This window comes from Mus musculus, chromosome X, assembly GCF_000001635.26.
Source record: "Mus musculus strain C57BL/6J chromosome X, GRCm38.p6 C57BL/6J".
In the NCBI taxonomy this organism is placed as follows: Eukaryota; Metazoa; Chordata; class Mammalia; order Rodentia; family Muridae; genus Mus; species Mus musculus.
The window spans coordinates 72414816-72703173 of NC_000086.7; the positions used below are offsets into that span (position 1 = coordinate 72414816).

Below are 288358 nucleotides of genomic sequence, written 5' to 3' on the forward strand. Positions count from 1 at the left end.
AACAAGGACGGAAATGGAGACAGACTCTAGAGTTGTGAGGACCTGCAGAATTAGAAGAGATTAGTGCTTTTCAGCATCCCTGGTTGAAGGAAACAACAGAGATATTTTTGGTGACAAAAGGTTTTGGAACTCAGACTATAGGAAGAATTAAATCTTGGGGATGGAGAGTTAATCATAGGGGAAAACTTGGAACAAACTGTTGACTCAAAAGAATAACAAAATTAAAGCTATTGTCACAAGTAAGTCCTTTTCACTGGACAAAACATTTTAGAGGAAATGAGCTTCATTTGTAACTCTCCTATTTAAAAAAAAAAGTTTTATAGGCTCAAGATACCCGTAATTTAACTGTGGGAGACAAAAGAAAAGAAAGAAAGTGCATGTAAAAAAAATCTACTAAGTATTTTTAGAACTGAATTGTTGATGTTATTGACATTTGGACTAAATTAACTATGACTGTTTGTTTCTGACATGATTCTTGGGCTGTGAACATACTAAAAACAGACATCAAATTATGGAGATTTCAGCCTCCAAACGGGATAAATGGGGGACACATGAAAATATTTCATTTAAATGTGGTCAGCTAGGTGGGGAAAATGAAGGCAACATTCTCAATGCAGACAGAAGCTATATAGAAAAATCAAGAACTAGCCGCAGCTCCTGAGTAGGAGACTCTCTGGATCGGCCTTGTGGGCTTTCAGAACTGCTTTTTAGAAGTGCCGCTAATGGAGCTTCCACTCTTTTCTCCATTGAATTGTTTTTGTGTGTTTTTCTTTGCTCCATCACCATACTTCGATTATGAGAGAATGAACAATTATTTAGATTATAGTCTGATAAATACAGAAAACCTTCAGAAGAGATTTTAAAATTCCAAACACCACTTAGAGATCTTGGGTATTGAAAGCAAAGAGGAACAGAATGAAAACTGTCTGTTCTTCTGTCACAGGGAATAGTTGCTATGCACTCCACGGAGGAAACACTATATTTTGTGCCCAAAATGAAAATGTATGTCTTTTGCTCAAGAATGTAAGACTGCTCCTCTTACTCTCTGAAGTAAGGAGTAGCAAAATGATTGACATTGCCTAAGAAATTTGAGGCAGAATTATATATTTCACCCAAATATCAAGATCAAGAATAAGCCTGTGATTTTCTGCACTTTTACCCCATTTGTAATCAGAAAAGCAGGTGTTCTGTGAGACGTTCATCACCATGTTTACTTGAATGTCTATAAGATGATTACAGTTCTTTTGTTGAGGTTCAGTGAGCACACAGGAGTGGGGGAAACCTTTGATAGGTTAAAGTCTGTGATCTACCTACTTTATTCCTAATTTCTTTCATTCTCTCACCACTCCAATCCAGGGTCTTGTGCTCAGACATGATCTACCTATAAGATAAGTCATGAAAGGTAAATAAAACTTTTCAGACACAGGTCATAATATCTCTATTTATTAATACCATACGGAGTGAACATAAAATATTATGGAGCAGAAGTGAATTATTAGGAGTGTTAAAGCAACACAATCAAATATGTGGACCCTCAATGCCTTGGAAGCAGAATGTCATTTCACATAGCTAGAATTTGTACTGCAGGCATGCATGATACATAGAAGTGCATGTGGGCATTCATAAGAGAGGGAAAGCTGAAAAGGAAAGAGAAAATCCTTACTATTTTGGAAGGATCTTATATCTTTACAGCCTTTTTACATATAAATAAATTTCTCTGTGGAGAAATATAGGATATTTCCAGATTTAAAATTCACCCTTGAATGATAGCACAAACCTCCAAAGGTAACAAACTGATGTCCTCTGATTCCATGAGCCGAAATAAATATCGCCTTCATTAAGTGGCTTCTGTCAAGTATTTTGTTACATGAATGAGATAAGTAATGCAGGTTAACAATCTTGGAAACAGCCTTGAAATACAAAAATCAATGCTGAAAGCCTACTGCAGAATTTTACCAAATGGTGATTGTATTTGTAACTATCAACCACAAGGTAGAAATGACAAGATGTGCAACTCAGGAATTGTTACTAATACTGTTTTGTAAGAATGAAACAGACTGACTGCTGTCTCAGTTTTTTGGTAATCCTAGGAAGGAAGCTCTCGTTTGGAAGGCCAGCAAATGGCAACTGAAAAGCATAGTTTTGATTGAGTTAAAATGTTGATTCCTACCTAGGTTTTGTGTATGTGTAGTGAAGTACAAAATTTCAGTTGGAAATGATCATATTTCATTACATAACTTATACAAAATATGAAGTAATAAAAAGTATAGTCAAACTTCAATTGTATTTTCTCAAATAACTATAACATCTATCTTTAAAATGGAAAGTTCCTATCAAAAAAAGAGTGTTAAACCTTAACAAAAATGTATATTGAAGAAGAGAAATAGGAAAGATTTAGTTAATAAAACTGAGCTATGTTAAATTGAATGTTTTCTTATTAGTGTGGACAAGAGAAGAGAAAATACAATTGAAGTTCAACTACAATCTTCAAGTAAAAGCAATGCAAATATGAAACACACACACACACACACACACAAATGAAATGGATATAAGGCCTATTCCATGAGATGGAACTCCTCACTGGCATTGCTTATGTGACCAGGAACCGAGATGAGATAGGCCATACACATAGGGGAAAAACAAATTCTACTGTTCTGCTAAAGAAACAACAATGAAATGACTCCTAATGACATTCTACTATACTCACGGATCAGTGTCTTGTTCAGCTAGCCACCAACAGAGAACCTTCCTACAGCAGTCCATGGCAAGAAGCAAAGACCCACACCTGGACAATGTGCAGAAAGGAAGAGACCTTGGAACACTTAAGTCCTAAATGGAATGCCTCCATTAATTCCCTCCTCTCATAGCTCAGAAAACTCTGTACAAAAAGAGACAGAAAGACTCACAAGTCCTGTGGCAGCATTCACAAGGCCTGTACAGGGCTAATCCGGATGGGGTCTTAGTACTGAGAGAGGAAGTAGATACAACTCCCCTATCCTTAACCTAGAAGATATCTCCAATTGCTAACTGCTCACAAAGGAACATTATCTTCTCTCCAATGGAGTCTCACTAGTTACAGTGTAGCAGGAATGGTGGGGCAGGTGGTAAAAATGTGAGAATTCATTATGTTTGACTTTATAATTCAATTTTTTATTGTCTGAATATTTCATAAGTGCATATGATGTATTTTAGTCAAATATACCCCATTCCTACCCCATCTTCTCTAACACATTTACCTCTTCATTTCATGTGCTCTTATTTTAAAGATGCACTGAGTCTATTCATTGCTGCCAGAATGTGCAAGTATATGGGACCATCTATTGGAAGCAGAAGGGATATCAAATGCAAAGTATAACTCTGTATCTGTCTGTCTGTCTGTCTGTACACGCATGCATACACACACATGTATATGTACTCAAGGTATAACAACCCAAACCCGGTTAATGATATAGGTCAAAGGTTATGAAACTTCTGTAAAGGACCAAATGCTTTTAACTATAAATTTTGGATTCTCTTTTAATTCTCTTCAACTCTTGCAGTGCAAAACCAGCCATAGACAATCTGTATGTTTGTGACCATGTCTGCGTCCACAGAATTTGACAGAAACAGGTGTTATGTACAGTTCAGTCCTTGAGCTATAGTTTGTTGATCCCTGGCATAGACCCCAGAAAATTTGCTTTTGCCCTTCTCCTCTATAAGATAACTATTTTTAGTGTCAATGTTTTATTTTAATTTAATCTAAATAAAATAAAATATAAAATAAAACTAACATCTTGTAATTGGATAAAACAAGCAACCAGAAGGAAAGCAGCCTAAGATAAAGTACAAGACTCTCGTCCCAGTTGCCTGGAAGTCAGTCTTCCAATAGCAGCCTTAGAATTCTCAGCTCTGCCTGCACCATGACAGCCTGGATGCTGCCATGCTCCCACCTTGATGATAATGGACTGAACCTCTGAACCTGTAAGCCAGCCCCAATTAAATGTTATTTTTTATAAGACTTGCCTTGGTCATGGTGTCTGTTTACAGCAGTAAAATCCTAACTAAAACAATGCCTCAGTCTCTGTGAGTTCATATGAGCTTTAACATGTTGATGTAGAGGTCCTCATATTCTTGGATTCCTTCATCCCCTATGGTTTTAATAGCCTTTCTGTCTCATTTTCTGCAGGATTCCCTGAACCCTGGGATGGAGGGATTTGATGGAAACATTCCATTTAGATGTCAGAATGTGTGTTTCTGTATTTTTTCCTATCTACTGTAGGAGTAATCTCTGATAATGGCTCAGCAAGGCACTGAACTATAAGTAGAGCAGAATGTCATTAAGAGTCATTTTATTGTTATGGTTTTCAGTTGTTTGCTTTTAGAAAATATTATTTGCATTACCTTAGATCTCCAGGCTGTCTAGTCTCAGGTTATTTGTTACCCAAGCAGGGTCAGGTATAGGCTCCATTTCATCAAGTGGGACTTAAGTCAGATCAGCTATTGCATGGTTACTCCCACAAACTTTGTATCACAATTGCCCCAGTATATCTTGCAGATGGGGCACCATTGTGGATCAGAGGGCTTGTGACTGGGTTGGTGTGTGTTTCTCTTTTGATAGAGTACAGAATACTCCCTAACAAAGATGCTAGACTGTTTGGGTGAAGGCTTTATGCAGGCACTGGATCAACTTCTTCATGTTTATGGGTTTGGTAGGTATTATGTTCAGTCATGGGCCTTGCTATCAGTTTGTGGAGAGCAATAAATAGTCTTGGCAACAGCCTGGGTTGTTTGGGAATTTCCATGGGACCCTTTTGGCCAACAGTTCAGTTAGATGCGACCCAGTCCCAATATTAAAAGTTTCATTTGGTGACAAAAGATGTCCAGTTGGGGAGACATTTGAGGGATAATATGGAAACATAATGCAGTAGAATCATCCTAAAATATACATATATATTAAGGTGATCTGAAGGAAGACACCAAATTATAGTGTCATTATTTTAAATCTATGTAAGTGATTGTAATATACAGCTATCATATAGAATCATGAATATAGACCGGCTACTGTTCATAGGTGTGCATATTATAATAGCATAATCAAACTGCCCCATTCTTAAGACTGGCTACTCTAGACTCAGTGTCTTTTCTGGGAGTTTCTCACAGTAGATTCACAGCCTAAACTTAAAGTGACAAAAACGGATGCTTTAAGAATTGACTAGCCATAAAGATGCTCCCCAGCACTATAATTACTGTATTCATCTCTATGGCCTTTCCTCCATCATCCAGTTATAACTTTCCCTTATCTTTGGGTGTTTCCCCCTCCCTCTCTTCTTCCCATAAATGACGTGCTGGAAAGGAGAAACGAATCCTATTCCTGCCTCGGTACAATGCCTTCCCCCTTCTCTGTCCCAAGAGCCTCCATGTCTACCCATAGAGCACAGGGAAGCTTATTGTCTTTGACAAGACTAATAGACATGGCCCTGACCTTTGAGAAAAAGCCACTCCTCTAAGGATTGGTCATCACTAGTTGAATTTATCTGAAAAGGAGCTGGGACTATCAACTCTACTTTCTTGGCTCCTTCCCTATGGTCTTGCATTCTTTAAATGCATTTAAAATGTTTGATTTTCCAGAATTTCAACTCTGAGTTAGTGCTATGATCATACCATGACTATCATTGACAAGGGATCTAGTGAGGAGGAACCAACTGAAGAATTTCCCATTAGACACTGGACTTCCACACTGGCCTGGCCCATTTGGAATTTGGCATGCCCCTTATTAAGGTCCTAGTTTCTACTCCTGGGTCAACATCCCATCCCATAACCCAAGAGTATCTTGCAAATGGGCAAGAGTTTTCTGAGTTTGAGTCTGTATTTCAACAAGATCCTGAACTTGCAGTCTTTTCAGTGTGTGTGGTACACATGGACTTCTGACACTTGCTTTCAATCTGTATGGAGACAAAAGCAATTTGAGTGGGAAGAAAGGTTTACACAATTATGACTCAATTTCTGCTTTGCCTAGTCCTCATGCCTGCCTGTAATTTTGTATCTATTATCTCTGCATTCTACAATTACCCTAGCAGAAAAAATTATATGGCCAAATATTACAATTTCCACCCACAAATGGAATTATTTTTGTTTGCTTTGTGTTTTCAGTCCATAGCCATAACATTCACTTGATAATTCCATTCCAATTATGTATGTCTGTAGCCCTAACAAACAGGGACATCAGAATAATAAGTCTCTAAGCAGATGACTGTACTGTGAAATACAGCATTTATGTCTCATATTTGGAATGTCTAAGGGCCTTAATAACAAATATTTTCTGTGAGTAAAAGTCATACTTGGAGCACAGATCCCACTGTTTTGGAGAATGAGACCTATGATGTAACCAAGGGTTCTGAAATGGAACACCATATGCAATAGACAGAACAAGTGTTGGGGGCATGGTCATAGGAGAGCAGGAGTTTGCCAGCATTGTACTGAATTGTTTTTATATTTTCCTGGAGTCCAGAAACCAAAGACTTGAGCCCATCTGCGTTTCCATATCAGCCACTGAGGAAGCTCTTAGACTAGGAGTCAGAAGAGTAACCAGTCAAGAGATTAAACCCTCAGTAACCGCCTCCTTTGAGAATTGTTTTGGCCATTTCCGAAAGGTCCCCATATTCATTCTATTGAGAGTAATTATGTGTCTGAAATAAGAACTCTTTTCACTGGATTCCACATTTTTCTAGGTCTACCTATTTGAGTTCTTAAATTCATTATCAGTTTATTCATTGATTCACTGAGCATGCTATACAATGTTAGGTATAGAATTATTTGGTAGTATTATTCTCACTTCAATACTGATAGCTTTAATTTCCTCTTTATCAAAAATCATTCCTTTGGGCTGTCAGTCATCCTCTCTGCATCAAGCTCTGAGTAGTGATAACAGCCAGGTAGAAGCTCAATCCAGCACTCTGGTTTCCATCTACTAATAACTTACAGACATTAGTTGTCCATTTCATTTCCTATATTTTAAATCAATCTACTTTATTTTCCTCTAATCACAACTGCTGCTGCTGCAGGTCATTCTTCTCTTCTCAATACTCTTGTTTTTCAAATTCTTTACAACTTACATCTCTACTTCCAACTGCCCTGGTCAATATTTCTAAGCTCTTTACTCTTTGTGTCCCATTTTCCCAACCAACTGTTTTTTTTTTTTTTTTAATTACTTCATTTCTTTAGTACAGTGAATACTGGCTGCTAATGAAAAGCCTACCATTTGGTAAACTGGCATCCATGAAAATTCATAGGTTCCATGATCATATTGTTGCACATCCTTCACCCTGTCCTTGTACCTTCATAATTTTCAAAGGAAATAGAACTGATCAAGCAAGAGTCCCTCCTACTGCACTAATCTAAATCTTTATATACAACTTAATTAAAATGATTTTTAAAAGATTAGCATGGCTTCCCTCTTTACTAAACTCAATAATAATTACTATACAAATAACTGTTTGATGTACATACCTAAATCACATCTTTCTTTTTACCGTGGATCTATAATAACTAACTTCCTATCTCTAATTAGATTTCTCTGAACATAAGACCATAATTAACAAATAGTAAGTCATCTATTCAAACTCCAAATTAGAAATCTATCAATCTGTGTTCCTTCCTTCCCTACACTCCCATACTTGGAAATATATTAAGTCCTATTCATTCATTGAATTTTCGCAATATTCCTTCTGTTTATCCTTGGTTAGAGGCTTACAGAGGCTGGACTTCCATTCTTCAGTATCTCCGCAGAGAGAAGTGTTACCTTAATGAATTTACTACCTCACTGAAACTGCTCTTACTCCATACCATTCTGTTCTATTGGCACCAAAGAGACTTAAATCTCATGTGACCATGCTGTTCTGTATAACATCCTTCAGTGGTATTATTCAGATAAAATCCAGACTCTTTATTATGCCATGTTAAGCTCAGTCTGGGTACTTTTGACCTTACTTGGCACCCCAAATCTCTATATTGTACCAATCCACTATTTTCTACTCTAAGGACTGTCATTTGGAGCCACATTTGACTCCTCACTTATTCATTACTACTTAGCTTCTTATTATGCATGATTCCTAAAGAATGACTACTTTCTCCTATTACAGACTGCCACAGACTGTTACAGAGTGGAAACATGGGAGTACATTGGGCAGTGAGGCACATTTTGAGGAATTTAACTCAAGTTTTATCTTAATCTTTGCAACTAGAAGAAAATGGATATATTTATGTATCCCTGAATGAGGAGAGAGAAGGAAGGGTCATCTACTTTTGATCTTTTGTTTCTGTACTGTCAGCCCCCAAACTTCCTCTTCCATTTTAATTTCCACTGTCCTGTCAAATGATTGACAGTTAAATGAAATTCACATGAAAGATCGTTTCAGTGGGGAGTCTGGGAGGAAGCTAGTGACTGGGACATTGCTGTGAAATGAACATGTTTCTCCATACCTCCCAGAGGAGGCTGGATGACTCTTCTTCCTTGGTTCAAAATTGCATCTGTTATGTTGTTATTCCTGACTTCAAGCCCCTGTGGAACAAAGTGAAACTTCCACTAGCCTGAAGTATATCTCCCAAGCAAAGGGGCACAGAAATGACTGTGAGTAGATGGGTGACTAAGTGCTGTTTGCATTTGCAAGCGATGGCATAGAGTCATTAATACAGCAGCTTTGCGTCTGATTTGCTGATTGAATCATTCTGAGAGATAATTTAAAAGCTCATTCTATGCATCAATTCAGTTTATGTTTATAAAAGAAATGTACTAAAATGTATATATATATATATATGACTAATAAGTTAAGTGGGTGTCATAAAATGAAGCAACTATTGGCTTCTGGTTAAAGCTTTTCCAGAAGCCACAAACAGCAAAACACTAGTCCTGTCTTTCCTCAGATGCCATTCTCTTCAATGCAAAAACATGGTCTTTACCTCCTTGGCTGATAAAATGTGATTATTAGCCAACTTAGCAGCCCCTGTACCAACACATCAGGGAGGCTTGTGGAGGCGCTGGAGATACTGTTTCCCAGCCTGTATTTTTTCTTATTTCTTGACTCTGTTTTAAAGTAAAAATCCAAGGCCCTAAGTGATTAGGGAAGAAGTAAGCATCCTGTCTAGAATTCAGAGCTCAGAAGCTGCCCTAAGGGCCCCCTACCAGGACTGTCAATGCAGCTGACTCTGCTTGCTCACCCTTCATTGCCTGGATTCCTCATTCTTCCAGACTGCTCATTGATGATATCTTTCAAGTGAGATTCATTTAGTTGTCAGTCCCACTAGGAGGTGGGTTGGAAAGGGAAAAATGAATAATGGAGGAAGCTTAGAGGTCTGTCCAAAGTAGCAAAAGATCAAACAACGATGATTATGTCTCTCTAGCTCTCAGTCACATCTCCTCACACAGCCTTCTTCCTCATATATTGTGGCTTACAGTTTCCATGTGTCTCTTAAAATCAGAGGAACATTGACTAATCTCACATACATGGATCTGGGAAGTACAGAAATAAAATCTCATGCCTTCAAAGAACCCAGTTTGTGTAAAATGAGGAGGAAACACAAATCTTAAAATTTAACTGTCCCAGTAGTACAGGTGGTAGAAGTAGGACTGGCCAGTGGTACAGGTGGTAGAAGTAGGACTGGGCACAGCATATTCAGAGGTCAGGCAGATGCTCTGGCATTCTACTACCTTTCAAATATCAACCTCTGCAACTTTGGCTCATTTCCTAGATGTATTGGCCCCTTGTCCTTTAGTTATGGCATTTGGCAAGATCCCAGCTTGTGTTGCAATTCAGTCTTCCCTGTGACATCTTAAAGGTGGTTTTTTCCCTCTATATGTTCAAAATCATTTATTGATGGTAAAGAAAAAACCTGTTTGATCTATGATGGATTTTTTTATAGATAAAACGCTAATGATTGGATACATGTGTTTTCGGTAACATTGTTGCATATACTAGGAAACTCCTTCCTTGTCAATGCTGTTTACCCTTGTCTGTTTTCTTTTCTGCTTTATTCCTGGCACTTTGCATAAGGCTGTATGTGTATGGATATTTGTGAAGTGCTGCATGCTGTGCTGCATGAAGTTGTAACTTAATTTGCATGAAATGGTTAGGATGTGGGACCTCTAAACACTTACCAATGCTGATTAAGGTGCATTAGAGTTTGGGTTATTTCCTGATGACAAAAATAAAGGTGAGGGAGGCACACTGGCTCCCCATGGCTAGCTTAACAAATGACTATACACATAACTCTTTGAAACATGAATGTATTACCTTTCAGTTCTGGAGGTCACAAGTGTGAAATGAGTCTCACTGGGTTGAGTCTCTTTTGGAGGACCAATGTAAAATCTGTTTCCATATCCCTTTCAGTTTCTATGATTTACCTGTATTCTCTCTCTGGCTCCCGACTCCATCTCACCACCTTCATAGTAAGCAATATCCACCATTTGGAAGGCTGAGACAGTAAGATCTTGATATAGAGACCAGCCTGGGTTATGTAGCAATTTTCAAGGCCAACCTGGTATATATACTATGGCCCTGTCTTAACCTCAAATGCTAGATAAATGTGATGGAACTTTGTCCAGTCTGTGGAGCTTGTTGGGGAAATCACATGTCATTCTCAAGCCTCAGTTTCATATTCCATAAAGGAGTGATGATGATGATGACAGTATTCTTTCCAGCAAACAATTAGAAGTACTTAGCATAGCACCTGTTTCCTAATAGGCAACAGTTAAATGGCGGCTCTCTCTATACAACTTTTTATCATACATATCTCATAAAGATTATTACTTTATTTAACTAGACCCCATATTCATTTGTAATCCTTTTGTTTTCTCCCAATTTATTCTGGGTTAAGATTTTAGGAAAATATATTTTCATCTCTTCACTCCAGAGTCATTTCTTTAGCCTTTTTCTATCTTCTAGGCACTATACTGGTATCTATAGATGTGCACAGATTAATAGAAGAGTGGAAAGGAGACTCAAATACCTACCACCAATTAGGTGTTTAGTAGATATTGTATGTTTGGTTCCAATTCTGGTAGCCCTCCTCCTCAGAATGTAGTCTTTTCTTTCCTCAGAGATTTGTTCCCAGGGACAACGAAGATATTTTTTAAAAATCAAACTAAAGAAAGCCATAAATTACCAACTCATATTGTAAAGCATATAATTGTGTTGAGAATTGTGATAATACCTTACATTTTGCTCAGATCTGATTACAGCTCAAGGGATAAACACAAACATGGCAGTCAGTGTTTACCCTGCTAGGCAGTGGGACTCTGGGATTTCAGAAGCATTGGTTTTCCCTCCTCCCAATGCCTAGTTTATTTCAGTTTGCACCCAAAATGCATACTGCACATTTCCTTTTTATAAACAATAAAAATATTCCAGAATGCCTTGGGCTCAAATACAACTGACTTAAGCTCTGATAAATTTGGCAAGATGTCTGCACCATCAGTCCCAATAGAGTCCTTAAAGGTCATGTAGCTCCAGATCCTCATTATACAGGTACATATTTGATACCTCAAGATGGAGGGCACCTATTCCTAGTCAGGAACAGTGTTGGGGTTAGACAATTTATTCCTTGCATATAGAGTAACAATTAAAAATTTCAATAATCTGTTATGTGTTATAACACATTGAATCCTTTTAATTGTTGTTAGAACTATTTCCTTACTATAGTTGTGTTAAAGAGGTTAAATGAGTCACAAATCTGGATAAAACAGCTGCTATGCAGTGACCTAATAACCCGAGTTTAGATTGCTGGAATTCATGTAAAATCTGAAAGCGGTAATGTGAACATCTGTAATACTATCACCTCTATAGAGACATGGGAGGCAGAGACAGGAGAATCTATCTTTAAGTTCATGGCTCAACTTATCTGGCATATGCAGCAGTGACATACAAGAGATACACTGTCTTATTTTTCACCTTCAAACATCTGAGGTTGCCTTCTGACTTCCACATGTGCACTTCTGGACCACACATGCACACATACATTGTACACACACATACAAAATAGAAATAAAACACATACATATATCATCATACACACTTAAAAACCATCTTCAATGGTCACATATTAATACACACAAAAGGGAATGATAACATCTCCAAGGTTCTTGTCAAGCTATATCTATCACTTTGAGTTATTCAAGAGAATTGTCCTGTGATCTTGATCCAAAGCTTTGAGCCTATAGCTAATTCCCAGGTGAAACAACCACTGAATACCATCTCCCACTCATCTTAACCTAGAAATGTTAGCACCCTCTTATTGCCACATAAACCTAGAAAAAGTTGATTATGACTCCTTACAAAACAAAGATCAACATGAATATAGTTTGAAAGACTGGGCAGCTTCAGTGTTAATAGAAAAAATTTCTGATATCATCATATAGTGATTGCGACTTGATTTCACTGGCTGGTGCTGTTTTAACTAGGATGTCATTAGCTCCATGCTTTTTAAAATTAATTGATGAACTAACTAATTAATTTGTTTTTCTGTAAACCAGATTGCAGTTTCCCCTCCCTCTACTCAACCCTGTCTGCTCCCCAACTCCTTTAAGCTTCCCTCTCTCGCTCCCCCCACATCCACTCTTCCTCTTTTTCCCTTCAGAAAAGCAGCTCTATACTTTTAATAACCTTCATTAAATTTCTTCAAATCTCCTCCATCAAAAGGCAGGAAGGAGGCTAGAATGATATGAAGCTGTGTTTCAGGAAGTGGAATCAACTTAAAGACCTAACATGATACTTAATTTGCTGGAATGCAGAGTCTCAAACTAGTGTAGCTTAGAGGGTCATTTTGAGACTATGATTAAAAAGCAGTCTTCAGGGAAAGAGGTCAGTGCTGTTAATGCATTTCATGTACTTCCTGCTCATTTCATTTAAAGTTTATTTATATCAAAAATGGACTGTAAGTGAGAGGATTGTGTAATAGTGAAACTGGAGAGAGTATGAAAAGATGAGAGTAGGAAACTCTAAGATGCTGGATCCGATGGAAGTTGACTGTGAATAGTGACATCAATCCCTGTTTACCTTAAAGCACCTTATGTGTTCTGTTATCATTTTTTCTAGGATTTCAAGCCAGCCTCATGGTAGCATGTGGCCACATTATTAGATAGATGACAGCCTGCTTTTCTTACCATTTTCTCAGGTCCTGAGCCACTATATTTACCAGCCATCCTAACAGTTATCCTGGATAGTTTTGACAAATTAATTTAGCTACATAACTAACTTTTGTCTCTCAAACATCTGAGCCTTTGTGCATCCTATTGTTAGTGTTCTTCCCTGCCTGAGGAATTTGACATTATCATTTAAAGGTTAGCTCACAATTTATTGTGTTTATTTTTTTTTCTTTGTATGTGTGTTGTATGCTTGTGGATATGTGCTTGTGGTTGTGCTCTGCTATGTATGTGTGTATGGAGGACAGAAACAAGATCTGTGAATATTCCTTTATTATTCTTCACATTTAATTGTATCTATGTTTGTTTGTTTGTTTGTTTGTTTTTGAGACAATGTCACTTACTGAATCCAGAGAATGACTGATCATTAAGTCCCCAGGATCCATCTCTCTCCTCTCCCTACTGTGGATATAAATATGTACCTACCTCAATGCCTGACTTTGATATATGTGTGTTTCAGTACTCATCATTGTGCAGCAATCTCCTTAACTACTAAGCTATATGCACAGCCCCTCTTTTGAGTTCTGACTATAGCTTCAGTCATGGTCTGGGGTATACTTGGACCACTCTCCATTATAATGTTTATACTGGTGGGGCATTGGAACAAAACTGATGAACATCAAGTTAGAGCAGAGTAAATGCACATGGCACTGCTAGATATGTATTATAGAAAACAAGAACCAAGGGATTGGTAGGAGATGAAACTGGGAGGAAAGGAACATTATGCACCAAGGAAACACCTTGCATGAAGTCCTTATGGCAGTTCATATAACTGGTACATTGTAATGGAGAAACAGCAATTTTGGAAAAAGGGGGTTAAGAAGTAAGCAAGAGCACTACACAGGACTTTTAAGGCAAGGGATACACCTTGAACTTTATTCTACGCTGAGCAAGATGCCATCAAAGGACAAGTGACACAATAATTACCTGTAGTAATCCAGGTGACTCATCATGATGGGAGTGTAGAAAATGTAAGTGGAAAGGAGAGGGTACAATATGGGATTCAAGCTGGAGACTTGAGTAGAAAACTTTCAATGTGTGAGGCATTAAGATGCAAGAGAGACATATGGATAATTTTATCTTTAGTTGTTGCTGCTGTTGCTATGGAGCATCTGGGTGAATAATTCATCTATTACTTGATAAAGGAACAATCAAGGCAAGCATCTCTCTCTCTCTCTCTCTCTCTCTGTGTGTGTGTGTGTGTGTGTGTGTGTGTGTGTGTGTGTGTATGTAATGTGAATTCTTCTGAACATATAAAAAAAGAATTCATTTGAAGGACCTAGGTTAAAGTTATCAGTTTAGTTGTTATCCACATAAAAGAGATGTAGTACTTTTCATACACACTTATATCATCCTTGGTCTTGACTTTTTTGTGTCCCCTTTCTTCATGCTTCACTGGTCTATGATCTTCTGGGTTTCCTAACATGAAGCAGTAAAAAGTCAGCTTCTTCCAGTTTCCTTTCAGACATTTGTTCCCCAGAAGCTCCCTCTCAAAGATATTCCCTTTCAGATCCCAGATGCCATACTGTGCAAAGTCACACAATGTGAAGATGAACAATCCTATATGATTTTGTCCTTAGCTCTTCATGGATCATTTGCTAGGGAGGTGACTTGAGATCCTGACCCCTTCTGGAATCTCTTTGATCTTCTTTGTTTAAGATCTAACTTTTGTCCTTCTGAACAGAACTGGAGGTTGGCAACTAAGGTGTCTACATCTCAGGGCACACAGGTCAGTCAGTGCATTTCCAAGAAAAAGATTGGTCTGTCTCAGATGTTTCAGTTAATGAAGTTACTCCACATTTGTTTGAATTATTCTGTTTGTGGCTCCAGAAATCATGGAAGAGAGACAAGTTATACCTGGTGTGCTCTTCAAATAAGATTAAGAAAAGCTGTTTCACTCAGGAGTGGTTTGTTATAAAAGGGATAACTAGAGTGTGCAGTAACCTTAGCCATCAGGAGACATCAGATCAATCAGGGACAGTGTGAAGAAGGAAACAAAAGCACCATAGGGGACCACAGACCAACAGGGAAAAGGGATAGTTGAGCAGATTTTTAAAAACCCAAAACTCACAGAAAGGTCGTTCTCTGGAGAGTGTGATGTGTCATGGAACCAGAGTAAGTTTCAAGGATAAAGTAGTTGTGAACAGTGTGAAGTGCTGCTGATAGGTCAAGGCAGGTAAGTGGGAAAAGCCTTTAGGTTTTAGGAAGGAGGACAGTGGTGACTCAGAGAGAGCAGTTTCACTGAAAGCAGATAACAAGTCTTGGAGAAGAGAGCAGAGAGGAGGAACAAAGGAAGGGCTACCCTTAGGCCAGAGAGACCTCGTTCCTGTGATAAAAGTACTTCTCTGGTACTTTCATGGACACGCTTTACCCATGCTATCAAATTATTGAATCTGAAGAAGAAACTAGATCAGGACTGGTTATTCCTACCATTTGTCATAAGATGGCTCTGGAGGTCATTATTTTAAGTGTAATAAGTTGGTAATAGAAAGACAAAGGCCTGGTGATCTTACTCATATTGAAGTATAAAGTAAAAGAACCACACTGTGATGATTGATGTTAATTGTCAATGTGATAGAATCTAGAATCACTTAGGAGATAACTTCTGGGCATGGCTGTGGGAGATTATCTGAATTATCTTAATTGAAATGGGAAAGTAAGCAGGATGTAGACAGGATCATTCCCTCACTGGGATTCTGAGTATTTAAATGGAGAAGGTGAAGTGAGCAGTGTGCATGCATGCATACATTACTCTTATTCTTGATTATGGACAATGATTCAAGCTCTTGCTGCCTTGACTCTCCTACCATGATGTACATCGAACCATTAGCTAAAGTAAGCCCTTCCTTAAGTTGCTTTTGTCAGATCATTTTATGGTTGCATCATAAAAGAAACTAAGACAAAACCACAGCCCAAACATAAACAAAATCCCACACCCAAATTTAGGCTTGACATTGATAATAATTTCACTATGAGCATTTGCCCAAACATGATATTTTATACTCTAAACATTACAATTTAAAGGACAAAGCAGAAAGCAGTTTTATCAACAAATGCAGGCACCTTTAACCACACTATAATATATAGTCACATAGTTGATGTGCTAGATGAAGGAAGGCTGTGTAACTATAAGCAATTAAAACCAGGAAATCCCTGTCCCAAATTCTGGGACCTTATTGAATGAATTTCCCCAGATTGTATCTCCCTGTACCCTCTTAATACTTCCACTTACTGCTGGACCTTTTGCAAGGACTCTGAGTTCTAGGGTGTCTCCTTTCCAAGCTCAGCCTCTGAAGGAGTTGGTAGGTATACCTGATGTTTCAGAGTGGTCTGCTACTCAGTCAAGTCTTCCTACCTGCCTATAGGTCTTTAGGGAGAGGAACTAATGGATTGTTAATGAGACCTCTATGTTTAAAAGCACACGGGAACAAACAACGATTTAATTAGGAAAAAAGCTATTTAAAGTGGTTTAAAACCATGCATGTTTATTAGTACTGGAATGTTCTCAGGGTTGCTTCAAAAGGGTGCACATTATATTTGTTTGTTTCCACTGATATCTACTGATCATAGATAGAGCATCAGCTTTCTCCAACATGACTATTAAGAACCCCCTCCACGTGGTTCTCGTAATTAGCATCTTCTCATTCAGTAAACATTTATTGTGCACCTACCATGTGCAAGGAGGTACTTTTATTGCCCTGGGAACCTCCTCCCACTGTTTTTTCCTTTTCCTCTTATTTCCTTCTTTCTTTTAATCTCTTTCCCCCTTTTCTGTTCCTTTTTCTCATCCCCCTTCTACACAGACACACACACACACACGGTTTGTAACATAAAATATTCAAGCCTAGATTTACTGGTCTCAGCAACCAGAAGTGTTGGTGGCAACAGCTGGTGATTTCCCCCTAAAACTAATCAATTAGTTTTCAGAGGAAAAGTGACTTCAGAATGTTGTTGAGGAAACAAGAATTAAATATTGTGTGGAGGAATTTTATAAGCATGGCTACTTTTGGCATTTTGCTGTATCACTATTTTTTTTATTTTATTTTTTGTGTAACAGTAGCATCTATTACATGATCATAGAGCTAGAATGAGTAACAGTGCCCAAGTCCTTCTTTCATTTTGGAGAATAATTTGTGTGTGTGTGTGTGTGTGTGTGTGTGTGTGTGTGTGTGACAGGCTGCACTCTTCCAACTTTTCCTATTCTCAGAGGCCAGATAAATTTCTCAAGTATATCTCTTAAGATTAGTTTTACTTTTAAGATGTCTCATAACACTATGAAAAAAGAAAGTTGGTTTGCATGCCTAACATCTTGTTTAGCCACTCACATGTTCTCAATCACTTGACTTAAACTATTGCTGAATGGAAACAGTACTCACTAGAAAGGGAAAAGTGTCTAGAACAGCAATGAAAATACTGTTCTCTACTTCTTAGGACTTGGTGAATTTAGCAGAGGAGCATCATAGATGTTTCCTCCTCTTTCCTGTTGGTTAAGGATGACCTTGAGTCATTCAAAGCTGTATTTTCACATAGGATCCATTTTTGGATCACTGTAACCAATCTTGTTCCCTGGAGATACCCTCTCCCACTATACTCTAATGGTGTTAAGAAGTGGAAAATTGATGGTACCAGAGTAGATGTCAAAGTGACTGTCTGTAAGACTAATAACAACCAATGAAAGTATTCCAGCACAAGTTCAATTCATAAAGAGTTTAATGAACAGCCGCTAAACATTGCACCAAAGCATTTTAAAACACAATTTCTACAGAGAGGCAAAGATCAGGCTTCCATTCTAAATTCCTTAAGACAGCCCCCCATCCCACCCCCCATCCCCACACATCCACAAGACTACACTCTTCTAGTCATAAGTTTACCTACAGACACAGTCTTAAGAATAATGGGACTGGCATGCATTATCCCAACAATGGCAGGAAGCAGGGAATAATGGAAAGATGGATGAAAAGACAACCAGCAGCTAATGATACACCCCTTAGGAGCCTTGCTCAGTGAGTGGGCAGGAAGAATCTGCTTGTGGTGCTATTTGTGGCTTTTACCTTTGACCTTAAGGATATGCTGGACTAGTTGAGCTATTCAGATCCAAAGTGGCTGAGGCTGTTATACTAAACAATCTCACTCCTTTGAGCCATTACTACTAGAAGTGATCTTCTTGGGTAATATATTGTTACCTTTTAAAAGACCTTTGTAGTGTCCAAATTGTCTCCATAATCCAGAGGGCCCTCCATGGCTGTGCTGGTTCTAAGGTCAAAATGGCCCTAGCTTCTCAGCTATTCCTTCACATTGGAAATGAGTGTGGAATATTTCTTTATTAAAGACATTTGTAAGAGGTAAAGGCAAATTATTCAAACTTCTGAGACTACCTTATAAAAATTGCCTCTGTTCATTTTGTTCACATTTAAGAACACATGAGATCAAATGCCCTCTAATACATTATAAAATTGGTAATAAAATTCATGATTTAACTGACTCAAAAAATAAGTACAGGTATTTCTATGACTCTACAATTCACACCTCATTACAACTGGCATCCAAATCAGGTAAGGAGTCCTTGACATAATGGGGAACAAAGTGACTGGGCCTGAAAGAGGACACCATATATACAATCTGTTTGTGGCCCTTTCTTCTGAGGCAGATTTAGCCTTTAGCCACCACCATCATATTCCATCTACAATTTGACTAATTGCTTTGGCAGGAAAGTGAGTTTCTTATATTCCCCATCTTTGAACAATTCTTGTGTAGTCATTTGATCTAGATCATTTTGTTTGTACATGTACCATTTTAATTTAACTCAAAAATGTCTGTTCATTTTTTTCCTGGAAGATTTTGTAGGCAGCCATGAATCCAAAATAAGCAATACTCAACTGGCTATAAAGGGCTCAATATTATTGAAGCAATGGGACTTTCTTGAAGGAGACATATATTCAGGCACTACTTTCCTGAGGGGCTGACTTAAACTACAATAGAGCCCACTGCTCTAACGTTGGAATGACCCAACTAGTTTTCTCTCTCTCTCTCTGTCTTTCTGTCTCTCTGTCTCTTTCTCTGTCTCTCATATACATATGTTTGACAGAGGTAAGCATCAATTGTCCCCCACTGACCTCCAAGGCAAGAAACTATTGGTTACTTCAGAAGTTTCCATAGACTTCTTCCCATTCTACCAGGTAGGCCATATGCCTAGTAAGCACTAATGGGTATCAGGTAAGTAAGATTATATGAGATAGCCCAGCCGACTCTGTAGTGAGTCAGAACCATCCAATGAAGCCCCAGTCAACAGTGCTCCTGGATCTCAACACCCTAGACCTCACACCGCCAAGGTTTCCACTAGAAGTAGAGTCTCCTGTCCTTTCTCCAGTGGGCAGAGTGAAATTAAACACATGCAGTGCGGTCAGCTGGGGTAGACTGGCATACTAAGATGAGAAACTGGACAAATGGCAGTGTTTGGCTCAATCCAAGCAATGTTCAAAGGACAAGTCATTTTTCTGTTTTACATTTTCATTGAGGCTCATGAATACGAATTGAGAAAGTGATTACACTCAGTTTGGAACAGGGTTAAAAAGAATCCTGAAACATGAGGGGAGCCCTGGGGTTTCGGGTTTGGATGCTTCCTGGGGTATACAGTGCTCTGGTTGCTGTGCTGCCACTATTATCTACTGTTTGCGGATCATGCCCTTGATAGCTGATTCCCGGTTCACATATGTAGCCCAATAGACAAGATTGAATATGGCAAAGAGCACAGGGAAGATGATGCGGGAAATTTTGTCAACCTTGCTGACACTGTTGTAGGTCTTGGTCTCAGCAGGACTGTCTTGCACATAAGTAGCCTTGGGTGAAGCAATCGCTGTTGGAGTTGAAGAAGCACTGGGAGCAGCAGCAGACTTGGAGATGGTGGAGAACTCAGTATCCTTGGCCAGATTGATAGGATAGGTGGTACCCACTATGTTGAAGGTGGTGTTTTTCTTTGTTGGAGCTGCTGGTGTTTTCTTCTAGAGGCAGAAAAAGAGGGGAAGTGGGGAGAGCAAAACAAACAAAAGAGAATGAATTCACAGCACAAATACACTCAGAGACTGCAGGGAAGAAGAACCATGAGGGGTGTTAAGGAACCTACTAAGTAGTCAGGTTTATATGTAGGGAATATATTTTAAAAACAGAAAACCTGCATGCGCAATTTTGACTATCCTAGTCAGCCCCAACTGTCCCCTTGACGCAGTGAGTCTCAATTTAGGTATTGTCCATATCAAGGTTGGCTTTTGGGTCTGTCTGTGGGGAGTTGTCTTGACTGTTCACTGAAGTAGATGGGTCTACATCACTATGGGCATCACTACTTTTTAAGCAGAGGGTCCTAGACTATAATGAGAAAGCTATCTAAACATGGGCCTTCAGATCAGCCAGCAAGCAATAGTCTTCCATAGTTTCTACTTCAAGTTCCTGCTTGAGTTCCTGCCCCAGCTTCCCTCGGTAATAGACTGTAACATGAAAGTGTAAGCCAAATCAACCCTTTCCTCTCTTACATTGCTTTTGGTGAGTGTTTTATCACAGCAGCAGAAAGAAACCTACAAGATTTGCTTTCTAGTTCTATGCATTTGAGTAAACCACATTTCCATTGTGAGCTTCTGTTTCTTCATTTGTAAACTGAAGATGAAAATAGCTGGCAGACTGATGAGATCAGGGCAGAGTGGCAGTGGGAACTGATAGGAAATGGGAGGTCTTATAGACTCTATGATTTCATCCTTCATAGTAACCCTATGAGTAGGTGACAGTCCCACTTGATATGTAAGTCAGCCTCAGATTAAATGGCAGAACTCATACTAGCAATCTGATTTCCTGACTTCTGTCCATACATAGTCTGTGCTGCTTTCTATAGCACAAGATACTCTTGGTTACCCGAGGAAAAACCTCCAAAAGGCTGCGACCGTCAAGGGGCACACCTCCTGTGAAGAAGAGAGCTTGGTGAATCTGCAAAGTCATTCTATCTTAAAGATAATAATAAATAATATGGAGTATTTACATGCATCATCACAACAGCATGCTGTTCTCATGTACTATAAAGGTGCTTATCAAAGCAGGGTATGTACAAAGGTTTCCCACTCTTGTTAGGCTGCTGACAGGAACCACAGCCTCCTTCCCAAGAAGGAGGTTATTTTCAGCATAAACTATCTCCAGAACACAGTAAGAAGTGTTCTCTCTCTCTCTCTGTCTTTGTGTCTCCCTGACTGTGTCTCTGTCTGTGTCTCTCTCTGTCATGCTCTCTCACACACACACACACACACACACACACTCATGTTTATGTGGTGCTGCACTGGGGCTGCCATCTTGCAAAACAAAGGAGACAATGATTAATGCTTAATAATAATTATTAATAATAATAATGCTTAATAATAATTAATGCTGCAATAGAGATGCTGTGTGGAAAGGTGGCCAAAGGAGCAAGCTAGCTCCTAGCTGCAACCCAAGGCAGTGGCCTACTTCAGAACCTAGAAACTCTTGCCATGTCTTCCCTCCAGCTCTTCTTCAGACACCCCTGTCTTGTTTTATGCCATTTTTGAGAACATAGAGTTAACTTCTTTACTCTAACAGATCTTTCCTGAATTCTTTCCTAAGTTTCCTGTTCCTTTTGTTGCCAGTTTTGTTGCATCTCCCTTTTATTACTTTCTTTCTTCAGAATTCTTATCACTTTTATCTTTCTGCCATTAGACCACAGTGCCATTTATTTTCCTGATCCAAATAAAATAATCACCTTTTTACATTTACTGAATAACAAGGTCAAAAAGTATGCTAGATATTTAGGGTTAAGAGGAAAGGCTGGGAGTTGTACTTCAGTCTCTTTCTCCTAACTGCTCACAACAGTGTATTGTTGAAGAGAGCCTGTGAACGCATGACTGTCATAACGTGTAACTTGAGTCCTAACTGTTTAAAGTGCTGTCAATGTGCCTGCAGGTGTGGGAAAGGCAGCTCAAGAAAAGCTGTGGGGTTTCCTGTCTGTATATTAAACGGAATCATCAGATGATAGTGCAGCAAAGGCCAGGCAGAAGCCCAGAACACTGTTGAAGGGTGACAAGGAGTTTGCTCTGACTGAATCACAGTTAGCATGGGCAAAAATAGTTGCAGGAATTGAAGGTACAGATAGAAACGAGCAGTTCTTGAAAGGGCTTGTATGCCACACTCTGTCTGTCTATGTTTTAGCATCAGTGTTCTCAGTCAGGGGCAGGGAGTGTTGGGAAAGGGGAGGGAGACTGTGCAAGATAAGGGGGTGTTCATGTAAGTAAATAAAAAGTCTGACTAATAAGACATTTCAAAAGCAATACTTTTCTTCCTGTTGGATGATTGTAGTTACATTGTTACAAGCAGAAGGGGCACAGAGCTCAAAGCCTTCTAAGAACATTATAAATGCTTTAAATACTACATGAGGCTCATTTATAATTAGCAAAGTCATCGTATGAATAGAGTCCCGCTGCTAAATGCTTTTGCTATTAAATAAAATAGTGCTTTACTTCTTTGCCTGCTTATTAGCTTGCTTGGTAATTTCTTTTTTTCCATGGGTAGACAAAAAACAAGAGCCAAAGCAGGAAAAACAGAAGGGGAAGAAAACATTACCCTAACTTTACTAAAAGCATTTACATTTAGTCATGTTATAAGCTGCTTATGACTGGGTCTTAAACAATCACTTGTGGCTATGAACACATTCTTTGTTTCCTTAGCCACTTTATATTCTATAGGTAAAGAGATGCAACAGTTGATTTAATCACAGATTATTTAAATGGTAAAGTAAACTTACCTTTTAGTTTCTCTTACCACTTCCAATATGACATTCTAGTCATTATTACATTTCTACCTGCCTTGTCAGAGCAGGATGCAGAGAAGTTGTCCTTTCATGAGTGGAGAATGTTAAGTTTTTTGAGATTAAAATTATTCTGGAGATTAATTGTGAGTGTGCTTAACATTATTGGATTATACTTTTCATTGTTTAAAAACTACAGTGTTGGGAAGGAGATAAGAGAGGGTGAGGGTGACAGCAACCAAATGAATTGCACACACATAAGAAATTGTCAAAAACAATATTTAAGTAATAAAAATAAAAACAGAAATGTTTTACCACAATTTAAATTTTATACATATATCTCTATATGTGATAGTAGTTTTAATTGTCAAGTTGGCAAAATTTGGAATTGCTTAGGGAGACAGTCTCAGTAAGAGGTTTTCTAGATCAGGTTACTCCATGGGCAATCTCTGGGATATAGGGTCTTGTGTTAATTGATACGGGAATGCCCACTAGAAAAGTGGTTGGTAATATTCTCTAGACTTGGGCCCTAAAGTGGTACAGACAATTAACTGAGCAGTAGGCATTCATTTCTATCTGCTTTTCACTGTGGATGTGATGTGACTGGCAGTTCAACTTTTTGTCCTCTTACAATGTTATTCCCTGAAGTACTGAGCTCTAACCTGGAATTGGGAACTGAGTTACACAACTGCATTTATTTATTTATTTATTTAATATAATTAATTAATATATTCATTAATTAATATAATGAAGCATACTGTTTAATTCTGCCTATCTAATTGGAACTATCCATACTATACTGTTTATGATACTTTACATAATGTTTGTATTTGAAAAATTTATAATTAATCAAAGACCTTGCCCTCAGAAAACTCAGAGAGAGCATTCAAAGATAAAGATTAATTACAAAAAATAAAACAAACAGACAAACAAAAAAAACCAAAAGACAATTTGAGGATGAAGAAATATTTCAGGGAGACCTAAGTTAACACCATTAATAGCCATGTAAAAACTAGGTATGGCAGCACATGAAGAAGACTAAAATCCTAGTGCTGGGAAGACAGGAGAGTTCCTGTGGCTTGATGCCTAGACACTTTAGTTGAATTAGTGACACTAGGTTCAGTGAGAGACTCTGTCTTAAATGAGGTAAAGAATGATAGAGGAAGGCAGGATCAATTTAAAATTTTTCTGTGGTATAGTTGGGTTCTCAGGTAGTACTATGTCAAATTTCCTGAAGAGCTGCCAGACTGATTTCCAGAGTGGTTGTACCAGCTTGCAATCTCACCAGTAATGGAAGAGTGTTTCTCTTTCTCCACATCCTCGGCAGCATCTGCTGTCACCTGAGTTTTTGATCTTAGCCATTCTGACTGGTGTGAGATGGAATCTCAGAGTTATTTAGATTTGCACTTCCCTGATGACTAAGGATGTTGAACAATATTTTAGGTACTTCTCATCCATTCGGCATTCTTCAGTTGGAGTATAATGCAGCAATTAAAAACAATGAATTTATGAAATTCTTAGACAAATGGATGGATCAGGAGGATATCATCCCGAGTGAGATAACACAATTACAAAAGAACACACATAGTATACACTCATTGATAAATGGATATCAGCCCAGAAGCTCGGAATACCCAAGATACAATTCACAGATCACATGAAATTTAAGAAGAAGGAAGACCAAAGTGTGGATACTTTGGTCTTTCTTAGAAGGGGGAGAAACATACCATATAAGGAGTTAAAGAGATAAAGTGTGAAGCAGAGACTGAAGGAATGACCATCTAGAGATTGCTCCACCTGGGGATCCATCCCATAGACAACCACCAAACCCAGACACTATTGTGGATGCCAACAAGATCTTGCTGACAGGACCCTGATATAGTTGTCTCCTGAGAGGCTCTGCCAGTGCCTGACAAACATAGAAGTGAATCCTTGTAGCCTAACATTGGACTGAGCACAGGGCGCCCAATGGAGGATCTAGAGAAAGTACCCACGGAACTGAAGGGGTTTGTAGCCCCATAGGAGGAACAACAATATGAATTAACCAGTATCTCCAGAGCTCCCTGGGACTAAACCACCAACCAAAGAAAACACATGGTGGGACTCATGGCTCTAGCTGCATATGTAACAGAAAATGGCCTAGCCGGTCATCAGTGAGAGGAGAGGTCCTTGTTCCTATGAAGGTTCCCAGTATAGGGGAATGCCAGGGCCATGAAGCAGGAGTGGGTGGATTGGTGAGCAGGAGGGGGGGGGGAGGATAAGGGGTTTTGGAGGGGAAACTAGGAAAGGGGATAACATTTAAAATGTAAATAAAGAAAATATCTAATAAAACAAAGAATAAGTATCTTTAAGGAGGTGATCTAAGACCCAAATAAGAGCAAACAAGTTCTTTAAATAAAAGCATCTTGTATTTGGAAGAGAAATGACTTGTTCTAGGTTAATAGAAGATACGACTATGGATTGAAGAGAGTGAATGAAAAGTTTAAAGGGTGATTGCAAAACTGAGTGTAATGATACATGTCAGAAATTCTACCTACTTTGAAGATTTAGGTAAAAGTTTAACTAGGTGAATGTCAACCAGGGCAACACAGAAATATTCCATCCCAGAAAAAGAGGGTGGCACATATGTACATATGAAAGTATTCTTAAATCAGAACTAATTTTTGTTATGATTTCATGTGTTAGAACTAACTCTTAGAATTGAATTAATATTTGTTCTTAGTCTCCTTTTTGTTCTTAGTCTCTTAATTTTAATCTGTCCTTTCAAACTTCATAAGTTTTTCATATTCTTAATTCAAAAATTAATCATCCTCCCAACAACCATTATGTATTTGAATCTTCTACCTTGTATTTCTTAATTTGAGTCTCAGAGGACAGCATGTTGAGAGATTGGAGTTAAAATAAATCCATGAATCATCCTCAAGAGCCGATGTTCAGGCCAGCTCAATGTCTGTCCATTGATGAATTCTGATTGACTTCAATTGGTCAAAAAATTATATCAGCCTAATTGTACTACTTTAAGTATTTTCTATCCCTCACAGAGCCTAACAGAAAGTTAATCGATGGGTATGAAGTGATGGCTCAAGAGGATGTGCTCTTCTTGCAGAGGATCTAGGTTCAATACTTAGCACCCAGATGGTAGCTCACAATTCTAGTCACAGGGTATTTGATGCTCTCTCACCTCTGGCCTCTGGGGAGCACTCCATGCATTAGTGTACTTAACTAATTATACATATAAGATAAAAGAATTTTAAAAGTTAATTAAGCATCTTGATAAACTCTGGCATTTCCAGTTCTATCAGTTTATTAGCCATAAGTTTGTTATAATTTGTCCTTAATAAACATAAACTATATCAGATATTGATCTAACTTCTTTGAAAATATCTAATTAACAATATATTCTAGAACTTTTTGTTTATTAGACCTGGGTCATCTTTACTCTTTGGATGGGGGGGGGCTGTTTTACTTAATCCCAAGCCCTAAATCTTTTGATGATAACACTTAAAATGTCTGTTGCTTTTGGGTTCTGGCCCAAAAAAAGAATTTCAACAAGTGACTAGCATTGGCTATGAGGAGAAACAAATGATCCTTATCTTTAAATACAATACTGGTAGTAATAACATCCAAAAAATAAAGGATATAGCCCCAATTGGGTAGTTGAAGGTGTGTGTGCATGGGGGGTGGGGCACACACACACAAACACAAATATAAAGAGTGCTTTCAACTGAGAAAGGAAAGCTTGTTACTTAGAAGCAGAATCATTACAAAGGAGTTTAGACAGACAGAAAATGATGCTCAAATTACAAAGACTACAAATCACTCTCAAGTGCTCACCCCTCTCCTAATCATCCTCTGAGTCACTTCCTGAAAGGATGTTTCCACACATAATAGGTAGTAAAGAATTGCTCTATTACAACTTAAAGTAATAACTGATGCAAAATGTGCTGCAAGAGGGACGAAGATGAGCAGTAAAGATTGATGAAGAACACACAAGAGAAAAATGGAAAGCATGAAAGCAAGATGTGAAAAATCATGAAATAAATATAAGGTAATTGGGTTAGAGAGAGAGAATTCAGTGAGTGAACAAGCTGCTATGCAAACATGAGGACCTGAATTTTGTCTCCAGAATTCATGTGAAAATTCAGGAATAGAATCAAGTGTCTGTAATCCCAATATGGAGGAGGTAGAGAAAAGAGATTATTGGGACCCACTAGCTAGTAAATCTAACCAAATTAGTGAACTTATTAAGCAAGAGACTGTCTCAAAAAAGTATGTTGTATATGTAATTGAAGAAGATACAACAAAAAAAAGGTGAATAGGAATTTTTGAAAATGATCAGAGACATAGAAGATAGGCTTGAGGAAAATGGCAGTGAAATTAAATGAAAACTAATGCAGTTAATTATTATAGAAGAAATGGTATATATAGAAAACAACAAAAATCTCTGGTATATATAATTGGTATGTCTAGGAAGATAACAGAACAAGTCTGTGATATCAATAAAGCTTTCTTTATATATGAAAACCAAAATTTTACAACTTTTAAAATAAAATGTCTTTCAATTTTGTATCCAGCTATTTTGCTGATTTTTTTTTTAATTAGAGGTAGGAGTTTTGTGATGGAGTCCTTCAGGGACTTTTATATATATAACTATATTATCTACAAATAAAGACACTTTGACTTGCCTATTTTCATTTCCTATTTTTCCTTTGATCCACTTTACTTGTCTCATTGATCTAGCTAAGACTTCAAGTATTGTGTTGAACAGGATTAAGGAAATTTGACATCCTTGTTTTGTTTTTGTGAAAATTATTTAATGTTTTTTTCCCATTATGATGATGTTGGGTGGAGGCTTCCTGTATATGGTCTATACTTTATTGAGATATGTCTCCTATATCCCTAGTCTCTTAAAGACTTTTGACATGGAGGATGTTGGATTTGTGTCAAAAGCTTTTTCTGAATCAAATGATATAATCATGTCATTTCAGTAGTTTAGTTATGATTATATTTACTGATTTACATATGTTGAACCATCCCTGCATTTCTGGGATAAAAATTACCTGAACATGGAAAATAAACTTTTTGAAATTATTTTAATTAGGTGTATAAGGATTTTTATTGAGATTATTTGCATCAATACCTACATCTGAGATATTGGTCTATAATTTTGGTATATAATTTTCTTTTGGGGGGTTGGACCTTTATTTGGGTTTTAGTATCAGGGTAATAGTAGCTTCATAAAGGAAATTTGGAAATGTCCCTTCCCTTCCTATTTTGCAGAAGATCACACATCTAAGATTATTGGACAATACAAATTGATCTTAAAAGGTTTAAACACATACACACAAACAAAAAATGTTGGATGGATGGGTAAGGGCATGTAGATTTGAAAACTAAGGAAGGAGGATGAATGTTATCAAAACACATTGCATGAAACTCTCAGAGAACAAATAAAATCCATTATATATATATATATGCCATAAACCAAATGTTTAATGATATGAGAAATTTCCAAGTATGCTCTATTGCTGTATAACACCATCCAGTGTAATGCTGATAATAGCAAGTGATTCCTACAACATCTTAGACAGAGAATATGAACTACAAACTTAACCAGAAGTATAATTCACTACAAAGACGTGTGATAGATATCTTGCACATGCAAGAAAGTGGGAAATATGGTTCCAATAAGTCCTTAAGAAACTTCTAGACAACAACCTTAAGATAACTAAGAAATTAGTGGAAAATGGATATATTGACTTCTGAGAAAATAACACACTTAAATGTAAAAATATAACTAAATATTGACAGGAATTATAGCTGCAAAAATGAGGTAAATATTATAAAACTTGACAAGCCATCACTATTACTTGTACAAAGTTGAGCAATGAATAGAGAAGAAAGTGTGAGAAGTAGGTTAGGTATATGAATTTCCTTATGTTTTGTAGATGAGGTCATTATTCTTGGATCATAACTGACAAGTGAAGATGTAGAAGGGTTAATGAACGGCAAGGATAAAAAAGTAACAACTAGAGAAAGTACAATAATAAAATAAACAAAAACCTTATAGGAGAGTAGGTCAAGAAAATTAGAGACAGTTTTTCTTCATTTACACCAAAGTTAAGTATCTGTTTAGGTAAGCAATTACAGTCTATTTCAAAGATTGCTAACTCAACATTTTATTCTATGAAATATACGTTTTACCCCAGCTTGAATGGCTTCAGTGCCATTTATCTTATCTATTATTCTCTGAAGAATAATTATTGGATTGTATTTCTATTACTTTTTAGAATGCTACAGTGTACATTATAGTGGTTTGAATAGGAATAGTTTCCATAGTTTGTGTTTGAATACTTGGTCCATAGGGAGTACCACTAGCAAGAGGTGTGGCCTTGTTGAAGTAGGTATGGCTTTATTGGAGAAAGAGTTTTACTAGGGGTAACCTTTGAAGTCTCAGAAGTTCAAGCCAGTTCACTTCCTGCTGCATACAGATGTAGATGTAGAACACTTAGCTACTTCTTCAGCACCATGTCTGCCTGCATGATGCTGTTCTTCCCACCATGAAAATTATGGACTGAACCTCTGAACTGTAAGTCAGCTCCAATTAAATGTTTTCCTTTTACAGGTATTGCTGTAGTCATGGTGTCTCTTTACAGAATTAACACACCAACTAAGACATACATTTAGGTCTAGATACCTCAATTCATTCAAACCATTGTGTAAAGATATACTTGATCTCATTCATGATTAATTCCTGTTGATCCAGTGTTTTTATCTTGACTCTGTTCTTTATCTACCGATTTAGCCAACATCTCTTCAGCTTTCATTCTTATTCAGATAAGCTACAATATTCAAGATGTGTATAACCTACTAAGGAGGCAAATTAGTAACTTTAATAGAACTAAATTATTTTAATATCAGAGTACCCATACACAGATCAGTCTTTATGAATCCTGACAGGCTCTACAGAGAAAGGAATGTTTTAGTTGGAAATACTTGGAAGGAATGATGAGTACTTCAGTTTTACTGGAATGTGGATATTCTGGAGAATGAGAGGTAGAAGTGGTCTTAGAGACTGTGCTGTGGATGTAATAAGACTCCAAGATTCTGGGCGGCTTTCTAAGTACCAATGAGCTTCTCCAGAGTACAGGAGCATCATCACATTTATATTTAATCCAACACCAGAAGACATAAGCACTACATGCTATTTGCTGTCTTTTAATTGTTCCTAGTTAAGGCCAGATTACCAAGAAGCACTCCAGTTGAGAATTGTATTGATGACCCCAGTGAATAGAACATAGCCCTGCTGAGTTCCTGCGGGCTACAGGCTACTCACTTCTGGTCCCAATACAGATCTCTCAGGAAGTGCTTCTCAGCCCTTCCTTTGCTTCCACTCACCTTCATCTCCAGGGCCTCTGGTACCTTCTTGCCTTCCCAAGCCCAACTCCGCTTGGTGAAGTAGTTGACAGTAGCAAATTCAATCAGTGCAGAAAATACAAAGGCATAACAGACGGCTATGAACCAGTCCATGGCCGTCGCGTATGCCACTTTAGGTAAAGAGTTTCTGGCACTGATACTCAAGGTGGTCATGGTGAGAACAGTGGTGACACCTGAGGAGAGAAAAGTCAAGAGCCAGTTGCAACTGGAAGACACTGGCAGTGTACTTGGTGAAGGTCACCAACTTCCCTCTGAAAGGAAGTTCTTCATCTCACTCAGTAAGGGCCCTCAAGTTGTGTTGTCTATGGAGCAGCATGCTGTACATTTCGGTAATAAACTTTTGCTTTTCCTTTGCTTCAAGTAATGGCCTGTTTTTAAGTAAATTTTATAGAATATCAAGGCTGTATAGATCAATCTAGCAAATATTTTATTCCATCTGCCATTAGAGTAAGATTCTTCAATCTACTGTATAGCTATCTGCTAGTCTCTAAGCATTTCTGCTGAAGAATAAGTAACCCATTTATTGTAATAGAGCTTCTTAGGAAGATTTTTGACCTAAATCTGTTCCCTCCAATGGTTAGCCTATTAATGGACCTCAAAGTTCTTTCTGTGACCCAACGGGAAGTGAAATTATACTCCCCTTTCTCCAGGATAGGCCTGAAGAGACCCAGGAAGAGTCTTTTCATCTCCAGAGTGATGTAGACCAGTGATTTCCTCATGTCTTCCTTTTGGTCATCTTTCTACGAGTCCTGGTCATTTTCTTTTGACAATCCTAAAACTGAGGCCATGATTCAGAGCATAGGTCTGAATTCAATCTGGTTTCCATATCTCCTTTTTGTGATGTTATGATAATGCAACAAACTAATATGGAATGTGTTTCAGTCACTGCTTCAAATTTTGAGTTTCCGAGCTTTCTGGGTATTCAAAACTATTTAAAAATCTGTATTTTGTGAACTTTGACATAACCATAGTTTCTTTGGCTGCCACTTACTTGTTTTTTTGTCTTAGAATTCCTTTAATCTCTCTGAGCCTTCTTTATGCCAATCTGTGAGTGTTAGATACCCTGGAACTTTCATATTCTCAAAGTCAATCAAATTTGAAGGAGAAATGATAACAATATATTTCTGATTGTTAGAAAGCTGAGGAGGATGGGTAATATGTTCATGGGTTAAGTAGGGCACAGGATGAAGAGACATTACAGAGTAAGGCAACCAGAAGACTCACCGAGTCTATTAACTCTCCTGGGAGAGTAAGGCATGTGAGCAACCGATCACCCCTGGTGCCTCTTCTTTTGTCTTGGCCCTTTGAATTCCTTACTTGCACATTTTCTATATACATGAAAATCTAGACTGGAGAAGAATTTTCAACAAAGACCCTAAAGGTATACTTTAAAACAAACATAGCATCAAAGCTGTGTAGCAAAAACACATTTTTACCAATGTGAGGGTCAGCTACAATGTTAGTACTTATAAACAAAGAGACCTCACCAATCCTAATATACCAAGGAGTGTATGAGCCATGCATACCCATGACTCATGTATGAAGTTCTCGAGTAAAATTAGATTTAAAAAGGAAGTAGAGTTTTATGGGAGAAATAAGCTATCTCATTCATGGCTATGAACAAATGCACATCCACATGAGCACATTTATAGCAACTCTCCTCCACCATAAATGCTTCTGTGCCTTATCTCCATGGAAAGTTTTACTTAGCTTTTGGTGCTTAATTAGACCTGTCACCTTATGGAGAGCTCTTAGCTGGTCAGATTTGGAAGTGCTCTCAATCAATCATTCCATACACTTCCTGGAGATTTTAAAAGGAGAACCAGCTGCATGGTGATTCTCTCTTAAGACTTCTAGAAAGCCCTTCTTCAATGACTAAGGTAGAACTGGCTGACCTCCTCATTTCCTATGAGTATTTCTAGTACACTTACTTGTTAAGATATGTCTATTCTACCAAACTGCATGCATGATGAGGGGAATTAACATGAGTCCTCAGTCTTTAAAACTCTTTCTCATAGACTCTTTTATGTACCTAAGATCTCTACTTGGTCTCTGCCCCCACCCCCAGTTTTATGTCATTATCGTATAGTATGTGTTCATTTGTGTCTGGGTACAATAATTCAGTACAATAGCTTAGGTTTGTTCTTATTTCATCTATTTTGAGAGTAATTTTATTGATTTCAGAGTGAACTCATAGGTCTAGGGTAACCTAATTAGTTTATCTATTCACTTATTAACGGGCATCTCAATTGTTTTCAATATCCAACTCTTATTATAAAAGTGTCTAAACAAATTGCATTAAGTATTTATATAGATATGTTTTTCTTCTCTTCATAATACATAGCAATGGAGGTGGAGGATCATATTATATGAATACATTTATGCTTATATGACATTGTAAGGCTTTCTAAAGTAGTTGCATATTTAACATTCTCAGAAAATATATATTTTAGTCAGCATGCATCATTCATTTATGAAATTTTAGTGCTAATTGATATTTTCCTTGATAATGAAAGTATATAGAGTATTGTATATTTTTCCACATCAACTTACATAGGTTACAGTAGACTATAGTATTTTCCTTATAAGTCACTGCTATTATTTGTATATTCAATACACAGTCACCATAACTCATTCCTTTATTATTTTCACTAACAATGTCAGCCTTCCTTCTAAGATAATTTTCCTTTCATTGCATGAAGAACCATCAGTATTTCTTCCAGGGAAAGTATAATGATAACAATCTCAAGTTTACATTCGTTCACCAGCTTTTCTTGGAATTGTAACGTTATATCCTTCTTGAGATAGTACCAGTTTTAGGCTATTATCTCTTTCAAATTGTTGAAACCATTCTTTTCCTTCTCTCATTCTTCTGTGCTGTACCTACTCAGTGAATCTCATGACAAGTCTCTCTGTACATTTCATATTTTTGTCATTTTACTCATTTTCTTTTGACCTATCTTTCTATTTTTTGATCTATTTATTTTATTAGATATTTTCTTTATTTACATTTCAAATGTTATGCCCTTTCCTAGTTTCCCCTCCAAAAATCCACTATCCCCTCCCCCATACCCTTGTTCCCCAACCCATCCACTCCTGCTTCCTGGCCTAGGAATTCCCCTATACTGGGGCATAGAACTTTCACAGGACCATGGGCCTCTGCTCCCATTGATGACTGATTAGGCCATCCTCTGCTACATATGCAGCTAGAGGCACAAGAACTCTGGAGCTCTGGGGGTACTGGTTAGTTCATATTGTTGTTCCTCCTATGGGACTGCAACCCCCTTCAGCTCCTTGGGTCCTTCCTCTAGTTCCTTCACTGGAGACCTTGTGCTCCATCCAATGGATGACTGTGAGCATCTACTTCTGTATTAGCCAGGCACTGGCAGAGCCTCTCAGGAGACAGCTACATCAGGCTCCTGTCAGCAAGCTTTTGTTGGCATCTGCAATAGTTTAACCTATCTTTCAATTTAGGAGTAATATAACAATGTTTAAAGAAATTGATGTTAGTTTGTATTTTTAAATTCTATGATAACCAATATACCTTCTCCCCTGAATGTTCTCTATTTGCATTCATTTATTTATAAATATTCATCATAAATATTTGAAAGTTTCTATCTGATTACTCCAACATCTATAGTCCTACATGTTTGTATTTTAAACTGTGGTATAGCTCATATACAATAAGATGAAAATATCTTGCACATTTGACCTCATTGGGAAAATGTATACAATTGTATCTATATATGACCAGTCATTGATACATTTTTGTGAATGAAACATATATACATTCTTGTGGAAGTATTTTTATTTAATGCACTTTAATAACATTATTCAATTCAATTAGTTATATATTTAAAAGATTAGGAGGGTTATGAAAATTCTTAAAACATTGAAGTTCTTATTCCAAAGATGCATAGTGTATCATTTTTATGTTTTATTCTGAGACATATGGAATTTTTATATTTAAGTCCATGAATAATTTCAAGTAATTCTCTCCAATAAGGTCTTTGTGCTAAATTAAGTTTCTGTTTACAAGGGCTTGCTTACAATCACACTCGAGTGTTTTATTTCCTTTTACTTATTCTTCTTTTCTTTATGCCAATACAAGGCTGCTTTGATGACTGCTGCATTTTAATCGTCTTGACATCCTGTGGGGCATGTCTCTCCACTCTGTTTTTATTTTGGCTATTCTTAGCTCTTTGTTCTTTTAAAATTAACTTTTCAACTTGGCAGTTTTCACATTAATGCAGTTATTGTACATACGTTCTGAATTCTCAAGGAAACATGAATTTCACACATATCCCTTGCCAAAATAAAAATGTTTTCACATTATCTCTATATGTTTTGTGTAGTTTCTTAATGTTCTCTTACACTGAAGTCACAGCTCTTCAGTGGTATTGAATTTGGGGGGATGGTTTTTGTCTTAATTTCATATGATAGATGTAACAAGTTATCACAACTCTAATGGCTTAAAAGCATCACAAACGTGTATATATGGATCTAGGCACAATTAGCCAGAAATTACTTTTACAGAGTTAAAGTCAGTCTTGACCAAGGCCCTACTTCCTCTGAAGGATCTGGTATAATCTATTGTGTCTTTCAAAGCTTCATTAATTGCATTTCTTGGTTAGTGAGAGTTTTCCTCTTTCTACAAGACAACAACAGATCATCTTTCAATCTGGCCTGCTTCCTTTATCACAACACTTATTCTTCTGTAGTTAAATACCTGACAATGCAGAATAATCTCTCCAGCTTGAAATCTTCAACTGTGTCACATCTGGAGATTCATTGTCATCACATACAGTCACAAGAGACTTGGAGATGAATTTTTGGATGATATTATTCAGCATTTCACAGCTTAAGTTATAATCCTTATCAGCACCCTCTTTTATATTTTAAAACTAAGATACTTGTTTACCAAGACCAGTAACCCAACTAAACTGGCCACATTTTATTGAAAATAATTTTTGTACAAAATATTCTGATCATGCTTTTTCTTCTAATAACAACCACTTTCACTCATACCCATAAACTTCGTTATTCCTCTACTTCAGTAACATCTGAGTATATCATAGTAATAAACAGACAGCTTCCACCTGGGTTTTACAGAAATGTATAGTGGGCCTTCATTCCACATGATTATTTCCTGACACTAAATACTTTCCTCTTGAGTTCTATAATGCTGTACCTTTCTTAGTCTTTTTTAACTTTCTCTTTCTTTGCTGCCATCTCCTTCTGGACCTGACCCAATGTGCTACCTCTCTCTGAAACATCATTTACTATTAATGTAACAACATTGGATAGCTTCAAGGTATTGGTAGAAATGCCTTCTGTATGTGTATCTGGTATATCTGAGTGCATGCTTCACAGTCTGTGAATCTGCAGTGGTTCAATGGCCTAAAAAATTAATCTTTGTGCTTCAAAAATCTTGCTGTGGGAAAAACAGGTAGAAAATATTTTGTATGTTTTAATTCTCAGAGGAAAATGGGCTAATGATATGCAAACTTCTTCCTAGATATAAGTAACTTCATTCTAAAGTCAATTTCTCTGATTCTACATACTGTTTGAGAAACCATTTAAAGTATATACAGCCTTTACTGAATATCAGTGAATTTACACACTCAAAAGGCTGGAGCAGATGCAACAGGTCATTTATATACACACAAAATCATTTCTGGGCATTGGAGAAATGGCTCAGCAGTTAAAAGCACTTGTTCCCTTTACAAAAGACCTGTATTTCGTTCCCATCGATAACATGATAGCTCACAGCCATCAATAGTTCTAGTTCCAGGTAGATTCTTTTACCCTCTTTTGACTTCACAGGCATCAAGCATGCACACAGTGCACATACATCCATACACACATGCATACACACACATACAGGCAAAATGCTCATATGCATATAATAAATCTTTATATGAAAATGGTACCTTATAAGACCTAGTCTACTTCTCTGATTTGAGGCTTGTTTTCCACCTTTGACTTTTTAAATTCTCTGCACTAAGTTTGTATATTTTTCACTGAAGACTCTATTATTTTTCCTGGTTCCCAGAACAAAATGAGATAAAGAACATTTGAGTAATTGTACTACTTCAACATTTTTTATCCTTGATCCTTTCTTTGTTAGAATTCAGTTGCTTGAAAGAAGAAAAGAAAAAAAAAAAAAAGAAAGAAATTCAGTCGCTTGAAATCCCAGAAACTGATGATGACATAACTGCCATCTTTCTCCCCTCTACTGTGCCTATGCAAGGGTCATAGTTCCCCACTCTCCAGGAAGCAACACTTACCAAAGACTGTGCGGGCAGGGACAGATTCTCTATTAAGCCAGAAAGACACTTGTGACAGAATGACAGTCATGATACATGGCAAGTAGGTCTGGATGACAAAGTAGCCAATTTTTCTCTTCAGATGAAAGTGGGTTGTCATGACGACATATTCTCCTGGACAGAGAATAAAATTAGGCAGCATGGAGTTATACAAATACTGTTAAAGCAACTTGAGCCACAATTCTGTCATTCTCAGGGATCCTCAATCTTATATTCAAGTTAAGATTTCCTAATACTTTCTTAACTCTTGAGTTCTAAAGAAAAATTACAAAATAGTATTTTGGATGTGAAAGATACAGTAATAATGTACCACAACAACTTGCTGAGAGCAAAGTCTGATGAGTTTATTTAAATCATGTTTTCATTTAAGTAATAAGAAATAATAACATTTTATAAAGAAAGTACTTACTGTATGATACATACTCATGTAACCATTAAAATATTTAATATTCATAATGGACCTGTGAAGTAGGGACTCCAACGGTCCTCATCTTACAGGTGAAAAAAGCCTCAAACAACAAGAGTGCAAACACCTTGCACAGGTACCCAGCTAATAACTAGTAGTGCCCCAGATTAAGCCCACATAGGTTAGTCTACAGTTTATTCTTGCTAACACTATGCTTTGTTATTCTGCAGGCATTTTTAGAACAAAAAGATCAAATAGGGTCCAAAGAGAAGGATCAAATAAAATGAGCATGCACAGGTTCCTGTGGAGGACTCTGGTTTAATTTCTAGCATCCACATCAGGCAGCACCTGAAATTTCAGCTCCAGGAGAGCTTATACTCTCTTCTAGCTTCTGTGAGCACCTACATACACGTGCTGTACATACAGACAAGCAGAGACTCTCATACATATGAAAATATAGATTGCTGAGATATGACAAACAACATCCAGATTAATATTTTATTCTTCTAACATCAATCAGTAAATCTTTGCCTTCTGTATTTTTCAGCAGCATTTGATATAGGTGAACCCTCCATTTTCCATGAATAGCAGAGGCAGAGAACAGTGGATTGTATCCTCAATTCAAGCACCACTAAAGATTGCTAGCCATCTGCAGAAGCTACTAACAAGCAAGGAACCAATTCTTCACCGTTTCTAGAGAATAATAATTCTAGCAATGTTTGGATTCCTAACCTCCAGATCTGAGAGACAAGAAATTTAGTCTGTTTTAAGCCAACCAGGTGGTAATCGCTTGTTAACAGGAACATGGGGTTCCCAACTGTAGCTAGATCTAGATATTCATCCAGCTATTTGGCATAACTATTTGGGTATTTAAACAGGCATTTTGACATTTTACTTTATCTATTTTCTATTCTCTTCCAAACTGAACTTTCCAGCACATTATCCCACCTCAAAAACTAGTAGCTCTAAGTGTCTAAGACCAAATTTAAAATATTCAAAATTCTTTGCATCATATTCTTCCTCTGTCCCTGTATTGTTTCTATACCTGACTTCCTTCTTCCTTCCTTCTCTTATTCTCCCTTCATGATCTCTATTCTCCTCTTCTGTTACCTTTGCTTTACTCTTTCCTTATAAGGAGTTTAGGATTTACTTCTCCCAAGAGTTGGACTTTGATTAGCTTGACATTTTTTCCTTACCAATTTTAGTTTCATAGTTCTTAACCCATAATATCAAGCATATTCCCAATTCATATGAAATATCTAATATATAAAATATAATTGCTATATTAATATTACTATATACTATTTAATATTCATGGTTCTTAGAGATCCTCAATCTTATATTCAAGTTAAGATTTCCTAACACCTTCTTAACTCTTGGGTTCTAAAGCAAAATTATGAAATAATATTTCATATTTCTATGAATCTAAAAATGGAGACAAATATACTTTTACTTATGAAATATTTATCAAATCAACCATTTGTTTGAAGTAGCTGAACATATCTTCTTCAAGCTTTTTTCTCCTTTCTTCATTATTAGCCTTGCTTTCTCTGTCCCAAATGGAAACCATCTCCTTACTGAGAACTAAATGTTTTTACTGGTTGAGGAGCCATCCCTTATTTCTGCCTTTAAGTTTTGTTTTATTTTTTCAAATTATCTGTGTTCACTGAAAAAAGACAAGGGGAAAACGAAAGGCTACTTTAACAAATTCACAGACGTTTAGAAAAGTAATCCATTGTATCAATTCACTGGCAACTTCTTTTGAAATACGTAGCCAGCATTTTCTATCATATCTTCATATTTTTTTCTGTCAAAATCAGAACTGAGCTTTCCAGAAATTTGGAGGATTTTTTTCCATCTTCTCTTATCCTCTTATCTGATTTTCACTAGCAAGCTCTATTTTTTTTTTTTGGTCTTGTTTTGTTTTATCTTATTGAGTACCATCACTGTTGTGCTTTAAATAATAAATATGGTGCATATTTTATAAATAATTGTTACCTATTATTCAAGCCAGAACTGTAGAATAGTTTGCCAAACTAATGTTAAGGTTGATTATATGAGTCCTTCCTTTGCTGCCTTTCTTTGTGTATTTGTTTTTATGATGGATGACTATGTAAGTCACAAATTAACTTCATCTACACAGAAGGTAGTTTTCCATGTCTTAAATCCATGTGTGGTATTTTTCATCTCTCTATGTCCATTTGACAAATTATTATATTAGTTTAATTTTCTAGGAGGATAATTAGGATTCATATTTTAATTTTTATATACCCAAGATATAAGTTACAATTTGCAAAACACATGAAACTCAAGAAGAATGAAGACCAAAGTGTGGACACTTTGCTCCTTCTTAGAATTGGGAACAAAACACCCATGGAAGGAGTTACAGAGACAAAGTTTGGAGCTGAGACAAAAAGGATGGACCATCTAGAAACTGCCATATCCAGGGATCCATCCCATAATCAGCCTCCAAACGCTGACACCATTGCATACACTAGCAAGATTTTGCTGAAAGGACCCAGATAGAGCTGTCTCTTGTGAGATTATGCAGGGGCCTAGCAAACACATAAGTGGATGCTCACAGTCAGCTATTGGATGGATCACAGGGCCCCCAATGGACGAGCTAGAGAAAGTAACCAAGGTGCTAAGAGATCTGCAACCCTGTAGGTGCAACAACATTATGAACTAACCAGTACCCTGGAGCTCTTGACTCTAGCTGCATACGTATCAAAAGATTGCCTAGTTGGCCATCACTGGAAAGAGAGGCCCATTGGACTTCCAAACTTTATATGCCCCAGTACAGGGGAACACCAGAGCCAAAAAGTGGGAGTGGGTGGGGGGGTATGGGGGACTTTTGGGATAGCATTGGAAATGTAAATGAGGAAAATACCTAATTAAAAAAAAGAAGTTTAAACTTTTATTATTGTATCATTTTATTGCAATTGTTTATGCTATCTCTACATGTATACGGGATCCAAAAACAAGAAAATGAATGAAAAAGGCATAAAGAAAACACAGAGACATGAAAGTTAAAAGCCTATATAGGCTCTTTCTACAGATAAATGACTAAATGGAAATAGATGGTGCCCAATACAGAAAAAATGCAACCGCAACAGAAGATAGTTTTTAATACTTCCTCTGTGTGTTTCTTTTTTGTTCTGTTTCAACTTCTTTTTTTTAATAAAATATTTTTTATTATGTATTTTTCTCAATTACATTTCCAATGCTATCCCAAAAGTCTCCCATACCCCCCCCCACTCCCCTACCCACCCATTCCCACTTTTTGGCCCTGGCGTTCCCCTGTACTGGGGCATATAAAGTTTGCAAGTCCAATGAGCCTCTCTTTCCAGTGATGGCCGACTTTTGATACATATGCAGCTAGAGTCAAGAGCTCCGGGGTACTGGTTAGTTCATAATGTTGTTGCACCTATAGGGTTGCAGATCTCTTTGGCTCCTTGGATACTTTCTCTAGCTCCTCCATTGGGGGCCCTGTGATCCATCCAATAGCTGACTGTGAGCATCCACTTCTGTGTTTGCTAGGCCCCGGCCTAGTCTCACAAGAGAGCTATATCAGGGTCCTTTCAGCAAACACTTGCTAGTGTATGCAATGGTGTCATCGTTTGGAGGCTAATTATGGGATGGATCCCTGGATATGGCAGTCCCTAGATGGTCCATCCTTTTTGTCTCAGCTCCAAACTTTGTCTCTATAACTCCTTCCATGGGTGATTGTTTCTAATTCTAAGAAGGGGCAAAGTGTCCACACTTTGGTCTTTGTTCTTCTTCAGTTTCATGTGTTTTGCAAATTGTATCTTATATCTCGGGTATACTAAGTTTCTGGGCTAATATCCACTTATCAGTGAGTACATATCATTTGAGTTCTAATGCCAAATTTTAAAATCTTAATTCTGAGCAGAGGGCAATATTTGTTTTTGGAAGTATTTACAGAAACAAAGTTCAGAGCCGAGATGGAAAGAAGAGACTGCCCCACCCAGGGATCCATCCCATATACAACCACCAAACCCAGACAGTATTTCATATGCCAGCAAGATTTTGCTGAAAGGACCCTGATATAGCTATCTCTTGTGAGGCTATGCCAGTGCCTGGCAAATACGGAAGTGGATGCTCACAGTCAGCTATTGGATGGATCACAGGGCCCCCAATAAAGGAGCTAGAGAAAGTACCCAGGGAGCTGAAAGGGTTTACAGCCCCATAGGAGGAACAACAGTATGAACTAACCAGTACTCCCAAAGCTCCCTGGGACTAAACCACCAACCAAAGAAAACACATGGTGGGACTCATGGCTCTAGCTGCATATGTAGATGAGGATGGCCTAGTCAGTCATTAGTGGGAGGGGAGGCCCTTGGTCTGGTGAAGGTTCTATGCCCCAGTATAGGGGAATGCTAGGGCCAGGAATGGGAGTGGGTGGGTTGGGGAGAAGGGGGATAGAGGATGGGGGAGGAGGGGAGGGGATAGAGGGTTTTCAGAGGGGAAACTATGAAAGGGGATAACATTTGAAATGTAAATAAAGAAATCATTTAATAAAAATATATTTAAAAAACAAATTTATGCTCTCACACTTCAGGTCAGAAATTTGTCCAATTTTATGAGGAAATGTAATATTTTAATACCCACATACATCACTGGCTAAAGCTGCATTCTGTCTGCTGATTCTAAGGAGGAGGCCACAAGTATTTCTTTAACCCTGCTTTACATATATCTGACTGGTTTGTGCTTCATGAGAAACTTTTTGTAATTATGCTGATCCTCCTTTCACGATCTAGGATTTTGTCTTTATTAAATACCATCATAACCACTCTTTTCATAACCTAATATGCTCACAAGTACTGGTATTAGGATGTAGCATCTTTAGGGTGTATTCATGCCATTCAAAACAACTAAATGTACCTTTAATCTTCTAGAAATAAAGAGGACAAGGAAACAAAGACTTATATTGAATCTGGTAGAGGAGTGGAATGGTAGAGGGTGAGTGAAGTATACTATGTATTCATATACTTCACACAAACAAACCCATGTTATATCTCTAAAAGTAAGAAAAGGTGCAGTAGAAGCACATTGTAAATGTGGAGGGAACTAAACTATACACGTTTAAGGCATTGAATTTATCTGATCCATAATTTCTTTATGCAGAGACCTGGAACAACAATATTGCTTGCTTCACAGTGCTGCTCAAGGCCAGACTGAGTTGATATATGTCCATAGTGCTATGACCAGTACATATTACATGACCACCAATTAATCATTATTAATGTCACTACCATGCTTGTGTTAATTTTATCATTGGTAAGAAAATTAAAATTAGAGTTTCCTGATACATTAGTTTGCTGAGGCTGCCCTAATGAAGTACCAAGTATTGGATATACTAAAACAAGACAATTGTATCTTCTCAGAGGTCTGAAATGAAGGCTTACAGAGGGCCAGGTTCTGTTTAAAATCCATAAGGGACTCTTTCCTCTTACAAGTTTCAACTTGTTTGCAGGCAAACTTTGACATTTCTTTGCAGATGAAACAGTCTACCTGATCATGCTTACTCTTCATAGAAACAATTATATTACATTAGTGCAATATGACCTTATCTTTAGTGATTACATTTATATTACACTATCCCCAAATAAGATCATGTTCTAAGGTAGTAGTACAGTTAACACTTTGACATATCTTTGATAAAAATAATTGAATCCATAATTCCAGTATTTCTAAGGAGAAAAGAAAACTTGGGTGTACATATAGAGGCACTGGGAAAAAGAATTGGTTAAATTTTCAGAACAGCAGTTTGTCAACATGTATTATTTTCAAAAATGTTCTGTCTGGATCATAGACAGATAATTACACTGTAGCAAAATGCTGTCTGGAAAAGAAGGGTCTACACAATATTTTTTATAGAATTAAACACAGAGCATAATGGTAGATAATTGGTTAAGTAGGCTATGAGCCCTGCACAATGCCATTACAAATGAAACTATTATTTTGCTTAGTTTCAGCAATGAAATGCTACATTTTCCACCAAAAACCACAAACAATTGTCCAGAACTCTCCGGCCTTGAAAGAGAGAATTTATTATTTTACTTATATTTTAAGTAACCAAAACAAGTATTAATGCCTTTATTATAATTGCTAGTATATTGTTACTGATTTATATGTGCATTTTTCTTGACTCCTGGACATCTAATAACATGAAAACTGTTTAAAACTTATAATATTAAAAGTAGATAAAAATATAAACTACAAGTACCATTTATTTGGTACCACTAGGAACATTTTGGTGTTCTAAAATGCCATTTAATTAAATTTTTGAATTGCTAAGAATGCAAAAAGAATTCTGTATATCAATATATATCAATAAATGTACTAAAGTTTTCTAATTCTTTTAGTTTAGATTTTTAAATTTTTATTTCTATGCTTGTGTCTGTCTGCCTATCTCCCTCACCCTACCTCCATACCATCCTTGGTGTGTATGTGTGTTTGTGTACCTGCATGTGGGCACATGATTGTGGATGTCGGTGTAGGTCAAAGGAGGGCGTCAGATCCCCTGCAATTGGAATTACAGATGGTTGTGAGCCACCAAGTATATGTTGGTAATTGAACCCAGGCCCTGGTTAAGAGTAGTCAGTTTTTTTACTGACTACTGAGGCATGTCGCCAGTTCCTTACTGACATTTTCCTATTGAAGAGTTAAACTGTTACTTTGTATCTTGGGTGGACTGGTTTCAGAAACCCCTATTAATATACAATTCCTGAATTCTCGGGTCTCTTGCATAAAATTGCATGATATGTATATAAAAACCTATGATTTTCAGCTTCACTAACCTTTAAAACTAAAATATCAGATACAATACAAATAACCCATACTATATTTTATAATGACAATAAAAACTACACATGTTTAGTCTACAATTAAGACAAATTTGCATTCTATTTAATTAAATATATAGATAGAGAGCCCATGGATACACTGAGTTGGTTGGATCTGAATTTCCTTTGTTGGCTTCTCCATGCATTTTTAGCATTCCTATGATGAACATGTATTTTCCATATGATAAAGGTGGTTTAAACTGTGGAATAAGATCTTGAACTGCTTCCATAGCCAGTAAGGCTGATTTTCAAATTTGATACTAAGTATCAAAATTCAGAGGGCAACCAGGAAAAGTAACAAAATTAAGTGGTGCAGAATTTTTGGGGATGGGACCTCCATAGCCCTGGGCAAAAGCATTTCTAGTATGTTATATTCTCCCCTGTGTCCTGAAGTAAAGGGCAGACAAGATGGCATGCTATAACATCACCAAGTCATAACATATATCTTAATAATGAAAGAATGACTGTATGCCAAACTTCGTCGATAATTGTGGACTCACAAAGATTAGTGTTTGAAAATGCCAAAAACATTACTCCTCAAGAGACATCAGGGCACTGGGTTTCAGGGGGACTAAGAGCTTCCTGTTTGGGTTCACAATTTGACTGTGACACTGCATAACAACAAGGGATAAATCATTGAATTCATATATGCTTCAACTTCATCACTGTAATGGTATTTAAAACTGTTTTTAAAGATTAAGTAAGTTAGAAATATAATCGTGTCATATGGTAAAGGTTACATAGAAATTAAGTAAACAAATAAGGCCATACCTGTACTAGACCGGATTATCTCTGTCCCAACAACATGGCCAAGCAAGTCATACTGATTCAGGCGTGAGCCATCCTGTGCTACTTCCACAGATTTGTTCTTCCCAAGAGTCCAAGAATAAATTACTTCAGCTTTGGTATAGGCATCTATGGCGGGGGTAAGTAAAAAAGAAGTTTAAGGGGAAGGAAAATCATTTCCTATCATTCTTAATGTGTATATGATTCAATAATATTTAATTTAATACAGCTTCCATCCCAAAGACTTCTAGATACATTTTTGTCTTCATTTAAGTCCAACCTTGTATTCATCCATCCATTCCTCTAATAAACACTCACTACTTATTATAGCATGTAGAACATACATGAAATGAAACCACAATATTTTGTTCCTTTAATGACTGTCAATGCTCTAGACCTTTCCTTTTCTTGGAGGAAAGAATATAGAGATGAAAAAGAATAAAATATCCCCTTATTCACAAACATCAAACTCAAAAGAGGCAAGATCTGTGGAAATAGCCAAAGTGGGTGAACTAGGCTGATAATAAAACATAAACTGCTGGGAATATAATAAAATTTTCTTTAATTAATGATGAAGGATGTATATTAAATTAAGATAAAAATTCAAACTAATAATATTTTAAGTTAAAATAATAATCCAAATTAGAATAGCAATAATTAATGATCACAATTTTATAAATTATCTATTACCATTTAATATGCAAAGCAGAAATTTCATGTTTTCTTTCATACCAGGTTGTCAATGTTTTCTCTTTGATTTGAAATTAAAACATCTAATGCAGAATTTTGTGCAGATTAACAAAGGTGTGTGACGGATTTTTGACAATACCATAATGAATGAGATTACTCCTTTCCAGAGAAAGGCAAATCTTTCTACATTAGATTTCATATTTAGAGTGAAAACCTTGACTTAATTCAGGCACCTAGGTTCACAAAGGGAAGCTAATCACCATACATTTTAACATTTTCCTCCAAGTTTTAAGCTCTCTTTTGTTAAAGTCAATGATGGAAAGTATCTCCACCTTAACAAGACAGCCATTGTGTCTTTAATATGCTCTAGTTACAGAGTTTATCACAGAGCAAAGAATTTCTGGTGAATCTTCTAGTAAACCAATGTAAATTCTGGGTCTCTTCAAAATTTTATAATACTAAATATACTGATCATAAGCAGGTCTAGCATTAACACATACTCATGTACATTAACTGTTATCTATGCACATTATATTGTTTTCAAATTATTAAGCAAACCATTCTATGATTTATTTCTGATGAACAATATGCTAAGAACTCATTTACATCAAAATTCTCATTGGCACCATGACCAAATTGTATAATTTTATGGTAGTTCTATATCTGTCATGACATGTGTGTCTAGAGAAAATCTTATAAGAGGGGAATAGAGATGATGTTGGCTCAATTGGAAAAGTACTTGCCACATAAGCATGCAAGCCTGTGTTCAGATCCCTCATCAATCATAGGAAAACTTTGGTGCATGCCTAGAGCTCTAGTGCTAATAAGGTGGCGCTCAATGACTAGTTTGTTTAGCTAAATCAATAAGAGCCACACTAACTGAGACTGCCTCTAATGAGAGGTGGAGGGTGATGGAAGAAGGCACCCAGGGCCAATGTGTTTTCCACACATGTGCATGCACACATACAATTTTAAAGCTGAAAATATATAAGAGATTTAACTTTTTCACATAAATAGCCCCACAAATGATCTCAATTAGTAGACACTTCCTTTAAATCTTGCTGAAAGAACCCTGATATAGCTGTCTCATGTGAGGCGATGCCAATGCCTGGCAAATACAGAAGTGGATGCTCGCAGTCATCTATTGGATGGAACACAGGACCCCAATGGAGGAGTTAGAGAAAGTACCCAAGGAGCTAAAGGGGTTTGCAACCCTATAGGAGGATCAACAATATGAACTAACTAGTACCTCCCAGAGCTGTGTCTCTACTTGCATATGTAGCAGAGGATGGCCTAGTCGGCCATCAATTGAAGGAGAGGTCCTTGGTATTGTGAAGATCATATGCCCCAGTACAGGGGAATGCCAGAGCCAAGAAGCAGGAGTGGGTGGGTTCAGGAGCAGGGAGTGGGGAGGGTATAGGGGGCTTTCAGGATAGCATTTGAAATGTAAATGAAGAAAATATCTAATAAAAAATAAAAAAATATTTAAGTTACATTTAGGTTTATGTGCATGTATGTGTGTGTGCTCATACACACATGCACACGCATATTTTAGAGTACATATAGCGGTCAGAGGAAACCTTTTTAAGGGAAGCCAGTTCTCTCCTTCCACCAGGTGAGTCCCAGGGATTGAACTCACGTTGTCAGGTATGGAGGCAAGTACCTTTGACCACTGAGCCATCTCATCAGCCACAGTAGATACTTTCTTATATTAATAATATATCAAGTATTTTGATGCCTCGAGTTAACCAGTAGCAACACTTACTATATGTACTAAAACATAAAGCCTGTTGAACTTCAGCCTACTTTTTGCAATTGAAACTTAATCATATATCTTTCCTATGTACTAACATTCCACCCTACTCATCTGTATTTTCTCTTTCCAAGGATTCAGTTATCGGTGGTCAAAGTAGTCCAAAAATATTCATGGAAAATTCCAGAAATAAAAAGTCCACAAATGTTAAGCAGCAAGCCCTTTAATGTAATGCCTTTGCTATTACATTCATTTCTACTGGGGACTATCTATTAATCACTTAGTCATTTCCTTTGTACTCAAATCAGTTATTGTAGCATCATAATGCTTGTGCCTCATGGAACCTTATAAACTAGCCTGACACCATTCATTTCACCTCATGTCATTGGGTAAGATTATTATCATAAGAAGTGGAAGATCAAGTACAGTAAATAAGTTCAATTATTCTCCTGTTAATAGTTTATTAATCTTTCATTTTGTCCAGTTTAAAAAGTCAATTTCTCCATGCATATTTTTGTATAGAAAAATAGTAAAAGGCCAACTGTTGTAATCCCCACCAGGTAGCTTGCTAATTTCTGAAGACAGAGACAGGCAATCAGTTGTAATGCAATTGTGAACATAAAAAGTATGCAACTTGGTGGGGGAAAACAAGTAAGTATTAACTCAAACTAGACATTAACACTAGGGAAATTGTTTTTAAAAATGACACTATTGTGGATGCCAAGAAGTGCATGCTGACAGGAGCCTGATATAGCTGTCTCCTGACAGGTGCTGCGAGAGCCTGACAAATACAGAGGGGGATCTTCGCAGCCAACCATTGGACTGAACACAGGGTCCCCAGTGCTCAGAGAGAAGCAGCTAGAGAAAGGACCCAAGGAGCTGAAGGGCTTTGCAGCCCCATAGGAGGAACAACAATATGAACTAACCAGTACCCCCAGAGCTCCCAGGGACTAAACCACCAAAGAGTACACATGGAGGGACTCATGGATCCAGCCTCATATATGGCAGAGGATGGCCTTGTCAGGCATCCATGGGAGGATAGGCCCTTGGTCCTGTGAAAGCTTGATGCCTCAGTATAGAGGAGTGCCAGGGATGGGGGGGGGCAGGAGTAGGTCAGCAGGTGGGGGAGCACCTTATAGAAGCAGGGGGAGGAGGGATGGGATAGGGTGTTTGTGGAGGGGAACCTGAGAAAGGGGATGACATTTGAAATGGAAATAAAGAAAATATCTAATTTTTAAAAAAAGAAAAAATTATACTCTTCAGGTTACTATGATCCTTTTGTTGATATCTGGAAGTTGTTGAAAATTTCTTCTGGCAACTTTGAAAAACTTTCATTTTTAACATCATAATTTCATTATTTTGCCCTTCTTTTTCCTTGCTCCTAATTGTCTCATATATACCCTTCCTTGCTTCCTCTCAAATTCAAGATCTGATTTTCCATTAATTGTTGTCTCATATACATATGTGTGTGTGTGTGTGTGTGTGTGTGTGTGTGTATCTATCTATATCTATATCATCTATATCTATATATCTCTCTATATACATTCTGCTCAGTCTGTATAATGTTATACATGTGCATGTTTTGGGGGCTGAGCTTTTGATATTGGATTAGTAATTGATGTGCTCTTCCACGGAGAGGAGTATTTCTCGAGATCTCAGCATGCCCTAGTTTCCTATAATGTTTTGAGTAAGATTCAGGACTTGTGGGTCACCACTCCAAACTACTTTTTCGTGTTCATTGATGTTGCCCTTGTTCAGCTCATGTTTAGGCAGTCGTGTTGGTGACACTATGGAGGTGGTTACTAAAACCCACAACCATTTAAAATGCGGAGCGGTGGTGCCCACTCCAATCGGATGTTACATCTACAAAACATACCTAGGGCTCAGGGAACATTGTGGAAGAAGGGGGAAAGGGCCGAAGGAGCCAAAGGTCTGGGGAGTGTTTTGTGATACCGTGTGTCCAAGTAATTCAGAAGCTGTACTCTTTTGACAACTTTATTAAATTCTCTCATTGTTTTAATATAGAAGTCTTGAAAGCAAAAGTTGTCAGAGGAAATGTCAACCGAATGATTTAAGAGTGTGAATCACTCACTTCTTTATGTGCTCAATTTCCTTCCCTTACAGTGTTCCTTAATTTCACCTGCTATGTCCTTCACATTGGTTGTAGTCTTCTCTAGCCTCTCTAGTCCTTGAGTCTCTTCTCATCTTTATTTACTGTGATTTCTTTGCTAATCCAACCATACCATCTGGACATATTACAACTAAATTAAACCCCCACTCTGAATCTTTTAGAGCACTTAGAAATGAACAAAGTTTTAAATGTGTACTTTTCTATCAGAATTAAATATTTTCTTAGTAATAGGTACACAGATATTGCTAATTTGACTAAGCCGTTGTTGTGAAATCAAAAGAAGGAAGAAGCTGATATACTAAGTCAAAACTTTTTGAAAATTTCAGGAATATTTTTAAGACTTATGTGATCAGTTCCTGCCCTGCTTAACTTCCTGTTCTGACTTCCTCCCTTGGAGAGAAAAGGCTTTATTTGGCTTACACTTCCACATCACTATTCATCATCAAAGGAAGTCAGAACAGGAAGTTAAGCCGGGCAAGAACCTGGTGACAGGAGCTGATGTAGAGACCATGGAGGGGTGCTGCTTACTAGATTGCTCCCCATGGCTTGCTCAGCCTGCATTCTAATAGAACCAAGGACCACCAGCCTAGGGATGGCACCAGCCACAATGAGGCAGGCCCTCCCACATCAGTCATTAAGAAAACACCCTACAGAGTTGCCCACAGCCTGATCTTATGGAGGCATTTTCTCAAATGAGGTTCCCTCCTCTCAGATGACTCTAACCTGTGTCAAGTTGATATAAAACTAGCCAGCACAAAGGCTAACATGAAAAGTATTGTTTCCCTGACTTCTTTCTTAGTCTGTCATTCATATATAGGAGAGCTACTGGTTCTTTTTGTTGTTTTGTTTTGTTATGTTTTGGTTTTTGTTTTTTGTTAAAAGCTTGTATTCAGCATCTTTGCTGAACGTGTTTATTAACTGTAAGAGTTCCCTGGTAGAATTTTTTGGGTCAGTTATGTATACTATCACATCATCTTCAAATAGTGATACCTTGACTTCATCCTTTCCAATTTGTATCCTGTGATAACCTTCGGTTGTCTTACTGCCTAGCTAAGACACAAAATGAATAGATATGAATAGATACAGAGAAAGTGGACAGTCTTGTCTTGTTCTTGATTTTAGTGGAATTACTTTGAGTTTCTCTCCATTTAATTTGATGTTGGCTATAGGGTTGCTGTAAATTGCCTTTATTATGATGAGGTATGTTCCTTCTATCCCTAGTCACTACAGGACCTTTATCATGAAGTAGTGTTGGATTTTTGTTAAAGGCCTTTTTCTGCATCTAAGATGATCATGTGGTTTTTGTCTTTTGGATCTGTTTTTATGGTGGATTACATTATTTTGAGTTACATATGTTTAACTATCCCAGCATTTGGGGGATACAGTCTACCTGATCATGTTTGATGATCTTTTTGATATGTTCTTGGATTCAGTTTTCAAGTTTTTTATTGAGAAATTTTGCATCTGTGTCTTTATGTACTTTAGCTATCAAGGTAATGTGTGTTCATTAAAAATTAGGCAATTTTTTTTTCTGTTTCTATCTTTCAGAATAGTTTGAGAAGTATTAGCATTAATTCCTCTTTAAACTTCTAGTAGAATTTTGTGTTGAATCTGTTTGGCACTGGGCTTTTTGTTTGCTTTGTTTTTGTTGGGAGACTGCTTCTATTTCACTAGAGACTATAGGCCTGTTTGGTTGCTTATCTGATCCTGATTTAACTTTGATAGGTGGCATATATCAAGAAAATTATCCAATTTGATGGGGAACAGGTTTGTAAAGTATGTCCTGGATTTCCTTGGTGTCCGTTGTTATATTCTCCCTTTTCATCTGTAATTTTATTAATTTGGATCTTCTCTCTGTCTTTCAGCTAATTTGGCTGTGTTTATCAATCTTATTGACTTTCTTAAAGAATCAACTCTTCATTTCATTGATTCTTTGTATTGTGTTTTTTTTATCTGTACTGATTTCAGCTCTGCATTTGATTATTTCATGTCATCTCTTCTTTGGAGTGTAATTTCTTTTTGTTGTAGAGTTTTCAGATGTGCTGTTAAGTTACTAGTACTAGATCTCTTCAATTTCTTCACTTAGTGCTATGAACTTTTCTCTTAGACCAATTTCTTGGTGTCCTATAAGTTTGGTTATGCTGTGTATTCATTTTCATTGAATTCTAGAAAGTTTTAATTTCTTTCTTAATTGCTGCCTTGACCCATTTTTATTCAGTAGAGAGTAGTTAACTTCCCTTGAGTTTGTAAGCTTTATGGTTTTGGGTTTTTGTTTTGTTTTGTCATTGTTGATATTCAGCTTTAATGGTGAATTTTTGGTAGTGGTCAGATAGGCTTCATGGTACTATTTCAATTTTCTTGTGCCTGTTGAGACTTGCTTTGTGACCCACTCTGTGGTTGACTTCGTGAAAGTTCCATGAGGTGCTGAGAAGAAGGTATACTCTTTTATGTTTGGGTGAAATGTCCTGTGAATACACACAAGGTCCACTAAGTTTATGATTCCCTTGGCCCCATTATTTCTCTGTTTAGTTTTTGTCTGAATGACCGGTCTATGAGAGAGAGTGGATATCTCTGTGCAAAGGTCAATATGTAATTTAAGCTGTAGAAGTATTTCTTCTGGGTGCCTTGGTGCAAAAATGTTTAGAACTGCAATGTCCTCTTGGTGGATTGTTTGGCTTACACTTCCATATCATAGTCCATCATTGAAAGAAGTCAGGACAGGAGCTCAAACAGGGAAGGAACCTGGACACAGGAGGTGATGTAGAGGCTGCTTACTGGTTTGCTCAGTCTGCCTTCTTATAGAACTCAGGACAACCAGCCCATGGATGGCACCACCCACAATAGGCTGTGTCCTTCCTCATTGATAGCTAATTGTGATAATGCCTAACAGCCAGATCTTATGCAGGCATTTTCTCAACTGAGCTTTTCTCCTTTTAGATATCCCTAACTTGTACCAAGTTGGCATAAGACTAGCCATCATATACTTATTGGCAGTTCATTTGAATGAATAGGATGGTTTTTCTGTGCTGAGGTGAATGAGTCTGGGCCTCCTGTGCTCTCTGGACCAACCTTTGGTTGCAGCAGCCAGGAAACACAGGGATAGAGTAGGTTGAAAGTAGAAAACATGGAGGCAGATATCACAGTTCTTCAAAACAAGCTCAAAGCAAGTAAAAAGGAGCAACAAAACACTGTACAGGATGGCTTACAGTTAGTGCAGAAGTAAACTGAATTGAAGAATCCATTGGGTAATTATCATGAAGAAGTTATGACAAGTGAGGAGTATAACCAAGAGAAGAAGTGTGCCTGTCAAAGAGAAGTGGCTCTCAAGAGTCACATGTTAGACAGTTTGAGCTGTGAATGTGAAGTTGTGAAACATCAAATGAAAATGCAGCTAGAGCAGTTAGAAATGCAGCTAAAGGGGGCAATACCTCTCCTGGGCATATATCCAGAAGATGTTCCAACCGGTAGAAGGACACATGCTCCATTATGTTCATAGGAGCCTTATTTATAATAGCCAGAAGCTGGAAAGAACCCAGATGCCCCTCAACAGAGGAATGGATACAGAAAATGTGGTACATTTACACAATGGAGTACTACTCAGCTATTTAAAAGAATGAATTTATGAAATTCCTAGGCAAATGGATGGACCTGGAGGGCATCATCCTGAGTGAGGTAATACAATCACAAAGGAACTCACACAATATGTACTCACTGATAAGTGGATATTAGCCCAGAAACTTAGGATACCCAAGATATAGGATACAATTTGCTAAATGCATGAAACTCAAGAAGAACGAATACCAAAGTGTGGACACTTGGCCCCTTGACTCTAGGCCCATTGGAATTGCAAACTTTATATGTCCCAGTACAGGGGAATGCCAGGGCCAAAAACTGGGTGGGTAGGGGAGTGGAGGGAGGGTATGGGGGACTTTTGGGATAGCATTGGAAATGTAAATGAGGAAAATACCTAATGAAAATAATTCATGAAAAAAAAAGAATTGGGAACAAAACCCCCATGGAAGGAGTTACAGAGACAAAGTTTGGAGCTGAGACGAAAGGATGGGCCATCTAGAGACTGCCATATCCGGGGATCCATCCCATAATCAGCTTCCAAACGCTGACACCATTGCATACACTAGCAAGATTTTGCTGAAAGGACCCAGATATAGCTGTCTCTTGTGAGACTATGCCAGGGCCTAGCAAACACAGAAGTGGATGCTCACAGTCAGCTATTGAATGGATCACACGGCCCCCAATGGAGGAGCTAGAAAAAGTACCCAAGGAGCTAAAGGGATCCGCAATCCTATAGGTAGAACAACAATATTAACTAACCATTCCCCCCGGAGCTCGTGTCTCTAGCTGCATATGTATCAAAAGATGGCCTAGTCGGCCATCAGTAGAAAGAGAGGCCCATTGGTCATGCAAATGTCATATGCCTCAGTACAGGGGAACGCCAGGGCCAAAAAGTGGGAGTGGGTGGGCAGGGGAGTGGGTTGGGGAGTGTGTGGGGGACTTTTGGGATAGCATTGGAAATGTAAATGAAATAAATACCCAATTTAAAAAAATAATTCTAATTTACCTACTATCATCATCATTAGTCTTATTATATTGTACAATAATTAAAAACCAACTCCATTGGAATTTTTTGTTAGTTTTTGTCTTTTAGAAAAGTGTGAGAATATAGAAACTTATTTATTGCTTTCAGTGTACCTGAAACATGAAGCCAATACATCAATAAAGGTTTAAAATGAAAGAAAAAAAATGAAATGCAGCTAAAAAGAAGCCACAGGCAGGAAGTGAATGACCCAGAAAATAAGCCAGAAAATCTCAAAGTGGAATTAGATGAAGCAATGCTTAGTGACAAACAGTTGCAGCAGAAGCTAGATCACCTGGAGGAACTTCTTTCTCACAAATCCTAAGAACTCCAGCTACTATCTGAGCAGCATGTGCTCACTAGCATGTCTTCAGAGGTGCTGGATCTTCAGACTGAGCTAATTGAAATGGAAAGGGGTGAAGAATGCCTTCAATGAAGAGGTGAACAAATTGCAGCACAAACAAGATCAACTAGAATGTTCCAGTACTTCCCTACTGCACCAGGTAGGCTGACTTAAAGAAGAAAAGTGGAGTAAGAGAAGAGAGCAGTATCTTACTATAATGCCTTGGAGAAAGCCTGCATAGAAAACCAAGATCTTGAGGTACAATTGGGTCTTGCACTTCAGCAAGACCTGGATTCAAACAGCAAACTCTGAGTTCACAGAGGTGGAGGGTGGCAGTGGAATGCCAGATCATCTTGATGAAAATCAAAAATATCAGTCACAGAAGAAACAAAATACATTCTCCAGAGAGCAGATGAGCAACATGAAATTACAAATTTCTACACTGCTGAGGATAAAGAGATCAGGATCTCAAAACAAATTTGATCAGCAGGAACAGTTGTCTGCTATTTTGGAACAGAAGAATGGTGAAATAAAACAACTTTTAGGTGAAATTAGTAATCTGGAGAAATTTAGAAAATTATATGAAAGTATGGAATCTAAGCCTTTCACACTAGCCAACCCTTGTACCCTAGAAGACAGTACCTATTATGCAGACATACTTTGTCTGGAGTTTGATAAACTAAAAAAAGAAAGTGAAGGCACAAAAAAGGCAAACTTTCTATCCAGAGACTGAAGACATTATTTGAGATCCAGGGGACCCTAGATATTGAGTGGAAACTGTTTGCAAATGAAAGACACCTGCAGATTTTAGAAAGTGAAATCATGAAGCTGAGATCTAAGCTATATGAATCAAAGCTGAAGTGTAAACCTGAAGAGATAATTGAAGTACCTGTCTCAAAGAATCTTAAGGTGTTGTGTTTGAATATAACCACCTTGGAAGAAACAGCTGCTGCCAGTGCCACTGAGGAAGTTTCTAGATTCCCATTTATGACAGAGGAGAAGGAGTCCTGTTTTAATAACTTAAAAGGTAACCCTGTGCACTGGGAACAGCCAGCCTCTTTAACTATTCAGCCATCTGGTTTCTCCTTACAAGAGCCTGCCTCTGGATACTCAGCCAAAGGAGATGAAATGTGAAGCTTATATATGATCCAGCTTATGCTGAGTCCCTACCTGAACAGAGTGGGAACACCCCCAGTTCTCCCAGGTTAACTGCAGAATTAAGGCTTCAAATGGAAGTGAGGGAAAGGAACGAGACTAAGCAAATTGTCAAGAAGCTGGAAAGAATCCAGATGTCCTTCAACAGAGGAATGGATACAGAAAATGTGGTACATTTATACAATGGAGTCTTATTCAGCTATTAAAAACAATGAATTCATGAAATTCTTAGGCAAATGGATGGAACTAGAAAATATCATCTTGAGTGAGGTAACCCAGTCACAAAAGAACACATGGTATGCACTCAATGATAAGTGGATATTAGCCCAAAAGCTTGGAATAACCAAGATACAATTCAAAGACCACATGAAGCTCAAGAAGAAGGAAGACCAAAGTGTGGGTGCTTCAGTCCTTCTTAGGACCAACCAAGGAGCCTTCATAGGATTGAACTGCACATATGTAACAGTTGTATAGCTTTGTCATCTTGGATTGCTAAGAATGAGAGCCAGGACTGTTCCTGGCTCTTTTGCTTGCTTTTGGGACCCCTTTCCTCCTAGTGGGCTGCCTCTTCCAGCCCTAACATGAGGGGAGTTGCCTAGTCTTAATGCAACATGATATGACATGCTTGGTTGATATCCCTGAATGGACTGATCTTTTGTGAAGGGAAACCAAGGGAGCAGTGAATCTGGGGGAGGGGGAGAGGGGGAGGGAAGGGACTGGGAGGAGAAGGTGGAAAGGAAGCTGTAGTCATGGTGCAATATGAGATAATATTTTTTAATTAAAAAAACACCCTGCTATTGGATATTATAGAGGAATTTCCTCAATTGAGGTTCTCTCTCCTTTCAAAGAACTCTAACTTGTCAAGCTGACACAAGACTAACTAGTACACAATTTGATTACTTGATTTTATTTGGTGTGTTTGTGTGCCTTTAGTACTAAATGCTGCTGGTGGCAAGTCTTCCTTTTATGTGTATATAGTTGTGATGGTTAGCTTAAATTGTCAATTTCATATAATCTAGAATCATGTGTCTACATTGTGCTGGGCTGTGGGTATATGTGCTGGTTAGTTTTCTGTCAGCATGACATATGCTGGAGTTATTTGAGAAGAGGTAGGCTCAATTAAAAATGCTTCCATTGTATTGGCTTAAGGCAAGTCTGTTGGGCATTTTATTTATTATTATTAATGTAGGAGGGCCAAGGCCACTATGGGTGTTGTTTCTGTAGGAAAATGGCCCTGGAATGTATAAGAAAGTTAGCTGAGCAAGCCAGGAGAGGCAATCCAATAAAGTGATCAGGGAGTATACAGGTCAAATAAACTTTACTCCCCAAGTTGTACTGGTTTAGAATTCTTTCTACACAAGTAGAAAGCAAACTAGAAAAGCATGTCTGTGGATGATCGTCTTAATTGACTTGAGAAAATCCAGGCCACTGTTGGTGGTGCCATTCTCTAGGCAGGGTTTTGAAAACTATATGAATAGAGAAACTGAGCTTAGCACAAGGAAATAACTCACAATGAATGCTCTTGACTATGCATGTGTTGTGGCTCACTGGCAGAATATTAACCAGTGTAGAGCCAGTTGTTGGGGAGCACATACTTCCATTTTGCATAAGCATCCATCATCAGTAGACTAGAAACCTCCTGGACCATGAATATATGCACCACTGCTTGCTTCATTTACATTTCAAATACTATCCCTAAAATCCCCTATACCACCCCCCCCCCGCCCTGCTTCCCAACCTACCCACTCCTGCTTCCTGGCCCTGGCATTCCCCTGTACTGGGGCATATAGAGTTTGACATTTAAAACTGAAATAGACATTACATTGCTCTCCTCCTCCAGTCCCTCCCAAATAACCTTCGTCAACCCGTCCTGTATCTCTCCTCAAGTTGGCAGCCCCTTTTCCTTTACTTAAAGTTCCATACATCCGGATTTTATTTCTGCATAGATTTGATATAAAATAAGAGCCTAAGATCTCTCTCCATGTCTCATTAATTCTGTTCTATTTATTTTTGTAACCATAAAATCATGTCTAAATTACTATAGCTTCAAGTGGATTTGATTTCATTGTGAATTCTGTGGATTTATTTTTATTCATTATTCTTACTGAAGAATCTTAAGTATTCTTAGCATCTTCATATTACCATACAAACTTTAAAATCAGCATTGTTTTCTTTGTATTTATCATACTTAGTGACTATGTGCATTTTGAGACTTCAGATTAATAATTTTCATCAGTTTTAGAAGTTCCTTTTCTATCTGTAAAATATACATCTATGAATTTCTTACAATACAATTTTTAAACTACATATCATAATTTCTTTCACCATGTCCATCATGATTTTACATTTTCCTGTGTATTTTCTTGAGAGGTCAGAGGTTAACACTAGGTGCCTTCTTCAGGCATGAGGCACATTACTCATTTTTAGTCAGGGTTTCTTACTTTAACCTAGTATAGGCTCAAAAATTGGCCTATATTGGCTGGCTACAGAGGTCCAGAGATGCAGCTGTCTCACAAGCAATCAGTTACTCCAAACTAAGAATATGGTTGTGTGCTACCACAAATTGCCAAATTTGAAAGTCCTTGTCCATAAACTCTGTTAACAGGTCTCTGTGTATGTTGTTATTTAGCTTTTAGATCTTGTTTTAAGAACATATGTCACTACCCATTCGTATCTAATGATTTCATTTTATTTAAGTCCAAATATAGTTCACAAAGAGTTTCCTGTTGGAGCCACATTTCTAACGTAGAGTCTTCATTCTTCCCTGGCTGTGCAGACAGTGTGCAGACTTATCACTTCATTTCCATAAAGGATAATGATGGATTTAATGTAACCCTGTTCTTCCCTTGTAATTAGGACATAGTTCTCTAAATTTTAAAACTGATAGCTTGGTGACTGCTTCCTTTCTCCACTCTTCCATCCTTTCCTCTCTCCCCTCCTCCTCCTTCTTTTAGCACTACAGAAAACTACAGAATAGGCAATGTTTTTTGTTTTTTTTTAAAGTTGTTCATATTGGGTTTTGGCTTCATTCCATGTCCATGAGATGAATTAAGACCAACCTGTGAATGATCATGAGAACTAATACACATTCCAGGGTTGAAGAACCACGGGCACAAGTTCATTTATAAGAGGATCTCTCCTTTCTTCAGAAGTATTGTTACAATCCTTATCCTTCTATGCTTGGTTGATTTTTGGTTGTTAAGGTTTAATCATGATAATAGTGGGCACCAACAAACAACTAAATCCTCTTGAGAAATGAAGTATTACACATTATATCGTGGACCTGACTCATTAAGATGATTGCAACCTTAACAGATAAGATACTGAGCCTGGAGCAATCTGGCCATCCGGCTCCTGCTCTGGTTTCTAGTCCCACAGAAGAAGTAAGAGATAAATACAGGTTCTTTCATACCTTTGCTGCTCTTGTCTCAGGAAGCAACTTTGACACTTTCCAAAAGCTGGTTTTGAATTATGGCTAGGCTGTTCTCTTTTCCCATGAGTCTTTCACATCTCTAACATACTGTACATGAAGCCTAGCTCTCTTAATCTTTTACTTTAAGCTATATTTTGAACTCTATTTTAAGCCATTTTCCTTCATGAAGTTCCTTTGCAGGTTTCAAGGAAAGTGTCTCTGTCCCTTTTAGGCCCTGTCTTGTTGCCACTATTCCTTCTAATTGCTCTTCGACCTCAAGTCTTGCTCAGGCTCTCATGTCAGTGAGGTGCTCTCTCCTAATAGAGAGCATTTCTGACATATAATTTCAAGATAGCTCCTTTCTCAAACCCACCACTCTGATTTCTAACACTACTTGTGTCATTTGAAAGCAAAATCATTAGGCTATCTCTTGGTTACTCTTGAGTTTTCCTTCTACTACACAACTAATGTATCAGGGGATCTTGCTGCAGGTCTTTTCCCAGCATACTACTTTTCATCATCTTTATTACTATCACAGGTTAGCTGAGTTATTACTACAGGAAAGATTTCAATAACCTCCATCAGCATATCTCACCTTAAATACTGCAATATAAAATTAATTGAACTCTTGCCTTCTAAATATTTATGTCCATATCCACAAGGCTCTCAACCTTGGCCAGAGAAGCTTCTTATTGCAGTAGGTAGTGGCTAATACAGAGAGTTATAACTGTTTCTAGTGTAAAGAATATGTGACTGGGCTGGTGAGATGGCTCAGTGGGTAAGAGCACCCAACTGCTCTTCCGAAGGTCTGGAGTTCAAATCCCAGCAACCACATGGTGGCTCACAACCATCTGTAATAAGATCTGACTCCCTCTTCTGGAGTGTCGGAAGACAGCTACAGTGTACTTACATATAACCAATAAATAAATCTTAAAAAAAAAAAAACAAGTTTCAAAACCCTAATAACATTCTCCTTTCAAAATAAGTAAGACAATAGTAATCAATCATTCAAAGTATTCCACTTAGTCCCTCTTTACCCAAAGAATATAATTCAAGGCCCCTTAAACTTTTAGAAGACTCTAGAGGCTCTAGCTGAGTTTATACTCTCATCTCTACCTGATGATTTCATTATTATGCTCAGTGGTCATCCACATGGCTGCTATGATGTTTATTAAGCAAGCCGAAATACAATACTTTCCCCACTTAAAATCTTTTTCTGAAATGCTACTATACCACCTAGAACAATATTTTCTCATATGTCTACATCATTTGCCCCATTGCAGCTTGTGTCACTTTTTAAAATATTTAATTGATACATAATAAGAATAAAGGGAATGAGTAGTGCCTACAAGGATAAGATGTTATCAAAGAGACTGAAACAGATTGGTAAGGATTATCTTATTAGAAAAAAATTACAGGTAAGTAAAATTGAGGAGATAGGTATCCGAGCTATCACAATTAGGAGGAATCATGTAGTGCTTGATAGCACAACAGAGACACTATACTTTGCAGGCATTACCTGTACACTTCCAAGTGCCGAATGGAAGATGCTGAATGCTCTTAGCACTAAGAAATGATACATACTGGAAGTAATAGATACGTTAGTTACCCTGAATTAAATATATAAATCACATATGTATGAGTATGTTTGAAATTTCATACCATATCTTATACACCTCTATAATTACTATGTATACAGTGATTTTTTTCATGTTTTTACTTACTTTATGTCTACTTTAACCCTATTTTTTATTGTATTTTACTATCTTCTCAGTAATAGAAGCTCCATCAGGCTAGGGATTTTGTTTTTATTAATGAATGCATTTCAAGCTCATAGAGTAGAGGCTGTCATGCAAGAGAGTGTGTAAATGTTTGACAAACTAATGATTGATAAAATATGTCACATATAATTGAAACTTTTAAAATACAATTTCTATTTCAATATCATTCAGATGTGATCAATGCAGATTTTAATATATTACTCTGATAATAACTTACTCAAATACTCTTATGCTCAAAACTGCTCTCAAGAGTATTCAATTTTGATAGCTGTAGTTTCACTGTAAATGGACTCTATTTCTACTGTCTATTCTGTAAGAGTTACAACAAATGGGAAAAGCAGTATTCTAAAACATGAGCAAATCTCTACAGCTGTCACTCCTATTAACCATCTACTGTTCGGACCTGAATATTAGTAAGTAGAGATGTGGGAAGAATGGACATTTTTAAAATGTATGACATATTCTCTTGCCCTTAGGAAGCTAATATTTTTTATATTTCCTTTCTCTGTCCTCTGGCAAAGGACAAAATTTGAAGTTTCCATCTAATAATAGAAATTAATCTGAAATAATGGAATAAGATTTTTTTCCAGGATGGGTATTAAAAACTAGGTCTACCACTCTTGATCAGTTAGTACTACTTGACCCCATTCTCCTGACCCACTCCATACCAGCAAGGATTACAGTCGGTATTAAGAACGTCTTAGGAATATATTGCATTTCCTCTGGAAACAGATCAGACAAACAAAACTCAGAAAATACATACAGCTTCCAAACTTCAGTGGGCAGGCATGCACATCCATGGGGAAATCTTCCAAATGCATGGGGCATTCAGCGTGTATTGTTAACCTGAAAGGAAGGAGGGCAGAAAATGAAGGACAGCCAAGATAAACTTTGTTAAACATGAAATTTTATTTGTGTTAGAATGGAGTATACTCAATAGCAATGGAGTATTTCTAAGAATACCATGGTGTTTTACTTGTTACTTTTCACTGAGAGAAAAAACCTGTGTGCAAACAAAGGTTGAATTATGTGAACTTGGGAGTTTCTCAAAGTAGCAGGCAATATTGCTTATTTTTGGATGAGGCTGATGTGAATACCACCTTACCACCTTTAGAAATATATATAAAATGGTACTTCCTTAACTACCCTTCAATAAGCATAGAAACAGCAGGTCCTATCTGACTCATTTGCTACTGATCACAGCTTAATTATTTCAGAAAGAATTCTCAGCAGGCTATTATATGAGTTAACCAATTTAAAGAGTGCATAATGAGGGACAGAGTAATAGAAAGAATATATTTGTTATGATAACTAACAGAAAGAGGAAAATAAGCCATTGCAGTAGAAGAACACACAAACACACAATCACACAATACACATGCATACCATTCCAATAATACAAAATCAATGGAGGAAATCAGAAACCTCAAAGGTCAAATCTGAAGAACTTTGAAAAGAATTTTAAATAGAAAAGACCATGCTTAAATTCTTCAATGAAAATATTGATGGGGAATTATTTGTCATATTTATATATTCATTTATTTTCATTTGGCTGTCAAATTTTTATGTTTCTGTATGAATTCTTGCCAGTCTTTTGAGGTTGATCTTTCATTGGCCCCAACTTCATTCTCATGTATGGACATATGCATGGGTATATGTGCACATAAATAATGCCTACACAGTAAACATTTAGACTTGCTTAGGACGTGGCATCAACAGGTTATTACTATCTAGTCTTTATAACTCCTGTGCGTATGTGAGACAGCTTCTGTCATGCTAATGGTATTTTAATAGGCTGAGAAGCTGGTCATCAATAGAATTTTTTTGTTCATTCTTTCCATAGCTTCCTTCTTTACACAGGCATTTTTGCTCATAGCTTTTTTATTAGATATTTTCTTTATTTACATTTCAAATGCTATCCCGAAAGTTCCCTGTACCCTCCCCCCACCATGCTCCCCAACCCACCCACTCCCATATCTTGGCCCTGGCGTTCCCCTGTACTGGGGCATATAAAGTTTGCAAGACCAAGGGGCCTCTCTTCCAAGTGATGGCCGACTAGGCCACCTTCTTGATACATACGCAGCTAGAGACATGAGCTCTGGGGGTACTGGTTAGTTCATATTGTTGTTTCACCTATCGGGTTGCAGATCCCTTCAGCTCCTTGGGTACTTCCTCTAGCTCCTTCATTGGGCCCTGTGTTCCATCCAATAGATGACTGTGAGCATCCACTCCTGTATTTGCCAGGCACTGGCATAGCCTCACTCGAGACAGCTATATCAGGGTCATTTCAGCAAAATCTTGCTGGCATATGCAATAGTGTCTGGGTTTGGTGGCTGATTATGGGATGGATCCCTGGGTGGGGTAGTCTCTGGATGGTCCATCCTTTCGTCTTAGCTCCAAACTTTGACTCTGTAACTCCTTCCATAGGTAATTTGTTCCCTATGGAACCCAAATTTACCTTGGGACCATGATTTCTGATTAATAGAATATCAACAGATCAAACAAAGGAATTTGTCCTGTTTCATGTCAAGGCAATAGAGAGAGGCATGTAAGGAATCCAATATACAGAGTCTCCATTCATTATTCTTCCTAACCATACTGCTACTATAATAGTGTTAGCTAAAAAATATAAATATAAGCAGGTGGTAAATTGTTAGGACACTGTTGTTCAATATTGCTCCAGTTTGGTTGGAAAAAGTGAGATACCAGGAAACATTTATATTTAGAGTAAAATTGTAGATGTTCTTACATCTAGGAAGAGATGGGAGGTTCAGTGTATAATTATTATCATTGCAAGGATAAATTGCTAATAAGTTGAGCTATTCATAGCATTTTACAATTTCTAAAACACATTCAAATTGAATAATTCCATTCAGGTCTGCTCCTAAGACTTGTGTCATAGGGATTCGAGTTGCCTGGAACAAAAGTGGATGTTCCCCTCCATCTGTTCTCCCATGCCCTCATGGTGGCCCTGTAAGGAATATACTGTGAAAATCATCACCTGTTTCAGATAGAAGAATACAGAGTGTGTGTGATTTGCTCAGAAATACATGACATAGAAGACAGGAGCAAGTCTAGAGCTCTTGCTACATTCATTACCTTCTATATATTAGCTTATAGAAAACGTATTCATCATTTAAGAAATGCTTTATTTACCTTGGGTTACCTTTGGATAAACATTTCCTATGTATAAGGTAGCTGTAGTAAAATATGAAGAAAATGTGAAAAAGTAAGAGACTCATAGGCCACAATTATTGTTCTCACAGAAACTGGTATTGGAGGAGAAAATAATTACCTATTTGGTCAACACATTAATATAGAGTAGTAGTTGTGAACATTAGCCTGGATAATATATTAGTCTTTTTCTTTTGCAGAAAGAGCTTGAAGAACCAAAGAAAACAACACAGTATAATCTGACTAACAACAAACTCTGCCCAAACATAGACAGGCTTTTTCTTCTTTACTCAGGTGAGATGGACAAGAAATGGATAGAAAAGCAGACAAGAAAGTTATTATAGATCAGTTCTGTTCCTAATCAGAAATCACTACCATTGCATCCTGCCTTTATAATCTATTTGCTGTGGTCTCATTCTCTACATCTAAAAGGCTGCTGGGTAGACATAAAATAATTTTGCTTGACATTACTCATAAGAGGCAGTATCTTGGAAATAATAATGTAAGTGAAGAGAAGGAACACAATTTTCTTTATTAAATCCTCATGGAAAGTTTTCAGTATCCAACAGGAGGAATAGGTGAAATATATTTATTTCTCTTGTCTCTGCTTCTGTGAATTGTGAAGTAACCCTTTATTCTTTTAAAAGTGTCAGATTGATAGATATTACAGGCTGGCTTAAGACTTGAGGTTTTCTCCAAGACACATGAGCATTTTGTAAGTATCCAAGGGATTAGTTAGAGCTGTAAAGGTTATTATCATCATCTAGTTCCAACCTTTGTTGCATAAATGACATACTGAATTAAAAGCCTTGTAGGTGTTTGCTAAAGGGCATACACGTAGATACACTTATTGTCTAGGAAGAATTTGAGAAATGTATAAAGCCAGTCAGAGCACAACTAATAAAGTTCTCTTAAAGGTACAGAGAAAATGAAAGAATTGTTATGTTCAAACTCCAAATAGAAGGTCTTATGAAACCAGGATTAACCAAGATGAACTGGAAATGGTAGCAAGATATACATGCTTAAGTACAAACTATTGCTTTTGGAACTCTGTTGAAACTTTTATTTTTGCTGAAAACTTTTTGTTCAGTTTTCATATAATTTTTCCTTAAATCTTTTATAGTTTTTAAAGAATTCTATACATGATTACTATGTTTACCTCACTTGTACTCCTCCTGTGTCTGCCCAACTCCCTCCTCCCCCCCCCTCTCTCTCTCAACACAGCCTTCTCCAGGGATAAATCCCCTAATAGACTATCCAATCCTAAGTGATCTATCTGCCTTAAACAGGTATGCTTTGCATATGAGCAACACGAAATATCTCAGCAGCTTGCACTGCCTGGAGGTTTTTAATGGGCTTTTCAAAAAAGAAAGATCAGAGACTCTTCAAAGTACAACACTGATATCATAGGATTTCCACCATGATCCAGGAGTTTGGCTGCTTTGATTTCTGTGTAAATACCAAGGAGTAAAGAAGTGATAATCCAGGAGACTCTTTCCTTTAGAAGAGGCAGATGCAGATGAAAATCCAAAAGCTTTAAAGTTTAGTCACAAAGGGTATGCCCACACAAATCCTGCAACCCTCATTATTAAAATACCCTCATTTTACTTGCATTGAGGTACTCTGGTTCCTTTGTAGACCAATCCATTGCTTGAAGCAGATTTTTTTTTAATGCCACCACAGTAATAAGTCCATCTTGTTATTACCATGGCCTCCTAACTTGCCACTCTGTTAAGAGAAGATTCTATGTAATCCCATATGCATTCAGAATCACTCAGATTCTAGTATTGTGCTACCATACATTACACCCTTCATCTTCCTGGGTCACTGGGCTCTGGCTCTTTCCACACTCTGAATATTTGCTGTTGAGGCTGTGTCCTGTCTGCTCAGAATGTTCTTTTAATTTTCCTTTTGCCATCTTGACTTAATTTGGTATACACTTCATTTTGAACTAGATTTTAGCCATTCAACGAAGGAAACAATCCAACTGAGCAGACTATTAAACTCAGTCTGATATAGAGTTCCTTGTTTCTCAGTGCTCAGAAATCTTCCTTTGTACTTTCTTTAATCTTAGGCTAACTAGTAGTTTCTAAAGGAGACCTTCAATGAATGAACTCTGCTCAGTTTCCTACTCCTCACCCTATAGACAACAAACTTTATCATAGTCTTTCTTTTTCTTTTCTCATATCACCTAAGATACACGATACCATAGGTTTTATATTTCTATGTATTGTCCATTCCTTTCTTTATTATAGGTTAGGAATTTTTGGCTAATTTTTATGCATGCCAAGAGCTAGCATACTGAATTATTTGATTGTTTTTTTATTCACAAAGATATATATTTCTATTGAAACCTTGAACTGAGGGGTTAGACAACACAGTTCTAGAAAACTGTGATTTATTTGTAGGATATCTTTCTTTTCTCCCTAATGAACTTTTAATTTTTCTCTCTTTACCCCTCACATAATAAATCTTGATTATGGTTTTCCCTCCCTCTACTTATCCCAGTTCCTCCCCAGGTTCCCTCTCATCCAGATTCACTCTCTTACTGTCCCTCATTAGAAAGTAAACAGGCTTCTAAGGGATAATTGTAAAATATAATATAATGAAGATAAAACAAAATTAATACATAACAATCAGACAGAACAAACAGATAAAAGAGCCAAAGAGAAGAAACAAGAGAGACCCATTTGTTCACACAATCCAGATCAGATTCCCATAAAAACACTAAACTAGAAATCATATATATATATATATATATATATATATATATATATATGTATATATATGTATGTATGTATATATGTATATATATGTATATAGACATATACGTGTATATATATATATGTATGTATGTATATAGACATATACATGTGTATATATACATATATGCAAAGAACCTATGTGTGTGTATATATATATATGCTTTGTTTTATATGTTTTATTATATATGTTTTGTAGTATATGTTATATATGTTTTAGATATAACATATATGGCTTTTATTATATAATTTATATAATTTTATTACATATACTAAAAATAAAATGAAAATAAAGATAAAATTAAAAAGGAAAAAGAAAAAGCCTTTTTAACATGATATTATGAAACAATGAACCTCCAAAGATGCCATTGACTTAATTTTCTTTTGGCCATCTACTGTTGGGCATGCAGCCTACCCTTAAGGGTAGTTTGTTTCTCCAGGGAGAGTCCCTTAGAGGAAACTAAATTTTCACTTGAGAGTGGCTGTCAATTGGAGATAGCTTCAAGGTTAGGTATAGGGCATGTGTCCACTTCTCTTTTCAGCTCTAGGACTACACCTGCTGCAGATCTTTGCCAGCCCTATGCATGCTGACTCAGTCTCTGTAAGCTTATATGGGAGATTTTGTTGATATAGAGGGCTTTATGTTCTTGGTGTCCTTCATCCCCTCTGGCTCCTAGACTCTTTCTATCTTTTCTTCTGCAGGGCTCTCTGAATCTTGGGGCGGGGGTGGGGTGGTTTTGATACAGATATCCCATTTAAGCTTATGTATTCCAAAGTCTCTCACTCTCTGCATAATTTCTGACTGTGGGTCCCTGTATTTGTTCCCATCTGTTGCAGAAGGAAGCTTCTCCAATGAAAGCTGGTGGCACTGACCTATGATTATAACAGAATGTTGTTCAGAGCCATTTTATTGTTCCTTTTATATTTTTAGTTTATTATACATGATATATAGAGATAGATAGATAGATCAATCGATAGATAGATAGATAGATAGATAGATAGATAGATAGATAGATGCAGTAGCACTTGGTTTTACTCTAGGTCCTTGGGCTATATAGTTTCTTGTTCTTTATCACCCAAATAGTCTGTTCATCTTGTGGAAAGAACCTTAAATCAAACCAGATATTGGTTGCTTACTCCCACAAGCTTTGTTCCATTGCCCTAGCATGTCTTGCTGCCAGGATACCATTGTAGATGGTGGCTGGATGGATGTTTATGTTTTTCCTTTGGTAGTATGCAGAGAACCTTCCTGTACTGAAGATGCTAGTACGTAGGCTAAAGGCTCTATGTGGGTGCAAGCTGGATTTCTCCAGGTTCAATAAGTTCAGGTGGTGTCTTCAGCAGTGGAACCTTGATGTCAATTTTTGGAGAGCAACCTTTACTCTTTGCAACAGCTTTGGTTGTTTAGGGGTTCCCATGGGAATCCTTTGGTCAGCATCTCACTTAGATGTAACCTAATCCCAATACTGGAAGCTTCATTTGGGACTTTGTCTCCCTCATTATTTGTTGAATTCATTTAGATCATCTTCATATATGTATATATTATATATATTAGGCTTCAATACACCCCCTCAAATGGCCCTTAATTGTATCTATCTTACCCAACAATCCCTTTCTCATTCCCCTCTTCTTGATCTTCTTGTTCAAGCACACTCCCCATTCATCCATGACAATTTATCCTACTTCTCTTTCCTAGGAAGATCTGTCTCCCTCCCCCTACTGTCCCAGTCCCTTACTGTATAGCTACCCTCTGTGGTGCTATGGATTATAGCTTGCTTATCATTGACTTAAGGCTTAATATACACTTACAAGCAAATACATATCCTATCTGTCCTTCTGGGACTGAGTTATTTCAGTCAAAATGACTTTTTCTATTCCCATCTATTTTACCTGCAAATTTCATGATTTCATTTTTTAAATGAGTAATACTCAATTGTATGAATGTACCATGTTTTTTTATTAATTAATTTGTTGGTGGACATCTAAGTTGCTTCCAATTTCTGGCTACTGTGCATACAACAATTTTTTTTTTCTAGTCCCATCCATTTACCTGCAAATTTCATGATTTCATCTATTTTAATGGGTGAGTAATGTTCCATTGTGTGAAGTGCCACATTTACTTTAGCCATTTATTTGCTGATGGACACCTAAGTTGCTTCTAATAACTGTAGAACAACAATATGAACTAACCAGTACCCCCAGAGCTGTGTCTCTAGTTGCTTATGTAGCAGAGGATTGCCTAGTCAGCCATCAATAGGAGGAGAGGCCCTTGGTCTTGCGAAGATCATATGCCCCAGTACAGGGGAATGCCAGGACCAGGAAGCAGGAGTGGGTGGGTTGGTGAACAGGGCAGATTGAGGGTATAGGGCGCTTTGGGGATAGCATTTGAAATGCAGATAAAGAAAATATCTAATAAAAATAATAATAATAATAAACAATATCTGGCCATTATGCATATAGCAGCAGTGAACATGGTTGAAGAAGTGTCTAAGTGGTAGTATGAAGCAGGTTTTTGAGTTATGTTCCTTGTAAGGGTGGTAGCTGGATCTTAAGGTAGATCAATTCCTTAGGAACCACTACACTGATTTCTGTAGAGGCTGTGCAAATCTGCCTTCCCACCAACCATGGATGAGTGCTCTGCTTACTCCGAATTCTCCCAAGTGTGAACTGTCACTTGTTTCATTGATATTACCCATTCTGGTGGGTGTAAGATGAAATTTCAATGTAATTTTCATTTGCATTTCACTGCTACTATGGATGTTGAATATTTCCTTAAGAGTTTCTGGGCCATTTGAGTTTCTTCTTTTAAGAATTCTCTTTTTAGGTCTGTACCTTAGTTTTAAATTGAGTTATCTTTTTCATGATATCTAGTTTTTGAGTTCTTTATATATTTTGGATATCAGCCCTTTGTCCAATGTAGGATTGGTGAAATTTTTCCCATTTTGATGGCGCTGCTTTGTCCAAATGATGATGTCCTCTGCCATGCAGAAGCTTTTCAGTTTCATGAGGTCCCATTTATTAGTCATTAATCTTAGTGTTGGTGCTGCATTCTGTTCAGAAAGTCTTTTCTTGTACCAATAAGCTCATAGATATTCCTCCGATTCTCTTCTATCAGGTTCAGTATATCTGGTTTAATGTTGAAGTCTCTGATATTTGGAGTTGAGTTTTGTGCTCGGTGATAAGTATGGATTTATTTGGATTTTTCTACATAAAGATATTCAGATTGGCCAGAAACATTTGCTGAAGAGTCTGTCTTTTCTCCAGTGTGTAATACTGGCTTCTTGATTAAAAAAAATCAGATGTTCATGGGTATGTAAATTTATGTCTGAGTCTCTGATTTTATTTCATTTATCAATGAATTTGTTTTTGTGTGAGTACCATGCTGTTTTTATTACTATAGTACAATAGTGAAACTTGAAATCAGGGTTGATGATACCTACAGCAGTTCTTTTACTATTCAGGAGTGTCAGATTGTTTTATCTATACTGAGTTTTTGTGTTTCCACATAAAGCTGAAAATTTTCCTTTCAAATTCTGCAAAGAATTATGTTTGGACACTGATGGAGATTGTATCTAATCTGTAGATTGCTTTTGGTGGAATGGCTGTTTCTATATATTAATACATATTAATCCTTGAGAATGGGTGTCTTTCCATCTACTGATATCCTCTCTCCAATCTCTTTCTCCAAGTAGAATATTATCTTAATCTAGCTCCATTATCCTTCAGTGTCATTCCTAGAATCTCAGATACAGAAAATCCTGGAAGAAAGCATATAATTTAATTCCCCCGTGATTTTACATATGAGTTAAACAAAAGGAAGAAACTTCTCCAAAGTTATGCAACATATCAGATTCCTGACTCAGTGCTGCACTCAATGCATGATTATAAATCACCTATCATCTAAACAGTGAAGATACATCAGGGGCTTGCTATCATTTTATACACTTAGAGTTTACATTTGGCTATGGGAAAAAAAGTGATAAATTTGTTAAGTTAGTTATATTGTATGCTAAAAGATGCCATGCCCTAGGGAAAAATACTAAGTACAGGACATGAATTCACTTGACAGAGAGGAGCACGAGTAAGAAACAGTGGAGATGAGCAGTGAATGTAGGAAGAGCGGCAGATGCAGATGCTCTTGGATAGAACTGTATCTGTTTTTTTCTTCAGGAATAACAGGATGGCTTCTATACATATACTGGAGAGATTACAATAGAAGATTCATAGAATATAAGTTCTGAGAGGAAAGGGTGGGGCTGGATCATAATGCCTTCCAGGACATTTGGTTTTTTACCAGGTGAAAAATGGAGGCATTGGAAGAGGTTCAGTGTAAATGTGACTCAATTTCACTAATGGTTTAGGATCGCATTGGTAGCTGTGCAAAGAATAAATTAAACTAAGACAAGGGCAAGAGCAAGGGGATGAAAATTTCAATACCTGTCATGATTTAAAACTCTCAAAATCTGGGAATAAAAAGGCAATTTTCTCAAGTGATAAATGGACTAAATTGCTCAGCCTGAAGATCCGACAAAGCTTTCTGCTCATTTTTGTTCAGTTTTTATTAAAGATTTTGGCAATTCCAAGAAGGAAAGAACTGTGGGTGTGTAGTTTCCACTGGTGATGGTTTTTCAACTGTAAATATATTAAAATACTACTTATGCACTTTAAGAGAATGAATTGCCTGGTATTTAAATTATATTTTAAGAAATATATCTAAAAATTAGGCAATGTAAATAACCAAAGATAAAACTGGAAAACAAAAATTAAGACTTACTTTATTTGAAGTTACAAGCTCATATATTCTAAATATAATTAAGATGCCACTTTTACCAAACTGCTTTACAAATTCAAAGCAAACACCAAAACAGGAAAATGATAAATGCTGGTGAGAAGACAGACAGAAAATGGAATTCTGATCTGCCATTGGAAGAAAGCAAGTTAGTACAATGGTTATAATAAATAGCATGGAGGATCTTCAAAAAGTTAAAAATGTAATTACCATGTGAGCCACCTATACCAGTTCTGAATATTCAACTTTAAAAGTAAAAGCAGAACATTAAAGAGCTATCGACATACCCATTTGGGGAACTGTCATGACTCATGATACTAGTCCCAATGCCCAAGTTGCAGAATCAGTCTAGGTATTCACGAATGGAGAAAAGGATAAGTGAATCTGCTGTAACATACAATTGAGTACTGTTCAATGGCAAAAGAAGAGTGAAATCTGTCATTTTGAGGGAAGTGTGTAGAACTGGAGAATATCAAGTTAACATAAATAAGCATGACATAGATGCATAGAAAAATGGAACAAAATAGAGAACACATAAATAAATTTATATATTCAGAGCCAATTGATTTTCATCAAAGATGCCAAGAACACAAAGAAGGAATGGCATTCTTCTCAGGAAATGGTATTATTCAAACTGCATATCCATTACAGAAAAATGAAACTACATTATTATATCATACCACATAGAAACATAAAGTCCAATCTAATTAAAAGCATAAGCATAATACATAAAACTATGGCTTCAGGAAGAAAACAATGGAGGAAGTTCCACGGCATTATTGTATACAATGAATATTTGGACATGGCCTCAAAAAAGCACAAATCAAATAACAAAAACAGATTAATTGGCTTACAGCATTTTAAAAATTACCACATAGTAAAAACAAACAAAGAAAAAAAAAACAACCAATCAATACAATAATGAGATAACTTGTAGAATGGGAGAAAATATCTGGAATCATACATCTCACAATGGATTAATCCAAAAGTATGATGAGCCAAGCCAACATAATAGCAAGAAAATACAATCTAATAAAGCATGATGGACTCAAATACACATTTCTCCAAAACATGGCCAACAGGTGTAAGAGAAGCTGTTCAGTTTCGCTAATTAGAGGCATACAAATTAATACGACAATAGGCATGGAGGAATGGCAGCAGAACAAGCCTGGCAACCTAATTTCAATCACTGGAACCTACAGGTTGGAAGGACAGAACCAAGTTGGCCTCTAACCTCCACATGCAGGTTTGTAGCATAGTACATATGCTTTTCTTGTGCACTCTCCTCCCTCTACATATGCTGACACTTTTAAACAATAAACAAAACATTACAACCATGTTGTAGAAGAATAACTTTAGTTAATAACACATTACAAACTTGAAAGTTGCCAAGTAGAATCAATGCTATCACCATGAAATGAGTCTGGCAATGCATTTGATAATTAGCTTGGTTTAAAATTTGCCACTGTAAGCCTATATAAAACCAGGATTTTTATATGCCACAAATGCAAACAAGTTTTATTTGTCAATTTACAAAATAATACCCTAAGATTTAAATCCCACTTCTGCTGGCTAGAATGCATGTAATATGCCTTGCTGGCTAGCATATTTATAGATACTAGTTAAAGGTCTAAGAATGAATTGTATTAGGAAGGAGAAATTGCAGATTCAGAAGAATCCCGATTTAAAGAGGAAGATTAATGCCACTGGCTTAATGTATTGCTACAACCTCAACCTATGAGTGATATTAAACAATTCATCCATTTCCCACAACCCAGGGAAGCTTATACACCAGACAAAAGATATATGCATTAAAATCTCAAAGTAAAACCCTCAAGGTGAAAAGGAAAAGAGACATAGGAAGAAAGGAAGGAAGGGAGGAAGGGAGGAAGGGAGGAAGGGAGGAAGGGAGGAAGGGAGGAAGGGAGGAAGGGAGGAAGGGAGGAAGGGAGGAAGGGAGGAAAGAAGGAAGACAGACACAGAATGTGAGTTTGAGGGATTTATATTCTTACCACTGAGCTAAGAGTCCTGACTATCTAATTTCTATCTTTTGGGATTAGGATGAACTGGTGACTTGTTTATTTAGTGTCCTATGCCATCCTCCCTGGAAACATAGTTTCAAAATGAATATACCTGTGAGAGATTAGACTTTCTATGGTATTTGCTGGATATTTCTTTTTACTATATGATTCATTCAAAGACTAAATATTTTCTTTGTATTTATCATACTGTGTTTTGCTTTTTAAATAGGATTTAAGGGTATATGCATATATTTTCTCTCTTGAACTAGATTGAATATCATGTGTAAACTATTTGATTTTAGATCAGAATATACTCAAAAGCACTAAGACAGTGAGACTAAAATCAAGCCCAAAACTATAGATTCTAGGTTCATAGCTAATTATAGTCTCTTCTTGTCCTCTTGAAATTCATGTTGGAACTTACACTACAATAGTGTTTGTTGATGGTACTGTTCAGAGGTGATTAGGTTATAGGGGCTCTACCCCTTATAAATTGAATTAGGGCCATTATCAATTAGGCCAGAAGGAAATTTGTTGGTAACTGTGATTAGGTAAGAACACAGCAAGAATGCATTATCTACAAAGCAGATAACTTAAGGCAGACAACACTTTTGTTGGAGCCTTGATCTTGGACTTCTAATTCTCCAGAACACTGAACAATAAATTTGGCTGCCTATAAATTACCTGCAGCAACATTTTTGTTCTAGCTGAGCCAATTAAGACTGCTCATTTGCCCTTGTCACAAACACAGGGATCCTCTAGAAGATGAGGTGCTGGTCCTTGTGACTTTGATAATAACTCTGGCCTTGCTAAACCACTGCCCTTTTCAGTACCTTCCTTAAACTGCCAACAGTAGTGTTCATTATGCAGAATGCTGTGGAGCTAGCCACAACATTTTCCTATCTTAAAATGTTCATGGTTACTTAATTTACATGATTTTTATTTAAGCTATAGAATTAATATAGATGCAAATGAATCAAGTACATTATAGTTGCCATAGGAACAACATTTGAATGATTCTTAGAATTTTGCTAAGTGGAGACACAAACCAAGTGCAACCCTATAAAAAACTCATGTATAAAAATGCCTGGGGTGACTTAATTTCAAAGGCTAAAGAATATTCGATATATGTGTATGTCCTAACTGTTTGACAAGGAGACAGACCTGCTAAGAGTAAACATAGGATGTCGCAGTTTAAACTTCACAGGATAAGAGGGTCTTTGGAATTCAGTGAGCCCCAACATTGGCAATCTGTCAACTAGGCCTTTTGGAATGTACTCAGAGCAATGTTATTTCTTTTTTCTTGGATATTTTCTTCATTTACATTTCAAATGTTATCCCCTTTCCCAGTTTCCCCTCCACAAACCCCCTATCCAATCTCCTCCCCCTGCTTCTATGATGGTGCCCCCCCCCAACCAGCCCCTCCACTCCTGCCTTCCTACCCTAGCAATCCCCTACCCTGGGGCATCGAGCCTTCGTAGGACCAAGGGCCTCTCCTCTGATATGGCCATTCTCTGCTACATATGCAGCTGGAGCCATGGGTTCCTCCATGTGTGTACTCTTTGGTTGGTGGTTTAGTCCCTGGGAGTTCAGTGGTGGGGGGGTCTGTTTCTAAGATCAAAAAAGATGGGCAACACTATCTAGAAAGCAGTTGAGTTGCCAGGCAGACTATTTCTACAAGCATGGACTAAAGGACAGATTCTGGAATTTATGGTGCAAAAGAAAGCATAGTAAATCACTAATAGCCATTATCAGTACAGGATGAGTCATTTGAAATATGCCCTCCCGTACACCCAAACCAAGCTGCGCATTAGTCACCAGAATCCCAGTTGTCTGCAGACTAACCATTAAATCCTCAAGCTAGAGACAGGAGACTCAGTGCATGGGCAGAAAGGCCATCCACCTTATCACTGATTGTAGCCTTCAGAGGGAATGCATTTGAGCTCAACAACTACCTCAGAGGTATAACCCCATCCTCATTTTCTGATGTTCTTACTTTCTCCCATTCTCCATCGATGCACAAATACTTGAGATTTCACAGAAAGATGTGTGCATCTTTGTCCCCTGCCTAAATGCCCATTCTTTCTATGTACAACCTTCAAATCTCCTTCAAATCTTTGTTTGAATACTGCCTATACCATGATACTTTGTTAATGCCATATGTACATCATGATTTTCTCCAGCTCCAAGTGATAATAGGGTACTTTGTACAAATATTATAATCCTTGACATATAGGTTTCTAAGCTTCTGACAGAAGCTTCTAGCTTCTGACAGAAGAATTTTTGTTTGTTATGGTAACAGCCCCAGGATAGTGGTTGACACATAGCAAATCATTGCTATGTGCTTCTTCATGCACAGTGTGTGTCATTACACTCAACACACAGATCCATTTGTGACTGATTTCTGCTCTTTATTCATTCTTTCCTCATTCTAAGCTCTCTAGATCCATCTCTTCTATGCTCTTGCTGCTGTTCAAAGAATAAGGGACTGCAGGTAGAGTCCCCTAGAGTAAAAACCATTATAAAAAAGGGTTGTGTGAAAGAAAACTATCAATGTTTGATTGCCTTCATTACACTAAATCCCAAACTATTTAAAATCCTGTCCAAATGCTTTCCCTGTTTTCCTGGTCATTTCAGAGGCATTCTCTATAAAGAAAATTCAGGTGCAAGGTACTTTTTACTTAAAAACTAGGAAGAGAGGAGCATTGCTATTAAAGTTTAGGGGAGAAAGTTCCAGGCATCATGCAGTTTTTAACATTCGAACAATCCATCTCTAACACATCCCAAGTACATTAGCAAAACTGACCCAATCATACAATCAAAGCATGAAAGAAGGAATCATCATCTCAGCATGATAAATATTGTCTCTCAGTTGGTTCAAAGCACCACTTTCATCTTGATGACTAAACATGGAGATAGCAGTGACTATTTCCTTTGTTTTTTGGCTAAATATAGGAAACTATTACTGCATAGCACATCACATAAAAGACACTTTGTACAATATATTCCAATTTACAAACCCCTACAGTGTGAAAGCTCTCCTGGTTTCCAGACCTGTACTTCCCAATGCAGCTCATCATGTCTAGATCATATTCATTACTTAAAAGTGGTTCCCAGATGGTCCATCCTTTTGTCTCAGCTCCAAACTTTGTCTCTGTAACTCCTTCAATGGGTGTTTTGTTCCCAATTCTAAGAAGGGGCAAAGTGTCCACACTTTGGTCTTCGTTCTTCTTGAGTTTCATGTGTTTTGCAAATTGTAACTTATATCTTGGGTATTCTAAGTTTCTGGGCTAATATCCACTTATCAGTGAGTACATATCATTTGAGTTCTTTTGTGATTGGGTTACCTCACACAGGATGATGCCCTCCAGGTCCAACCATTTGCCTAGGAATTTTGTAAATTCATTCTTTTTAATAGCTGAGTAGTATTCCATTGTGTAAATGTACCACATTTTTTGTATCCATTCCTCCGTTGAGGGGCATCTGGGTTCTTTCCAGCTTCTGACTATTATAAATAAGGCTGCTATGAACATAGTGGAGGATGTGTCCTTCTTACCGGTTGGGACATCTTCTGCATATATGCCCAGGAGAGGTATTGTGGGATCCTCCGGTTGTACTATGTCCAATTTTCTGAGGAACTGCCAGACTGATTTCCAGAGTGGTTGTACAAGCCTGCACTCCCACCAACAATGGAGGAGTGTTCTCTTTCTCCACATCCTCGCCAGCATCTTCTCTCACCTGAATTTTTGATCTTAGCCATTCTGACTGGTGTGAGGTGGAATCTCAGGGTTGTTTTGATTTGCATTTCCCTGATGATTAAGGATCCAGGGATCTATCCCATAATCAGCCTCCAAACACTGACACCATTGCATACACTAGCAAGATTTTGCTGAAAGGACCCTAATATAGCTGTCTCTTGTGAGACTATGCCGGGGTCTAGCAAACACATAAATGGATGCTCACAGTCAGTTATTGGATGGATCACAGGGCCCCCAATGGAGGATCTAGAGAAAGTACCCAAGGAGCTAAAGGGATCTGCAACCCTATAGGTGGAACAACATTATGAACTAACCAGTACCCCGGAGCTCTTGACTCTAGCTAGTCGGCCATCACTGGAAAGAGAGGCCCATTGGACATGCAAACTTTATATGCCCCAGTACAGGGGAATGCCAGGGCCAAAAAGTGGGAGTGGGTGGGTAGGGGAGTGGGGGGGAGGGTATGGGGGACTTTTGGGATAGCATTGGAAATGTAAATGAGGAAAATACCTAATAAAAATTTTTTAAAAATGTGGTCCCCAGGCATCAATGTATTTCAAGAAGTGGTACACAGTAGTGTGAGAAAAAGTCTGCTTTAACTTTGAACTGGATCTCCATATCAGCTCTTCTTGTAGTGTTGTAACTTTGGACTAATGAAATTCCTATTTCTCTAGTATAAGTTTGAGGATATCAACAACAAAATAAAACCTCCAGAAAGAGTGGCCACAGTTCTCACACCTTATCATATTTATTATTGCCAATGGCTTTAATGCACAAATATTGCTATTTTCCATGTCATTTTACAGAGAATAACATAGGAACTACCTTAATGCACAATTCATTTCCTTAATCACCATCATAATGCTTCACTATGCCCTAGTATTAAATGCACATAGTTATTGCTATGAAGATTAAGGGAGGAAAATATATATAAATCACCTAGCACAGTGTCTGGCACATTGCAAATTCTCAAGAAGTACAAAATTGCTAGCCCTCACCTCTCATTAGCTAAATATTGAATTAGTCTTTAATATTTAGAGATAGTTTTTATTATTCTTATTAATAGAACTGTAATCTATTGTGTCCAAGGAAAATATACCATAAACATTCTGAATGTTTCTTTTCAATTGTGTACTTGGCTTCTGAGTTCTGTAAAAAAAAAAAAAAATCTCCTTTATTCTTGTTTGCTTTACTACTTGAATTTCTACTACCTTTGTCCAAGGCATTGTCATTAACTGGACTTTGCTGGACTATGACTGCTTCACTAACTACTATCCTCATTACCAAGTGATCCTTCAAGAATACAACCTGATGATTCAGTTTTCAAACAAATCTAGAATTTTCTTTGCACACAGCAGTATTTCTTTTCCTAGCTTGGCTCACTAGTAAGGCAAATACAGATAACACCTTCCATCAAAGGAAGACCAGCAAAGAAGCAGGAGACTTCAAAACGAAGAAGAAGGCGGCTACTGGAAATGAGTGTGCTCTCATAGCCTAACCCACAGTCACCTCCCAAATACGAGTATCTGTTTGTTTCTCTGACTCACTTCATACAGAAAAGCCAGTGCTGTTGAAAATTATGTGTTTAATATGGTAGAGCCATGAGATGAGTGGACCTTAGGTCCCTGAACAGATCACTTCTAAGCAACCCTCCTGTCAATGAAAAATATCTGCTTTGAACTTAAAAAAAAATAAAAACAAGAAATATATTTCTGTCCCATTAATTACATTTGAACTTTCATACATTTCTGAGTTCAGCTGTTTGTATTAGCACAAAGAATCTCACCATGTTCTTCACATTTATTTCCATTTTTATTTGTTTACTTTTTATGTTATGTGCATAGGTGATTTGCTTGCATATATTCCTGTGAACCACATGCATGTTTGGTGTGTAAGGAGGCCAGAGCTGGCTATCAACATCCCAAGGGACTGGGGTTACAAATGGTTGTGAGGAGCATGTGGGTGTTGGGAATCAAATTCAGGTCAGAAAGAGCAGCCAGTACTGATAGCTTCTGAGTCAACTCTCCAGTCATAATGATTTTTTTAAAAATTTCACTGTCACCAAAACTGGCCTTGAAGTCATAATACTGTCTCAGCTTCTCAAGTGATAGAATTAGAGAAATATGTGAGACATCCAGTGCATCCCTTACAAAAAAATCAACCAAAAAAAAACCCACCAATAATAGTATTTCCCTGTTATTGTAGAATAAAGGTATTCTGTATCTCATACTGAAATCTTTCCAAATAGTAGCATCATTTAGCTATGCTTCTCTCTTCCCTTTCTTTTTTAGTTTTGAAATTAAAATATAATCACATTGTTTTTCACAGTCTCTTTTCTCTCTCCGACCTCTGTTCTTCCCTACTATTGTTATTATCCAAAACCAATCTATAGGAATGTGAATATTTGGATCATTTTTACATATTTTAATATTTGTAGTTTATGGCTATAGAAACCTCCCATGAACCACCTAGAACCATACACGCCCCTGACCAGGCATCAAGCACTGTGAGTGCTACTTTTAAAATGTATAACACTAAAATTTTATTTGCTGGTATCGAAGTAGTTTGAAGTCATACAGACTTGTATATACCAAATAATGGCAACATCTCAGGAAACACACTTGTATTTTTAAGTTACGTCCTCTATATCAGTTCAATAAGCATAATAAATATCTATAGGCATATATATTGAATAGTTACTACAAGATTTAAGATAATGTAAGTAAGTGTCTCACACGTGGTAGGCATTCAGTACTTCACAGTTCTCTAAAGTTCTTTGTGTTATGAGGTGAGAACTGTAGCAGCTTCCTTGTTAGGAACTTTCTTCATCACTCCTTCACTTTGATCTGCCTTGTTTATGCTCTCAGAGTGGTGTATCTAAGAGGTACATCTATTTGGTGTATCTAAAGGGTAAACCTTTTATTTTTTATTTCTTCCTCTGCAGTCCATTTTTCTCATAAATCCCCACCATTGTTCTTTCAACATTATCTTGTACATGTCTTTCCCCAAGCCAGGCCAATTCTATAACTGTTTTCTGAGCTTTAGTGTGTATTACTACCTCAACCCCTGATACCACAGGCCTATATACCTTGCTATACTCTTTCTCTACTATTTTCCTTGTCTCTTAATATAATCTACATACATATCTACATATTTATATATCTATATCTATCTATCTATCTACATCTGTATCTATATCTGTATCTATATCTATATTAGAACTAAGTTTAAAAGTGATTTCTCACAGTAATGCATGCCTTTCATCCTAGCACTGAGAAGAGAGAGGCCAGTTTATCACTGTGAGTTCAAGGCCAGCTTAACTTACATAGCCAGTTCCAGACTACTCAGGGCTATATGGGAGATCATATCTCAAGAGAAAAGACAATTTCTCATAGGATTTACTGTGGATGCACCAGTAGGCTAATTTTGTTGATCCTGCTACATTCTTACTATGCTAGCTAGTTTTATGTCACTTTAACACAAACTAGAATATTTTGGGAAGAGGGAACCTCAACTGATAAAATGCACCCTCCAGACTGGCCTGTGGCCAAGCTTGTATTATATTTACTTAAGTAGTAATTGATGTAAGAGTATCCAGATGACTGTGGCTGGTGACACCCCTGGGCAGGTGACCTTGGCCTGTATAAGAAACCAAGAAGCCCTGAAGGACAGCAGAAAGAATGGCAACAGGCAACCTGGAGAGGTAGGAGGTGGGAGGACCCTCTAGAATGTACCAGAGACCTGGGAGGTAAGAGAATCTCAGGACTCAAGGGGTGGGGGGACCTTAGATGAAGTGCTCTACAGTGGGGAAGGTGAATTTGTAGAGTCCACTTTCAGTGGAGGGACAGCACATCACTTGGAAGGATGGGGTTACCATCCCACAATCAAAAGCCCTGACCCATAATTGTTCCTGTCTGAAGGAACTTCAGAGACAAAAATAAGGAAGATCACAAGGAAAAGGAGGTCCAGGGACAGGCCCAAAATTGGGTTCAGCTCAGTAGGAGGCTCCAAGGCCCTGACACTATTGCTGATGCTGTGGTGTGTTTACAGACAGGAGCCTACCATGGCTGCCCTCTGAGAGGCCCAACAAGCAGATGAAAGGGTCAGATGCATATACTAACACCCAACTAATGGACAGAAGCTGGAGACCCCTGTGGTTGAATTGGGAAAAAGCTGGAAGAAGCTGAGGAGGAGGGCTGCCCCATGGGGAGACCAGCAATCTCAACTGACCTAGACCTCCAAGATCTCTCAGACACTGGGCCACAAACCAAGCTCCAAGATCTCTCAGAACCTGGGCCACAAACCAAGCAGCATTCACCTGCTGATATGAGGCCCCTGGCACATATACAGCAGAGGACTGCCTGGTGTGGCCTCAGTGAGAGAAGAAGCACCTAACCCTTGAGAGACTTGAGGCCTCAGGGAGGGGGGAGGTCTGGTGGGGTGGGATTGGGGTAGGGATATCCTCTTGGAGATGGGTAGAGGAGGCATGAAATGGGGAACAGTCTGGGGCAGACCAGGAGGGGGATAAAGTCTGAACTGTAGAAAGGATATAATAATAATAATAATAATAATAATAATAATAATAATAATAAGGTTGTCCAAGTCTTGGAGAGCAAGTCAGTAATCATCATTCTTCCATGGCTTCTGCATCACATTTTTTCTTTGCTATTTGCTTTTTGATGCTGGGGTGTTATTTTGTTTTCTTTTTACACTATGATTCTATGAATTTTGTACATCTCCCTATGAAGGGAATTTGTATTATTTTATACACCTCCTTAACTATAATACCATAAAGTCTTTAAGAACTAAGTGATGTCTTATATATCTCTGTAGCTTCATATATATCCCACAGTCTTACACATACTAAGGTATTATAAATGTGTTGTTAGGCAGGTGATGCAGTGGAATAAAATCTAGTTAAATTTTATGAGGACTTTTCATCCTATTAAGATATTTAAGGGGTTCTTACTATATTACTGACAACAAGCATTATGAACATTGTATATTTATTCTTTCTTTCATTAGTAAGTACAATATCATTAGTAAAGAAAGGGTTCAACACACACACACACACACACACACACACACACACATACACACACACATACACACTAACTTGGGTAGTTTAGAATAGTTCCTAAATAGTATCCTAAATGGCTATCATCTTGGGCTAGTTTTGTGAAACTTCTATATGTTGTTCCAATATTAGTATGTGTGCAGCTGAGGTAAGCAGTAGATAATAGGGCTTAGTCTACATTTCATGGTCACCCTGAAACACACTCATGAAAGACCTGGTTCAATTTTTCTGAGCAGCTGTCCTCCCTTCGTAGTGTTCTCATGGAATCCAGAATAAAATTCATGAACATCACAACAATAATAACAGTGCTACAGAAATGAGTCTTTCTGAAAAATTCTAAATGGTCTGCAGGCCTTATTCAATTTCTACTTTGTATGTTGCTGCAAGGCAGGCAGCAGCCAGGGTTATTAAATGAAGAACTGAAAAAAGGAAACAGCTTGTGACTCGTGAAGGTCACTAGATGAATCACTTGTGGAGCCATAAAAAGAGCCAAGATTTTACCTCAGAGTTTTGAACCTCATTTCTCTTCCGCCCACCTTCTGGGATCTAAGGTGTACTCTCTGCTGTGCTGGGAAAATAATGGTTTCATCAACCTTCTGTACGTCTGTACTTCCTCCCTCCTATACTCAAAATACGCATAAAGGCATTATTCCTGTACACAGAAAGCCTCGCCTTCTTGTCTGCTTCAGGGTAGAGAGACCTGAATAGCTATCCTCTTCCTATTAACTCTCCTTTCTGGTGACTAAGAATTTGCTCTGCTTCATCGCTGGTCTTCCTCAAGATGAGTCTTTGTGTTTTCTGTTCATCATTCAGTATTTACATCCTCACTTGTCTTCTCTGCCTCCCTTTTCTCCAAAACTCAAATCTATATTATAGAATATTTATTTTTATTTGTGTATGTGTGAGAGCAGAGGGGTGTGCATTTGAGTGAAGCACTGGTAGAGGTCAGAAGAGGGTGGCAGATCTCTTGAAGCTATAGGCAATTATAAGCTGCCTGAGGTTCTGAATATGGAACCCTAATCCTCTGCAAGATTCTCCTTTACTATTTTAATTCATTCTCTGCTCTATTGTTCACATTTTCATTCCTTCCTATCATTTTCTGTTCCTTTTAAATTATATTACTGTTCAGATTTTTAACAATAAACATACCTAGTTTATCATCCTATTAACTTCATTATATCATTGTGTCTTTTGCTTATGTGTAATGTACTCACAAAGGTGTTAAATACAATGTACTACCAAAATCTTTTTTTTCCATCCACTTTAATACAATTGTGACTCTCTCCCATCTATTACTATTCTGATGTTCTATTATACCCAAATTCTTTTATATCCCATGCATTCAAATGCCTTTCCCATTCTCTCTACCTCCTTTTAAGCATACATATTTTCACACATAGTGAAAAAAATAACTGTAGTTTTGATGCTAACCCTTATGCATTTCTCTGTCATAAAAATGTTATTTATGCACTGTCTTCAGAATTTATCTTTTGTTCTGCTCTTTTTGTTCTATCTTACAAATATGTACTAGACTCTCCAGTCAGAAAAAAATAGAACCTGACCTTTAACTACTGTATAGATGTTATATAACACTGCTTTTCTTTCCTCCATTTTTTCTCAATTTCTTCATCTCTAAGTTAGAAATAATAGTCCCTTGGCCTTAAAGTAGTTATGAACTTTATAAAAGTTCAGTGACTAGAATAATGTCAAGAACTGTCTTCCTGTGATATAGATGCTGGTGATTGTAAAGAGTTCTTGATAGTACAGTGTTCTAGCATTGATTCTTGTCTTTTTAAAACTATCAAATCTTTTGCCACATTTATCAATATTTACAGTGCCTATAAATAATTCCATCCTCATTTTATGGATTGTCACTGCCAATATAGCTTAGTTCATTTTTTGAAGAATACTTGGCCCATACACAGAGATGTTCTTTACCACTCTCCCAGGCACTCTTCAATTTCTACTAAGATGGCAATCAAGATTATTCAACACAAGTCCGTGCTTGTTAACTTTGATACTCAAACACATCTCCTCAAGCCATACGTAACTTCTGAATAAAGTTATGGCAAGATCATACATAATTTCATCTAACACTATACATTTCATCTAAACTACATTAATACTTTCTCTTAAGTTTGAACACTGAGGAAAGGGCCAAATTCTTTACTGATACTTGAGACAAACTTTTTTTTAATTAGGTATTTTCTTCATTTACATTTCCAATGCTATCCCAAAAGTCCCCCATACCCTCTCCCCCACACACTCCCCTACCCACCCACTCCCACTTCTTGGCCCTGGCATTCCCCTGTACTGAGGCATATAAAGTTTGCAAGACCAATGGGCCTCTCCACTGATGGCTGACTAGGCCATCTTCTGATACATATGCAGCTAGAGACACGAGCTCCGGGAGGAATGGTTAGTTCATATTGTTGTTCCACCTATAGGGTTGCAGACCCCTTTAGCTCCTTGGGTACTTTCTCTAGCTCCTCCATTGGGGGCCCTGTGATCCATCCAATAGCTGACTGTGAGCATCCACTTCTGTGTTTGCTAGGCCCCCGCATATCCTCACCAGAGACAGCTCTATCTGGGTCCTTTCAGCAAAATCTTGCTAGTGTATGCAATGGTGTCAGCGTTTGGAGGCTGATTATGGGATGGAACCCCGGGTATGGCAATCTCTAGATGGTCCATCCTTTTGTGAGACAAACTCTTAATTCTGACCTCCTTTAAGATGAAAAAAATCTTCCAATGTAAAATGACACAAATTAAAATATCCCCATTTTAAAACAGGATAATTAGGATCATGGACAGGGGGATCTGGCAAATGAAAAGACCAAAGCTCAGTAGGGGATGCTTTTTTTTTTTTTTTTTAGATATTTTCTTTATTTACATTTTAAATGTTATCCTCTTTCCTGGTTTCCCCTTTGAAAATCCCCTATCCCTTCCCCCTCCCCCTGCTTCCCAACCCACATACTCCCACTTCCCAGCCCTGGCATTCCCCTATACTGGAGCATAGAACCTTCACAGGAGCAAGGGACTCTCATCCCATTGATGGCCTACTAGGCCATCCTCTGCTACATATGCAGCTGGAGCCCTGAGTCCCTCCATGTGTTTTCTTTGGTTGGTGGTTTAGTCCCAGGGAGCTCTGGGGTTACTGGTTAGTTCATATTGTTGTTCCTCATATGGGGCTGCAAATCCCTTCAGCTAGGGAATACTTTTCTATACCTCTGTGTTTAGAATCCCATGTCCAGAAAGGACTCAGGCAGCCTTGACTCTTATGAATTTTCCAGTTACAGCCTCTATGGCTACTTTGGACTGGCTCTAGTCAGACCAGAAATTTTCTTCTGCAGAATTATATTTTCTGGGCATGTATAAATTCCTGCATTTTCAGCTTCACTCTCACAGATACACATAACACCCTCTCAAGGTTACTCACAGGGAATTTATCTCCTGGCCTCCTTATCTTTCCTTTGAAATCTTAGATGAAGCCTGCATGATCCCATGACTTTTGCATTCTTCATGCCTACAAATTAGCATCAAATATAAACTGTAAAGGTCTGTTGCCAGCTTGTAAGATAGAAGGATCCACTTGGACTATTGCAGTAGTTGTTTAGAATTCTGGATGAACCTATAATTGCATGTTTACATTTACCTGTTAGAATCAGGTTATCTTAATAACTCATAATTTATATTCATTAATATGGGCACAAGGTTAAGGAAGTATAAACTGATAACAGTGAAGCTATCAAAAAATACAAAATGTAAGAACAAGAACCAAGAAAATTTCTTTGTTAGAGCAAAGAATATTATATTGCAAATGCTTCCAAAATTAATCCTTTTTGACGTCAAAATGTCATGACATTTTTCTTGTCACTGTTCTATTGCTATGAAGAGACACTATGACCATGGCAACTGTTATGAAAGAAAACATTTAATTGTGATAAACCAAAGGAATTTTTGATATATAACCTAAAATCCACAACTTCCAATTTAAGTCCTAGCTCCACTATATTCTGGTGTGTGTTATCATTCTCTTACCTCATTGTATAGAGGAGGGTCCCATTATCTACCAGTCTGAGCAGCTTGTTGGGTGTGGTCATATTGTGAGCCACTGATTTTTTACCATTGTGGAAGAAGGTATCAGGAGTCCATATCTTACTAGCCAGAAGATTGTTCAGTGGAAGGATCTTCATTGGTCCATCAAATTTCAGTCTTTCATCATGCCATGTCTGTCTAAAAAATACATCAATAGTATATTCCTAGAACAGAGAGAGCAAGAAAGAAAGAGTGAAGCAATGTTTTGTAGGATTCTGATGTGGATCAGCAATGCCCTTGGCAAATCTTAACTGAAATGTTTTCTGTGAAAGAGAAGAGGAGTCTATTAGAAGTATTTACTGGTGAGTATGACAAATTACAATGTCTGAAAATTATTGCCATATTTAAAAATTGCAGATGATACATATATCTAACCATATGTTTAACACATATTTTATTTAAAAAGTCATCCTCTACATATAATAAAAGCTGAGCAAAAGACTTTTCTTCTCTGTGCTATGATATCTCTAGTTAAAAAAAATACCTCTTTGTCTTTATTTATGAATGATCTCACATGAACATTAGAGGTCATTACAAGTGTTACCATAAAAGCAAAACATGTATTTTAATACAAATTTCATCTGAGTCTGAGCTCCAGCTTTTTATATGTGTTCAGAAGAACCAAATAGGTCCTCATGCATATAAAGTGACATCCTCACCCAGGAAGCCATTTCTTTCCTTTATTTTTTCTTTTTAAAAAGTTTCTTCCTTCAACATGACCTCCAAATCTAGAATTCTCCTGGTATATGCAAAATTACTGGCCAAGTTGGCAGAAAATCTAGAATACTGAGTGTGATACTTCTGGAAGCAATAGTGCCACAGAAGGATGGGTTCCCCCAAATGAGTGTATCATCTACTTCAAACCCTGGAAGAAAGTTGAACTACCCCATAATTGTGTAAAGATTCAAAACACGACGGAATAGAGAAGGAGAGGGAGGAAAAAATTCCAATATAAAAATGGATGAACTTTTCCAGAACTATTGAAATAGATGCATCCTGAGATTTAACAGACCATAATGAGGTAAAAAGTCAATAGATTAGAGGTAAGCCAATCTAGCACACAGCAGACTCAAAGACTAGCAAAAGGAAGACCACATGAACAAAACTGAAAAGGCATATTACCTATAAAGAGCTAGTCAAATTTGGTTGACATCAGACTTCTTCAAAGTAATAAGAAGCCAAAAAGAGAATGGAAATATATTACAAATACACCCCAGAGCTGTGTCTCTAGTTGCATATGTAGCAAAGGATGGCCTAGTTGGCCATCAATGGGAGGAGAGGTCCTTGGTCTTGAGAAGATCATATGCCCAGTACAGGGGAATGACAGGGCCAAGAAGTGGGAGTGGGTTGGTTGGGGAGCAGGGTGGGGGGGGGTGGTATAGATGATTTTTGGGATAGCATTTGAAATGTAAATGAAGAAAATATCTAATAAAAAGAAAGAAAGAAAGAAAGAAAGAAAGAAAGAAAGAAAGAAAGAAAGAAAGGAGGGAGGGAGGGAGGGAGGGAGGGAGGGAGGGAGGGAGGGAGGGAAGGAAGGAAGGAAGGAAGGAAGGAAGGAAGGAAGGAAGGAAGGAAGGAAGGAAATATATCTTGGACATGCCAGATAGCAGAAAAGTGTTATGCCTGGATTCTATAGCTGATAGAGCTAGATCGGCTTAAAGCTAATTCTACACAAGTACAGTAAGACCTAGAATTTAGTACTCAAGAGACATTTTAACTCTAGCCTTTTTTATGGCTAGCTTCCCCACAGCATTTGGAGAATTCAGTTTTGTCGTACTGTACAGTAAAGAGACAGTCTTTGATCATTTTACCATGAACAAATAGCAAGCCTCCTCTCCTGACCGTTTGTTATTTTTCTTCTTCACTTCAACAAGCTGGAAATTCTATTCTGATAGGGACTTATTTTCTGCTCACTACAATTTCTTTAGCATCTAGCTAACTCTACCTAATATAAAGTATGCTCTCTATGCACAATTATAAGTAAATGATTAAATAAATACTCATAAAATGACTTCTAAAAGAATATCTCCCTGTAGTGATAAGTGAAACTCTTATGAATATGTAACATGGAATCAGTACTGGCAAATGCATAAGCTTTAAAAATGGCTAATAATTGCTAAGAAATAAGGTAGAAAAACTAACTGGAACAGGTTCCCTGGAAGGAGGTAGCAAAACATTTGAGGTAATACAGTCTTATAAGATTTGGAAGGAGGGGCTGGTGAGATGGCTAAGTGGGTAAGAGCACCTGACTGCTCTTCCGAAGGTCCGGAGTTCAAATCCCAACAACCACATGGTAGCTCACAACCATCGGTAACAAGATCTGACTCCCTCTTCTGGAGTGTCTGAAGACAGCTACAGTGTACATACATATAATAAATAAGTAAATCTTTAAAAAAAAAGATTTGGAAGGAGAATGGAGACATAAAAAATCATTTGATTGTTAAGTATATATGCTAATATTTAAGGTAATCACTTATGAATGTAATTAAAAGAATATAAAATACAAAAATTAGGGGAAAACAAATGTTTCAATTCTATGAAAATAAGGAAAGTGAATGAATCAAATATAAAAGAGATTAGGGTAAAGCTCAGAAGACATAAAATAGTACACCTGAGATGATACCCATGCATTTGAGAATGATCAAAAATACACAATATATACAAGATGGACTATGTAATAAACATTTGCCTTTCAATAAAGTATCATTCTAGATTTTTAAAAGGAGCACCTCAAGTGGAAAACATAAGTCTTTTGATCATTCTGTTAGAAATAATAGAGCTAGAAATTGGAATGCTAATCCTTCCAGCATTGTTCATGCTGCTTGACATGGCATTGGCTTTCTGGAGTCTTTTGTGGTTCAATATGAATTTTTGGATTTTTTAAAAATCTAATTCTGGGAGAAATATCTGGTGATTGATCAGAAATATATTGAATCCTGATCAGGAATACATTGAATCCATAGAATGATTTGGGTATGATTGTCATTTTCACAATACAAATTCTGCTAATCCATGAGTATGAGAGATGTTTCTATTTTCTTGAGTCTATTTCATTCTTTTTGTTCAGGAATAAGCCACTTGATAGGTTATCTGATCTAAAGTGGTCAACACTTAACACACACACACATTTGAGCAACTGTATATGGATTCAGTGCATTATATGTGTATGTGTGGGTACATTGTGTGTATATGTGTCTATGTGTGTGTGTACAATTAAAGAAAAAGTAAAAACTTTAAGACGGAATGAGGGAACATGAGAGGAGCTGAGGGAGAAACATAGAGGGAAATTATGTAAATATAGTATTCATGTATGAAATTCTTGAAACAAAATTGAAAAATCCCTTCATTTCTTACTTTTCACAACACTTAAAAGTGTTAAAAGTCTCTATTCTACATGTATTAACAATATATAACCAAAATGCACAAGTCAAAAATTAAATTGCATAGAAAATAAACAAACACATAATTTCTCAATAAATAAAAGCCCAATCAAATTTGTAATTATACTTAAAATTAAAACCCAATGATTAAGCATGGAATAATGAATACCCACAGTCTTGTCAATTTAAGACATACTAACCTGCCAGAAAAAAATGAGATACTAGAAAGAATACTTACCTCTGATTGGAAGTGATAAATGTTTACATCTGAAGTCTTGTTTTAGCTTTCTAAAGTGGCACTTGGAATAATATTGACACAGAAGATTTAAAGACAATAATAAGAAAAAGAAAAATCAATGGGTGAAAGTATCTTAAGATTCTGGAAGGACCACAGAACACACCCAAAGTAAACTTAAAAATGGACAATCCATACAAGAGCAAAATTAAATAGGAAACACAAAGAAATAGTACAAGTAAGATAGACTGACAGACAGGCAAAGATGGCTTTAAAAACACTAGTTTTAAAACATCTCACAAATAAGAAATGAATGTGGAAATCATTGTGGAAAGTGAGCACCAACAAATAAAGAAAGAAGGAATTAAAATTAAGTTTGATTTGATCAATGCACATCATATGTATGTGGTGAATCATCACACTATAACTCATATGTACATTAAGTATTAATTAAATAAAAACAGAGGCAAGGAAGTCAGCTAAGAGCTTCTTTCAATTTCATGAGCTAAAAGTAACTGTGGTCTGGACAAGAGTAATAGCAAAAATGAGCAACATTTGAATTTGTGAACACCTGTGATCATAGGCAATACATAAAATCATAGTATAACAAACTAAGTAATGAATCAAAATATTACATCAAGGCACAGTTAATTTTTCCAATGAATGTAAAGATAGTCTAACACTGGATTATGGATTAATGCAAATAAACAGAAATATTAGAGGACAAAAAGTCATCTTAATATAGGTCAAAGGGAAGTTGTACATTTTCAATTATGTTCATAAACATGCATCCCGTAAAAAATCTCAAATTAGTTTTAATTTTCATTTCCCTGATACATAATGATGTTGAACTGTTGTTGTTGTTGTTTTTATTTGTGAATATTATTTTATTTCTTTATTTTTTATTTTTAATACTCCATATTTTTAAAGATTTATTTATTTATTTTACGTATATGAGTGCACTGTTGCTGTCTTCAGACACACCAGAAGAAGGCATCAGATCCTGTTTCAGATGGTTGTGAGCCACCATGCAGTTGCTGGGAATTGAACTCAGGACCTCTGGAAGAGCAGTCAGTGCTCTTAACCACTGAGCCATCTCTCTAGCCCTATACTCCATATTTTTAAAAATAAAATGCATCCTGAAAAAAAGAATGGAATATCAAGTGGATGTATGCCATGTTCTCTAATCAGAATTATCTGTCATCTGACCTTTCTAGGAAATCACATAATTGTGAGTCTTACCCTGTAAAATTAAGAATCAATACCAAATTTTCATCATTTCTTGAACCTAGAATCACTCTAATGACTTAGAAATCATCACTTAACTAAATGTGCATGTGAACATGTGCAAACTCTCACTCCCTCTGTCTTTCTCTCCTTCACACACACACAGACACACATACAGAGAGAGAGAGAGAGAGGTGCATGCGTGTGAAAGCAATCATAAAAAATAAATCTCAATTTAAAAGTGAGAAAAGGGAAAGGAAACTGGTCAGAATGTGTTATATGAGAGAAGAATGTGTTTTCAATAAAAAGTAAATTATTTTTAAAAAGAAACCCAATGGAGGAGCTAGAGAAAGTACCCAAGGAGCTAAAGGGGTCGGCGACCCGATAGGTGGAACAACAATATGAGCTAACCAGTACCCCCAGAGCTCGTGTCTCTAGCTGCATTTGTAGCAGAAGATGGCCTAGTCAGCCATCACTGGAAAGAGAGGCCCCTAGGTCTTGCAAACTTTATATGCCCCAGTACAGGGGAACGCCAGGGCCAAGAAGTGGGAGTGAGTGGGTAGGGAAGTGGGGGGGGGGAGGGTATGGGGGACTTTCAGGATAGCATTTGAAATGTAAATGAAGAAAATATCTAATAAAAAATTGAAAAAAAAAAGAAAGAAAAGTGGCAAAATGGGGGCCAGCACTGTGGTTCAGAGAAGAACAGCCACAAAGCTTGATATCTTAACTGATTCCTGGGAGCCACAAGGGAGAGGGAGAGAACTGACTCCATGTTGTCCTCTGACTTCCACACACTTGAATAAATGTAATAAATTCTTTCTTAAAGTGACAGCACAAAGATATAGGATATTTGTTATATTTGGTTACAGGGGTGTATCATATTTTGGAAACATTGTTAACCCTTATTTTCCTTAACCAGGAAAATGTGAATATAATCAATCAGGTTTTATTTCATGTCCATAAAAGTATCAAATATAAAGTGTGACAATTTGAAACAAGAAAATTTATAGAAATGGAACCATTGTACAGTGATAATGGGATTGTAAATTGGCACATCACAAAACTATTTGACCTGAAAACTTTTAAATAAAAAAGGATTATATGAATTGCAAAGTTTATATGTAAGCACATACCCTAAAGAAACGCAGGGCATCAAGTGAGGGATGGGGTTGCCATCCCACAGTCAAGACTCTGACCCATATTTGTTCTTGTCTGAAGGAACTTCAGGGATGGAAATGGAGAGGAGCCTGAGGAAAAGAAGGTCCAGTGACAGGCCCAAAGTGGGATCCAGCTCAAGGGGAGGTCCCAAGACCTGACACTATTACTGAGGCTATGGAGCGCTCAGAAAAAGGGACCTATCATGACTGCCCTCTGAAAGACCCAACAAACAGCTGAAAGAATCAGATGTAGATATTTGCACCCAACCAATGGACAGAAGCAGCTGACCCCTGTTGTTGAATTAGGGAAGGCTGAAAGAAGCTGAGGAGAAGGGCGATCCTGTAGGAGGACCAGCAGTCTCAATTAACCTGAACCCCCGAGATCTCTCAAACACTTGACCACCAAACAGACAGCATACACCAGCTGATATGAGGCCCCCAACAGACATACAGTAGAGGAATTCCAGGTCTGTGTTCATTCAGAGATGATGTACCTAACCCTCAAGAGATTGGAGGTCCTAGGGAGTTTCGAGGTCAGGTGGGGTAGAGGTGGAGGTGGGTGATAGGGACATCCTTGTGGAGACAGGGGGTGGGAAGGAGGTATGAGATGTGGAATGAACAGTCAGAGGGTGAACGGGGGGGGGCAGAATAAAATCTGGAGTGAAATAAATAAATAAATAAATAAATGACAAAAAAACTCAAACATGTTTACTGGACACTTGTCCAATTTTATCATATGATTAAGTTTATTTTAAAATAAAAAGAAACCTAAGAGCAGAGCACACAAACAAAAGAATTGATGAAAGGATGGAAAATGGATATCATAATAATTTGTAGTGGTTAACTTAATTCAAATTAAATGTATCAAAAGGAATTGCTTTCAATGTATAAAGGACTTTTTATCTGTACCTAATAGTTATTTTTTAATAATAAGACATACTTTAAGGATAGTTCCATTAATTAATCAGTTTTAAAATTTAGACTATATAAATCAATTTTTATAGATTTGTTCTTGTCCAGACTCAAAGCTGATGGAGAAAAATCAGACAGTAACTGTTTGTTCCTTAGGTATCCCACAACCTTTGATCCAAAGCAATCTGATTTTGACCTAACCATTCTAAAAATGCAATCAATTACTTCTTTACAAATTGAGCCCTTACATATTTTCTAAGGATGGTTGTGTCCAAATTGACAAATGAGTTCTGTTGTTTTCCGAGGCACTTAAATCAAATCTTCCAGATAATAAGACTAAGTTTGCCCTCTGGGAAAGTTACTTAATACTTTTCCTACATAGGCTTCAACTCTTGAACAATGCCATGTCAAAGCAAGCACCAGAAAAAAGGCTTGCAAGGCCCATGCCTATTTAGCAGAGTATGGGGTTCAACAACCATGACAAATGAATTAAAGTGAAAGTCTTGTGATCTTTCCAATTTTGAGTTCCTTCTTTAATTTCCATTCTCTCCATTGTTATGCATTTGGAGATATTATGCATATGTTAATCCACAGCAATTTTTTCAGTGATGTGTGGCTCTTAAAATGGTTTTCCAAGTATATGCATGTGGCCTGACTATGAATATTACACAAACCCCAGGAGAGAACTGATCATGGACTCCTAGGAAGAAAATCATGAATATAGGCATTTATTGGTTACATCGGAAAATATACTTATGGCAATAAAATGAGAGGCATTCAAACTAGGCCAATCCACTGTGATCCTTGAAGGATCTTACGTGGCCATAGCCTCTTTGCAGTGCTAGAGAGGAACAGATTTTAAATCTATCACTATCAATAAGGTAATCCTTCCCTGAACTTTTGTTTTCTTCTTAATGACCACTCTTTTCTTTGTGATATTTAGAAGTTTTGATATCTTTGCACAATTCCCATAAGCATTTGTCAAAGCAGAATATATATTACTTGAATTTACTATCAAGTATTATGACTATAATGTGTAATATGTATCCCCTTCCCTCAAACTTCTGGATTATTTTTTGCATTAAGCTAGATGGTCAGTTCTATGACTATATTATTTACTTCCATCATTAATTGGATGCACATTGTATTTCCCAGGAAGATCTCCAACTGTTACTTGTTACCTTAGTTTCAGCAGTCAGTGAATCCTTCAGGAAAGGGTGAGCAATACCTAGAACTAACATCTAAACTTTCCTATTTAACAGGTCCCCAGCCTCCACAGTGGACACTAACTTCAAAGGATATTAGCAATAATAATAGGGAAAGAAGAGGCTATCAATATGAGAATGGAGAAGGGCACATGGAAGCAGTTGGAGGAAGGGATTGGGATAGGCAGAAAGGAAAGAAAGGGAATGGAACAGTGATGCAACTATATTTTGATTTTAAAAAATGTACATCTTGGTTAGGGTTTTACTGCTGTGAACAGACACCATGACCAAAGCAAGTCTCATTAAAAAAAACAAACAAACAACAACAACAAAAAAAACATTTAATTGGGGCTTGCTTACAAGTTCAGATGTTCAGTCCATCATCAAGGTGGGAGCATGGCAGTATCCAGGCAGACATGGCATAGGAGGAGCTGAGAGTTCTATACCTTCATCCAAAGGCTGCTAGTGGAAGACTGACTTCCAGGCAACTAGGGTGAGGGTCTTAAGCCCACACCCACAGTGACACACCTACTCCAACCAGGTCATACCTATTCCAACAAGGCTACACCTCCAAATGGTGCCACTCCCTGGTCCAAGAATATACAAACCATCACAATGTATAAAACAAAAATTAAAGAAAACCGGCTATACAACAGCAACAACAACAACAACTATGTTTTTAAAAAGGTCGTGGGGTACCATGAAGAATTTTTCCATCTGTCAAGATTTGTTTTTTGCTGTAAAGAGATAGACAGCCTCAATGTGAAAGTGCCTTTTCACTAAATTATTTGGAGCCATTCTGTCTGTCATGGCCACCTTTGTGCCACCTTCCCATAAATCTGATCATGAAAATGGCCTAATCACTGCTAATAGTAGATAGTTACAGAAAGGCATATGGCCTTAATTCACTCAAGTTGGGAAAAAGTCTTTTGATGTCTCAGTGTTGATATTAGTACTGAGGAGCCATGTATTATTTCACCCCATTTATTGCAGAGTTATCATGACCTGTTCAATCATGACGTCTAAAAAAATCACAATTACATCCAGTTTCCAATTCATTTCTTGTACTTTGAATTAGGTTTCATTTACTTTTTCATGTACTCTGTTGTTGGTGATAAGTTCTTGCTGCTTTAACAATACCATTGAAGGATATAAAATGAAAATAACCAGTCTTGGAAAACAAAGAAACAAGAAGCCAGGTGAAAAAGACTATGTGTATGTGCCATTGACATCTCTGGGTTCAGAAAGCTGTATGCAAGTATATGTGCACGTGGGCTGTGGGAAATCTCTGTGATTGGAGAATATGTATACATTTACGTGAATGCATTTGTGGATGGGGATAAATGAGTGGCAACAAGTAAATGTGGTGTGTGTGTGCATTTTAAGAGAAAATGCATAAAAAATTTATTTTAAAGTTACATTTTCTTAGGGTGGAGAGGTCATTTACTAAAGTACCTGTACAGGGTGATGTGAGTTCAGATCCTCAGCACCCACCAAAAGGGCTAGGCATGCCACATTAAAAGTAGACATACAGTGCATATTTATCTACTGCCCTACTGTTTGGGCCTGATTATGCTCTCCCTCTGCTCACACCTATAAAACTGGAAAACATTTAAAGTGATTTAGATCCAAGCTCTGGAATACTTGGTCCATCCACGTCCTCAGTGAATGGAACAGACTTCTTGAATCACTTTATTGGTTACTTGACTAACAATAGTAACTAACATCACTTTCTTCAAATGACCTGTTTGGACAAACATGTACTGGTGCCAGAAAAATGTGAAGAGACAGAAAATTGCCAATAGAGGACTAAACCAATTTTTAAAGATATGGAAGAAGAGACAGGTATGTCTGTGTGGCTAAGTGTAATTTATGGATACAAGTAAAGGGCACATGGAAAAAGTAAAATTGTCCCAAAAATGCTAGTAAGGAATTTATGGGACAAGATATCTCCTAGAAAATAAACTAGGAATCTGCTATGAAAAATGGCAGTTTGTTTTCTTTCACCCACTGAATCATCTTTCTCTTTTCCTTTTTTAGGAGCTATACTTACCATATCAGTGTCTGACACAGGGCCAAAACTGGTCACATAGATGTCTGTCTTCACTTCAGTCACTGCATCTGAGTAAAATAAAGTAGAAAAAAAAATGAACCAGTGTCTCCTTAGGTCAAAGAGTGCAGTGCAGATGTGCTCTGAACTGTAACCGGCATGGTCTTTCTGAGAAGGGACTTCTAACACTGCCACATATAGCCCTCCCCCCCCCCAAAGTACTTATGTCTCACATATGCTATTCCTTTGTAGAGTACACGTTAGGTTCAAGTATAATTTCTACCATTATACATAACACTGAAGATGATAGCAGAATTCCCAAACATCAAAACTTACAGGAAGCTGTTAAAATGCCCCTGATATCTCCACCTGCTGGGCTCTCACAATGGCTTACCCTTACCTGTGGTCAATTAAAATAAGATAATCCAAAATCTAACACTTTTCCACATCTAGAACACAGGATGGTGGCATCCCCGCTTCCCTCAAAACTAAAGCAGGGAGGAGAAAGCAAATGGTTCCAGTTATAGTAAGAAATAGTAACTTGCAAGAACAATTAATGTGTGCTACTAGACCCTCTACTCCATGATGAGCATGGAAACAAATACTCACTGGTGGAGTGCTACCACCAGAATGAACAGTCTAGGATGATGAGCCCAAGGAGGATAACTGTACAGCCATCACAGTCTGTCCACAGTGGACTTTGGTAACGAAAGAGAAACTTTTATTGAGTCAAGTAACAGAAGTTTGGAACTAGCTGATGTAACATTATATACTATATATCAATTTTCTTTTATTTTGATATCTGCTCCTTTTTCTGCCTTCTAGTGGACACCATCCATGTCTTATTTTTAAATTTTCATTATTTATTTTATTTATTTTCTTTGTGGTTTTGTTTTGGTTTTTGGTTTTTTGTTGTTGTTTCTTTTCTTTCTTTCTTTCTTTCTTTCTTTCTTTTTTTTTTTTTTTTTTTTTTTTGAGACAGGGTTTCTCTGTGCGGCCCTGGCTGTTCTGGAACTTGCTCTATAGACCAGATTGGCCTCAAACTTAGAGATCTACTTGCCTCTTCCTCCCAAGTACTGGGATTAATATGCCATCCATGTTTTATCCTTGAACCTTCAGTGTATAGCTAGGGGATTATTTCTTGGAAATTAGTCACTAAATACTTTTTTTCAGATTAATGGATAAATCTCTTCACATATTTGTCATTAGAAAGGATGCTCTCCCAGATGTCCCTCAACAGAGGAATGGATACAGAAAATGTGGTACGTTTACACAATGGAGTACTATGCAGCTATTAAAAACAGTGAATTTATGAAATTCTTAGACAAACAGATGGATCTGGAGGATATCATCCTAAGTGAGATAACCCAATCACAAAGAAACACACAATGATATGCACTCACTGATAAGTGGATAAAAGAACACACATGATATGCATTCACTGATAAGTGGATATCAGCCCAGAAGCTCAGAATCCTTCTTAGAAGGGGGAACAAAATAACCATGGAAGGAGTTACAGAGACAATGTTCGGAGCAGAGACTGAAGGAACGACCATCCAGAGACTACCCCACCTGGGGATCCATCCCATAAAGAACCACCAAACCCAGACACTATTGTGGATGCCAACAAGAACTTGCTGACAGGAGCCTGATATAGCTGTCTACTAAGAGGCTATGCCAGTACCTGGCAAATGCAGAAGTGGGTATTCACAATCATTCTTTGGACAGAACACAGGGTCCCCAATGAAGGAGTTAGATAAAGTACTCAAGGAGCTGAAGTGACATCAATATGAACTAACCAGTACCTCCAGAGTTCCTTGGAACTAAACCACCAATTAAAACACATGGTGAGACTTGTGGCTCTAGCTGTATATGTAGCAGAGGATGGGCTAGTCGGTCATCAATGGGAGGAGAGGCCCTAGGTCCTGTGAAGGTTCTATGCCCCAGTATAAGGGAATGCCAGGGTCAGCAATGGGAATGGGTGGGTTGGGGAGCAGGTGGAAGGGGAAGGGATAGGGGATTTTTGGAGGGGAAACTAGGAAAGAGGATAACATTTGAAATGTAAACAAAGAAAATATCTGATTTAAAAAAATGATGTTCTATTTGCCACTATAGAAATATATCTTAGACTAGTAATTTATGAACAGCATAGCTCATTATAATGAAGACTAGGAAGTCTAACATCAAAGTTCCAATCGACTTACTTGATAGCTGCTGAGAGTCTATTCTTTGTTGCGCGCACTCAACAGGCCAGGAAGAACGACGCTGCTACAGGATCCTTCTGCACACATTTATTCAGTCCTGTTTCTTCTTTCTCCATATATCTCCCTTGTTTATATCTCCCCTGTTTATATCTCCCCTGTTTATATCTCCCCCGAACCCTGGGCCTCTCACTCCTTTTATACTCTCTCTCATCCACGAACCGCAGGCCACGCCCCCTCACCAGTCACGAGGCTTCAGCTAATCAGGGCAGCAGGGGCAAATCTCCACCAAATTGGATTCACCTGTATCCTGGTACACCTGCGCAGCACTCAAGATGTTTGTGTCTTATATGAGGAAGTCAGGTGCAAGTCATATGACTTAGCTGCAGTCCCTGGCGCCTTTGGGACTGCCGCCACACCCGCTCCCCACAATTCCCCCTTTTTTTCTTTTTTGGCAGAGAGAATGTCTGTAGATAGCCCCCCGCAGCCATGCCCCTTACCCGTCTTTGGGAGACAAACAGCATTGGTTTGATCCCTGTCTTAGGTTGGTGACATGCCCAGGGAGTCTTATCACTGACTACCTCTCAATCATGCCAAGCCACTCCTGGGGAGATTGTGTTTTGCTTGCGGCAGGTGCATCAAAAGGCCAGGATGTTAATTAACTTATGGCCAGATCTTAATTGCTGCAAGCAAGCCTCATGGGTGAAGGTAGAGGTCTGATCCCCAGTGTGCAAGCATAGGGGCCCTACACAAAACCATCCCTTAGGCTCATCACCCAGAGAGGTCTTGGCCAGCTCCCGTGTCGTTTTTCCTAGGGGAAGGGAACTAGGACACTGAACCTTCATGCAATCAGACATACCTTCCACAGGATGCCAACAGCAAGCTATCCTCTGTGCAGTGCTTAGCCTCGCACCCCACGGCATAACGCAGCATAATTTCTTTTAGAGTGGCAAACCAAATCTGAGGAGATTGTCCCGCCTCCACTGCAGCAAAAGCCTATGCTACCATGGCGAAAGTGCGGGCCTGCACACTCTGCACCTAACACATGTGCCCAACACAAAACACACACACACACTATAACAAGCATACATCCCAGGGCTCTCATCCCCGCTCATCTTCCCTGAAGCAAGGGATAGATAGCCAGAGGGGCTATCTCTTTAAGGGGAATTCAGGGATCAAAAAGCGTGGAAAAATTTGAATGTCATGTCGAGCTGGTATCGGCTTCTGGAATACCGAAAGGATCTCTCATCTCGGCTCCATCCTTTGTGCTTGTGGGATCATCCACCACATCCACAGGGGCAACTGGATCAGGAGCCTCATTCTTGTAGCGTCTCACCAATCTCTCCAGCACCCAAAGAGGTTCCCTCTGGTCCTGTGGAAACACACAAACAGACCCTCTCGCCCACGTCAACACCTGATCTGGTCGATCCCCAGGGGGGATGGACACAATACCTCGTGGTAATGAGACCATAACCTCAATCACCTGTGTGTTCATCTGGGGAGTCAATATGAGAGTCAAGTTTTCACTAACTTCCCCTCTGTTAGGCAATGATTTCCACGCCCTTATAGGAATCTGATTCACCTTCTCAAACACCTGCACTGGATATCCTGTCTGTTGTTGTGCAAATCTACCTTGATCAAGCAGCATATCTCTATCCCATGCAAATTCAGCTTGATCAGTGAAAATAGGACATCCCAGCAAGGAGAATCTATCCTCTTTCCAGACCTCCGGACAGAAGGTCTGCCCATAGATGGCTGCTGAGGAGGCATAGGGAGGGGGAGCAAAAGCTAATTCGCCTTCCTCCTCCGCCTCAGCTCTTTTATTTTGTCCTTTCTGTCCACCTGATAACACTGTGTCTCCTTTCTTTTTCCTTTTTCTTTTTAAGCCCTTTTCCTCTTCTGACATACTTTCTTGTTGCTCTGTAAGGATTTTCTGACCTGTCTTGACTGCCTCTACACACAGTTTCAAACAGTAACAGAGTCCATATATCAGAACAAACAAGACCAAAACTATCAGACCTACCCACAAAGGGTCAATGGGAGAAAAAAGCATAACTACACAGCGAGGATCTCTTGATCACTACACTGAGGTTATCATAGTTCCTTAACTTGTCCCAAAACCAGGAACCTTAACTTGTCCCAAAGCCAGGAACCTTATCGTTACTTTGTGCCTGCTTCCTGGCAACTTTATACTTGCCTCTATTTTATCCAAGGTCCTTCCCAAACTCCTGGGTTACTTTGTGCCTACTTCCTGGCAACTTTATGCTCACCTCTATTTTATCCCAGGTCCTTCCCAAACTCCTGGGGTCGCAAGTTTCACTCACTGTGAACTTACCCTGCCGGCAACCACTGATTGCTGAAAGTTCTGAACTCGGTGGGGGAGTCGGTTCCCTGTACGGGCCACCAATTGTCGCATCTGCTCTCGACCAGCAAGAACGATGCGACCACCAGTCCTTCTAACAGCAGTTTATTCAGTCTTCATCTTTCTTCTTTCTCTTCATCAGTACCGTTCCCCAGCTGAAGAGTTCTGAATCCACGCCGGATCCTTCTCAACAGTCTGTTTTACGGGAACTTTTATTAACCACTCCTTCCCCGTGATGCAGTTCTGAATCCTCCCTGTAGCAGGGGGTCTTCACTCATGCCTGAAGATGTTTCTTTTCCCGGGTTTCGGCACCACTTGTTGCGCGCACTCAACAGGCCAGGAAGAACGACGCTGCTACAGGATCCTTCTGCACACATTTATTCAGTCCTGTTTCTTCTTTCTCCATATATCTCCCTTGTTTATATCTCCCCTGTTTATATCTCCCCTGTTTATATCTCCCCCGAACCCTGGGCCTCTCACTCCTTTTATACTCTCTCTCATCCACGAACCGCAGGCCACGCCCCCTCACCAGTCACGAGGCTTCAGCTAATCAGGGCAGCAGGGGCAAATCTCCACCAAATTGGATTCACCTGTATCCTGGTACACCTGCGCAGCACTCAAGATGTTTGTGTCTTATATGAGGAAGTCAGGTGCAAGTCATATGACTTAGCTGCAGTCCCTGGCGCCTTTGGGACTGCCGCCACACCCGCTCCCCACAATTCTTCATGGGTGATACCCTCTGTATCCTCACATAATAGAAGGAATTAGAGAATATGCTAAAATCCATTACACAATCCCTTTTCCCATTGAAGGCTGAACTATTCAACTTGAAAAGTCCCTATATCTTGGTATTATCCCCATTGGAAATTAGATGTCAATACATACATTTTAGAAACACACAAGCATTCAGAACACAACAGAAGAACAGAGAGCGATGTTACCTTTTACTGAGTTTCTCTTCTCAGGATCAGTTCTGATAATGTTATTGAAGTGCAACTAGACATTTCATAGAAAATTGTCTCAAACACAGCATAAACCACTGTAGTCTACTGTAGCTCAATCAAACCCATTTCAACCTGCTTCATAATTACTGTAATGTCCCACTCCAGCCCAACGTAACTGACACAGGTTGACACACAACACAGATAATATAAGAAAAAAAACTCATATAAGATCTGACATGTATAATCTGACATGTATATATAAGTTGGTTACATTTTGAAGTCTATATTAGTATTTCTTTTCTGCCATTGGTAAGCATAAAACACTCTCTTGCATCTATATCATATTCACTCTATTCACACAGCCATGGAGTATGATCCAAAATTTCTTTTTATCTTCATTTCTCACTTGTCCAAGCCATCCCTAAGGCTTACTATAGTATATGCCTCTCCCAGGGCACTAGCATGTTCCATGTGCTCAAAGCTACTGCACCCATCCGAAATCATTCCATTTCCACAAGAGTTTATAAACATCATTTAATAATAATCAACACTACAATCAATTTACCAAAAGACACAATTTACTCCCAAGCTTAATCAACAAAAACATGACTCTGAGAATAGAACTATGTTTTAAACAGTTGGGCTCTCATTCTGAGCACAGTCCTCCTTTAAGCTATTTCTGTACTTGGATCAGCAAAGACTATGCCTAAGAACCAATGATAAAATTCATAAAAGTGTTTCATGAGAAATTCATTGGCTGGTGAAGCAAATATTTTTGCATGTATGGTATGGCACAATTATTTCTAATTTCCTTATGTGTATTTTCATTAACCAAAATAGATTAATTAACAAAATAGAACACAATTACACTTGAATCCAACATTGCACAGGCTATTTTCAAAAACTGAAAAAAATGTCTGAACTATTATAACTGTAAATTTTTGAGTCATGGAGAATTCTAACAGAGGACTCATCTGACAAATATACTAAAAGAGATAGTGAGGAAACTCTACATAGCTGACTTTATGATAGTCATGGATACTTAATATGAAGTGACCAAGAAAGTATTTTCTACTTCTTTTTTCCCTTTCAGTTGTTTTTATTACTATTTTCTTTATTTCAAATGTTAGCCCCTTTCCTGGTTTCCCCTCTGGAAACCCCCTATCCCCTTACCTCTCCTCTGATCACCAGCCCACCCACTCGCACTTCCTGGCCCTGGCATTCCCCTACACTGGGGCATAGAATCTTCACAGGACCAAGGGCCTCTCCTTTCATTGATGCCCTACAAGGCCATCCTCTGCTGCATAAGCAGCTAGAGCCATGAGTCCCACCATGTGTTTTCTTTGGTTGGTGGTTTAGTCCCAGGGAGCTCTGAGGGTACTGGTTGATTCATATTGTTGTTCCTCCTATGGGGCTGCAAACCCCTTCAGCTCCTTGGATACTTTCTCTAGCTCCTCTAATGCTCCCAAGGCCAATCAAGTTCTCAATAACACAGCAGAAAAGTGACATGACAGGAAGGTGCTCTAATTCAAAGGGACTCTGGAATCATTATGGCACTGAGAAAGTCTAGACTGGATTGAAAGGCTTGGGCTCAATAACTGATCAAAGAAAACTATATAGAGAACTCAAAAATGGAGGATAATACAAACAAGAGCGGGAGAGCAAAACTAAAAGAGAGAAGTTGTGTGGTTTCAACAGTGATGCCTCATGAAGTGGGCTGTGGAGCCAGGATATTTGTTTACATCATAGAAATGCAAATAAAGAGAATGCATTGAATTTATGCTATCATCCTTAGGCCTTTAGTCTTATATATTAAGCAGGAGTAAGCAGAGATATTTTCTCTAGTAATCTACACAGGGTCTGCATGCTCCAACAGCTTGTCTCATTTTCTGGCTAAGAAATCTAAAGCATCCTTTAAGCATGATACCTGAGAATACATAGAACATGCAGAAGGATAACATAGTGACTAGCTGGGTTGGATTTAGTTCCTAACAGTATCCTTGGTGTCATTTTTGTTATTCAACTTCTATGTATATACTTTACCATCTAGAAAAATTGGAATGGTAGCAATTACCTCAGCATGGCTCTAAGGCTCTAAAAAGATTATGTTTAAGTCAGTTTAGGTAGATTCAGTGGTCGCTATGCAATCATTTTGCTATAGTTTATACTATTTCGGGAGTTAGACTACATGAACTGTGCATAGAACCAGCTGGTTAGAATCACACAAAAGTATGACATTCATGTTCCAGTCTCAGAGGACAGTATTCACCTGGAACTCAGACTCCTCTGTGTGAAGGAACAATGGGGGGGGGGGGGTTGGTTTACAATTTCGTTTGAATGAACATGAAGTACAGTTAATTGTACTGAAATTGTGGTCTTCTCAATAGATATAAATGGGGAATGTTCATTAATAAAAGACAAAAAAGGCTTTTCATATGGCAAGCAGATGCTTTTGTCTCATTTTCATTTGTTCTGGGAACTTAATTTCCTTCCACTATAATTCTGAAACAAAATGTAATTTATTATATTTTCCTTTTCCAAATTTGCTGTAGTATTGGAAGTGATTCAATGGTCTGAGGTGAGTCAGACATAGATATAGTCTATAAACACACACACACACACACACACACACACATATATATGTATATGTATATGTATATGTATATGTATATGTATATGTATATGTATATGTAATCATTAATGCTCATTGGTGCTCAAATTGGTAAAGAACATATTGGACCAAATCCTGCATTATTTCCTTCTGGTGCATATCAGAAAGGACAAAGACTAGCCAATTAGTAAATAATTACTGTGTTTATGATGTTTTGTTGTTCATAATAACCTTTATTTTCTAGTTTAACTTCAAGTATATAACCAAGAAACCTTTCATTTTCTCCTTGAAAACCTTGAATTAGGGCTGGAACAGTTTTGACAGGCTTTCTAATTCTCCCTGTTCCATCAGTATGTGCATGCATGTTCTTCTTGGTTCTGGCCTTTTAGGCACACAAGATAAAATGAGTGTCCTATTTATTTTGAGATTTAAAGATCTTCAGATCCATCTGTGCCCCAGAGGTAAGGATGTCCCACAGCCCACCATACCCATATCCTACGCACAGAGATCTAGTTTCCCAGGTGTGCTGTCACTCCTGAGCTCACAGTTGAGATAACCACTTTTGCTCCAATAACTGTACAAAGAGGGACCCACCAGGAGCCCATAAGGCACAGGAACAGCAAACCAGCTGGAGACAGGATCCTTCGAGTTTCCATCAGTGCCCTGGAACTAAGGGTGTCCCACAGCTCTTGTGGCCCAAATCCTTCCCAGGAGAGAGGTGGTCTTCCCAAAAGTATTGACACATCTAAGACCACAGGATCGCAGGCCCACAGGAGAGACAAGCTCCAGTCAGAGACAGCAATAAAAACTAACACCAGAGGTAACCGGATGGCAAGAGGCAAGCACAACAACCTAAGCAACAGAAACCAAGGCTACTTGGCATCATTAGAACCCTGTTCTCCAACCACAGCAAACCCTGGATACCCCAACACACCAGATAAACAAGACTTTGATTTAAAATCACATCTCATGAATAGGATAGAGGGCTTTAAGAAGGACATAAATTACTCCATTAAAGAAATACAGGAGAACACAGGTAAACAAGAAGTCCTTAAAGAGGAAACCCAAAAATCCCTTAAAGAATTACAGAAAAACACAACCAAACAGGAGAAGGAAATGAACAAAACCATTCAGGATCTAAAAATGGAGACACAAACAATAAAGAAATCACAAAGGGACAACTCTGGAGTTAAAAACCCTATGAAAGAGATCAGAAATCATCACTAACAGAATAAAAGAGATAGAAGAAAGAAACTCAGGGGCAGAAATAGAAAATAGAAATAGAAAATAGAAATAGAAAATAGAAATAGAAAACATTGACAGGACAGTCAAAGAAAATGCAAAAAGCAAAAAGCTCCTATCCCCAAACATCCAGGAAATCCAGGACACAATGAGAAGACCAAACCTAACGATAATAGGTATAGAACAGAGTGGATGTTCCCAACTTAAAGGGCCAGAAAATATCTTCAACAAAATTATAGAAGAAAACTTCCCTAACCTAAAGAGAGAGATGCCCATGAACATACAAGAAGCCTACAGAACTCCAAATAGACTTAACCAGAAAAGAAATTCCCCGTCACATAATAAACAAAACACCAAGTACACAAGACAAAGAGAGAATATTAAAAGCACTAAAGGAAAAAGGTCAAGTAACATATAAAGGCAGATCTATCAGAATTATACCAGACTTCTCACCAGAGACTATAAAAGTCAGAATATCCTGGGCAGATGTGATTCCTACCCTAAGAGAAGACAAATGCCAGCCCAGGCAAAACTTTCAATAATCATAGATGGAGAAACCAAGATATTCCATGACCAAAACAAATTTACATAATATCATTCCAAAAATCTAGCCCTACAAAGGATAATAGATGGAAAACGCCTACACCCTAGAAAAAGCAAGAAAGTAATCTTCTTCCAACAAAGCCCCCAAAAAGATAGCGGCACAAACATAATTCCATCTCTAACAACAACAACAACAAAAATAACAGAAATGAACAATTACTTTCCTTTAATATCTCTTAACATCAATGGACTCAATTCCCCAACAAAAAGACATAGACAACTAGGCTGGATATGTAAACAGGACCCAGCATTTTGCTGCATACAGGAAATGCACCTCAGTGACAAAGACAGACATTACCTCAGAGTAAAAGGCTAGAAAATATTTCCAAGCAAATGGTCCTAAGAGACAAGCTGGAGTAGCCATTCTAATATCGAATAAAATCAACTTTCAACCAAAAGTTATCAAAAAAGATAAGGAAGGACACTTCATACACATCAAAGGTAAAATGTACCAAGATGAACTCTCAATTCTGAATATCTATGCTCCAAATGAAAGGACACCCACATTCATAAAAGAAACTTTACTAAAGCTCAAAGCACACATTGTACCTCACACAATAATAGTGGGAAAATTCAATACCCCTCTCTCAGCAATGGACATCATGGAAACATAAACAAAACAGAGACACAGTGAAAGTTACAGAAGTTATGAACCAAATGAATTTAACAAATATCTATAGCACACTTAATCCTAAAACAAAAGAATTTACCTTCTTCTCAGCACCTCATGGTACCTTTTTCAAAATTGACCATATAATTGGTCACAAAACAGGCCTCAACAGATAAAAGATGATCAAAATAATCCCATGTGTCTTATCACATCACCATGGACCAAAGCTATCTTCAATAACAATAAAACAACAGAAAGCCCCCACACATATATGAAAGCTGAACAATGATCTACTCTATGATATCTTGGTCAAGAAAGAAATAAAGAAATTAAAGACCTTTTAGAATTTAATGAAAATGAAGGCACAACATACACAAACTTATGGGACACAATGAAATCAGTGGTAAAAGAAAAATTCATAGCTCCGAGTTCCAAAAGGAGACTGGAGAGAGCATACACTAGCAGCTTGACAGCACATCTGAAAGCTCTAGAACAAAAAGAAGCAAATACATCCAAGAGGAGTAGACGGCAGGAAATAATCAAACCCAGGGATGAAGTCAACCAAATAGAAACAAAAGGAACTATACAAAGAATCAACAAAACCATTATCTGGTTCTTTGAAAAAAATCAACAAGTTAGATAAACCCTTAGCCAGACTAACCAGAGGGCACAGAGACAGTATCCAAATTAACAAAATCAGATCTGAAAAGGATGACAACAGAAACTGAGGAAATTCAGAAAATCATCAGATCATTCTAAAAAGCCTATACTCAACAAAACTGGAAAATCTGGATGAAATGGACAATTTTCTAGACAGATAACAAATACCTAAATTAAATCAGGGTGGGGAAGCAGGAGTGGTTGGGTGGGTGTGGGAGCAACCTCTTAGAAGCAGGGGGAGGGGAGGATGGGGTAGGGGGTTTCTGGAGGGATAACCGGGAAGTAGATAAAATTCGAAATGTAAATAAGTAAAATATTCAATAAAAAATAAAGATCTGCAGAGATACAAATAAAGTGAGCACTATAGCCTGAAATGTGTTTTTTTTTCCTTGTTCCACACTGTGCCCTAACTTCTTTAAACTCTTCTTTTTTGAGGTGGTTCTGAGTCCCTTCACTTGCTTTTGTCTGCTCTGTTACCCATGGCTCAGCTCTTATTGATTCACTGAATTGTATTTCATGATCTCTGTTTCACAACTTCATTGGACAAGTAATGATGAAATGAATAACATTACCAAAAGCAGACAACTCTTCTATAGTGCATTATGCACTGGCCAATAGAACCATTGACCAACTTTCATTTTAATTTTGAATTATTAGAAATTTGATGAGGGAAAATAAAGCATGTGAAAACGAGTCCCCATTATGACTAGCCAAGTCAGCTAGCCACATTGACTTATGAAGCAGGCTTCAGTGGCTCTGAGGCTCTGAGGTCATAGACAAATGGAAACTGGTACACTGTTCGCAAGCTAGTGCACTGCACATTTCTCCTGGATCATTTCTAGGGGGAGATAGATGCTGCAAGCATTCATCCATGCCCCCACCTGAGTTAATTCATCTCAGATAAACTCTATGGGAAATCCAAAAAGGTAGCTAAGGAAAGCACAGATTAAAAAAGTATATAGCAGCAATTCTGAGCTCAACTGTATGCTCTGCTATTGATTTGCATGCCTCTGTTTTTTTAGGTTCTTTGTTTTAATTACATTTTTTAATTAGGTATTTTCTTCATTTACATTTCCAATGCTATCCCAAAAGTCCCCCCATGCCCTCCTCCCCACTCCCCTCCCCCTACTCCCATTTCTTGGCTCTGGCGTTCCCCTGTACTGAGGCATATAAAGTTTGCAAGACCAATGGGCCTCTCTTTCCAATGATGGCTGACTAGGCCATCTTCTGATACATATGCAGCTAGAAACACGAGAAGAAGAAGAAGAAGAAGAAGAAGAAGAAGAAGAAGAAGAAGGAGGAGGAGGAGGAGGAGGAGGAGGAGGAGGAGGAGGAGGAGGAGGAGGAGGAGGAGGAGGAAGAGGAGGAGGAGGAGGAGGAGGAGGAGGAGGAGGGAGGAGGAGGAAGGAGGAGGAGGAGGAAGGAGGAGGAGAGGGAGGAGGAGGAGGAGGAGGAGGAAGGAGGAAGGAGGAAGGAGGAAGGAGGAAGGAGGAAGGAGGAGAAGGAGAAGTATCCTAATTGAAGGAAGCTGTGTTGTAGAGATGTGGCACAACAAAAGAAATCTCAAAACAAGAGAGAATTTAACAAAACTAAAATCCTCTTGTTCAAGGAATAAGTCAGAATGTGGAATAGTTTCTTGTGAGAAGGAATTCTTATCAAGAATATAAATACAAAAATTAGTATTAAAACTAAATAAGAAAACAAAACAACCTAGTCAAAATTTTTCTAATAATCTTTACAGAATTTACAAAAGAGAGTGTATCGAAGAAATCAATTATTTAAAATATGCAAGCTGTAGATATAAATTTTAAACAGAATTTGGTATCATTAGTAAATGACTGGAAGATAAACTTCAAAAATGTTTGTGTATATGGGGAGCTGTTATCTGTAGTGTCAACTGCTTGCAAACATATGGAGGAGTAAACCTTCTCATATGCTACTGGTAAAAAAGCAAAATTGTATACTGACATTGGAAAATATTTTTAAAATGTGTTACAAAAGGGAATATCCCTTTGCCCTATTAATGAGCAATGCTACTTTTATTTGAGTACAAATGAATACAAATTAAGGCAATGATAAATATTATATAAATATTTACTGTTTCTTTATTCATAATAACCAATTAGTCCATCAATAAAGTATAATATACATGTTCTGTGGAGTACCAATCAAATATTTAATTAACTGCTAGTAAATGCAAGAGTATGGGTGGATTTCAAATAGATATCAGAAAGTCAAAGAAGACATACAGAAAAGGATACTGCTGTCTGATTCTGTTTGTACAACATTTGAGCCAGATCAGTCATTGCCAGATTCTAGAAGATGGTTGGAGTGGACTAAATAGCAGCAAAGAAGCAAGAGGACACTTTTAAGTTGATGGAAATATTCTACATCTTTATTATCTTAGCAATTATAGTGCTACTATGCAAAACAGTGAACCATATTGTACATTCTTTTTTTCAAAAGCACACAATGTTAGTATTAGACTTAAAATTAAAAAAAAATTACCATTCAAGTGAGAGGATGGCTGCTAAACATCACAATTAGTAAAATAAAATAATATACCACAGATCCTTTTGACATGGATATGTAAGTAGGAGTATAGACTTGACAAAGGGGTGAGAAAATCAGCTGAAAGGTGTGGTGATTATGGTTATATTTGTAGCACAAGGAAAGATATTAAAGTTCAAGAGAGGATAAATATCTTGTTTAAGGTCACTCAGCTACAATGAGATAAAGTTGAAATGTAAGATTTCCTTGTTCATGATGAAAGAGTTCATGATGGAAATATATTACGTTTATGCTTAAAGAAATTGTATAATTTTAAGCAGTACAAAATCCTGCTAGCTTCTTTATTACAAATAAGGGTGCTAGAAATATAGTGGAGCATGTGTCCTTGTGGTATAGTGGATCATCTTTTAGGTATATACCCAGGAGTGGTGTAGCTGGGTCTTCAGGTAGAACTATTTCCAATTTTCTGAGGAACCACCAGACTGTTTTCCAGAGTGGTTGTACCAGTTTATAATCCCACCAGCAATGGTTATCTCTTGAGTTGTTGGGTTTTTTTGGGTTTTTTTTTTGTTTTTTTTTTTAATCTTAGCCATTCTGATTGGTATAAGTTAGAGTCTCGGGATCATTTTGATTTGCATTTCCCTAATGACTAAGGATATTAAATATTTCTTTAAGTGCTTCTTGGCTATTCTAGATTCCTATGTTGAGAATTTTCTATTTAGCTTTGTACTCCATTATTTGGGTTATTTCTCAATTACCATAGATGGAGAAACCAAGATATTCTATGACAAAACCAAATTTATACAATATCTTTCCTTAAATCCAGCCCTACAAAGGATAATAGATGGGAAAAAAAACCAACACAAGGAGGGAACCTATACCCTAGAAAAAGCAAGAAAGTAATCTTTCAACAAACCAAAAAGAAGATAGTCACACAAACAGAATCCCATCTCTAAAAACAAAACTAACAGGAAGCAACAATCACTTTTCTTTAATATCTTTTAATATCATTGGACTCAATTCCCCAATAAAAAGACATAGACTAACAGACTGGATATGTAAACAGGATCCAGCATTTTGCTACATACAGGAAATGCACCTCACTGATAAAGACATACATTACCTCAGAGTAAAAGGTTGGAAAACAATTTTCCAAATAAATGGTCCCAAGAAACAAGCTGGAGTAGCCATTCTAATATCGATTAAAATCATATTTCAACCAAAAGTCATCAAAAAGGATAAGGAATGACACTTCATACACATCAAAGGAAAAAAAATCTACAAAGATGAACTCTCAGTTCTGAACATCTATGCTCCAAATGCAAGGAAACCTATATTCATAAAATAGACTTTACTAAAGCTCAAAACACACATTGCACCCTATGCAATAATAGTGGGAGAGTTCAACACCCCACTCTCATCAATGGACAGATCATGGAAACAGAAACAAAACAGAGACACAGTGAAACTAACAGAAGTTATGAACCAAATGGATCTAACAGATATTCATAGAAAATTTCACTCTACCGCAAAAGAATATACTTTCTCCTCTGTACCTCATGGTACCATCTCCAAATTGACCATATAATTTGTCACAAACAGGCCAAAACAGATCAAGAAGATTGAAATAATCTTATACACCCTATCAGATCACCACGGACTGAGGCTGGATATAAAATTAACTCAAACAAATCAGTAGCCTTCATTTACTCAAAGGATAAACAGGCAAGAAAGAAATTAGGGAAATGCACCCTTTACAATTGTCACAAATAATATAAAATACCTTGGTGTGATTCTAACTAAGGAAGTAAAAGATCTGTATGATAAGAACTTCAAGTCTCTAAAGAATGAAATCGAAGAAGGTCACAGAAGATGGAAAGATCTCCCATGCTCATGGACTGACAGGATTAATATAGTAAAAATGACTATCCTGCCGAAAGCAATCTACAGATTCAATGCAATCCCCATCAAAATTCCAACAGAATTCTTCACTGAGTTAGAAAGAGCAATTTGCAAATTCATCTGGAATACGAAAGAAAGAAAGAAAGAAAGAAAGAAAGAAAGAAAGAAAGAAAGAAAGAAAGAAAGAAAGAAAGAAAGAAAGAAAGAAAGAAAGAGGAAGGAAGGAAGGAAGGAAGGAAGGAAGGAAGGAAGGAAGGAAGGAAGGGAGGGAGAAAGAGAAAAGAAAAAAGGGAAAAATGAAAAAAGAAAAAACCCAGGATAGCAAAAACTATTCTCAACAGAAAAAGAACTTCTGGGGGACTCACCATCCCTGACCTCAAGCTGTATTACAGAGCAATAGTGATAAAAACTGCATTGTATTGGTACAGAGACAGGCAGGAAGATCAATACAATACAATTGAAGGCCCAGAGATGAACCCACACACATATGGTCACTTGATTTTTGACAAAGGAGCTAAAATCGTCCAGTGGAAAAAAAGACAGCATTCTTTTTTTTTTTTACCCACCCCCACTCCCCTACCCACCCACTCCCCCTTTTTGGCCCTGGCGTTCCCCTGTACTGGGGCATATAAAGTTTGCAAGTCCAATGGGCCTCTCTTTCCAGTGATGGCCGACTAGGCCATCTTTTGATACATATGCAGCTAGAGTCAAGAGCTCCGGGGTACTGGTTAGTTCATAATGTTGTTCCACCTATAGGGTTGCAGATCCCTTTAGCTCCTTGGCTACTTTCTCTAGCTCCTCCATTGGGAGCCCTGTGATCCATCCATTAGCTGACTGTGAGCATCCACTTCTGTGTTTGCTAGGCCCCGGCCTAGTCTCACAAGAGACAGCTACATCTGGGTCCTTTCAATAAAATCTTGCTAGTGTATGCAATGGTGTCAGCGTTTGGATGCTGATTATGGGGTGGATCCCTGGATATGGCAGTCTCTACATGGTCCATCCTTTCATCTCAGCTCCAAACTTTGTCTCTGTAACTCCTTCCATGGGTGTTTTGTTCCCAATTCTAAGGAGGGGCATAGTGTCCACACTTCAGTCTTCATTCTTCTTGAGTTTCATGTGTTTAGCAAATTGTATCTTATATCTTGGGTATCCTAGGTTTGGGGCTAATATCCACTTATCAGTGAGTACATATTGTGAGAGTTCCTTTGTGAATGTGTTACCTCACTCAGGATGATGCCCTCCAGGTCCATCCATTTGGCTAGGAATTTCATAAATTCATTCTTTTTAATAGCTGAGTAGTACTCCATTGTGTAGATGTACCACATTTTCTGTATCCATTCCTCTGTTGAGGGGCATCTGGGTTCTTTCCAGTTTCTGGCTATTATAAATAAGGCTGCTATGAACATAGTGGAGCATGTGTCCTTCTTACCAGTTGGGGCATCTTCTGGATATATGCCCAGGAGAGGTATTGCTGGATCCTCCGGTAGTACTATGTCCAATTTTCTGAGGAACCGCCAGACTGATTTCCAGAGTGGTTGTACAAGCCTGCAATCCCACCAACAATGGAGGAGTGTTCCTCTTTCTCCACATCCTCGCCAGCATCTGCTGTCATCTGAATTTTTGATCTTAGCCATTCTGACTGGTGTGAGGTGGAATCTCAGGGTTGTTTTGATTTGCATTTCCCTGATGATTAAGGATGTTGAACATTTTTTCAGGTGCTTCTCTGCCATTCGATATTCCTCAGGTGAGAATTCTTTGTTCAGCTCTGAGCCCCATTTTTTAATGGGGTTATTTGATTTTCTGAAGTCCACCTTCTTGAGTTCTTTATATATGTTGGATATTAGTCCCCTATCTGATTTAGGATAGGTAAAGATCCTTTCCCAATCTGTTGGTGGTCTTTTTGTCTTATTGACGGTGTCTTTTGCCTTGCAGAAACTTTGGAGTTTCATTAGGTCCCATTTGTCAATTCTCGATCTTACAGCACAAGCCATTGCTGTTCTGTTCAGGAATTTTTCCCCTGTGCCCATATCTTCAAGGCTTTTCCCCACTTTCTCCTCTATAAGTTTCAGTGTCTCTGGTTTTATGTGAAGTTCCTTGATCCACTTAGATTTGACCTTAGTACAAGGAGATAAGTATGGATCGATTCGCATTCTTCTACACGATAACAACCAGTTGTGCCAGCACCAATTGTTGAAAATGCTGTCTTTCTTCCACTGGATGGTTTTAGCTCCCTTGTTGAAGATCAAGTGACCATAGGTGTGTGGGTTCATTTCTGGGTCTTCAATTCTATTCCATTGGTCTACTTGTCTGTCTCTATACCAGTACCATGCAATTTTTATCACAATTGCTCTGTAGTAAAGCTTTAGGTCAGGCATGGTGATTCCACCAGAGGTTCTTTTATCCTTGAGAAGAGTTTTTGCTATCCTAGGTTTTTTGTTATTCCAGATGAATTTGCAAATTGCTCCTTCTAATTCGTTGAAGAATTGAGTTGGAATTTTGATGGGGATTACATTGAATCTGTAGATTGCTTTTGGCAAGATAGCCATTTTTACAATGTTGATCTTGCCAATCCATGAGCATGGGAGATCTTTCCATCTTCTGATATCTTCTTCAATTTCTTTCTTCAGAGATTTGAAGTTTTTATCATACAGATCTTTCACTTCCTTAGTTAGAGTCACGCCAAGATATTTTATATTATTTGTGACTATTGAAAAGGGTATTGTTTCCCTAATTTCTTTCTCAGCCTGTTTATTTTTTGTATAGAGAAAGGCCATTGACTTGTTTGAGTTTATTTTATATCCAGCTACTTCACCGAAGCTGTTTATCAAGTTTAGGAGTTCTCTGGTAGAATTTTTAGGGTCACTTATATATACTATCATATCATCTGCAAAAAGTGATATTTTGACTTCCTCTTTTCCAATTTGTATCCCCTTGATCTCCTTTTGTTGTCGAATTGCTCTGGCTAATACTTCAAGTACTATGTTGAAAAGACAGCATTCTTAACAAATGTTGCTGGTTCAACTGGAGGTCAGCATGTAGAAGAATACAAATCGACCCATTCTTATCTCCTTATGCAAATCTCAAGTCCAACTGGATCAAGGACCGCCACATAAAACCAGATAAACTGAAACTTATAGAGGAGAAAGTAGGGAATATTACAGGAATATTGCATACTAATGAATTTTAGAAAGACAGAAAATATCCCAGTATGGCCTATACCCTCAAAAACATGCCAACCACTATAGATGGTTTTTCAAGAACTAGTAAGTTGATTCTAAAATTTATCTAGAATTATGAGGTATTATTTATAGCTAAAAAACCCAAAACCTGAAAAATAAAAACAAATCTGACTTATATCATCTCATATTAAACCTATCATTAATATATTATAAAATTATTTATCATGAATGAAGTTTGGACTAAATGTTTGAAAGCAATCAATGTGCTTAAACTCACTGACTCAACATACACTAACAAGACAAAAACATATAAATGACACACAAAATTGAATTGAAAAGTTATCACTTTCCCATTAAACATTTTCAGAAACCTAAAGATAGAGAAGATTGCAGGCAGCCATGGTGGCACATCCCTTTAATACCAGCACTTGAGAGGCAGAAGCATGTGGATCTCTGTGTTTGAGACCAGCTTGGTTTGTAGAACAAGTCTCAAGACAACCACACCCACACAGAGATACCCTATCTCACACAAAAAGAAAAAAAGATTGTAGAACATCCCTTGATATGATCCTTGATACAACTGTAATTGGAGATAAGGCACAAAAGGAATGGGCTCTTTTAAACATGAGTTAACATTGTAACTCATCTCTCAGTAGTAGTGACACCAGCTCCAGTTTTTAAATAGATACTCCTAGAGCTGATGTTGAGATACCCAAGGAATCAACTGAGGGAGGAGAGAAAAGTAAATCCATTCTTAAAAAAAATATAATAGAAACTGAACATAGTGCTACACACCTTTAAGTCCTGCACTCTGGAGGCAGAGACAGATTCTATGAGTTCCAGGACAGCCAGAGATACACAGAAAATCTGTCTAAAAATAAATAAAATAATTATTTCTTTGGAATAAAAAGGAAACAAGATTGTGAGATGTTGTGAAATTGAAAAACAGACATAATCATTTATATAATTGATGAAATCAATTTAATGAAATCCAGTGGGGGGGGGGACTACTCAAATTCTACTTCTGGCATTAGAGCACCAGTGAATTGGATATTTGCTTTTAAATAAACATTTGAAGTTCCTGAAATTGGTCCTAATCGCATACAGAGAATGAAAAATATATATATGTTGAAGAAAATCTACTAAATTTAAGAAGGAATGCAAGAACCCATGATGTTTAAAACAAAAGCTAAGCTATTCTTGCCTATTGCCCTTCTAGCTCAGCAAGACAGAAACCATTCCACACCTGTGCTTCCAGCAACTGTCCAGCCCCATCTTTCACTTGGATTTCTATTTTACACATGGGCATGGAACAACAGGATTTCTCACACAAGCTTGTGCTGAAACTGAATTTTGGAAAACTTTGGCTTGGAGGTAGGTTGTCCCCTTTGACCCTAATACTCCACTTATGAGGTCGAGACTCTAATGTACATATAAATTTGTAGTCCCAAATGCCTTTTATTTTGGCTAAAAAATAAGCTGATAGGATCTGGGCCATGGCTATCGCTCCTAAAAGCTCAACTAGTATAATGAAGATGCCTCTCAAACAAAATGTGTTGCTGTTTAACATTTGACGATGGAACAGAAAATATTAAATCTGTGCCAGGAAAGAATTCACTTAATTTGTAATGAAGTATGCATTCACAAAACATGAGAGATTGTGGTAAAAGACAATGTGGGGGAAATGGGAAGGTTTATAGGAAATTGGGATACCCTCTAAACCACCTAGAGAAACTAGGAAAGGGAAATTAGGAGAAATATTGTACCCAGGACACATTTTACATATTTAGCCCTTACACTATGAGAGAGAGAGAGAGAGAGAGAGAGAGAGAGAGAGAGAGAGAGAGAGAGAGAGAGAGAGAGAATGCACCATGAAGCCAGAAGTCAACTTCAGGTATCTTCTTCAGTTGCTGTCCACATTGTTCCACATTGTTCTACATTGTTTTTTAGACAGGGCACTAATTGAACCTCATCCTGGCCAATTCAGACAAATCTGGCTGATAAGCCTGAGATTCTATTGTCTCTGCCTCATCATCACTAGGATTACATACATGCACTGTACGCCTAGATTTCTAAGTGGGTTCTGAGGGACCAAACCGAGTTCCTTGTTCTTGTACAACAAGCATTTTACTAACTGAGCAATCTTCCCCAGATCTACATCAGTTTTTGAAGGATTTTTTTCTTAGTTCAATACTGTTATCAGGGAAGAAGAAAAAAATGTTAGGTCCCAAAAGGGCAATTGATGAAACCCGTGAAAATCCCCTTTTACCAATCAGAGAATAACATTCACTACTAATGGTGGGCTTTTATCCTTTTGCCTAACAATCACTCACCCATCCCAGTAATCCAACAGTATAATATGTCAATGGAAAACATTTTCCTTAAACATCTTACACATCTATGAATACTTGGATCCTTTATGAAAGTGTTGTGATTTTCTTATATCAAAAAAATTAAGTGAGACCAGGAAACCAATAAGACCAGTAGAGTAACAATGTTTCAAGAACAGCTAATTAAAGAAAGAAAAAAGCAGTGAGCCAAACTCTTAGAAACATCCCATGTTTCTAATTCAGTCTCTCTAGAGAACATTGTATTATAATTTCCAGAAGCTAGTTTGAAGAAGGGATTTTTTTCCCCAATATTATAAAGAAAATAAATTTTAGGAGTCAGAGAATAATATGTCTCAAAGGGATCACAATTGTTTCTCTAATTCCCTAGTAAACACCTTCAATAAGAGATCTGTTTGCTACAGAGACAACTCAGAGTCACAGATGTACTCTAATTCTTCTTCCAGATGGATGTGGTTTTGTATAACACCCTCATTAAAAAACACAGAGAGAGACTACAGGTTATATTAGCAGGATGATGCGCTTTTGCAGACATCACAAGATAATAACTCATTGGGTCTAGAAAAACATTGATTAAAAGATTGACCAGGCAAAATGGCACACCTCTTTAATCCTACCACACAGGTAACAAAAGTAGATAGACCTCAATGAGTTCAAAGCCAATTTTAACTACATAGTGAGTTCTAGGGCTGGCAGGTCCACAGAATGAGATCTTGTCTAAAAATAAGAGATATTAATAGATGCAGAAATGCATTTGATAAAATTCAACCAATCATCTAATTTTAAAATTATATATATATATATATATATATATATATATATATATATTTACTGTTGACATAATAGTAAATGAGAAAAAAGCCGAAACTTTCTAACTTTCTCTTTTAGATCAGGAATAAGCTAAAATGGCTACTTTCATCAATTTTACTCAAGATACTCTTGGAAGACTTTGGCAGGGTAATTAGGAATTAGAAGGAAATAACGAGCATCTAACATGGAAATGCAGAAGTCAAATTGTCACTGTAAGTAACATAATCTTATTTGTAGAACAAATAAAAAATGCCCCTATGGTCAACATGACATCTACAGAATTGCTATATGCCAACCATGACTTACAAGTCACTGAATAAGTAATAGAGCAATTTCATTTGTAAAAGGTGTAAAATGTAGATACTTAGCAATAAATCCTCAAAGAGGCAAAGGACCACTGCAGTGAAAACTACAAAAAAATTGAGGAAAGAAATAGAAAATTACACAGAAACTAGACGTTATCCCATTTCCATAGATTGAAAGAATCACAGTTAAGATATCCATAAACCTAGAATTGTCAGCAAGTTCAATGCTCACCATATAAAAATACTAATTAAGTGTTCAAAAGAACTAAAATAACCCTAAAATCATATTATATCACATTGCACCCCAGGAAGTGTGCAAGCAATTCCATGTAAAATGAAGAAAGCAAGAGGTATTGTACTACTAGACTCCAAAGGATACTACAAAGCTATGGTAACAAAAACAACACTAAAACCACTGTAAAATACATACACAGGCATAAAATAGACATCTAAGACAGAAGACAGAGTACTGTAATAAGTCCAGTTAAGTGATTTGAAATACAAGTATTGTGAATGCAAATTGGAACCAAATTAGTATTTTTATTAAATTGTGCTGGGGAAAAATGGATACCAGAAATGAAATTGGATCGATATTTATCAGTAGTTACAAAATGCAACTCAAAATCCTGAAGGATTTAAGGATTTTCAAGTCTTACTTGAAAGCACAAAATTACTAGGAAAACCCCAGGGTAAACACTAGATCATAAAAATAAGCAAGATAGAGAAAAGGAGAAAAATTTTGATACCTAAACCTCAGACAGGAAGCTAATATCTACAGTACACAAATAACTGAAAAGTTGAAACATGAAAATACTCCCAAATTGCCCAATTGTAATGGATGAAGAATGGCCCCACTAGGAATGGAAGGCTACCAAATAAAAAGCTTAGCTTCAGAAATGTGTTATCTCTTTCTGTTTGGTTAGCCAGTGATGTTCCATAGATTTCCAAACATTAAAGATATGCTCTTGGTTATCATACTGAAATTAACACTAAGACACTATTGCAAGGACCGTGATATAGCTGTCTCTTGTGAGACTAGGCCGGGGCCTAACAAACACAGAAATGGATGCTCACAGTCAACTATTGGATGGATCACAAGGCCCCCAATGGAGGAGCTAGAGAAAGTATCCAAGGAGCTAAAGAGATTTGCAACCCTGTAGGTGCAACATTATGAACTAACCAGTACCCGGGAGCTCTTGACTCTAGCTGCATATGTATCAAAAGATGGCCTAGTCGGCCATCACTGGGAAGAGAGGCCCACTGGACAGGCAAACTTTATATGCCCCAGTACAGGGGAACGCCAGGGCCAAAAAATGGGAATGGGTGGGTAGGGGAGTGGGGGGGGGGAGGGTGTGGGAGGCTTTTGGGATAGCATTGGAAATGTAATTGAGGAAAATACATAATAAAAAAAATAAGAGAAAAAAAAGACACTATTGCTGAAGACACCATATATTTGAATCATACAACACAGGAAAAAAAATGTCTAGTCAGTACTCAACTAGAAGCTTCATCAATACTGACTAGCTTCAGAGTGCTACTAGGTACTATGCACACTACTGTAGAGAATGAGTCATCAATAGTACCCAGCTGTGAACTCTGGGAGCTACAAAAATGACTGGCCTAGAAAAGACATGCCCACTGTAAATTAGTGGTGTGAATGACATGGAAGAAAGCAATGATGCTCTGTTTGGACTTTTATGTCCCACTGTACAAGATGAATTGCAGAACTGGAATTATTGTTGGGCACAGAACATACATGAAGACAGGTCACAGTCCCTAGGAAAGAAACTGCTAGCATTATTCTGTTAAATAGACATAGTATTAAATCAACTACTAATGATTTATCATTATACTCGTAAATTAATGTATCCATTAACCCCCATCAGAGAAGCTTCTATTTGCATTAAATGGTAATTAACACAGGAGCCACAGAGTTCAGAATGTTCAACCCTAAATTGAACATCTATATAATATCTCCTCTTCCTTTGGTGATTCAGGAATCATTGTGGAAGGGGGAAGATAAAGACTGTAAGAGACAGATATGGTGCATGAAACAGTATCTTCTGGACAGCAGGACAGCTGCACATATAAATTCACAGTGGTTGGGACAGCATGTGCAAGACCTGTGTAAGCTCAAGCCAAACAAATCCCTGCACAGAGAGGGGAGCTGGACATTAAACTCCACCCAGAGCTGCGGAGGTATGATGGGTCCTTTAAAGGAACAGTTAAGTTTCCTTAAGGATGTAGCCCCTGGTAAGTTGACCATACTCCAGTCGAAGGCAATATTTCCGAGAATATATGGATACACAAGTTGGAAGTGATGTGCATAGGAAAAAAGGACACAAAAGTTGAGTGGGTAAGAAAACGGGGTAGATCTAGAAGGAGTTGAACAAGGAAAGTAAATATGATCAAAAGAAATTGTACAAAAATTATCAAAGAACTAAAAATTATGTAAAGTTTATTCTACTTTGTGTATTTTTGTTATTTGGTAATATTTAATGATTCACTATTTGTTTTTTCTACCTACTAAAGGTAAAAGCTTGAAATATTGATTTTAACTTCTTTTTGAATGTAGCCATCCTCTTAGCACTACTTATGTTTATATATTTCCATGGAAATTGTTGAAAATTTTTCCATTTTAGCTCCTTTTGACTCATAGGTTGTACATAGAAGTGTGCTGTTTAGTTCCAGTCTATTGACAGATTCTCCAAATATATTCATATCATGAAATTCTAATTTAGTTATGCAGGCATTGTGCATTGTGAATTTCTCTTCCATTTTGATAGTGAATCTGGATTAAAAAGACAGGATCTTGGAGCTAAGGAGCAAGATAACACTTTTTATTCTTTATTTGTCAAGAAAAAAAAATGTCTACCAAGCATGAGGACCCGAGTTCAAGCCCCACAATCGAGGTAAAAAAACTGCTGCACAATTGGGGTACACTTGTAATTTAAATGCTGGGGAGACAAAGATAGGGATCCCTGAGCTTCATTGTGCATCAATTCTGGTTTAATGAGTGAGCACCAGGCCAGTAAGATATCAGTGGCTTTAATGAGGATTGTCATCTGGTCTACACACACACACACACACACAGAGAGAGAGAGAGAGAGAGAGAGAGAGAGAGAGAGAGAGAGAGAGAGAGAGAGGAGAGAGAGAGAGAGAGAGAGAGAGAGAGAGAGAGAGGAGAGAGAGAGAGGAGAGAGAGAGAGAGAGAGAGAGAGAGAGAGAGAGAGAGAGAGAGAGAGAGAGAGAGAGAGAGAGAGAGAGAGAATATGTTCTGTCTTAGTAAATATTACCAGGAAACCTGGAAACCTATCATTACGCTGTTGTTTATTAGAATGCCATTAACTCAGACTGGTTGATGATGTATGATCATTTTCAGCTGCTTCTTCTTCTTCTTTTTTCTGCTCTGTTTGTAACTGTAGCCCCCTCTACTTTCTCAGGTTTTTTCATTTGCCTACAATCTGGGATATTGCTTTTCCTTTAAAGTACCTTTCTCGGGGAGAGGAAATGGGAGGAGCGACTGTGTAAGGGAGGACCAAGAGGAGGGACGAGACAAAAATTTTTGGTTTTAATTTTTTTCTTATTAAAGTATTTTTAATAACATCATATATGGGCACTGCATCAACATCAGTCCTACACTTCCATCCTTCCCTCTGTCTTCTCCCATGCCCCTTCTCACTTTCATTACCTCTTCCAATTTGACTCGCTCTGACTTCCAGTATTAGTGTTTTGGATATGTGTTATCATAACCTGACAATATTTGCCTGAAAACTTGCAGAGAATCCTTTGCTGATTTCTGGACCTTTCTCTGGTTTTCTGTCTTGCTCTTTCTCTTCCTCTTTCTCTCCTTACCTCCTCCCTGTATTCATGCTACTTTTTTATGTTCCTGGTATTAAGGATTACATCTCCTAAACTGAGGAGACTAATATAACTCTCAGTTCCTCCAGTCTTTGCCCTTTGTCTTGTCACTAAGGAGCTCCTGCAGGCAGCATCATTAGGGCTGCTAGCAGGCAGTTGGTAGCTCCCAGGTGAAGCTCACTTTGTTTCTCCCCCACCCCCAGTTTAATGACCATTTGCACGTGGTATCTTTGTTCAGTTTCTGAAGAAAATTACTCAATGCATTTGAACACTTCTCAGTTGCTGTGCTAGATAAGAAAATAAATCAAGTCTCTGTAATTTTAATTTAGTAATAGTCTCATTTCATATTTTGACATTTATTTTTTAACAGACAACTACATATTTTGTGAGTGGGAGAAAACATTACATAATATGCGTTTGAATGTCCGGGGACCTTCTATGGTGTAGGTTATCTCCTTTTACCACTTTATAACTCCTTCCTCCTCTTTATACTACATTCCCTGTTCAACAACTCCAAAAGAACAAGATAAAAAGCAGTGGTTTTTTTATTGGATATTTTCTTTATTTACATTTCAAATGTTTTCCCCTTTCTAGGTCCAATGTAAATTGAAATAAAATATCCAATCAAAAAAGAATATATCCAATAAAAAAATCTTTCATCACGGAAATTAGACCCACCTTTACCCACTACTGTATTTTATTTAACTGTGACTTCTGCAAAGATGAAGATGAATAATTAATTAATAAAGCCCCAAAAATAACATAAAAAGCAGTGGTTCTTCCTATACCCAACTTTTCTAACTCTATACACTAATCTGTTGCGTACTTTATTCTTTCCCATAATCACCAATCAAGGATAAATGCAATTAATGTATGGTGGATTTCTTCTTCCAATACTGTCCTACCTCAGTACATTATTTGTATCCCACAAATCTCATATTTTATTCTAAAAACAAATAAAAAATCCTGCAAATATATCTTTTAATCTATTTAGCAAATATGTATTATAATAGTAGGGGTATAGTAATTCCAAAAATGACTTGAAGGTGAATTGAAGGTGTATTGAAAGACTGAGTAAACATAACAATGAAAACTACTATGCTGAGCTGGAAGTAGGATTATGAATATAAACTCCCTAAACTACATTTATATGTACATAATATACTTAGGCATATATATATAGTATATTGTATATAAATATGTCTATCTATAACTATATACAGGTACACATACGGCATGTTTATGCATCTATGTGTGCATGTATACATGTATTTTTACCATTTTCTAAGCTCTGCTCACTGAAACAAACAGAAGCAATGATGCTGCTACAGCAAAAAGAACACCTCGATTCTAAATATCACTCCTCACAAAAGACCTATTCTGGAAAAGTCGCTGATTAGTAGGTTGTACCAGAAAAATACACAAGATAAATCTAAAATGAATGATTTCTACTAAAAAATTGTTCCATTAAAATATGGAAGAACATATCAAAAGAACACAGAAGCCAAACCAAAATGATATACAGTAGACAAATATGACAAATTGGAAGCAAAATTATTTGCAAAAATAAATAATATTATTTTAAGTGCATCAGGTAAGATAAGAAAATTCCTAAAAGTGATTAGCTAATTAGATAAAGGAAAAAGAAATACTGTGCCTTTAAAAAATGTTCTCTGGAAAATGTACAGGAATAATGGAATTCACTGACACTATGCAAGGTGATTTATAGTTGTTAAAACTATTGGATACAAGTTGGAAAATGCAATCAGAATAGTCTCAATGCCCCATACCATACATAATTGCCTATTAAATGTAAGCTAAAAATGGTAATTTTAGGATATATAACTTGGTAGACATCAATCAACCTTAAGAACTAAACACACACACATACACACAAACATACATGTACCACACATATACACATGCATACATGCACCACACACATACATATACATACATACTTACATATATGTATATATATATATATATATATATATATATATACATATATACATATACCACACACACACAATGTCTCCTTCTTGAATAATTCTTCAAAAAATACAATTAGTTCTTGTGCTTTTATTTCCAAAAACAAATAAGGAACACCCTAGAAACATCATAAAAGATTATTACCAGATTATATGTTGAAGAGGAATGAGGATGTTCAAGCCTGGATGTAAATCCAAATCAAGAGAGATGTTGTAAGGAATATTTTGATTATAATTAGAAAATTTTAATATGAATGCAAATTATATTATATATGGGTATTATTTATAAAGGTTTTTTTTGTTCTATGGAAGTATGTAATAAAAGTCTTTAGCAATGAAAGAGTACAGAATAAGTGACTATCAAATTGAGGAGAATTAAAAACATACAAATTCATACTTTCCATTCAAGATAGTCCATAGCATAATATATTTGTCTTGCTTAACAAAATTCTCCAAAAACAGATGGCAGGTCAGTTGCTGAAGTAAAGGATCAGAATAAAATCCTGGTGCTCAGAGGGAAGAAACTCAACTATAGCCTAAGTACCTCCATCAACAGAAGGCACATTATTATGTTTTTAAGGGGCACTATCTCAGCAGAGGAATTTTAAAAGAGTAACTGACCTCCAAGTCCAGGTCGAAGCCGGTTATCATAGCCATCCAAAAGCCGATCCAAGATTCTAGTGAAGATAGTGATATTATCTGTACTATCGTCAGGAATATCTGGGGCATGCTTGGGAGAGAGTCTGCAAAGGAAAATAAGAGTTCTTAATAGGAAACAATTACATGACAAAACATTTGAATTCTAGAAGATTTCATTAAGTAGACCAGGCAAATTTAATAGCTGTACATCTTGACCCACAAAGTAAACAATTCTTATTTGTTACAATAATTGCCTGTGTAGGAAAAGAATAGTACTCCAAACCTGAACTCTCCCTTCTACACTTGAATGAAATTTGCCAGGTACATGTTTCAGCCTCATCTCAGCAACAGACAAACACATGCAGAAATCTCACATACAGTGTTACTGGAAACAATAAGTGGCAGACATTTGATTGATCAAATTAAAGAAGACCGTTATTGAGAATTTGCCTCCAATCTAGTCCAGAGAGATCCATGATCACAGAAGTCAGACAAAACCTTGAACTATCCTCAGTCGCAACCATATAAAGACAGAGCAACCAGTAGGAGTTTAGAAAATACTAAAACTACGAGGAATAAGCTTGCCCCAAAATCAGGCTACCTGATTCTTCCAATCCCAAGCCACCCTGGAAAGCAGCCCTACCCAATAAACCCTATACAGACCCCATGTTCTTCCCAGTTCTCTGCTGCTTCTCACCAAAACATAGGCAGCCACTCTCCCAGGTTTTTCCCTCCCAGTAAATATTTTACATAATGTTTGTTATGCAATGTGACTTCCCTGTATTCCTTGGCTCCTGACTTCAAGGATGTAAGGAGCGGGTGTGGCAGCAGTCCCAAGATGGCGCCCGGGACTGCAGCTAAGTCTTATGACTTGCACCTGACTTCCTCATACACCTGAAAATAAGCCACAACCATCATGAGAGCTGCGCAGGTGCACCAGTATACTGGCGAATCCATATTTGTTGGAGACATGCCCCTGCCACCCTGATTAGCTGAAGCTGTGGGCCTGGTGAGGTGACATGGCCTGCCATGAGTGGATGGGGGCTGAGAGTATATAAGAGTGAGAGGCCCGGGTTAGAGAGAGATATAGAGAGATAAAGAGAGATAAAGTTGAAGCGAGAGAGATGAAGACTGAAGTTTGCTGAATAAACTGCTGTTAGAAGGACTGGTGGTCATGTCGTTCTTGCTGGTCAAGAGAGGACACGACACCAGGATATCTTTCCATGCAAGCTGTAACACTTAAACCTATCCCTGTCTGAGGAACTATTGTCAGTTGGTGACTATTGGGAGAGGGAATATAAATTTTCTTTCAGAATGGGGCCCCTGATAGGTCCATGATGCTCCAGGGGAAGACCACATATCATCAATAAATGGGCAGTGCAGATTCATTTGAACGTTCTAAAAAGAAAAGAAAAATAGAAGGTGAAGGACACAAGATAGAATGTGTACAGAAAAGAGTAGATATGGGAGGAGTTGGAGTAGGAACTGGGTATAATAAAGAAAAACTGTCCAAGATTCTCACTCAACTTTTAAAAAATGCTAAATACAACTTCAAAACATTCTTAGTAAATTTCTCCATGATTTTACACTTGATCAAGTTCTCAAGGAACTAATAAGTTAATACTAAGTACAAGCCAAAAATATTCTCAGTAAATTTTCCTATGATTGTATTTGGTTACTGATACATTTTTCTCTTGCTTAGAGAACCAAATGTTGATTTGTAGTAGAATGTTCATCAGAACCTTCTCTTCAATAACTGAAGTAGAACAGGATGTTGTAGCTTTTGCTTATCCAAAGGTACTATAGGAAAATAGTACATCACGATAGAAATCACATAATTCCTTTTGCTTTTAATTTACCTAGGAAATATCTCAAGATATTAGTACCAATGAAAGAAAGAAACTGCTTAAAACTATACATTTATTAAATTGATGAGATGTATCCCATATATATGGCCATTGTTATTCATTCCTATCACTGTCAGTTAGATCAAATAAGATAATGATAGTTTTCCATAAAGAATAAAAATAAGTCTGCCAATAAAACATCTGTGAGTCAAGCAACTTAGTAATATATTTAATCCTAAAAATATATTGGTAGTATTTTCAGAAAATTAAAATCAAATATTTGAAGTGTCAGTTCTATTATCACAACTTCATATAGATGGTTTATTTCCTTTTAAAAAATCAGTTTATTTTGAGAATTTCATGTATGATCACTGTATTTAAATCATTTACACTCCCCTCCTCCTTTCAACTCCTCCTATGTCCTCCTTATTCCCTCTCAAATCTTTATTATGTTGTATAGAATATGATGAATATATGTACATATACATACATTCTTCTAAGTCCATTTAGTATTGCTTAAACGTGCATGTGTTTAAATGTAAAAATTTGGAACAGGATAACCTATTGTGGAACTTGTCCCTGAAGAAGATTCATTCTCCCTATCTCATCAGATATTGTCTGTAGCTCTTTACCTGTGGGTGCGACCTTGGAAAATGTCCCCATCCATGTTGGCATGTAAACTTTGAGTAAAATAATATTTCCTTCCTTGGAAATCTTTGGGAGGGAATGAAAAAATTGCTTTGCAAGTGAAGACTGTTTTTTAATTTCTACCCCAAGGATTAAAGAATAAAAATAAATATTTTTTAAAACTTCTAATAATGAAATTAGAAACCTTTAAAAATGTATACTTTTATGCTATGAGATGAAGATCATGGACCACATACAGATTAAGTACAGGATATCAGTACTATCAGCATTAGTTCAACCTCATCAAAGATCCCAGTGTGTTTACGTTCAGGAAAAGCCAGAGAAGCACAGCTGCAGAGTTGCTGATGCAGTTCATACAACAAGCCACAGAGAAGAAAAATGCACTTCATTAAAAGAATGCCAATTTCCTTAATTTTGCATGTCTACTAGAAGAAAAATAGAATTTAAAAAAAAAACAAAAAAACAAAACTAAAAGGCTCGGCAGATCATCTCTCTCTACTGCACTCAAGGTTTCCATAAGGCTTACAAAATAGAAGTCCAGTTCCTTAGCCTGACATTCATAGCATTATATAATATATTCTGAATATATGTGTACAGTTGTAAATTTCACTACTTTACTTTTGTATCAGAAATTATGGCCAGATTAATTTATTTCGTTTCTTAGTGTCCTCAAGGTTCCCATTCTCCAAGACCAGTGTTTCCCAGAAGTGGGAAGTCAAACAAAGTTTTAACCATTATAATATGCATTATATATCCAAAACCATCAAAAATACCTACAATCCAATTGCACGCATTATCCTGTCTTTCCAGAAGGTATTTAATGAATTAAGAATGGGATTTGGCTAGGTCATGTCTATATAATCTATTGTGGTTCTCATATAAAGTATCTTCCCAAAAGGCTCTTATTTTGAAGGTTTAGTCCTGAACTAGTTGTTATATTGATGCATGGTTTTACTGTGAGGGAGATAACTTTATTAACTAAATTAATATTTTGTATTATGTATTATTAGGAAACAGAGTCTACTAAATGAAACAGGTCACTAGGAGTATCCCTTTGAAAGGTGTGTGTGTGTGTGTGTGTGTGAGAGAGAGAGAGAGAGAGAGAGAGAGAGAGAGAGAGAGAGAGAGAGATCATTACAGACATTAGAAAGAAGGCTTTAGGACTGTTAGGGAAATCTGGGTTCAGGGCCTGGCCACTGCAGCTTCTTAGGTGGGGACCTGGACACTTATGTGCCTTAAGGGTTTACAAAAATTCAAAGTATACAAAGTTTACAAAGAGAATATCTGCCCAAGACCCCAACCCCACTTTCTAGGCCTTGTTCTGGAGGAGTTCCCCTGGTCAGGTCCTGGCCCCAGGCTTCCCTAACAGTTGTAAAGGCTGTTCTCTAATGACAGTAACAGCCTTTCTAAGCCCCCATCCTAAAGAAAAATCACAACAATCCCTAAACTTCCCTCTATATGTTGATGCTGAGAACTGAACTCAGGTCCTCTGTGAGAGCAATATGCACTCTTAACCACTGAGATCTTTCTCAAGCCACGAGAATGTAAATTTCAAATCAATACACTTACATCTTTGGTTTGATGACACTAAATCAGGCTATGTTATGTAACAAGAAGTAATAAACTTCCTACCATCTTCTCTTCAACTTAAAACATCAGCTATCAGCCTTATTTATAATAGCCAGAAGCTGGAAAGAACCCTGATGGCCCTCAACAGAGGAATGGATACCATTTACACAATGGAGTACTACTCAGCTATTAAAAAGAATGAATTTATGAAATTCCTAGCCAAATGGATGGACCTGGAGGGCATCATCCTGAGTGAGGTAAGCCAATCACAAAGGAACTCATACAATATGTACTCACTGATAAGTGGATATTAGCCCAGAAACTTAGGATACCCAAGATATAAGATACAATTTGCTAAACGCATGAAACTCAAGAAGAATGAAGAACAAAGTGTGGACACTGAGCCCCTTCTTAGAATTGGGAACAAAACACCCATGGAAGGAGTTACAGAGACAAAGTTTGGAGCTGTGACAAAAGGATGGACCATCTAGAGACTGCCATATCCAGGGATCCATCCCATAATCAGCTTCCCAAAGCTGACACCATTGCATACACTAGCAAGATTTTGCTGAAAGGACCCAGATATAGCTGTCTCTTGTGAGACCATGCCAGGGCCTAACAAACACAAAAGTGGATGCTCACAGTCAGCTATTGGATGGATCACAGGGCTCCCAATTGAGGAGCTAGAGAAAGTACCCAAGGAGCTAAAGGGATCTGCAACCCTATAGGTGGAACAACAATATGAACTAACCATTCCCCCTGGAGCTCGTGTCTCTAGCTGCATATGTATCAGAAGATGGCCTAGTCGGCCATCACTGCAAAGAGAGGCCCATTGGACTTGCAAACTTTATATGCCCCAGTACAGGGGAACGCCAGGGCCAAAAATGGGGAGTGGGTGGGTAGGGGATTGTGGGGGTGGGTGGGTATGGGGGACTTTTGGGATAGCATTGGAAATGTAAACGAGGAAAATACCTAATTAAAAAAAATCAGCTATCACCATTATCACTACCATACTATCTTGAGGCAGAAAAAACTGTGCCAATATAAGTGTTACATATCTCTAGATCACAGCTTCTAATATACATTGTACTGTGCAAGTATGAGGCCTGCTCCCCAATATTTACCCTCCTGGATGCAAATTTTGAGGCAAAGTTTCATATAACTTAGGTCACGTATACAACTTCTAATCCTCCTGCTTCTATCTACCAAATGCTGAGGTGACAATCATGCAGTACTATACACAGTACCAGATACAGTTTTCATTTTTTTCTCTTCCCAGAATTCTGACATGTGTGAACTATAAGGTTCCTCAATAAGGTCTTCTCAATTTTAACTTACTGTGTCCACCATGGCTAAAGGCCACATAAAGAAAGATAAATTTTAGGTTCATAGTTGCTGGGCTCTCAAATCTCCTCAGGTTCTTTTTATCCTTAACAAAAGATCTCCATATTTCATAAGAAAGCATTCATTACATGATCTATCATCTATTTTGGGTTCTTCATTTATTCCTTGTGACTTCATTATACCCACACCACAGTGACTCACCTTTCAAATTCGCCTTCTTCAAATCGTCTTCAATGAAGTGCCTCATTTGAGAGTTGGACTGACTAAAACTATAAAACTTCAATATAATATTCATTGGGCCCTCACTAGCTGGGAATATTCCTGTTGAACCATTAGTGAACTACTGATAGCCATTCATTTTTACCCAGAAAAGAACACTTACATGATGGTTAAACAGACCAAAATATGGATACCACTTAAGTCCAACTTGGTGAACTAATGAGTTTAATGGGAGTTACTTAGAAAAGCAAAAATGACTTAAAGACATTGGCATCACCAAAAGCCATCCCAAAAAGGAAAACAGTCCAAAAAAGCTAGAAACTTGGAGCACACTATTCTACAGGCAACTCAACTTGTTGGTCTGAGCCTCTTCCAGCCAGTTAAGCTAGTGTCTGTTTTTTCCAAGCATCTCAATTGTCTGAGGGTGTCTCTAAGCAGTCTTTACAGCTTATTTATACTAAGGAAGGGTAGATCCTAGTGAATGGAGTCAGTTTCAGGGATGTCCTGAAGCTATTAAATTATTAAACTTCCCGGCCTTAATGAACTTCCATGGAGGATGTAAGGTTTCACCTGTCTTTAGAACAACCTCGTGTTTTACCTCCCTTTTGATAGCTAATTTTATAACACATTTCCCTCAAAAATCAAAGATTTTTATCTCAGAAAAAATAGCTACACAACAAAGTATCAGAAAACTATATTTTGACCTGACTTTTCTATTAACTTGCTACAAGGTTTAGGAAAATAATTTATTTCTTGACCTCAGTTAATTTGAGTAATAAATGAGAAATTAGACTATATGTTGTATATGGGTTTTTCAACAAGTCCCCTACTAAAGCTCCAGGATCTGGTATTACTAGAAAACATTAACTGTCTTTCCGAAGTATTGACCGAAGTTCCTTACACCAGAATGGTCTGGAATATTTGATCAAATACAAATTATTAGGCAGTGTTTCTGTATTACAGCCTTCTGGTGTAAAGCCCACATTCTGGCTTGTAAACACCGAACACTGAGAATCATTGATATTAACATGTGATTTAAATGAAATACTATTCAATAGGCCATTGTTGACTGTCAAAGCTGCTAGAATATTCTGCTTGGGTGATCTGCTACAATAAAGAATAAAATAATACAGCAAGGAGATTTCTTCAAACATATAATTAAGAGGACGTGGAAACAAACAAAAGCAAACAATAGCTCTTTTAAGTATGAGAACTGTCATATGCACCATGTATTTTAAGTTGAACTAGTTCATTTATTTCTAAAATATATAAAGAATGCCAAACTTAATATCCAGAGTCAAGTCTTTACTAGTCTCCTGTGTACAAAGCATGAATTATTTTTAACTTGAAAGAGAATAAACAGGAAAAGGTCTCTAATTCAAGAGGTATGCAGTCATTTTGCCCTTGCTTTAAAACCAAATACGTTACTCTGCTTTTTCAGGGTTTCATTTCCTCCTATTTAACATAATTGCTAAAATGCTTGAATAGCTGTTTTTCTAAATTTGAGCAGGAAGTTAGAAAACAATATAAACAGGAAAGGTGACAACACTAAGGATAAAAATAAAAAAACCAGCTAGCTGTGGGAGGAATATAATAAGTGCTTTTTCTAAGAACAAAAATTTACCAAGGAAAGGAACTATTCTGTTCAAAATCTTTAAAAATATAGGAAAATATGTAATGCATTTTAGAAACTTGATCCCCTAAATGAAACTGTAAAAACTTTAAGACTTGAAGAGGTGATATTCACTCATTTAGAATTTCTATGTCATTTAGAACACCTATGTTAGCCCAGGGAAGTCAGACACAAGGAATCAAATATGCCAAAATTCTATAAACATAAGTCCAGTATCCTTTAACCCCAGAGATTACTATGCAATGCTCATAGAAAGTGACATACAGGGACAAAGAGTAGAGCAGAGACTGAAGGAATGACCATCCAGAGACTGCTCCACCTGTGGATCCATCCCATCTGCAGACACCAAACCCATACACTATTGTGGATGCCAACAAGTGCTTGCTGACAGAAGCCTGACAAACACAGATGTGAAAACTTGCAGCCAACCATGGGATTGATCACAGGGTCCCCAATGGAGGAGTTAGAGAAAGGACTAAAGGAGCTGAAGGGGTTTGCAACCCCATAGGAAGAACAATATCAACCAACCTGATCCGCAGGAGCTCACAGGGACTAAACCATCAAACAAAGAGTACACATGGAGGGACCCATGGCTCCAGTGGCATATGTAGCAGAGCATGGGCTTATCTGGCATAAATGGGAGGAGAGGCCCTTGGTCCTGTGAAAGTTCAATGCCTTCATATAGGGTGGTGAGGCAGGAGTGCATGGTTGGGTGGGGGAGCACCCTAATAGAGGTGTAGGAGGGGGACAGGGATATGATAGGGGGTTTGTGGAGTGGAAACCCGGAAGTGGAATAACATTTGAAATGTAAATAAGGAAAATATCCAAAAGAGAAAGAAAAAAAAAGAGACATATTGCATTTAATATTTAACCTCACAATAGTAATATGGAACAAATTTGATCTCTAGGAATGTTGGACAATAGTCAAATGTGAAAAAAAATTGAAGGGTGATACCAAGGAATAAAATAGGTATAACTCAGAATCTAAAAGATAAATATTAGTTGTTTTCTTTTATATGTAGAATCAGGATTTTAAAATACATGAAAGCAAAAGAGATTCCATTAGTGAAGAGAAAAGGAACTGGTCAGAGAAGATGTAAAGAGATGTAAAAGATGCACAGCAATGGAAGTAATAAAAGAAATATATACATGTATGAAAATATCACAAATAAGCATTTTCAATAAATGGTGCTGGCTCAAATGTCTGTTAGCATGTAAGCGAAAGCAAACCAATCCAGTCTTATCTCCTTGTAAAAAGCTCAAGTCTAAGTGGATCAAGGACCTTCACATCAAACCAGAGACACTTGAAAGGAGACACAGAGAGGAGAAAGTGGGGAAGAACCTTGAACATATGGGAACAGGGGAAAGATTCCTGAACAGAACACCAATGGCTTGAGCTGTAAGATCAAGAATTAACAAATGGGACCTCATAAAATTGCAAAGCTTCTGTAAAGCAAAGGACACTGTCAATAGGACAAAACAGCAACCAACAGATTGGGAAAAGATCTTTACAAATTCTATATCCAACAGAGGGCTAATATCCAGTATATACAAAGAACTCAAGAAGTTAGACTCCAGAGAATCAAATAACCCTATTAAAAATGGGGCATAGAACTAAACAAAGAATTATTGACTGAGGGATACCAAATGGCAGAGAAGCACCTAACCAAAAAAAAAAAAAAAAAAACTGTTCAACATCCTTAGTCATCTGGGAAATGCAAATCAAAACAAACCCAAGATTCAACCTCACACCAGTCAGAATGGCTAAGATCAAAACTTAGGTGACAGCAGATGCTGGTGAGGATGTGGAGGAAGAGGAATACTCCTCCATTGCTGGTAGGATTGCAACCACTCTGAAAATCAGTTTGGTGGTTCCTCAGAAAATTGGACACAGTACTACTGGAAGATCTAGCAATACCACCACTGGGCATATACCCAGAAGATGCTCCAACATGTAATAAGGACACATGCTACACTATGTTCATAGCAGCCTTATTTATAATAGCCAGAAGCTAGACAGAACCCACATGTCCCTTAACAGAGGAATAGATACAGAAAATGTGGTACATTTGCACAATGGAATACTACTCAGCTATTAAAAACAATGAACTTATGAAATTCTTAGACAAATGGCTGGATCTGTAGGATATCATCCTGAGTGAGGTAACCCAATCGCAAAAGAACATACATGATATCCTCTCACTGATAAGTGGATATTAGCCCAGAAGCTTGGAATACACAAGATACAATTCGCAAAACACATGAAGCTCAAGAAGAAGGAAGACCAAAGTGTGGATAGTTTGATCCTTCTTAGAAGGAGGAACAAAATACCCATGGAAGGAGTTACAGAGACAAAGTGTGGAGCAGAGACTGAAGGAATGACCACCCAGAAACTGCCCCACCTGAGGATCCATCCCATATATATATATCCACCAAACCCAGACACTATGGCAGATGCCAACAAGAGCTTGCTGACAGGAACCTGATATAGCTATCTTCTGAGAGGCTCTGCCAGTGCCTGACACAGAAGTGGATGCTCACAGTTATCCATTGGACTGAGCACAGAGTCCCCAATGGAGGAGCTAGAAAAAGTACCCATGGAACTGAAGGGGTTTTCAGCCCCATGGGAGTAACAATATGAACTAACCAGTACCCCCAGATCTCCCTGGGACTAAACCACCAACCAAAGAAAACACATGGTGGGACTCATGGCTCTATTTGCATATGTAGCAGAGAATGGCCTAGTTGGTCATCAATAGGAAGAGAGGCCCTAGGTCCTGTGAAGACTCTATGCCCTGCTGGGAGCCATGGCCTCAGCCATGGCCTTGTGGATATTTTCTAGCTTACATAAACAATCCTGAGAGAACATTTGTGGTCATAACAGTAAGAATGTTTGTGGGAAAAGAGGACACTGTGACTGTTGGTTCCAAGAGCTGAAGATTGCCCCCAAGATCTTTCTCTCTCTCTCTCTCTCTCTCTCTCTCTCTCTCTCTCTCTCTCTCTCTCTCTCTCTCTCTCCTGCCCTGGGTCCCTGCTGATTATCCCTGTAGGTCAGGGCAATGCCCCAGTATAGTGCAACGCCAGGGCAAGGAAGCGGGAGTGAGTGGGTTGGTGAGCAAGGTGAGGGGATATGGAGTTTTTGGAGGGGAAACCAGGAAAGGGGATAACATTTGAAATGTAAATAAAGAAAATATCTAATAAAAATAAATAAATAAAAGAAAATGTTATAAATAATTCTTTTAAATACATGCTAATAAAGTTATAGTAAAAAACAAAATAAATGAAAACCCGAATGAAAGCAGTTTAAATAATTGTTTCAAGTCAAAACAATATAACAATACTAAAGTATTCCTTGTCTAAGGAGTCATTTCTAGCAGTGATAGTACACATAAGACATAAGAATTTGTTATGTCTCAGGGAATATTAAAAGGGGACAATAAGATTGTAAGATCCAGAATACTAGGAAGTCTGATGTGAAACAGTTTGTCCTAAAAATGGCTGCAATAAACAAGTCCAGAATAGCAATATCAACGGACATGACAATGTAGAAGGAGAGGGGAATCTCAAGGGGCCACATTCCTAGACAAAGAACTACAGGCAACTGAAGACTGCTGAGAGTGGGAGAGTCAGCATTTTCTAGGGATGAGTCCTCTAATTACTTGTCCAACAAAAAGTAAAATCACATATAAACAATAAAAACAAACTAAGCAGGTTGTATTTATATAGTTGGACACACACACTAATAAATAGGGAAGAAGAGGCCAACAATTTGAGAACAGGGATGCAGAAGGAGTTGGAGTGAGGGGACTTGGGAGAGGCTGGAAAACAAAGTAATGTAATTGCTTTTAAACTAAAATATTTTAAATTTAAAATAAAATAAATATGCTTTTTATTACTAAGCACAAACCAATTAACCTGAAAAATGAAGGTAATAAATGCTGAAGAACACCAAGTTTGGGTAGGAGGACTAAGAAATAAGGTTAAGAAGGTAATTTCAGGAGTACTGATTTTACTCTCAAGGCAAGAAGATGGCATTAATTCTTCAAATATATGATTTAACTTGTATTATAGAAGAAAATAGCTACAGAATAAAGATGAATGAGAATGAAATTTTAGTCAGTAAATTAACTAGAATCTCTTGCTGGAGTGTAAGTGGAAACCAACATTGAAGAAAATAAAACAGTTCAAGAGACATGGAGGGTAAAAATCCAGATGTGGTAAAGTGCTTCACTTTGGAGAGGAAAGGTAGAAAACTGGCAAAGATGATGATGATGATGATGATGATGATAACAATAATAATAATTTTCTGGCTTAAACAGTTGGTTACATGATAGCATTATGTACTCAAAAAAGAGAAAAGGGATGTTTTATTATGTTTGCTCTTAGGGAAAGGATGAGAAGGGATACTTTAGTTTGAGGAGTTTGTGGAATACCTAAGAAAACATGTCAAATAAAATTGTGAATATAGATATAAAAGATATCAGAAATGGAAAGTAAAATGTAACACTTTGACATTCATGTTATGTTACTATGTTCCTTTTTAATTTCCTCATTTCTGTATCTTGCTGTCCTTACCCACTTAATCTCCTCTTAACAGAAAAGAATTTTCTCAAAGGATATTGAGTGATGTACTTTAGAGAACCTAAGCTAAACACGCAGGAAGTATGTCAAAGATAAATCAAAGGAAGAATTATATTTATATTATGGGCATAATTTTGTATGTTTATATATACATGTTTCATTTCATGGCAGAAAGAAGTTAGTGAAGGAAAATCCATTAAATATTGCTACTTGTTACTAAAGAAATTGAGTAACAGAAGTATATTATTGTTAATGGAGTTAACATTAACCATCGTAGTTACAGAAGTTGCCTTCTAATCCTGTAGTCAGAATCTTGACCTCAAAGGGTATAAGAATGGGTGAGAGGAATGTATAGATAATAATGATATTCTTTCTTCAAGAAATATGGATGTGAACATGGGTAAAGACTTGAGAAATTTTCCACAAGGAAGATTTTTCAGATAAGAGATTAAGGCAGTCATGTTTAAATGCTAAATAGACATGATCCCCAAAAGGGGTCATGTTAAGAATCTAAGCGAGAATTAATAAAATAAAATAACACAATAAATACAATCATTAGAGTCATCCAAGAGAAACTTCCATTTTTCTTTAAAGTGTAACAGTTTGATCTGATATTTTGTTTTGTTTTGTTTTCCAAATGAAAGTAATATATAAGTATCATTGATCAAAGTATTTTAGGGCTTTTGGGGGAAAAAATCGGAGGTGAGCATTTACAAGATTACATATTTTTTTTTCCAAGGACTAAGTTTTCTTACCCTCCAATATCTTGTTTCACAAAGTCCCCAGGTTCTTGTCGTCTTGATTCCCCTTGGCTAGTGGTTCCAGGGAGAATACTAATCAGGAGAAGAAGTACAACTCTGGTCACATAAAAGTGCCACATTTGTGTGATTATCATCTTCTTAGACAGCAACTTGAAGAGACCTGTGAGATCTACAGTACAAGGGAAAGGAACCAACAAAGGGGTAGAAAACAAAGGGGGAAAAGAAGGTTAGAAAGGTTTGAAATTACTTAGTGTATCTAGTATATACCCAGTTATTTGATACTTCCAACCTAATCAAGGACAAAATATACATTCCCAATATGTGCTTCTCCCAAACATACCAGAATTCTCCCAAGAATAGCAAAAAGCAGAACAAATCTCATATAGGACAGTGATCAGCTGCATCTCCTTCCTTGGTTTCCTGCATGACTGGATGAGTTGTAGAACTTCCTCAGTTACCTCTTGTAATAGAAGAGCTTAAAATAGTCTCCCATGAAGCAGGAGAGATGGTCCAGGGCTTAAGATATGCTTTCAGAGGACCCTGTTCAACACTTAGTAACCACAAGGTAGCTCACAAAACTATAAAGCTCAGTTTCAGGGTCTCTGCCATCCTCTTCTTTCTTCTGTGTGCACCAGGCACATGCACAGTGCACAGACATACATGTAGCCAAAAACTCAAAAAATACAATAAAAATTACAAATAATTTTTAAAGATAGTTTCTGTGCCTCCATTCTATTTCTCTGAATAACTTGTTTGATCTTTCACACCACAGAGGACTTTGGTCTAGTTAACTATATAACACTGCAAAAATCTACAATAGTAAGATCTAAAGTCTCTTTATAGCATTATAAAGATCATCTCACATCTTTCTAGAGATAAACAACTTTTCAAAATATTGCAAGCCTTGAATAGATGTTCCCCACGTAGGAAAAATGCAGAGTGATACAGGATGATATGTCTCAAATAAGAAAGCATCTCTCTATAAAGACTTACTCAAGGACAGGTCAACTCTTTTAGGAAGGAGTAACAACATAAGAGAAATATATACCTAGCTGCACAGCAAAGACATTCTTCAATTATCACATTATACCAATGACTAAAATTAGTAATTTGGAGTATGTATGTACAGAAAGCAAGAATTGTTTCATGGACTCTATATGATTAAAAATGTATACAAGATATGAGATTAGAAAAACAGCTAACCCCTCTGAGACTAGTCTGCACAGGTGAGAGTGTGGACTACAGAAGCTAACAGCTGCAGAGACAGGCAGAAGTGCCACGGCTTCTGAGGCAGACCCCAATTCGGCTCTAGACATCCAGGCACCTTCCCTGCCAGAGGAGAGGTGTCCGCCCCATCCAGGAGGACTTTGCCTGAGCACCTGGGGGAGCCATCTTGGTTCCCGGATTCGTCCAAGACTAGTCTGTGCAGGTGAGAGTGTGGACTACAGAAGCGAACAGCTTCTGGGACAGGCCCTGTTTTGGGCCTTCATTTCCTTCCAGGAGGCAGGTCCGAATGCCAGATATCTGTGCACATTCCCTGCAAGAGGAGAGCTTCCTTGCAGAGAATGCTCTGACCACTGAAACTCAGGAGAGAGCTAGTCTCCCAGGTCTGCTGATAGAGGCTAACAGAATCACAAGAGGAGCAAGCTCTAACCGGAGACAACTATAACAACTAACTCCAGAGACTACCAGATGGCAAAAGGCAAACATAAGAATCTTACTAACAGAAACCAATACCACTCACCATCATCAAAACCCAGCACTCCTACCTCAGCCAGTCCTGGGCACCCCAAAACACTTAAAAAGCTAGACCCGGATTTAAAAGCTTATCTCATGATGATGGTAGAGGACATCAAGAAGGACTTTAATAACTCACTTAAAGAAATACAGAAGAACACTGCTAAAGAGTTACAAGTCTTTAAAGAAATACAGGAAAACACAACCAAACAGGTGATGAAAATGAACAAAACCATACTAGACCTAAAAAGGGAAGTAGACACAATAAAGAAAACCCAGAGTGAGGCAATGCTGGAGATAGAAATCCTAGGAGAGAAATCTGGAACCATAGATGCTAGCATCAGCAACAGAATACAAGAGATGGAAGAGAGAATCTCAGGTGCAGAAGATTCCATAGAGAACATCTGCACAACAATCAAAGTAAATGCAAAATGCAAAAAGACCCTAACTCAAAACATCCAGCCCCAAGAAACTTAGAATACCCAAGTTACAAGTTGCAAAACACATGAAACTCAAGAAGAACGAAGACCAAAGTGTGGTCACTTTGCCCCTTCTTAGAATTGGGAATGAAACACCCATGGAAGGAGTTACAGAGACAAAGTTTGGAGCTGAGACGAAAGGATGGACCATCTAGAGACGGCCGCACCCAGGGATCCATCCCATAATCAACCTACAAACGCAGTCACCACCGCATACGCCAGCAAGATTTTGCTGAAAGGACCCTGATATAGCTATCTCTTGTGAGGCAATGCCAGTGTCTGGCAAACACAGAAGTTGATGCTCACAGTCAGCTATTGGATGGAACACAGGGCCCCCAATGGAGGAGCTAGAGAAAGTACTCAAGGAACTAAAGGGGTCACAACTCTATAGGTGGAACAACAATATGAACTAACCAGTACCCCCAGAGCAAGTGTGTCTAGCTGCATATGTATCAGAAGATGGCCTAGTCAGCCATCATTGGGAAGAGAGACCCCTTGGTCTTGCAAACTTTATATGCCTCAGTTCAGGGGAACGCCAGGGCCAAGAAGTGGGAGTGGGTGGGTAGGGGGCTGAGGGGGGAGGGTATGGGGAACTTTCGGGATAGCATTTGAAATGTAAATGAAGAAAATAGCTAATAAAAATATATGTTAAAAAAAGATACAATTTGCAAAACAGGTGAAACTCAAGAAGAAAGACCAAAGAGTGAACACTTTGTCCCTTCTTAGAATTGGGAACAAAACATCCATGGAAAGAGTTACAGAGACAAAGTTTGGAGCTGAGATGAAAGGATGGACCATCTAGTGACTGCCATACCCGGGGATCCATCACATAATCAGCCTCCAAACACTGACACGATTGCATACACTTAAAAGATTTTGCTGAAAGGACCCTGATATATCTTGTGAGGCTATGCTGGGGCCTAGCAAACACAGAAGTGGATGCTCACAGTCAGTTATTAGATGGATCACAGGGTACCCAAGCTAGAGAAAGTACCCAAGGAGGTAAAGGGGTCTGCAACCCTATAGGTGGAACAACAATGTGAACTAACCAGTACCCCTGCCCCCAGAGCTCGTGTCTCTAGCTGCATACATATCAGAAGATGGCCTAGTCGGCCATCATTGGAAAGAGAGGCCCCTTGGTCTTGCAAACTTTATATTCCTCAGTACAGGAGAACGCCAGGGCCAAGAAGTGGGAGTTGGGGGGGAGTGAGGGGGGAAGAGTATGGTGAACTTTTGGGAAAGCATTGGAAATGTAAATGAAGAAAATAGCTAATTTTTTTTTTAAAAAAAGCATGTACGACCACTGCCCAAGGAATAAGGCTCCTTTTAAATGTACTCTATTCTTACAAAGAGAGCCATTAGGTCCTTTTCTAGGTTATCTGTATGGATCTGGAACAGGTATCTGAAGAATCATACTTCTGCATACATGGACTTTTGATATGATCCAATGGGTACATCAGATATGAGAATCATCATGGTATTAGCTCTTAGCATGATACTAGTAAATTCAAACATTTCTATTTCACAAAACACTATTTCTTGAGTTAAACTTAAATAGTTGGCACACAATTAATGATTCATGAACTGTAAAAGAGTTGTTGGCAATTTTATATGATTGACCATACCATGTAAGCAATAAAATAGACTTACATTATTAGACAACTCTAAGCATAAACAGCATCCATAGTAGATGCTCAAATGTCCAGAGGACCTGAGTACTCTGTAATGATTTATGATCATAGGACAAAGGGTAACCCTTCTGTAATCTTAATATATGATTTGATTGCTACTCTACAAGAACAGACATCATTGACAACAGAAAATAATGCCCAGAATGTACAAATAAACCACAGAATAAAATATATAAACATAGGACCATGATGTATGTTCAGGATGCATGAGTAACAATTTTGGTTAAAGAGAAGATTAACATTATTCACAAATGAAAATGTCAATGGTCAATGTTCAAATTCATGTATATAAGTACAGGATTTGTATAAATAATGTTAACTATTCAGTAAAACCTCATAATAAAATAAGTGATACAGATATAACTCCTCATGACATACAAGCAGAAAATTATATTATAGCATATGATGCATAAATATCATGTGAAATCATAAGAAACAAACATGTTCAAATTGCCATTATGCACATACAAGCATATAAAATAAAAGGAGTTGGGCATAATATGTGCCCTCCAAAGACCATTTCATTTTGTTAGCAAATATTGTGATTATGGTACATAAGAAGGGATTTATGAAATAAAATCATTTGGTCATCATATCTGTCAGAAAATTATAATTCATAAGTTGTACAATCACAACACAAAAGAATATTTGGAGAATTGGATATATTCTTTTAAGACATAATAAATACAGAGTACAATGTTCTGGTACAAAGATTTCATTTCCTTTGACTATATACCCAGTAGTAGGACTGATTGTTCATGTAAAATATCTATTTTTGTTTTGACAGATCCTTTATATTATTTTCCATAGTGATTATATTATTTTATAATTCTACCAATAGTATACAAAAAATTCCTCCCACAAGCTCCAAAAGTAAAAACAAAAAATAATAAACTAGTAGATAACAAAGAAAAGTCAATGAACTAGAAGACAATTACAGAATGGGAAAAATATATTTGATAACAAAGAACTGACATCCAATGTATATAAGGAACTAGAAATAATGGGCTTTATAACTAACAGACATACACTGAACCAGAAATTAAAAGAAAAAAATGTTTTATTTCATTGACCATCAGGGAAGATTGAATGAGAACCAAGATAGTCAGATATTATTTAACCTCAGAATGACCATCATAAAAAAAATTCTCTGGCCATGGAGCAAAAGCCAGGTAATTATTTGTATACTGTTGGTAGGATTGTAAATTAATATAATCAATATGGGAAACAAAATAGAGGTTCTGCCAAAACAATAGTAGATATTATATATGATCAATCAGTTCTACTACTGGATATATAATCAAATGAAATGAAATCTTGTATCAGATACTTGTACTCACACATTTGTTGAAGTTTTTATTATTTTTATTAGATATTTTCTTTATTTACATTTCAAATGTATCCCGAGCTTTTGTCCCCGCTGGCAAGAACACACTCAGGACAACCGGAATCTTCTGCGGCAAAGCTTTTATTGCTTACTTATCAGGAGGGAAGACCCCGAACCGGGAAAATGGCGCTGCTTATATAGCCTGCAGTGTGACGTTTCAGTTCCCTATACTCTCCCCCTCACTTGAGAATTCTTTGTTTAGCTCTGTATCCCATTTGTAATGGGGTTATTTGATTTTCTGGAGTCCAGTTTCTTGAAATATATATATATTGGAAATTAGTCCCCTATCAGATTTAGGATTGGTAGAGATCCTTTCTGAAACTGTTGGTGGCATTTTTGTCTTACTGACAGTGTCTTTTGTCTTTCAGAAGCTTTGCAATTTTATGAGGCCCCATTTGTTGATTCTCGATCTTACAGCACAAGTCATTGGTGTTCTGTTCGGGAATTTTTCCCCATTGCCAGTATCTTCGAAGCTTTTGCCCACTTTATCCTCTATAAATTTCAGTGTCTCTGGTTTTATGAGGAGTTCTTTGATTTGAGTTTTGTGCAAGAAGATAAGAATGGATCAGTTCGCATTCTTATACACATAACAACCAGTTGTGCCAGCACCAATTGTTGAAAATGCTGTCTTTTTTCCACTGGATGGTTTTAGCTCCCTTGTCAAAGATCAAGTGACCATTCGTGGGTGGGTTCATTTCTGGGTCTTCAATTCTATTCCATTGATCTACCTGTCTGTCACTATATCAGTACCATGCAGTTTTTAATCACAATTGCTCTGTAGTACAGCTTGAGGTCAGGCATGGTGATTCCACCAGAGGTTCTTTTATTGTTGAGAAGAGTTTTTGCCATACTAGGTTTTTTTATTATTCCAGATGAATTTGCAAATTGCCATTTCTAACTCAGTGAAGAATTGAGTAGGAATTTTGGTGGGGATTGCATTGAATCTGTAGATTGCTTTCGGCAGGATAGCCATTTTGAACAATATTAATCCTGCCAATACATGAGCATGGGAGATCTTTCCATCTTCTGAGATCTTCTTCAATTTCTTTCTTCAGAGACTTGAAGTTAGGATCTTTTTGTATTTTGCATTTTCTTTGATTGTTGTGTCCATGTTTCATATGGAATCTTCTGCACCTGAGATTCTCTCTTCCATCTCTTGTATTCTGTTGCTGATGCTCACATCTATGGTTCCTGATTTCTTTCCTAGGGTTTCTATCTCCAGAGTTGTCTCCCTTTGGGTTTTCTTTATTGTTTGTATTTCCCTTTTTAGGTCTTGGATGGTTTTGTTCAATTCCATCACCTGTTTGGTTGTGTTTTTCTGTAATTCTTTAAGGGATTTTTGTGTTTCCTCTTTAAGGACTTCTACCTGTTTAGCAGTCTTTTCCTGTGATTCTTTAAGGACTTCTACCTCTTTAGCAGTGTTCTCCTGAATTTCTTTAAGTGAGTTATTAATGCCCTTCTTAATGTCCTCTACCAGCATCATGAGAAATGATTTTGAATTAGAATCTTGCTTTTCGGGTGTGTTGGGGTATCCAGGACTGGCTGAGGTGTGTGTGCTGGGTTCTGATGACGGTGAGCAGTCTTGGTTTCTGTTGGTAAGATTCTAATGTTTGCCTTTCGCCATCTGGTAATCGCTGGTGTTTGTTGTTATAGTTGTCTCTGGCTGGAGCCTGTTCCACCTGTGATTCTGTTAGCCTCTGTCAGCAGTCCTGGGAGTCCAGATCTCTCCTGAGTCTCAGTGGTCAGAGTACTCTCTGCAGGCAAGCTCTCCTCTTGCAGGGAAGGTACACAGAGGTCTGGCATTCAGATCTGCCTCCTGGCTGAAGATGAAGGCCCGAAACAGGACCTGTCCCAGAAGATGTGTTGCTTCTGCATGCTCACCTGCACAGAATGGTCTCCGAGGGACCCAGGACACAAGATGGCTACCTCACCTGCTCTGGTGGTCAAAGCCCTCCCAGGTGGTCACCTCTCCTCTGACAGGGAAGGTGCCGGGATGTCTGGAACCTGAAATGGGGGTCTGTCCCAGAAGCTATGTCGGTTCTGCAGTCTGCTTGCTCACCCTCCACAGTCCATGAGCTGATCTGTGCAGACTGGTCTCAGAGGGACCCGGGAGACAAGATGGCTCCCTCATCTGCTCTGGTGGTCAGAGCCCTCCCAGGTGATCACCTCTCCTCTGGAAGGAAGGTGCCCGGATGTCTACAGCCCAAAACAGGGCCTGTCCCAGAAACTGTGTTGCTTCTGCCTGTCCCAGAAGCTGTGTCACTTCTGCAGTCTGCTCGCTCACCCTCCACAGTCCGTGAGCTGATCTGCGCAGACTGGTCTCAGATGGACCTGGGAGACAAGATCTGTTGAAGTTTATTTATAAAAGCTAAAAAACAAAATACTGGGTCAACCTAGATGTCTTGATAGATGAGTGGATAAATAAAATAGTAATACTTATATAGTAGAGTACTATTTAGTCATAAGGAATGAAATCCTGACCTTTGCAGCAACAAGAACAGAATGGGAAGCAACAATACTAAATAAAACAAGGCAGACAAAGACAAACAAATGTCACACATACTTCATTTCTGAAAAGCAGTAAGTGGGCATTGTAGAAGAAAGATATGTAACACTGGTCTCTTAGGGGCTAGGAAGGGCAAGGCAGTGGAGGGAAACAAAAGTATAGAGCAGAGAAACTTCTTACTTTCTATCATAGTAGGATAATCATGCATTCAAAAAATCTATGATATTTTTCCAAATGACTAGACAAGTATAAAATTTCGAGTACATAATAGTGATTAGATGTTGATTATAAAAAATGTTTATTATACTTGCTTGATTAGTACACTTTGTAAGAATAGATCAAATTAACATAATGCACACACACACAAATGAACAAACCACAAACATAAGCACAAAGACCTGATGTATGATTAAAACATGCAATTAAATTATTGGCAACAATGTAGATATTTCAACATTGCTTAAATATGTAATTAAAAATGGTTAAGATGATACAAGATATGGTGGCATACACCTTTGAGAGGCAGAGGCATGTACCTCTTGGGAGGCAGAGGCATATGAATCTCTATGTGTTTGAGACTAGCCTGGTCTACATAGTGAGTTCCAAGATAGAAGATAGTGGGCTATGTAGAGAGACCCTCTCTCAGAAAGAAGGAAAGAAATAAAGAAAGAAAGAAAGAAAGAAAGAAAGAAAGAAAGAAAGAAAGAAAGAAAGGAAGGAAGGAAGGAAGGAAGGAAGGAAGGAAGAAAGAAAGAAAGAAAGAAAGAAAGAAAGAAAGAAAGAAAGAAAGAAAGAAAGAGAGAAAGAAAGAGAGAAAGAAAGAAGGAAAGAGAGGTACTATTTTATAAAACAGTTAAGAAGGCACATTTTAGGCTAAGGAATTTTAACTATAGATAGGGGGGAAAAACTTAAGAAGCCTGCTGCTAAAGTTAGCAAAAATTCATAGAGGAGAATTATGTCTGGTATATGGCTAAAGAAATGTTTCACATTAGCAGTAAGCATTAGATGAACCCAAAGCATATGCTGTGATAACCATGACATAGACACAGAAAATGATTGTGGAAAAATAACCAAAATCTTTACGATATATGTGGTGACTTGTTTTTCAAGTGAGCATTGTGGATAAACTGAAAACTTTTAGACCCATGAGGTGTTTGGTGTACTTGTCCTCAACCCTGATTGTATGGAAATATAGTATGTACAACATCATAACAAAACTCAGGAGGTAGGCAACTTGACATAGGAACAGGTAGGCATGACAGTACACAATTATGAAAAAGAAAAAAAAACTCGTCTATGATTGGGCAAACATGGTCATTTTTTTTCACTAGCAAAGATAGCCAAGATATACATTAAAAGTGGCTGTAAGTGAACAATGATGATTTTATGGTAATAGTAACTATATTGAATAATTTCTTATAGTGTATCAACATAAAATTAAAATGTACAAATTCACAGTGAATGAACTGTCAATTACAGCAGTGTAACATATAATGATATGAGCTGTCAGAAAACTAAGATTCAATGAAAGAAATTAGAATGTTATATCTGTTTTTAACTTTGTGTGACAAAGTCAATCAATCGCACTGCAAGATGGAACCAAGAATGGTGGATATTCATAAGAGTATAGCAAATAGAAAACAGTAAGGTGATATGGGCTCACATAACATTGACATACCCTCCACTCATATCTATACAGTTATGATTCATATACAATTTTCTCCTTTGATTAGTAGCATTTTTACCCTTTCATTTGCTCAGTGAGCAAATTTTGATGCCATTCCTGACTTCTTTTGTATCCACTCTGCATTCAATCTATCCGGAACTCAACTGTTATTCTATTCTGAATGACATATATCCAGAATAAAGGCAGTAGTAATCATCTCCTCTAATACAACCTATTTCATTACCTCTTAAAACCAGGAGCTGGTTCTTTGAGAAAATCAACAAGATAGATAAATGTGGCAAGATTTTCCCTGTCCAATATATTTAAATAGTGCATCAGGGGGCCTACGATTGGACAGGGAAAGGGAAGATAGAGCTGAGACTTGCAGAGACAGAGAGCATCTCAGGAGAGATGGGGAAGGAAGCAAGATGGAAGAAGATCCTGATCCTGTGTGGTTTTAAATAGCCACAGGTAGTTAGGAATATCCTATAGGGATAGAATAATTGGGATAACATGTCTGATCTAGGTGAGTAGCTTATACCATTATCAATTGGCCATAAAATGATTGCGTGGGCATCTTGTAAATTGTGAATTTATTGATATATAAATCTAACTGATGAATTATGTTTCTAGTGTTTTGTTTTACTGGGTTACTGGAAGGTAGGACCACCCACCAGAGAGGGATTATGGCTGAGAGGGGATTGGCAGCACTGAGGCAGCAAATCAGAGCTGGGAAGACTGCAATCTGTCAGAGCATGAGGCTAGCTGTGGAGGCAGCAGAGTTGGCAGGCAGAGAGTAGCTGGATGGAGCGTGGGAACTTGGCGGTTCTTTTTTAATATTTCTAAAACAGATAAACACTTAGCCAGACTAACCAGAGGGCACAGAGACAGTATCCAAATTAACAACATCAGAAATGAAAAGGGAGAGATAACAACAGACACTGCAGAAAATAAAAATAAAAAAAAATCATCACATCCTACTACAGAAGCCTAACAAAACTGGAAAATCTGGATGAAATGGACAATTTTCTAAACAGATACAAGGTATCAATGTTAAATCAGTATCAGATAAACAATATAAACAGTCCCATATTCCCTAAAGAAATAGAAGCAGTCATTTAAAGTCTCCCAACCAATAAAAGCACAGGACTCCAAAAATTCTACCAGAGAACTCCTAAAGCTGATAAACAATTTCAGCAAAGTGCCTGGATATAAAATTAACTCAAACAAATCAGTAGCCTTTTTCTACTCAAGGGATCAACAGGTGTAGAAAGAAATTAAGGAAAAGACACCCTTCATAACAGTCACAAATAACATAAAATACCTCCATGTGACTCTAACCAAGCAAGTAAAAGATCTATATGACAAGAACTTCAAGTCTCTGAAGAAAGAAATCTAAGAAAACCTCATAAGATAGAAAGATCTAATGGAATGGCAGGATTAGTATAGTAAAAATGGCTATCTTGTCGAAAGCAATCTACACATTCAATGCAATCCCCATCAAAATTCCAACTCAATTCTTCATAGAGTTAGAATGATCAATTTGCAAATTGATTTGGAATAAGAAAAAAACCCAGGATAGCAAAAACCATTCTCAACAATAAAAGAACTTCTGGGTGAAATCACCATCCCAGAACTCAAGCTGTATTACTGAGCAATAGTGATTAAAAACTGCATGGTACTGATATAGTGGCAAACAGGTAGATCAATGAAATAGAATTGAAGACCCAGAAATGAACCCACACACCTATGGTCACTTGATCTTTGACAAAGGAGCTAAAACCATCCAGTGGGGGGAAAAACACCATGTTCAACAAATAATGCTGTTTCAACTGGTAGCCAGCATGTAGAAGAAGACAAATGGATCCATTCTTATCTCCTTGTGCAAATCTCAAGTTCAAGTAGACCAAGGACCTCTACATAAAACCAGATACACTGAATTTAATAGAAGAGAAAGTGGGGGAAGAGCCTTGAACACATGGGTACAGGGGAAATTTTCCTGCAGAGAATACCAATGGCTTATACTGCTAGATCAATAATAGACAAATGAGACCTCATAAAATTGCAAAGCTTCTGTAAGACAAAGGACACTGTCAATAGGACAAAACAGCAACCAACAGATTGGGAAAAGATCTTTACCAATTCTACATGCAATAAATGGCTAATATCCAGTATATACAAAGAATTCATGGAGTTAGACTCCAGAGAAGCAAATAACCCTATTAAAAATGGGGGATAGAGATAAACTAAGAATTATCAACTGAGGAATATCAAATGGCAGAGAAGCACCTAAAAAATGTTTAACATCCTTAGTCATCAGGGAAATGCAAATCTAAACAACCCTAAGGTTCCACCTCATACCAGTCACAATGGCTAAGATCAAAAACTCAGGTGACAGTAGAGGCTGGCGAGTTTGTGGAAGAAGAGGAACATTTCTCCATTGCTGGTAGTATTACAAGCTGGTACAACCACTCTGGAAATCAGTTTGGTGGTTCCTCAGAAAATTGAACATAGTACTACCTGATTACCCAGCTATACCACTCCTGAGCATACACGCAGAAGATGATCCAACATATAACAAGGACACATGCTCCACTGTGTTCATAGCAGCCTTATTTATAATATCCACAAGCTGGAAAGAACCCAGATGTCCTTCAACAGAGGAATGGATACAGAAAATGTGGTACATTTACACAATGGAATACTACTCACCTATTAAAAACAATGAATTCATAAAATTCTTAGGCAAAAGAATGGAACTAGAAAATAAAATCCTGAGTGAGGCAACCCAATCACAAAAGAACACACATGGTATACACTCATTGATAAGTAGATATTAGCCCAAAATTTTGGAATATCTAAGATACAATTAACAGACCACATGAAACTCAAGAAGAAGAAAAACCAAATTGTGGATGTTTCTGTTCTTCTAAGAAAGGGGAACAAAATTCTCACAGGAGGAAATACGGAGACAAAGTGTGGAGCAGAGATTGAAGGATAGGCCATCCAGAGACTGCCCCACCTGAGGATCCATCCCATCTGCAGACACCAAACCCAAACACTATTGCAGATGCCAAGAAGTGATTGCTGACAGGAACCTAATATAGCTGTCTCCTGAGAGGCACTGTCAGAGCCTGACAAATACAGAAGTGAATGCTTGCAGCCAACCATTGGACTGAGCACAGGATCCCAATGGGGGAGTTAGAGAAAGGACTGAAGGAGCTGAAGGACTTTGCAACCCATAGTAGGAACAACAATATCAACCAACCAGAGTCCCTAGAGCTCCCAGGGACCAAATCACCAACCAAAGAGTACACATGGAGGGACCTATGGCTCTAGCCTCATATGTAGCAGAAAATGGCCTTGTCAGACATCAATGGAAGGAGAGGCCCTTGGTCCTGTGAAGGCTTGATGTCCCAGTGTATGGGGAATGTCAGTGCAGGGTGGTGGGAGTGGGTGGTTGGGTGGGGGAGCACCCTCATAGAAGCAATGGGAGGAAGGATTGGATAGGAGGTTTCTGGAGAGGAAACCGAGAAAGGGTATAACATTTGAAGTGTAAATAAAGAAGATATCCAATAAAAGAATCAAAAAAAGTCTGTCCTTACTCACTTAAGTAGTAAGTTTGTTCTCCACATAGCAAGCAAGGTAAATGTTTAAGTTTCTCAGTTAAATCATGCTCCCTTCTGTCCAAACCTGCCAATTTCTTCTTCATTCAAAAGTCTCACTATGTATAATATTTCTTATATGTTTCAGAGTTGACTACACACACATACCACCACCACCACTAACAACAACAACAACAACAAACAATAAAGGAAAAAAATGCCATGAATTTAAAGGAGAGCATGTGATAACATGATAGGTTTTGGAAAAAGAAAAGGGAAAACAATCATGATGTAATTATACTGTAATATCAAAAATAAAAGAAATAAAATATATGCATATATTTGTCCACATATGATTTTTAAAAATCATATATATTAACTATAAAAACAAAAAGGTAGTTTTATGAATGGGAACAGGAAGAATATAAAAAATTAATAAGCAAACACTTGCAAAAGAAAATATGAAGTTAAAAGGAGGTAAGATGGGGGTCCTGGGAAGAGTTGGAGAAGAGGAATAACAGTAGAAGCGCTCAAGATAAATGGCATATATTAATTTGTAAACCTGACCTTAGCCTACCATCCTATTAGGCACTTTACTTCAGTCACTGTGGATTTCTTGCAAATCATTGTAATGTCAGACATGCTCCTACCAAAATGTATTTACACTGCTATATATCCCACCTAGAGCTTGCTTTTATGCAATTTCTAGAATGTTGTTTCCTTGAGACCTTCAAGTTTTTATTAAAAAAACACTTTTGCAATTTTGTTTTGTGAATGTCTTTGTCCACAGTACAGTTTGAGGTCAGTATGAGTTGTGATTCATATTTATTTTATTCACAGATATATAATTCTTCTTTGGTATCTATGAGGGGTTCACTTAAGGATTCCCAAATATAAAGTATCCTCAGACACCCAAGTCTCTTACATAGAAAGGCACAGCATTTGCCTAAAATCTGTGCACATCCTCCTAAATAATTTAAATGATCTCTCTAGATCATGCATATATATATGTGTGTGTGTATACATACATATATATATACATATATGTATATGTGTGTGATACAATATTTATTCAGCACATCATTATATTCCTGAAGGAATAATGAGAAAAATATCTGCACATAAATAGCACAGACATGAACTTTTAAAATATTCTCAGTCTATGATTGGTTTAATCCATGGGAAATGTCTGCACATATTTAGCACAGACATGATTTTTAAAAATATTTTCAATCTGTGGTTTATTGAATCTGCGGATCCAGAACTTGTCAATACAACAGAGGGCTTGCTGCATGAGTAATGCATAGCAAAGTGCCTGATAAATAACAGGTATTTTAAGAACAGCAAATGAATAAACGGATGTTATAGTGACACAGGCAGAACCCTAAATGAAGTTAGATACTATAAAAGATGGGGTTACCGGGTAGGCTTTGCAAACTATTTGATCCAGAGGCTATTGGGAACTGACAAATTATAGCTGAAATAGGCTTTAGTGGGAGCTGGGAGGGAGGGGAGACGGGGGGAGGGTTTGGGGGACTTATGGGGTAGCATTGGAAATGTAAATGAAGAAAATACCTAATTAATAAAAAAAGGAATAAAAAAAAGAGTCCCCCTTCTTCAATGAAAATTAGATTTGGCAACATAAAAACTATAAAGAATAGGTAAAATCACATACATAATATTCTGAGCCCAATACCTGTTACCAAGAGGAATATACTGATAGATCCCATCCAAAAACAAGTTTGTCTTATGAACATTTGAGAAACTGCTGTGGACACAACACAGCTACAGGCAAGGCTTCTACTGAAATCCCTAAAACGTATTTATTTCATTACTTAGCAACCAGATCATGCTAAAATTTTCCCACCAACTCCTCAGTTTTTATAATCTGAAGTTATATCTGCTAGAATTTTCCCAGATACTACAAAAGAAACCACTAATTATTTGCCCTAGGTTGTCACTTGAGTTTCTTCTAAGGCTGTGCCATCCTATCTAGCCTCAAAGCACTGTCATTCAATCATTATCCTTGACAAATTGTATGACAACATTATAACCTATAAAACGCTGATAGTTATAATATTATCACATAGGTTATAGTGATAACTAAGCGAACTAAATTGAATATAAACTAAAGCACCAAACTTATCATGTAAACTACAGTGGTTCATAACTGTCAAGTAATTTTACCTGTAGCTCTATTAAACTTGTCTTCTTGCTTTTAACTCAAAACTTATGAAGCACCATCTTATAAGCCAGGCACCATTCCACAGGAACAAAACAGCCAAAAAATGGAACCAGAGAAATCAGAAATAATAGATCAATTTAAACAAAGTCTATGTTCTCCTAGGTGATGAATGCTTTGAAGAAAATCCCACAGCATAAACTGGTTAATGCTTTGAATCCTGATGAATGCATTTCTTTTCCTACTTTCTAAACTTTTATTTTAAAGGCCACTTGGGTGGCTCTAAATATATATAATAGCCTTTGCAAAGTCTACCCTCTAACCCTATCATCAGCTTTTAAACTCCTGTATATAAAACAGGCTTAAAAGCAGGACTGACATGAAGAAAGTTGTAATTTTTTCTGTTCATGAACAGGGACAATGCTAAGGTATAACCACAGTTTCCATGGCATCTTGCTTTGTGTCCCACCTCTAATTTGCATTCTTCTCTACCTTTCTCTATTCTAGTGTTTGTGTTATAACAACACTTCATATAAACACTGCTTCATATAAATCATGCTTATTTCTATTGGATCCCTTTGTGGATTTTGACTCAGTAACTTCTAAATTGAGATCCCAATCCTCTGAATTAATGTGATTCAAAATACATTTGCCTATTAAAAGGGGAAAGTAAATGAAAAAGATAGTGGGAGAATAATGTTTGGGGCACAAAGATAATGATGGGGAAAGCCAAATTATAATATCTGAAGGTAAATGTATTATATACACTGATATTAAGAGTAGACTTAGGAACTGAAAAGATGTCTCAGTGATAGAGAGTACTTACTGCTCTTCCAAAGCATACAGGTTCAAGTCCCACAACCATCTAAAACTCCAGTTACAGAAACCCAACATGCTCTTTGGCCCTCCATTGACACACACACAGACACAAGTAAAGGGTGGATTGTGATAAATACTTTTGGACTATGCAAGACACAGTCCCTCTTCTGAAACACCATATATAAGACTCAAAGGTGACATTGTTCTTTGAAATACACCTAAATTGTTGAAGTAAATTACCACAGCATTCACTTTTCAACAGATTGTTAGCAAAACTCAGCAAAAAATAAATTCAAATACACAATTAACATAAATGAATAGAAAAAAACAAATACTACTGATTTTTCAAAGACTATTCCCAATATAAATATTAAGGACGTTAAGCTAAGCAAAACTTTGTATTTCAAGTGAAAATTAACTCAAAGCTACATGGTATATGTATATAATTTTACATAAGTGCATAATTACACTATAATTATTCACTGCCTTTGTGATTGAGACCAAAGAAGAAAAAAACTCAAGAAAATGTTCTTTTAAAAAAGATAAAGACAAAGATATTTTCAAAGCTGAATGTCGTTTTGACAGTCTCAGAGCAGGATGAGTAGAAAGCAGAGAGTGAAAATTTCCACTGATAGCTAATGTAATAACACACATGCACACACACACACTCACGCTCTAGCATACAGGTCAGATTCTCCAAGTGTTATAAATTCACTTTATGGATGAATTTAGAAGCAAGTCTGTGCCTTTATCCTCGGCAGAGTGTAAAGGAAATGCTACTTTAGTTCAAACAGAGCTTATAAAGCAACAAAAAAGAACTATAAACATATTAAACCACCAACAAATCACTCTTGAAAGAATAAAACACACCATCACATTATTTGGTCAAAAAAATCCTAAAATCATGGAATTAATTTAAAATGACTATAACATGTGTTTCAGGTGACATGCAAGAGTAAACAGAAATCATCTCTGGATGATGACATTTTCATCCACAGCTTTGAAGAATTCCAAGAAATAACTTCAAGGGCATTGATAATTTCTCAAACACAACCACACACAAGGAATCTGGATACTATGAAAGAAAAGCAACAAAAAGTACTAGAACAGCAGCACATACTTCAGATACTAAATTCATCATTATCCATAGTATAAAGAGCTTATGATCACCATAAAATAGCATTATAAACAATAATCTACATGACTTAAAAGCACAACTCCCAAAATAAAAATACTTTGAAGAGTAAAGCATATGTATTATTAGATTGCACTAGATGAGACAAAACCCCAACAGACTGAAATCTATCAGTCCAACCAAAAATGAAACAAATGAGAAATGAACCTAAATGCAAGTCTGAAAAAGAAGATGACTTATTCAAACCTAGATTTACCAACAAAAATTTACAAGTAATTAAACCAAATGTTCAATTATAATAAAAAGGTTATTCAGACTTGGTTAAATTTGCCAAATAATGGAAAACAGGGCTCCTCTAGATATCTCTTGTCACCAAATGAAAGTTTTAGTACTGGGAATGGGTTACATGTAATTAAGCTATTGGTCAACAGAACCTCATGAAAACCCACAAACAATGTAGGCTATTAATTACCAAGGCTGTTGGTGGCTCTCTAAAAACTCATGGTAAGTCCCTATTATTGAAGACAACACCTACACAACTCACTGAACATCGAGAGGTCAAACTGATGTCTACGTAGTGCTTTCATTCATACTGACTAGCGTCCATGGTACTAGAAGCTCCTCTGTATGCTACCAACCAAACCATAAACCCTTTAGTCCACAAAAGGAACCTGCTTTCATGATACACTGGTGCGATAGTGGCACAAATTTTGCAGAATATCAATATCTGCTTGGATTTAAGACTCACTCCGTGAGATAGAAAGAACCTTTGCACAGCACTGCTTGAATGGCCAAGAACCTAAAACTAGATAGGCTTGTATCTAGGAGAAAACCAAACACTACTGTTCTGCTAAAGGCATGCAGCAATAAAATGTCTCCTAATAACATTCTGCTATACTCATAGACACATGCTTGCTCAGCCATCATCAGAGTAGCTTCCTGCAGCAGCAGATGCAAAGAAATACAGGCTGCATCCGATGACAACAAATACAGAGATCCTCAGACAGACAATGTGCAGGCAGTGAGATACCTTGAACACCCAGACCTAAAAGGAATTTCTCTATCAATGCCCCTCGCCAGGCCTGGCTCAGGAACACTACATAAGAGAAGGCAGAAACAGTGTAAAGAGCCAGAGAGCATACAGAACACCAAGAAATAAAGTCTCTCTAGACACAAGGCTGACATACATATGAACTCACATATAATGTGGCAGGCTGCACAGGGCCTGTAGGGGTCTATAACAGATAGGGTCCCAGAGCTGGAAGGAGAAGTGGATTGACGCCTATCCTTAACCCAGAATCTATCGCCAACTGTTAGTTACTTGTAAGTGAAAAATTAGTTTTCTTCAAGGGATTCCCAATGAGAAAACTATTTTTATGGTATGCTCCATGCCAAGCAGTACGTGGTCAACAAAAAAAACAAACGTAATAGCATCTTTGGACTTCCTATCTCATAATGTTAAGTCACAGGTTATTTGTTTATGCGTTTGTATGTTTACTTATTTTATCTTATAGGTTCTTTGAATATACAGTATAGCTTTCAGATTTGAGATTTTATGGGGTCCTATGTGTGTCTATGCATCTATGTACACTACTTATGGCATTTCATTGGCTCTTTTTCTTGTTTGGTTGTTTTGTAATATTCTGACTTGTTTGTTTTTATTTATTATATAATTATTCCTTTGATGCCTGTTTGCTTTCTAACAGGAGACAAACAGGAGATGGATCTAGATGGGAGGAAATCAGGGAGAAGAATCTTACAAGAGTAGTAGGAGGAGAAATCATTATCAGAGTGTATTGGTTGAAAAGATGTGTATTCAATAAAAGAAAAATAGCAAAAACTAAAGCATTTTCATAATACTTTAAGATAGTTATATACAAAAGTAAAATAATATTTATGTTTGAAAGTTAAAGATATTTATAAATATGAACAAAAATATTTTAATATACCTACTTTTCTGAACAAAGAGTAGATAAATTTTTTAAAATTACTGTAGATAAAAACTTCAATATAATTGACTAACACACCAGATCTATTGAAAATCTATAAAGCAGTGTCCTCATTGATGGCAAAAGATATATATTTTACATCACTACTATGCATAGTTTTAAATCTATGAGGTTATAATGTGTTTTAAAACAAATTAAAACTGCTTTGAAAATCCATCTCAACCCATAAATTTTCCTGCTGTCAGAATGTTCTGACCAAGCAGAAGAAGCAACCATGGGGGAAAAACTGTGAGCTAAGTTAAATCTTTCCTTTTTAAAATTATACTCTCAATTATCTGGGCATAGTGAGGCAAAATAACTAAAACAAGTACATTTAAAGTTTGGGTGGCCTTAGGTCAAAGATCCATTTGGGGTTGATTTTTGTACAGAGTACAAAGGGAGAATCCAGGTTCATTCATTTGGGTGGAGATAGCCAGATTTGTCTTAATTAACTTTTTATTGCTTTGATAAGACACAACAATCAGTGTAGCTTATAGAATAAAGAGTTGATTTCAGGCTTGCAGTTCCGAGGGTCAGAGAGTAAGGCAGCAGGTAGGCAGGCATAGTACTAGAATAGCAGCTGAGAGCTTGAATCTTGAAACACAAGCATGCGGCAGGGAGATGCTTACTGATAGATAAGTCCTTTGAAACCCCAAAGCTCACTCACAGTGATGCAATTCCTTCAGCAATGCCACACCTTCGAATACTTCCCAAACTGACCCAAATTCAGATCAAATATTGAGCCTATTGGGGCCATTATTATGCATACCATCAGATGTCTTCAAACATTCTAGTTACTTGTGGTTTGAGTATGAATTGTTCCTTGCAGGCATATGCATGGAAGGCTTAGTCCCAAGCTGGCAAGTCCAATATTTGAGAGATAGAAGGATTAGGATAATTTTGATCCAATAAACTGTCCAGCAGTAGATTCACAATTCAATGGTTGGTAATAAGAACTTTCAAAGAAAAAGGTTATCAGAGGGGCTGAGGCAGCACCCTGTGTGGGCCGGGGACAGCCGGCCACCTTCCGGACCAGAGGACAGGTGCCCGCCCGGCTGGGGAGGCGACCTAAGCCACAGCAGCAGCGGTCGCCATCTTGGTCCCGGGACTCCAAGGAACTTAGGAAATTAGTCTGAACAGGTGAGAGGGTGCGCCAGAGAACCTGACAGCTTCTGGAACAGGCGGAAGCACAGAGGCGCTGAGGCAGCACCCTTTGTGGGCCGGGGACAGCCAGCCACCGTCCAGACCTGAGGACAGGTGCCCGCCCGGCTGGGGAGGCGACCTAAGCCACAGCAGCAGCGGTCGCCATCTTGGTCCGGGACCCGCTGAACTTAGGAAATTAGTCTGAACAGGTGAGAGGGTGCGCCAGAGAACCTGACAGCTTCTGGAACAGGCAGAAGCACAGAGGCGCTGAGGCAGCACCCTGTGTGGGCCGGGGACAGCCGGCCACCTTCCGGACCGGAGGACAGGTGCCCACCCGGCTGGGGAGGCGGCCTAAGCCACAGCAGCAGCGGTCGCCATCTTGGTCCCGGGACTCCAAGGAACTTAGGAATTTAGTCTGCTTAGGTGAGAGTCTGTACCACCTGGGAACTGCCAAAGCAACACAGTGTCTGAGAAAGGTCCTGTTTTGGGCCTTCTTCTTCGGCCAGGAGGAGGTCCAAATACAAGATATCTGCGCACCTTCCCTGTAAGAGAGCTTGCCAGCAGAGAGTGCTCTGAGCACTGAAACTCAGAGGAGAGAATCTGTCTCCCAGGTCTGCTGATAGACGGTAACAGAATCACCAGAAGAACAATCTCTAAACAGAGTCAACTATAACTACTAACTCCAGAGATTACCAGATGGCGAAAGGTAAACGGAGGAATCTTACTAACAGGAACCAAGACCACTCACCATCACCAGAACCCAGCACACCCACTTCGCCCAGTCCAGGGAACCCCAACACACCTGAGAACCTAGACCTAGATTTAAAAGCATATCTCATGATGATGGTAGAGGACATCAAGAAGGACTTTAATAAATCACTTAAAGAAATACAGGAGAACACTGCTAAAGAGTTACAAGTCCTTAAAGAAAAACAGGAAAACACAATCAAACAGGTAGAAGTCCTTACAGAAAAAGAGGAAAAAACATACAAACAGGTGATGGAAATGAACAAAACCATACTAGACCTAAAAAGGGAAGTAGACACAATAAAGAAAACTCAAAGTGAGGCAACACTAGAGATAGAAACCCTAGGAAAGAAATCTGGAACCATAGATTTGAGCATCAGCAACAGAATACAAGAGATGGAAGAGAGAATCTCAGGTGCAGAAGATTCCATAGAGAACATCGGCACAACAATCAAAGAAAATGGAAAATGCAAAAAGATCCTAACTCAAAATATCCAGGAAATCCAGGACACAATAAGAAGACCAAACGTACGGATAATAGGAGTGGATGAGAATGAAGATTTTCAACTCAAAGGTCCAGCAAACATCTTCAACAAAATTATTGAAGAAAACTTCCCAAATCTAAAGAATGAGATGCATATGAACATACAAGAAGCCTACAGAACTCCAAATAGACTGGACCAGAAAAGAAATTCCTCCCGACACATAATAATCAGAACATCAAATGCACTAAATAAAGATAGAATACTAAAAGCAGTAAGGGAAAAAGGTCAAGTAACATATAAAGGCAAGCCTATCAGAATTACACCAGATTTTTCACCAGAGACTATGAAAGCCAGAAGAGCCTGGACAGATGTTATACAGACACTAAGAGAACACAAACTGCAGCCCAGGCTACTATACCCAGCCAAACTCTCAATTATCATAGAGGGAGAAACCAAAGTATTCCACGACAAAACCAAATTCACGCATTATCTCTCCACGAATCCAGCCCTTCAAAGGATAATAACAGAAAAAAACCAATACAAGAACGGGAACAACGCCCTAGAAAAAACAAGAAGGTAATCCCTCAACAAACCTAAAAGAAGACAGCCACAAGAACAGAATGCCACCTTTAACAACTAAAATAACAGGAAGCAACAATTACTTTTCCTTAATATCTCTTAACATCAATGGTCTCAACTCGCCAATAAAAAGACATAGACTAACAAACTGGCTACACAAACAAGACCCAACATTTTGCTGCTTACAGGAAACTCATCTCAGAGAAAAAGATAGACACTACCTCAGAATGAAAGGCTGGAAAACAATTTTCCAAGCAAATGGTATGAAGAAACAAGCAGGAGTAGCCATCCTAATATCTGATAAGATTGACTTCCAACCCAAAGTCATCAAAAAAGACAAGGAGGGACACTTCATTCTCATCAAAGGTAAAATCCTCCAAGAGGAACTCTCAATTCTGAATATCTATGCTCCAAATACAAGAGCAGCCACATTCACTAAAGAAACTTTAGTAAAGCTCAAAGCACACATTGCGCCTCACACAATAATAGTGGGAGACTTCAACACACCACTTTCACCAATGGACAGATCATGGAAACAGAAACTAAACAGGGACACACTGAAATTAACAGAAGTGATGAAACAAATGGATCTGACAGATATCTACAGAACATTTTATCCTAAAACAAAAGGATATACCTTCTTCTCAGCACCTCATGGTACCTTCTCCAAAATTGACCACATAATAGGTCACAAATCAGGCCTCAACAGATTCAAAAATATTGAAATTGTCCCATGTATCCTATCAGACCACCATGCACTAAGGCTGATCTTCAATAACAAAATAAATAACAGAAAGCCAACATTCACATGGAAACTGAACAACACTCTTCTCAATGATACCTTGGTCAGGGAAGGAATAAAGAAAGAAATTAAAGACTTTTTAGAGTTTAATGAAAATGAAGCCACAACGTACCCAAACCTTTGGGACACAATGAAAGCATTTCTAAGAGGGAAACTCATAGCTATGAGTGCCTTCAAGAAAAAACGGGAGAGAGCACATACTAGCAGCTTGACAACACATCTAAAAGCTCTAGAAAAAAAGGAAGCAAATTCACCCAAGAGGAGTAGACGGCAGGAAATAATCAAACTCAGGGGTGAAATCAACCAAGTGGAAACAAGAAGAACTATTCAAAGAATTAACCAAACGAGGAGTTGGTTCTTTGAGAAAATCAACAAGATAGATAAACCCTTAGCTAGACTCACTAAAGGGCACAGGGACAAAATCCTAATTAACAAAATCAGAAATGAAAAGGGAGACATAACAACAGATCCTGAAGAAATCCAAAACACCATCAGATCCTTCTAAAAAAGGCTATACTCAACAAAACTGGAAAACCTGGACGAAATGGACAAATTTCTGGACAGATACCAGGTACCAAAGTTGAATCAGGATCAAGCTGACCTTCTAAACAGTCCCATATCCCCTAAAGAAATAGAAGCAGTTATTAATAGTCTCCCAGCCAAAAAAAGCCCAGGACCAGACGGGTTTAGTGCAGAGTTCTATCAGACCTTCAAAGAAGATCTAACTCCAGTTCTGCACAAACTTTTTCACAAGATAGAAGTAGAAGGTATTCTACCCAACTCATTTTATGAAGCCACTATTACTCTGATACCTAAACCACAGAAAGATCCAACAAAGATAGAGAACTTCAGACCAATTTCCCTTATGAACATCGATGCAAAAATCCTTAATAAAATTCTCGCTAACCGAATCCAAGAACACATTAAAGCAATCATCCATCCTGACCAAGTAGGTTTTATTCCAGGGATGCAGGGATGGTTTAATATACGAAAATCCATCAATGTAATCCATTATATAAACAAACTCAAAGACAAAAACCACATGATCATCTCGTTAGATGCAGAAAAAGCATTTGACAAGATCCAACACCCATTCATGATAAAAGTTCTGGAAAGATCAGGAATTCAAGGCCAATACCTAAACATGATAAAAGCAATCTACAGCAAACCAGTAGCCAACATCAAAGTAAATGGAGAGAAGCTGGAAGCAATCCCACTAAAATCAGGGACTAGACAAGGCTGCCCACTTTCTCCCTACCTTTTCAACATAGTACTTGAAGTATTAGCCAGAGCAATTCGACAACAAAAGGAGATCAAGGGGATACAAATTGGAAAAGAGGAAGTCAAAATATCACTTTTTGCAGATGATATGATAGTATATATAAGTGACCCTAAAAATTCCAACAGAGAACTCCTAAACCTGATAAACAGCTTCGGTGAAGTAGCTGGATATAAAATTAACTCAAACAAGTCAATGGCCTTTCTCTACACAAAGAATAAACAGGCTGAGAAAGAAATTAGGGAAACAACACCCTTCTCAATAGCCACAAATAATATAAAATATCTCGGCGTGACTCTAACGAAGGAAGTGAAAGATCTGTATGATAAAAACTTCAAGTCCCTGAAGAAAGAAATTAAAGAAGATCTCAGAAGATGGAAAGATCTCCCATGCTCATGGATTGGCAGGACCAACATTGTAAAAATGGCTATCTTGCCAAAAGCAATCTACAGATTCAATGCAATCCCCATTAAAATTCCAACTCAATTCTTCAACGAATTAGAAGGAGCAATTTGCAAATTCATCTGGAATAACAAAAAACCGAGGATAGCAAAAACTCTTCTCAAGGATAAAAGAACCTCTGGTGGAATCACCATGCCTGACCTAAAGCTTTACTACAGAGCAATTGTGATAAAAACTGCATGGTACTGGTATAGAGACAGACAAGTGGACCAATGGAATAGAATTGAAGACCCAGAAATGAACCCACACACCTATGGTCACTTGATCTTCGACAAGGGAGCCAAAACCATCCAGTGGAAGAAAGACAGCATTTTCAACAATTGGTGCTGGCACAACTGGTTGTTATCATGTAGAAGAATGCGAATCGATCCATACTTATCTCCTTGTACTAAGGTCAAATCTAAGTGGATCAAGGAACTTCACATAAAACCAGAGACACTGAAACTTATAGAGGAGAAAGTGGGGAAAAGCCTTGAAGATATGGGCACAGGGGAAAAATTCCTGAACAGAACAGCAATGGCTTGTGCTGTAAGATCGAGAATTGACAAATGGGACCTAATGAAACTCCAAAGTTTCTGCAAGGCAAAAGACACTGTCTATAAGACAAAAAGACCGATCTTGGTCCGGGACCCGCCGAACTTAGGAAATTAGTCTGAACAGGTGAGAGGGTGCGCCAGAGAACCTGACAGCTTCTGGAACAGGCGGAAGCACAGAGGCGCTGAGGCAGCACCCTGTGTGGGCCGGGGACAGCCGGCCACCTTCCGGACCGGAGGACAGGTGCCCACCCGGCTGGGGAGGCGGCCTAAGCCACAGCAGCAGCGGTCGCCATCTTGGTCCGAGACCCGCCGAACTTAGGAAATTAGTCTGAACAGGTGAGAGGGTGCGCCAGAGAACCTGACAGCTTCTGGAACAGGCGGAAGCACAGAGGCACTGAGGCAGCACGCTTTGTGGGCCGGGGACAGCCAGCCACCGTCTGGACCGGAGGACAGGTGCCCGCCCGGCTGGGGAGGCGGCCTAAGCCACAGCAGCAGCGGTTGCCATCTTGGTCCGGGACCCGCCGAACTTAGGAAATTAGTCTGAACAGGTGAGAGGGTGCGCCAGAGAACCTGACAGCCTCTGGAACAGGCAGAAGCACAGAGGGGCTGAGGCAGCACCCTGTGTGGGCCGGGGACAGCCGGCCACCTTCCGGACCTGAGGACAGGTGCCCGCCCGGCTGGGGAGGCGACCTAAGCCACAGCAGCAGCGGTCGCCATCTTGGTCCGGGACCCGCTGAACTTAGGAAATTAGTCTGAACAGGTGAGAGGGTGCGCCAGAGAACCTGACAGCTTCTGGAACAGGCGGAAGCACAGAGGCGCTGAGGCAGCACCCTGCGTGGGCCGGGGACAGCCGGCCACCTTCCGGACCAGAGGACAGGTGCCCACCCGGCTGGGGAGGCGGCCTAAGCCACAGCAGCAGCGGTCGCCATCTTGGTCCGGGACCCGCCGAACTTAGGAAATTAGTCTGAACAGGTGAGAGGGTGCGCCAGAGAACCTGACAGCTTCTGGAACAGGCAGAAGCACAGAGGCGATGAGGCAGCACCCTGTGTGGGCCGGGGACAGCCGGCCACCTTCCGGACCAGAGGACAGGTGCCCGCCCGGCTGGGGAGGCGACCTAAGCCACAGCAGCAGCGGTCGCCATCTTGGTCCCTGGACTCCAAGGAACTTAGGAATTTAGTCTGCTTAGGTGAGAGTCTGTACCACCTGGGAACTGCCAAAGCAACACAGTGTCTGAGAAAGGTCCTGTTTTGGGCCTTCTTCTTCGGCCAGGAGGAGATCCAAATACAAGATATCTGCGCACCTTCCCTGTAAGAGAGCTTGCCAGCAGAGAGTGCTCTGAGCACTGAAACTCAGAGGAGAGAATCTGTCTCCCAGGTCTGCTGATAGACGGTAACAGAATCACCAGAAGAACAATCTCTAAACAGAGTCAACTATAACTACTAACTCCAGAGATTACCAGATGGCGAAAGGTAAACGGAGGAATCTTACTAACAGGAACCAAGACCACTCACCATCACCAGAACCCAGCACACCCACTTCGCCCAGTCCAGGGAACCCCAACACACCTGAGAACCTAGACCTAGATTTAAAAGCATATCTCATGATGATGGTAGAGGACATCAAGAAGGACTTTAATAAATCACTTAAAGAAATACAGGAGAACACTGCTAAAGAGTTACAAGTCCTTAAAGAAAAACAGGAAAACACAATCAAACAGGTAGAAGTCCTTACAGAAAAAGAGGAAAAAACATACAAACAGGTGATGGAAATGAACAAAACCATACTAGACCTAAAAAGGGAAGTAGACACAATAAAGAAAACTCAAAGCGAGGCAACACTAGAGATAGAAACCCTAGGAAAGAAATCTGGAACCATAGATTTGAGCATCAGCAACAGAATACAAGAGATGGAAGAGAGAATCTCAGGTGCAGAAGATTCCATAGAGAACATCGGCACAACAATCAAAGAAAATGGAAAATGCAAAAAGATCCTAACTCAAAATATCCAGGAAATCCAGGACACAATAAGAAGACCAAACGTACGGATAATAGGAGTGGATGAGAATGAAGATTTTCAACTCAAAGGTCCAGCAAACATCTTCAACAAAATTATTGAAGAAAACTTCCCAAATCTAAAGAATGAGATGCATATGAACATACAAGAAGCCTACAGAACTCCAAATAGACTGGACCAGAAAAGAAATTCCTCCCGACACATAATAATCAGAACATCAAATGCACTAAATAAAGATAGAATACTAAAAGCAGTAAGGGAAAAAGGTCAAGTAACATATAAAGGCAAGCCTATCAGAATTACACCAGATTTTTCACCAGAGACTATGAAAGCCAGAAGAGCCTGGACAGATGTTATACAGACACTAAGAGAACACAAACTGCAGCCCAGGCTACTATACCCAGCCAAACTCTCAATTATCATAGAGGGAGAAACCAAAGTATTCCACGACAAAACCAAATTCACGCATTATCTCTCCACGAATCCAGCCCTTCAAAGGATAATAACAGAAAAAAACCAATACAAGAACGGGAACAACGCCCTAGAAAAAACAAGAAGGTAATCCCTCAACAAACCTAAAAGAAGACAGCCACAAGAACAGAATGCCACCTTTAACAACTAAAATAACAGGAAGCAACAATTACTTTTCCTTAATATCTCTTAACATCAATGGTCTCAACTCGCCAATAAAAAGACATAGACTAACAAACTGGCTACACAAACAAGACCCAACATTTTGCTGCTTACAGGAAACTCATCTCAGAGAAAAAGATAGACACTACCTCAGAATGAAAGGCTGGAAAACAATTTTCCAAGCAAATGGTATGAAGAAACAAGCAGGAGTAGCCATCCTAATATCTGATAAGATTGACTTCCAACCCAAAGTCATCAAAAAAGACAAGGAGGGACACTTCATTCTCATCAAAGGTAAAATCCTCCAAGAGGAACTCTCAATTCTGAATATCTATGCTCCAAATACAAGAGCAGCCACATTCACTAAAGAAACTTTAGTAAAGCTCAAAGCACACATTGCGCCTCACACAATAATAGTGGGAGACTTCAACACACCACTTTCACCAATGGACAGATCATGGAAACAGAAACTAAACAGGGACACACTGAAATTAACAGAAGTGATGAAACAAATGGATCTGACAGATATCTACAGAACATTTTATCCTAAAACAAAAGGATATACCTTCTTCTCAGCACCTCATGGTACCTTCTCCAAAATTGACCACATAATAGGTCACAAATCAGGCCTCAACAGATTCAAAAATATTGAAATTGTCCCATGTATCCTATCAGACCACCATGCACTAAGGCTGATCTTCAATAACAAAATAAATAACAGAAAGCCAACATTCACATGGAAACTGAACAACACTCTTCTCAATGATACCTTGGTCAGGGAAGGAATAAAGAAAGAAATTAAAGACTTTTTAGAGTTTAATGAAAATGAAGCCACAACGTACCCAAACCTTTGGGACACAATGAAAGCATTTCTAAGAGGGAAACTCATAGCTATGAGTGCCTTCAAGAAAAAACGGGAGAGAGCACATACTAGCAGCTTGACAACACATCTAAAAGCTCTAGAAAAAAAGGAAGCAAATTCACCCAAGAGGAGTAGACGGCAGGAAATAATCAAACTCAGGGGTGAAATCAACCAAGTGGAAACAAGAAGAACTATTCAAAGAATTAACCAAACGAGGAGTTGGTTCTTTGAGAAAATCAACAAGATAGATAAACCCTTAGCTAGACTCACTAAAGGGCACAGGGACAAAATCCTAATTAACAAAATCAGAAATGAAAAGGGAGACATAACAACAGATCCTGAAGAAATCCAAAACACCATCAGATCCTTCTAAAAAAGGCTATACTCAACAAAACTGGAAAACCTGGACGAAATGGACAAATTTCTGGACAGATACCAGGTACCAAAGTTGAATCAGGATCAAGCTGACCTTCTAAACAGTCCCATATCCCCTAAAGAAATAGAAGCAGTTATTAATAGTCTCCCAGCCAAAAAAAGCCCAGGACCAGACGGGTTTAGTGCAGAGTTCTATCAGACCTTCAAAGAAGATCTAACTCCAGTTCTGCACAAACTTTTTCACAAGATAGAAGTAGAAGGTATTCTACCCAACTCATTTTATGAAGCCACTATTACTCTGATACCTAAACCACAGAAAGATCCAACAAAGATAGAGAACTTCAGACCAATTTCCCTTATGAACATCGATGCAAAAATCCTTAATAAAATTCTCGCTAACCGAATCCAAGAACACATTAAAGCAATCATCCATCCTGACCAAGTAGGTTTTATTCCAGGGATGCAGGGATGGTTTAATATACGAAAATCCATCAATGTAATCCATTATATAAACAAACTCAAAGACAAAAACCACATGATCATCTCGTTAGATGCAGAAAAAGCATTTGACAAGATCCAACACCCATTCATGATAAAAGTTCTGGAAAGATCAGGAATTCAAGGCCAATACCTAAACATGATAAAAGCAATCTACAGCAAACCAGTAGCCAACATCAAAGTAAATGGAGAGAAGCTGGAAGCAATCCCACTAAAATCAGGGACTAGACAAGGCTGCCCACTTTCTCCCTACCTTTTCAACATAGTACTTGAAGTATTAGCCAGAGCAATTCGACAACAAAAGGAGATCAAGGGGATACAAATTGGAAAAGAGGAAGTCAAAATATCACTTTTTGCAGATGATATGATAGTATATATAAGTGACCCTAAAAATTCCAACAGAGAACTCCTAAACCTGATAAACAGCTTCGGTGAAGTAGCTGGATATAAAATTAACTCAAACAAGTCAATGGCCTTTCTCTACACAAAGAATAAACAGGCTGAGAAAGAAATTAGGGAAACAACACCCTTCTCAATAGCCACAAATAATATAAAATATCTCGGCGTGACTCTAACGAAGGAAGTGAAAGATCTGTATGATAAAAACTTCAAGTCCCTGAAGAAAGAAATTAAAGAAGATCTCAGAAGATGGAAAGATCTCCCATGCTCATGGATTGGCAGGACCAACATTGTAAAAATGGCTATCTTGCCAAAAGCAATCTACAGATTCAATGCAATCCCCATTAAAATTCCAACTCAATTCTTCAACGAATTAGAAGGAGCAATTTGCAAATTCATCTGGAATAACAAAAAACCGAGGATAGCAAAAACTCTTCTCAAGGATAAAAGAACCTCTGGTGGAATCACCATGCCTGACCTAAAGCTTTACTACAGAGCAATTGTGATAAAAACTGCATGGTACTGGTATAGAGACAGACAAGTGGACCAATGGAATAGAATTGAAGACCCAGAAATGAACCCACACACCTATGGTCACTTGATCTTCGACAAGGGAGCCAAAACCATCCAGTGGAAGAAAGACAGCATTTTCAACAATTGGTGCTGGCACAACTGGTTGTTATCATGTAGAAGAATGCGAATCGATCCATACTTATCTCCTTGTACTAAGGTCAAATCTAAGTGGATCAAGGAACTTCACATAAAACCAGAGACACTGAAACTTATAGAGGAGAAAGTGGGGAAAAGCCTTGAAGATATGGGCACAGGGGAAAAATTCCTGAACAGAACAGCAATGGCTTGTGCTGTAAGATCGAGAATTGACAAATGGGACCTAATGAAACTCCAAAGTTTCTGCAAGGCAAAAGACACTGTCTATAAGACAAAAAGACCACCAACAGACTGGGAAAGGATCTTTACCTATCCTAAATCAGATAGGGGACTAATATCCAACATATATAAAGAACTCAAGAAGGTGGACCTCAGAAAATCAAATAACCCCCTTAAAAAATGGGGCTCAGAACTGAACAAAGAATTCTCACCTGAGGAATACCGAATGGCAGAGAAGCACCTGAAAAAATGTTCAACATCCTTAATCATCAGGGAAATGCAAATCAAAACAACCCTGAGATTCCACCTCACACCAGTGAGAATGGCTAAGATCAAAAATTCAGGTGACAGCAGATGCTGGCGAGGATGTGGAGAAAGAGGAACACTCCTCCATTGTTGGTGGGATTGCAGGCTTGTACAACCACTCTGGAAATCAGTCTGGCGGTTCCTCAGAAAATTGGACATAGTACTACCGGAGGATCCAGCAATACCTCTCCTGGGCATATATCCAGAAGAAGCCCCAACTGGTAAGAAGGACACATGCTCCACTATGTTCATAGCAGCCTTATTTATAATAGCCAGAAACTGGAAAGAACCCAGATGCCCCTCAACAGAGGAATGGATACAGAAAATGTGGTACATCTACACAATGGAGTACTACTCAGCTATTAAAAAGAATGAATTTATGAAATTCCTAGCCAAATGGATGGACCTGGAGAGCATCATCCTGAGTGAGGTAACACAATCACAAAGGAACTCACACAATATGTACTCACTGATAAGTGGATACTAGCCCAAAACCTAGGATACCCACGATATAAGATACAATTTCCTAAACACATGAAACTCAAGAAAAATGAAGACTGAAGTGTGGACACTATGCCCCTCCTTAGAAGTGGGAACAAAACACCCATGGAAGGAGTTACAGAAACAAAGTTTGGAGCTGAGATGAAAGGATGGACCATGTAGAGACTGCCATATCCAGGGATCCACCCCATAATCAGCATCCAAACGCTGACACCATTGCATATACTAGCAAGATTTTATCGAAAGGACCCAGATGTAGCTGTCTCTTGTGAGACTATGCCGGGGCCTAGCAAACACAGAAGTGGATGCTCACAGTCAGCTAATGGATGAATCACAGGGCTCCCAATGGAGGAGCTAGAGAAAGTACCCAAGGAGCTAAAGGGATCTTCAACCCTATAGGTGGAACAACATTATGAACTAACCAGTACCCCTGAGCTCTTGACTCTAGCTGCATATGTATCAAAAGATGGCCTAGTCGGCCATCACTGGAAAGAGAGGCCCATTGGACACGCAGACTTTGTGTGCCCCGGTACAGGGGAACGCCAGGGCCAAAGGGGGGGAGTGGGTGGGTAGGGGAGTGGGGGTGGGTGGGTAAGGGGGACTTTTGGTATAGCATTGGAAATGTAAATGAGCTAAATACCTAATAAAAAATGGAAAAAAAAAAAAAAAAAAGACAAAAAGACCACCAACAGACTGGGAAAGGATCTTTACCTATCCTAAATCAGATAGGGGACTAATATCCAGCATATATAAAGAACTCAAGAAGGTGGACCTCAGAAAATCAAATAACCCCCTTAAAAAATGGGGCTCAGAACTGAACAAAGAATTCTCACCTGAGGAATACCGAATGGCAGAGAAGCACCTGAAAAAATGTTCAACATCCTTAATCATCAGGGAAATGCAAATCAAAACAACCCTGAGATTCCACCTCACACCAGTGAGAATGGCTAAGATCAAAAATTCAGGTGACAGCAGATGCTGGCGAGGATGTGGAGAAAGAGGAACACTCCTCCATTGTTGGTGGGATTGCAGGCTTGTACAACCACTCTGGAAATCAGTCTGGCGGTTCCTCAGAAAATTGGACATAGTACTACCGGAGGATCCAGCAATACCTCTCCTGGGCATATATCCAGAAGAAGCCCCAACTGGTAAGAAGGACACATGCTCCACTATGTTCATAGCAGCCTTATTTATAATAGCCAGAAACTGGAAAGAACCCAGATGCCCCTCAACAGAGGAATGGATACAGAAAATGTGGTACATCTACACAATGGAGTACTACTCAGCTATTAAAAAGAATGAATTTATGAAATTCCTAGCCAAATGGATGGACCTGGAGAGCATCATCCTGAGTGAGGTAACACAATCACAAAGGAACTCACACAATATGTACTCACTGATAAGTGGATACTAGCCCAAAACCTAGGATACCCACGATATAAGATACAATTTCCTAAACACATGAAACTCAAGAAAAATGAAGACTGAAGTGTGGACACTATGCCCCTCCTTAGAAGTGGGAACAAAACACCCATGGAAGGAGTTACAGAAACAAAGTATGGAGCTGAGATGAAAGGATGGACCATGTAGAGACTGCCATATCCAGGGATCCACCCCATAATCAGCTTCCAAATGCTGACACCATTGCATACACTAGCAAGATTTTACTGAAAGGACCCAGATGTAGCTGTCTCTTGTGAGACTATGCCGGGGCCTAGCAAACACAGAAGTGGATGCTCACAGTCAGCTAATGGATGGATCACAGGGCTCCCAATGGAGGAGCTAGAGAAAGTACCCAAGGAGCTAAAGGGATCTTCAACCCTATAGGTGGAACAACATTATGAACTAACCAGTACCCCTGAGCTCTTGACTCTAGCTGCATATGTATCAAAAGATGGCCTAGTCGGCCATCACTGGAAAGAGAGGCCCATTGGACACGCAGACTTTGTGTGCCCCGGTACAGGGGAACGCCAGGGCCAAAGGGGGGGAGTGGGTGGGTAGGGGAGTGGGGGTGGGTGGGTAAGGGGGACTTTTGGTATAGCATTGGAAATGTAAATGAGCTAAATACCTAATAAAAAATGGAAAAAAAAAAAAGAAAAGAAAAAGGTTATGCCTTTGAAAATAATTTATTGTAAAAAGTACCATCATTTTTATTTTTATTTCCTGGCTATCATATGGTTATAACATTTGCATCATCTGGCCCTATTCACTACATTTTTCCTTCATTTTTGTACCACAAAAATGGAATGAGCCAACCATGAACTGAAATCCTAAAACTATCACCCATTTTTTTCATCCTTTCTAGATGTTTATGGGACAAATCATGTAATAGTAACAGATGGCTGACTAAAATATTACCTTTGTCCAAAAATCAACTGACTATAAATGCATGGGCTAATTTTTTCTGGCTTGTATCATGTCCCATTTTATGTGTCTGTCTTATGCTAGTATCATGCCAATATAACTGCTTTAAAACAATCTTTGTAAATCAAGTAGTATGATACCTCCAGTTTTGTTCTTCCTTCTCAAAATTGCTTTGGCTATTTTCAATCTTTTGTGGTTCCATACAAATAAAATAATAATTTTTATGTTAGAGGATATAAAAACTATATATTAATACTTAATATAAGAAAAAATCGGAGGTCAAGTTTGCTGATGACAAATCTTCAACTAACCAAATTCAAACGCATTAAAAATGTCAATTACCAGGATCGAAGGATCTCTGGGATACAAAGATAGCTCAAAACAAAGTAACACAAATCAGTAACTATAGCACAGCCAATTAATAAAATGAAAAGTAAAAACCAAAATAGTGTATCAGTAGGCATCCAAAAGATATTTGACAAAATAAATATGCTTTCATATCCCATTCTCCATGGGGAAAAGGTAATTTTTTTCTTCTAAGATCAAGAACACAAATACCCATGTTCATCACTTCTTTCAAATATAGTTCTGGGATTAAGTAAGGCCAATGAGTAAAGAGAAATAAATAATATGTATCCTGATAGAAAAGAAGGTATTAAACTGGCTCTATTAGGTAACAATGTAATCTTATATTTTTGGTTGTGAGCCTAGCCTTTAATGGCTGAGCCATCTCTCCAGCCCAACAATGTAATCTTGCACATATAAAATTCTAAAACTCCACAATAAAACTGTTACAATATGATAACTGAATTTGATAATATTAAAGAATACAAATGGAACTTACATATATCACTAACATTATTGTACACTAATAACGAACTCTCTGAAAATAAAAAGAAATCCCACTTAAATTTACAACAAATATACTGAGATACAAATTTAACCAAGGGGGTAAAATACTGACATCAATAAATCTTTGATGAAAAAAGTTAAAAGAAAATGCAAATAAATGGAAAGATAACTTCTATTTATTGATTGAAAGAATGACTATTAGAAAAATACCCATACTATCCAAAATGAGTTAATATACTTCCCATACAAACTTCAATGACACTTTACCAGAAATAGAAGAAAAGAAATAGAAGAAAAAATTATAAACTGCATTTAAAGCAGAGTGGTATTGGTGTCATGAGAGATGAAGAAAGAATATACTCTAGAAAATTCAGTATCAGAAACTCGCTACATATGAGTTGATGGTCTAAATATAAAGAAACAATGATAAAAACCTGCGCATCTTAATTGAATTCTTTCTCAAACCTGAAATAGGAATGAATTAACACTAACTATAAAAACTCAATTGCCAAAATAGACTACATTAAAAACTAGAACATTGTTCTTGAAAAGATACAGGAGTCCAAAGGAGCACTAAGAAATATCAGTACAAAGTAAATGAGGAAAAAGAAGAAAATACACTAAAGAATTGGTAAAGCATGTTTGCCTAGTATGTGATACAAGCTCTTGCCATACATACTGAGTACCACAAAAATAATTACTTGAAAATGCACTCCTGGGGCTGGTGAGATGGCTCAGGGGGTAAGAGCACCCGACTGCTCTTCCAAAGGTCCGAAGTTCAAATCCCAGCAACCACATGGTGGCTCACAACCACCTGTAACAGAGATCTGATGCCCTCTTCTGGTGCGTCTGAAGACAGCTACAGTGTACTTACATATAATAAATAAATAAATCTTAAAAAAAAAAAAAAAATCTAACCTTAAAAAAAAAAAAAAAAAAAAAAAAAAAAAAAGAAAATGCACTCCTAAAAACAGTTATTTATTATTATTATTATTATTATTATTATTATGTATTTATTTCATTTACATTTCCAATGCTATCCCAAAAGTCCCCCACACCCTCCAACACTCACTCCCCCACCCGCCCATTCCCACCTCTTGGCCCTGGTGTTCCCCTGTACTGAGGCATATAAGGTCTGCACGACCAATGGGCCTCTCCTTCCACTGACAGGCAACCAGGCCATCTTCTGATACATATGCAGCTAGAGACACGAGCTCTAGGGGGGTACTGGTCAGTTCATATTGTTGTTCCACCTATAGGCTTGCAGATCCCCCCAGCTCCCTGGGTACTTCCTCCAGCATTGGTCTACTTGTCTGTTGCTATACTAGTACCATGCAGGTTTTATCGCAATTGCTCTGTAGTACACCTTAAGGTCAGGCATGGTGATACCACCAGAGGTTCTTTTATCCTTGTGTATCCTTGTGACTATTGTATCCTTTTATCCCAGTACCCCGGAGCTCTTGACTCTAGCTGCATATGTATCAAAAGATGGCCTAGTCGGCCATCAGTGGAAAGAGAGGCCCATTGGACTTGCAAACTTTATACGCCCCAGTACAGGGAAACACCAGGGCCAGAAGTGGGAGTGAGTGGGTAGGGGAGTGGGGGGAGGGTATGGGGACATTTGGGATAGCATTGGAAATATAAATGAGGAAAATACCTAATAAAAATATTTTAACAAAAAAGAAAAGAAAATAGCCATGAGTAGCTAATTCACAGATGTGTATGTTATGTTACAAAGCTAAAAAAATAAACACCTCAATACATGAACATTTATTCAGGATCATGTAGTCAAGACACCCTGAGAAATCCAACAGAAATCCAGAGGTTATGAAAGCCATGAGAATTGTTTGTACATTTGATAGGATCTCACAAAATAAATCTTATAAATGAGCTATGATACAGGAACAAAAAGCTTTACTCTATGAATTGATATCACATATGTAAAGGGAGACCTGGCAGAATATGCCCAGATGGTCATATGACTATGATATACAAATAGACATCATTTGTTCTGGAGCATCTGATCATGCTGCTTAGTTATATAGTTTTGTGATATGTATAAGTTAAAAATTATGCTATAACAAGTAGACATGGAATCATTTTGAAATTAGTAAATCATGGTTCCCTTCAGACTAGGAGAAGATCATACTGATAAAACACATGAGAAACTATTGTTACATGCTTAAGCAGTCATAGTGCATGGGATTTATTTGAGCACTGGACTATGATGCACAGGAAGTCTAGTGGCAAGTTAACATCCATAGAATTGGAACAGATAGAGATGGTACAGGAAAAACACCAGTATGTTAAGGGAGCAGAGGTCCATGTACTAGGAAAAAGCAACCAAAAATATAAACTGATACATAAAACACTGTTTTCCTATAGAGCAGTAGACAGTTAAGATTCCTCTTCAGGAACCATAGGGTATGAGCAGACAAGCATGTTATGTGCTCAGACAACCATGGTGCATGAGTAAAAACCTATATGGATTCTATAATACAAAAGTAGATGTGATACAGGAACAAATAACACGGGAATATGCCAAGATAAACAAGAGATGAGAATAAAGGTAGCATTCATAAGGCCACCAAGACATGGCAATGATGCTAAAGGCAATAACACAACATATATTCATACAATTCTCTGATGATGAAGCATTGCACCAACGTGTATTTCCAGACATTACAAGCAAATAGTTTGACTATAGCTTAAGAGTAGATGGTCAAGTATATTAGGGAAAAATGATTATAGAAGAGCAGAAAATAATCATGTTATGATTAATAGAATACTCCAGATAGCATTGATTCAAAGAGAGTCAGCACTCCATTGCATAAGCTTATGCCACAGTCTTTAAAACTGAAGTGTGGACACTATGCCCCTCCTTAGAATAGGGAACAAAACACCCTGGGAAGGAGTTACAGAGACAAAGTTTGGAGCTGAGATGAAAGGATGGTCCATGTAGAGACTGCCATATCCAGGGATCCACCCCATAATCAGCATCCAAACGCTGACACCATTGCATACACTAGCAAGATTTTGCTGAAAGGACCCAGATGTAGCTGTCTCTTGTGAGACTATGCCGGGGCCTAGAAAACACAGAAGTGGATGCTCACAGTCAGCTAATGGATGGATCACAGGACTCCCAATGGAGGAGCTAGAGAAAGTACCCAAGGAGCTAAAGGGATCTGCAACCCTATAGGCGGAACAACATAATGAACTAACCAGTATCCCGGAGCTCTTGACTCTAACTGCATATGTATCAAAAGATGGCCTAGTCGGCCATCACTGGAAAGAGAGGCCCATTGGACACGCAAACTTTATATGCCCCAGTACAGGGTAACGCCAGGGCCAAAAAGGGGGAGTGGGTGGGTAGGGGAGTGGGGGTGGGTGGGTATGGGGGACTTTTGGTATAGCATTGGAAATGTAAATGAGCTAAATACCTAATAAAAAATGGAAGAAAAAAAAAACACTATTGCAAGTATCATTGTTTTACCATAAAGACATGTACATTAGCTGCAGAACTGAGACTGGCACCCATGACAAGAAATCAAGGAATATCATATCAGCACCACCATTACTGTTGTCACATATACTTCACAACATTCTACTCAGTGTTGGAAATGCAATCATGTATTAATATGTACAGATTTATGAGACATCTTTGGCATTTTGTGGAAATAAAAGAACAGAAATGCAATTTGAGGTATTCAAGACCCCACAGTTAACAATCAATACTTTCAAATTCAAACACAAATATTTTGGCTTCACCGCCCACCGTTTTAAGTACAATAATAAATGACAATATGCTGTGAGTCACCTGACAGACAGCCATGGAACATGGTTTAAAAACAGAGTAATGAATGGCTTTGTTCCAGAAGCAGATGGCAATGTTGTAAAAGTAGGTACCATAGCACATGCTCAAGCATTCGTGGTGCATAAGCAGCCACCACAAGCATCTGAGCACTTGGCTAAAATGCACACACAGAGCATCTTGCAACAGGTGTTAATGCCATGTTACAGGCGAAGACATCAATGACAAAGGAGAGAGAAACTCATATTAGTAGGAAAGCACACAGTGTACAGATTAACATGAAAGGAGCAAAATATTCCATTTCTGAAAAAAACAGACTGTCATTATGTATACAAATCGTATAACAACTTCAAACACGTGACTGAAAATTTTTAGTTATGTAACCATTTTGGATAATGACTCAGTTCACATATGAAAAATGAAATGCATGTGATGCCAAAAATAATAAAATAATAAACTCCATTCAACTTTATTAAAAGAATGAATGCATGCCATTGGTCTAAGAGAATAACTGAATAGTATAGGATGCTTAGATGACTAAAATGTAAGAAAAAGTCTTGGAATATATGTTTCTAATATATAGCCGTACACCTACAGAACACAGGCTACTAATTGTAATACCAGTACATGTCGACAAATTACAGAAATAAACCGTGATGTGATTATTACTCAGACATGGTATGCTAATAAGAAAAGTATATAAGCAATGGATACCTCTGCTTCAAGAGGATGACAATGAAACCAAATCAAGTTACATGAAATCAGGCCATGGCATATGTGGATTTGTGCTTGTTTCTGGTAAAAAAAAAATCAAAGGTATCCCATTATATGAAGAAACAACTATTAGTATTGATAATAGAAACTGTATATGAGCAGTCAGCATAAACTGAGGGATCCTTCCCTGTACAAGATCTACTGGCCACAATATTACAACTAATATTCATACTAATGCAAATCATTCTATATTCCGAAGGAAATCATGAATTTTTTTGTCTTTTATACTTAGGATGGGTTAGTAGTTTCCATCATGTATCTTCAGATAACAATAGTGGTTGATAGTGTACACATATAATAAGCAATCAGATAAACTACAGTAGTGGGTCGAGACAGAAAGATAAGCTCAATTCAACATCCACAAACAAAATAAAGTTTTCAGTCAAGAGAAGAGGTAAACGGTACAAAATGAAACCTTGTGCTAAATGTTCAGATGAACATCTTAACCTTGAGTTCTTAATTATGATTCATACCTTTAAAACACAATTAGTTATAACTCTATTTCCAGGGAATCTGATGCCCTTTTCTAGACCTCCATTTGGATTGCAAATATGTAGTAAAAGACTTATACCCAAGAATATGTATGTGTGTGTGTGTGTGTGTGTATGTATATATATATTTGCATTCTGGAACTATATATTTATAGTTACAAAGTAAAAAATGACTATATGTGTGTGAGTGTATGTGTGTATACAAATCAAACTTAACTTAATGAAATTTAAAAAAAATTAAAAGCCACAATACAAAAGCGTATGTCTTCAAGTACAGAGGCTGTTATGAATTGAATTATGTCCTCTCCAAAGAGATTTTGAAGTTATCATTCTCAATACCTGTGGTTGTGATCTCATATGCAACTGAGTCTTCTGGTAGTAAACTCAACATGAAGTTATGCTATAAACATTTGAGTATGTCTTACACCTGAAACTCATATTGAAATCTGAAAGTTACTGTGAAATGTTAGAATACATGGCCTTTTAAGAAGCTGAAAGGAGTGTTCCTCTTTCTCCACATCCTCGCCAGCATCTGCTGTCACCTGAATTTTTGATCTTAGCCATTCTGACTGGTGTGAGGTGGAATCTCACCGTTTCCCTGATGATTAAGGATTCTGAACATTTTTTCAGGTGCTTCTCAGCCATTCGGTATCCCTCAGGTGAGAATTCTTTGTTTAGCACTGAGCCCCATTTTTTAATGGGGTCATTTGATTTTCTGGAGTCTACCTTCTTGAGTTCTTTATATATATTGGATATTAGTCCCCTATCTGATTTATAGGTAAAGATCCTTTCCCAATCTGTTGGTGGCCTTTTTGTCTTATTGACGGTGTCTTTTGCCTTACAGAAGCTTTGCAGTTTTATGAGGTCCCATTTGTCAATTCTCGATCTTACAGCACAAGCCATTGCTGTTCTATTCAGGAATTTTTTCCCCTGTTCCCATATCTTCGAGGCTTTTCCCCACTTTCTCCTCTATAAGTTTCAGTGTCTCTGGTTTTATGTGGAGTTCCTTGATCCACTTAGATTTGACCTTAGTACAAGGAGATAGGAATGGATCAAGTCACATTCTTCTACATGATAACCACCAGTTGTGCCAGCACCATTTCTTGAAAATGCTGTGTTTTTTCCACTGGATGGTTTTAGCTCCATTGTTGGTGGGATTGCAGGCTTATACAACCACTCTGGAAGTCAGTCTGGCGATTCCTCAGAAAATTGGACATAGTATTACCGGAGGATCCTGCAATACCTCTCCTGGGCATATATCCAGAAGATGTTCCAACCGGTAAGAAGGACACATGCTCCACTATGTTCATAGCAGCCTTATTTATAATAGCCAGAAGCTGGAAAGAACCCAGATGCCCCACAACAGAGGAATGGATACAGAAAATGTGGTACATTTACACAATGGAGTACTACTCAGCTATTAAAAAGAATGAATTTATGAAGTTCCTAGGCAAATGGTTGGACCTAGAGGGCATCATCCTGAGTGAGGTAACACAATCACAAAAGAACTCAAATGATATGTACTCACTGATAAGTGGATATTAGCCCAGAAACTTAGAATACCCAAGATATAAGATACAATTTGCTAAACACATGAAACTCAAGAAGAACGAAGACCAAAGTGTAGACACTTTGCCTCTTCTTAGAATTGGAAACAATCACCCATGGAAGGAGTTACAGAGACAAAGTTTGGAGCAGAGACAAAAGGATGGACCATCTAGAGACTGCCATATCCAGGGATCCATCCCATAATCAGCTTCCAAATGCTGACACCATTGCACACACTAGCAAGATTTTGCTGAAAGTAACCTGATATAGCTGTCTCTTGTGAGGCTATGCCAGGGCCTAGCAAACACAGAAGTGGATGCTCATGGTCAGCTATTGGATCGATCACAGAGCTCCCAATGGAGGAGCTAGAGAAAGTACCCAAGGAGCTAAAGGGATCTGCAACTCTATAGGTGGAACAACAATATGAACTAACCAGTACCCCAGAGCTCTTGACTCTAGCTGCATATGTATCAGAAGATGGCCTAGTCGGCCATCAGTGGAAAGAGAGGCCCATTGGTCATGCATACTTTATATGCCTCAGTACAGGGGAACACCAGGGACAAAAAGTGGGGGTGGGTGGGTAAGGGAGTGGGAGGGAGGGTATGAGGGACTTTTGGGATAGCATTGGAAATGTAAATGAGGAAAATACCTAATTAAAAATATTAAAGAAGAAAAAAAAAGAAGCTAAATGGGATTAGTTTATTTTTTTTTATTCTTTAGATTGTGGATCAATCTCACGGAAGTGGTATAGGTGTTGCAGGTCTGGGTCATAAACTGAATGTGCTCCTAGAGCTTTCTCTCTTTTACATGTTTCTATATCCCTACTGTTTTACCATCATGTTGGATGTAGCCTAAGGCTATCTTCAGCTATGACTATCTTCTCTTGGATTTCCATGCTCTAGAGCTATGAGGTAAATAAGCTTCCTTTATTTATAAATAACTCAATCACATCTATTCTATTTTATCAACAGAAAATGCAGTAATATGTTTGCATGGTCCACAAATCCAGTGACTACTGTCTGTATAAAAAACAGAGTGAAATTTGAACAACAACAAAAAAGATAACAGCATGTCTCAACAGAGCTAGTGATGATGCCACAAGCCAAGAAATTCTTGAAGCTAACAAAAGCTATTAAATTTTTCCACAGAACCTGCAAAAATAGCATAGCCCTGCCAATATTTTCATTTTGCAGTTATAGCCTCTAGAAATATGAGCAAATAAGGGTGCAATTATATTTTGTGTTCATAGCCCTTGGAGACAATAGTGAATGGTATTGTTCCAAAAGACAAACTTCAGCACCTGTGAGGTGATCAGTAACTTGACATCCATATTGTACTATAGTAACAATTATGTATTAGAATGAGAACTTATCAATAAGCATTAAACTATAGTTATGCACCAGAAAGCAATGCATTCAAGAGATACAGTAATACAAAGCATTTGGGGTTGCTGCCAGCATAACACAGCATGCTGATTTATAGTAATGTCATGTGCATAAGCTCTTAATTTTTTTAGTAATCAGTAATACACAAGAACATATTATAAAATTAACAAAGCCAAACTACAGTTCTCTAAAGGTCAACCTGGTTCTGAAGAGAGATAGTCAGCAATGCTCTTGTCACACAGCTATAAAAATGGGGGTTGGGACTCTGAGCACTCAGGTAGAAGCAGGGCATGGCAGCACACATCTGTTGAGAAGATTGTTCCCCGGAGTTTGCTGGCCAGACTGTCTAGCCAATCAGGAGCTGCTCCAATTTCAGAAAAAAAATCTCCAAAAGTCAGAGTGGCAGAACAGAACACCCAGAATTGACCACACACACACACACACACACACACACACACACACACACAGAGAGAGAGAGAGAGAGAGAGAGAGAGAGAGAGAGAGAGAGAGGGAGAGAGAGGCACACACACATATTCTCCCTCTCTGTCTCTCTGTCTCTGTCTCTCTGTATGTATGTATTATGTATGTATGTATGTATGTATGTATGTGTGTGTGTGTATCTCACATAGAGTACACACACACACAGTGTCAACTGGCCAGACCCCCCGTAGGTCCCAGGGACTGGACCACAACCAAAGAGTACACATGGAGGGACCCGTGGCTCCAGCCACATATGTGGCAGAGGATGGCCGTGTCGGTCATCAGTGGGAGGAGAGGCCCTTGGTCCTGTGAAGGCCTGATGCCCCAGTGTAGGGGAATGCCAGGGCAGGAAGACAGGAGTGGGTGGGTGGGTGAATGGGGGAGCACCCTCATAGAGGCAGGGAGAGGGGAGTTGGGATAGGGGACCTGGAAAGGGGATAATATTTGAAATGCAAATAAATAAAATATCCAATAAAATAAAAAAAGAATCAAAAAATAAAAATCAGCAAAATCGATAAATGAGACTAGACAAGAAAAACAAATTAATGTGAGTTAATATGAGAAATGAGTGAGTGATATAATTATAGATCCAATAGTTCAAGTTGATATTTAAAAAGTAGTAAATGCGTGTGTTGCTCAGTCCAAATTGGCACATCTACAATACAATCCCTGCAGTTAATGCTCAGGGATCAGCTCTGAAGAGGAACTGGAAAGACTGTAAAATCCAGAGGAACAGGGAGCTTTCCATAAGATCATGTCACTAGCAATGTCAGAGAAGCTACACACTAGCAGCATCAAAACTATATTATCAGACACGATGTCTGTTTGCTTTGCTGTTTATAATGCAGTAACACTGGTGTTACTGATGATGATAAACTGGTTTAAAATAGCAGAATACAAACTAACAAGCCAACTCAAGGACCATAGAGGAGGTTCAGAATCAGGAAAATGTAGTAAAACATGAGGACTAAGTGCAGCATTAAATATAAAAAGCCACAGTAATAAACAACCATGACACTGGGGTAGACAGTCTTTATGTGGAAGCTGTCAATTATACAATTAGAAATAAAATTATAAAACAAATAAAACAAAATGTACTTGACTTCATGAAATTCATAGGCATATGGAACTAGAAAATATCATCCTGAGTGAGGAAATCAGTCACAAAAGAACACACATAGTATGCACTCACTGATAAGTGGATATTAGCCCAAACGCTCAGGATACCCACGATACAACTCACAGACCACATGAAACTTAACAAGAAGGAAGACCAAAGTATGGATGCTTCAATCCTACTTAGAAGGGGGAACAAAATAATCACCGGAGGTAGAGGGAGGAAGGGGCCTGGGAGGGAAAGACGAGGGGGAGGGAAAAGGGGGTGCAAAAAGTACTTGAATAGATGATCCAAGTGCCTTAAAAGATAATCATAGCCCATTGTGTTTGGTGGCATTAATTACTTTTATTACTTTTATTTTAATTGTATGTCTACAAACATACATATTAAAATTGAACACAAAAAATGGTTCTCTTAACATAGTATCATGATATTTCCCATGATCTTTATTCACTAATATCACACCTCTGTATATGTTAAGATCACATTGCCAAAGTGCCTTTGCAGATGGTAATAAATGATAATCTAATATGTTTAACATAAAGGGAATACCTTATATTCTCCAAGTGGGTCCTTTAAAGGAGAAAAGCAACACAGAATAAAAACCGGAAGAGAGTCTAAAGTGGTGAGAACTAACTGCTGCTTTGAAGATAAAAAGATCCATGAAAAGCAAATATAGGTGACCTTGAAAAGCTAAGAAAATGCTCTGGCCAATGGCCAGCAAGAAAATTGCGACCTGAGTTCAGCAATCACTAAAAATGAAATCTATCAATAATTTGAGCAATCTTGGAAGCAAATTTGTCATCAAAGCTTCTAGAAACAACACATTGTTGATAGCATTTTAACTTTACAGACTTTTTAAATCTATTTTTTCAATGTTTATTGCTTTAAAGTGTGCTAGTTGTGATAGGTTTTTATATCAGTGATAAAAAATTAATACACTTGTCTCCATCTCTGAGAGAAGGGTAATTTTTTGTTTCTTTTTTATTGTAAAATGATTTAAAAGACAAATATAATTGTTGATAAAATACAAATATAATTGTTGATTATATATATTTGACTAAAGTAGATAATATATGATAGGTATGCAATCAGTGATTATGTTGTTCTAATAATAATTTCTGTATATTCATGATATACTTTGGCATCTGTTATCATATTTTATCCTTAACCCAATCAGGATATGTAGGAATGATAAGAAAGTTTCAACCTAAAAAGATATAAATCTAAAATATGAAGAGATTTTTACTTGCTCAGAAAGCAATACCAGAATGTTAGAGAAAAAAAAAACTAAGCTCAAATTGAATAATTTTGGTTACATAGTATTTTCCTAGTTCATTTAAAGTTGAAGGTGCCCATAGGATTGGAGAGAATTCAGTTATATTTTTAGGAGGGAAAGAAATACTTCTTGGCCAATTTGCTATTTGATATCTCCCATATAACAAAGAGCCAGCCTTGTTTCTAGAAACCAATCCTAAGCATGTGCAAGAAATATAATTTCACTATGGATCTGGTGGGAAAGCATTTTAAGAGAGCAGCAGAGAATGTACGATAGAGAGATTTGGATAATGCCATGTACAAACCAGCACTAAGGGATTTAAAAATCTGATATAGCTGTCCAAAGAACAAAAACCATGTAGTTCTTAAACCCAGGGTGCTTTGGTTTCAGCCAAAGCCATTAATCCTCTTCCCTGCTTCCTGCCTCTTCAGCTTACTCACATACCCCTCCCAACGGAGCTCTACAGTTCAGTTTATTTCAAAGTTCAAGTATCTCAGATAGAAACCGAGCATGATACTTGAAATTAGAAAGCAACCATGGGTAACAAAAACAAAGGTTATCTAAGGTATTTTAATATATCCAAATAAAGAAACTCAAGACTAAAAGTTCACCCCCAGGAATACTATTTGCATCTAAGTAAATGGTGAACCAATGCACAATTTGTATGCCAGAAACTGATGTATAGAGGGGAACAAACACACCAGCTTTCCCTCTGTACAGACTAAATCAATGCCATGAGCAAATGCTGATCTCTACAGCACCCTAACCTCATCTGTACACCCAGGTAGAAAACCACCACATGGTATCTCTTTTGCTGCAAAGATAAATTTATGGAGTAGATTATATATTGTCTCTGAGTTTAAAGTCCTTCATTTGCAAATAGATCCCAGGTTTTGTTTGTTTGTTTGTTTGTTTGTTTGTTTGTTTTGTTTTGTTTTTTGAAGGATGAATGAGTCAAACTAGACAATGGTGGAAAATGTCCCACAGAGGCTCATGTAGTTTAACACGTAGTCCTCGGCTGGTAACATTGTTTTGATATGAAAGTAGAATCTGTGAAACTGTGACCCAGATGACAGAAGTGGGTTGCTAAGGTTGAGTTTCAAGGATATCTTCTTCTGGCTCTGGCTAGAGAATTCCTGTTTCTGACTGAGACATTCCTTGCTGAGACATGAGCAAGCCATACTATAAGTTCTTTTCGTGCCTGTCACAAAATAAATGTCTCCCTTCAGATACTTTTGTCAATAATTTGGTCATAGCAATGAAAAAATCAGTTAATATAATAACTAAACTTCCAGATGGAAAATTATATAAGCCAAAGGAATATCAACTAAGTATTAAACAAGAATATGACCACTTATTTCCTAGGTCAAAGCTATCCTTAGGATCAAAAAATCTCCAACTTGAACAATTATATAGTCATAATTAAAGAAAATTTTAAAAATGTAGACAGTCAAATATAATAACAAATTATAAATGAGATAGCCCATTACATAGTTATTGACTTTATGGCAAGTAACTGATAGTATGCCACAAATAGAACTAAAGATTTTTTTTTTCAAAGTAAAATCTTTTCCAGGGGCAGAAAAGAACTAACATTTGTTTCAAGTAAGAATTAAATAACCGAAACAACACTATGAGCACTGAGCCATCAGTCTACTGGATAATAAATCAGTCATGATTTGAAAGACCAAAAAAGTATAAAATTAGAAACATGAGATTGTAAGCCAGCAAGCTCGCTCCACCATTAAATATGCTTGCTACAAAGCCTTATGACCTGAGTCTGACCCCCAGGACCCACAAAATGAAAGCAAAGAACTACTAACTTCTACAAGTTGACCTCCACAAGTATGTCATGATACACATGCACACATACTCACAAGTAAATCAAAAGATGTAGTAACTTTTTAAGAATTATGCAAACTACAAATGGTTGATATTCCAACATTATAAAGAATATTTGAAGAAAAGTTTAACCAAAAGCCTTTTTAACGTTGAAAAATGGCTATTTTCCTGTTATAATCAGCGTCACAGTGTTTATTCTCAAAACTCTTACAATGACAGTGGAATCTTAAGCAGTATAGCAAGAAATGACAGTGGAAAGGGGAAAATGGAAAGGCTGAAAGTAAAGCAAGGCCAGATTCCTATAACTAACTAACAAACACAGACTAACATACACTAAAAAATCTGCACACTGATATTAATACTAGCCCTATTATTTTTTTCATTTTGCTGTACAGTTAGTTTTAAGAACACAATTTTGTAATAGTTAGTTGTTAACAGAAATGTATATACATTAATGTGACTGTAAAATTTAAAATATTTGAAGATTTCTGTCACTGCACATGATAACCAATAGATTTTTGAAGGCTTATAGTATTTTTTGCAAACATGTAAACATATATTTAGACTTTGTGTGAGCATGTATGTAATGTATGCACAAGTATGTTTGCTTGCTCATGTGGATACTCAAGCATTTGTATGTCTGTGTGTGGAAGCCAGAGAGCAAAGTCAGGTATCTTCCTCTAGATCTAGTCTTAACAGTTCCAAAATTAGGACAACACAAAAAAAAATTTCATTAGATAAACAAATTCAACTATTCTCCTTCTTCAGAATAAAGCTCAGCACTGAGAGAAAATGATTACTGATACAAGGACCAATTTGCAGTGAACTCAAAGAGATCATGCAGAAGACATCAATATCTCATCATAGAGAATAAAGAATTTTCTTAGCATCATATGGCATTACAAAGTGCAAATTCAAACAACCATGACTTAGTCTTTCCTTTTGTAAGAATGGTTGAAATACAAGACTTTGAAAACACCAAATGCTTATTAAGGGTATGGAGAAATAGCAGAGCTCATTCATTACTGGTGAGAATGAAAGATGAGAGGATAACTTTCAAAAACTGGCAGTTACTTTCAAATCCAAACATATTCCCAAATATAATAAAGGTTTTAAACTTTTGGATATTTATCCAAGTAAGTTGAAAACCTATATACATATGAAAGTCTATACATAAATGTTGACATCAGCTTTATATATAATGACTGAAAGTTGGAGGCAATCAGTACATACTTATAGAAATGAATGCCCTGTGACACATTCATATAATTAAATATCATTTGTTACCAAAAATGAATGAATTGTGAATCCACAAAGGCAACTCTGAAAGAACCTGACATGTCTATCCTTAAGTCAAAAAGACTAGCCAATTATATGACATTCTAGTAAAAACTATATAAAGTTTAAAATGTCAAGAGAAGAAGAGTGATGTATAGAATACACAGAATTTCAATAAGTGAAAATGCTCTGTAGTTGTGCAAATATAACATTATACATTACAAGCTATGTAGTTAACAATATTGCTTTAAGAACAGATGCACCAATAATAATAAATACATCACACTAATACTCAATAATAGAAAAAACATAGAAGAAAATTGTACTGTTTGCTCAGTTTTCTGTAAACCTAGAACTGGTCTAAAATATAGTCTATTAAATTTTTAAAGTCAATTTCAAAAGGTTATATAATGTGTAATTAAAATTTTATAATATTATTAAACTGGCAAGAGTATATAGAGAGATGGAGAACGTATTACTGGTTTGAATGAAAGAGATGGATAGATACTACTGGAATTGGGTAACATGACAGAGTTTCAACTCTATACCTTGATTGTAGTAATGTCTTCACAAATATATATGTCTTTGTGTCTGCATATGATTAGGCTGCATAGAAGTATACCCACAGATACTCAAAACTGGCTACATATAAAAAATCCTTATATAGCTGCATATACTAAAGTAAAATTGGTGAGGAGTTCATAAAGATCTTTGAATTGTTTATGTATCTTTCCATGAATTCATTTTCTATGAATTATTTCAAAATTGAAAAAATAAAAATAATGTAACCAGGACCTTTTCCATTTTTATTTAAAATAACGTATTCAAACATAAATTACAAGGAATAATTTAAAACCAATAGAATTTTGATATACTAAAAACAAAACCAAAATCTCACATGTAATCCAGGTGCTGTATTATTCTGATGTCCTACAAAATAATGAGAATTCATTGACATATACAGAAGATGAGGCAGAAAACCATAAAAGCCAGAGGGGATAGATGTCACCGAGCAAACAGTATCTTCCAGACACAACAAAACTGATATATATTTTTTTCACAGAAACTACAGCAGCATGAACAGGGCCGACATAGGTTCAAATCAAAAGCACTCCACTTTTTTTTTAATTAGGTATTTTCCTCACTCCACTTTTGATTGGAGAAAATGGACATAAACTCCTGCTTCCAACCAAGAAGCTATGTCCAGCATACAAGTGTTTGTAAAGCACAATTCTAACCTGCTGTGGTGGCACATATCTGTAACCCCAGTATTTGTGAGGCTGAGGTAGGAGGATTGCAACTTAAAAGCTAGCCTGCATTACAAACAAGTTTGAAGCTTCCTTGAGCTACAAAGTAAGATTTTGCATCAGGAAACAAAAGAAGACGAAAAGAAAAGAAAGAAAAGTTGAATATAAAATAAATTTGAATAAGAAATTAAGCAATTAAAAAGAAAAATGAAGTCTAAAAATACCTTGTATGACATGAAAACAGATATATAGCAAATGAAAAGTCTGAGAAACAATAGATTCATTATGAGAGTGAAGTTTATTGCCATGGTGGAGTATATTTGAAAATTAACAATTAGAAAACTTATTATTTAATGGACATGAACTTCTGCTCCTAACCAACATACAATATACAACTGGAGAAACAATCAAGGTAAACCAAAGAAAATATAATAAATATTAAATTTAAATTAATGAAATAAAAATCTTGTAATAAAATAGAAAAGAACAAATAACAATAAACGTCATCTTGAAGACTGATAAATAACTTTAAAAACAAACAAAAGCCCAGTGCTGGGAATGGGAAGGAGGGCACATTTGTATATCCAATTGATTTAAAATGGATATCTTTATGCCAATAATGTGAAATTTTAGATGGACATTTCAAAAAACAACACTGACAGAAGAAAATATATAATCTAAATATTCCTTCAACTACATAAAAAAATTGGCTATGCAACTAAATATACTCCCCAAAGAAAACTTGAAGTCCAGATGGCATTAACAGTGAGTTCCTCTACACATGCAAAGAATAAATAGCCTCACTATTACATAATGTCTTCTAGAATGTACAACTAATTGTTTTCATTCGTGTTTTAAAGCTAGCATCATTTTCTAAAACCTAAGAAAAATTTGACATAAAAGAAAAAAATTGCTCTTCTTGCATTCCTGGAGACCTGCTGGCATCAGAGACAACCAGGTGAGACCCCTGCTCCTCCCACAATACCCTGCCTGGTGGTTCCCCTTGGGAGCACATTTAATAGCAGTAAGCTGTGCCCTATCCCCTGAGCTCTAATTTCGGGCTCACAGCTCTGCTTGCTTTTCTGAAGGCCTGCCAGCACCTGGACAAGCAGGTATGACCCCACCCCAGAACCCTTTCCTGCCAGGTCTCCCTGGGAAACAGCCTACAGTGGCAAAATACACCCTGTCCCCTACATTCTATTTTCCAGCCCATAACTCTACCTGCATTCCCAAAGGCCTGCCAACAGCAGAGAAAAATCATGTCAAAACTCTCCCTCAACCACTATCTACTAAGTCTCCTGAAAGCATGCCTAACAGCTGTAAGCTGCATCCTGTCCCCTGAACTCCATTTTCCAGCCCACAGTTCAACCTGCACTCCCTGAGATCTACTAGCACCAGGGATAACCAGATGCCTTAAGACCCACATAAGAACACAAACAACAAGAGCCAGGGCAATATGGTATCAGGAGAGTCTAGCTATCCTACTACAGCAAGCCCTTGATATCCTAACACAGCTGAAACACAAAAAAAATGACTTTAAATCCAATCTTGAAGATAATTGAGGGCTTTAATGAGCTAATGAACAAATCCCTTTTTAAAAATCCAGGAAAATGCAATCAAACACGTGAAGGAAATGAATAAAACTGTTCAAGACCTGAAAATGGAAATAGAAACAATAAAGAAAATACAAAATGAGGGATTCCTGGAGTTGGCAAACCTAGGGAAAGGAAGAGAGCAGGAACAACAGATACAAGCATCACCAACAGAATACAAGAGATGAAGGAGAGAATCTCAGGTGTAGAAGATAAAATAGAAGACATCAATACATAGATCAAAGAAAACATTAAATCTAATTTTTTTCTGACATAAACCATCCAGGGAATTTTGAACACTATGAAAGGAAAGGAATAGAAGAAGATCCCCATCTCAAAGGACCAGAAAATATTTTCAACAAAATCATAAAAGAAAATTTCCCTAACCTAAAGAAGGAGATGCCTATAAATATACAAGAAGCTTACAGAACACAAAATAGATTGAACCAGAAAAAAAAATCCCCCTGCAACATAAGAATTAAAACACTAAGTGTACAGAAAATAGAAAGAATATTAAAAGTTGCAAGGGAAAGGGGGCCAAGTAACATATAAAGGTAGACTTATGAGAATTACACCTGATTTCTCAATAGAGATTCTAAGTCAGAAGTGCCTAGGCAGATATCCTGCAGACTTGAAGAGGCCACAGATGATAGTTCAGACTACTATGCAAAGAAAAACTTTTAATCACCATAGATAGAGAAAACAAGATATCCCCATGACAACGTCCAAATTTAAAAATTATCTGTCCACAAATTTAGCCCTACACAGGAGATACAAAGTAAAACTCCAACCCAGTGAGCCTATCTATCACACAAGAAAACACAAGAAATAAATAATTTCACACCAATAAAACCAACACACACACACAAACACACACATATACACACTACCACCACCAACACCAAAATAACAGGAATTACCACTCATTTGGTCATTAATATCTCAACACCAGTGGTCTCAATTTCCCAATAAAAACATGGGCTAACAGAGTAGATGCATAAACAGAATCCATCATTCTGCTGCATACAAGAAACACACCTCAGCAAAAATGACAGAAATTACCTCACATTAAAGGGCTGGAACAAGAAGCAAGGGAGTAGCCATTCTAATATCTAATAAAATAGACTTATTTTATTATATATTAATTAACCCTAATTAATCCAAAGAGGGGGGAGAAACACTTCATATATATCAAAAGAAAAATCCACAGAGATCATGTCTCAATTCTGAATATCTATACCCCAAATACAAGTACACACACATTTGTTTAAAAGAAAAAGAAAACATTGCTAAAGTTTAAATCTCACATCAACCCACACACATTTATAGTGGGAGTCTTCAACACCCCACTCTCACCAATGGGGTCATCCAAGCAGAAACTAAACAGAGAAATAGTGAAACTAACAGATGTTATGATTCAAATGGACCTAATGGATATCAATAGAACATTTCACCAAAACACAAAAGAATGTACCTTCTTCTCAACACCTCATAGAACCTTCTCCAAAATTGACCATATACTCTGTCAACAAAGCAAGTCTCAACATATACAAGAAAACTGAAACAACCCTCCACACTTAGACCACCATGAATTCATGCTGGATATCAATAACAACAGAAACAACAGAAAACTTACAAACTTATGGAAATTGAATAACTCAATGACCACTGGGTCAGAGAAGAAATAAATAAATTTAAGACTTTCTAGAATTCAATGAAAATGAATGCAAAAACATACCCAAACTTATGGGACACAATGAAAGTAGTGCTAAGAGGAAAGTTCATGGCACTAAGTGCCTTTATAAAGAAATTGGAGAGATTTCATACTAGCAAATTAGCATCAACATGAAAGCTCTAGAACAAAGAGAAGCAAACAAACCCAGGAGGAGTAGACAGTAGGAAATAATCAACTCAGGACATAAATCAATTAGAAACTAAGAGAACAATACTCTCAGCTATTTGCAGCTGATATGATAGTATACATAAGTAACTCCAAGAATTCTACAAGACAAGCCCTAAAGTTGATAAACACCTTCAGCAAAGTGGCCAGATACAAAATTAACTAAAAAAATAGTAGCCCTCCTCTATACAAACAATAAATTGGCTGAGAAAGAAATTAGGGAAACAATACCCTTTAAAATAGTCACAAAAATATAAAATATCTTAGATCAAGTAGACGATCTGTGTGACAAGAACTTCAAGTCTCTGAAGAGAGAAATTGAGGAGGATATCAGGAGATGGAATGATCTCCTATGCTCATGGATGAGTAGGATTAATATAGTAAAAATGGCCACCTTACCAAAAGTAGTCTACAGATTCAATGGGATTCCCATACAAATTCTAACACAATTCTTTACAGACTTTGAAAAAGCAATACTCAACATCATACGGAAAAACAAAAAACCCATGATAGCTAAGACAATCCTGTACAAAATAAGAACTTCCGAAGGTATTACCATCACTGATTTAAGCTGTACTACAGAGCAATAGTAATAAAAACAGCATAGTATTGGCATAAAAACAGACAAGCTCATCAATGAAATTTAATGAAACACCCAGAAGTAAGCCCATATACCCACATATACTTGATTTTTAACAAAGTCATACAATAGAAAAAAAAAGAAAGTATCTTCAACAAATGGTGCCAGTCTAACTGCATATATGCATTTTTGAATAATGCAAAGAGATACATATCTAGCACCCTGAATGAAAATCAAGTCCAAGTGGATCAAAGACCAAGTGCATTAAATCTGATATAAGAGAGAGTAGAGAATAGCCAATAACATATTGGTACAGAGGGACACCTTCCCAAGCAAAATGCCAACAGCTTAGCAACAAAAATCAACAGTTAATAAATGGGACCTCATGAAAATAAAAATCTTCTTTAATGCAAAAGACACCATCAATAGGACAAAATGTCAACTTACAGAATGGCAAAAGATCTTCATCAACCCTGTATCCCACAAAGGGCTGGTATCCAATCTTTATAAAGAATTCAAGAAATTACACACCAAAAACCAAATAACCCAATTTTTAAAATGAGTGAGAGATCTAAACAGAGAATTCTTGACAGAGGTATCTCTACTAGCCCAAGAAGCACTTAAAGAAATGTTCAACATCCTTAGTCTCCTTAGCCATCAGGGAAATGCAAATCAAAATGACTCTGAGATTCCATCTTAGACACATCATAATGACTAAGAACATAAATGCAAGCAACAACTCATGCTGGCAAGGATGTTGAGAAAGTGAACACTCCTCCATTGTTGGTGGGAGTACAAACTTGTACAACTAACTACTTTGCAAATGAATTTGGTTGTTTCTTGGAAAACTAGAAAGAGTTTCTACCTCAAGGCCCAGCTATCCCACTCCTAGGCAAATACCCAAAAGATGCTCCACCATACCACAAGGAACATGCTCAACTATGTTCATAGCAGCTTTATTTGTAATAGCCAGATACTGGAAACAACCTAGATGTCCCTCATCCAAAGAATGGATAAGAAGAATGTGTTACATTTACATAATGAAATATTACTCAGCTATTAAAAACAATGACATCATGAAATTTGAAGGCAAATGGATGGAAATAGAAAAAAAAATCATGCTCAGTGAGGTAAACCAGACCCAGAAAAAACAAACATGGAATAAAATCATTTATAAGTGGTTATTAGCCATAAAATGCAGGAAAATCATGCTACAGTCCACAGATCCAGTAAAATAGACATGGTGGAGTGGATGGATGGAGAGAATAAGGTGGGAGAGCAGATGAGGAGAGAAGAGGTAGGTTCAAGTCTCGGGAGGATGGAAGAAGAAAGAACTAGGAAAGTGAACTGAAATTGATGAGGGGCATCTCTAGGATAAGGTAGAAATGTAGGAAAACTCCCAGGAGTCTATGAGGGTGACCCTAGATAAGACTACTAGAAGTAGAGTATATGGAACCTGAAATGTCCTCCTCCTGTAACCAGGCAAGACTTCCAATGGAAACATGGGGACACCAACCCAGCGACAAAACCTTCTACTAATGATTTGTTCTGCCTACAGATGTGGCAGGATAAAGATGGAGCAAAAATTTAGGGAAGGGACAGCCAATGACTGACCCAACTTGAGATACATACCATGAGAGTGAGTCCACCTCAAAACGATGGTATTCTGCTATCCTTGCAGGAAGGATCCTAGCATAACTGTCAAGAAGTTTCCCCCAGCAGCTGATAAAACTGATGCAGAGACCCACAGGCAAACATTAGGCAGAGCTTTGGGAATCTTGTGGACAAGGAGAAGGAAGGATTGAAGGAGACAATGATATCAAGGGAACCACAAGAAAATCTACAGAATCAGTTAACCTGGGTAATGGCAGTTCACAAAGACTGAACCAGCAACCAAAGAGCCTGCATGGGATGGGCCTAGCCCCCCTACACATATGTAATATATTGCAGCTTAGTGGAACCACTAACAACTGGAGCAGAGGCTCTCTGTGACTCTGTTGCCTGCCTTTTCATCCCTTTCACCTAACTGCACTGCTTTGTCTAGCCTCACCAGGAGAAGCGTCTAGTTCTCCTGCAGCTTGGTATGTTAAAGCTGGTTGCTCTACATGGGACACTTCCCCTTCTCTGAAGAGAAATGGAGGAGAGTATGGGCAAAGGAAGGTGAGAGGGCAGGACAGGAAGGAGAGTAGGGAGGGGGCTATAATCAGGATGTTAATTAATTAATTAATGAAAAAGGGAATATTGAAGACAAATTTTAACTATGTGAAAAAACACAAAATTGTAATACACATAAAAACATAAACATCATATTTATAACCACATACTTCCCATCCTCTATCAAAAAATATTATGAATAGCATAGGTTAGATTAAGAATAAAAGGCTGGATTAACACTTAAAAATAAATCAATTCAACTCACCATATTAACAAAATAAAGAATAAATATGAGAGGCTGGATTCTATCAGCAAAGGGCTTGTCATGCAAGCATAAGATCCTAAGTTTGGATCCTCAGCACCAGGAAAAACCCCATGTATGGTGGCAGGCAACTGTAATCTCAGCACTGGGAAGTTAGAGATAGGCAAATTTCTGAGGTTCACTACCTAGACAGCCTATCCAAATTTAAGTTCCAGGTTCAGTGAGAAGACCTGTCTCAAAATTAATTAATTGATTGATTGATTGATTGATTGATTGATTATAAAACAATTAAGAAACTGTTGACATCAATCTTTGATCATTTCATGCACACTAATACCTGTACACACATGACCAATATATATTTTATGTACACATGAACAAAACTGAACAGTCATATGAAAAATTCAATTAATGCATAAAAATCTGAAAAGAGTCTATAGCCATCCAAGAGCTTAAAATGTATATAGTTATCTCTTGTAAAGCTATGCCAGGACCTAGCAAACACAGAAGTGGATGCTCACGGTCAGCTATTGGATGGATCACAGGGCCCCCAATGGAGGAGCTAGAGAAAGTAACCAAGGAGCTAAAGAGATCTGCAACCCTGTAGGTGCAACAACATTATGAACTAACCAGTACCCCCCAGAGCTCGTGTCTCTAGCTGCATATGTATCAGAAGATGGCCTAGTCAGCCATCACTGTAAAGAGAGGCCCATTGGACGCGCAAACTTTATATGCCCCAGTACAGGGGAACGCCAGGGCCAAAAAATGGGAATGGGTGGGTAGGGAAGTGGGGGGAGGGTATGGGGGACTTTTGGGATAGCATTGGAAATATAAATGAAGAAAATACCTAATTAAAATAAAATATAATTTAAAAAATAAAATAAAACAAAAAGAAACAAAAAAATACATAATCTAACAATAGAAAAAATTGTATTTCCAATGAAAGTAGAACTCCTATAAAGTAATGAAGGGAAAGGAAATAACAAAATTCATATTTAATAATTAAACAATGGAATTTTTACCTGACATAAGAAAGAAATTACAAAATAAAATTATTTCCACTCATCTAACATGGTACTGGAAGCTACAGACAATATACTAAGACAGAGAAACAGAATAATATGAAATATACAAATAATAATTTTAACAATAAATTAATTTATAGATATTACTAATTGGATTAATTGCTACCTTGAACATAAGATCAACTACTCAAAATTTGTTATATTTCTATGCCGCTAAAAATACTCAACTCAATCCATAATGATGCATATATAATACTATCATAGTAAAACTTTTATTTTGTACATTTACAAAATAAACTTATGTCAATAATTACAGTAAAAATAAGGTAAAAAATAAAACTGAATATGACAAAAAATTGAAAATAAGTTTTAAATGTATTTATTTATAACAGTATACATATCATATAAAAGAATATCCAAAATATATAAAGAACTCAAAAACTAGATATTAAGAAAACAAGTGAATTGAAAAATGGAGTACAGATTTAAACAAAAGAGAAAACTCAAATGGCTGAGAAACCAAGAAATGTTCAACATGCTCAGTCACCAGGGAAATGCAAATCAAAACTACTTTGATTGCATCTGACACCCATCTAATGGCTAAGATCATTAAGACAAATAATAGCTCATGCTGGAAAGGATGTGGAACAGAGGAAACAAGCCTTCATTACTGGTGGGAGTGCAAACTTGAACAGTCACTATGGAAATCAATATGGTGCTTCTTCAAGAAGATGGAAATCCATCTACCCCAAAATCCAGCTATACCACTCTTGGGTATATACCCAAAGGATGCTTCATCCTACCACAGAGATACTTGCTCAATTATGTTCAGTGTTACTCTACTCATAATAGCCTAAATCTGGAACAACTTAGATGTCTCTCAACAGAAAAATGGATAAAGATATGAAACTGCCAAAAAATGAGCCACCACTTGTCAACAAATTAACTTACCAGTACAAAGATTGGGTTACATCTCAGTGAGTTATTGGCCAAAGGGATCCCATGGAAATCCCCAAACAATTAAGGCTGTTGCTAAGTCTAAAGTTTGTTCTGCACAAACTGACAAGGCCATCACACTTGATTGGACATACAAAACTTGCATGCCCACATAGAGCCTTCACACCTGCATGCTATTTTCTTTGGTACAGGAAGGTACTCTTCATGTTAACAAAGGAGAAACTTAAACACCAACCCAGCCACAAACTCTTTGATCTACAATGGTGTCCTGCCTGTAAGATATCCTATAACAATGGTGGGACAAATACTGTGGGAGTGAACAACAAATATCAGATTTGAGTTAAGGCCCACTCCACAAGATAGAAACCATGCACAAAACTGCCTGGGTGATCAAAAGCCTGAGAGTAGATAGCCTAGGGACCTAGGGTAAAAACTAAATACTATTGTTGGAAAATTAACAGTAAACATGTAGCAATAGCATGCTTGCTTCAGCAGCACATATACTAAAATTGGAACAATACAGAGAAGATTAGCATGGCCCCTGCACAAGAATAACATGCAAACTCGTGAAGCATTCCATACTTTCTTCACAATAGTCAGCAACAATATAAAATATCTTGGTGTGAATCTAACCAAGCGAGATCTATATGACAAGAACTTCAAGTCTCTGAAGAAAGAAATCAAAGAAGACCTCAGAAGATGTAAAGATCTCCCATGCTCATGGGTTGGCAGGATTAATATAGTAAAAATGGCTATCTTGCCAAAAGCAATCTACAGATTCAATGCAATCCCCACCAAAATTCCAGCTCAATTCTCAATAGACTTAAAAAGAGCAATTCTCAAATTTATTTGGATTAAGAAAAAAAAAATCCAGGATACTGAAAACAATAGAAGAACTTCAGGGGAAATCACCATCTCTGACCTCAAGCTCTACTGCAGAGCAATTGTGATAAAAAAAAAAAAAAAAAAAAAAACCTGCATGGTACTGGTACAGTGACAGGCAGGTAGATCAGTGGAATAGAATTGAAGACCAAGAACTGAACCCACACACCTACGGTCACTTGATCTTTGACAAAGGAGCTAAAACCATCCAGTGGAAAAGAGACAGCATTTTCAACAAATGGTGCTGGTTCAACTGGCAGTCCACATGTAGAAGAATGCATCAATTCATTCTTATCTCCTTGTACAAAGCTCAAATCCAAGTGGATCAAGGACCTCCACATAAAACCAGATATTCTGAAACTAATAGAAAAGAAAGTGGGGAAGAGCCTTGAAAACATAGGCACAGGGGAATTTCTTGAACAGAACACCAATGGCTTATGCTCTAAGATCAACAATATACAAAATGAGACCTCATAAAATTGCAAACCTTCTGTAAGGCAAAGGATACTGTCAAAAAAAAATATATCCAATATATACAAAGAACTAAAGAAGTTACACTCCAGAGAACCAAATAACCCTATTAAAAATGGGGTACAGAGCTAAACAAAGAATTCTGAACTGAGGAATAGCAAATGGGCAAGAAGCACTTAAAAACTGATCAACAGAGACAGCCGGCCACCTTCCTGGTGAGAGCACGGGGGTCTGCCTGGCCTGAGAGGTTTGTGGCACAGGCGCCGGCGGGAGCCTTCTTGGCTCCGGGACTCCGCGGAGGGCAGGCTGCACGGGTGACCGTGTGGAATACAGAGTGCCAGCTGTTTCTGGGACGGGCGAGAGAGTCGCAGAGCTTCTGGGCGGCGCCATCTTTAGCTCCAGACAGCCGGCCACCTTCCTGGTGAGAGCACGGGGTCTGCCTGGCCTGAGAGGTTTGTGGCACAGGCGCCGGCGGGAGCCTTCTTGGCTCCGGGACTCCGCGGAGGGCAGGCTGCACGGGTGACCGTGTGGAATACAGAGTGCCAGCTGTTTCTGGGACGGGCGAGAGAGTCGCAGAGCTTCTGGGCGGCGCCATCTTCAGCTCCAGACAGCCGGCCACCTTCCTGGTGAGAGCACGGGGGTCTGCCTGGCCTGAGAGGTTTGTGGCACAGGCGCCGGCGGGAGCCTTCTTGGCTCCGGGACTCCGCGGAGGGCAGGCTGCACGGGTGACCGTGTGGAATACAGAGTGCCAGCTGTTTCTGGGACGGGCGAGAGAGTCGCAGAGCTTCTGGGCGGCGCCATCTTTAGCTCCAGACAGCCGGCCACCTTCCTGGTGAGAGCACGGGGTCTGCCTGGCCTGAGAGGTTTGTGGCACAGGCGCCGGCGGGAGCCTTCTTGGCTCCGGGACTCCGCGGAGGGCAGGCTGCACGGGTGACCGTGTGGAATACAGAGTGCCAGCCGTTTCTGGGACGGGCGAGAGAGTCGCAGAGATTCTGGGGCGGCACCATCCTCAGCTCCAGACAACCAGCCACCTTCCCGGCAAGAGCCACAGAGCTTCTGAGGCTGCGACATCTTCGACTCCAGACAACTGGCCACCTTCCTGGCCAAAGCAACACAGCTTCTGGGAAAGATCCTGTTTTGGGCCTTCACCTTCAGCCAGGAGGAGGTCCAAACACCAGATAACTGTACACCTTCCCTGAGAGAGGAGAGCTTGCCTACAGAGACTGCTCTGACCACTGAAACTCAGAGAAGAGAGCTTGTCTCCCACGCCTGCTGATAGAGGGTAACAAAATCAACAGAGGAACAATCTTTTAACAAAGACAACTATAACAACTAACTCCAGAGATTGCCAGATGGCGAAAGGTAAACGTAAGAATCCTACTAACAGAAGCCAGGACCACTCACCATCATCAGAACCCAGAACGCCCACTTCGCCCAATCCAGGACACCCTAACACACCTGAAAAGGTAGACCTGGATTTAAAAGCATATCTCATGATGATGGTAGAGGACATAAAGAAGGAATTCAACAACTCACTTAAAGAAATACAGGAGAACACTGCTAAAGAGTTACAAGTCCTTAAAGAAAAACAGGAAAACACTGCTAAAGAGTTACAAGTCCTTAAAGAAAAACAGGAAAACACAACCAAACAGGTAGAAGTCCTTATAGAAAAACAGGAAAACACATCCAAACAGGTGATGGAAATGAACAAAACCATACTAGACCTAAAAAGGGAAGTAGACACAATAAAGAAAACCCAAAGTGAGGCGACGCTGGAGATAGAAACCCTAGGAAAGAAATCTGGAACCATAGATGCCAGCATCAGCAACAGAATACAAGAGATGGAAGAGAGAATCTCAGGTGCAGAAGACTCCATAGAGAACATCGGCACAACAATCAAAGAAAATGGAAAATGCAAAAAGATCCTAACTCAAAACATCCAGGAAATCCAGGACACAATGAGAAGACCAAACCTACGGATAATAGGAGTGGATGAGAATGAAGATTTTCAACTCAAAGGACCAGCAAACATCTTCAACAAAATTATTGAAGAAAACTTCCCAAATCTAAAGAAAGAGATGCCCATGAACATACAAGAAGCCTACAGAACTCCAAATAGACTGGACCAGAAAAGAAATTCCTCCCGACACATAATAATCAGAACACCAAATGCACTAAATAAAGATAGAATACTAAAAGCAGTAAGGGAAAAAGGTCAAGTAACATATAAAGGCAAGCCTATCAGAATTACACCAGATTTTTCACCAGAGACTATGAAAGCCAGAAGAGCCTGGTCAGATGTTATACAGACACTAAGAGAACATAAATGCCAGCCCAGGCTACTATACCCAGCCAAACTCTCAATTACCATAGATGGAGAAACCAAAGTATTCCACGACAAAACTAAATTCACCCATTATCTCTCCACGAATCCAGCCCTTCAAAGGATAATAACAGAAAAAAAACAATACAAGGACGGGAACCACGCCCTAGAAAAAACAAGAAGATAATCCATCAACAAACCTAAAAGAAGACAACCACAAGAACAGAATGCCAACTTTAACAACAAAAATAACAGGAAGCAACAATTACCTTTCCTTAATATCTCTTAATATCAATGGACTCAATTCCCCAATAAAAAGACATAGACTAACAGACTGGCTACACAAACAGGACCCAACATTCTGCTGCTTACAGGAAACCCATCTCAGGGAAAAAGACAGACACTACCTCAGAGTGAAAGGCTGGAAAACAATTTTCCAAGCAAATGGTCTGAAGAAACAGGCTGGAGTAGCCATTCTAATATCGGATAAAATCGACTTCCAACCCAAAGTTATCAAAAAAGACAAGGAGGGACACTTCATACTCATCAAAGGTAAAATCCTCCAAGAGGAACTCTCAATTCTGAATATCTACGCTCCAAATGCAAGGGCAGCCACATTCATTAAAGACACTTTAGTAAAGCTCAAAGCACACATTGCACCTCACACAATAATAGTGGGAGACCTCAACACACCACTTTCATCAATGGACAGATCGTGGAAACAGAAACTAAACAGGGACACAGTGAAACTAACAGAAGTTATGAAACAAATGGACCTGACAGATATCTACAGAATATTTAATCCTAAAACAAAAGGATATACCTTCTTCTCAGCACCTCACGGGACCTGCTCCAAAATTGACCATATAATCGGTCACAAAATAAGCCTCAACAGATACAAAAATATTGAAATTGTCCCATGTATCCAATCAGACCACCATGGCCTAAGACTGATCTTCAATAACAACATTAAGAATGGAAAGCCAACATTCACGTGGAAACTGAACAACACTCTTCTCAATGATACCTTGGTCAAGGAAGGAATAAAGAAAGAAATTAAAGACTTTTTAGAGTTTAATGAAAATGAAGCCACAACGTACCCAAACCTTTGGGACACAATGAAAGCATTTCTAAGAGGGAAACTCATAGCTCTGAGTACCTCCAAGAAGAAACGGGAGAGAGCACATACTAGCAGCTTGACAACACATCTAAAAGCTCTAGAAAAAAAGGAAGCAAATTCACCCAAGAGGAGTAGACGGCAGGAAATAATCAAACTCAGGGGTGAAATTAACCAAGTGGAAACAAGAAGAACTATTCAAAGAATTAACCAAACGAGGAGTTGGTTCTTTGAGAAAATCAACAAGATAGATAAACCCTTAGCTAGACTCACTAGAGGGCAAAGGGACAAAATCCTAATCAACAAAATCAGAAATGAAAAGGGAGACATAACAACAGATCCTGAAGAAATCCAAAACACCATCAGATCCTTCTACAAAAGCTTATACTCAACAAAACTGGAAAACCTGGACGAAATGGACAAATTTCTGGACAGATACCAGGTACCAAAGTTGAATCAGGATCAAGTTGACCTTCTAAACAGTCCCATATCCCCTAAAGAAATAGAAGCAGTTATTAATAGTCTCCCAACCAAAAAAAGCCCAGGACCAGATGGGTTTAGTGCAGAGTTCTATCAGACCTTCAAAGAAGATCTAATTCCAGTTCTGCACAAACTATTTCACAAGATAGAAGTAGAAGGTACTCTACCCAACTCATTTTATGAAGCCACTATTACTCTGATACCTAAACCACAGAAAGATCCAACAAAGATAGAGAACTTCAGACCAATTTCTCTTATGAATATCGATGCAAAAATCCTTAATAAAATTCTCGCTAACCGAATCCAAGAACACATTAAAGAAATCATCCATCCTGACCAAGTAGGTTTTATTCCAGGGATGCAGGGATGGTTTAATATACGAAAATCCATCAATGTAATCCATTATATAAACAAACTCAAAGACAAAAACCACATGATCATCTCGTTAGATGCAGAAAAAGCATTTGACAAGATCCAACACCCATTCATGATAAAAGTTTTGGAAAGATCAGGAATTCAAGGCCCATACCTAAACATAATAAAAGCAATCTACAGCAAACCAGTAGCCAACATCAAAGTAAATGGAGAGAAGCTGGAAGCAATCCCACTAAAATCAGGGACTAGACAAGGCTGCCCACTTTCTCCCTACCTTTTCAACATAGTACTTGAAGTATTAGCCAGAGCAATTCGACAACAAAAGGAGATCAAGGGGATACAAATTGGAAAAGAGGAAGTCAAAATATCACTTTTTGCAGATGATATGATAGTATATATAAGTGACCCTAAAAATTCCACCAGAGAACTCCTAAACCTGATAAACAGCTTTGGTGAAGTAGCTGGATATAAAATTAACTCAAACAAGTCAATGGCCTTTCTCTACACAAAGAATAAACAGGCTGAGAAAGAAATTAGGGAAACAACACCGTTCTCAATAGTCACAAATAATATAAAATATCTCGGCGTGACTCTAACTAAGGAAGTAAAAGATCTGTATGATAAAAACTTCAAGTCTCTGAAGAAAGAAATTAAAGAAGATCTCAGAAGATGGAAAGATCTCCCATGCTCATGGATTGGCAGGATTAACATTGTAAAAATGGCTATCTTGCCAAAAGCAATTTACAGATTCAATGCAATCCCCATCAAAATTCCAACTCAATTCTTCAACGAATTAGAAGGAGCAATTTGCAAATTCATCTGGAATAACAAAAAACCTAGGATAGCAAAAACTCTTCTCAAGGATAAAAGAACCTCTGGTGGAATCACCATGCCTGACCTAAAGCTTTACTACAGGGCAATTGTGATAAAAACTGCATGGTACTGGTATAGAGACAGACAAGTAGACCAATGGAATAGAATTGAAGACCCAGAAATGAACCCACACACCTATGGTCACTTGATCTTCGACAAGGGAGCTAAAACCATCCAGTGGAAGAAAGACAGCATTTTCAACAATTGGTGCTGGCACAACTGGTTGTTATCATGTAGAAGAATGCGAATCGATCCATACTTATCTCCTTGCACTAAGGTCAAATCTAAGTGGATCAAGGAACTTCACATAAAACCAGAGACACTGAAACTTATAGAGGAGAAAGTGGGGAAAAGCCTTGAAGATATGGGTACAGGGGAAAGATTCCTGAACAGAACAGCAATGGCTTGCTCTGTAAGATCGAGAATTGACAAATGGGACCTAATGAAACTCCAAAGTTTCTGCAAGGCAAAAGACACCGTCAATAGGACAAAAAGACCACCAACAGATTGGGAAAGGATCTTTACCTATCCTAAATCAGATAGGGGACTAATATCCAACATATATAAAGAACTCAAGAAGGTGGACTTCAGAAAATCAAATAACCCCATTAAAAAATGGGGCTCAGAACTGAACAAAGAATTCTCACCTGAGGAATACCGAATGGCAGAGAAGCACCTGAAAAAATGCTCAACATCCTTAATCATCAGGGAAATGCAAATCAAAACAACCCTGAGATTCCACCTCACACCAGTCAGAATGGCTAAGATCAAAAATTCAGGTGACAGCAGATGCTGGCGTGGATGTGGAGAAAGAGGAACACTCCTCCATTGTTGGTGGGATTGCAGGCTTGTACAACCACTCTGGAGATCAGTCTGGCGGTTCCTCAGAAAACTGGATATAGTACTACCGGAGGATCCAGCAATACCTCTCCTGGGCATATATCCAGAAGATGCCCCAACTGGTAAGAAGGACACATGCTCCACTATGTTCATAGCAGCCTTATTTATAATAGCCAGAAGCTGGAAGGAACCCAGATGCCCCTCAACAGAGGAATGGATACAGAAGATGTGGTACATCTACACAATGGAGTACTACTCAGCTATTAAAAAGAATGAATTTATGAAATTCCTGGCCAAATGGATGGACCTGGAGGGCATCATCCTGAGTGAGGTAACACATTCACAAAGGAACTCACACAATATGTACTCACTGATAAGTGGATATTAGCCCAAAACCTAAGATACCCAAGATATAAGATACAATTTCCTAAACACATGAAACTCAAGAAAAATGAAGACTGAAGTGTGAACACTATGCCCCTCCTTAGAAGTGGGAGCAAAACACCCTTGGAAGGAGTTACAGAGACAAAGTTTGGAGTTGAGATAAAAGGATGGACCATGTAGACACTACCATATCCGGGGATCCATCCCATAATCAGCTTCCAAATGCTGACACCATTGCATACACTAGCAAGATTATGCTGAAAGGACCCTGATATAGCTGTCTCTTGTCAGAGTATGCCTGGGCCTAGCAAACATAGAAGTGGATGCTCACAGTCGGCTATTGGATGGATCACATGGCCCCCAATGAAGGAGCTAGAGAAAGTACCAAAGAAGCTAAAGGGATCTGCAACCCTATAGGTGGAACAACATTATGAACTAACCAGTATCCCGGAGCTCTTGACTCTAGCTGCATATGCATCAAAAGATGGCCTAGTCGGCCATCACTGGAAAGAGAGGCCCATTGGACACGCAAACTTTATATGCCCCAGTACAGGGGAACGCCAGGGCCATAAAAGGGGAGTGGGTGGGTAGGGGAGAGGGGGTGGGTGGCTATGGGGGACTTTTGGTATAGCATTGCAAATGTAAATGAGCAAAATACCTAATAAAAAATGGAAAAAAAAAAAAAAAAAAAAAAAAAAAAAAAAAACTGATCAACATCCTTAGTCATCAGGGAAATGCAAATCAAAACAACCCTGAAACTCTACCTCATACCAGTCAGAATGGCTAAAATAAAAAACTCAGGTGACAACAGATGCTGGGGAGGATGTGGAGAAAGAGGAACACTCCTCCATTGCTGGTAGGATTGCAAACTGGTACAATCACTCTGGAAATCAGTCTGGAAATTCCTCAGAAAACTGGAAATAGTGCTACCTGAGGACCTAGCAATATGACTCCTGGGCATACACCCAAAAGATGCTCCAACATATAACAAGGACACATGCTCCACTCTGTTCATAGTAGCCATATTTATAATAGCCAGAAGTTGTAAAGAACCCAGATGTCCCTCAACAGAGGAATGGACACAGAAAATGCGGTACATTTACACAATGGAGTACTACTCAGCTATTAAAAACAATGACTTCATGAAATTCACAGGCAAGTGGATGGATCATCCTGAGTGAAGTAACTCAGTCACAAAAGACCACACATGGTATGTACTCTATGATAAGTGGATGTTAGGAAAAGAGCATGAAATATACACAATGCAATTCACAGACTGCATGAAGCTCAAGAAGAAGGAAGACCAAAGAGTGAATGTTTCAGTCCTACTTAGAAGAGAGAACAAAATAATCAAGGGAAATAGAAGGTGGGAGGGACTTGGGAGGAAGAGAAGAGAGAGAGAGGGAAAAGATGAGAAGAGTCAGGTATGGGAAGAGATGGAGGAGATTACAGAGGGTCAGAATATTGAACAGAGGTGTGTAGCAATGGGGAATAGGGAACTGAGGATAGCAACCATAAAGTCCCATATGCCAGGAAAGCAAGAACCTCCCAGGACCCCACTGGGATGACATCAGCTGAAATGCTCCACAAAGGGGATGGAGAACATATCCAGATGTTAGGCATGGCTCCCTAGTTGAGGGATGGGGCCACCCACCCATCTCCAAAATTTTAAACCAAAATTGTTCCTGTCTAACGGAAATACAGGGACAAAGTGTGGAGCAGAGACTGAAGGAAAGGCCATCAGAGACTGCCTCACCTGGGGATCCATCCCACATGCAAACAAGAAACCTAGACATTATTATGGATGCCAAGAAGTACTTGCTGACAGGAGCCTGATATAGTTGTCTCCTGAGAAGCTCTGCCAGATTCTGACCAATACAGATGTAGATGCTTGCAGCCAACCATCAGTCTGAGCACAGGGACCCCAATGGAGAAGTCAGGGGAAGGACTGAAGGAGCTGAAGGGGTCTTATCTGGCATCAATGTGAGGGGAAGCCCTTGGGCCTGTGAAGGCTTGATGTTCCAGTGTAGAAAAATGTTAGGGCAGTGAGGTGGGAGTGGGTAGGTGGCCGGGGGAGCACCCTCATCAAAGCAGGGTAAGAGGGGATTGGATGAGGGGGTGCTGCAGAGGGGAAACTGGGAAAGGGGATAACATTTGAAATGTAAATAACTAAAATATCCAATAAACATTCAAACACACAAAAAATGTAGCAATAATATGACTTTAATGACATTCTGTTAGATTCATCTATCAGTTGAATTTTGCTGAGCCATCATCAAATAATCTTTCTCCTGCAGCAGATAGGAACAAATACAGAGAAATACCGCCAGACAATATACAGAAAATAAGACATCTTGGAACACTCAGCCCTCAGCAGGATATCTCCATAAAATCCCTCCCCAGGGCCTTAGGGAACCTTGTGTAAGAAGAGGCAGAAATATTTTAAGAGCCAGAAAGAATGGAGGACAACAAGAAAACAAGAGCCATTAAATAATCTTGGTCTAAACATATTAGTGCAGAGAGTGAGGCAGTATGAACATGGCCTGCACAGGTCTACACCAGATGGGGTCTTAGAGCTAAAAGTGGAGACATATCCCTATTCCTAACCCAGAAGCAATCTCTAATTGATAACCACTTGCAAATGAAAATTTACTTTTCTCTAAGGTTGTCTCACTGGTCAAATAAACTATCTTAAATGTATGCCCAGCAGTAGATAGCCAAAAGGAAATTTTCCCTGTGCCCGCCCATGAGTTCAAGGCTTTTTCCCACTTTCTCTTCTAATAGTTTCAGTGTCTCTAGTTTTTTTTTTAATATTTTTTATTATTATGTATTTTCCTCAATTAAATTTAGAATACTATCCCAAAAGTCCCCCATACCCTCCCCCCCACTTCCCTACCCACCCATTCCCATTTTTTGGCCCTGTCATTCCCCTGTACTGGGGCATATAAAGTTTGCATGTCCAATGGGCCTCTCTTTCCAATGATGGCCGACTAGGCCATCTTTTGATACATATGCAGCTAGATTCAAGAGCTCTGGGGTACTGGTTAGTTCATAATGTTGTTCCCCCTATAGGGTTGCAGATCCCTTTAGCTCCTTGGGTACTTTCTCTAGCTCCTCCATTGAGGGCCCTGTGATCCATCCAATAGCTGACTGTGAGCATCCACTTCTGTGTTTGCCAGGCCCCGGCCTAGTCTCACAAGAGACAGCTATATCAGGGTCCTTTCAGCAAAATCTTGCTAGTGTATGCAATGGTGTCATCGTTTGGAGGCTAATTATGGGATGGATCTCTGGATATAGCAGTCTCTAGATGGTCCATCCTTTTGTCTCAGCTCCAAACTTTGTCTCTGTAACTCCTTCCATGGGTGATTGTTTCCAATTCTAAGAAGGGGCAAAGTGTCCACACTTTGGTCTTCCTTCTTCTTCAGTTTCATGTGTTTTTGCAAATTGTATCTTATATCTTGCGTATACTAAGTTTCTGGGCTAATATCCACTTATCAGTGAGTACATATCATTTGAGTTCTTTTGTGATTGTGTTACCTCACTCAGGATGATGCCCTCCAGGTCCATCCATTTGCCTTGGAATTTCATAAATTCATTCTTTTTAATAGCTGAGTAGTACTCCATTGTGTAAATGTACCACATTTTTTTGTATCCATTCCTCTGTTGAGGGACATCTGGGTTCTTTACAGCTTCTGGCTATTATAAATAAGGCTGCTATGAACATAGTGGAGCATGTGTCCTTCTTACCGGTTGGGACATCTTCTGGATATATGCCCAGGAGAGGTATGGCTGGATCCTCTGGTAGTACTATGTCCAATTTTCTGAGGAACCGCCAGACTGATTTCCAGAGCGGTTGTACAAGCTTGCAATCCCACCAACAATGGAGGAGTGTTCTCTTTCTCCATATCCTCGCCAGCATCTGCTGTCACCTGAATTTTTGATCTTAGCCATTCTGACTAGTGTGAGATGGAATCCATTCCTATCTCCTTGTACTAAGGTCAAATCTAAGTGGATCAAGGAACTTCACATAAAACCAGAGACAGTAAAACTTATAGAGGAGAAAGTGGGGAAAAGCCTCGAAGATATGGGCACAGGGGGAAAATTCCTGAATAGAACAGCAATGGCTTGTGCTGTAAGATCGAGAATTGACAAATGGGACCTCATGAAACTGCAAAGCTTCTGTAAGGCAAAAGACACCGTCAATAAGACAAAAAGGCCACCAACAGATTGGGAAAGGATCTTTACCTATCCTAAATCAGATAGGGGACTAATATCCAATATATATAAAGAACTCAAGAAAGTGGACTCCAGAAAATCAAATAACCCCATTAAAAAATGGGGCTCAGAGCTAAACAAAGAATTCTCACCTGAGGAATACCGAATGGCTGAGAAGCACCTGAAAAAATGCTCAGCATCCTTAATCATCAGAGAAATGCAAATCAAAACAACCCTGAGATTCCATCTCCCACCAGTCAGAATGCCTAAGTGTCTCTAGTTTTATGTGGGGGTCCTTGATCCACTTAGACTTGAGCTTTGTACGTGGAGATAAGAATGGTTCAATGTGCATTCTTCTACATGTTGACAGTTAGTTGAATCAGCACCATTTGTTGAAAATGCTGTCTTTCTATTGGATGATTTTGGCTACTTTGTCAAAGATCAAGTGACCGTAGGTGTGTGGGTTCATTTCTGGGTCTTCAATTCTATTCCATTGACCTACCTGTCTGTCACTGTACCAGTACCATGCAGTTTTTATCACTTTTGCTCTGTAGTACAGCTTATGGTCAGGGATGGTGATTCCACCAGAAGTTCTCTTATTGTTGAGAATAGTTTTTGCTATGGAGGGACCTATGGGTCCAGCTGCAGATGTAGCAGAGGATGGCCTTATAAGGCATCAATGGGAGGAGAGGCTCTTGGTCCTGTGAAGGCTTGATGCCCCAGTATAGGATAATGCTATGGAGTAGGTGGGTGGGTAGGGAAGCACCCTCATAGAAACTGGGGGAAGGGAGTAGGATAGGGGTTCTCAGAGGGGAAACTGGGAAGAGAGATAACATTTGAAATGTAAATAAATAATATAACCAATAAAATGCTAAAAAACAAAAATTTTATATATATATATATATATATATATATATATGTATGTATATATATATATATATATTCAGCCTCAATAACAACCATATATATTTTAACTAGACATTTGAATGCTAAATCTGGGAAATGATTTTATGTTAACTTGGAAGTTAGCTATGTTAGGGCCATTCATGCATACTGTGATGTGGGTAGCATTTCTGTTTGGTATCTTTATATTTTGAGGCATCTAGCCTGGAACTTGTGATCTTCTAGCTTTAGCTTCCAGACTGTGAAATTACAGAAATGTGCCATGTCTACCTTATCTTATTTTTGCACTTTGCAAATGAATTTGCAAATTCAGTTGCAAATTTTTTCTAGGTTCTTAGTTTCTTCTGAAATCAGATAAAAATTTTCCAGCATTCCATACATCATTTTTCATTTCCTACCCTACATGTCATAGCCAAGGTCATGTTTAAAAATCTGATTTGTCAATAGATTCCCCATTTAGCCTCTCATGCCACATGGCCTTCCTTCCAGATTCTACAATATACCACGTCTTGCATCCAACACAGACATTGAACAACAATGATCACAGTAGTTGTTTGTCCATGAAACTCATACATATGTGTTCAGAAAAGTAGAAAATATTGTGTAAAAATTAATTACAATTAAATATAGCAATAATTATAATAGATGCCAATTAAGTGTTCTGATTAAAGATAATTGGCTTAAGGAAGACTATATGTAGCATACAAGAAATATACTTATATGAAGAAAAGTTTAAATAAACACTATAGGAAAAGTTATAACAATCCAAAATTAATCCAAAGAAAGTTTACGGGGCTAAATCAACATCAGACAGATGACATCAAGTTAAAATAATTACTGGCAATAAAAACACACTCCAGAATGACAAACTGTTATTCATGAAGAAGACAAAAACAATTCTAAATTTCTATATGTACCTCACAAGATATGAAGTAAGATGAAATCAAGAAAACCTAAGCAAGCCACAATAGGAAATAGATAATACAAAGTCATACTAGAAAACTTTAATATCTATCTCTCAACTGACAGTATAAAGTCAGTAAAGGCATACATAGCTGCTCCATGTGTTTATCATGTTTGATCCAACTGAAAAGCTATGCTCTTTAGAAACATGGAACGGTTACATACATTGACCATATATTAAGCTACAGTTCCTTTTTTTTTTTTTTTGAAAGTCATGTAGTCATTTATTTGTTAATGTTCTGGCACACTGTAGAGACTAGAATCTGGAGTTTCCAAATTTCAGTCATTGTTTATCCATCTCTTCATTTGCTTTCTATGAGAGAACTGAGAAAGTAAACCCAGATAGAAATGGAGATTTGGGAAGCCCGTGGGGCTAGAAGCTGAACCCAGATTTGGGTTAAATAGGTGTACGTACTTGTGGGTTTTTTTTTTTTACTCTTTTTTTTATTACGTATTTTCCTCAATGACATTTCCAATGCTATCCCAAAAGTCCCCCATACCCTCCCCCCCACTTCCCTACCCACCCATTCTCATTTTTTTTGGCCCTGGCGTTCCCCTGTACTGGGGCATATAAAGTTTGTGTGTCCGATGGGTCTCTCTTTCCAGTGATGGCCGACTAGGCCATCTTTTGATACATATGTAGCTAGAGTCAAGAGCTCCGGGGCAATGGAGGAGCTAGAGAAAGTATCCAAGGAGCTAAAGAGATCTGCAACCCTGTAGGTGCAACAACATTATGAACTAACCAGTACCCCGGAGCTCTTGACTCTAGCTACAGTTCCTTTTAACTTTTCTGTGTATCTTTGATGCATATGTCTGTGTTTATCTGTATGTGGTATGTATATATGCACGTGTGCAGAGGTGTATTCACATGTGTGCACATATACAGAAGACAGATGAGAACATTTAGATGTCCTGTTTTATCACTTTTTGCCTTACTCTTAGCAAGAGTCTCCTACTGAACTTTTCCTCACCCACCAGTGTTGGGATTACAGGTATAGTTATAATCATGTGTGAATTTTTTACATAGGCACTAGTATCTGAACATGCTTACATGGTAAACACTCTTACTCACTGAGGTATCTCCCCATAATCATAGCATCTTAAACTGCATTCCATGATTCCTTGTACCAGTCACACAACTGAATGGGGTGATAGTGAAAAAAATCAAGCAACAGTAAGCTTTCTGAATGCAGAAAACAAATGCATTTTCTGAGCCAAGGCTGCAGAGAAGTTGTAGCACATGTAGGTATTGCCAGAAACAACTTAGATAGATTAAACATTGGATTTTGAATTTGTTTTCACTGAAAGTCAGTGTTTTATTATACATACAAGAATTTCTGTTTTTATATACACATAAAGGTTTAATTATAGAAAACAAATATAATATTTCCTACCATCATTCCTCAGCTTGTATGAAAGTGGTATACCTTTGAATTTAATGTCAGAATATTTTTGAAATTGCCTTATCCCAGATTGTCAGAAAACCACCTTCTGTGGCCTCTCCTTTCTCTCTGCCCCAATTCCCATGAAAGTAAGCAGATGTCTCCTACAGCCTTTTTTACCCCATCCCTTTGAATCATGGACCAACACCTTAGCCACTCTCTCCCTGGAATCACTCACCTGCCCTTCCCATCTGCTGGGGCCTCTCTTTCCTCTCTTCTGCCACTCACTGTGGACTCCACAGAACCTTATGATAGACCCAACTTTCCACCCTCCTGTGTACACTCTCAGCCACTCTGCTACACCCATGCCCTTCTTGCCCACCTCCATTCCTGTGTGTCAGTTCTCAATACCTACTGCCATACCTGGCAGAGATTCAGAAGCATTTCCTACTAAGCAACTCACAGCCAACACTTGCTCATAGACATTAAGAATTGGAAAACCCACCCAACAAAAACAAGACCAGATTACAATAATCTCAATCTCAGATGCCAACAACAGGAGCAACAAAAATCAGTTGATAGCAAAGGCAATATGTTTCCAGTGGAGTCCAGCAATCTTACTACAGTAGGCCTTGAGAAATGCAGTATAGCTGAAGCATAAGACTTCAAAATAGTCTTTATGAATATGCTCAAGGACATTAAAGAGGAAATGAGCAAATCTATTAAAGATGCCTACAAAAACACAAACAATAAAAAGAAATTAATAAAGTGGTTCAAGAACTGAAAGTAGAAATAGAGTCAATTACAAAAACCCAAACTGAGGGAAATCTGGAATTGACAAGTTTAGGTATTTGAGCAACGTCAGAGGCAAGCCTCATGAACAGAACACAAGGGATGAAAGAGAGAATCTAGGTGTTGAAGACCAGATAGAAGAAATGGATACCTCAGCTCTGAAAAAGAAAATCCTGGCACAAAACATGCAGAAAATTTGGGACAATATGAAAAGACCAAACATAATTATAATACAGATAGAGGAAGGAGAAGAAACCCAGGTCAAAGGCCCAGAAAATATTTTCAACAAAATTATAGGAAAAAAATCCCTAACCTAAAGAAAAGTGATGAAGCATATAGAACATCACATAGACCGGACTAGAAAAGAAATTTCCCACAAAGCATAAAAATCTGAAACACCGAATGAACAAAACAAAGAACAGTAAAAAGCTACAAGGCAAAAACAAAAAACAAGCAAACAAACAAAATACAAGTTATATATAAGGCAGACCTATTACAATTACATTCGACTTATCAGTGGATATCTCAAAGCCAGAAGGGCCTGGACAGAAGGTCAGCAGACTCTAAGAAACCACAGATGCCAGCCCAGACTACTGAATCCAGCAGAACTTTCAATCACCATAGGTGGAACAAATACATTCCACAATAAAACCAAAGTTAATCAGTATTTACTATTCCAGCTCTACAGAGGCACTAAAAGGAAAATTCTAACCTAAAAAGGTTAACCATGCTCAAGAAAACACAAGGAATAAATAATCCTAGACCAGCAAATCAAAGGAAGGAAAAACAAGCCCTCATCACAACAGAATAATGGGAATCAACAAACACTGTTCATTGATATATCTCAACATCAGTGGTCTAATTTCCCATCAAAAGACATAAACTAACATATTGGATGTTAAAACAGGATTCTTTCTAGTGGTATATACAATAAACACATCTCAGCATCAAGATGGACAAAAAGAGAGCATCAGATGTCCAGCCCCTTCTTATTGTATTTATCTATATAGGTAGGGTCATGTAAAATTTTCTCAAGTCAAGAGAGATCATGAGTGGAAAAACTCTAAAAATCCCAGCTGTGGATATATATATATATATATTGGAGGGAGAGAAAGAGAGAGAGAGAGAGGGAGGGAGAAAGAGAGAGAGAGAATAAAATATCACCTTTTCTCACATAATATATCGTGAGTACAGCTTCTCCTCCCGCTACTCCTCCCAATCTCTCCCCTCCCACTCTGTATACATGTTCTTTCTGCCTCTTAGGAGAAAAGGACAGGTTTCTAAGAAATAATAAAGGTATAACAAAATAAAATATAATAAAATAAACATAACATTTAAATTGGATAAGACAAAACAACTGAAGAAAAAGAGCCCAGGCCAAGGCACAAAAATTAAAAAGTGACTCATTCACACATTCAGGAGTCACATAAACACACTAGACTGAAAGGCATAATATATATACAGAAGACCTGGTGCAGACCTGTGCAGCCCCATGTGGATGCTGCCTTAGTCTCTGTGAGTTCATTTGAGCTTTGAGCATGTTGATTTAGAGGGCCTTCCTTTCTTGCTGTTCTTCAGCCCCTCTGGCTCTAACTCTCTTCGGTCTCCTCATTCTCAGGATTCCCTGAGCTCTAAAACAGAGGGTTTGATGGAGATACCCCATTTAGGGCAGAGACATGCACATCATGAATTTAAAATAGACCAAGAGAGTTTCATGTAAGGAGTTAGGGGGAGGAACAGGAAGGAAGAAATGAGGGAATTATATTATGATCTTTTTAAAAATTTAAGTGTTTTTAAGCCCTGCTTTAGAATGTGTGCTAGCAAAATTCTGTAAAGATCCAAAGAGCCAATTTAGAAAAAAGAAAATGAGGCACGGTTTCATGTATTCCAGGCTGACCTGACTTCTGATCTTCTTGCTTCCATCTTCCGAGTGCTGGAATTGCAGCTATGTGTCACAATGCCACTTTTATTTAGTACTAGGAAGTGAACCAGGTTTTCTGCATGTAAGGAAACAGCAACTAGGCCACACCTCTTTCCCCTAGCAATTTACTTTTCTGAAACAAGATTTCAAACTATAGGCTAATCTGGCCTGGAACTCATGACAATCCCTGTGTCACCCTCTGAAGATCTCAGATTACAAGTGTGAGCCACCTTGCCTGGCCAAATTTAGCATTACTTTTCTCAGAGAGCATCACAAACAATTCCTCATATAACCTCTGTCACATGGTTTTTTGTTTGTTTGTTTGGTTGGTTGGTTTTTTTTAGCCACCTTTCAAACATCCAGGAGCATTTACATCGTTATGGACTATATAAAAGTACTTCATGACCCAGACTCGACCTATGGGGAATGATTTCCTGTTTTCTGTTCCAGATAATCAAACAATTCTCAATAAATTTCACAGGTTTTATTAGTATACTATCTGGTTATAAAGCAATTAAGCAAGAAATAAATAACTAAATGATAATTTGATTATAAAATCCCCATCTTGTGGAAATTAAGTAATATACTTCTAAATAACACTGGGCAAAAAAGAAAATTACTCTGGGATTTAGGCAATATTTTAAGCTGTATAATATTGAAAATAATTACTATCAATACCTGTGAGGTATAGCTCAAGCCATGCTTAGAGAGACATATCTGGCTTTAAAATGTTTGCATTAGCAAAGAATAAAGCTTAAAAGAACCCTATACTTCATCAAATGACTTAAGAAAGAGCAAATTACACCAAACAAAAGCAGAATTTTAAAAGATAAGAGCAAAACCTTATTAGAAAACAAATGTACATTAAAAATAATCAATAAAAACACTTTTGTTTCTTAGAAAATGTCAATGATATTGATAAACTATAAGGTTGATAAATGAAAAATAACATATTAAGCATTAATAAAATATGAAATAATAAAACAGGAGATATATGTATATAGAGATAGATAGATAGATAGATAGATAGATAGATAGATAGATAGATAGATAGATATCAGAGATCTTGGGATAGTATGAAAACATTAATGTTGTTAACTGTAAAATATTGAAATGATAAAAATCACTGAAAAATTCAACTTAGTGCGTCTAAGTCAACAGTACAGATTCATGTGCTGCAATGCTTCATGTGAGCAAGTCACTGCAGTGACTGCCACATTTTTAAGAGTGCTGTATAATACTCTTAAATGAGTCTTTAGCTTTTGGTTTTGATTCCCAACTGGAGGAATTCTGGCGTACCTCTATTTCCCCAATCTTACTCTGTCCTCTGCCTTCATGTTCTTGAACAAAATATTCTTTTTCCTGTCTCAGAGCACATACCCAAGACCAAAATGGTATTCATCACCTTACTTTTCTTTTTATTTTATTGTTTTCTTTTCTCTCTTTTTTATTGTTTATTTTATTTATTTACATTTCAAATCTTATCCCTCTTCCCAGTTTCCCTTCCACAACCCTCCTATCCCCTCTCCCACCTGTCCACCCACTCCCTCCTCAGTGTCCAATCATTTCCCTATCCTAGGTCATCAAACATCCACAAGATCAAGGTATTTCCCTCCCAATGATGCCAGATAAGGCAATCCTCTCTCTACTTCATATCCAGCTGGAACCATGGGTCCCTCCCTCCATGTGTGCTCTTTGGTTGGTGGTTTAGTCCCAGGGAGCTCTGGAGATACTGATTAGTTCATACTGTTGTTCCTTCTATGGCACTGCAAACCCCTTCAGCTCCTTGGGTACTTTCCTTAACTCCTTCATTGGGGACCCTGTGCTCAGTCCAATGGATGGCTGCTAGCATCCACCTCTGTATTTTTCAAGCTCTGGCAGAACCTCTCAGGAGACAGCTATATCAGGTTTCTGTCAGCAAGCTCTTGTTGGCATCCACAATAGTGTCAGGGTTTGGTGTCTGCAGATGGGATGGATCCCTAGGTGGATCCATCATCATCTTACTTTTCATGGCAGGTTCCTTTTCATGCTTTAGAGTCAGCTTTAAAAGGGACTTGGTAGAAGGGCTATATTTGGTTGCCCTTTCTAAATAAGGTTTTCCAAGTGTTCTCTAACCTCAGAAGTTCACTGTTCTTTCTTTCCTATCACTTTTTATACTTGGAAAATATTTATTTATCTAATTGGGAAAAAGTATCATTCTGTCTTCTCCAACTTGACTTCTTTACTTGACTATAAATTCCACAAGAGTAATAACCTTTCTGCCTAATTTACTTATGTCCCTAAAGCTTCCTACACAGGACCTGGCAACACATAAGCCTCATTGCATATATAAGTAACTACCCAGATTCCCCCTCTTACTGTAAAAACTGGCATTTAAGACACCACTTAGCATGGGGGAGTGGTTGTGCAATCACACAGATTCAAGTTCACAAATTCAAATCACTTTGAACTATCAAGAGGTTGAATTTCCTTATATGAGAATAAGAGACACCGTCCATCACGTATCTTACTGGGTTACTAGGATTAAATTCTTTTTTTTTGTCTTTCTTTTTAATTGTATTTTTAATTCATTTTTACACTACATATTCCATTCCCTGCCCCCCATCCACCCTCTGACTGCTCCATGTTAGGATTAAATTCTTATAAAACAAACTAGCATAATGCTTCACATAAAAAGAGAAGTTGCATCAATGATAGACAAGGTTAATCTTCTTTCTGGATTAAAAGATATTCAGTCTTTATAAGAATCATTCTTACAAATCATACTGCTTAGCTCGTTAGTCATTCACAAGTACAGGTAAATTAACTCCCAGGAGAACTCATGTCCCTGGAGTCAACTCTTCATACTCAAGTCTTTTATGAACTCAGCACTGTGGTAGTAATGACAAATCCTATCTTGCTCCTAAAAGCTTCTTTAAATGAAGAACAGTGTCTCTAAATCAGTGGGTAGACATCCCCATTTTCTGTCACTCCTTTCCCCTGTACTTTCTTGTCATTCCTGTATTTTTTTCTGTCACCACATTTTGACACGATAATAAGAATAAAATAATGACAGCAGCAACATGTCTATACCATTTACTATCGTATTTCATTTATTCTGAGTTTCTACCAACTTAATATACACCAATATTTTGTATAGCACCTAAAAAAGCAAATGTGCTCTCTAATGAATAATTGATGTCATTGGTACTTGAGATTTGTTCCAATGTTAGAAATGTTAAAATGTAAGAGAAAATAGTGCTTCTTAAAATTGATGGAACCTGATCTGCATTTGACACCGTTCTAAGTCCTTTGCTGAACCCTCACAACAACTCTGTTAGGTAGGTAGGCTAAACTATTCAATACAAGTGGCTTCTAATTACCTCTCTCTTTTCTAGCTACCCAAGCACCACCAAACACAGAAGTATCATTGTGGCTCTCTCATCAGCTAATTTTTCCCCATTTCTACTTTTGACTTCCTTAACAACCAATTCGTTCCCTGCTGACATAATTAGCTCTGAAAGTTGCAAATTGAACCATGCCATTCCATATGTTCTCATTCTCTTCCCTCCTAGGATATAACCTGTGTTTCCCACAACTAGGGCCTCTACATAATCTGGGTTTTCTCCCTGAAATACCTTTTAATCCGCTTCGTTTTCCACCACGTCTGGAATTGCTAGAAACTACAGATCTTTACATTCTATGATTGAGTATTACTCCAATAAGAAAATAGTGCTGTCCCTTGTGTCCCAGCTAGACTAGGTCTGAATTTGTATTGCTTTAGAGCACCCTTAGTTACATTTCCAAAGCACTAATATTACTAGAAAACTCATTGTTCAAATGTGCCATTTTAGATGATAAGATCCAGGAACAGAAAGAAGGCAGGTCTATCTGATTTACCATTAATTCCTCAAATGTTAACAGTGGCCTGATATATTTCACATAATGAGGAGATGATGAAAGGAGGGAAATAGTCTGTGTGTCCTGACTAAGAAAAATTTCATGACTGTGGTTAGAACTTGAGTATTCTAAGAAGTTTGGTAGAAACCAATCACACAGGATTTCCAAAACATAAACACTAATTTTGTCAGTTCTGCCCATAATATTCACAACCAAGCTTTGACTGGGGGACAACACATCAAAATATCTTGATAGCTGTAACTCATATACATATGCTACATGGCATATCTTCATATCAGTAGAGCAAGGAAACCATCTATAGATTCATAGGCCCAGGAATTAGAAACAGTAATTCAAGAACTAAATTACTGAAAAAGGAGCCACACCCTGTCTCATTTGCACACTCTCCTTGGGCTGTTAAATGACTCATGGTCCCTTGGGGCTTAGAACTGGGGTTCCAACACATGCATACAGTGATTCAGAGCTGGGGAAGCTATGCCTACACAGTAGGTGGTATTCTGTCTACATTCCAAAGATATACCCTCAATGGTAGTACCTGGAGCTGCAGGGAGATGACAAAGTTGTAGATTAAAGAGCAACTATAGATTTGTAGTTTGTCCCTAAGACTTGGGAACTATAAAAAACAATGTGTAATGCATATATGTATATAGTTGAGGAAACCCACATTTGTCTAAAACTGGGAAATCTGCAGACCTGACAAAAAAGAAAGGAAAGATGCGTGTGTGTGTGTGTGTGTGTGTGTGTGTGTGTGTGTGTGTATAGCATTATATATGAATGAATGAATTTCCAGCCTCTAATGCCATTGAACATATGACCAGGAGCATTTTTGGTAGCTTCTGAAGACTGTGGCAGTTTCAGATTTCTGCACAAGCACTCAGAAAAGAGGAATAAATCATTCCAAATGTAAAGATGAGAGTGGGTTCTAAAACTGAGTATTTAGTTCTTCTTGCCAGTGTGTTAAGGAGCTGGAATGGCACTTATACAATGAGATAGTTCTTGTAAACATTTGGCAAGCATACATCCATTCCCTAAGAGCAAGAGAGTTTGTCTCAAGCTTGTTCCAGCTGGAAACTGAGAAAGATAAATTGAAAACAAACAAAAGTTAGGAACTAAAACCCAAAAAACAAAACAAAAGACCACTAAAACTGAACAGCATTATTAGTGAAGCAATGTAGAAAGCAGCAAACGAAAATAAGTATGTTAATAATTGGATCCTGGCACAAAATTACAGCCCAGTCCTTATGTCAGAAGCAAAAGGATGATATTGAAAGAAAAAAAATCAAATTAAATGGCAGAAAAGAAAAAGAAATCAATTGATATGAGTGCTAAAGGCAGAGCAGGAAAAAGTGGTAGAAAATCAACTTAATTTTTTAAAAAGGCAAGCAAACAGGCAAGTTCAGGTACAGCAGATGTCCTAATGTTTGCTAACTATCCACCCAATATTGCCACCAGCTTTCTAATATACCTTTAAATCACACCTTCTCTCTCCACATGGCACCTTAGCCAAAACAGTCTTACTGGTCTCTTCACATTTATTCTAACTATCCTTTGGCTGCATTCCTCCATCCTTCACAGAACAACCAGAAGGGACCATTAAAATGCAAATCAGATTGCTTTACTCCCTTGCTTAAAACAATTGGAAGGCTCCCTACTGTTCCTGGAGGAAAAACTAAAGTCTTGAATCTAGTCTACAAAGTCCTTAAAGAATTAGCAAAATCTTATGTCTTCAACCTCAATTCCTGTATCAGGGTCTCATGGTAGCTTCTTTTAACTCTCTCTAATGCAACAGCATAGTGTCTGACCAATTTAGAAATCATTTCAAGTCAAGACAAAATTTTTCTATTAGATCCACTCACCCATTCCAAACCAACCAGAACAGCTACCTTCAACCAAAGGATTAGTTGTTTCAGATCTATTTCTGTTTAAAGCTCCAACCATGATTTTCCCCATAACTCTTGTCCTTTCTTCTTCCTTCTACAAAAATGTTTCCTGCTGGGGTGCCTATTGCCACTTATACAGTCTACAAAAATCCCTTGCTATTAATTTGGGCCTCAACTTTCAGACAAGTCCAATAGTCCTTCCATGATAAAAACGATAAATAAAAACACCTGCTTGACATATTCAACTTCAGTGCACTCATGTCTCTGCTGTTTTATACCCTAGAACAATAAATACTCACATATATGAACAGTACAATCTGTGATTACAAGTTCAACACAAAAAAACTAATCAAGAGCAGTTTGCCTTAACTCATGACTCAAGTAATGAATCCTGGTTATTTGGAGAATTTGTTATCCATCTAGAAATCCCAAGATCACATCAAGAAAGCAACATTTCACACAGGAGACATACCCTATCTCAGTTCCAAACACTTGTGATTATTGCTAAATAATAAGGTATACATTAAAAACAAAAGCATAATAACAATTGTAATAGAAAAACGAAATGAAACATATCTATAATGCTAGAAAATATTAACAGCTCACTCCACCCTTGTGGGATACTGCACAGTGGGATACTAAAATCCAGTGCTATAAAAAAAAAGTGGCAGACTGAGAAAACTAAGTCATTGCAAGAAACCAGGAGTCAAGGCAGGGGCTTCCATACAGAATAACTCTAAATATGTTATGAACAGTATAAGAAGCCAAGAAAGCCAACTAAGGTGCAGCCTAGGAGGTCAGACAAATAATTATATAACTATGGCTCACATCACACTACCCACTAGCTCAAAACCTAGAATTGTGCTATCCTGAAGGAACAAAAGCCTCTAGCTGTGAGTATAAGCAATGTTTCTGAACTGGCTGAATAAAACATCATCTAGACAGACCTAGGGAAAGAAAACCATGAAGTTTTCCATTCGGGGTAACTATGCAGTGATCTAAAATTGCAAAGGCTGTCAAAAAATGTCTTGAGAAAATTATAGTCAAAATATGAAATTATAATCCTGGAGAAACAACCAGTTTAAAGGGAATTAACAGTAAATAGATTTTTGCATCATCAAAGAACTAGAAGACTAAGATCTACAAAAAGCAGGAAGGATACATTTTAAGGTAGAAAGCCACAGGAATAAAAAAAATGCTCATTTTCAAATGAAAAATATGAATACTCTAAATCAAGACTGTAGATTCTGACACAAAAGTTCAAATGACAGTTTAAACTACACATTCAATATAGCCAAAGAATTAGCTAATTTTAAGACCTATGTGAGAATAGAATTAAAACATTGCAGAACTGATAAAATTAACAAGAAATTAAGATATCTAGACAGGACTTAGACACTATAACCAAAGCCTAATAGGAGTTCCAGAAACAGAAAATAAAAATAGTAGGTATAGAGATGATTTAGACATCATGTAAAAGTAGTGGTAGCAAAAAGACAGACACTTGAATACATAACAAACTAGAAGTCTTGAACCATCTATGGTTAACAACAGTTGATTGAAATTGCTTGTTTCAAGCTAAAATTTCACTGAAGTGGCAGTAAATCAATTTGTTTTAATTCACAAACAAGGATGAAAGGAAAGAAAAATGAAACAAATAATATCAAGAACATCAACAACAAAAACAAAACAGAACAAAACAAAACAAAAAAGAGTGTTTAAGTCACCTCAAATGTCATCACCAAGAATGCAAGAAATTAGGTTGGTTCCCTTGCACTATCCATATTATTTTGAACCTTCTCAATTCAAGTGAAAGTATCTAATGATATGTACATTATATCATAAAATTAAAACTTCAACTTTGGCAATTATGATAATTCGAACAATTCTAGTCAATACTTAATGTTTTACTCATATTGTATTATGTAACCTTTCCTGAGAAAACACAAACAAATGTCTACCCCAAGGAGGGCACCTTTTCCTTTTTAGTTTCTGTCATAAGACATTCTGGCAAAAAGCAACTTTGGAAGAAAGGGTTTATTTCAGCTTAGACCCTATAGTGCATTACATAGGAAAGCCAGAAAGTCAGGGCAGCGATCTGGAGGCAGGGAGTGAAGCAGAGGCCATGGAGGAGCACTGCTTACTGGCTTGCCTTTCATGGCTTACTCAGCCTGCTTCATTATACAGCCCAGGACCACAAGCCCAGGGGTGGCCCCACCCACAAAGTCTGAACTCATACATAACAATCAACAACCAAGAAAATGACACCACAATCTTGCCTACAGGGCAATCAGACAATTGAATTGCCCTCTTCCCAATGACCTTAGCTTGTGTCAAGTTGACAAAAACCTGATAAATATAGCACCAATGACAGACACTATTTTATCAGAATGTAGCTTGGTGAAACAATGAATTTATTTGAGAGCTTACAGGAGCAGGGATGAGAGGTTGTTTTAAGAGCACAAGTGACTCAAAAGCAGCTACATCCCTGAAAAACCCACCTTCATATGAATGAGGGGCCATAAAAGCTGAATCTCTTGAGCTCAGTGTCTGGCAGCCATTTCCACAGAGAATCAGGGAGGGAGTATGTGTTCCCCAGACATTGTTTATTGCTTTCATAATGTTTCTGACCTTCCTGAGTCAGATAACTTTTCTTAACTTCTTGACCCTTAACATTCTCCGTCCATTTAGAGGATGCTGCACATAAAAACACATAAGGAAAAAACACAGGATACAGCAGGAAGCTATTCACATAAAAAAACAAAGAGCAAATATACTCCTTTTCAACAAACTTGGAAAGAAATATTCTACAAAGGAGAAAATATTAAAAGTTATATTACTAAAAGCATCTAGGCCAGATGTGGTAGTGCACACCTCTAATCCTAGCATCTGAAAGGCAGAGGCAGGTGGACCTCTGTGAGTTCAAGGCCAGACTGCTCTACAGAGTGAACTCCAGGATGCCCAGAGCTACACAGAAAATCCCTGTCTAGAAAAAACAAACAAAAAAGGCATCAAGATGGGGTGCTAGAGAGATGAGTCAGCAGTTAAAATCACTGGATGAGTTAATTATATATGCAGCTACTACACTGAAGCTGTTTATCATGTTTAGGAGTTCTTTGGTGGAATTTTTAGGGTTACTTATATATACTATCATATCATCTGCAAATAGTGATAGTTTGACTTCTTCCTTTCCAATTTGTGTCCCCTTGATCTCCTTTCATTGTCTAATTGCTCTGACTAGGACTTCTAGTACTATATTGAATAGGTAGGGAGAAAGTGGGCAGCCTTGTCTAGTCCCTGATTTTAGTGGAATTGCTTCAAGTTTCTCCATTTAGTTTGATGTTGGCTACTTGCTTGCTGTATATTGCTTTTATTATGTTTAGGTATGGGCCTTGAATTCATGATATTTCCAAGACTTTTATCATGAAGGGGTGTTGGATTTTGTCAAATGCTTTCTCAGCATCTAACGAGATGATCATGTTTTTCCCCCCCTTGAGTTTGTTTATATAGTGGATTACTTTGATGGATTTCCATATATTAAACCATCCCTGCAACCCTGGGATGAAGCCTGCTTGATCATGATGGATGACCGTTTTGATGTGTTCTTGGATTCCTTTTGCGAGAATTTTATTGAGTATTTTTGCATCGATATTCATAAGGGAAATTGGTCTGAAGTTCTCTTTCTTTCTTGGATCTTTATGTGCTTTAGGTATCAGACTAATTGTGGCTTCATAGAATGAATTGGGTAGAGTACCTTCCGTTTCTATTTTGTGGAATAGTTTGAGGAGAGTTGGAATTAGATCTTCTTTGAAGGTCTGATAGAACTCTGCACTAAACCCATCTGGTCCTGGACTTTTTTTGGTTGGGAGAGTACTAATGACTACTTCTATTTGTTTAGGGGAAATGGGACTATTTAGATTGTTAATCTGATCCTGATTTAACTTTGGTACCTGGTATCTGTCTAGGAAGTTGTCCATTTCACCCAGGTGTTCCAGTTTTGTTGAGTATAGCCTTTTGTAGTAGGATCTGATGTTTTGAATTTCTTCAGATTCTGTTGTTATGTCTCCTTTTTCATTTCTGACTTTTTTAATTAGGATACTGTCCTTGTGCCCTCTAGTTAGTCTGGCTAAGGATTTATCTATCTTGTTGATTTTCTCAAAGAACCAGGTCCTAATTTGGTTGATTCTTTACATAGTTCTTTTTGTTTCTATTTGGTTGATTTCAGCCCTGAGTTTGATTATTTCCTGCAGTCAGCTCCTCTTGGGTGAATTTGCTTCCTTCTGTTCTAGAGCTTTTAGGTGTGCTGTAAGGTTGCTAGTGTATGATCTCTCTAGTTTCTTTTTTACTGCACTCAGAGCTATGAGTATTCCTCTTAGCACTGCTTTCATTGTATCCCATAAGTTTGGGTATGTTGTACCTTCGTTTTCATTAAATTCTAAAAAATCTTTCCTTTCTTTCTTCCTTTCTTCCTTCCTTTCTTTCTTCCTTCCTTCCTTTCTTTCTTTTTTTTCTTTCTTTCTTCCTTGATCAAGTTATTTAGTAGAGTGTTGTTCAGCTTCCCTGTGTGTGTGGGCTTTCTGTTGTTTTTGTTACTATTGACGACCAGCCTTAGTCCTTGGTGATCTGATAGGATGCATGGGATAATTTAAATATTTTTGTATCTCTTGAGGCCTGTTTTATGAACAATTATATGGTCAATTTTGGAGAAGGTACCATGAGGTGCTGAGAAGAAGGAATATTCTTTTGTTTTAGGGTAAAATGTTCTATAGATATCTGTTAAATCCATTTGTTTCATAACTTCTGTTAGTTTCAATGTGTCTCTGTTTAGTTTCTGTTTCCAGGATCTGTCTATTGATGAGAGTGAGGTGTTGAAGTCTCCCACGATTATTGTGTGAGGTGTAATGTGTGCTTTGAGCTTTACTAAAGTTTATTTAATGAATGTGGATGCCTTTACCTATGGGGGCTTATTAGAAATAATGTCCCTCAAGGCAGGAATAAGAAAGGACTTCTTCAACCCTGTGACTATAATCAATATTATGCTGTATATTCTAGCCAAAATGATAAGAAAATAATGTACCAATATAAGAATTTTAAATAGAATAATAGCTATCTATAGACTAAATGAAAACATATAACTGGCAAGAATCAAAATTTAAGAATGACTCCAAACCAACTTAAATAAAAATCACCACTATTAGAAATGGAAGTAAGTATAACACCACACATTCCAAACATAACAAGTATAATAAGGAAATCTCATGAAGAAATTTCTTTTAAATTGTCATCTGTAGCTCAAGAGGAAATAAATAGCCTGTACTGCACTTTATCTATTAAATAAAATAAGCTTACTCGTAACTCGGAGTTTTAAACCCTTGACTTGAGTGATGAATCATGTGAAGCTTTTAAAGAAGAAATAATATCAAGTCTTCACATACAAATTTTTTTACAAAATCCAAGTAGGAACATTTCCAGCTCAGTTTATGAAACCAGAATAACTCCTACTGTAGCTAAAAATGTATTACATAAGAAATTCAATATACCTAATAAGTATATGCACAAAAGTCCCTGACAAAGTAGTAGTCAACAGATCCCAGAAATATATATTAAGCATGATATGTCTTGACTGAGCAGAGCTTTACCAGAGAATACAAGAGTGAATCAGCACTTGAAAATCAATCACTGTTTCCCATAGTAGTAGATAAAAAGAAAGAAAAAAAAGAAAGACCATCTACAAAACTTCAACACACTTATAACCAAATGGCCTAGCAAACAGTGGCTAGATGGCACCTTCCACAAACTCAGAAATTACAAGTAAGAAAAATCTCAATATGATAGTATACCTAAGCAACCCCCAAAATTCTACCAGAGAACTTTTACAACTGATAGACAACTTCAACAAAGTGGCTGTATATCAAATTAACTCCAAGAAATCAGTAGCTCTCCATACAAATAATAAATCAGGGAAACAACACCCTTCACAATGGCTACAAATAATATAAAAGTTCATGGTATAATTCTAACCAAGCAAGAGGAAGCTCTGTATGACAAGATCTTCAAGTCCCTGAATAAAGAAATTGACCTCAGAAGATGGAAAGGTCTCCCGTGCTCATGGATAGGTAGTACTAACATAGTGAAAATGGCCATCTTACCAAAAGCAATCTACAGATTTAATACAATCACCATCAAATTCCCACACAATTCTTTACAGACCTTGAAAGAACAATTCTCAATTTCATATGGAAAAATAAAAAAAAAAAAAACAGGGAATACAAAACAATCCTAAAAAAAATTTTAAAAAAATTCCAGAGGAATCACCATCCCTGACCTCAAGCTATACTAGAGAGTAATAGTAATAAAACCAAAACAAACAAACTGACTAAAATTAACAAGCAAACAAAACCCTGCATGGTATTGGTGATAAATGAAATCAAGTCAAAGATGCAGAAATAAACCCACACACCTATGTACATTTGATTTTTGACAAAGAAGCCAAAACCATACAATGGAGAAAAAAAGCATCTTCAACAAAATGGTGCTGGTCTAACTGGAGGTATACATATAGAAGAATGAAAATAGATCCATACTTATCACCTTGCACTAACTCAAGTCCAAGCAGATCAAGGACCTCAACAAAAAACTGGATATACTAGATATAATAGAAGGGAAAGTGGGGAATAGCTTTGAACACAGTGGTACAGAAGACAATTTCCTGAATACAACACTAATGGCTAATGCTCTAAGATCAACAATTAACAAATGGGACCTCATGAAACTGAAAAGCTTCTGTAAAGCAAAGGCACTGTCAATAGGACAAAATGGCAACCTACAGATTGGGAAAAGATCTTCACTAACCCTATATCCAACAGTGGGTTAACATGCAAAATATATAAAGAACTCAAGAAGCTAGACTCCAAGTCGGCCATCATTGGGAAGAGAGGCCCCTTGGTCTTGCAAACTTTATATGCCCAGTACAGGGGAATGCCAGGGCCAAGAAGTGGGAGTGGGTGGGTAGGGGAGCAGGGTGTGAGGGTGTGGGGTATTGGGAACTTTCAGGATAGCATTTGAAATGTAAATAAAGAAAATATATAATAAAAAAAGAAAAAAAATGGCTACAGAGCTAAACAGGGAGTTCTCAACAGAAAAATCTCGAATGACTTAGAAGCACTCAAAAGAAATGCTCAACATCCTTAGTGATCAGAGAAATACAAATCAAAACAACCCTGAGATTCCACCTTATACCAATCAGTATGGCTAATATCAAAAATTCAGGTGACAGTAGATGCTGGGGAGGATGTGGAGAAAAAGGAATACTCCTCCATTGCTGGTGGGATTGCAAACTGGTACAACCACTCTGGAAATCAATCTGGCAGTTTTTCAGAAAATTGTAAGCTTACAGGTAAATTCTTCCTATATAGCTCCTGGGCATGCTCTAACATATAACAAGGACATGTGTTTCACTATGCTCATAGCAGCCTTATTTGTAATAGCTAGAAATTGGAAACAACCCAGATGTCCCTCAAATGAAGAATGGATACAGAAAATGTGGTTCATTTTCACAATGGAATACTGTTCAGCTATTGAAAACAAAGACATTACGAAATTTGCAGGCAAATGGATGGAACTAGAAAATATCCTGAGAGAGGTAAGCCAGACCCAAAAAGATATACATAGTATATATTCACTGATAGGTATATATTAGCCATAAAGTACAGAATACCCATAATACACCCCACAGACCTAAAGAAGTTAAACAAGAAGGAAGGCCCAGGGAAGGAGGATGCTTGAATCTCACTTAGAAGTGGAAACAAAATAGCCACAGGAGGCAGAGGGAGGGAAGGAAATGAATGGTAGAAGGGAGGAGAATGGGGGCAGGATCAGGTATGTAGAGAGACAAGAGAGAGACACAAGGTCTAGGAGAATAAATGGAAATCTGCAGCTGCCAGTGGTTGGGGGTTGGGGAGGAATCTTTAGGAAGTACCAGAGACCTGATATGAAGGAGGTTTCCAGGAGTCAGTGCTGGCTACCTTAGTCAAGATGCCTACCAGTGGGGACATAGAACCTGAAGAGGCCACCTCCTGTAGCCAGGTAGGACCCCCAGCGGAGGAGTAAAAACACAAACCCATCCATAAAACTTTCAATGAAAAATGTATCCTGCCTACAAGATGTGCACTGACAAAATAGAGCAGAGACTGAGGGAATAGCCAACCAATGACTGGCCTGGCCCAACTTCAGACCCATCCTATGGGCAAACAGGAATCCTTGACATTATTAATGATTCTCTGTTTTGCTTTCAGATAACATAGCTGTACTCTGAGAGATTCTAACCAGCAGTTGACTGAAACAGATTCAGATGCCCATAACCAAACAGTGGATGGAGGTCAGGGCCTCTTATGGAAAGTTGGGGGAAGGATTGAAGGTCCTGAAGGGGATGGGCACCCCACAGGAGGACCAACAGAGTCCTGGACCCCTGGGAGCTTTTACAGACTGAGACACCAACTAAAGAACATACACAGGCTTGAACAAGGCCCTTGGCACATATGTAGCAAACATACAGCTCAGTCTTCATGTGTCCCGCCCCCAACAACTGGAGTGGAGGCTCTCCCTAAAGCTGTAGCCTGACTGTGGTATATGTTTCCCAACAGGACTGTCTTGTCTAGGCTCAATGAGAGAAAATGAGCCTAATCTGGAAGAGACTTGATGTATCAGAGTGGGGAATAGCGAGGAGGGGGATACCCTCTCAGAGGAGAAGCGGGGGAGGGGAAGGGACTCTCTCTGTAGGAAGCACTAGGAGAGGACAACATTTGATATAAATAAATTAACTTAAAGAAAGAAAAATCTCAAGCTGGTATCACAGGTAATGAGAAAATGCTAAAGAGCTTTTGTTTTAAGATCAGAAGCAAGGCAAAGATCTGTTCTGGTCAACATCCTAATAGACATCCTGTCAAGTGGCAATACTATAGAGCAAAAGATGGATGTGTGAGTGGATGGACGCATTGGATGGACAGATGGATAGATGGATAATGGTACTGAGATTGAGAAAAAGATAGATAATGAGACAGATGGATACAAACTTGAAAAAATTAAATAAAATTATCTTTGTTGCTGAGCAGACTAATCATCCATATAGAAATCATCCATAAAGAACATAAGTCAGTAAGACAAAATAGTGAGTTTCATAAAATACAGTCAGTTCACAAAATGTAATTCAATTTATACATTAATGATAAAATTCATAAGTTGAAATCTTTAATATTGCTTATGTTGGTATACAAAAGCATGCAGTACTTGAGAAGAGACAGGGCAAGATGATAGTTTAAACTCGATTGACTACTCCCTCCCACTAAGCATCATTTTCAATAACTATCTACACAAATATACTTTCATAAAATGTGAAATCAATCAGTTGAGAATACCTTGTCATAATCCCGTACTAAGAGAAGGTGAGAAGGTGTGCTGACATAAGAACCGTCTCGAAGTAACTTAAGTCATCACTGAACCAACCCCAAGCACCATAGACGAGAGAGAGAGACAGAGAGAGATCATTTAGTTAGGATAAAAAGTAGTTAAACATAATATGTAGCTATAATTCCTAACATTGGGAACACCATAGGAGGAAAAAAATCTCTGAGCACTCCTCACAGTTGCTAAATTCAGGTCAGTACACATACCCTGAACCTCTAAACGCTTCATGGTTTTACACAGGAATTTGTAATTGCTACAAGACAGACATGAAACCAAGCCTGCATTCTTGCCACTGACCTTAGGCTCTAAATAGCCTACAGCCAGGCAGGCCTTGGCAGGTAAGAGCATAGATCCCAGCCTGGTATGGCATGGGTCTCAGTGGTCTTGTACTTAGGGTGCCCCCTAGTGTTGCACTAGATGCCGTAGTTGTGGGGTTAAAAACAACACAAAAAAAAAAAACAACATGCCCAGAATTTCTGGACAGATTTATTGTTGACAGATGTTCTCAGACAATGCCAGAATTAAAAGATTGTTATAAGCATCTCATTCTTCACTACACAGGCCTTAATGTAGGACAACAAAGATGAAGGGCAATCAGGAAAACATGACATCACTAAATGGACATGATGACATGCCAGGGAATGACTTAAAGAGAACCCAAATAGTCAAAGAAATTTTGAACCAAAAGAACAAATCTGAAACACCACACTATCTGACTTCAAGTTGTACTTTGGAGCTTTAGCATTATAAACTGTACAGTATTCTTAAAACAGAAATATAATTAAATCAAACATAAAACAGAAATAAATTCATGCATCTACAGAAAACTGATTTTTTTGGACAAATATTTGAAGAAGACATGATGGAGAAAGGTTAGTGGTACTGTACAACCAAATATCTAGATGTAACAGAGTAACAGTCAACTCCCATGTAAGTCAGATTTTGTTGCTACAACAAAATACCCAAGGCTGAATAGCTCATAAATAAAAGATTCTTATTTAGCTCATAGTTTTGGAGGCTAGAAGCTCAACACTAAGCAGCCCCACTTATTTAATTAGCCCCTGGTGAAATCCTCCTATAGGTTGGAGTGCATGCAGAGAAAGTCAAATAGTGAGACCAGAAGGAAGTCAGAGAGATTCAGATGCCAACCTTGTTCTTTTTATGATTTGCTCTCACAGGAACTAACTTAGCTCCTGTGAAAAATATGTTAGTATTTTACCTTTGAGGGGATCACTCCAAATTCCCCAATCACCTTCTACTAGTATCTCTGCCTCTGCCTCTGCCTCTGCCTCTGCCTCTGCTCCTGCCACTGAGATCCAATGAATGAGTTCAAAAGAACTAGCTGGGAGTGAAATCTTTAGCAAGTAGTTTCTAGGGACTGTCTTCTAATGAATTCCCCTCTTAAGTCACAATTCTCTTAAGTTTTCATGCTCTGCTTCCTTTAGCTCTAAAACCATGCTGAATGCTGTCTAAAGCACCCACAAAATCTTTGTAATTTTTTAGACATTTCTTTTTCCAGATATAATAATAATATAATTTCACTTTGAAATTCAATCCTCTATAAAACTCTAAGGTAGGACCATAGCTCACTAAAGTTCTTTGCAATGGTTTACAAAGGTAGCCTTTACCCTAATTCTAATAGGATCCACAAATGCATCTGAGTAGATTCCCTGCACTTCATGATAATTGTGTACAATGTTGTTTACAGCATTCTGTTTGGTAACCAGCTCCTTTGAACAACTTCAACCACTGCTTATTACCCAATTCCAAAGGAGCTTCCATGTTTTTAGATAGTTACAGCAATTACTTGATTCTCAATGCCAATTTTCTGTTTTATGTCCATATTTGTATTTCTGTAACAAAATATCAATTCTGAAACTTCAGAAGAAAACTTTAAATTAGATAAGTCTTAGAAACTGAAGGTCTGAGTTTAGGGAGCTCAATTAAATGCCACAGGTGAGGGCTTCATATTCATGGCTTCACCATGGCAGGTGCAGAGGTAGAAGAGAAACAAGAGGAGAAACAAGAGGTAGCCAGACTTGCTCTTTTTATGACAATGCCCTTTCATGTAACTAGCTAGTGTCCCCATAAAAAAGACTATAATCATCTCTGGGAGTGCTGCTTTCAATGATGTAAATGCTTTCAGATAGGCCACACTTCCTAGATGTCCCATTCCGTCCACAACAGGTACCAAGCAAGCACCCAGCACATCTAAAACACAGAGATCTTGACCTCTCACCATGTACAAAATAAACTCCAAGTGCATTCAGGGTGAAGATGTAAGAACCACAGCTATAAAGCCACTACAGAAGACACAGTAAAAGAATGCCATGGAGTTAGTTTGTGCAATGACTTTTAACATAACCTCAAAAGCATAGGCAACTAAGATGAGAATAGGCAAAATGAGATTCCCTAAAATCAAACGTTATACAACAAATCCGTTCGGTGAAGAAATCGTTTACAAAATAGGAGGGGTGGGGAGCAAGTTGTACAAATAATAAGGTGTTAATATGCAAAATATGTGAGGAAATCAATTAACTCAGTTGCAAAATTACCAAGAGCCTGATTAAAAGTGGCCAGAGAACTTGAAAAGACATCTCTAAATAGTGGTCAACACATATATAGATAAATGATTGATATCACTAATCTTCAGAGAGATTCAACTGAAAACCATCAAAAGATTTGATCTGACTCAGTCCTGCTATAATGAAAAGTGCTGATATATTGTTAGTGGGAATGTAAACTTGTATAACTACTGCAGAAGACAGTATAGAGGTTCCTTAAAAGCTGAAAAACAGAACTGCCATATGATCCACATAGACTACTGCTAGGTACATACATAAAAACACTGTAACGTTTCAATGCAGTAGAATATTATTCTTTAATAAAGAGAAATAAATGAGCTGCCAATCCATTAAAAGACACTGAGGAACCTTAAACCCATTCTGACGAGTGAAAATAAAAATTAAAATAAGCCACTCTGAAAAAGCAAAAGTGTATAGTGAATAAAATGACAAATGTTTCATGTCATATTTTCTGTTATATGCAGAATGAAATTCAACAACATGAAAGTAAAATGGGAAGAAAGAGTTGTCCAGTGACATGAGGGAAGAGGACAGGCGAAAGTAAAATGTCAAAATAAAATTCATTTTATACAAAATGTACTAATAAAAACAAATAGCCCTGAAAAAAACTAATAACATTAACTGAGTGAGTGTATTATACTTATGTATTTAGGAATATAAATGTGTGTGTGTGTGTGTGTGTGTGTGTGTGTGTGTGTGTGTGTGTAAGTAACAGAATTAATGAAAAAGACCACACATTTGAAAGAGACCATAAAAGGAATATATAAGAGGCTTTGGAGGTGGCTGGACGTGGTGGCGCACGCCTTTGATCCCAGCACTTGGGAGGCAGAGGCAGGCGAATTTCTGAGTTCAAGGCCAGCCTGCTCTACAGAGTGAGTTCCAGGACAGCCAGAGCTACACAAAGAAACTCTGACTCAAAAAAGAAAAAAAGAAAAAGAATAAAAGGCTTTGGAGGAAGGAGTGGGGGAGGAGGGGTTATGGGATAGGAGTTTCTTGGGGGGTGTAATTGGGAAAGGGAATAACATTTGAAATGTAAATAAATAAAATATCCAATAAAAACAAAGAAGCTTTGGAGGAGAAAAGGGAAAATGATGAAATTATATCGTAATCTTAAAAAATACAAAGAAAACCAAAAGATCGGTGACGAGTATAGGTTCAGATGGCTGAGATCATGACTAGGTAAGTCACAGGGAACTGAATAACTGTAAAATAGTATAGTGGGGACTATATGCCATTATACATGCTAAAACTCACATTTAACTGCAGGAAATGAAGATTAACCCCAAATGCCAACTATGAATTTTAGTTAGTAAAAGCATTATCGGCCCATCAGCTGTAAGAAATGTAGCACATGCTGTTTCAGGACAAGCAAGGGCTACACAGAGAGCCTGTCTAAAAAAATTAAAGATGCTAGCAGCGTGAGCTTTTTCTATACACTTTTTGATCTTCAAAATACAAAAAGATAAACTTCTCAGCCATGGCTTCATAACAAATTTGAGCAAGGTGAGAAAATAGAAGTTAAATTATTAATATGAAATTCTCTGGAGACAAGCCATACTCAGTTAACTGCAACAAGAGTAGAAAGTTCTCCTTTGCAAAATTAAAGGTATGAAAGCATAATATACATGCAACACAAGTAAGCAAATTGGAGGTTGGTGATCCTACAGTTATAATAAGTAGAAAAGCTGAGGTGATAGGAATTATTTAAAAGCTATAAAGTTTAAATAGTATTTTAATCATATTTGAACTTAATAACTAGGACAAAAAGAATCAGACCACAGAAATGGAGAGTAGATAAAGTCCCCCAAAGAACATACTATATATAACTATTTAGATATATTACACAACAGTGGGAAAGAATGAATTATTCAATATTTGCTGCTGTGAAACAACTGAAGGAAAAACAATTAGAAAATTACCTCACACCATACAGCAACATAAATTTCAGAGGGATTAAGCAGAAGCAATGAAAACTAAACAAAATCTATTCAAACATTTATTAAATTTTCAATGAAGAACTACAACATAATTCATGAGAAGAAATTACAAATTGAGAGATTGATATAATCATGTACAAATTAAGATTGCTGTATGTTAAAGTTCTTTTAAAATGAAGACAGACAAAAATATTTTCACAGTGATGAAATGGTCTAATGTCTATTAAATATAGTAAAATGAGTAAAAATCATTTAAATTCTCAATGGAAATAACATACACAAAAAGGAAACAAAGAAATATAAAAAGTATTCACATACGCTAAAAATAATAATAATAATAATCACTAAAGCAACGATTTTGCCTGTCAGGTTGGTGCAGCCGCATGAGCAGGCACTGCGCATCTTATAGAGCACATCAAGTGATTTCAATGTTAGCATCCTGAGGCCCACCAATGCCTCTTCACCCATTTCAATAATTCATTTTTAAAAATTATCATATAAATTTAGTAGCTACTATGGGATATAATAATGAACAAAATAGGGGAAAACCCTGTTCTTACTTTCTAAGGTAAGGAAGGGTCTAGTATGGAATCTAGTTAGAAGATGATGAAAATCAAAGAAGAAAATCAAAAAGCGGCGATATATATTGCAGGAGATGAGTTTAAGGCTTGTTTGTTTGTTTTTTGTTTTGTTTTACCTAAACTTATTATAGAAGACTTCAGCCCAGTAGCATTTGAGTGGAGCCCTTAAAAAGGTAAAGTTCAAAGCACAATGATGTATGATATGCATAAAAATATGTGCTGCAGAGTTACTCACAATTGAAAACAATTTCAACAGTCAATATTGGGACAGTCAGATAATGATGCCATAAAATCATGCAGCTGTTAAAAATTCTTAAAAGCTGCTTAATGAAGTGATAAGTCTCAGAATGTAGTATTAATGAAAAATAGTTATAACACACACAAACACACACATATGCTCATGCGCTCACACACAACCCTAACGGGAAAAAGAGAAACACATCTGGAAGGAAACATTGCAAGTTCTTTCTGGAGTTGGATCTTAGATGCAATTTCCAAATTTTATATAATGAGGTTATTTTGGTTTTATATCATAAAAAATAAAGGTATATTTTACAGTTTTGAAGTAGACAGACAGTTGTCCAAGACTTAAAATTAAAGTTCTGGAAAGTAGTGCATAAGAGAATGAGTTCAGGATTAGCCATCACCCATTCAGGGATCATGCTAACCCACTAGCCATATGACCTATGTGAACAACATTAGGAAAATGGTTTTCTGGACACAAAAGGACAGTTGCACATATGAAGTCATAGCTAACAGGCAGTCATATTTCTCTAATGACAGTACCCTGGTAGGGTGACCACACTTCTAGGCAGGCTTCAGTCCCAAGTAGTTGGCCAAAATTTTTGGTGGGAATGGAAAAAATAAAAGCCTCAAAGTTGGAAGGATAGAGAGGTGACAGTAGAAACGTTTAATATAGGAAGAATTGGGATGAATATGGTCAAAATGTGCTATATTAAAGTCTCAAATAATTGATAAAAGTATATTTTTAAAAAGTTTATTCTGAAAATGAAGAACCTGGTAGAGAAGATATTCAAAAATATACAACATATGACCTGAAGGACTGAGGGTATATACAGTAAAGGAAAGGTGAAAAAAAGACTAAACCATCTTTCAAGGTGTGAGTGGCTATTATAGGAGAGAAATAGAAATCCATGGAGCAATGGCAATAGGTTAGATGTTAAAAATGTGTATCAGATCAAAGTAAAGACTAACTTGCAAACAGTGACATCTGCATAACGTCAGGTACTGATTAAGTCATCGGATAGTAATAAACAGACCTTCTTGAAAACATTCACACTGAAAACAGGTGGCACTGAGTGATAAGAGTGTTCTGGTCACGTGCATAATTCTGTCTGCAAGCACCCCAGTTCCCTTCAAGAGAATCTATGTAATACCCTTTCCTTTCAAGAAAGCATTTCCAAAGTGAAAATCACCCCTCTAAATACTCAGCCTGGAGATTTTTATTTTTCCTTCTGTGGATACTGAGGAGACATACTGTGTACAGATAGCAATACCTTTTAAATCATGTTTCAAGTACAAGTATAAAAATGTTTTTCTATACTACGCAGCACTCACCCCTAGGAAGAGCATGCCTGGGCCATTGCATTTCAGCTTATAAGATAACCACCTCTCTTGTGCTTCACAGTGCCCTGTGCCATTTTACTCAGTGTCTTTCACAGTTTTCAAAATGCCCATAATGGAAATAGCACCTAATAGCTAGCGTTACTCCAGATCTTAGGAGAAAGTTCCTTTAGCTCTCAGGACAGTCACAATTTCAGCCATCTCAAGAATACAACAAAGGCCTCCCCTATGGTGTCTTGCAAAGCCTCAAAACACTCTGTCAAAATGTTCATTGTTACTTCAATAAGTGGCTAAACTTGAAACACATGCACATGTGGTTCGAACACAGTATTCTATAAAGCACTATAGAATCTTACAGCTAAGAAAGTCTTTATAAATGACCCGGGTCTAGTCCAACCCCCCTCATCACACAGCTATCAAAGTTGAAGTTCATACAAGTTATAAGAAACTAACTCAGCATCCTGCTCAGGAATAGATTATAAACTAAGCTATCAGAAATTCATATAAGGAAAGGATTTTTAGTATATGATTCTTCACAAAAATGTTTTCTCTGTCAGGTGCCTTCTTTTATAAATTGTTGACCATACAAAGCCGGGGATCTGAGGAGGGTCCTGGTGCAATGAGAGTATAAGTTAAGCTAATGCATATCATCTGATTTTAAAGTAAGGCTATGCTCCCGTGAACCTGAGCTGAGAGGAGACCATTCCTGATTATCTCCTGCCAGATAGCTACAAAACGGTTATGCATCACCCAAGTGAAGTGTTAGTAAGCACTGTGAGCTTCAGAGTAAGAAAGACTGCACAAAATTGAGTGTCATTTGTTGGTACTCAACTCTCCTGCAAAATGCAATGGTGATCACATCTTCCCTCTTAGAATGATATTCTCCTCCCTATCTAAACCTCTATTCTAGTATTTACACAAGTTTATCTCCTCTTATAACCCAAATATGAACATTCACCAAAATACCACAGTTGTATCTCTTCTCTTATTTCAAAAATTGAGAGACACTGACTCTCACACTACCATCTCCACATGGCTTCTTTACTGAGCTCTAAACCCACATTTCAGCTACACTCAGCAGCTCATCTGAGATTCAGCAATAGCATTACTATCTGTGTGAGTTCAGACAAATCAAACCACTCAGCCTGTCCAGATCGGATTGCTCACAATTAGTGCTATGCTATCTCTTTTGCATATAAATCTTTTTTCCAAGCAGGCCTTCAATATTGCTTGTAGTCAAGTTCTCCACCTATTTGCCAAACATTTCTTACACATACGTTATTCCATCATATACAACTGGCCATCCCCAAGCACTATTGTGTAAAGTCTGTCTAATCTCAAAAGCACAATTCAAAATCCACTTTCAGCAGTTGTCTTTGTTCCCTTTGTAGCCCTTTGCTTCTCTTTTTTGGCTTTGGATCTTACATTCCTAGTACTGGCATTGCTTGCATATTTCTTCCCCTTCCTATTTTACTCTGTCATCTCGGACAACAGAGAATAACTCTAATCCATACTGTGCCTCCCGCACTTTCTTTGGACTATTTTAAACACTTTGTAACCCTCTATCAAATGGATCCCGCTTAGATTATGTCAATTACCCTATTTAAAAACCCTTTTCTCAGGCAACATATTTCCTAATCAAAGATTAAAATCCCTTCAAAAGATGATGTATATCTCCTCTCAGGTGCCAATATATACTTTCCCTCTCTTCCCCTCCCCCCTTCTCCATCCTTAACCCCTTCTCTGTCTATAGACAAAACACCTACAACACTTCAATCCTAATTCCTATGCTTTTCTATGTATCTTCAATATTTCCTCCTTATGGAAATAATGTTTGCTATATTCCCAAGCTTTGGTTAAACCCCAAGTTCTCTATTAGATATTTTCCTCGTACTTATGCTTCACAACATTTACCAATAACTAAAATGGCATAGTTGTGTGATTACATGATCACCAGCCTCTTCCCTATCAATGACAAAGCTTAAACAAGCAGAGAATATGTCTCTTTTGTTCACCTTTATTATCCTCTTCACAGTGCCTAACTATATAGCCAAATGCACTGATAGTGAAAATAAACAACTGAATTAATGAAGATAGTTTAATGAGCACCACACTAAAACTTTGCTACTTTAACTGTGATCAGTGAAACAGTCTAAGGATCACAAGGTTCTGTATTCAACTATTCTAGACCCACTCTAAAACTCCAGACCAGAATTAGCATTATAAAATTTTCCCATATATATCATTGTATGTTAAACTTTGAGAAGCACTGCCCCTGGATGGCATCTGAAAACCTTCACACTACTGAGACTTTATAAACTTTAGACCAGGACTTTCAAGTGTGAAATAGTCTGGTGGGCTATAGTGCACCAAATTATTTTGTAAATGGAAAAACTAAGAGTCTTGAAGTCATGTGTCCAAGACAAGTGTCAAATCACCAGAACCAGGTGTAGAACTCAAGTTTGCAAACAGTGCTCTGATTGCTCTGGCATGGTTTATTCCTTTTCTTTCTGGTCATACTAAATTCCTTTGGTGATAGCTGCCATTCTAACAGTTTTTCTTCCAGCTTCCAAATAATGTATGGATCTTAAAATCACCACTTTTTCAATTATCTCCTTACTAATATTACTCCTAATCTTGACTCTAGAATCCCCTATTCCTCATACCTTTTGTCTAGCTATTATGTCAACCTTTGCTTGTTTTAGAACAACTAGCCCCAAAGGGCCCATGGTCTTTAGAAATACAAAAGAGAACTTCTTTGTTTGCAGCAGTCCAGATGACAGCAGAGAGCTAGTTCTTCCAAAAACCAGAACTTATACTACCAAAGATCCTTGAGAAAGCCCTGGAATGTGAGTCTGAAGCTGACAAGCAAATGGGCTATTATGCCACATGAATAAAAAGTCTAGTTTAAGTCAATCCTGATCCTTTAATTTGTATAGTCTCATCAGACCCACAACTTGAGGAGAAGGCATGATTACCATCTTTAACTAGCTGAGGAAAAATTATTTAAAAATAGCAAGTTTCTTCCAGACATTTCCAAAGAACCAAGAAACAGAAGCCATAGGTTATTCTAAAAATTCTGACATAGTTGCTCAAAACTATGAAGAACTACATAATGAGCTCTCTATCATTGTGTGGAATTTAAATACACAGCAGTCAACAAATGGGATGCTGGGAACAAACTCAAGAGCTAGGTATAAATCAGCGTTTAATGGCTTAAGAAGCCTTCTAGTTGGATGTTCTACAATTCACAAATGTTTGGCCAAGCTCTCAGAAAGTAACAGCAGGATCCATTTCTAGAAGATAGTCTGAGGCAAGACACAGAATGGTTTTCACTGTGACCACAGAAAAGTAAAAAAGTTTTTCTGGGCAGCCTTTCCAAAACAGAAAGTAGGTTGGCCAAGAACAGCCTTCTAGGCCCTTGATGAAGCCTGGGTCCCACACTACTCCCAGTTCCTATTGCTCTACACAAGATCAATATTTGCTCCCCAAAGCCATGAGATGCCATTCCTGCTGCTTCTGCACTTGCCAGCAGAGTCACTGGTGATCCAGGGGCCTGTGCCTTCATTTCCCACTGAAAGTGGCTGTGCTCTGTCATTTAACAAGCTATTTAACCTTGCTGCACCTCAGTTTCCTCATCAGTCAAACAAGATAATGCCACAAAAAAAACCCTCAGCCCAGATCAAAAACATTAAACACTCAAATGTTAGTTGTTGGTACAATTTGTTCTAAAAATTATTACCAGGGCTATGACAGTGTCACTAACTCCAGAGAGAGGCTTCTATCTAGAAACTGGAACCTGTCCCTTACAAGTTCAGGAATGATACAATAGTTTCAGCTAGTCCTCTCATAGCTTCAAATCAACCAAAGTGGAGGAACCAACCCTTAATAATCCAATCCATTCACAATGGAAATCCTAGCTACCCACTCTCTCCTCTCTTACCCAGCAGCCCCTCCCCCAGCCACAGGCAGAGGGGCAGCCTACTGGGAAGAAAGCAGTTCACAAACCATCAGGTGTTTCAGTCCTCCTCCCAAGGACACATCTGGACCTAAGAGGATGCCCATCCGTAGGGGATATGTGAAAGCTGAATACTTGGTCTAGGCTGTCAGCACAGCTACCTGGGTTTAGGGGATGGGCAGGCACCTGGGGCTTCCCTCACTGAAGCAAGAAAATCCTCCCAAGTTTGTAGAACTGGGGTCCAACCCCACAGGGAGCCTCTCAAACAAAGGGGGGAAGGGCTCCACCTGCTTGAAAGGAAGCAGTTATTTACAACTTTCTACTCACTTGCATCTGGGGACTGCAATAAGGAGAGGGAAGGGGGCTGCACAGTCTCCTCCTTCCTTCTGATTTCCAGCAGCCAGACACAGCTGCAGAGAAAGAGTTAAAGGAGGGAGCTCCTGCCATTACCCCATCCTCAGTGCCTAGGGCTTTCTGAGGGGTCATGACACTGCTGTCTGCTCTGGCTAGGGGCCACACTGTAGCTTTCTGCAGCAGCTGTCGGGGGCCCCCCAAACAATTCACAAGGTCAATGCTGACCTGCTTCCAAAGAGGAACACAAAAATTCACTGACAATGAAGCAAATCGCGCATACACGACCACATCGCAACCCCCCTTCTTCAAACCAGGTTTTACCCCAGCGCCTCCCAGCCCAGATGCCGCCTCTGGGCTTCCACCAGCCCCACTGGGGAACCCACGATAGCAGCACAACTGCAGAGCATGTCTCGCCTCCCGACCAACCCAAGGAGACTCTCCTTAAGGGGGAGAGAGATGCTATCTGGAAAGGAGACCTGAGCTTGGGGGGAGGGGGAAGAAGGAGCATCTCTGTCTCTTACCGAGTGTCACAGTCACTTCCCCGAAGCAGAGAGGAGAAACAAGTTGGAGGCTAAGCCCTGATAGAGCCTGGCTTCTTTTCTTTCTCTAGATATTTCTCCTAGTCCCTATCTCAGTCTGTCTCTCTGCTTTGCTAGCTAGCTAGCTAGCGCGCGCTCACGTTCTTCCTCTCTTCTCCTCTCTCTCTCTCTCTCTCTCTCTCTCTCTCTCTCTCTCTCTCTCTCTCTCTCTCTCTCTCTCTCTCTCTCCCACCCTCCCTCCCTCTCTCCCTCCCTTCCTCCCTCCCTCCCTTCCTCCCCCCTTTCTCTCCCTCTTTCCCTCCCCCTACCTCAGTCCCTCCCTCTCTCCCCTCCCTCTTTCCTTCTCTCCCTCCCAACCTTCCTCCCCTCCTCCCCCCAACCCCCTTCGCTGGCTTTACCACTGCCTAGTGCTGAGCACGCGGCTGAGCTGGGGTTCTGAATACAGAGCTGCAAAGGCTTAAAAATCTGTGGTTGTTTTATGAAAGACTAAGTAGTATTTTATTCTTTGAGGTTTCCAGCAGATAAATCTAAGGAAGCTCAGAGAGAAGGGGAGGAGCAGGGCAAGCAAAGGGGAGGGAAAAAAGAGCAAAAGGCTAAGAGCACATAGAAGATAAAGGAAGTATGGATTACCAAGCCGCTGTGAGATGCTTACTTCTCTCTTCAGGACCAAAGTGTGAGCTTCCTCCTTTTCTCTCTTCTCTCCCTTCCATCTCTATGGGTGTGCCTTCTAACCCAGTCTCCAAATAAAGGTTTGACAATCTTGTCTACTCACATTCCATCTCCAAGGATAATAATGAGCTCCTAAAAACTGTACATCAAAAAAGTTGTCATTCACATTCCACTAAGAAGAAACAGTTCAGCCATACTGATCCCCACCCCAATGAAGTAGAAGTGTGGATCCAATTCAAAGCTGTCAGCTCAGGCTTTCTTCAAGGGAATTCAGGGCAAGAGCAGGTTCATAGTGCTAGAGAGAATATACAAGCTCAAGAGAAAAAAAGTGACTGATCCAAAATATAAAGCAAAGGAGGCAAAACAGTCTGAGTAAAGTAACCCAGCAATGTTAACAGAGTGGAAAGAGACTGGAAGACTAACACAAAGGAACTTAGGGTTGGAGGATGCCTCTGAAAATGATTGTTGCCCTGGGTGAGTCATTTCTTCAGAACCATCAACAACTAATTGAAAGATGATAAAGTATGTTGTCTTTAAAGACCCTGATACATCTAGACATTTAAGACATAAAAACTACTTCCATTCCACTGTTTTTTTTTTGTTCTTTGTTTTGTTTTGATTTTTTGTATTTCAGAAGCAACATGAATGTGGGTATGAGTGTAAATAATTACTGCTATCAAAAATCACTCTTTTTTTATTCAGGATGATTAGGCTAAAACTATTTCTTTTTCATTGTAAGTGTATGGCTGGTATGTCTACATGTATGGCTGTGTTCCACCAGTGTGCCTGGTGCCCAAGGAGACCAAAAGAGGGTGGCAGATCACCTGGAACTGGAATTATAGAAGTTTGTGACCTGTTCTGTGTGGCCCAGAATTAAACCTCAGCTCTCTGCAAGAGCAACAAGTGCTTAACCACTGAACCATCTCTCCAACCCTCTAAAACCTTTAAAAAATCAAACTTTCATATTGTAATTTCTGGCCTATTCAGTCAGAGAAACAAAGGACTGAAAATCAACTAGTCCTCAATATTGAAACATTAACTGAGACCTAGTAGGCATTTGAAGTATTTCACAGTGTTCCATTTTTATTTAAACTATAGTGCTATTGTCTTTGTATTAATTCCTAATAATCTCTACCTCTACCCACCAAAGTATATAGAGCACAACTATATATTTTTGTCAAACTATATATCTGTAGATTGATAGTGTAGCAGGGATAGACACATAAGCTTGGAATTGTGGAGCTGAAAGAACACAAAGATAAGCAGAATTATACAAAAACAAAAATGACTGAAGGAAAAACAAAATACACAGAAGATCATGGTGCATCAGCGGTAGACTTAGGACCAATATCTGGACTGCTAACCCCAGAGTTAGCATGTTTTTCTTCCAAGAAAACACATATGCAAGTGCCTTCTTATTTACTACATGTTTGCACAAATGTCCACTGAGTGCAGTGGATTAGCAACCTAATAAAAAAGTCACATCATTAGGAGAAGAGGCCCTTGGTTTTGTGAAGATTATATGCCCCAGTACAGGGGAATGCCAGGGCCAAGGAGTGGGAGTGGGTGGGTTGGGGAGCAGGGTGGAGGGAACTTTCGGGATAGCATTTGAAATGTAAATGAAGAAAATATCTAATAAAAATTTTGTTTTTGAAAAAAAAGACACATAACAGTATGAGGATGAGGTATTAGTTATGTAGAACTTCCATAGCAAATGGTCACCTTCTCAATAGTATAAAGCAACAGCAATTGATTCTGCCACTAATCTAAAGGCCAGAAACCTAATTGAGATGTTAGCAGAACCACAAAACCTCCACAGGCTTTGGGGGAAAATTCTATCTTCCCTCTCCTAGCTTCTGTTGGATCTTGACATTCATTGTCGCCTAGAAACATCACTCCAGTGCCTTTTATGTGTGCAAATTTACCACCATTTTTCTTACAGTCACACTAAAGCCAAGATGATCTCATCACTAACAACTTTTGCAAAAGATTTATCATCTAAATAAGATTACAACTTAAGGTTATGAACAAATATGAATTTTAGTGGGACACTAGTCAGTCAACTGCAGTTATGAACTTTTCATTTTTGTCCAAGATACTAAACAAACAAATAAACCAACAGGATAATATCGTTTTGGAAAGATATCTCAATACAAATTATTTAGCTGAAGATAAGCTCAAAACAAACATTCTTTCTTACACTATAAAATTATATTATCATATATTCATTATGCAAAATAATAGGCTTCTTTCTCTGTGACATTTTCATAAATGTATACCATGTATACTAATGTATTGACCTGTCACTACTCTATGATGTCTTCTAATCCCTGATACTCCTATTTTTATGATCTATGTGATATTTTTCAATCCAAAGGGCATGTATATGCTATCACATGTATATGGTAAAGCATGTGATAACTGTCTTTTTTTTTAGTATGCAAACACTAAAAGTGATGAGCTCACTAAAAAAGAGAAAGAAGTGTAAACTAATAGAGAACAAAAATAAGCAGAAAGTACACTGTCTTGCAGACAAACCATAGTATAGGTCACAAAGAACATAATAAGCATCAAGCAAGTAAATGAAATAGGAAGGGAGTTGACACATGGAAGGAAGTTTTGCCTGATGGCAGCCCCCAGGCTAAAACAGTGAATAAAACTCCAGAGAAACTAGAATCATTTTTACATCTGTTAAATGTTTAGCAATAGAATTGTAAGGGAAAATATAAATAATAAGTAAATAAAAGCTTAATTCATAGCACTTGCCAAATGTACCTGCCAAATGTACAACTCTGTGGATAGGAAGTTAAGAATACAAGTATACAATCCTCCACACAATTTTTCAGTCTATGTGACTTGAAGAGTCAAAAGACAAAAATTTGGTGTGAATAACCTCAGTTTATAAATAATGTGAGAAAACCAAAATAGATAGATGATGATAGATAGATAGATAGATAGATAGATAGATAGATAGATAGATAATCTGAAAGTATTAAGCCACTTTGCTGTGTACTGAAACAAACAAAAATCAACACTCTACAGAGAAATAAAAAGGAAGAAAAAAACCAAATAGACTATGTCATTCACAATGTGGAAGATGAGTTACAAATTTATAAGAAAACAGAAATATGAAAATATTATCAACACTTAAGACAAAACACACTCAACCCAGACCACCTTTTATTGAAACAAATGATGAAATTAATCAGTTAAATGATTACTCATTACTACATTAATAAAATAAGGAAAATATACTTGCAATAAATACAAGTAGGAAATTGTAACAAGATGAGGAATTTTTAAAATATACAAATTCTGTAACTAAAAATGAAAATCACTTGACTAAAGTTCACTGGACAGCAGATTTGAAGTGGTAGAAAAAAGTGTTGATGATACATGAGGCAATAACAAACTTATCACATACATATAATTAAAGTTCCAGAAGAAAAATAAAAATGAAAGTTTTTGAAAAACAATACCTAAAACATTTCTAAACATCATGAAAACTCATAAAATTGAATACATTAAGTATGCTCAGGTTATTGTAAATTAATTTCAATTCTAACAAAGTATTCTCTAAAAAGACAAATAATCAAGCATATAAATTTTCAAATTTAGCAGTATGGATGAACTGTAAGCAATACACCTACTTAGGTATATAATAGACTTTGGGAAACAAAGACAAAGGGAAAATCTTGAAGCTATCCAACAACAAATAAACAAACAAAAAAGCCATACTTAGGAAGAATAGTAAAGTTAAACAAATATTTCTCATAAAGAAGCATTTTTATAATGCTTAGGCTAACAATTTGGGAGCTTAGGTCAATATTTGAGCATGTATCACTCATGTGCAAAGCCCTGGATTCACCTAAGCATTCCAAAATTCACCCAATAAAATGATAACGTTTAAAATTTGTAAATAGAGAATTATAGTCACCCAAAGAAATGTTGTAGAAGAAAACAGACATTTTTTCTGAATGGTCTTGGTAATAATTTCATAAATACAATGCCAAAAATATAGGCAACAAAAGCAGTCAGGATGGATAATTGTTTTGATGTGTTCTTGGATTCGGTAAGCGAGAATTTTATTGAGTAATTTTGCATTGATTTTCATAAGGGAAATTGGTCTGAAGTTCTCTATCTTTGTTGAATCTTTCTGTGGTTTAGGTATCAGAGTAATTGTGACTTCATGGAATGAGTTGGGTAGAGTACATTCTGCTTCCACTTTGTGGAATAGTTTGTGAAGGTCTAGAATTAGATCTTCTTTGAAAGTCTGATAGAACTCTGCACTAAACCCATCTGGTCCTGGGCTTTTTTTTTGGGGGGGGGGAGACTATTGATGACTGCTTCTATTTCTTTAGGGGATATAGGACTGTTTAGATCATTAACCTGATCCTGATTTAACTTTGGTACCTGGTATCTATCTAGAAATTTGTGGGCTGGAGAGGTGGCTCAGTGGTTAAGAGCACCGACTGCTCTTCCAAAGGTTCTGAGTTCAAATCCCAGCAACCACATGGTGGCTCACAACCATCTGTAATGAGATCTCATGCACTCTTCTGGTGTGTCTGAAGACAGCTACAGTGTACTTAGATATAATAATAAATTAATCTTAAAAAAAAAGAAATTTGTCCATTTCATCGAGGTTCTCCAGTTTTGTTGAGCATAGCCTTTTATAGAAGGATTTGATGGTGTTTTGGATTTCTTCAGTTTCTGTTTTTATGTCTCCCTTTTCTTTTTTTTCTGAAGATAATTTTTTATTACATATTTTCCTCTATTACATTTCCAATGCTATCCCAAAAGTCCCCCCGCCACTCCCCTACCCACCCATTCCCATATTTTTGGCCCCGGCGTTCCCCTGTACTGGGGCATATAAAGTTTGTCTGTCCAATGGGCCTCTCTTTCCAGTGATGGCCGACTAGGTCATCTTTTGATACATATACAGCTAGAGACAAGAGCTCCGGGGTACTGGTTAGTTCATAATGTTGTACCTACAGGGTTGCAGATCTCTTTAGCTCCTTGGATACTTTCTCTAGCTCCTCCACTGGGGGCCCTGTGATCCATCCAATAGTTGACTGTGAGCATTCACTTCTGTGTTTGCTATGCCCCAGCATAGTCTCACAAGAGACAGCTATATCACGGTCCTTGCATCAAACGCCCACACAGGATCCGCCACGGGATCCTATGTCTCCCTTTTCATTTCTGATTTTATTAACTAGGATGCTGTCCCTGTGCCCTTTAGTGAGTCTGGCTAAGGGTTTATCTATCTTGTTTATTTTCTTAAAGAACCAGTTCCTCATTTGGTTGATTCTTTGAATACTTCTTCTTGTTTCCACTTGGTTGATTTTGCCCCTAAGTTTGATTATTTCCTGTTGTCTACTCCTCTTGGGTGAATTTGCTTCCTTTTGTTCTAGAGCTTTTAGGTGTGTTGTCAAGCTGCTAATGTGTGCTCTCTCTAGTTTCTTTTTGGAGGCACTAGAGCTATGTGTTTTCCTCTTAGAAATGCTTTCATTATGTCCCATAAGTTTGGGTATGTTGTGGCTTCATTTTCATTAAACTCTAAAAAGTCCTTAATTTCTTTCTTTATTCCTTCCTTGACCAAGGTATCATTGAGAAGAATGTTGTTCAGTTTCCACGTGAATGTTGGCCTTCTATTGTTTATGTTGTTATTGAAGATCGGCCATAGTCCATGGTGATCTGATAGGATCATGGTTAAATTTCAATATTTTTGTATCTGTTGAGGCCTGTTTTGTGACCAATTATATGGTCAATTTTGGAGAAGGTATCATGAGGTGCTGAGAAGAAGGTATATCCTTTTATTTTAGGATAAAATGTTCTGTAGATATCTGTTAGATCCATTTGTTTCATTACTTCTGTTAGTTTCACTGTGTCCCTGTTTAGTTTCTGTTTCCATGATTTGTCCATTGATGAAAGTGGTGTGTTGAAGTCTCCCACTATTATTGTGTGAGCTGCAATGTGTGCTTTGAGCTTTACTAAAGTTTCTTTAATGAATGTGGCTGCCCTTGTATTTGGAGCATAGATATTCAGAATTGAGAGTTCCTCTTCAAAGAGTTTACCTTTGATGAGTATGAAGTGCCCCTCCTTGTCTTTTTTGATGACATTAGGTTGGAAGTCGATTTTATTAGATATTATGGCTACTCCAGCTTGTTTCTTCAGACCATTTGCTTGGAAAATTGTTTTCCAGCCTTTCACTCTGAGGTAGTGTCTGTCTTTTTCCCTGAGATGGGTTTCTGTAAACAGCAAAATGTTGGGTCCTGTTTTTGTAGCCAGTCTGTTCGTCTATGTCTTTTTATTGGGGAGTTGAGTCCATTGATATTAAGAGATATTAAGGAAAAGTAATTGTTGCTTCGTATTATTTTTGTTGTTAAAGTTGGCATTCTGTTCTTGTGGCTGTCTTTTTTTAGGTTTGTTGAAGGATTATTTTCATGGTTTCCATCCTTGTATGTTTTTTTTTTTCTGTTATTATCCTTTGAAGGGCTGGATTCGTGGAAAGATAATGTGTGAATTTGGTTTTGTCGTGGAATACTTTGGTTTCTCCATCTATGGTAATTGAGAGTTTGGCCGGGTATAGTAGCCTGGGCTGGCATTTGTGTTCTCTTAGTGTCTGTATAACATCTGTCCAGGATGTTCTGGCTTTCATAGTCTCTGGTGAAAAATCTGGTGTAATTCTGATAGGCCTGCCTTTATATGTTACTTGACATTTTTCCCTTACTGCTTTTAATATTCTATCTTCATTTAGTGCATTTGTTGTTCTGATTACTATGTGTAGGGAGGAATTTCTTTTCTGGTCCAGTGTATTTGGAGTTCTGTAGGCTTCTTGTATGCTCATGGGCATGTCTTTCTTTAGGTTTGGGAAGTTTTCTTCTATAATTTTGCTGAAGATATTTGCTGGCCCTTTGAGTTGAAAATCTCTATTCTCATCTACTCCTATTATCCGTAGGTTTGGTCTTCTCGTTGTGTCCTGGATTTCCTAGATGTTTTGAGTTAGGATCTTTTTGCAATTTTGAAGTCATTTTTAAAATGAAGAGCAAGCATGAAGGAGTTACTGTCTGATTTCAAGACTTATATGAAAATGCTCTAAATATGGTAGTGTGTGACTAACAGTGTAGATTAATAGTCACAAAACGAAACAGAAATCAGAGGAAGATTTACACATATAGCCCTGCAGTGATGTTCTCAAAGCAATCCATTCCATAAGAAATGATGTTGAACTAGTTAGATTTTTCCGTTGAGGTGATAATGAACCCTAACCTTCCCCCACCTTATATCCCAAAACTAATTTGGGATTTATCACAGAGATTAATAATGAAAGGAAATCACTTCCTCATGCTTATGTGTCAGATTATTATTATGTGATAATAAGATTCTAGGGATTCTCCAGTGTCTGTTTTCTAACCTCTGGGGTTACAGATTCATTCACTATGCTCAACTTTTACGTGTGATCCTATTTTTAGGTATATAATCAATAGAAAGGGAATAATCTGTTTACAAAGAGAACTGTACAAGAAGATCCCAAGCAACTTTATGCATGTCAGGTCAGAGAAAAGACAAAGTGCATAGCAACAAATTGACTAAGGATACAGTCAAACCAAATTTTTTCCATAGAGAAAATCTAGGCCAAAACAATTTCACTGCCATTTCAACCAATCATTCAAGAAAAGAAGTAATTATAATTTAACAACAACAAAAACAAAAAACAAACTGTTCACAGGATGAACCAAGCTACAAAACTCCTCAAATCATTTTATAAGACTACTATACCCTTGAGAATATTCTGACTCATGAATGTGAGAAAATCCATAAAGATATTTTAAAATCATACCCAACAGTATATAAACAGCTTAATACATCATGACCTGGTTTTCTTTATCACAGAAAAGCAATTCTGGTTTAAATTTTTAAGTGCAATTCACACCATTAATATTTTAAAAGAAAACAATATTTTTATTATGTAAAAAGGCAGTATTTAAAAGCAAGTATTCATTACATTTTTTTCTATCTTTTCCAAAAATTGCAAAATGGAGAACAAGGTAACATCTTTAATTTGAGACAAGGCATATACAAAAACATATTCTGAAAATATTACATCAATCTATTTTATTGCAATGTTTCTCCCTGATAATAAGAATTTGACATACAGGGACTCAGTAAAGAAACTGACATGTTAACATGAGGAAGTGAGTTCAGTTCCTCTGCTCCCCTGTAAAAGTTGAGCATAGTGAAGCCAGAGGTTAGAAAACAGATACTGGAGGTTCTCTAGAATTCATTGGCCAAATTAGTAAACCCTATCTCAAAAAACAAGGTTGAGAGTGATGAAGGAAAACACTCAGTATCAATCTTGGAATTCCATACGTAAACCCACCAACATATACATATTTGAATGCACTCACAAATGAACACACACACACACATATAAACACACAAAGAATCTGACAGAATCTCTATACTCTCATCACTACTTTCAAGTCAAGCCGTTAAATGGAGGCCTCAGTTTAGTACATTGCAGCTAGGAAAAAAATAAAACCCTAAGTAAGAAAAACAGATATAAAAGGCAGTATTCACAGGCTATATTATCAAGAATACAAAGACACTAAACCCAGAAATAGGCAAAGAGACACCTTGTTGTTGGTGTTGTTCTTATATCAGTCAGAGGCAGAGCAGATGACAGCTCTTTGTTCATCCTAACTTGATGCCTGACTTGGTGGCCAAAGCTTTCTTATGCCAAGGACTCATAAAAATCAAACCAAAGCAAATCAAATACAGACAGCAGAGGAGAAAGACAGACAGAGACCTATGGACTGACCTGCCACCCACAGACCTGCCCGCTAGTGCATGGCACAGGTAATCCACAGACACCTGCTTGCCAACATTCCACACAGTGTGGATGGAGAATGTCAGCTTTATGGACATCCTACAACTGGATCCACCACAATGTGTGTGTATGTAGTAGTCAGATGGGAAAGAGAAATGGAGCTGTTTGAGTATTACGAAGAAAGATGGAACAGGAGGGTGGAGAGCAGTAGCCTGTTTGAGTGACCAGCCCTACCACCTGGGGCGGTGGTGAGGTTCCAGCCCAAGTTGTCACTGAGAGCCATGTCTGAGTCCATGTCTATGCAGTGGCAGGGGTCAGTGTTGATATCCTTGACTCATATTATCATGAGAAAACATGGGAATGTCCCTGGTCAGGGAAGCCACCCAAGACCACCTAGGTGTTCAAGAGCTGTGCAGAACTGGCCCCATCCCTAATCTGATGCAGAGCTCTGAAGATCTGACCACATCTCTCACCACTGGCAGCACTTGAGAGAGTGGGTCTTGCTTGTTGCCAAGCAACACAGTGGAGCTGGCCCTTATAGCAGGGGTGTGGGTGAGCCAGTCCCAAGCATGTGAGTGTGGCAGAGCTGACCTCCAACTTATCTGCCATGGAGTACACAGGCAAAGAAGTGATGCCCCCAAACCCCTCCCCACCTCTGATAATTGGGAAAGATGCCCACGGGGTCATAAGTTCAGGAAAACTATCTCTGCCCCCCATCAGCTGCAGCACTCAGGAGAATGAGCCTGAACCTTGCCTGCAGAGCAAAGCCAACTAGGGAGTGGAAGCACAGGTGAACCAGCCTTGAGGGCAAGAGCACAGGAGAGATGGACCTGCCACTCATCTGCCACAGGTTGGTATGGTTGTAGGAGGGATGCCTTCCCTCCTCTGACCCCTCACAACCTGCTGCAGTCTGGAGAGCCGGCCCAAGGTCATGATTGCTGGAGAGCTGTCCCTGCCCCCTCACCAGCAGCACTCAGGAGAGTGGGCTCTGCACCTCTCCTGGGAAGCACAGTAGTGCTGGCCTTGGCCAAATAGGCTCTGCTGAGCTGTCCCCTAAGGGGTATGGGTAAGGCAGCCCTGAGGACAAGATCAGTGTGAAAAAGCTGGCCCTGCCTGCCATGGGGAAATGTGGTTGTGGGGAAGATGCCATCTGCTTGCCAGTTGCAATAGATAAACTGCCCCCAAGGGCATGAGAGCCCTGATGGTGAAGGCACAGATGAGCCAGCCCAGGGGGTATGAGAGTGGGGGAGCTAGTCTAGCCTCTTGAAGCCTGCAACCCTTGGGAGAGTGGGCCCTGTGCCTTGACTGGGTAGCAAAGTAGAACTTGTTCTGGAGGTGTAGATACAGATGAGCTGTCCCAAGGACATGAGAGCAGGAGAGCTGACCCTGCCTCCTGATGTTGGTGGCACTGGGTAACCTAGCCAGAGCAGTGCTGGAGAGTTTGCCCTGGTGGTGAGAATAAGGGAGTGCTGGTGGTTTGACCAGTTCTGCTACAACCCAGGCCCAGATCCAGGGCTCTAAGATGGCCTACCCTAAAATCTTTATCATCAGCAAACATTTGGGACATGTGAAAGGGTCATTCCTACTGTTCCAAAGCTGCAGGATCTCCATGACACAGGGAAATAATAGAGTAACGTGAAGGAGTCTAGTTGAGGATCCAATATTGATGCTGTCACAGAAGCCAGTGCAATGAACCTTTACAACTGAAGATATGTGGACAGAAGGGTATATTGTGAGCCTACTATAATATACTACAGCTTTCATGAGATGTATTCTATGTTTTGTTTTTGTTCTTATTTGTGTGTGTATGTTTTATTTGTGGGGAGAGTTTACAAGGGCAAAAAGCATATACGAGGGCATGGGGAGATGAGCAGGGTTGAGGTAAGAAACTCACAAAGAATAAATAAAACCTTTTTATCTTTATTTTTTATTAAATGAATAAAATTTATTTTAAAATATACAACTCAGTATTGACATTTAAGTCATCAAAATAATTTAAATGCCTCTTAGATATACATGGTAGCTTCCGAAACTAAAAGAAATATGCACAAAAAATCTTTTATGAAGTCCTCTAAGAAAGAAAATTGTGACAAATTCCTGATTAGGCAGAAACCAGTCCATCTCCGAGGGAGATTACATAGCGTTACTGTGGCTTCATAGAATGAATTGGGTAGTGGTCCTTCTGTTTCTATTTTGTGGAATAGTGTGAAGAGTATTGGTAGTAGGTCTTCTTTGAAGGTCTGTTAGAATTCTGCACTAAGCTCATCTGTTACTGGACTTTTTTTGGTTGAGAGACTTTTAATGACTACTTCTAATTCTTTAGGGGCTATGGGACTGTTTAGATGGTTTATCTGATCCTGATGTGACTTTGGTACTTGGCATCTGTCTAGAAAATTTTCCATTTCATTTAGATTTTCCAGTTTTGTTGAATATAGGCTTTTGTAGTAGAATCTGATGATTTTTTAAAATTTTCTTGGTTTCCATTGTTATATCTCCCTTTTCATTTCTGATTTTGTTAATTTGGATACTGGCTGTGTGCCCTCTACTTAGTCTGGCTAAGGGTTTATCTATCTTGTTGATTTTCTTAAAGAACCAGCTCCTGATTTTGTTGATTCTTTGTATACCTCTATTTGTTTCTCCTTGGTTGATTTCAGCCCTGAGTTTGATTATTTCCTGCTGTCTACTCCTCTTGGGTGTATTTGCTTCTTTTTGTTCTAGAGCTTTCAAGTGTGTTAGGCCTATTTTGTGACCGAGTAGTTAGTCCATTTTGTAGAAGGTACCATGAGGTGTTGAGAAGAAGGTATATTCTTTTGTTTTAGGTTAAAATGTTCTATAGATATTGTGGGTTAAAAATGGTGTCCCACATCCTGCCCACCACAAGGCTAGGGCCACTCATGGAGGCAGACACGGGAAGGGAGGTTTGACTGCTCACCCCACACAGCCGCAGGGCAGGCGTCAGGCTGTGAGAAGCCACAGGACCCTGCTCGGGGTGGAGGGGCACAGTCTGAGGTCCCTGCAATCCTTCCAGAGTCTAGCTTGGACTCTTGGGCACCACAGATGCCTCTGGGTGCTACGGAAAAGCTAGCTCTGGGGTCCCTGGGATGCATGGATGCTGGGGAGAGCAGATCCTAGCTTTTGGACACCTCAGAGGCCACTGAATGTTGCAGAAGACCTGAGAACAGAGTGCGGACCAGTGGGTAGGCTCTGGCCTGGGGCCAAAGGGAAAAGGGCAGGGGAAGTGAGAGCTCTAGCTGGGTCCTGTGGGGACAAGAGGAAGACTTCTTCCAGTGCTCCAACAAGGGTGATACTGATAAGAAGAGACAGTCCATGGTTTTAAGGTGTTTATTGTAGAAAGGCAGAGAGAGGGAGAGAGTAGAGAAGTAGAGGCCAACCATGGCCATGTGGAGAAGGAAAGAGGGAATGGGGAGAGAGGGGAAGCAAGAAAGTAAGAGGCAAGAGTAAGAGAGTAAAAGCAAGAGAGTAAGAGATGTGCCTGGCAAATACAAAAGTGGATGCTCACAGTCATCTATAGGATGGAATACATGGCCCCCAATGGAGGAGCTGGAGAAAGTACCCAAGGAGCTGAAGGGGTCTGCAACCCTATAGGTGGAACAACAGTATGAACTAATCAGTACCCCCAGAGCTCGTGTCTCTAGCTGCATATGTAGCAAAAGATGGCCTAGTCGGCCATCATTGGGAAAAGAGGCCCCTTGGTCTTGCAAACTTTATATGCCCCAGTACAGGAGAATGCCAGGGCTAAGAAGTGGGAGTGGGTGGGTAGGGGAGCAGGACAAGGGGAGGGTATAGGGAACTTTCAGGATAGCATTTGAATTGTAAATGAAGAAAATATCTAATAAAAATTTTTAAAAATAAAAATAAAAAAAGTGAGAGTAAGAGATTAAGAGAGAGGACAGTGCAAGAAGTCCCTTTTATAGTGGGCTGGGATGACCTGGCTGTAGCCAGGTAACTGTGGGGAGGAGCATATCTGGCTATTGCCAGGTAACTGTGGGGTGGAGTCCAGTCAGAATACCAGGGGCTTGGGGAATTGCCCTACATGACATATGAACACAGAATTATGGATCTGGGGCCTCATGTCAGGAACCTAGCATCTGGGAGCATGTGGCTAACTTCCTTCCATTCCTTACAAATTAATCTGCTGAGTCTCAGGGGTTTAAACCTAGCTTGACTAGAAAGCAGGCTGCCTTTCACAGTCCCACAAGATATCTGTTAAATTCATTTGGTCCATGACTTCTGTTAGTTTCAGTGTGTCTGTTTAGTTTCTGTTTTCATGATCTGTCCATTGATGAGAATGGAGTGTTGAAGTCTCCCACTATTATTGTGTGAGGTGCAATGTGTGCTTTGAGCTTTAGTAGAGTTTCTTTTATGAATGTGGGTGCCCTTGCATTTGGAGCATAGATATTCAGAATTGAGAGTTCTTCTTGGTAGATTTTACCTTTGATGAATATGAAGTGTACTTCCTTATCCTTTTTAATAACTTTTGGTTAAAAGTTGATTTTATTCGATATTAGAATGGCTACTCCAGCTTGTTATATTTGCTTGGAAAACTGTTTTCCAATCCTTTAAACTGAGGTAATGTCTGTCTTTGACGCTGAGGTGCAAAGTTTCCTGTATGTAGCAAAATGTTGGGCCCTGTTTACATATCTAGTCTGTTAGTCTATGTCTTTTTATTGGGGAGATGAGTCCATTGATGTTAAGAGATATTAAGGAATAGTGACAGTTGCTTCCTGTTATTTTTTATGTTATTTTTATGTTTGTATAGCTATTTTCTTTTGGGTTTGTTGGAAAAAGTTTACTTTCTTGGTTTTTCAAGGGTATAGTTGCCCTTCTTGTGTTGGTGTTTTCCATCTATTATCCTTTCCAGGGCTGGTTTTGTGGAGAGATATTGTGTAAATTTGTTTTTCTCATGGAATATCTTGGTTTCTCCATGTATGCTAATTGAGAGTTTTGCTGGGTATAGTATCCTGGGCTGGAATTTGTGTTCTCTCAGGGTCTGTATAACATCTGCCCAGGATCTTCTAGGTTTCATCATCTCTGATGAGAAGTCTGGTGTAATTCGGATAGATCTGCCTTTATATATTACCTGACCCTTTTCCCTTACTGTTTTTAATATTCTTTCTTTGTTTTCTGCATTTTCAGTTTTGATTATTATGTGACAGAAGGAATTTCTTTCTGGTCCAATCTATTTGGAGTTCTGTAGGCCTCTTGTATGTTCTTGGACATCCCTTTCATTAAGTAAGGGAAGTTTTCTTCTATAATTTTGATGAAGATATTTACTGGCCCTTTAAGTTGAAAATCTTCACTCTCTTCCATACCTATTATCCTTAGGTTTGGTTTTCTCATTGTGTCCTGCGTTTTCTGGATGTTTTAGGTTAAAATGCTTTTTGCATTTTGCATTTTCTTTGACTGTTGTGTCAGTGTTTTCTATGGTATCTTCTGCACCTGAGATTCTCTCTTCTATCTCTTGTATTTTGTTGGTGATGATCTATGACTCCTGATCTCTTTCCTAGGTTTTCTATCTCCAGGGTTGTCTCCCTTTGTGATTTCTTTATTGTTTCTATTTCAACTTTTAGATCCTTGATGATTTTGTTCAATTCCTTCACCTATTTGGTTGTTTTCCTGTAATTCTTTAAGGGACTTTTGTGCTTCCTCTTTTATGACCTTCTAGCTGTTTACCTGTTTTCACCTGTATTTCTTTAAGGGAGTTATTCCTTCTTAAAGTCCTCTATCATCAATTGAGAATAGTAGTTACATCACAATGTAGAAGACATGCTTTAGTGTACTGTCAAAGTTTAATTAAAATGTTTTTTAGATTTATGTTATTTTGTATATTAAAGTGTTTTGTCTGCAAGTAGTCATGTGTATATCTGGTGCTGGCAGAGAAGAGGATGTGAGATTCCCTGGAACTGGAGCTATGCATGGTTGTGAGCTATCATGTAGGTACTGGGAACTGGAACAATGTCTTCTGTAAGAGCAACAAATACTCTTTATTGCTGAACCACCACTCTAGTCCCTGGTTCAATTTTAATATGTATATCAGATTGGCTAACTTCTTAACATATTTACTAGGAACCAGTCTGAGATTGTCTGCAAGAACAGCAACTCTTCTGGACTCCTAAGCTATCTCTTTAGCCCCTATTTTGTTTTTTTTTTTTTAAATTAAAACTAAATTATTTTTAAAAAAAAAAGTCCTCTATCATCATCATGAGATGTGATTTTAAATTAGAGTCTTGCTTTTCTTGTGCTTTGGAGTATCCAGAGCTTGCTGTGGTGGGAGAACTGAGTTCTGATGATGCCAAGTAGCCTTGGCTCCTGTTGCTTATGTTCTTGCCCTTGCCTCTCACATCTGGTTATCTCTGATGTTAGCTGGTCTTGCTGTCTCTGACTATGGTTTGTTCCTCCTGCAAGCCTGTGTGTCAGAACTCCTGGGAGACCAGTTCTCTCCGGGAGGAATTTGGGTATGGTCAGCTGTGGCACAGGGTCAGCTCATGGGTGCAGACAGAAACCAGAAGGATCCTGTCCCTGGCTGATCCTTGGTTCCTGTGTCCTGATGGCTCAGGGAAGGTCTCTCTTGGGCCAGGAAGTGGTAGTCTTATGTGTACTCACAGGTGAGTCCACGTTCCTGAAAAATCAGCTCTCTCCTCAAAGGTATTTGGGTATGGAGTGCTGTGGCCCAATAAAAACTTAAAAAAAAAACTATTTTACAATCAGAATGGCTAAGATCATAAAACAAATAAGTACAAATGCTGGTTGTAGATGTAGGGGAAAAGGAACTGGCATACCCACTATAAAAATCTATGTAGAGGTTCCTCAGAAAACAAGAAATGGTACAACCATATGATCCAGCTCTACCACTCCTGGGCATATTCCCACATGACTGTATATTCTGTGACAGAGAAACTTTCTCATCCATGTTCATTGCTTCTCCATTCACAACAGATGGTGAATGGATATTAGAATTTCCATACATATATAATGTGGAATTATTTAGCTATAAATAAAAAACAAAATTACAAAAGAAAGCATTTTAATTGGGCTTATGGTTCCAGAAGTTTAGAGTTCAAGATGGTTGATTTTGTTTTCAATTTGACCCAAAGTTAAACATATTTAGGAACAATGAACATCAACTGAGAAAATATCTCTTTTCACATTGTCTCTGACAGGTCTGTAAGACATTTTCTTATTTAGCAATTGATATAGGGAGACACATCCCATTGTGTTTGGTGCCATCCCTGAGCAGGAAGCAAGCATAGAAAGGCATGGAAAGCAAGCCAATAAATCACACTGCTACATGGATTCTGCTTCAGTTACTAATTCTATGTTCCTGCCTTGAGTTCCTGTCTTGACATGCTTCAGTGATGGAATGTGACCTGGGATTTGTAAGATGTAATAAATGCTTTCCTTTTCAAGTTGCTTTTGGTTATTTGTTTTAATCATAACAATAGAAACCCTAAGATAATGCCTTTACCAAACAAGACAAGCTATCAAATAAAAAGCTTAGTTATGGGTGACTCTTTTCATGTTGTTGGCCAGTGAGTTCCAAGCATTCCAGGTTGTTTTCATTGCTCAATAGTATCTCATAGATCATCCCCCAAATTCCAAGTAATTGTCATTGCTCTTAGTTACCATTTGAAATTTGATTGGAAGATCATATTCCTGACAATACCATATATTTGAGTCATAGGGCATGAAAAATCAGGCTGGTACTTATCTGGAAGCTTCATCACTACTGGATAGCTTTCATACTGCTAGAAAGTGTCTATGCCTATTGGCAGGGGAGAAAAGTCATCAACAGTCTCTTACTCAGCTACAATAACAACTGACCTGGCAAGATATTCCCACTGGATCAATGGTAGCACAAATACTGTGGGAATGACCAATCTAACCAATCAATTTTATTGGACTTAAGGCCTATTCCATAAGACAGAATTTATGCCTGGTACCATTAACTAGGCCAAACACATGTGGTTGGTCATGTTATTGGACCAATGGAAAAGTTTGATTCTATTGTTCTGATAAATTCACATAGTAATAAACTGCTCCCTAAGTTTTATCTTTATATACCCAGCTAATAGTGACTCTCTCAACCCTCATAAGAAAATCTTTTTCTAGAAGATGGTGATTAATAAAGAGGCCCACAACTAGTTAATGTGCAAAGAATGAGAGACTATTGAACACTCAATTTTAAATTATATATATATGTATATATATGTGTGTGTGTGTGTGTATATATATATATACATATATATACATATATATATGTATGTATATATATATACATATATATATACATATATATATGTATGTATATATATATACATATACATATATATATATATGAATGAATGAAGAAGGGGAAGCAGAAAAACTGTAATATCCACAGATAAGGAACATCTTTAACTAGAACTTACAGTGACACTGCATACATGAACTCACCATGTCTGTGATTGCATATGCAACTCCTGTATAATTTCAAACCAGCCAAAAATCTCAAAATCTCAAAATGGATGGGGAAATTTACTCAAAGCAACACCCTTAGTTGAGGAGCTATTGGCATTTCATGGTTGCTAAAAAGGGGAGAGTGAGTTTATTTTATGTACTTTATGGTTACCAGTCCTGAGAGGTTGCCCATGTTCAAACAGATGGTCCTGCAGCCACACATAAAGGTAGCACTAAGTGAAATCAGTGAACTAAAAATTAGAAACAGAACAAACATTCTCAAGTAAAACACAAAACTTTTCATAATGGACTTTTAAAGCCCTAATTATATGCTATGTTAAAAAGATACATTCTCAATGTTAAGATGTAAAATAGTTTAATATAAAAAGAATAGAAGAAATTCTTTCATATCTTTCTGATTTTAAATAAACCCAGTGGCTTGAAAAGAAAAACATTCAACAGAAATAGATGATGACTTGGTAATAATAAAACAAAATATATAAAAAAGGATTCCTTAAAAGATAAAGAGGATTACTTCATAATTATAAAGTGATCAAGCCAACAGGAAGACTTCACAGTCTTGTATGAAGCTTGTAAATAATTTCTGGACATCTATAATCTACTTTAAATTGCAATCAAGGCAAAACAGACATTTTTTACAAAGAAAAAAAAAAGACAAGCTGATTCTTAAATTCATATGGAAATGCAAAAGAGCTAATGTAGCCAAAGGCAATTTTGAGAAAACAAACACATCTGGAAGACTCTTATGCCAACATGTTAACATATATCAAGTCATAGTAGTGAAAAAAAATCTGTGATAATGAAATAAAATAAAGAATTAAGGTATAAACTAGATCTTGAATTTCTTTTCACTTTTTAGGCATACATAGCTTAATTGTATACTGATGCTTTTTAGGAGCTACACGAAATATATATATATATATATATATATATATATATATATATATATATATATATATATATATATATATACCACTATAATGAATTTCTTTTCTAAAGTTGGCATTGCAGTGTATGGATGAAAGGTTTTAGAAGGGAAAATAACTTTCACTTGTGTTTAAAGGCTAAGCAGAGGAAATCTATTATTGCAGCATTGTCTAGTCAAGCCTAGCATACTTTCACTGGTGGGCATTTCTGAATTCTCAGACAACACTTGGGCTCTTCTACTAGCAAATAAGCTAGGCATACTGTGAGCCTGGGGAAGGGACAAAGAAAGCCACCAGGAGAGTCATTTGCTCTAAGAACAATGAACAGGATATCTACATGTGCCAATCTTCTTAAAAGAGTAATGTAGGGCCTGACCTTGTGTTCTTCTTAGAGACCAGATGGTCAGTTCTATGGAGAGCACAGTCTTGTCTCAAACTGTGGCAAATAAAGATGACCTCAAATAGTTAACAGTCTTATCAGGAGGTAAAAATGTGCTCTCCTAAATATAACGTAGGGGGAGCAACCCAGTGCTGTAACAGACAAATATGGACTGAATGCAGTGTATTACTCCATAGAGCTAGTTTATAATAAGGAAAAGCTCAAAGATGAGTGTAATTTTTCCCCTCTACCAAAAGCAGAGTAATCATGGATCTCGAATTATGTATAGTACATTTTATTTTACTTTCAAAAGATTCTTAGAGTGAGATAGCTAAATATTTTTGCTCACCATTATATTTGAAGCAATTTAAAATATTTGTCATCTACTTTCTCTTTATATTAAAACATCTTTCACTATCACTAAAATATATTGCTGTACCAAAACAACACACCCCAAGAATGCCCTTGGCAAAGAATTGAAGGATTAAATGCATATGCATACACAATAAATTTACTCAGACCCACAGAAGCTCAGAGCTTTTATAATGTCACAAAGATGGATGATGATCTGGTACTAGTGCTGGGATACTAAACTTTCGACACAGACTTCTGGGAGAACTTGGCATTCCCTGAATGGATCATCCCTTAAATTGTGCTGACCATGACTGCTGTGACTGTGAGAACACAAACATTTACTAGTTAAAAATGAAAGTCAAACTGGAGAGGGCCTTCCTTGGTCATGAAGAGCAAGTACACACATTCCTGATTCAGCTTTCTTTAGTCAATTCAGTTTACTGAGGATGTAACATTAACAATTTAGCCCAACAAACATTTTTACTTTGTTTTACTTCAGTGTAATCAATGCAAATGAGAAATACCTCAAAAATATTTTTCTTAGTATTTTTAAATTTTTATTTATTTATTCACCTTACATTCCAATATCAGCCCCCCTCTCCTTTCAGTCCCCCTTTCCTAAGTATTAAGGTCTAATAAAAATATATTGTTTGAAAAAGAAAAGCTAAGGAGACAGCTCAGTTTCTATCTTCTGTTTTCCACAAAAGGCAGCAGCACATCACTGCACCTTGCCTTAGTCCTGATGACCACTGGTTTATTTTTTATTTTATTTTTTCTCAATATTAAGATTCCACACTTCAATATACTACCTGCAGGCCTATTCCTAGGACAAACTGATACCATCCAGGATACAAAAGGATAAGAGAGAGAGAGGGAGAGAGAGGGAGAGAGAGGGAGAGAGAGAGAGGGGGGGGGAGAGAGAGGGAGAGAGAGGGAGAGGGAGAAGAAGAGGGAGAGGGAGAGAGAGAGAGAGAGAGAGAGAGAGAGAGCGCTTATATATTTAATATCCTCCTACTCGAATATAACATTGTGGTTTTCCCTGAAGAATGACTATATTGATGCTGTTCTGTTCCTCAGGAAGACCCTATTTTTGTGATGTGCAGATATATTGTTGCATGAATGCAACAAATCTACACATAGTTACAGAGAAAAACATAGACAGGTTCAGAGGCAAGGGACATTTTCAATTTTGAATTAAAACACAGTTACATCATTTTCCTCATCCCCTTCATCCTTCTAACCCACCCCATGTTCCCCCTCAAAACCTTGTCAAAGACTTTGTCACTGTATTCACTGGTCTCAAATTTCCTTTACCAAGACCCTAAAGACAGAGTCTTCTGTCGCAGGATTTTCCCTGTCCAATTACATTAATGCAGAGGAGGTCTGTGATTGGACAGGAAAAGGGGAGGTGGAGCTAAGAGTTGCAGAGGGTGGGATAGAGGGGAGAAGACTGAGAGAGAGACAAAGAGCTTCTTGCGGGGGCGGGAAATATGGCTGCAGACGTGTACCCACGTGACATTTACCAGCCACAATTAGCTTTGATTTCACAAGGTTAGAAATATTGGGATAAAGCTTTTATCATTATCAACTGACTCTGAAATTATTGTATTGACATCTTGTAAATTGTAACTCTATTGATACACAAATCTGATTGGTTAATTAAGCATTGAGTCACGATTCTACCAGGATACTTGGTATTGTGATGTGATGGCTGACCGAGGTGAGTGAGGCATTGCATGGTAGCAAGAGCAACTCGGGGGGTGGGGGGCACCGGAGAGATGGCCCAGTGGGAGCCCTGTGGGCTGGCATGGCCAGAGAGTTGGTGGGCCAGCAGGAGCACGGGAGCATAGTCTGGCCCGCAGAGAGTTGGCAGATTCATTTTTTAAATATTTCCTGCAACATCTTTCACCTGGAAGACTACTTTCTGTTAATCCATACGTCTTAGGATCCCTGAAAACTCAGGTTCTATTCTGTGTCACAAAGAGAGCTTTGCCCTCACAGGTATATTGCACCAGCTACAGTATCTATTGTTATAATCATTCTACTACATTCACACATTAAAGACTCCAGGCAAACTAAAAGTAACCTGCTAGAGTAGATAACATCAACCAACTAAGCCCTCAAGAAACAGAGCCAACTAAGATGTAGTCAATGGAAAAGCTCCACAGAAATGAAAACCTAAGAATATAGCATAGCAGAGGTTAACAAAACATGGCACACTTAAGAAATGCTCCAGCACTCATTCTCTCAGAGTGTCCAACCTCCACTTATTTTCCACAGTCTTCTTCACCACAAAAAGGAGTTTATTAAAAGCAGCAACTATCTTGATGTTCTAACAATCAATATTTACTGTGGATTTTGTTGTGTTTTGCTTTCTTTGGGTCTTTTAGCCAGGGTCTCATGTAGCTCAAGCAAGCTTTAGACTCACTAATGTAGCCAACAGTAGCCTTGAACCCCTGCCTGCACCTTCCAATTTCTAGAATTACAGACATGTGCCACAATAGTCATCTGCAGTGCAGACTCTTTCTTTCCTTTTTATTTAGTATGCAAAATAATGGGTTTCATTGTGGCATTTCTATACATAGTTTTTTCTAATTGGTTCTGTTTCCTGATCCTCCTTCTTAACTCTCCATTTTTGCAATAAAATGTTTATATTAAATTGTTTATACCTTTATGCATATGCTTGATTTTCCTGCATGTCTGTCTATGTACTATGTGCATGCCTGGTGCCTACAAACGCCAGGAAGAGATATTAGATACCTCTTGGAACCAGTTGCCTTGCTAATGGTTGTGGTTTGCCATGTGAGTCATGTGCTATCCTCCAACTATCCTCTGTATAGTATTACTTCCAGGAAATGGAGAATCTTATGAGTCTTCGGAGGCAATTAAAGTTCAGTCTCTGAGAAAGTTCCTCCCCAAGGTTATAGAAGCAGTAAACATGAGCTGGGGGAAGAGATTCACTAGCCTGTGATAGGAGCTATACTTCTATACTACACAATGACAGAGGCTGAGGAGAGAAACTTGGTCAAAGAACACAATGCCCACTGATGTCTACATAATCTTCATATAATATCTATTTGTTATCTTTCGGGTTCTTTAATCTATGGGGCATAATGATGAGTTGTTACATATTCAGTATTCAAATTGGGATAGTTGGCATTTTTAAGTCTCACTAGACTTCTGAAATTGTTTAACTAATATATAAGAAGTATTCATATTTGTGGGACATAATATAGGATCATAGTATATGTAGTCTATGCATAATGATCTAATCAGAACAATTGAAGTTTTCATGTCTTTATTATTACTTCACACTCTTGTAAAATTCATAAGCTATATAATAGCTACAGTCTTCTGTAGAGTACTAGAATATAACACTAAGACATAACATAGAGTTATATCTGTGTACTTGTTACCTAAATTCACATGATTATCTTTGTCCCTACTTTCTCAGACTGTAATAGTCACAACTTCACCTTCCATTTGATCCTTTTAGCAGCCACATGTAAGAAAACAGTCAATATTTGTCTTTCTTTTTTTTTTTTTTTTTTTTCCATTTTTTATTAGGTATTTAGCTCATTTACATTTCCAATGCTATACCAAAAGTCCCCCTTACCCACCCACCCCCACTCCCCTACCCACCCACTCCCCCCCTTTGGCCCTGGCGTTCCCCTGTACCGGGGCACACAAAGTCTGCGTGTCCAATGGGCCTCTCTTTCCAGTGATGGCCGACTAGGCCATCTTTTGATACATATGCAGCTAGAGTCAAGAGCTCAGGGGTACTGGTTAGTTCATAATGTTTTTCCACCTATAGGGTTGAAGATCCCTTTAGCTCCTTGGATACTTTCTCTAGCTCCTCCATTGGGAGCCCTGTGATCCATCCATTAGCTGACTGTGAGCATCCACTTCTGTGTTTGCTAGGCCCCGGGATAGTCTCACAAGAGACAGCTACATCTGGGTCCTTTCGATAAAATCTTGCTAGTATATGCAATGGTGTCAGCGTTTGGATGCTGATTATGGGGTGGATCCCTGGATATGGCAGTCTCTACATGGTCCATCCTTTCATCTCAGCTCCAAACTTTGTTTCTGTAACTCCTTCCATGGGTGTTTTGTTCCCACTTCTAAGGAGGGGCATAGTGTCCACACTTCAGTCTTCATTTTTCTTGAGTTTCATGTGTTTAGGAAATTGTATCTTATATCGTGGGTATCCTAGGTTTTGGGCTAGTATCCACTTATCAGTGAGTACATATTGTGTGAGTTCCTTTGTGATTGTGTTACCTCACTCAGGATGATGCTCTCCAGGTCCATCCATTTGGCTAGGAATTTCATAAATTCATTCTTTTTAATAGCTGAGTAGTACTCCATTGTGTAGATGTACCACATTTTCTGTATCCATTCCTCTGTTGAGGGGCATCTGGGTTCTTTCCAGTTTCTGGCTATTATAAATAAGGCTGCTATGAACATAGTGGAGCATGTGTCCTTCTTACCAGTTGGGGCTTCTTCTGGATATATGCCCAGGAGAGGTATTGCTGGATCCTCCGGTAGTACTATGTCCAATTTTCTGAGGAACCGCCAGACTGATTTCCAGAGTGGTTGTACAAGCCTGCAATCCCACCAACAATGGAGGAGTGTTCCTCTTTCTCCACATCCTCGCCAGCATCTGCTGTCACCTGAATTTTTGATCTTAGCCATTCTCACTGGTGTGAGGTGGAATCTCAGGGTTGTTTTGATTTGCATTTCCCTGATGATTAAGGATGTTGAACATTTTTTCAGGTGCTTCTCTGCCATTCGGTATTCCTCAGGTGAGAATTCTTTGTTCAGTTCTGAGCCCCATTTTTTAAGGGGGTTATTTGATTTTCTGAGGTCCACCTTCTTGAGTTCTTTATATATGTTGGATATTAGTCCCCTATCTGATTTAGGATAGGTAAAGATCCTTTCCCAGTCTGTTGGTGGTCTTTTTGTCTTATAGACAGTGTCTTTTGCCTTGCAGAAACTTTGGAGTTTCATTAGGTCCCATTTGTCAATTCTCGATCTTACAGCACAAGCCATTGCTGTTCTGTTCAGGAATTTTTCCCCTGTGCCCATATCTTCAAGGCTTTTCCCCACTTTCTCCTCTATAAGTTTCAGTGTCTCTGGTTTTATGTGAAGTTCCTTGATCCACTTAGATTTGACCTTAGTACAAGGAGATAAGTATGGATCGATTCGCATTCTTCTACATGATAACAACCAGTTGTGCCAGCACCAATTGTTGAAAATGCTGTCTTTCTTCCACTGGATGGTTTTGGCTCCCTTGTCGAAGATCAAGTGACCATAGGTGTGTGGGTTCATTTCTGGGTCTTCAATTCTATTCCATTGGTCCACTTGTCTGTCTCTATACCAGTACCATGCAGTTTTTATCACAATTGCTCTGTAGTAAAGCTTTAGGTCAGGCATGGTGATTCCACCAGAGGTTCTTTTATCCTTGAGAAGAGTTTTTGCTATCCTCGGTTTTTTGTTATTCCAGATGAATTTGCAAATTGCTCCTTCTAATTCGTTGAAGAATTGAGTTGGAATTTTAATGGGGATTGCATTGAATCTGTAGATTGCTTTTGGCAAGATAGCCATTTTTACAATGTTGGTCCTGCCAATCCATGAGCATGGGAGATCTTTCCATCTTCTGAGATCTTCTTTAATTTCTTTCTTCAGGGACTTGAAGTTTTTATCATACAGATCTTTCACTTCCTTCATTAGAGTCACGCCGAGATATTTTATATTATTTGTGGCTATTGAGAAGGGTGTTGTTTCCCTAATTTCTTTCTCAGCCTGTTTATTCTTTGTGTAGAGAAAGGCCATTGACTTGTTTGAGTTAATTTTATATCCAGCTACTTCACCGAAGCTGTTTATCAGGTTTAGGAGTTCTCTGTTGGAATTTTTAGGGTCACTTATATATACTATCATATCATCTGCAAAAAGTGATATTTTGACTTCCTCTTTTCCAATTTGTATCCCCTTGATCTCCTTTTGTTGTCGAATTGCTCTGGCTAATACTTCAAGTACTATGTTGAAAAGGTAGGGAGAAAGTGGGCAGCCTTGTCTAGTCCCTGATTTTAGTGGGATTGCTTCCAGCTTCTCTCCATTTACTTTGATGTTGGCTACTGGTTTGCTGTAGATTGCTTTTATCATGTTTAGGTATTGGCCTTGAATTCCTGATCTTTCCAGAACTTTTATCATGAATGGGTGTTGGATCTTGTCAAATGCTTTTTCTGCATCTAACGAGATGATCATGTGGTTTTTGTCTTTGAGTTTGTTTATATAATGGATTACATTGATGGATTTTCGTATATTAAACCATCCCTGCATCCCTGGAATAAAACCTACTTGGTCAGGATGGATGATTGCTTTAATGTGTTCTTGGATTCGGTTAGCGAGAATTTTATTAAGGATTTTTGCATCGATGTTCATAAGAGAAATTGGTCTGAAGTTCTCTATCTTTGTTGGATCTTTCTGTGGTTTAGGTATCAGAGTAATAGTGGCTTCATAAAATGAGTTGGGTAGAATACCTTCTACTTCTATCTTGTGAAAAAGTTTGTGCAGAACTGGAGTTAGATCTTCTTTGAAGGTCTGATAGAACTCTGCACTAAACCCGTCTGGTCCTGGGCTTTTTTTGGCTGGGAGACTATTAATAGCTGCTTCTATTTCTTTAGGGGATATGGGACTGTTTAGAAGGTCAACTTGATCCTGATTCAACTTTGGTACCTGGTATCTGTCCAGAAATTTGTCCATTTCGTCCAGGTTTTCCAGTTTTGTTGAGTATAGCCTTTTGTAGAAGGATCTGATGGTGTTTTGGATTTCTTCAGGATCTGTTGTTATGTCTCCCTTTTCATTTCTGATTTTGTTAATTAGGATTTTGTCCCTGTGCCCTTTAGTGAGTCTAGCTAAGGGTTTATCTATCTTGTTGATTTTCTCAAAGAACCAACTCCTCGTTTGGTTAATTCTTTGAATAGTTCTTCTTGTTTCCACTTGGTTGATTTCACCCCTGAGTTTGATTATTTCCTGCCGTCTACTCCTCTTGGGTGAATTTGCTTCCTTTTTTTCTAGAGCTTTTAGATGTGTTGTCAAGCTGCTAGTATGTGCTCTCTCCCGTTTTTTCTTGAAGGCACTCATAGCTATGAGTTTCCCTCTTAGAAATGCTTTCATTGTGTCCCAAAGGTTTGGGTACGTTGTGGCTTCATTTTCATTAAACTCTAAAAAGTCTTTAATTTCTTTCTTTATTCCTTCCTTGACCAAGGTATCATTGAGAAGAGTGTTGTTCAGTTTCCATGTGAATGTTGGCTTTCTGTTATTTATTTTGTTATTGAAGATCAGCCTTAGTGCATGGTGATCTGATAGGATACATGGGACAATTTCAATATTTTTGAATCTGTTGAGGCCTGATTTGTGACCTATTATGTGGTCAATTTTGGAGAAGGTACCATGAGGTGCTGAGAAGAAGGTATATCCTTTTGTTTTAGGGTAAAATGTTCTGTAGATATCTGTCAGATCCATTTGTTTCATCACTTCTGTTAGTTTCAGTGTGTCCCTGTTTAGTTTCTGTTTCCATGATCTGTCCATTGGTGAAAGTGGTGTGTTGAAGTCTCCCACTATTATTGTGTGAGGCGCAATGTGTGCTTTGAGCTTTACTAAAGTTTCTTTAGTGAATGTGGCTGCTCTTGTATTTGGAGCATAGATATTCAGAATTGAGAGTTCCTCTTGGAGGATTTTACCTTTGATGAGAATGAAGTGTCCCTCCTTGTCTTTTTTGATGACTTTAGGTTGGAAGTCAATCTTATCAGATATTAGGATGGCTACTCCTGCTTGTTTCTTCATACCATTTGCTTGGAAAATTGTTTTCCAGCCTTTCATTCTGAGGTAGTGTCTATCTTTTTCTCTGAGATGAGTTTCCTGTAAGCAGCAAAATGTTGGGTCTTGTTTGTGTAGCCAGTTTGTTAGTCTATGTCTTTTTATTGGCGAGTTGAGACCATTGATGTTAAGAGATATTAAGGAAAAGTAATTGTTGCTTCCTGTTATTTTAGTTGTTAAAGGTGGCATTCTGTTCTTGTGGCTGTCTTCTTTTAGGTTTGTTGAGGGATTACCTTCTTGTTTTTTCTAGGGCGTTGTTCCCGTTCTTGTATTGGTTTTTTTCTGTTATTATCCTTTGAAGGGCTGGATTCGTGGAGAGATAATGCGTGAATTTGGTTTTGTCGTGGAATACTTTGGTTTCTCCCTCTATGATAATTGAGAGTTTGGCTGGGTATAGTAGCCTGGGCTGCAGTTTGTGTTCTCTTAGTGTCTGTATAACATCTGTCCAGGCTCTTCTGGCTTTCATAGTCTCTGGTGAAAAATCTGGTGTAATTCTGATAGGCTTGCCTTTATATGTTACTTGACCTTTTTCCCTTACTGCTTTTAGTATTCTATCTTTATTTAGTGCATTTGATGTTCTGATTATTATGTGTCGGGAGGAATTTCTTTTCTGGTCCAGTCTATTTGGAGTTCTGTAGGCTTCTTGTATGTTCATATGCATCTCATTCTTTAGATTTGGGAAGTTTTCTTCAATAATTTTGTTGAAGATGTTTGCTGGACCTTTGAGTTGAAAATCTTCATTCTCATCCACTCCTATTATCCGTACGTTTGGTCTTCTTATTGTGTCCTGGATTTCCTGGATATTTTGAGTTAGGATCTTTTTGCATTTTCCATTTTCTTTGATTGTTGTGCCGATGTTCTCTATGGAATCTTCTGCACCTGAGATTCTCTCTTCCATCTCTTGTATTCTGTTGCTGATGCTCAAATCTATGGTTCCAGATTTCTTTCCTAGGGTTTCTATCTCTAGTGTTGCCTCGCTTTGAGTTTTCTTTATTGTGTCTACTTCCCTTTTTAGGTCTAGTATGGTTTTGTTCATTTCCATCACCTGTTTGTATGTTTTTTCCTCTTTTTCTGTAAGGACTTCTACCTGTTTGATTGTGTTTTCCTGTTTTTCTTTAAGGACTTGTAACTCTTTAGCAGTGTTCTCCTGTATTTCTTTAAGTGATTTATTAAAGTCCTTCTTGATGTCCTCTACCATCATCATGAGATATGCTTTTAAATCTAGGTCTAGGTTCTCAGGTGTGTTGGGGTCCCCTGGACTGGGCGAAGTGGGTGTGCTGGGTTCTGGTGATGGTGAGTGGTCTTGGTTCCTGTTAGTAAGATTCCTCCGTTTACCTTTCGCCATCTGGTAATCTCTGGAGTTAGTAGTTATAGTTGACTCTGTTTAGAGATTGTTCTTCTGGTGATTCTGTTACCGTCTATCAGCAGACCTGGGAGACAGATTCTCTCCTCTGAGTTTCAGTGCTCAGAGCACTCTCTGCTGGCAAGCTCTCTTACAGGGAAGGTGCGCAGATATCTTGTATTTGGACCTCCTCCTGGCCGAAGAAGAAGGCCCAAAACAGGACCTTTCTCAGACACTGTGTTGCTTTGGCAGTTCCCAGGTGGTACAGACTCTCACCTAAGCAGACTAAATTCCTAAGTTCCTTGGAGTCCCGGGACCAAGATGGCGACCGCTGCTGCTGTGGCTTAGGTCGCCTCCCCAGCCGGGTAGGCACCTGTCCTCCGGTCCGGAAGGTGGCCGGCTGTCCCCGGCCCACACAGGGTGCTGCCTCAGCGCCTCTGTGCTTCTGCCTGTTCCAGAAGCTGTCAGGTTCTCTGGCGCACCCTCTCACCTGTTCAGACTAATTTCCTAAGTTCGGCGGGTCTCGGACCAAGATGGCGACCGCTGCTGCTGTGGCTTAGGCCGCCTCCCCTGCCGGGTGGGCACCTGTCCTCCGGTCCGGAAGGTGGCCGGCTGTCCCCGGCCCACACAGGGTGCTGCCTCAGCGCCTCTGTGCTTCTGCCTGTTCCAGAAGCTGTCAGGTTCTCTGGCGCACCCTCTCACCTGTTCAGACTAATTTCCTAAGTTCGGCGGGTCTCGGACCAGGATGGCGACCGCTGCTGCTGTGGCTTAGGCTGCCTCCCCAGCCGGACGGGCACCTGTCCTCCGGTCCGGACCAATATTTGTCTTTCAGTATCTCACTTAGCATTATGAGTTTTAGTTCTGTTCATTTTGTTGCAAATGATAAGATAATGTGTTTTTATTTCATTCATTTATTTCCTTTTCCAGAAATATATAAATCAGTTCCTTTTACTAGATCACAGTTTATAATCTATCAGTCCAGAAAGAGCTGAGAAAAACATTGAAATTCCTTCCTGGGCCATTGTGTGTGTGTGTGTGTGTCCCTTTAAACTGGTATATATTCACTGTAAATACTGCTTATTTATTAAAGATATTTTGTCCAGCTATATTATATACTTTCATATTATTCACTCCCCTCATATGTCCACAGTTTTTCTCCTTTACCCCTTCCACTAGCTCCCTTCCTTTCTCATGAAATCTCACTCCTACTTTCAGATAGATGGATGGATGGGCAAACAGGCAGACCTACAGACAGAAAAAGGTTATATAGGATGAAATTAAAAGATCATAGGGGATTTAACTTGAAAGAGGAGAGGGAGGACAATACTGAGGGAGAGAGAGAGAGAGAGAGAGAGAGAGAGAGAGAGAGAGAGAGGAATAAATAACAGGCTATTTGAAAAAGAGCATTAGGAAAGTATTATTTTACATTTACTAAAATATTTTATATATAATATTTAAGTAAATGTAAAATAAATAATACATTTTATTAAATTATACATACATACACACACACACACACACACACACACACATATATATATATATATTCATGACTGGTACTGTAAACCCTACTCATGACAGGTAAGCACATAGACTGTAGAAGAGAACATACTACTGGCACTTTCCAAAACCAGCATAATTTTAAACTATATCCTAAATACTTATTGGCTTTATATCCACATGTAAGTATAGTTCTTACCCCTCATCAAAAAAGCTTCTATTTGTAGCATATGGAAACCATCATAGAAATCCACAACTGGTCAAAATACAGATTATGACTTTCAATTAATTCAGTGCTAATTGAAACATCTACAATATAACCACTATATGCAAAGGCTCAGGAAACATCACAGAAAATGGACAGAAAGATTGTAAGAATCAGAGGACAGAGCATCTATTGAAGTAAAAAGTTTACTATATATGACAGGGAAGTTGTTGTCCTGTGAAATCTATACAATGTGGTTACCTAAATAAGAACTGCATATTGACAGCACTAATTGAGAGGCCAACCTTGACAGGGGAAATCTCACAAGGCTATGCCCCTAGATGAAGACCTACAGGCAATTAATGGCTACTGGGAGGGGAAGGATCTGCCTTTTCCAGGAATGAGACCTCTAATTGGTTATTGCATACAAAGTAGTAAGTACTAAACACATGTATGTATATATGAATAACACTAATGGACTCAGTAGGTAGTATTTATATACGCACATATATGTGTGTACATTTTGTAACAATAATTAAGAAAGAATAGATAATTATATTATGATTGTATAAATAAGATATACTTTTTTATAACTATATAAATCTGGAATCTGCAAATGAAAGTAAATGTGCCATATTTCTGTTTGTGAGTCTGACATAATTTGTTTATATTGATAGACATTCTGAAGCAGACCATGGTCAATAAAGAGTTCAAGGACATCTTGCTGCATAGAACACTCAAGATCAACCATAATCAATGTGACTTTCACAAATAAATATGGAAACAAGATAGGAAAAGTGGCTTCAATTTGTATTTTTTCAATTGTTCAAGTTACTGAATACTTTTCCCCACACATTAGCCATTTGTACTTTATCTTTTGAGATGTGTTCAGCTTTTCTAATTCTCATGTGCAGTTTTTATATACATATGTAAGTTCCTTGAATGTGTCTGTATATCATATTTTGATCAGCATCAGGAATTGCTAATAAGCCAGGCGTGGTGGCACACGCCTTTAATCCCAGCACTCGGGAGGCAGTGGCAGGCAGATTTCTGAGTTTGAGGCCAGCCTGGTCTATAGAGTGAGTTCCAGGACAGCCAGGGCTACACATGGAAGCCCTGTCTCAAAAAAAAGAAAAGAAAAGAAAAGAAAAAAGAATTGCTAATAACTCCATAAGAGTAGGGTCACATGCCTAACTCCCTTTTCTTTCTTTCTTTTCAATTATTTATTAGATATTTTCTTCATTTACATTTCAAATGCTAGCCCTAAAGTCCCCTATACCCTCCCCCTGCCCTGCTCCCCTACCCACTCACTACCACTTCTTGGCCCTGGCTTTCCCCTGTACTGGGGCATATAAAGTTTGCAAGACCAAGGGGCCTCTCTTCCCAATGATGGCCGACTAGGCCATCTTCTGCTACATATGCAGCTAGAGACACAAGCTCTGGGGGTACTGGTTAATTCATATTGTTGTTCCACCTATAGGGTTGCAGACCCCTTCAGTTCCTTGGGTACTTTCTCTAGCTCCTCCATTGGGGGCCCTGTGTTCCATCCAATAGATGACTGTGAGCATCCACTTCTGTATTTGCCAAGCACTGGCATAGCCTCAAAAGAGACAGCTATATCAGGGTCCTTTCAGGAAAATCCTTCTGGCATATATAAAAGTGCCTGCATTTGGTGGCTGATTATGGGATGGATCCCTGGGTGGGGCAGTCTCTGAATGGTCCATCCTTTCATCTCAACTCCAAACTTTGTCTGTGTAACTCCTTCATGGGTATTTTGTTCTTCATTCTAAGGAGGGACGAAGTATCCACACTATGGTCTTCCTTCTTCTTGAGATTCATGTGCTTTGCAAATTGTATCTTGGGTATTCTAAGTTTCTGGGCTAATATCCACTTATCTGTGCTAACTCCCTTTTCCATGCTAAGATTTTGTCTAGCTTAGGTTTACATGAGTTTTATGGAGAATATAACAACTGTTGTGAGTTTATATGCACATCTGTCCTGCTATATGTATTTAGCACAGCAGGGTAGTTGTTTATTTCATTATCCCATTTATTGATTGGATTGTTTGGTTTGGACATATTTAGTTTGGAGTTCATAATATATTCTGGATATTAATCATCCATCAAATGTATAGTTATCAAAGCTTTTCTCCCATTTCTTCATTTTCTTGCTTCTTTTACTATTAGGACCTTTTAAATTTTGTGCAGTCTCAATTCTCAACTTTATCTATTGGAACCCTTTTTGAAGAATTTGTTTCCTATGCTTATATATTGACATGCTTTCCCAAGTACCACCCTTACAAATCCCTCCGCTCACTACCCTATCCTCCTCTCGGAGGGGGAAGACAACCTTCGGTACCACACCATTCTGTTATATGCAGTAAGGGCATCCTCTCCCACTGAGTCCCAACCAGGCAGTCCAGGTAGGGGAAGGGGATTCAAAACCAGGGAACAGACTCAGAGACAGCCTTTGTTCCAATTGTTAGGGGACTCACATGAAGACCAAGCTGCAGATCCACCACAAACGTGTAGGGAGCCTGGTTGGTGTCCCAGGCATTGTTGAGCCCCCATGGTCCCAAGAGAGTTGACCCTGTAGGTCTTCTTGTGGTGTCCTTGACACCTCCCACTTGCTCAATTGGAGTGGAAACTTAAGGTTTCTTTGGAGAGTCAGTTGTGTTTGGTGGTGTTTTGTTAGGGAAAACATGTGAATGAGTGTTTTCCTGAAGTAGACACAGATGAAAGGCTAAGGCAGACTCATGAAGGAACATTTAGCTGAAACAGACACAGGAGAAAAGATGTTCTGATAAAGCAAGCACGTGAAAGGACATGTGATGAGGAAGTCTTTGCTAACAACACACATGTATTGGTCCTCCTTTCACTGTGTGGTTGAGCTGTGTTTGTCAGGACTCCATAGAGAGAAACACACCAAAAAACTTCTGTTGTTGTGCTGCAGTCACTTCCTCGGATTGGCAGAGTGATGTCAGCTAAGACAAACACACATGCTGAGACAAGACACATGGTAAGGCAAAACCCATGGAGGACACGTGATGTTTGGAGTCCTATAAATAGGACTCGATAGACAAGTGACAGAGGCTGTGCTAGCCTTGCTTTTAAAGCTGGCTATGTAATGCTTGTGGGTCTCTCCTCTTTGCTGATCTTCCCTTCCCTCAGAAAGGCACGGCCAAGAACTTCTCCTGGTGTCCCTCCTGGTCCCTCCTGGTCCCTCCCACTGACTTGTGCCAAGGCTGAGGCCTGTCAGTCTCTGCTAGATTGTGCCACCACTGCTGATTCATGTTGGCTGTCCTGACTACCAAACTTAACTGCTGGTGTATTCATGAAGTCTTTGCAAGTGGACCAAGCTGCAGCTGCTGACCTGTGAACTGAACTGTCAATTTCCAGACAACACAGATGGGAGTTGCTCCAAAGAACCATTTTTAAGCAGGTCACTTCCCCTGTATCCTTTCTTTTCCACTATCTCTAGAGCATATAGGCCAAAAGGGAAGTTAAAGCATTTAAGAATCATCACTAAAATTAAGGTTTGAAAAAAATTAAAGTTACACTCAATCCTAATCCCCAGTCTTTCACCAGACTCCTCAAGCTCAGTCTGATGTCTGGCTGTGGGTCTCTGCATCTGTTTCCATCGGCTACTGGGTAGACCCTCCCAGGAGACAGTCAAGCTAGGTTCCTGGCTGCAAGCATAACAAACTCTCATTAATAGTGTCAGGGGTGGCCTCTCTCAGATGGGATAGGTCTCAATTGAGGCCCATCATAGATTGGCCGGTTCCTCAATATCTGTTCCATCTTTATCCCTGAACTTCTTGCAGGTGGGACAAATTTTGGGTTGAAGTGTATTGATGTCCCCCTCCCTCCACTGGGAGTCCTGTCTGGCTATAACTGGTGGCCACTTCAGTCTCCATATCCTGCGCTGATCACTCCATATGTTCCCAGAAGCCACTCCTGTCCCAGGTCTCTAGCTACTCTCTAGATGTTCCCCATCACCTTTCTCAGTCCCAGCACTGTTCCCACACCTGATCCCCATCTCTGCTCTCCTCCTTACCCCCTCTCCTACCCAGTTCCCTTCCTCCATCCACCTCAGATGATTACTTTATTTCTCCTTCTGAGTAAGATTCAAGAATCCTCTCTTAGGTCCTCCTTGTTACTTAAGTTTCTTTGGGTCTGTAACCTGTGCTATGGTTATCCTGTACTTTATGGCTAATGCCCACTTATAAGTGAGTGCATATGATTTGTATCTTTCTGGGTCTGAGCTACCTCACTCAGGATGATATTTTCTAGTTTCATCCATTTGCCTGAAAGTTTCATGATGTCATTGTTTTTTAATAGCTGAATAGTATCCCATTGTATAGATGAACCACATTTTTTATATTCATTCTTCAGTTGAGGGACATTTTGGTTGTTTCCAGTTTCTGGCTATTAAGAATAAAGCTGCTATGAACATAGTTGAGCAAGTGTCCTGTGGGATGGTGGAGCATCTTTTGGGTTTATGCCAAGTTGTACAGCTGGGTCTTGAGGTAGAACTATTCCCAATTTTCTGAGAAACTGCCAAATTGATTTCAAAAGTGACTATACAAGTTTGCACTCCTCACCAGCATGTGCTGCCATTTGAGTTTTTTTTTTTTATCTTAGTCATTCTGATGGGTGTAAGATGGAATTGGAGTCATTTTGATCTACATTTCTCTGACAACAGAAGACATCGAAAATTCTTTAAGAACTTCTCAGCCATTGGGGATTGCTCTGTTGAGAATTTTTCTGTTCAGCTCTGTGCACCATTTTCAATTGGGTTACTTGGTTTATATATTTTGAATATTATTCTTCTGTCAGATGTAGGGTTGGTGAAGATCTTTTCCCATTCTGTAGGCTGCTGTTTTGTCCTATTGATGGTATCTTTAGCCTTGCAAAAGCTTTTTAGTTTTATGAGAGCCCTTTTATTAATTGCTGATCTTAGTGCCTGAGCAATTGGTGTTCTGATAAGGAAGTTCTGCTGTAATGATGAGTTCAAGACTATTAATCACCTTCTCTTCTATTAGATTTTATGTGTTAGGTTTTACATTGAGATTTTTTGATCCAATTGGCTTTGAGTTTTGTGCAGGGTGATATAGATCTACTTGAATTTTTACATGTGGACATCCAATTAGAGCAGCAACATTTATTGAAGGCACTTTTTTTCCCATTGTATGGATTTGGCTTTTTTGCCAAAAATCAAGTATCTATAGGTGTGTGGGTTTATTTCTGGCTCTTCTATTCTATTCTATTCCATTGATCAATCTATTTCTTAGGACAATACCATTCAGTTTTTATTACTACTGCTCTGTAGTATAGCCTAAAATCAGGGACGGTGATACCTCCAGAAGTTCTTCTATTGTACAGGATTGTTTTAGATATACTGAGTTCTGTTTTTCCATATGAAGTTGCAAATTGCTCTGTCAAGATCTGTAAAGAGTTGTGTTGGAATGTTGGTGGGAAATTGCATTGAATCTGGAAATGTTTGGTAAGATGGCCATTTTTACTATATCAATCCTACTGATCTATGAGCATTTTTCTTCTTATATATTCCTCAGCTTCTTTTTTCCCCTTGGCTTCTTTTATTCAGATACTTGAAGTTCTTTCATATAAAATTTTCACCTACTTGGTTAGAGTTACTGACCTGATCTGCAGATCAGTCAACAGCATCTGCAAGAGAGAGAGAGTAAGGGCGTAGGGGCAAGAAACATGAAGAATGGAGACAACACAGGCTATCTGCTCAAGTCTCATTTATTGAAAGGCAACTCGCTGGGGAGTGCAGCTGGAGACATCATTAGGTAGTCCGGGGGGGGGGGCATGCAGATGGAGGAGGTCTCTGAAATGGAGGCCATTCAGGATCATGATATTTGGCAACCTCTTCTTCCAGGTCATACCTGTCTGACTCAGAGAACGTATAGTGATGAGCAATTGCCACAAAGAATATTTAAATGCAGGTTATGAAACCCTGCAGGCCTATGGCCACAGCTTCTGCACTTTGTCATTCCCAGGTACGCTTTTCTGAAAAAAAGAAAAAAAAAGCTCACTTTTAACCAACAATGCAATAAGTACTGCTTGCCAAAAGGAAACAAAAACCATGAGTTTCACACAGAGAAACTTGCCAACAGGTTTTATAGGGCTACACTTTTCCTTTAGGACTTTGTAAAACAGCAACAGGCAGTACATGGCAAACAATTGTGACAAACTGCTTAATATAACCAGGTATGTCCAAGCATTGGAGAAACTAGTTTCCCTCATCACTTAATTTGCCCCATTTTTGTTACTATGACTCACCGGTCCCGAAGCGGCAGGTTCTCCTGGATCGACCCTTCTTCCAGTAACATCCCTCACGGGGTCTCTCATTCTCGCTATCCCTGTTTGGCACCAGGTGACCCAGTCCGCGGGTCAGTCAATGGCATCTGCAAGAGAGAGAGTGGGGACTGAAGGGCAAGAGATGAAGAATGGAGACAACACAGGCTATCTGCCTGTCTCAAGTCTCAAGTCTCATTTATTGAAAGGCAACTATGGGTATCTATGCACTCGCTGGGGAATGCAGCTGAAGACACTTAACCACAGGTCCAGGACGTGTACGAGAAAAACAAGATGTTATTAGAGTGTGTTCAACTGTGGTAGGCTTCTTGCTAAAACATCATGCTAGGAAAACAAATCTCTTGTCAGGGTGGAAAAGTACCACCTGTAAGCAAATAGCCTGAAATGGCTGCTAAGATGATGATAGCCGCTTTCTGCTAGGAGTCGGCTCCCAACAAGTTACACTAAGATATTTTATGTTATTTGTGGCTATTGTGAAGAGTGTTGTTTCCCTAACTTTTTCCTCAGCTCATTTATCGCTTATGTAGGGGAGGGCAACTGATTTTTTTTTAATTGATTTTGTATCCAGCTACTTTGCTGAAGTTGTTTATCAGCTGTAGGAGTACTCTGGTAGAATTTGGGGGATTGCTTATATATACTATCATATCAGCTTTGAATATCAATAGTTTCTTCTACAATACAAATCCTTCTTTTCCAATTTGAATACCCTTGATCTCCTTTAGCTGTCTTATTGTCTAGCTAGAACTTCAAGTACTATATTGAATAGATATGGAGAGAGTAGGCAGTGTTGTCTAGTCCCAGACTTTAGTGGAATTGTGTTAAGTTTCTCCCCATTTAATTTAACGTTGGCTATTGGCTTGCTGTATATTGCCTTTACTATGTTTAGGTATATACCTCGTATCCCTGACCTTTTTAAGACTTTTAATATGAAGGGGTGTTGGATTTTGTCAAAGGTTTTTTTCAACATCTAATGAAATGACCATGTGGGTTTTTTCCCCAGTTTGTTTATATGGTGGATTACACTGATGTTTTTATAATATTGAACCATTACTGCCTCTCTGGGATGAAGCCTACTTGATCATGGTGGATGATGTTTTTTGATGTGTTCTTGGATTCAGTTAGTGAGTATTTATTGAGTATTTTTTGCATCAATATTCATAAGGGAGATTGGTCTGAAGTTCTCTTTGTTGAGGCTTTCTATAGCTTAGGTATTAGGGTGAGTGTGGCCTCATAGAAGTTTGGCAATATTCATAAGTTTGGCAATATTCCTTCTGTTTTTGTTGTTTGTAATTTATTTTGAGGATTATTGGTATGAGCTCTTCTTTGAAAGTCTGGTAGAATTCTGTGCTAAAACCATTTTCCCTGGGCTCTGTGTGTGTGTGTGTGTGTGTGTGTGTGTGTGTGTTTGAGAGAGAGAGAGAGAGAGAGAGAGAGAGAGAGAGAGAGAGAGAGACTGTTAATGACTGCTGCTATTTCCTTAAGAATTATAGGACAATTTTTTATTTATTTTTATATTGTTTACATTCCAAATGTTGCCCTCCCTTCCCAGTTCCTCCTCCCAGAGTTCTTCACCCCATACCCCCTCCCCTTTGCCTCTAAGAGGGTACACCATACACCCCCAACTTATCACCAGCCCCAGCATCCCCTTGCATCAAGTCTCTAAAGGATTAGGTGGGTCTTCTTCCACTAAGGTCAGACAAATCAGTCCTCTGCTACATATGTGCCAAGGGGCCACAGACCAGCCCATGCATTTATGCTCTTTGGTTGGTGGATTAGCCTCTGAGAGCTCCCAGAGGTCCAGGTTAGTTAACACTGTTGTTCTTCCTACGGGGTTACCATCTGCTTCAGTTCCTTCAGACCTTCCCCTAATTCTTCCATAGGAGTTCCCAACCTCCATCCACTGGTTGGCTGTATCTGCATCTGTCTCTTGTCAGCTGCTTGTTGTTCCTCTCAGAGGACAGATATGCTAGGCTCCTGTCTGCAAGTACAACATAGCATTAGTAATAGTGTCAGTAATTGGCACCCACCCATGGGATAAAACCACAAATAGTTTACCTATCTTGATTTATCTTTGATAAGTGGTATCTATCTAAAAATTGTCCATTTATTTTAGATTTTCCAATTTTGTAGAGTACAGACTTTTGAAGTAGGACCTAATGATTCTTTGAATTTCCTCAGTGTCTGTTGTTATGTCTTCCTTTTCATTTCTGGTTTTGTTGATTACTATCTCTCTGCCTTTTAGTTAGTTTGGCTAAGGGTTTGTTTATCTTCTTTATTTTCTCAAAGAACCAGTTCTTGCTTTTATTGATTTCTTTTTGTCTTATTTTCTTTGTTTCTAATTTATTGATTTCAGCCCCAAGTTTGGACTGAATAAATAACATCTATTCCTTCTGGGTGTGTTTGCTTCTTTTCTTCTAGAGCTTTCAGGTGTGCTATTAATTTGCTAGTATGAGAACTCTCTAATTTCTTTTTTTTTTAATATTAAATGTTCCTATTTTTTTTTCATTTTTTATTAGGTATTTAGCTCATTTACATTTCCAATGCTATACCAAAAGTCCCCCATACCCACCCACCCCCACTCCCCTACCCACCCACTCCCCCTTTTTGGCCCTGGCGTTCCCCTGTACTGGGGCATATAAAGTTTGCGTGTCCAATGGGCCTCTCTCTAATTTCTTTATGAAGGCACTTAAATGCTATGAACTTTCTTCTTAGCACTTCTTTCATTGTGTCCCATAAGTTTATGTATGTTGTACCTTTGTTTTCATTGAATTTTAGAAAGTCATTGTGTAGAGAAGTGTTTAGTTTCCATGAGTTTGTAGGGTTTCTGTTGTTTTGAAGTCCAGCTTTAATCCATGGTGATCTGATAAGATGCAAGGGGTTATAGTTTTCTTATTTCTGTTAGAATATAGTCAACTTTGGAGAAGATTCCATGAAGTTCTGAGAAAAAAAGTACAATCCTTGTTTGGGTAAAATGTTCTATAGATATCTGTTAGAGCCATTTGATTCATAGCCTGTAAGTTTCATTATTTCTGTTTAGTATCCAGCTCAAATACCTGTCCATTGATGAAAGTGGGATATTGAAGTTTCCCACTATTTATGTGTGGTGTTCAATGTATGATTTAAGAATGTTGATGCTGTTGCCTTTAGGGCATATATTACTCAGAATTGAGATGTAATCTTGGTGGATTTTTTCCTTTGATGAATATTAAGTGTCCTTCCCCATCTCTTTAAATTAATTTTTATTGAAAGTTTGTTTTATTAGATATTAAAATGGGTATTCCAGCTTGCTACTTGGGTCCTTTAGCTTGTAAAACTTTTCCCAACCCTTTAATCTGAAATAATGACTATCTCTGTTGCTGAGGTATGCTTCTTGTATGCAGCAGAATAATGGATCCTAGTTGTGTATCCATTCTGTTAGACTGTGTTTTTCTATTGATGAATTAAGTTCATTGAAGCTGAAAGATATTATTGATCAATGATTGCTAAATCATATTATTTTGATGTTGTTGTTGGTTGTGTGTGTGTGTGTGTATTTGTGTGTGCTTTCCTTTTTTTGTTTTTGCTGGTGTGTAATTATTTATCCCCTATGTTTTCTTGTGTGTAGTTAAAACTCCTTGGTTTGACACCCACATCCAAACAGTGAATGAATCTTGGGGACTCTTATGGAAGAATAGGAGGAAGGATTGCAGGTCCTGAAGGGAATAGGAACTCCATAGGAAGACCAACAGAGTCAACTAACCTGGAACCTTGGGGCTCTCAGAGTCTGAACCACCAGCCAAAGAACATACTCAGGCTGGACCTAGGCCTCCCTACACATATGTAGCAGATGTGCAGCTTGGTCTTCATATGGGTCTTGAACAACTGGAGCGGGAGCTATTCCAAAAGCTGTTGCTTATCTGTGGTATATGTTCATCTAGCTGGACTGCCTTGTCTGGCCTCAGTGGGTGATGATGTGCCTAGCCTCACAGAGACTTGATATGGTGGGGGGGGGGGCGCAGCAATACCCCCACTCAAAGGAGAAGGGGAGGGGGGAGGGGGAAACGGTCTTCAAAATGGGTGGCCAGAGAGGGCAGTGAGCAGGATGTAAAATTAATAAGTAAAAAATAATGATGACAAGGATGAGAAGGAGGAGGAGGAGGAGGAGGAAGAGGAAGAGGAAGAAGAAGAGGAAAATGCCTTGGGTTGTAGTTTTCCTTCAAGTATTTTCTGCATGGCTCAATTTCTTTAAATTTGGTTTTGTCTTGGAATATCTTGTTTTTTCCATATATGGTAATTAAAAGTTTTGCTAGGTATAGTAGTCTAGGTTGGCATCTGTAGTTTCATAGAGGCTACAAGACATCTCTCCAGGGCCTTCCAACTTTTAGAGTCTCTGTTGAGAAGTTGGGTATAATTCTGATAGGTCTCACTTTGTATGTTGACATCCCCTTTTCCCTTGATGTTTTTAATATTCTTTCTTTGTTCTGTGGATCTTGTATTTTGATTATTATGTGGCAGGAGGATCTTCTTTTCTGGTCCAGCCTAGTAGGTGTTCTATAAGCTTCTTGTATGTTTATAGGCATCTCTTTCTTTAGGTTAGGAAAGTTTTATTCTACAAAAACTATTTTGTTGCGAATATTTTCTGGACCTTGGAGCTGGGAATCACTTTCTTCTATTCCTGTTATTCTTAGGTTAGGTCTTTTCATGGTATCACAGATTTCCTAGATGTTTTGTGTCAGGAATCTTTTAGCTTTAACATTTTCTTTGAATGATGGATCAATTTCTTCTATTGTATCTTCTACACCTGAGTTTCTCTCTCGGTGATGCTTGCATCTGTAGTTCCTGTTCTTTCCTATGTTTTCCATCTCCAGAATTCCCTCAGTTTGTGTTTTCTTTATTGCTTCTAGTTCCATTTTCTTGAACATTTTTATTAATTTCCTTCACCTGTTTAATTGCACTTTCCTGTATTTCTTTAATGGATTTATTTCTTTCCTCTTTAAAAACCTCTACCTGTTTGAATTTTATTTTCCTGTATTTCTTTTTTTTTAATTTTTTTTAATTAGGTATTTAGCTCATTTACATTTCCAATGCTATACCAAAAGTCTCCCATACCCACCCACCCCCACTCCCCTACCCGCCCACTCCCCCTTTTTGGCCCTGGCGTTCCCCTGTTCTGGGGCATATAAAGTTTGCGTGTCCAATGGGCCTCTCTTTCCAGTGATGGCTGACTAGGCCATCTTTTGATACATATGCAGCTAGAGTCAAGAGCTCCGGGGTACTGGTTAGTTCATAATGTTGATCCACCTATAGGGTTGCAGATCCCTTTAGCTCCTTGGGTACTTTCTCTAGCTCCTCCATTGGGAGCCCTGTGATCCATCCATTAGCTGACTGTGAGCATCCACTTCTGTGTTTGCTAGGCCCCGGCATAGTCTCACAAGAGACAGCTACATCTGGGTCCTTTCGATAAAATCTTGCTAGTGTATGCAATGGTGTCAGCGTTTGGATGCTGATTATGGGGTGGATCCCTGGATATGGCAGTCTCTACATGGTCCATCCTTTCATCTCAGCTCCAAACTTTGTCTCTGTAACTCCTTCCAAGGGTGTTTTGTTTCCTGTATTTCTTTGAGGAATTTTTTTTCATTTCCTCTTAAGGGCCTCTATAACCTTTATAAGGTTGGACTTAAGGTCACTTGTAGGCATAAATTTATTGCAACCTACTTTTAATAAGGGTTCAATTTCTCCTCTAGTCTACCACCCAGCAGAGGTAGTGAAAGGATTAGGATGTGGGGGAAGTGGACCTGTTCAGCAATGGTTCTTTGGGAACACACTTGATCTTCTTGGGCAGCAGTTCAGTCCAGTAGCAAACACCATATATGATTCAGCAGCTGCAGGCCATCCTCTAGGTAGGTAGACATCAGGCATGAACCAGCAGCTATAGTCCAGTCCTTTCAGCAAGCAGACACCAGGCAGCTGTAGTTTAATCATGAAGAAACTGTCAGGCTCCTCTAACTGGCCTGAGACAAGGCTACCAAAGCTGCAACTGCCACAGGAACCTCACAAGCAGTTCTTGGGTGAGTTTCTCTCAATGTAAGAGTTATCACAAGTTAAGCTCAACAATGCTATGTAAGGCAAACCAATACATATGTGTCTTTAGTGAAGAATAGTGAGGCGGAGCAAACCAAACCAAAGGTCAGTACTCATCTCCCACAGTCTGTGCGGTCATATTTATTCTCCTTCATTCTGGGTCCTTTCACATGTCTGCTATATCCAAACATCCTTTCACCTGTGTCTGCTTCAGGAAAACAGTCTTTCATGTATTTGCTTTAGCAAGACATCTTTTCACCTATGTGCCCCCCAACAAAACATCATTTGACATAACTAACTTTCCAAAGAACTAGAAGTTTCTACTTCAGTCATTTTCTTACATTTCAGTTGTGTTAGGATATCCAGAGCTTGCTGTAGTGGGATAGCTTTGCTCTGAAAGTGCCATGTTGACCTACCTCTTGCTGTTTGTGTTCTTATACAAACCTTTAGCAATCTGGTTATCCCTGGATGATCTTCATATATCAGGTATTGGGAAGGCAGTCCTAATCTGAATGTTCCCCATGCAACAGGCTTCCAGTGAGCAGCCTTATATAGGATGTTCTTGGTGTAGCAGGCCTGAATGTTCCTTATGTGGCAGGCCTGGTAGAGGCCAGTGCAGCCAAACAATGGAGCTGGGGGGATTGCACACAGCTAGCTCAGGGTGACTAGGCATGCTCCAGAGGAGAGACAGGGGTGTGGGAGAAAGGATCCTTGTTCAGTGGGCCTGATGGAGGCCAACAAAGCTGTGGTCAGAAAATCATATTTTTAGGTTTGTTATGATCCAGACACTGTTACTATTAACAGTTATGGAGAAAATCAGAAAATACCTTTTTATCCTTAAGGGATTTTATTATCACACAGAAAAGATTAGCAAATGAAGTAGCTACAGGAGGACACTAAAAAACCAGACCAAGTATAAGTTAGGTGTTTTTAATATTTGATATGAGAGATGAAGTAGTGTGGTCTTGAGTAAAAGCAGGGAGAACTATATATTTGCAAGAGAAGCTGAAATAATTTCTGAAATTAGAGCCCAAAAGAATTTAAACAATTTATTATTGCTGGGGATTATTAGTGACCCTGTTAGAATCCATAATGGGACAAGCTAATAACTAGCAGATGATCATCGTGAAATGGCTTGCTTCGGATTATTATTAATCTGCGACAGGTGCGCCCTTATTAAGCAAGACTGTAAGGTGTTGGTGCCGGGCATGGGGGAATAAAGGGAGTGGGAGAAAACCCCAAGTCCCACCAGAGTTCTAATGCTCTGGGTGGGCTGATGCTGGAGGACTGCCGCATGCTTTCCATGCAGCCCTGGGTGGGTGTCTGGCTGTGGGAAGCTACAGACCCAGCCCATGGACAAGGGGCAGTCCGAGGTCTCTGGGCCTCACGGAAGCCAGAGATAACAGGTTTTTAGTCTCAGGCATCCCAGACACCGCTGGACACCTTGGAAGAGCTGAGAACAAAGTGGAGGCCGCAGGGGCTGGAGGGAAGAAAGGGCAAGGAGAGAGAGGGCGTTGGGTAGTTCCCAGGCGGGCAAGAGTACTTCCAGTTCATGGCTGAAGTGCAGAAAAGCCTTCCGGTGGGAGGATAGATGCAGCTCTTTAGGGGAAATTCTATCCCATCATTCAAGCGTGGCAAGCCTTGATGAGCAGAGACAGTCTATGGTTTTAGAGATTTATTGTAGAAAGGCAGGGAGAAAGAGAAAAGGTAGAAAGAAAGAGAGAGGCCGACCATGGCCATGTGGAGGGGGGGAGGAAGGGAGAGAAAGAAGGAGGGCTAGAGGTAAGAAAGGTGAGAGCCTAAGAAAGCAAGGAGGGGCCAAGCAGCCCCTTTTATAGTGGGCTGGGCTACCTTGTTGTTGCCAGGTAACTGTGGGGAGGAGTATACCTGGCTATTGTCAGGTAACTGTGGGGGTAGAGTCTAGCCAGAATGCCAGGAGCTCCAGGCTTTGTCTGTGTGACTTACACAGTTGGGGGCTCTGTGGTGTCAGGCACCTTTCTCTGGGAACATGGCTCACTGTCCCATCCCTTGTAGAGTTTTCTACTGGGTCTCTACTGTCCACCGGAGCAAGCTTCATTCAACCAAAACAGGCTGCCTCTCATGGCCCCACAGTAAGGGATTTATTTTAGGAGAGATTCCTGCTATTAATATGCTTTTCTGTTATTATTAAACACATATAACAAACACTAAGTAATAGCACACGCCTTTGGAAAAAAATCTCTACAGATCCACGAAGATGTACTATCTTGTAGTGATGCTATATAGACAAATAAATGACTTAAGTCTTGATGATTCTATAAAAATTCTTAAAATTATATCTGTGGTCATTAAGCTCTTTTATAATGGGACTGCTATTAGGTACTTTTCTGATAGTCAGAGCTGCAATGAGAACTCTGCCAGTCTCCCAAGTGTCACCGGTTAATTGCTCTTAGATGGTTACCAGACTTTCTCCTACTCAGAGCACATTCCAAGAGGTTGTAAAACAACTAACCAAAGGTCATAAAAAGAGAACTAATGATTTATTATAGGTGTTAGGACAAAAGATAAAATATCAACTGGGTTTATCTATATAAAACTTCACTAATAATTTAGTTATGGCTTTAAACCCCCAGTGAACCTCTAGAGACAAGTGATGGATGTTTACTCAGATAATTACTCCTAATGGATATGCAGGTAAACATTCGCTGTTGTAAACTTCTATTTCAATTTGTGATTTGATTTTTTCGTGTGAACTTGTGATGAACTTTGTAACATGCTATCATGTATTCTGAAAGATGTATAAGTACTGAAGACAGATGAGAGCAGTGAGATCGAGAGAGAAGTTTTTGCATTTCCCCACTTAGACTAGAGTTTTTCCCTTTACCCCACTTAGAAGAATTTTCTTTCCCCACTTAGGATATTTCTGCTTTTCACCTTAGATAGCTTTTATAGGAAACTTTTTACAACTTAGTAATAAATTCTATATAATCACTTCTCTAAGTGTCTTCTCTTCCTGCAACTTATGATTAGCAGGCTGAAAGTTAGAGGCCAGCAGTTCCTGCTGAGATAGAACACAGGTTGCATTGCTTAATCCTCCTCTGTTAGGCTACAGGTGTTAATCACCTAAGCCAGCAGTCTTTTGCCCTCAGAAAGAGCAAAAAAAAAATTTAGGATGTTTTAGAAGTTATCATCAGCATTTCAGTACAATTAGAGAGCTAGAAAGCCCCGAGACCCTCAAACTTTAAAGCCATCACCAGAGTCCTACTCTATGACTCCACCTCTACCCTGCCCCTGGCTAGGAGGCTCCAGGCAGTGACCCACTATTGGTCAGGGACAGAATGGGCTTCCAGATACCGAAGTGCAGCTCTACTGGAGGAGGTGGTTTGGGGCCTTTATTTTGTTTCAGGATTTGATAGTTTGACTCATTAATATGAATGCAAATGCTTAAAAAATAGTTGAGAATTTTTCTCACAGTGGAAGAGAGATGAAATCTGTTGACCTATAGGTCATAATTAAAATCCTTACCGAAATCATCTAGGGAGACAGCAAATCAAGATAAGAGGTCTTAGGAAAGAGTCTGAGGAAATCCAGCACTTGAAAGGCAGGAAAGGCAATTTGTGAAAGAAATTGAGAGTGGTCAAGAGTAGGAAGATAATTTTAAAATTATAATTGAGCATAATTAAGCGATGTGATGGTAAAGAAAAGAAGTTCCAGTGCCATGGTGAGAGCCTGGGAAGAGAACAGGAAAACAACAGGTATGGGAAGATCTTCCAAGAAATGTTTCTATAAAAGGAAATATACACCCACTTAAAGAAACAGAAGGGGTATGTTATATTGAAAAGTTGTTTTGGATGCTTTTAATATAGAAGGCAATATAGCATATTTGTAGACAGATGGAGTGAGTCAGAGAAAATGGAGGCTGCTGGCATATCAGGAAAAAAAAGATGAGACTTTCTGGAGTCCTGCCCTTGAGTGGGATCCAAGGTAGCAGTACAGGGATTAGTGTAAGGTACAAGTGCATATCGTGCTGGGAACTAAAACGCAAGGCAGAGTTTATGAATACAGATAATGGGAGGTAGAGACATGAAATGGCATAGGAATGAGCAACTTGACTTCTTCTATCTTGCCAGTGAAAATGAAGAATGAAAATTTAAATAGAAATAACATTAGACATCAGTGAATTATACCATATGACAGTGAATAGA

The 288358-nt window shown here is 38.2% G+C and overlaps 1 protein-coding gene, 4 non-coding genes and 1 pseudogene across 9 annotated transcripts; 3 read left to right on the top strand and 3 right to left on the bottom strand.

Moving 5' to 3' along the window:
• Positions 1-17860: 17860 nt before the first annotated feature.
• On the bottom strand, positions 17861-242104 carry Gabra3 (gamma-aminobutyric acid (GABA) A receptor, subunit alpha 3). 5 transcript variants are annotated; one of them, NM_001358103.1, is made up of 11 exons: positions 241192-241431; positions 229623-229700; positions 137862-138036; positions 125248-125369; positions 96490-96557; positions 86264-86484; positions 61411-61493; positions 44774-44917; positions 36689-36841; positions 30360-30571; positions 17861-20169 (listed from the first exon to the last, which is right to left on the bottom strand). In NM_001358103.1, exons 3-11 carry the CDS (start codon positions 137999-138001, stop codon positions 19834-19836), a joined length of 1479 nt encoding a protein of 492 aa, NP_001345032.1. In that variant the 5' UTR covers positions 138002-138036; positions 229623-229700; positions 241192-241431; the 3' UTR covers positions 17861-19833. The 5 variants fall into 5 exon arrangements, with proteins under 5 accessions (NP_001345032.1, NP_001344744.1, NP_001344745.1 ...); NM_001357815.1 differs by lacking the exons at positions 229623-229700; positions 241192-241431 and adding an exon at positions 241982-242104; NM_001357816.1 differs by lacking the exons at positions 229623-229700; positions 241192-241431 and adding an exon at positions 241862-241992.
• Positions 54130-55589, top strand: Gm14735 (predicted gene 14735; annotated as a pseudogene).
• On the bottom strand, positions 175173-175279 carry Mir767 (microRNA 767). Its single transcript, NR_035528.1, has one exon. It is a non-coding gene; the product is annotated as a microRNA 767 (primary transcript).
• Positions 176685-176764, bottom strand: Mir105 (microRNA 105). The gene has a single exon (NR_030546.1). It is a non-coding gene; the product is annotated as a microRNA 105 (primary transcript).
• Gm23461 lies at positions 196992-197094 on the top strand. The gene has a single exon (XR_003953127.1). It is a non-coding gene; the product is annotated as a U6 spliceosomal RNA (small nuclear RNA).
• An 8384-nt stretch (positions 242105-250488) lies between the features above and the next one.
• On the top strand, positions 250489-250631 carry LOC115489224. Its single transcript, XR_003953186.1, has one exon. It is a non-coding gene; the product is annotated as a small nucleolar RNA SNORA48 (small nucleolar RNA).
• The last annotated feature ends 37727 nt before the right edge of the window (positions 250632-288358 follow it).

Excerpts from the sequence above, each read along its gene's own strand:
- Gabra3 (NM_001357816.1), bottom strand. The coding sequence starts at position 241,919 with ATGGAAGGGAGAGAAGAGAGAAAAGGAGGAAGCTCACACTTTGGTCCT. Across the intron at positions 125,370-137,861 it reads GTGAAACAAGATATTGGAGG|ACTCTCTCCCAAGCATGCCC; the intron begins GTAAGAAAACTT and ends TTTCCTTTGCAG. Across the intron at positions 86,485-96,489 it reads CTGTGTCAGACACTGATATG|GAATATACTATTGATGTATT; the intron begins GTAAGTATAGCT and ends TCTCTGTTCTAG.